Source organism: Vulpes lagopus, chromosome 15, assembly GCF_018345385.1.
Source record: "Vulpes lagopus strain Blue_001 chromosome 15, ASM1834538v1, whole genome shotgun sequence".
NCBI lineage: Eukaryota > Metazoa > Chordata > Mammalia > Carnivora > Canidae > Vulpes > Vulpes lagopus.
Window position 1 is genome coordinate 28,537,569 of NC_054838.1, and position 210,428 is coordinate 28,747,996.

Here is a 210,428-nt window from a genome sequence, read left to right on the forward strand (position 1 = left end):
CCTTCGTCTACAAAGGAGGAAACAGGCTTGAGCCTTGGGCAGGAATCAGAGACTGCGCTCGTCCAGATGGAGGTCGGAGGTCTCCGGACGGGTTCGCGGCTCTTCTCAACCCGCGCGGGGCCTCGGCCTGGTGGGGGGCGCATCTCAGCCTAACCGCGTTGCGCGCTGCCCCCGACCTAGTCTAGGGCCCGAGGCTGCCCCAGGGCGGGCCCAAAGAGGGAATGAAGTCCGCGTGAAGAGCTGGCCGTGCCCGGGGAGGACACGGGGCGCTGCGGGGAAAGGAGGTGGTCCATCAGATTGGAGCCCTTGCTTGCTCTGCTGGACACCGAAGAGCGTAAGAGCAACGAAATCTTTAGTCAGGAAATAATCGGTGAAGGTAACTGGGCGCTGTGAGCCAGATACTGTCCCAGGCCCTTTACCAGTATTCTTTCATTTTCTTTTTTTTTTTTAATTTTTATTATTTTTGATAGTCACACACACACACACACACAGAGAGGCAGAGACATAGGCAGAGGGAGAAGCAGGCTCCATGTACCCGGAGCCCGTGGGATTCGATCCCGGGTCTCCAGGATCATGCCCTGGGCCAAAGGCAAGCGCTAAACCGCTGCGCCACCCAGGGATCCCTTTCATTTTCTTTTTTAAAGATTTACTTATTCATGAGGGTCGCAGAGAGAGAGGCAGAGACACAGGCAGAGGGAGAAGCAGGCTCCCTGCGGGGAGCCCCATGCGGGACTCGATCCCGGGATCTCGACCTGAGCGGAAGGCAGACGCTCAACCGCTGAGCCACCGAGGTGCCCCCAGTGTTACTTCTTCGTTTCCTCTTTACGCCAGTTATATGAGGAAAGTTATTATCGATCCAGGTTTACAGATGCGAAGCCGGAGGCGTCACACTGAAGTGCGAGAGTTCAGCCTGGAGAGCGGAATTCCGGCCCCTCCGGCTCTAGGCCAGGTTTCCTTGCCTGTGAAGTCAGGATGATCATACCTATAGGCTGTAGCACCGTTGAGGCATGCGGAGTAGCTGTTTTCCTAGCTGCTGAATAGAGGAGTGTTCGATTTTTATTTTTATTTTTATTTTTTTTTATGCTGGGATTTGCTTGTGGGTAGCGACACTGGAGCAGGGAGAGTTATTAGGAAGTTGTTGCCATGGTATAGGTGAGAGAGTGGCAGTGAGAATGGAAGTGGGAGAGCCTAGATAAAATCCTCAGGATCTGGAGAGAGACTGAAGGAAAGAAGGTGGTTGAAAATGCCGATGAGGGTGGATGAAGGAGAGGATGACTCCCAGGCTCAGTGATCAAGGATGCCAGCTCATTTCTCCAAGATGGAGAATTCCAGAGGAAGCTTTGGGAGTTGGGCTAACAATCTAATACAGGAAATAAAGTTTCAGGGTTCCATGGGACAGCTATTTAGTAAAACAGCCAATACTTTGTTCAGCAATGGAATCCCCCAAATTATGGAGAGAGAAAATTGGCTAAACCTTTATAATAATTTCATGTGAACTTGACATAGTTTTCATAGTGTCTTTTAAAAAAGTGATTGTCTAATGGCAAAACATTTAAGTTTATGACTGAAGAAAAGGGGTCTTAGCTATGACAAGTTGCTCATCTGTTACAGTGACAAGCTCAGAGGAGGCATTTAAGCAAATATATGTCAATGCAAACCGGCATATCACCAGGAATTTAAAGAAGCACAGGATTTGTTCTTTTGCTTCCGATATAAATCCCTACAAGTAATAGAAGCAATAGGCCTAATGGGGTTCACGGATGCCTAGAATTTTACTTTTCAAAAGAATACTTTTCTGACCCATTATCTCCTTTGATCTTTATAATGGTTCTGTAAGGTAAGCAGGTGGCTGTTAATATGCCCATTGTACAGAGAGGAAAACTGAAGATCAGGAAAAGTAAGTGATTTGCTGAAAACTACGTTACTAGTACTCACTCAGCTAGAAATTAAATTCCTGACTTTTTATGTCAAGCTCAGTGTTTTCACTACAAACCACCACCTTTTACAACTAGTTAAGAGAGAGGTATAAAGATGTTCCTGCCTTTTGGTAATAGTTAGAATTAAGCCTCCTATACATCCGTTCTTACTAGGATCACACTCTTGACATGTCCTCTTAAAACTTTTGAAGATGAGTGATAGAATTGAAAGAGGAGGAACTGATGAAAAGTATGTACTGGACTGGATATACCCCGGAGATTCCCAGCCTTTCCTTGCTGACATCTACCACATTGTGGCTGACAGCTGGGTCCTCAGAGGGACCTGTCAGCTGGAATTCCTTTCCATAGCTTCTCCATGTGGCCTGAGCGCCCATACAGTATGGCAGCTGGGTTTTGAAGGTGAGCATCCCAAGGGAGAGACTGATAGAAGCTGCTCTTCCAGCCTAGCCTTGGAAGTTGCAGAGTGCGACCGCAAGTAGGATCTGCTGGGCTTTTCTTTTTCTTTTTTAATGAAACTTGTAGTATTATATGCCATGAAATGCCTGCAGCCCTGGCTGCCACCTCAACTACAGCTTTGGGAGAGGCTTTGAGGCAGAGGAACCCAGCTAACTGGCCCAGATTCATGGCCCACAGAAACTGTGAGATAATATTTGTTCTTTTAAGTCACTAAGTTTTGGGGTAAACCTAGCAATAACTAATAGATTAGCTAAAGAGAAGTGAGAGAGAACCTTGAATTGTGTTGTCACTGTGCTTCTCCTTGGCAAACTTATCTCCATGCCCATGGTTTGAACCACCCTGTGCAGGGGACCCCAGATCTGTATTTCTATCCCAAAACTCTGTAGTGAACTATTCTTTTACATCCTACAGCCTGCTAGACTTCTCTACTTGGCAATTACACAGACACTTCTCATTCAGCTTATCAAAAATTGAACTTGTAAACTGTGGACTTTGAGTGATAATAATGTGTCTCAATGTAGGTTCATCGGTTACAACAAATGTACCACTCTGCTAGGGAATGTTGAGAACAAAAGAGCCTGTGCATGACTGGGGCAGGGGTATATGCTCCTCAATATCTGTCTCATCCCCTCAATTTTGTTGTGAACCTAAAACTGCTCTAAAAAATAGTCTTAATAAAAATCTGAATTTGCCACCTTCTCACTCAATTCTGTTTCTTCAAGGTAATGGGGTGATGATTATGAATAAGCAGATAAGTAAAATTAAATGGATGAAAAAGCATGAACCAGGAGGAAAAAGACTATAGAAAAAAATAAAAATCACAAAGTGAGAAAATAAACTAGAATAGTGATTTTGTATTCTGTGCTAGCCCAGGTACTTACATTTGATGTGACACCTATAATGGGATTTTAACTTTAAAAGGAATTATTCTTAATTCATTGATTTTTTTGAGCATATGGATTTGAGAGGTTAACTTAATGGATGTTTCACAACTCCTATTGCTTATACACCAGTGTGCCAGGCAACATCGTTCCCCACTGTGCACAGGGCTTTCAGAAGGTTAACATTAAGGTTGTAAGGTTCATTTTGGGTTCTTCCTTCGTCCTGGAATCGCAGGGCAAGGATTATTAGGGAAGATGGTGAATCTTGAAAAAGGCCCAGGAGGTAAGTTCAGGCAGCAATGCCTTTGTTTTAAGAAACCACTGAGGTCCCTTTTTTCAATGTATAGCTGTAGAAATCATACAGGGCATAAGGTCACCACATCAGCAGACATTCATTCTTTCAGATACCAGAGTCTGAATGAGAAAGTGACTTAAATTGAAGAAAGAGCTTATGTTAAAACATATGGCAGCAGAGATCTTGTGACCAGAGAAATTTAGGAAACAAGAAGTTTCAAAGCCTAACCTATTAGGGTGTAGGGCCAGGAAAATACTGACTCCTGCTGCCTCAGCTGCCACTGCCTTTCTTCTCTATTGAAAACCCAGGTCCCTTCAGGGCTGCAGCTGACCCAGGAGCAGATTGTGCTCTTCACTTTCAAAGCTTCCTGCATGCCTGGGTCATTTGGCTTTTACAGATAATGGGGTGTGTTGTTTGGTTATATAAACTGTCAAATTTATTATGAAGGATCTTTATTCAGAAAGAACTAATTTCTTAATCTGCAAATGAATGCTGAAGGGAAATGCGTTAATATATTGAGTGGTTATTTCTGAGTGATGGGGGTGTGACTAACTTCTTATTCTTTGTTTACTATAATAAGCATATAACGAAAAACTTACGGCTAATAATGGGGCACCTGGGTGGCTCAGTTAAGTGTCTGCCTTTGGCTCAGGTCATGATCCCAGGGTCCTGGGGTAGAGCACTTCAGGTTCTCCACTCAGCGGGGAGTCTGCTTCTCCCTCTGTGCTATCTCTCATAAATAAAATATATATTTTTAAAAGGTTAATAATGGGAGAAACCATAGGACTTAGAGAATTGGCCTTCTCTGCTGTTAATGGTTTTCAGATAGAAGCCTGAAATGACTCATTGGAAAGGCCCAAGAAACAGTGATGATGGGACGCCTGGGTGGCTCAGTGGTTGAGGATCTGCCTTCACCTCAGGTCGTGATCTTCGAGTCCTGGGGTTGAGTCCCACATCAGTCTCACCATGGGGAGCCTGCTTCTCCCTCTCTGCCTGTGTCTCTGCCTCTCTCTCTGTTTCAATCATGAATAAATAAATACAATCTTAAAAAAAAAAAAGTGAGGCTGAGTGCTTAGCATGGAAGCTGAATCAGGTTATTATCTATGCCTCTGAGTTAAAAGAAGCTATAGTAGGAGCACCTGGGTGGCTCAGTTGGTTATACATCTGCCTTCCACTAAGGTCATGATCTCAGGGTCCTGGCATGGAGCCTCACATCGGGCTCTCCACTCAGCAAGGAGTCTGCTGCTCTCTCACTCTCTCAAATAAATAAAATCTTTAAAAAAATAAAAGAAGCGGGACGCCTGGGTGGCTCAGCAGTTGAGCATCTGCCTTTGGCTCCGGGTGTGATCCCTGGGATCAAGTCCCATATCGGGCTTCCTGCATGGAGCCTGCTTCTCCTCTGCCTGTGTCTCTGCCTCTCTCTCTCTCGTCTTTCATGAATGAATGAATAAAGTCTTTTAAAAAAATTAAAAGAAGCTATAGCAAAAAGGAGACTGACTTGGAATCTTAGAAAAAATATTTAACTTAGGAGCCTCAGTTTTCTCATCTATAAAATGAGAATGTTTATTTCCTGTGATTAGGTAACAAGATTTGCTATTATTTTTTTTATTTATTTATGATAGTCACAGAGAGAGAGAGAGAGGCAGAGACACAGGCGGAGGGAGAAGCAGGCTCCATGTACCGGGAGCCCGACGTGGGATTCGACCCCAGGTCTCCAGGATCGCGCCCTGGGCCAAAGGCAGGCGCCAAACCGCTGCGCCACCCAGGGATCCCGATTTGCTATTATTTTTAAATGACTTAAATGTAATGCTTTTTGCCAGACTTTGAGATTGAGAGCAGATAGCCCTTGCTTATCAAACAAGGGCTGGAAAAACAATTACAATGTAGTTCATTAAGCAGTATAATATAGAATATGCAGCATTATGCAGGAGCACCTAGTTCAACCTGAAGGATGAGGACAGACTTCTTGGAAGAGGTGGTACCTGAGTGGCATCTTAAATAATTATCATCCAGGGATGCCTAAATAAAATAAAAAAAAAATAGTAATTATCATTTAGAATTAGCCGTGTGAAAAGAAATAAGGTGTGTGTTGTGTATGATGAATTGTGAAATGCTGTAACATAAATTTGGATAAGGATTCAAGTTTTTTTTTTTTTTTAATTCATGAGAGACACACAGAGAGAGACAGAGACATAGGCAGAGGGAGAAGCAGGCTTCCTGTGGGGAGCACATGTGGGACTCCATCCCAGGACCCCAGGATCACGACCTGAGCCAAAGGCAGATGCTCAACCAGTGAGCCACCCAGGCATCCCAGGATTCAAGTTTCTTTTCTTTTAATTTTAATATTAAAAAATAATTTTAATATTATTTTTTAAAGATTTTATTTATTCATGAGAGACACACAGAGAGGCAAAGACACACAGGCAGAGGGAGAAGCAGGCTCCATGAAGGGAGCCTGACGTGGGACTTGATCCTGGGTCTCCAGGATCACGCCCTGGGCTGAAGGTGGCGCTAAACTGCTGAGCCACCCGGGTTGCCCAAGTTTCTAAAGAATTTTCTGATGAAGTGGGGCGCCTGGGTGGCTCAGTCAGTTAATCCAACTCCTGATTTCAGCTCAGGTCTTGATCTCACAGTCTTGAATTCAAGCCTGATGTTGAAAAAAAATTTTTTTCTGATGAAGTATATTTTACATCTTGAAATGCATGGTCCTTAAATGTAGTTTTGACAAATACACATACGATCCTATTGATATACAAAACATTTCCATTACCCTGGACAATTCCCTCTTTCTCTTTCTACTAGCGATTATCTCTCCCAGAAGCAACCATTAATCTGATTTTTATCACTGTAGATTATTTTAGTCCATACTAGAATTTTATATATAAATGGAATATACAGAATATATGCTTTTGTGGAAATCCCCTTTTACTCAGCATGTTTTTGAGACACATTCATGTTGTTAATCAGTGGTTTGATCCTTTTTATTGCTGAGTTGTATTCCATCGTGTGAATATACCACAGTTTCTTTATCTGTTCTGTTGATAGACATCTGAGCTCTTTCTGGTTTTTGACCATTATGAATAAAGCTTTGTTAATATTTTTTAAAAGATTTTATTTATTTATTCATGAGAGATGCAGAGACACAGGCAGAGGGAGAAGCAGACTCCTTGCAGGGAGCCTGATGTGGGGCTTGATCCCTGGATCTGGGATCATGCCCTAAACCGAAGGCAGATGCTCAGCCACTAAGCCACCCAGGAGCCCCTGAACATTCTTATACATGGGCTTGTGTGGATATAGGTTTTCATTTCTTTAAGGTAAGTACCTACAAGTAGAATTGCTACGTTATAGGTTAGTTTGTCTACTTTTTAAAGAAACTGCCAATAGTTTCCAAGTGGTTTTACCATTTTATATTCCCACCAGCAAAATGTATGGGAGATCCAGCTGCTCCATAGCCTTATCAACATTTAATGTCAGTCTTTTTCATTTTAACCACTCTAGTGGGTGTATAGTGTATCTTACTGTGATTTTAATTCACATTTCTCTGATAACTAATAGTGTTAAACACATCTTCATGTATTTATTAGCTTTTCATGTATATGTATATATATTTTTGGTAAGTATATTTTCAAATCTCTTGGGAATTAAAAAAAAAACAGACCTACAAATTAAATGCAATCCCTATCAAAATTCCAATTGTCTTTTTTTACAGAAATTGACAAACTGAACCTGAAATTGATATTAAAGCATACCCAGAACTGTGAAAATAATGTTATAAAGAGAGAAAAAGAGGTTGGAGGACTCACTTCCTGATTTTAAAACTTACCACAGAGCTACAGTAATTAAGATTGTGTAGTACTGGCATAAGGATAGATAAATAGATCAGTGGAATAAAATTAAGAGTCCAGAAGTAAACCCATACATTTCTGGTCCATTGAGTTTTGACAAGGATGCTAAGATAATTCAGTGAGGGAAAGAACAGTTTTTCAATAAATGGTGCTGGTATAAGTGAAAAGCCACACATAAAAAGAATGAATTTGGATCTCTCCCTGACACATATACAAAAATAACTCAGAATGAATCAATCACCTAAACTTTTTTTTTTTTTAGGTTTTTATGTACTTATTCATGAGAGACACAGAGGGAGGCAGAGACCTAGGCAGAGGGAGAAGCAGGCTCCCCGCAGGGAGCCTGACTCTGGACTCTATCCTGAGCCAAAGGCAGATGCTCAACCACTGACCCACCCAGGCGCCCCTCAATCACCTAAACTTAAGAACTAAACCCATAAAACTCTTAGATAAAACAAAACAAATTTTTGTGACATTGCATTAGCAAACAGTTTCATAGGTTATGATGTCTAAAGCATGAGCACACAAAGAAGAAAAACAAATTGGACTTCATCAAAATTTAAAACTTCTTTGTGTCAAAGAATACCATCAAGAAAGTAAAAAGACTGAAGAATCAGAGAAAATATTTGTGAGTCCTATATTTGGTAAGTAAGGATTGGTATCCATTATAAGACTCATAATAAAAATACAGATAATCAAATTTTTTAAAAATGGACAAAGGATCTGAACAGATGTTTCTGACAAGAAGTTAAACAATGGGCCAATAACACATGGGAAGGTGCTCAATATTGTTAATCTTCAGGGAAATGCAAATTGAAACCACAGTGGGAAACCACTTCATATCTACTAGGATGGCTCTAATAAAAAGAGATTGACAAGAGTAAGTGTTATTAATGTGAAGAAATTGGAACCCTCGTGCACTGCCAGTTGGAATGTAAAAAGATGCAGATGCTGTGTAAAACAGTTTAGCAATTCCTGGAAATGTGAAACAAGAGTTACCATATGATCTAGCAATTCCATTCTTAAGTATGTACATAAGAGAACTGAAAACATTTCCACACAAAACCTGTACTGGAATGTTTATTATTCATAATAGCCCCACAGTGGAAAGAATTCAAATATCCATCAACTGATGAATGGTTAAACAAGATGAATGAATAAACAACATAGTAGAATATTATTCATCCATAAAAAGGAATGCAGTACTGATTCATGCTAAAACATGGATGAAGTCATGAAAACATGCTAAAGAAAAAGACACAAAAAGCCACATATTGTATGATTCCATTTATATAAAACGTCCAGAACAGGCAAGTCCTTACAGACAGAAAGTAGGTTAGTAGTTGCCAGGGTCTCAGGGGAAGGGGAAAATGGTGACTGACTGCCCATAACACTGGGTTTCTTTTGGGGGTGATGACAACCTTGTGAATATACTAAGGACCTTTAAATTGTACATCTTTAAGTGGTGAATTTTATGGTATGTGAATTTCATCTCAATTTTAAAAACCAAGAAGAAAGGTTTTAAAATGAAATTTACAATTTGGTTTGGAAATCACTGCATAAGCACATCTAAATTTTTAGAAGTGGCTGTGTCTCAGAGAAGACAAGCACCACAAAGACTGCTTCCTAGCCCTATCTTCCCCTCTCATATGCCTTTTCTGGTTTTGGGTCCTTGCCTCTTCTGCACTGTCCTCATTCTGCTTATTCCAGTTAAAACTCTAGCCCTGCCTTCTAGATCAGTCTGAATCTGAAACCAATTTTCTGGTTTTCCAGAATTGAGCCAGCTTTCTTCTCTTGATTGTTGGTAAGCCCTAGTTACCTCAAAATTCATCCTTATTTTTAAAAAACAAACCAAAACATTAGACTTGGAAATACAGAAAATTTACTTTTATGGTTCAAGCTAGAGACAGCACAGGTTCTAATCAGGTTCTATCATCATTAATCAAGTCCTTCCAACTTTTTGGCTCCAAGTGATAGAGTAAGAGCTATTTGTTGCATGAGTTCACAGTGCAATTACTGGCATCCTGCTAGCAGGCATAATGCCAAAGTCAGAAGAAAACGGGCGTCTTCGCAGAAAGATAGGAAACAATTGCAGGGAACAGGGAGTAACATCTTTCCCCATTGTCAATTTCAGCTTTCTGTAATAGTTGTTCCTAAAGATGGAGTTCAAGTATGTGGCTGAGAATCCTGCTAGTTTCCCAGAGTTTCTCTTAGGAATTTCTGGCATTTCAGTGAGTCTTCCAATAAAATTTACCATTTCTATAGGCTGGCAGTCAAATAAGAAATAACTGAGAGGCAGATTGAATGGAAGACAGGGTAACACTTTTGTTTTCCAGGATAGAGGTTTGTATAAAAAGGACTTGAGTATAGAAGGGTGGAGAGTAGTGACATCACTGAAATGTGAAGTCCCACAGGAAGCAAGAGGGAAGGGGCCAGATCAGGGACACAGAAGTGATGTGATAAAAACAGGAGACACCTCCTTCTTGGAGAAGGCTGGAGACAAGGTTGAGAACTTGAGTGTGGATAAAGTAGCTCTGAAGTGGGCAAGAAAAACAGGAAGCTATAGGCCTGTACTGTCAACTAGTAGGTTCCTGGGTAACTTTCCATTTGGGATATGCTTTCATGTGCTAAACTAATGCTGCAAATATTAAATCACATCCTCTTAGAGGATCCTCTTTTTCTTTGATTTTCATTTGGACTTTGAGGACCTTAAAGAACTCATGCAAAGTCATTGAAGGGTCAAAATGATACAAGCATTCATTTCACCCAACATTTAACTTAGTTTCACTAGGAATCTTTTCATTATTTTTTATAATTATGCCTCTATTAAATGGCCCCAGTATAATACACCAATTCTCAGTTTTTAAAAGAAAAGAGGGATGCCTGGGTGGCTCAGCAGTTGAGGATCTGCCTTCAGCTCTGGGTATGATCCCGGAGTCCAGAGTTGGGTCCCACGTCGGCCTTTGTGTGGAGTCTGCTTTTCCCTCTGCCTGTGTCTCTGCCTCTCTGTGTCCCTCATGAGTAAATAAATGTTTTTTAAAAAACGTGTGAGTTCTCTAGAAGTTAAAGGGAAATCTTTCAAAAGATAACCTTCTAAAATCTATAACTCACCTAGCTGGCATACAGTCTTAAAAATTACTTTGGGGAAATTGATACACACGCAAATTTACATTCTAGATAGTAGAAAACAATTCATCTGTTCCTTAGATGACAAAATTTTCAGCCTTTGTCAACTATTACTGAAAATTCTTAGCCTTCTATGTGCCATGAAGTTGAAAATAAACTAAGTTTGCAAACACATCATGCTAAATACATCAAATTATTTAAATTTTTTATTATGACAATTGACATATATTAAGTGAAAGAAATGACAGAAGTATTATAATAAAACATTTTGAAAGGAAAAGTTACACAATTAGGCCAATAGCTATAAAATAGCTTTAGGCCTGGCTTATAACACCAAGAGTTCTGATCAGACTGTAGTGAGACATTGAACATTTCATTAACAAAAAATATTGGCACCAGCCACAACATATTTTGGTTGTCACTTACAAGGAATATTATATTTAAACAACTATGCACTGCAATTCTAACACACTAGGTGTTCATACACTGCAGTTAACCCCTGAAGCTTTAAGCTACCAGGAATTCCCATATTTTCTATGCACAAAATTTACCTTGTGCATTATTGGAATTACATTTCCAGTTTTCAAATCTCCCCCCCAACACACACACATGCAGTACATTATATGTGGCAGAGAGCATTCCAGCTTCCCCTGTTTGACTAACAGCACAGTCCTGATTACCTCAACAGTTTTATGCTAACCATGGAGCTTCTGCTTTAGCTCTCATCTCCTAGAAATAAAATAAAGCATTCTGAGAACCTATTCCAGGAATAATTTTTTATGCATAGGAAAATAAAGCATTTCATATAAGCATGTCTGAAAATCCAAGAGGCATTTGATCAAATGCCCCCTGAATCTCAGCCACTATTACTTTAAAATCAAAATGAAAATTTAACATATACCATTTACAAATTCTTATCTGGAATTTGTATTCACCTGGAAATTCATGATTCCCAGACTTCACCTCTGAATGGGTGAAGATAGCAAAGAAACTGACAATCCCACATTAGCTGACAATAGATTAAGGTAGTTTAGATAGAAATTTTGACACACTTAGATGAACTTAATTCTTTATAAGAATACACTTGTGCTATAAAGGTGAGAAACTAGAATGGTAAAATTATCAGATGGCAAACATACTGGTATCTTAAGTTATGGTAAAATGTGCCATGTAAAAGACTGCTAGAATCGGCAACTCTACAAGCTTTAAAGATACTTTTCATCAAATGTGGAGAGAATTTGAATTTGAATTTGATATCCCTTCCAGCAGAAAAATATTCCTGTGAAATTAAGTCTACTGAATAGTAAGAATCAAATCAAGCAATTCTAGATTTCCTTCTTTTACAGATTGAAAAGAAACGAAGCTCTGCCCCAACCCACCCCACCTATCCCAGCAAGGGACACTCTCTTTCAAGGTGTATGCAAAACCTCCTGGCAGGTTTGGGCAAGCTACAATTCATACTATTATCAAGAAGCTACTTTGCTAAGAAAACATCAGACCAACAATTAGAATACCCTAGTTCGGCATTACAAAAATCACACACTATAATATGCTGTTAACTGCCAAATTTAGGCTATTATAGCTGTTCCGAAATTGAAAATTCATTTACACTAATATAAACTAGATCTGTGTGTGTACATGTTATGTGTCTTTATGTATGTGTGTGTATGTGTATACGTGTTTGTGTATAATTTTCATGCAATGATCTTAAAGCTTTGGAAATAAGGGTTATAAGCCTAATTCCAAGGCTTGTCCACATAGCAGTATTGACATGCACCAACTCTGCTAAAGGGCAGGAAAATGAAAAAGACCATGGCACAGATTTTTAAACAATTTTAGTTTTAATTACATAATGCACCTGGAGATGTTCTAGCATAAACACAATTGTAAAAATCTACATCCTATTTTAGGGTATCTTTCCACCTCCCAACCCTTAAAAGCTGTACAATTATATAAAAAATGTGACTCTCAAGCAAAATAAATTTTTTTTTTTTTTTGCAACATACAAAATAAGTTAAATGATTCAGAAGGTCTTGAGCCATTAAGTATCCCAATGACTGTGTTCTGGTCATCCATAAGCATGACATGCAGCTCCTGGTCTATGACCAGAACTCAATAAATACAGGTCAAACAAAACCCCAAACACTTAAATTAGATTTCTTTAGAAAGTGATGAAAGTCAAGAAAATATATAATTAGGGTTAACAGTTCCATTCTTAACTTACATCATCCAGTGGCAAAATGAACAAGGCAGGTCACTCAGTCCTTAGTGCATTTACTAGCTTGTACCGGTTTGGCAAAAAACACAAATGTAGTTCCTTTAAATGTTTTTTTCTCATTCAAAATGTCTAAGGAGCTTAATAAATTTCTACTCATCTAATAATTTGTTATGCCCTCTTGTATAACTTATGCATAGGATAGATAAATCTTAAAAATTATTAAAATAAAATTAACATTTTCATTAACTGAAATCACAATGTGCCAGAATGGGTTTGCAGCATTTCCCAGAATGAAACTGTATAAATATAAAGTGAAAAAAAGATTGAGTTTACATGACCAAAATGAGGGAAAAAAATTCACTAATGGAATTCTATTCTACTCAAATTTCTGAGAGGGTTTATATGAATAAAGTATTGAGTGTACAATCTAAAGTGGTTATATACCAAGCACACTACAGTTTGGCTTATGAAGACCGCTTGCTTGCTGGGTAATGACTCTCTTCAGTATGTTACATAGTTACTTAGCAATTCTTGGCACTCAAAAAAAAATGTTAAATGATGATTTAAGTTGAAGTGAAATATCTTGAAAACAAATTATTAAGTGTACACATAACACGATAACTCAGTTTAAATACATTGATAGCAAAGGGCCTTGTCTTTTGGGACTGATATAAAAATAAGAAAATCAGCAGTTGAACTGCCACTTGCAAAGTAGGTTTACAGGTACATACTGGGAATGGTGGATAAAATAGGAATGGATTTTATTCTAAAAAGGTTTAATAACAATATTAAACAGAGGACTAGGTAGACAATAGCAGATATGCAGTCTTGGCATTCTTACTTCTTGGAGAACCAGGAATATTTTTTTAGAATGTCAAACTAAGAAGAGAAACCTCACTATTTTTCTCTAGACTTTCTGTAATTAAATGTTCATAATTTCACATCAGGTACAATTATTTGTCTTATGTCTTTTTAAGTCAGTTAATGATTTCAGAGGATTCATTTTTACTAACATCTAAAGTATGTATACACATATTAACTTATATATATATATATATACATACATATATGTATGTTCTATTTAAAAAAAAGATGTGGGTCTTTTGAATACTTGTTCTATAGCTGTGAGGCAATCATGGACCTGTTTCACTGTGTTGGTGAAGGGCAGAGTTCACAACTTTTTCTGATTATTAAAACTTACAGATTCATTGGGTTCCTTTCAGTCATATGGTAGAACTAGGGAATGGTTAACATCTCTCATCCCCAGAAACAAGCTAAAAAGGAATTCTTTGTGCTAAAGTAAATTCCATCAAGCCCATTTAAATATCGGTATCATTTTCCCAGTACTTTACCTCTAAACAAGGATATGTCTACATTTTTAATATACATACTTTGTTCAGATGCATATTATGGGATAGGGTATCAACCAAAAAGTGAAAACTGGAGTTTGTAATATCCTTTTAAATTTAATTTAAAATGTTTTTTCAACAATTTCTTTAGCATTCGAAGTCCTTGGTTCTTTGGCAGGTCATATTAAAAAAAACAAACTATCAGCAGACATGAATTTATTCTAAATAAAATTCCTCTTTATTCTCTGCATCGCAACCTTGACCAACTGGAAAAAGACATGTCAAGGAGGAAACCCAACTTCAATATAGCAAATATACTCTTGAAAATATCTCTGCCATCATTCTTTAATAATGTGCCAACAATGGACAATGTTTTACACTAAACCCTATTTCATCGACACAAGTCTATGAAACCAAGATGTGTATTCTCAGTCTGAGTTCTTGTCACATATTTTAATTCAAAGCTTCTGCATTGTGAAAATTTGGCCAGTTTTCAAACCTTTACAGAAATTGCAAACTAAATATGCTGCACACTAAACTACATCTCCCCTTTTTTACATGTGCTATAGACTGTGGAGTTTGACACTGGGAGTCCACCTGTATTTCAAAAAAAGTTTAAAGTATCAAAGGACTCTATTATATGGTTAGTACTCTAAGGATCCAACACGTTCTAAACTCTAGATGAGCTGCTGCTTTCCTACACTCTGTCCAGTTCCTAATGACTGAATTACACCTTTGGATAAAGAACATTTACTTTTTCCTACCATTTTAAAAAACTTCTTCAAAGCATGTTCAGTTAATATTTCCCTTTATAAGGGACCAAATCTAATCATCAAGCAGCAGAATTGGTTTTGAACTGCCCAACATCTAATTGGCCATAATTAACCTCTCTGCATAATAATTTGTAAGTATGAGCTGTTTAGATTGCACTCTTTGTAGATGAAACAGTTAATTGGCTTAATCAGAATGTAAGATTAGAAGGCAGGCATTCACTCTCAAGTTCATACTTGATTCAAGTTCAGTAAATTAATAGGCAGCAAAAGTGGTATCATAACCCATGTCAGTGGGACCTATGCTAACTGAATACTCCGTCTTTACCATGGTAACAATGACCTTTTTGCTCTCTGTAGGAAAAAGATAAAAAGAGCTCCTTATTTCACATTAGGCATCTGTAAAATAAATAATCTACCCATTGGATATTTGTGATCACTTGCTTAACTACAGAGTGGTGGAAGCAGAAGTTGGTGTGTCCAGAGGTAGAGACGGGGTACGTGGGAGTTTCTACGTGGTAGTGGCTTTACCCAGCTACAGGACTAAAATGGCAGAGGAGGAACGGGGGCAGTGGAGGCCACCTGCACATTCAAACCACTTACCTGGCACTAGTAGGAATCCTTCTATTGCCTGCCTATTAGATAGTTTAAAAAGGCTAACAACCATTCGTAACTGATTTTCAAACCAATGAACCAATTTGGCTAGAAAGGAGGCTTGGTAAGTGACTGTGGCTCCTTATGGCAATAACCTTGCTCCACTGTCTGTAAGTGTAAAGCCCTTCCCTCCCTTCCAGCAGAACATTGTCTCAAAATACAAATCACAACTTGCTTGGAACCACGTGCTATGGGTGCATCCTATTTTTAGGCTGCTTTCATTATTTTATTTTTTATACAGATACATATACATTGCTAGAATCAAAGCAAAAATATTAATGGGCAGGTACTACACAACTAAAGTGAAACAAAACACAACAAACAAAAGAACCAACAAATGAAAAACAACAGCTATAAACTTTCAAGGCCAAAAGATAAGATTTAAGGGCAACACCTGTTGAGGAAGGGAAAGGAGTATAAAGTTTCTAGAGAGGTATTTATAATGCAAGTCTAATGCCAGCTTTTTAATAATAAAAAAGAGAAGTGCTTTACTATACACTGACTAGCACATATAATGCTTAATTTGGAAAGAAAAATCAACAAAGTTCTTGGGCCAGCAGCAGATATGGTGTGTCCATTGCCGGCAACAGACACAACACTGGAACAGAAAAACCCAAATCCCAGGGCAAAAGTATTCACAGAAGTAATGGCTGAAGGTTTCGGAATTTGACAGGCAAGGTTTAATCACAAGTGCTATACTTTATACAACGTTATTTATGGCTCTGCCGGGAATTTTACAGCTGTAACAGTAACTAAATAAGACAAAGTTCATATTTTAGTGTCAATTACATGTTAGGTATTTAATTATAAACCCCTTTTTCTTGAAACAAAGGGGCATATCTCTCTTTAAAGTGTTGAGATGTTTAAAATGGATGTCATGCCCAGTAAGCAGACTGGCGGTTCTCAATCAACTCTAGGTTGGTTGTGTGACTATTAATGAATTTTAATAGAAGTCTAATGGCCAAAGGCCAAAACTACATTCAAACCCTGCTAATATATCCAGGCAGATAGGAAATTCCAATGCACACACATACACACACACATATACACACACATACATGCTAAAACTCAAACTAAAAACCTCCCAAAGGAACTGCTTTGTTTGTAGACTTCAATTTGAAGTAGATACTAAGGGCAAGAATAGACCAGTTAAAATTCACCTGAAAATCCTTTCCCCGTCTTCAAATGTGCTAAAATACCGCTGTCAGCTTAGCATCTCTTCATGTATGTTATGTATAGATGTATTTCTTTCAAAATGGGGTATTTCAGATATTTAGATATTAAGTGGCCAGAAGACAAGAGTTACAACTATCTGCAAAGTTTACAGTCCACTTGGGCCTAAAGAAAGACCATACTTATTTCACTAATAACTCTCTATTGATAGTATATTAGAGGCCACTTCATCACCACTGCATAAAGCTGCTTAAAAAAAATTGCTGCTAGCACAATCTGGTTGTCAAAGCTTCATTATACATTTTACTGTACAAATGTTTTTCAGATGATTTTTTTTTTTAAATAAGAAACTCCGCTATAACAGAAACTCAGGTTAGAGTTTTTAATGATGGTGCTTTCTCCGTCTCTTCTTTATTAAGTGTGGTTATCTCCAATAGTAAACAAGCTGACATCATGAATTCTGTTACTGAATGACTTATGTATGATGTTATCTACAGTTCTCAAACTGCAACAATACAGACTGGAGCTTTTAAACAGTCTGTTCATCATCATATATGCCATGAATGTTTAAATATAATATATATTTAATATGAAAAAGCTAAAGCACAAGTGCTTTCTCCCACCCCTAATTCTGTTTTGGGTCCTCACAGATTCGGAATGCATTCTTATCCACCCTTTTTCACAAAGTCAGGAGAGCTCAGGAAATATAAAGTCAAAAATATACAAATCTTTGTTGTTATTATAATAAGATTTTTTTCCATGAATGAAATTACCAAGGACCATGAACTTGGAAAAAGAAAATCAAAAGGAATTTACAGCAATTATTTATCTTCAAAGTTCAAAACTGGTCACTTCACAGAAAGACTTCAGGGTTTGTTGAAATTTTTCTTCTAAAAAGTCATTCTGTAGTGGAGTTTTCTAGGAAAAATAAAACAGCTTTTAATAACTGGCCCGCTGGTGTGAGAGCTACCGTGGAATAAATTAGCACAAAAATGGGAAAAAAGTCTTATAACTGTTCACTGTTACAGACATAATCAACAAGGTCAGTCACTCTTAAAAGCTCATCTTCCTCCTCTTCTGGTGCCCCTGCCTCCTGCCCACCATTTGTCCCATTGGGGGCCAGGCTTGCACTGGCTGTGCTGTTGTCCTTGGGGGTCTGAGGCTTCTCAGCTGGTTTGCCAATCAAGTTCTCAATGGCTTTGCCAGGACTCTGTCCATTGGTGGAAGGCAAGTCCACTAAGCTATAGTCCAAAGGGCTCCCCACCTTGCCTACATTTTCAAAGTCCTCTTCCTCATCGCTGTCTATCCGATAGGGCTTCTTGGTGCTCTCTTGCTGTGATGGCAGGACCCTGGGCTGGCTGTCATGAGCAGGCTGATCTGCATCTCCATGAGCATTGTCACAACTCTCCTCATCTGTCTCGATCCTGTGTAGCCGTTTTCGTGATGGTTTGCCTTCTTCTTCCTCGTCTGCTTCTGAATACTCATCTGTGCTTCGACCCCGCTTTCGAACTGACCGCTTTGATTCTTTAGCTAGCTCATCATCTTCAGAGTTCTTGGACATATAGCTCTCTAGAATAAATAGCACATTTAAGCCATCGACACAGTTAACCGTATCAGATTTAAGTAATTCTCCTTTTCCTCCCCATATTCACCCCATCTCCTGCTTTTAGACTTGCCCATGCATCCATATTTCCCTCCAATAACTGGCCTGATTTCTCTTTCCTCTCAGGACTGTAACAATCCACAATATGATCCACTAGTGTGCTTTTTAACTAAGATTTTAGGAAAGAGCAAAATCAGATTTCTTAGAAAACAAATATGATGATCCTTAAATTAAATGAAGATAGGGTGGTCACACACTGAGAAACTCTTATCCACTAGCCCCCAAATTATGGAATCATGTAAACATAATAAGGAAAGATTAAACTGAGCATCCAACTCTCTACACAGCTGAAATATTGCACTAACTCTTAACCCATGTTATTAAATGTCCTTCCTTGTTAGTCCTTGAATGTCTTCTTTTTCTTGTCTCTATTTACATCTAGGTGGTCTCATTTAATCTCATGGCTTTGCATCTATATGCTGATGACTCATGTTTGTTTGAGGCAACCCCTAAGTTCCACACTCATGTATCAACCTGCCTACTCAACATCTATGCTGGAATTTCTAAACAGGCATCTCAAACCTAACATGTCCAGAACTGAGGTCCTACGCTTTTGCCTCAAACTTGCACTGCTCTGGTCCCCACCACCTTAGTTACTGGCAACTCTACTGTTCTAATCACTTAGTTATGTTTGGATTGTTTTCTTTCTCCCTTCTAACCCAACAGTAAATTCTTTGAGTCTACCTTCAAGAAACAGAAGAAGAAAAAAAGAGAAACAATGGCGTGGTTGGCCCAATAAAACATGATTTACAAAATCTTTATTTACACAAACGAGTGGGCTGTAGTCGTTGACTACTGCTCATGACTCCTGCTGATCTCTGCAGCATCTCATTCAATTCACCCCTTCGCTCATTCTCCTTCAACCACCCTGGCCTCCTCTCTGTTCCTGAGCATGCCAGGCACAAACTTGTTGCTAGGCCTTCACATTAGTTGTTCCATCTGCCTGTATCACTCTTCCTTCAGATAAATGCATGACATATTTCCAACATTTGTCAGGTCTTGACTCAAAGGTGTCTCAGTAAGGTGTCCCTGTGGTGCCCTATCGGAGGTTCCAGCTACTTTCCCAACCCAACTCCTTGTTCTCCCTTATTCTTCACAGTATTTATCCCCACCTAATACAGCACAGGTTCTACTTATTTATCTTGTCTATTATTTCTCCTCCTAATTAAAATAAGAGGTACACATGGGTGTTACATGTTTTTGGCTGTTCTGTTCACTGTTCTAGTCCCAGCGCCTAGAATAGTGACTAGTGCAATAACATTTGTTTGTAATAGTTGGATTATAGAATTTGTCTGTCTTTAATGACACATGAAGAGAAATAACCACAATCAGATGTTCACCTCCTTTCTTTAGCCTCCCATGTTCAAACTTTTTTTTCCTCCTTTACCTAGCTTGGGCTCAAACTTAATTGATAAGGTCTTTGAAATCTTCAAAACAGATCATAAATGACAAAGAATTAATAAGTCAAAAGAAAGGGGCAAAAGTGAGGGTTAGAATCATATTTATAAGAACTGGAATAACCATAAGACTAAATGGATATCACAAATTCATATTGGAGAGCTTTTCCTACACTCCTGGTATAGAATACAATTAAAACTATTATTAAGAAATAATACAGTTACCAACTGAAGCTCACTGTCAAGGTAGAAAGAGAGAGCAGGCATCTGTATCTGAAATTGTTCAGTTATCCAATCACAGGTTATTTCAAAATGAGGGCCGTGAATAATAAGGAAGCAGAATTCTTGCTCCAATCTTAATTTTCTGAGATTTGTCTATTTCATGAAGAGTTTAATTATTACAATGGAGACAATAAAAATCAGTATCTTATCAAGTATCATTTATTTAATTTATAAAAAGGAACCAGGCAAAAAAATAATGGGTTCTGTCTCAAAGATATCACTGCTTATACTGAATCACAATCCTGAGTTTACTTTATAGCTTCTATTTCTGCCTTGTCCAAAGTTCTGTAAACTGGAGATCTACTCTTTACCTTCACTCTCTGAGCTGGAAAGCCTGCGCTTGTGAACTCGTCTGATTTCTTTTCCCCGTCGTAAACTCTTCTGGGAACCATCACTTTCGGAATCTTCTTTGTAGTTAATTTGTCTCTTCTGGTTCCTCCTTGACCGCCTTCGCCGAGTTTCTACAAAATCGTCACTAAAATCATCGCTAAAATCACTTTCTGTTCAAGGAAAAAGAAGTACAAAATTTAAGTCTACTCAAGAGAAATGTGATTAGCTCGTAGGTCATAAAAATGTAAAATTATTAAGTAGGGTTCAGTAATAACAATCTTTAAATTAATAATAATCATTGTTAAGTCTTTTTTTTTTTTTTTTCTAAAGTAGGCTCAATGGCCCAACCTGGGGCTTAAACTCATGACCCTGAGACCAAGAGTCACATGCTCTACTGACTGAGCTAGCCAGGCACCCCTATAAGTGTCTTATTTTCCTTTTAATGATATGAGTAAATGCAGAGGGGTCTTTAATACCAAACCTCACTAATGTTCCCTAGTAGCAGCCAATAATTTGAGAGTAAATGATGTTTTATACAATTCTTATCTCAACCTACAGCTACTCAGACAGCTACATGGCTGCTCTTCTTGGTGGATAGTTGCTATTCTGCCTCAAAATAATCTGCTGTTCCTATGTGTACAGGTGTATGGTACAGTTATAATTTCACAATGTATTTTATGGATTAAACTCTCTAATCCAAGAAAACTGACAAATTTGTTTCAAAGAAGCATAGAACTGCAGTTATATTTTTGACCTTTTTCCAATGTGGAAATAAAATCTGCTAATTATAGCATAGAAGGCTACTTAAATTCTCAAAGTATTGTTAAATAGCACTGTCCTTACCATCTCTGATTAATAAACAAGAGACTATGATATTGTATCAGAACGGTATTTCAGGAGTGCTAACAAATTCCACTGAATTATCACACCCACCTTTGTTCTCTAATGAATTTCAAAAACTTCAAAATGGCTTGCCAAAAGTGTTAAGGAGTCCCTACTGGCCAAACCTGGGACAAACTGAGTCTATACAGCAATGGTAACATATACCCACAGATTAAAATAAGAATCCACAAGCACATCCTGAAATAAAGAAATAAACATATAGAGGAGAAGGGAAAGTGCTTTCTTAAAGAACATCAAATAATAAATATGAAAGGAATGATGGAACTAGAAAATCATCAATGAATGCTAAAACTATGGGTGAAACATCTAAAAAGAAATGGTATAGGCACATCTGGGTGGCTCAGTGGTTGAGCATCTGCCTTCAGCTCAGGGTGTGATCATGGAGTCTCGGGATCAATTCCCAGATGGGGCTCCCTGCATGGAGCCTGCTTCTCCCTCTGCCTGTGTCTCCGCCTCTCTCTCTCTCTCTCTCATGAATAAATAAATAAAATCTTAAAATTAAAAAAAAAAAGGAAATGGTATATATACAGTCTCAAAATGCCCTCCTACACATTACTGTTAAATTATAAAGGGAAAAATAATGGAGACCCAGATAATACATATTACCTCTGTGATATTCCTTCTGAAAAATGTGTACCTGAGTTTAATTGCAGGAAACAAAAAAACCCAATTGAGGAGCATTTAACAAATTAACTAGAGTGTATTCTTCAAAAATGTCAGGATCAATAAAGACAAAGTTTGAGGAATATTCTAGATTAAAGACTAGAGATATTAATAAATGCAATGTGTATTCCTGGATTAGATCCTGGCCTAGGAAAAAAATTGATATGAAGGACAATTTTGGGACACCTGATATCTGAATGTATACTGTTAATTACAGAAAGTAGTTTATCAATATTTTAAAATGTCTGACTTTGATAATTATACTGTGATTATGTGACATATGAAACAAAAAACCCATAAGCCCAGCTAGGTCAAGGATGTAATACTCTTTCCTGGCTGTGACACTTCCTCAAGTGAGAGGACAGCTACCTATCTGCCAATTCTATAAAGTACTCATATCTGTTCTTTTAGATGCTGTGCCTGTCACTATTTATTCAGTTAATAGGGATAAGCATAAAATATAAGAATATCAACTACTGCTAACTTATATTGGAGAAAAATGTTCTCAGCTTATTGAGAATGATTCCAAAGAAACACTATGAAGATAAAGTCTAGACATGGAAACTTTGCACCAAAAGAATTAATCACAATCTTTTTTTTTTTTTAAAGATCTTTCTTCTTCTTCTTTTTTTTTTTAAGATTTTATTTATTTATTCATGAGAGACAGAGAGAAAGGCAGAGACACAGGCAGAGGGAGAAGCAGGCTCCACGCAGGGAGCCCAATGTGGGACTCGATCCCGAGTCTCCAGGATCACACCCTGGGCTGAAGGCAGGCGCTAAACCACTGAGCCACTCGTGCTGCCCAATTAATCACAATCTTCAATGAATTTGTTATGCAGTTAACACATCCATCTGTATTTATTTTCTGAGATATGCTTTAAGTGCTTTCTGTGAAAAACTTAAGTTACTAGTGAGTCATAAGAAGAGAATTCAAAGTTTTATTAGAAACCTTGTATTATAATTTAATGGAATTTTATCTTAAGAACTCTTAACTCCAGAGGTCATAAGAGTTGAGCAGATACAAATTATTTTTACCAGAGTCTCTACTATTTTCCTCAGACTCTTCCTCTTCATCATCATCAGAGTACTTTTTCTTTGGGGTCTTTCTCCGCAAACGTCTGCTTTGCCTCATTGGCCGGGAGGGATGTCGCCTCAGTCTCCGGCTACAGAAATCAGTGTCACTGTCATCATTAGATGGTGGGTCTTCTTCGCTTTCATCTGGGTTTTCATCTGATACAACAAACTCATCTTGAGATCTGTCCAAGAGAAGCCAGATGAATTATGATTCTGAGTTCAAATTCTAACAAGTCCAGTGAATCATTAAGTAATGGTTAATGTAAAATACCTGGATAATTTTTATCAATTTGTCGGTTAATAAAATAGAGAAAGGTTTTTGCCATCTATTCTTTTCTTGGATGAGTTAAGAAGATGAATTGATGCTGGTTTTTGTATATAAATTGCTTTGGCATTTTGGGATGTCCCCCACATGCCTTAAATTCAACACATCCCAAAGAGAACTCATTATTTAAAATCTATTCCTCTCTTCTTCTGTTGCCTAGCCTTACCTACCCAGTAACTAAAACCAGAAATCTGATATTTTTCCTAATTTCTCACATCTAATCAATTATTAACTCCTCCCTGTGTTGACCTCTTAAAAGATAATTATCTCAAATCCGATCCCTCCTTGTTCCGGCACTCATCTCCTACCTAAACCACTGTAGCAATTCCTCAGGGAGTTCCTCTAGTCTCTAGACTCATTTCCCCTCCATATATCCTCCAAATGAATGCTAGGATGAATTTTTCTAAAACATAAACCTCATTAGCCTGATGATTAAATCCCATCCGTGGGCTTTCATCATCTTTAGGGTAAAAGTGAAATTCCTATGCAAGAGAAACAAATCACTCCATCTGCTGGTTCCTCTTTATCTCTTAGCCACATCTCCCACAGGGTATTCTTTACTTCTCCTTCCTCAAATTCTTGCTACCCTGACATACCAGGAATTTCCTAGACCTTCCATGATGTTTTATGCCTAGCAAGGCATAATCGTACCTTGGACACGTGACTCCTCTTAGGATGCCCTCTTTCTCATCTCACTTTGAATCTAAAATGGACTGATTTGCCTAATTTTTCATTCTTCAAATTTCAGATCAAGCTTTATTTCAACTCAGGCTTTCTTTGAACTCCCTAAATTGATCAGATTCTTCGCTTATACCGTAACTTAGGCTTTACCTACATTTTGGTAGCAATCACACAGAATGATTTTTTTTTTGTGGTTTATGTTTCTCCCACTAACAATCTGAGAGTGATTGTATCACTCACTTAGTGATACTCTTTCAGCATTTGCTCTGAAGAAAATCTTTCCTGATCTTCCATACTGGATTGCTTACCCCAACTCAAACCTCTGTGGGTCACCAGAGAATAGTACCTAATTACCTGTACCTGCCTAATTATCATATTTGACTAGGAACCTCTCATGGACATGGCAGAAGGTGGCATGGAGATGCACAGCAAATGAATGCTTGATTATAGTTAATAAAATGTAAATATAATTTTGAATATTAAACAACCGTAAACCTACTTTGTTTTTTTTTTTTTTAATTTTTATTTATTTATGATAGTCACAGAGAGAGAGAGAGAGAGAGAGAGAGAGAGAGAGGCAGAGACACAGGCATGAAGCAGGCTCCATGCACCGGGAGCCTGATGTGGGATTCGATCCTGGGTCTCCAGGATCATGCCCTGGGCCAAAGGCAGGCACCAAACCATTGCGCCACCCAGGGATCCCCCTACTTTGTTTTGATCTAAAAAGAACCAACATCAGCACTCTTGAATCTGTTTTAGATAGCCTAAAAATAAAGAGACTGTCCATGTGCATGAAGAACAAAGCCCCATTGCAGCATGGCCGAGCTTCTCTGCGAGCCCCATTTAGGCCTGTAACTAGGGAATGGGATCTCCTGGCAAACCACACACCCGTCACTGATCTTGAATTCATCCTCACTCTCTTCTTCATCCAGGTTGCTATCACTGTCCAGATCATTCAGTCGCCGGCGTTTCTTCCGGCGTGCAGCAGCTGCCCTCTGGGGTCGTTTATTTTCTTTTCTTTCTTCATCCAAAATAGTAGAGATGTCTTTCCCACGATGACCTGTGATGGTGGAGATATCTTTTCCTCGACCAGCTCCTGAGTTCAGGGGTGGAGGGGAGGGCATTAAGGGGAATAGAGAGAGGGAGGAAGAGAGACAACTGTACGTTTATTAAAAGCTTCTCTTTAATATCTATCTAATATCCTTGTTCATGCTTAGCAGCTCATTCATTTTTTTCCTACAAACAAGCAGTTTTCTCAAAACTTCAGCTGACAGAGCTCTCAGTGAGAGAATTTTTGCATGTGTTTTAGTCTACACTAAGCAGATGTTTTCCATGTAAGCAACTTTTTAAAAAATTTGAAATAATTCACATACTATAACATACACCCTTTTAAAGTGTATAATTCAAAGATTTTCAGTGGTCACAAAGTTGTGACTACTAACCACTAACAAATTATATCACCACTAACGAATTCCAGAACGTTTTCATCAACCTCCAAGGAAATCTCATACCTATTAGCAATCACTAAAGAATCTCTTCTTCAAAGTGTTTTTTGGACATGGCTTTAGAAAGAGACCAATCTGTTTACTTTTAAACGTGTGTGCAGGACAGAAAAGGTGAGAACCCCACAGCAAAGCTGTACATAAGGTGTAGAGCCCTGAAAAAGCTGGTCGGACAGCCTACTTATTACTAATCCTCTTCAGAGTTTTCCTAAGAACTAACGGAAACTATAATGCTCCATACTAGAGCACTGGTAATTCTCTATATAGCTCTTTCATTAAATTACCTTCAAATCCTTTTATTTTTATGTCACCTGTTAAAGACTATGAAATTACTATTTGATTTTTAAAAGGCTGATTTAAAGTAATCACTTAGATTCAGATTATCCATAATATTTAAGATTTTGTAGCAATAGTGATCTAAATATAGACAGCAAGAAGTTTAACTGGGTTTTCTATTTGGAAGGAGAAGTAAATTTTTTTAATCTATAGAGGAATGTTTACATTTTGTATCAGGTCATAAAACTACTTGAAAAATAGTAAGATCTGAGTCTACACACTGACACTATGTCCACACACTATTTTGAATCTCAGACATTTAACCATAGTGATCGTGATACACATTGGGGAGAATAAAAAAATTATGCTTATTGCTCTAATCAGCATTATTTTGTGTTTTTTATTGAAAGTAGTCTGTATGCCTAATGTGGGGCTCGAAGTCATGACCCTGGAATCAAGAGTCGTATGTTCTACTGACTGAGCCAGCCAGGAGCCCCTAATCAAGTCATTTAAATTAACTTATTGGCCCAGTCATCTGAAGAAGAGGGAATGATAAACACATACCTCCTCCATCAGCTTCTTTGATATCATCTTCTATAGCTTCATCAATTGCTTCATCAAATTCATCAAATCTAAAATATATACACAATAATCACATCACAGCCTGGTTTATGGGTTAGGAGGAGTCGCTTCTGAAATGAAAAAGGCCTCAATATAAAAATGCTCTCTGCCACTTTGGGCTTGTGTGAGTTGGACTACATAACTTCACTCCTGCTAACCTCAATTTCTTTTGTAAATCAGCATCTAACTCATTTTCCAAGATCATCTATACCAGGCATCAGCAACTGTTTTTGCAAAGGGCCAGACAGTACATATTTTAGACTTTGTAGACTATATGGTCTCTGTTGCAACAACTCAATCAGCCACTTGTAGTGCAAAAGCAGCCATAGATAATGCAAGTGAACCAATGTGGCTGTGTTCCAGTATAACTATCTATGGACCCTGTGATTTGAATTTCATGTAATCATCTTACAACTTTCTTTTCTGGCTCTTTTTTTTTCAATCATTTATACATATAAAAACCATTCCTAGGTCATGGGCTATATCTACATAAACTGGCAGTAAGCAGAGATTTGTTCCACAGGCCATAGTTTGCCAACCTCTCACTATACAAATCACACAGCAAAGTAAGTTGAATTGGTATTCTAGTAATAATACTTAAGTGTGAAAAAAAAAAAAAAAAAAAACTTAAGTGTGAGGACTACACTATTATTGTCATCAAAGATCATATTTATTACCAAAATCCATATACAGATGGTCAGAATTTTAGAATTATCTATCTCTCACAAGGGCTGTTTCCCCTAACTTAAAGAATCTTTGACAAGTCTAGACGATCCCCTCCAAGATTTCTTCACATACAAAACTCCTTTCACTTTAGACCTGAGGTGACCAAAGGGATAAAGTGACTTGTCTAAAACTATGCAAAATATGGTAATTACTAGTTGCGTGTGGCTATCTATATTTAAATTAAAATGAAAAATTCTGTTCCTCACTAGCTAGATTTTAAATGCTCCATAGCTACATATGGCTACTGACTACCGTGCTAGAGAGTAAAGAAATAGCACATTTCCATAACCATAGTAAATTCTATCGGACAGTGTTGGATTAAAAGCACACAATGGATTAACAAGAGTTTAACAGCCAAATATTTGCTTTTTGAGTTAACTCATTGCAGCTATGGATTTCCTCTTTAGGAAAAAAATACATATCCACACAAACATAAAATTTTATATCTAATTTCAGAGGACTCCCAAGTTCCAGGTTAAAAATTCTTCTACAACATAGATTTTAATAGTATGTATCAAACCTTACAGATGTATCATAATTTAGTTAAAAGTTTACTTCCAGGTTTTTCACAATTACAAACAAGGTTATGAAAAACAACCCTGCAGGGAATCACTGGGTGGCTCAGCGGTTTAGCGCCTGCCTTCAGCCAAGGGTGTGATCCTGGAGTCCCGGGATTGAGTCCCATATTGGGCTCCCTGGATGGAGGCTGCTTCTCTCTTTGCCTGTGTCTTTGCCTCTCTCTCTCTCTCTCTCTCTCTCTCTCTCTGTGTCTCTCATGAATAAATAAAATCTTAAAAAAAAAAGAAAGAAAAACCACCCTGCAGCTGTAGCTTAGCCTTTCCTTAACATAAATTCTGAAAAAGTAAAACTCTGTGTATCCACTCATCCAGATAGAATGACAGATACAAATAAAGCCAGATGCAGTTAACAGCAAACAGTATTTCTCAAGGACATGTTGCAACATGTGTAAAGGGCAGAAGACTGTGAAAAATAGACATGGTCTTTACCTTCGTGCTAACAGTCTAGTGGGGGAGACAAATATTAATTTAATAATTAAAATCACAATCACCACGATAAGTGCTTTCAAAGAGAAGAATTGGTTGTTATGAGGGCATATAATAGATTTGATCAAGAGAAGGTTAACTAGGTAAAAACAGGAGGAAAATCCTAGGTTGAGTAAAAAATATGTGCAAAAGAGTTGAAAGAAGACTGGCTAATAATGACAGAGGGAAAATGTGGATGAGACGAAGCTGAAAAGCTGAGTACACAGCAGACTAGGCAGTGCCTGTAGGGGCCTTGTTAAAAGCATCGATCCTTATCCCAAGAGCTATAGAAATCTGACAAAGTAGATTTGAATGCAGAAAGCAGAAGAGAATGACATGAGCAAATTTAGGTTTAGAAAAGATCATGCTGGCTGCTCTAAAGCTGTATGATTCTAAAGATAGTAAGTAACGGATATAATCACTATTGATCATTACAAAGGGAAAAAGCATATACTTTTGGGTCATGTTGTATAATTAAAAAAAACATTTTATACTCTTTCGTTGTAACCATTTCTATATATTTCATACCTATAACTTATACATTTCCGTGTTCTAGTTGACCTCCTTTCAAGTAAGTTTGCTTTGGCTTTTTTCGAGTCTTTTTTCTTTTCTTCATGATCTTCAGAAAAATCTGGCTCCTGGTTTAAAAATATGATAATATATATATAGGTTATGAGTCCAGAAAAAATTTCTTGAAATAGTTTTCTAATATCTGTCTGGCAGTACATGGGAAAGATCTAAAAAAAGTGAGGTGATTCCCCCCCAAAAAACTGAATGAACACGGCAATACTAAGTAAAGAGATTTAAAAAGAGTACTGATGATCAAAAAAAAGAACTTCTGTATTAAATTCTTATATTTAAATTTATAATTACCTCTTTTAAAACAACTGTGATGAAGTTTCTCCACTGATGAATTTTTTTAACAAATAATTAAATTTAACACATAGAAGATATTTAGTGAAATATCTGAATCAATGAAATAATGGATTTAGAAAAAGAAGCATGATGATGAAGGAAAGTAACTAACCAAAACAGGTTACTTAAGCATGTGATTTAATTAAGTCTGAATGAAAATGGAAACCATCTTACATGTACTTTCACTCATGAGATATCCTTAATTAGAAATTAGACAAATAAATGTAAAACAATATTTCTTCAAAGAAACCAACTGTTAACAAATATTGAAGTTTCTAATAACCAACAGAAAACAGGAAAATCTGGGTGGTTTCTTTATGGTCCTAAACTTTCACTTTTAATAAAACAGGTATACTATATATTTAAAACCATTCACATTACATAAACTGGGTTAAATTTTAGAACAATTACGGCAGTCTCTTCTTCAAAAATACTACAAACCAGAAACTTACTTGTGGAGGAATGATGTTTTCAATACTGATACCCACATACACCAAACGTTCTTTCCTTTAAGTGAAAAACAAAAATGTACAAACCTGAGATTTGCTAAAAATAAAATTGTTATGAAAACAATATTAACGCAGACAATACTAAAATTATGATTTCATGTAACAGCAAAGGCTAGGTCACAGACATGTTAGCTACTGTCTACAAAGCTTATCATATTGGTATCTGTGGGAGGCACAAAACTTTCTCAAAGTAAAAATACTAAAAAGATGTAATTGAAAATTATAGCCTTGGGAATAATTATACTGATGAAATAAAACCTGTAAACTGAAATAGACAAGGAAACTTCATGAGGAGAGTCACACTGCAACTCACAGAAACTCAATGCTGGACAAACTAGATCTTTGTTATGCTAGAAGTTTTCATATATATACCACTATAATCTCATGGTAATAAACATAGAAAAAAAAGAATTCTATACAATAGAACCATATAAAGGTCCCAGTGAATGATACTAAGACCATTCATTTGCAGAGAAGAAAAAAGGCAATGCAGCCACATGGCTCTGTACCCTATTTGCTCCAAAGATTATTTTTAGAGTCAGTTAACATTTCTCCAGGAAATATGAATTTGGAACACTGAGATTTCCATAATTTCTTATCAAAGAAACAAACCTTTGTTGATTTTAATTCAACAAATTTTACATAACAAACTGTTATCTACAATAGGTATTTTTTTCTAGTTTTCTCAAAGTTAATCTAATTCACTAAGGACAGAGGAGCTGTCCTGTATACATGGAGCTCCTGTATACATGCCTGTGTATGTTGAACTGATGGAAATGACCACTCTTCCTTTACTTGTGATGTCCCTCATTGAAGGAACTGGATTGAGGGTGCATTCAATGTAGCCTTTACTGCCCTAGAAACCCATGGCTCTGCTAACAAGAATCTTAGTCTTTTTTGAGATGGGTTATAAAGCTACTCAGTGGAAAATTGGCATGTAAGAAAATGATAAAGTTATTTTAATCAAAACCTGATTAAAAACAGGACAGTAAATGAATTAAAAACTAGGAAAGCCAAGAACAAGTACTATCTGGAATTAACATGGAAGGCTTCATGGATATGTTACTAACATGTTCAACACCAAGTTTACTATTGTATCAGTTTCCTCTTTTATACCTCAAAATCTCTATTTTCACTTGATTATTATTATCTCCTCAACTCAACTGAAAAACATTTACTTCACATCGACCATACTTGGGTAATGATTTGTGTCAGGCTTGGGAATCCTAAGGGTAAATAATACACGGTTCTTGTCCTCACAATTATTTAACAACTGATTGTAGTCCATTATGAAGAGGTATAATGGAAACATGAAAAAGAGTAACTTTTTTGAAGAGCTGAGAAAGTTGAGGCTTTAACTAGGTGGTAACAGTTGAGTAGCATCTTGAAGGTAGGTTATGATTTTTCATCACAGCACTTTTTTGCTCAGTAATCTTATTTTTTTTTTCTTTTTTAAAATGCTCAGTAATCTTATAGAAAAAAATGTATCTTCTATTCTATCTCACCACCACCTGGCTCAATGATCATACTGGGCCCAGGAGTCGTCATTACAAATAACCACAACCCTCCTAAAAATTCCATTTCAGGGAACCTATTCTCTGACTTCTACTGGCTCACTTTCCGGCTCACTCCTTCTAGTCCACTGGTTCCAACAATTCCCTGACTCCAATGGGGCTTCTGTCTATCGACTCTGGCCTCTTTTCAAAACTATCCATTAACTCCCTTGTGTCCTTACTTTCCCCCTTACCTGGCTTAGACTCCATGGTCCATCATTATAAATACTCCTTTGCATACACTTTCAAATTCCTTGTCTCTTTCTCTCCTTCCCTCTGTTACATTACCTGGAAAATTCCAACCCTGATTAAATCCAACTCTCTGCTAGCAAACACTAGTAAAAGTACTCTGGAAGTACAGAGCTATTTGAATTCCCAAATAATGTCTAGCACCAAATTCTGGAAGGGATATTTACAAACCAGGTGAAGGGGCATCAAATTTCAGAGCATCACAACTCCAGCTCTGTTGACAGTTGCTGTCTAGTCACTAATTACTCATTGACAAATCCTTCTTCATCATCATACTGTAGAGTCCTTTAAGGTAGACACCACATAATATACTTCATTTTGATTACATTGCCTGGCATAAAATAGGTGCTCACTAAATGTTGGTTAAATGCTGAATAAATCTGGGGCGCATGGGTGGCTCAGTGGTTCAGTGTCTGCCTTTGGCTCAGGTCATGATCCTGGGGTCCTAGGATGGAGTCCCATATCAGGCTCTCCACGAGGAGCCTGCTTCTCCTCTGCCTATGTCTCTGCCTCTCTGTCTCTCATGAATAAATAAAATCTTAAAAAAAAAATGCTGAATAAATGTATGAACAAAGGGAAAGATGCTCTTATTCTATGATATAGAGAGTAACCAAGGCTCTAAGTTTCTAGGATGAGTGTTAGAAAAAATATTTTCACAGATTTTAAAAACGATGAATAAAATGCTCAATTTTAGAAACAGATGAAATCACCTGTAATTTACAGTTAATATATTATTTACTTTAGAAATATACATATTTTGCTGTTTAGAATCCCTAGGATTCATATATATCGGGAGCTATAAAGAAAACTTTGTTAACGAGATTATTGGGGAGAATTAAACAAATAACAGCAATAATTCAGTTAACTGGCTTTGTGCCAGACTGATCTCTCTGTAATAGTAGCTTTGCTCTGTTTTCTGTGAAGCAATCTCAAAAAGGATTTAGTGTGTAATCTAAAGCCACAATTATGGATGTCCTCTTAAAGGATGACATTTAAGTGAAGGAGACTATCCAAAGCAGAAGCAAAAGTAAATGAATTAGTAAATGGGAGACCAACAGTGTGAATAAGTATTGTGGCACATTTTAACATAAATCTCTAAAATTTTAAGTATTTCTTGATTGTAACAATATATCCCATAGTGAGGGAGTTGTTAAAAAATTTTAACCAGTCTTTCCACATATAAAAGGCATAAACATCACAAGTTTCCAAAACACAAGCAGATATAATTTGACTATCAGACAAATTGCTAAGTGGTTTATATTTGACTTTTAGAGAATATATTTTCTTCCATGCCCTTAAAGAGTAAGCCTAATAACTACCTACCCTGCTAAGTTAAATCAGTTTTAGGATATGAAAAAACTACTCATTTCTCAGAAGGGCAGGCAGATTTCAAAAAGAATTTTAAAAATGCCTAATTTTTTATTATGATTTAATTTGAGGCATCCCTAGTTAGATCTTTTCTAGTGTCAAAAACAGAAACAGGAACAACTATAAATATCAGAATAACCCTAATAATTACATACCAGACTATTATCCAGAGTTTCTAAATACAAAGGTATTTAAGACAACTGATTTTTAAAGATGAAGTATTTTTATCTCCTAGTCAACTTTAGAGATTAGTTTTGCCTTTAAATGAAGTAGCATCCATTATAAACCAGAGAGCTCAAGTTGACTAGTAAGGAATAAAACAGGAACTGGAGGCTGAACCTACAGAGTTCACGGTATGGGGGAGTAAAGGGAGAGGATTATCAAATGAGCTAGCTGACTGTTAAAGCAAGCTAAATTTTGGGGTGGAAGACTATGAGACAGCAGGTGAAAGTTACAGTAGCAGCAAATGAAGGTAGTAAGACCAACCAGGAGACATTGCTTAGATTTTCTCACAATATGTACGAATGGGCATCAAATCCTCTTGATTAAGCTTCTGAAAATTCTCTTTTAACACCTCTACTTTATTATGTAAGGAATGCCCTAGTTCAGGCCTAACCAGCTCTCCTAATCTCCACTGCAACAGTCTCAACCCTAATTCTCTCATTCTTATACTAGAGCATTTTTCTGAGATAAAGATCTGATTATACTTATCTCTCCTTTGATGGGTCTCCTAGTACCTGTAGAAATAATTCAAATTCCCTAGTCAGATATGCCAAACTGTGCACAATTCGGCCTCAATCTACTTTTCAACTTCATCTCCTACCACTGTCCCCTTCTCATGTCCACATTTTATTTTTGCTTGCATTTGGCTCTTTGCCTGAAATACACTTTCTCTGCTTGTCCAACCCTATGTTATCTTCCAAGGACTTGCTTGATAACCCAAACCCCTAACAGAACTAAAATGCCCCTCCACAGTGTTTTTGTACTGTTCTGAATAAACCATAATCTGTCTACTTTATTGAATCACTGGCTCCTCTGTATTCTGCCAGAGGTTAGTTCCAAATAAGGAGAGCTTTGTCTCATTCATCTTTTCTCTTTAGTCTAATACACAGTAGGCATGAATGACTGTTTGGCAATAGATTAATCAAAGAAAGTACAAATAAATATAAATAAACAAACTTACTGTCCTGATTTTGAGCCCCCTTTTAAAGATTGGGTTCAACTCCAGTCTTACCTCTTTTAAGAAGTCTTCTCCAACTGCTTTAGGACAACATTGTGGTGGTAAATTGAAAAGGGAGGTGTTTCTTAAGACTAGAAGTTATGACTCTTATGACACAGTTCAGGATTTAAATGCTCTCTATTTTACCAGTGTTAATTCTGCCCACACAAAGAGGTGACATGGATAACTAGACCAGTTCTTAGAATTTTCTTGCACTCATTACAGTACTTAGTAAGGTATATATCCTCCACAATAACTGGGCCAATATTTATTCAGAGTGGGTTTTGAATAATATTTTAGATCAGGAGTTCAGCAGGTCATAAGGTTTTTGTTGTAACTACTCAACTATGGTGCTATAGTGTTAAAGCAGCAACAGATAATATATAAACAAATGAGCATGGCTATGTCCCAATAAAAGTTTTTTTTTATGGACAATGAAATTGGAATATAGAATTTTCATCTGTCATGAAATAAGATTCTTGTTTTGATGTTTTTCAATCACTTAAAAATGAAAAACAAAATTTCCCAGTAATACAAAAACAAGAAGCATGTCAAATTTCACCTACAGGTCACAGTTTGCCAATTCTTACTTTAGATAGATATGTTAACCTATACTGCAAAATAATTTTACTATCAAATTCCCAAGTAAAACATTAACACACATATCACACAATACCTGCGTTCAGCACGCTCCTTCTTCTTTAAGGCAACATCCAAATCCTGCAATTGTTCTTCTAATTTCTCACACAGTAGTTTCTGAAAGAGCAAAACATGAGTGTTATCCCCGCCACTTTTTTTTTAATTTTAAAGAAATAACTACACCCAGAGAGGGCTTGAACTTTTATGATCAAGAGTCACATGCACTACTCACTGAGCCAGCCAGGTGCCTCATGAGTGTCATTTTTAACACTTTTCGCATGATCATTTATCCCTTGCATGCTGGCTCATGGATACTGGGCTATGCTGAGAGCTGATGAGGGGTCACACAGTGAATGAACACGAAGATGGTCGTTGTGTTTAATTACAAAAAGAGGTGCTTTAGCCTCCAGTGAACTGAATATGAGCACAGTATCTCTGCAGTAACACATCAGAGAAACTCCTAGCCTCATTAAGAAATACATTTTATGCCTACTTTACTGGTGATAATCAATGTTTAAGGTAGCATTTGGCTCAACATCTTTATAGTGATTAAAAAGTTTTAGGAATCGCACATTTTTAAGGGAGATGGTTCTATGTACAATATAATGGTGGCAATCACTATTTTTAAAAAAGAGAATGGGAAAAAATTACAAAACCATGCCACATGGTTACTGGGTCAAAACAGAAATGAAGAATGTAACTCAGAAAGCTATGCTAAGCCAAGGAAGTCTGTTTCACTGGGAGATGCAATAAAGCCTATCATTTTTAAAGCAAAATCAGACTGGACCTGTGAGAAAGGACCCCTGGGGTGCAGTGGCATAAAGATAGCCTGTTATTCAACTTTCAAAAGAAATTCACCTGAATCAAGATATAAGAGAAATATAACCCATGTTTCTATTCATAGTAGCATCGTAATGGCACAAAATTCATAATATCAACTATAAAACTGACAAGAAGGAGGTAGGCAGAAAGGAAAAAGAGGATGAAACAAAGGGATAAAAGAAAAGGAAGAAACTTATTTCTTCCCTTATATATCATTTTAATTTGGGGCTATTTGTGCCTATAACAAATGTGAAAAAAAAAGAACGCCTAAAAGATATTAATAAAAGAGAATTGTTTCAATAGTCTCAAATTTACAGAACTTTAAATGAAAGGTAAACAGTATTTACAAAATGCTCTGAAAATGAAAAATGTTTAGTGGCTGTCCAGAAGTTTTATTAATCGGAATATAAAACCAAAGACTAAAAAACAAAGATGTGCTGGGTCATACATGTTGGCAAGGAGGGCAGAACCATTCTCCATCTGGGATGATCATCAGAGGAGGACGAAGGCAGGCAGTGTGGTATCCACTGTCACAAGAGTCACACAGAAGAATCTGAAATAAACCAGGGGTTAATGTCAACCTGATTCTATGACTAAAATTCAATGACTCTGAAGTTAAAGACATTTCAATATTTCTTAGTACTATACTATGAAATATACAATTTCACAGTATCTTTATTTGCAAAAAACTAAAAAAGCTCTGCTAATTGGGATCTAACATGACATTTTTAATTTAATTTTATTTTTTTTTAAGATTTTATTTATTTATTCATGAGAGACACAGAGAAATAGAGAGGAAGAGACACAGGCAGAGGGAGAAGCAGGCTCCATGCACAGAGCCCGATATGGGACTTGATCCCAGGTCTCCAGGTCTCCAGGATCACACCCTGGGCCGAAGGTGGCGCTAAACCGCTGGGCCACCAGGGCTACCCTAACATGACATTTTTTAAAAGAGAAAACAAAATAATTTACAATATGTTAAATTACAAAATCCAGTGAAAAATTACAAGTTCTTTTTTTTAAAAAAAGATTTTATTTGACAGAGAGTAGGTGCAGGGGGAGGAGCACAGAAGGAGAGGAAAAGAATCTCTAGCAGATTCCATGCTTCCATGCGGAGCCTGATGTGGGGTTCAATCTCATGACCCCAGAGATCATGACCCTAGCCAAAACCAAGAGCCACTCAAGTGACTACATCACCGAGGTACCCTATAAGTTCTTCTTTTTTATTTACTTATTTTTTAATTATTATTTTTTAAGATTTTATTTATCCGAGAGAGAGAGAGAGAGAGAGAGAGAGAGGGAGGGGCAGGCAGAGGCAGAAGCAGGCTCCATGTAGGGAGCCTGATGTGGGACTCGAGCCTGGAATCCCGGATCACGCCCTGAGCTGAAGGCAGACACTTAACCCCTGAGCCACCCAGGCGTCCCAAGCTGTTGTTGTTGTTGTTGTTGTTCTTCTTCTTAAAGTATTTTATTTTACTTATTTTTTATATTAGGCTCCACGCCCAGTGTGGAGCTCAATGCAGGGCTTGAACTCACAACCTGATCAAGACCTGAGCTGAGATCAAGGGTCAGACACTTAACCGATTGAGCCACCCAGGAATCTCTTAAGATTTTATTTTTAAGGAGTCTCAACATCCAATGTGGGGCTCAAACTCACACCTCGAGATCAAGAGTCACATGCTCTACTTACTTATTGAGCTAGCCAGGTGCCCCAAATTATAAGTTCTTCGGAACTAGAGTTGCAATCCTTTTTATAATGTGCCTTGAGGACTGTAACAACATATCCTTTATAACAGAGTTTTACAGTTCAATCATCATAAACTTCCTTACTACACATAGGATTTAAAAAATACAGATAATTCCCACTTTTAAAGAAAAAACTTTTAGTTATTTGACAGAGAAAGAGATAGCACAAGCAGGGGGCATGGCAGGCAGAGGGAGGAGAAGCAGGCCCTCGGTGAATCAGAGAGGTTGACTTGAGGCTTGGCCCCAGGACCCCTGGATCATGATCTGAGCTTAAGTCAGATGCTTAACCGACTGACCCATCCAGGTGCCCCAATTCCCACTTTAAATATAGTATTTCGGGGCAGCCCGGGGGGCTCAGCGGTTTAGCGCCGCCTTCAGCCGAGGGCCTGATCCTGGAGACCTGGGATCGAGCCCCACGTTGGGCTCCCTGCATGGAGTCTGCTTCTCCCTTTGCCTGTGTCTCTGCCTCTCTCTCTCTCTCTCCCTCTCTCTCTCTCTCTGTGTCTCTCATGAATGAATAAAATCTTAAATAAATAAACAAAGAAATAAATAAGGTATTTCAATTACCTGTCTGTAAGAAACATTCATGATCCTTTTTATCATGTAAATTCAAATATGGAAAGAACAAAGGTATGAGGAATGGAGCTATACTTAGGACCATTATGTTCGCAAACAAAGGCTAACAGTAATTAGATTTAAGTCATCATTTTATATTATTGGAGTTTCAGATGACCAATTCTCTGAAATTTAAAATGTACCTCAGGAATATTTAACTTAAAAACACTTATTTTTAAATAATTTTATATTTCATTAGAGTTGCAAAGATAGTAGAATTCCCATAAATCTTTTACACTGCTTCCATTAATGTTAACATCTCACATAACCTTGGGACACTTATCAAAATTAAGAAATTAATATGAGTACATTACTATTAACTGATCAACAGACCTTATTCAGATTTCACCAGCTATTCCACTAATGTTCTTTTTCTGATTCCAGAATGCAATCCAGGATATTATATTGCATTTTATATGAGCACTAAAATTAGTGGGTGAAATTTTTTAATTACTGTGGTCGATTTTACGTTTTATCTTCAAATTCTTTGATACTCCACTCTCCAGAAAGTGGAGCTTAATTCTCCTCCTCCCCTTGAGTGTGGGTTGGACTTATTGCTTCTAATGAGAATAGGTATGCAACGTGAAAAGTACTAATTTTACAGTGATAAAAAAACCAACAGATATTACTGTGATCAAGGTTACTACTACTAGTAAAAGTCATGATGATATCATATATCATATGCACATTAAATGCAATATAATAGGAGATTTTCTTAATCTCCAATCTGTAACAGTTGCTTGGTCTTTGTCTTCCATGACTTTGACAGTTTAAGAGTACTAGTCAGATATTATGTAGACAGCTCCTCAGTTTGGGTTTGTTTGAGGTCTTCCCTTGATAAGACTCAAGTGCCCTGCTCATTGCATCAGATCTGGAGGTATATGATATCATCATGACTTTGCATACCTATTCTCATTAGAAGCAGTAAGTTCAACTCACACTCAAGGGGAGGAGAATTAAGCTCCACTTTCTGGAGAGTGGAGTATCAAAGAATTTGGAGATAAAACTTAAAATCGACCACAGTAATTAAAAAATTTCACCCACTAATTTTAGTGCTCATCAGTGCTACATTATTGCTTGCAACAATTGCTACCGTGGTGTTCTAATGATGATCATCTATTTTCTTCATGCCTTCTATTATTTCGAATTCTTCTGTAAAGAAAATATGACCTTCAGGACGCCTAGGTGGCTCAGCGGTTAAGCGCCTGCCTTTGGCTTGGGGCGTGATCCTGGAGTCATGGGATGGAGTCCTGTATCAGGCTCCCTGCATGGAGCCTGCTTCTCCCTCTGCCTATATCTCTGCCTTTCTCTCTCTGTGTCTCTCATGAATAAATAAATAAATATCTTAAAAAAAAAGAAAATATGACCGTCACCCCTATTTATTTGTTTATTCAGTCACTTCTTTGTATCAGGCTGACTAATGAAGATTTATTTTCTTTTGGTTAGAATTTTTAGAAGATTTTATTTATTCATGAGAGACACACAGAGAGAGCCAGAGACATAGGAGGAGGGAGAAGCAGACTCCCTGGGAGAGCCCGATAAGGAAGGCAATCTCAGGATCCCAGGAGATCACGATCTGAGCTGAAGACAGATGCTCAACCACTGAACCACCCAGGTGTCACTGGGTTAGAATTTAAAACCATTATTTAATTTATTATTCAAATTGCCCCAGCAACAGGCACTTTGCTAGTTCTTTCAAGTTCGTTCCTGTGTCCTTAGGACTCATCTGCATCCTTTTTTTTTAAAGCACTTTTTCACTTTCTGACACTATAGAACACTCCAGGCACATCTTGTTATTTTCCCTGCCCAAGCCTTTGAATTAGCCATTTCTCCTAGAAACCCTGTTTCCTTAAGTGGAGAATGGTATTTAGAAACCAACATCTGGGGAGTACCTGGGTGGCTCGGTTGGTTAAGAGTCCAACTCTTGATTTCAGCTCAGGTCGTGATCTCAGGGTCATGAGATCAGGCCCTGTGCTGGGCTCTGCACTCAGTGTGGAGTCTGTTTCTCCCTCTCCCTGATCTCTCTCTCTCTCAAATAAATACAATCTTAAAAAAAAGAAAAAAAGAAAAAAAAAAAGAAATCAACATCTAGGTACTGAATGCTATGATACTAGGTATCACTGCTTCTGGGCTCTCTCAGAGGACAGAACTATGGTATATATGTATGTAGAGCAACCCATGTATACACATAGATCTATATTATTTTTTTTTTAAAGATTTATTATTTTTTTTATTTATTTATGATAGTCACAGAGAGAGAGAGAGAGAGGCAGAGACATAGGCAGAGGGAGAAGCAGGCTCCATGCACCGGGAGCCTGATGTGGGATTCGATCCCGGTTCTCCAGGATCGCGCCCTGGGCCAAAGGCAAGCGCCGAACCACTGCGCCACCCAGGGATCCCCATAGATCTATATTAAAATAAGCATGAGTTCACACTAGTATCTCCAGCTCTGATCCAGCACAACAGGGCTCATTCGAGCCTTTGATATTGTTTATCTGCAACTTCCTTTTACTGACACTGAGAAAACTGCCTCCAATCCCCTCACTTCATTTATTTGTTCAACTGTAGTACAGATGTAAAGCAGTTTCTAAAATGCTAACACAAATCGCGAGTAGAGGAGGGCAGTGGGATACGTACCCATGTGCAGCGATTTAAAAGTGAAAAGCTGCCTTCTCCCTTCTCTGTACCATGCATCATCATTTGCTGCCAATACCCAGAACTCAATACTAAGTCATGTTAGTGTTTTACCTGAGTTATAGGACTGACTGATCACACAGGCATATGGGGACTAATCTGGGCACTGGATTTCATTTATTGCATGGTTTCCATGGTAAAACATAATCTAAATTTCAAAAAACAAAATTAAAAGTAAACTTCTGGGATGCAATTTCTTTAAAAAGTGATATTTGTCTCTATTCGAGATAAAGATAAAATTCCATTAAAATAAATCTAACTGTGTAGGATTTCCAAGCCTCAGGCAATGATCCACTTACTTTGACTAAAGCATCTGGAATATCCTATAGAGTTCTAGACTCATCAATGAATTTATTGTTTTTCTGCTGTAAGCTCATTGAGGACAAGGATCATACCTTTTTTTTTCATATTTTATTTATTTATTGGAGAGAGAAAACACAAGCAGAGGGAGAGGCAGAGGGAGAAGCAGACTCCTTATGGAGCAGGGAGCCTGAGGATGGGCTTGATCCCAGGATCCTGGGATCATGACCAGAGCCAACGTCAGATGCTTCACCAACTGAGCTACCCAGGCCCAAGGACCATGTCTTTCTAATTCAGCATCATTTCCATAGCACTTAACACATAATAATTGCTTGACATTTTGATCTGATGATTATTCTTAAACACTGGGCATAAGGAATCCACTGCTATTTGGGATCTTCAGTTTCTAATGTCACTCTTTTTTGGCACAGTAATCAGCAATGGGATTTTCAGAGTAGTTACTAAAATGACCAACTAAATGAAAGTCCTTTATGTGTATTCCAAGAAGGGTGCAACTTTCTCTAGCTCCTCAATATCATCTCTGCTCACTTCATATTACTTCTAATTTCTTCACACCCTTTTGTTGCTGACATCTATTGCTGTCTCAGTCAAAATGCACTCTCTTAGTTTAGTTTAAAAAGATATTAGAAAAGAACATAAGTGTTAATTTTTGATTTGGAGAGCAGAAAAGACCACTATCTCCAATCTTCTCCTGGCCTTTCTCCACACAAAATTCTTGACCTAACTTTCACCGCCTGATGATCATAAAAATTCTTGGAAGGGTCTTCTCAGCCTAATTTCAACACATATTCTTTTCAGAGCTGAAGTCATTCTCTGGTTCTAAGTTTTATCTTTTTTAAGATTTTATTTATTTATTCATGAGAGACAGAAAGAGAGAGAGGCAGGGACACAGGCAGAGGGTGAAGCAGGCTCCCTGCAGGGAGCCCGATGTGGGACTCGATCCCAGGACTCCAGGATCATGCCCTGGGTCAAAGGCAGGCACTAAACCGCTGAGCCACCTAGGGATCCCCTAAGTTTTATCTTTTATTTGAACCCTCTGAAACTACAGAATATGATAAACATTATTGATAGATTTAATTTCTAAATATGCATTAAACATTAGGGAAGAAAAAAGAACAAGTAAACCACAAATAACTTTAGCACCTAACAGATGTCAGGAACTATGCTAAGCCAACTTTACATAACTTACTAAAAACAACCCTCAGCAGGGGGCACCTGGGTGGCTCAGTCGGTTTGCCTGCCTTCCAGTCAGGTTATAATCCCATGGTCCTGGGATGGAGTTCCACATTGGGCTCCCTGCTCAGCAGGAGTCTGCTTCTTCCTCTGCTCCTTACCCAGCTTGAGGTCTCTTTCTTTCTCTCTCAAGTAAATAAATAAAATCTTAAAAAAAAAAACAAAACTTTCCAAAACCCTCAGCAGTCTCTCCTTTGCTGTCCTACCCACTTCCTTGTGGTGTATTCAATAAACTTCTATCTCCTTTATTATTATTTTTTTTTCTTTCTTAAAGCCTTTACTTTGAGACATGATGGAATAAGTGACAGGTACACATGGAGAAGACATGATCACAGTTAAAATTGAAGACAATCTAATCAGAAAGCTTTAATCCCTGTCAGCTAACGTTGAAAGCTAAAGGTCTGAGTGTGACATGCTGCAGGGCTGAAAGGAATGGTATTTAGTATTCCTCTCCTTCTTCTTCACCCTAAGCAAACAAAGAACACTAACAAGAAATATGTGATAGTATTTTCATTTTAAAACAAACAAAATAAGATGCCAAGAAGAGAGCACCAGATAAGTGGTGGAAGCAGGACCTGTATCCACATTGGTCTGGCTCCCTTGCTTTTCTATCACCCCACACTGCTTGCTTTCTTTCTTTCTTTCCTTCTTTCTTTCTTTCTTTCTTTCTTTCTTTCTTTCTTTCTTTCTTTTCTTTCTTTTCTTTCTTTTCTTTCTTTCTTTCTTTCTTTCTTTCTTTCTTTCTTTCTTTCTTTCTCTTTTTTTAAAAATATATTTTATTTATTTATTCATGAGAGACACAGAGAGAGAGAGAGGCAGAGGGGGAAGCAGGCTCCATGCAAGGAGCCTGACATGGGACTCGATCCCAGGTCTCCAGGATCACATCCTGAACTGAAGGCAGTGCTAAACCGCTGAGCCACTGGGGCTGCCCCCCACACTGCTTTCTAAGAAAGAGTCTTGGAGAATTATCTCACATGAATCTTCCAAACTTTATTGGATTTGGAAAAGTTTCTGCTACACAAATTCTAGCTACATGGAAGCATCTTTCTTTACTTTTCTTTCTACTTAGAAGTTGGAAATTGCCTCTAAAGTCACATCTACTCAAAACAGACCAGCTGCACAGAATTGGGCATTAACAAAAGTGTTTCTTAAATAGGCTCTTTAGAAAGCTCTTATGAATTGCAAAAATTATATAAACAGGTAAGGAACTGGATTTCCTGATTTAGGCTACCTTTGAAGAACTTACTTCCTAGGTAAGAAAGTACCATGTAAATCTGTCACTATTCTTCTCAAGATACCTGGTCTAGAACTTACCCTCTTTTTTTTTTTTTTTTTTTTTAGAATTCCCCATTTTCTAAAGTTTAAAGCCCTACTAGGTTATTACTTGACTTAAATGTTGTTACAGAAGGCAATAAGGTGTTTAGGCCTTACTTCTTTACAGTTGGCACTTCAGAAATATCATTATAAATTAAAGGGAAAGAAGAAACATTTAAAGGAAAAGAACAAAAAAAAAGAAAAAAAAATAAAGGAAAAGAACAAAATAGAAAAATTTGAATGAATTAATTGATCTATGAGAAGAAGTTAGGAGTATATCCTTAAGTAGAGGAAATGTCAGCATATAAACCCAGTAGAAAGCAGAATTGGGTTATTACTTGATAAACAGAAATAAAGATTATTTTATTTTGTACACAAAGCTGTGCCAGCATTAAAATATTTCAAATTATGCTCAAACCCAAAAGACTCAGATTGGTTTGGGTAACCACAGCATGCCAGTAAAATGAATGTGGTTCATTTAGATCAGGTACTTACTAGTTCAGGATGGTTTGGAAGGCCACATTTTTTGCATGGTTCATCATCATCTGCTAGGATGGCTTCTTCGCTTTCCTTTTCTTCCTCTTCCTCTGAAGCTGCAGATGATTTTTCACTGTCCGATGCTTCACTTTCATCATTGCTAGAATATTTCCATCTGCCACGTGTTCGAGAACCAGTCCATCGAACTTTGCCTTTGGGTTTTACCTTGTATAAAATTAAAAATTGGAATAATTTGGTATAATAAGAACATTAAATGAGAACAAACTTCTCATTATATGTCCATTTGCAGTCAAAATACAAGAAGAAAATGAAAATTACTGTATCTTTATCACAGATCTACCTACTATTAAATTTCAGTAATATTCCATTATTTATTCTACTTTCATTGGGGGGGGGTATAATTAACATCTTGTCTTATAAGCATTTTCCCTAGTCATAAAATATATTGTTAACATCACTATAAATGACCATATAAGATGCCATCACATAAAGATGCCATCACACAACTATATTTATCTTATCCCTTACTAAGTAGACATTTAGGCAGTTTCCCAGTTTTTCACTTTCATAAAAAATGGCTCCTTATAAATATAAACTTTTACAAACCTCTGTAGTTAGGATAAATTCCTTGAAGAGCATTCTGGGTCAAAGGCCATGCACATTTTAAAGGCTCTCTAATAGAGCACTGAATATATTCTCACATATTGCTATATAAAGTTTTAAATTCCCATATTAGAGATGAATTAAAAAATTTTCATGGGTCAGAACTGCATATAAAAATCCTGACAAATATAAAGAAGCATTATTCAGAGATTAGGTTTATAATGTTGTAAACTGCTTTTTATTGCCTTGTTTCAGTCTTTTAATTCATATTTCAGTTCATTCCTACAGTATAAGTCCCCATCAATGACCAAAATAATTCTAACAACAGAAGGGGAAAAATTTTTTTAAATAAAGAAATTAAAAATTCAGTATTTCAGGGAATAAAGGATCACTTACAATGAAGAACAATCTGATCATTTAAATAAATTAAAAATAAAAGTAGCACTTTTAATTTTAACAAACTCCTATAAGCTAGCTGTATACTTGTACAAGATTTTGCTTAAAATAAAAGTCATAGAAAAAAGAATTCTGGCTTCTAAGACTAATGATTAAAATAGGGGAAGAAGATGCTCTCATACACGGTAATGAGAGAATATACTAATGGGGCCTTTTGGGGAGGGCAATATGGCAATAGCTACCAAAAGTTAAAGTACACACATGCCCCTTGACCCAGCAATGCCAATTCTAGGAGTCTATTCTAAAGAAATACTCACTTATGTCCAAAAGGATCTTCAATGCAGCATTGCCTGTAATAGTGAAAAATTGGAAACAACCTAAATGTCAATCAATAAGGGAGTGGTTAAATAAGCTGAGGTACATCCACACTATGGAATACTATGTAGCCATCAATAACCAAAAGGTAGACTACATCTACTGACATAGAAAGAATTCAGACACACACTGATAAGTGAAAAATTCATAGAAAAATGAACACATTTATCTTTTAAGTGAACGGGTAAATATTTATGAACATAATATGAATTGGAAAAAGATGTGGAAAAAGAATTGGAAAGACATGCATCCAAAACTGTTAATAGTGTTTACGTGACATTTTGATTTTTCAATCCCACAGCTTGAGTATTATCTGCATAGTTTACAAAGAGAACATATTCCCTGTAATAGAGAAAAAGTTTAAAAGATGACAAGATTATATAGTCTGAAATTTAATGTCTGGGATACTAGTGAGAAAAGATATCTCAGCTATAAGAAGAAAGATATATATATATATATATAACTTCTCTTTAGCCAAAACCAAGAGCCACACTTAGGCCCAATTATTTCTAATAAAAATTAAAGCTCAGAACAGGAGAAATTTTACCTTGCTTACTTTAGAATTCGTATCCTTCTCCGTTTTTTTCATATTTTCTTTTTTGTCTGCTTTCTGCAAAGCTGCTGACTCTTCTTCTACCTCATCTTCTCCTTCCCCTCTTTTTTTATCAGCTTTCTGATCTCTGATCTCAGCCACTTTTGCTGTGGGTCTTGATATTCTTGGAGATCTCCTTAAAGTACGACCCACATTTGTTTTCTCTTCTTCCTTTTCTGTCTTCTCTTGCTTGGTTTCTTGTTCTAGAATTTGGGGAGGACAATCTGGCTTTTTCTTCCGACTGGATATCCTAATTGTTAATTTGATGCCCTCTTTCTGCCTTTCAGAGGTTATCTCTGTGTTTTCTGAGGCAGTGGTTTCTTCCTCAGGAACCAGCTTATATTTAAATTTGCTTTTTTGCACAGAACTCTTTGCTTCAGAAGGATCTTCTGTGCCAGAGGTCTGGGCATTGTCCAGATTATCCGTTTCTACCTTTGTGGATTCAGAATCCTTTTTTAGAATTTCTGGGTCTGTTTTTTCCAGGGGCTGACCTTCTGTGGAACTTGTGTTCTGACATTCTACCACCTCTTTTTCTGAGGCTAACTTCTCACAGTGGTCAGTCATGTTAGATGGTGCTGAACCTTCAGCTGCCTCTGGAGAGACTGGCTTTCCTGATTCTGGAGTATACTTTGGAGCCTCCTCTGGTATTGGACTCAATCTTTCCGTGTCCTTCTCAAGAAAAGTCTTTTTGGACTTCTCTAACTTTTCAAGACATTCTAGGACTGGTGGGCGCTTATCCTTTTTACTTTTGGAAGACTTCTCGTCAACTTTCAGGGTACAAGATTCAGTGGTAGATAAAGAGGTTTTCAAAGAGAGATCTTTTGCCATCTCAGAAGACTCAAGAGAGATTTCCATTTCCAGAGGACCAGTTTCCTCTAACTGCCTTTTTTGACTCTGGGGCTCTAAGACTGATATTGAACTATCTGCATCTTTCCCTACAGGGACCACTTCCTTCTCAAGATCGCCTATTTTCATATTCGTTATGACAGAATTTAAGGACTCTGCTCCATTTCCCTCTACGATGACACTTCTATCTTTAGATGGGCTACAGCTATCTTCCTTTGTATCACAAATCCTTGTCTCCATTTGTTCGGTCTTAAAATTTGAAGTTACCTTTTCATCACTAACTTCTCCATTTACCAGTTGTTTCCCTTCATGACCCAAAATAGTAATCGTAGAGATCCTTTTACAAGTCTCTTCCTCTTGTTTTATTTCATCTTTCAAAAACTCTTTTGTTGGAGTAACTGATTTACACAAAGGTCCTTTGATTGGACTGTCAAAATCATCACTCAGTTTAATTTCTCGTTTTTTTAGGGGTATCTTGGCCTGCTGGTCATTTTTAAGTTTTTCGGTTTCTTCAGTAGACTTCTCAGTGATTTCTTGAGAAGATCTAACATTGCCACCGAATTCCAGCCTCTCTGGCTCTAGCTTCTCCATGCTACCTTTGATATCTTTAGGATCTGCTCTAAATTCCTTTACTTCGACTTTAGTGGGTTTGACATTTTCCTTGAAGGAATCACTTTCTTCTTTGATAATCCTTTTTTCCTCACTTTCTGGTAAAGGTTTTTCTAGCTTGACTATGACTGGCAGTTTGACAAGTTCCTTTTCATCTTCTTTTTCTATTTTCACAGTAGCCTCTTCCAGAGCACTGGGTGTAGAATAGTTTTCTGAATCTACTGGCTGCTCTTCACTTTTCATCTTTTCATTTTCCTTCTGTTCCTCTACAAATCAGGAAAAAATTTACATAAATCTAAGCATTTAAGATTATAAAATACAAAAGGCTAAATATAATTGATATTCTCAATTGAAATTTCCCTCTTAAAAAAGGTGGCTTGTCAATGGACATTTGACCAAAAAAGAAACAAAAACCAAAAACCCAAACACTCCAAATCTGATGGTGAAGGAAATTACCAAACCTGAAGCACAACTTCTAAATATCAAAAATGGGTATTCAGAAAGATTCAGGTTTCTGCTTTATACTTTTAGCTTCAGTGTTCCTCAATGGAATGCAAATGTTTATACAGTTCAAATAATTTATTCAAGCTCAAGTGATGGCTCAAAAATGTGAACTAAAAATACTACATAAAACATTTCCAAAAGACCATATTTGTTTTAAAAACTGACAAATGTTCTTCCTTGCAAGTCACTGAGCACTTCATTTCATTGAGGTAGCACGAGCATGGGAAAGTGTTTGTTTTATGCTTTATACAGATTACTAAAAGTAACACAATTCTGCACAGAAAATGAAACATATGCCCACAAAAAGAATAAAAGGTCCATAATCTTAATACCCAGAGGCAGCCACTATTATTATTTTAGGTTACTTCTAGTCCTATATATTTTTAACAAAGTTGGGATCATGTTGCCCCATTTTTTTTCATTGAAACATTACCACTATCTTATGATATTTAATGCCTTTTAAGAAATCAGATTTAATTATATAGCAGTCCTCAATGTGGTTGTATTAAAATTTACTTTATCAAATTCATAGTAAAATTTCAGAAGTTAATGTTACCAACTATACACATTTATCATCAATTCTTCTTTTTACCTTAATTGGCTATGTATTTCCAACTTTTATAGAGTACTTAATAGTGCAAAAAGCAAATTTGGTCAATAGCATAATCTTTGTGATTTTTTTTGCATTAAAAAAATTATTTTAAGTAGGCTCCAGGCTCAGCATGGAGCCCAATGTGGGGCTGAAACTCACAACCCTGAGATCAAGACCTGAGCTGAGATCAAGAGTTGCATGTTTAACCAACTGAGCCACCCAGGTGCCCCAATAACATTACATTTGAATGGGATTACACAGATTGCACAAACAATATAAACCAGTGCTCAGAGAATCTAAGCAGAGTGTTTTCACAGAATTCATTAAGTACTAATTTTACCTATATTTCCCATCACTTCACTCTATCCCTACAATTGAAAAAAACAGCTCTAAATGGAATTTTACCAAAGTAGTAATTTTTACCAAAAAAATTGCACACATTAAACCAAATTGATAAACTAGAGTTATAATGTATTTCACAGGTATAAAATGGAATAAAAGAGAAGTGAGATGAATCAGGACATGTTTTTGAAAATAAGAACACAACATCTTTAAAAGAGTAAATATTTTAATTACAAACAACTAGTTCTTTTACTTAATTCATGTTGCAAACATACCATTCAAGAACCACTAAGAACCACTCAGAACCTGAAACAGGAGGTCAGTATTGCTCTTCACTCTTTACATTGTCAATAATTTCATATATGCATGCCTCTAAGGAAATTAAAGACATGACATTAATGATCTAATTTGTGTTTTCTCCTTCCCACTGAAAAAGTAGCCTTAGTAAATTCCTGATCATTGAGATCAATTAGCACATCAGGAAATCTAATTAAATGAATATCTTAACAATTAAAACACTGATTACCAAACAAACAAACAAAAACCACACTGATTACCATTTTAAAAAATAACTTCAACTTGTAAAAAGATCATTCAGTTATATATAAGCATTTTCCTGAAGTTTTCTTAAAAAGAAACTGTAAAAGAAATGCAAATGACTTGAAGAGATATAAAATCTGAAAAAACAAAACCTTTTTTTTTTTTTTTTAAGAAACAAAACTTAAGGTAAAACTTACTTCAAAACTCACATTGGAGCAGCAACACTGCTTGGCAAACGTGAGGTAATCCAAGAGAAGTATTATCTATCATAGGTTTTTATTTATTTTTAAAAGATTTTATGTATTTATTCATGAGACACACACACACACACACACACAGAGGCAGAGAAGCAGGCAGAGGGAGAAGCAGGCTCCATGCAGGGAGCCCGATGTGGGACTCGATCCCAGGTCTCCAGGATCAGGCCCTGGGCTGAAGGTGGCGCTAAACTGCTGAGCCAGCCGGGCTGCCCTACCATAGGTTTTTAAAGTGGATTCACTCACCTACTCAACAAATATTTACTGATTAACTATTATGTGCTTTCCCAATCATCCCAACCACAATCTCTATGGAATAAAACACTGACTATCCTATAAAAGTTAACTGTAAAGGACATTGCTAGGTATCTACCCAGTATAAACATACCTTTTATTGGGCTTCACTTTATTGTACTTTCCAGATACTGCATTCTGTTCAAATTGGAAGTTTGTGGCAATCTTGCATCAAGCAAGTCTATTGGCACCATTTTTCTAAAAGCATTTGCTCACTTCATGTCTCGGTCACATTTTGGTAATTCTCACAATATTTCAAACTTTTTCATTATACTACGTTTGTTACAGTGATTTGTTATCAGTGATCATTTGATGTTACTATTATAATTGCTTTGGGGCTCCACAAACCACACCCATTTAAGACGGTCAACTTAAAATTGTGTGTGTTCTGACTACTCCACCAACTGACCAACCCCCCCATCTCTCCTTCTCCTTGGGCCTTCCTATTCCCTGAGACACATCAATACTGAAATTAGGCCAGCTAATATTTTACAATGGCCATTAAGTATTTGAGGGAAAGGAAAAGTCACACATCCCTCAAGTTAAATCAAAAGTTAGAAATGATTAAGCTTAGTGAGTAAGGCATGTCAAAAGCCCAGACAGGTCAACAACAATGCATCTTATACCAAATAGCTGGCCAAATTGTGAATGCAAAGGAAAAGTCCTTGGAAGAAATTTTAAAAGTGCCACTCCAGGGATGCCTGGGTGGCTGAGCAGTTAACCGTCTGCCTTCTACCCAGGGCGTGATCCTGGAGTCCCAGGATTGAGTCCTGCATTGGGCTCCCTGCAGGGAGGCTGCTTCTCCCTCTGCCTATGTCTCTGCCTCTCTCTCTGTGTCTCTCATGAATAAATAAAATCTTTTTTTTTTAAAGTGCTACTCCAGTGATCACGATTAAAACAACAACAACAACAACAACAACAACAACAGAACCAAACAGCCTTTATTGCCAATATGCTGAAAGTTTTAATAGTCTAGACAGAAGATCAAACCAGCCACAATATTCCCTTAATGCAAAGGCTAATCCACAGCAAGGCCCTAACTTTTCTCAATTCCATAAAGGCTGAGAGAGGGTAAAGAAGGTACAGAAGAAAACCCTGGAGCTTGCAGAAGTTGATTTATCAGGTTTAAGAAGCCATGGAGACATAACATAAAAGTGCAAGCAAAACAGCAAGTGCTGAAGCAGAAGCTGTAGTTACCCAGAAGACATAGCCAAGAAAATTCATGAAGGTGGCTACACCAAACAACAGATTTTCCATGCAGATAAAATAAGGCTTCTAATGGAAGACAATGTAGGATTTTCATAGCTAGAAAGAAGTCAATGCAGGCTTCAAAGCTTCAAAGGACAGGCTAACTCTCCTGTTAGGGGCTAATACATGACTTGAAGTTGAAGCCAATGCTCATTTACCATTCTGAGAATCCTAGGGCCCTTAAGAATTATGCTAAATCTACTGTGTCGGTGCTCCATGAATGGAACAACAAAGTCTGGATGAGATCACATCTGTTTACAACATGGTTTCCTGAATATCTCAAGCCCACTATTGAGATAACTGCTCAGAAATAAAGATTCCTTTCAAAATATTACTGTTCACTGACAGTGAATTTGGTTACCCAGGAGCTCTGATGGAGAGGGACGAGATGGATGTTGTTTTCATGCCTGCTGATACAACATCCATTCTGTAGCTCATGTATCAAGGCATCATTTCCACTTTCAATTATTATTTAAGAAATACATTTAATAAGGTTATATATAGCTGCCAAAGATACTGATTCCTCTGGTAGATGTAAGCAAAGAAAAAAACTCTTCTCAAAAGGATTTACTATTTTAGACACCATGAAGGACATCGGTGACTCCTGGGAAAAAGTCAAAATATCAACATGAACAGGAGTGTGGAAGAAGTGGATTCCAGTTCTCAAGGATGAATTCATAGGGTTCAAGACCTCAGTAGAGGTAGTAACTGCAGATGTGATGGAAACAGCAAGATAACTAGCATGAGAAGTGGAGCCTGAAGATGTCATTGAACTGCCGCAATCTCATGATAAAACTTGAACAGATGAGGAGTGGCTTCTCATGGATAAGCAAAGTAAGTGGTTTCTTGAGATGGAATCTGCTTCTGGTGAAGATGCTGTGAAGATGGTTGAAATGACAAAAAGCATTCAAAATATTACATAAACTATATTGATAAAGCAGTGTCAGGGCTTGAGAGGATGGATTCCAATTTTGAAAGAAGTTCTACTGAGGGTATAATGCTATCAAATAACATAGCATGCTAGAGACAAATCACTGATGAAAGCCAAGAGTCAGTCAACTGATGTGGCAAACTTCACTGTTGTCTTATTTTAAGAAACTGCTACACCACCTCAGCCTTCAGCAACCACCATCTGGATCAATAAGCAGCCATTAACATCAAGGTAAGACCTTCCACCAGCACAAAGATAATGACTCACTGAGAGCTCAGATGATGGTTAGGATTTTTTTTTTTTTTAAGATTTTATTTAAATATTCATGAGAAACACAGGGGAGAGAGAGACAGAGGCAGAGGCAGAGGGAGAAGCAGGCTCCACACAGGGAGGCCGATGTGGGACTCGATCTTGTGGGATCAGGCCGTGAGCCAAAGGCAGATGCTCAACTGTTGAGCCACCCAGGCATCCCGATGGTTAGCATTTCTTAGCAATAAAGTATTTTTTAATTAAGAAATGTGCATTGTTTTTGTAGACATAACACTATTGCACACTTAACAGACTACAGGATAGTGTAAATATTACTTTTATGTGTACTTGGAAACCAAAAAATTCCTTTGATTCTTTTTACAGCAATAGTTGCTTTACCGAAGTGGTCTGAAACTAAACCTGCAATATATCCAAAGTATGCTTTTATCTGTTTTTTTCTTCTAACAGAACCCTGTTTTTGTTCAGTAAAGTACTTGCCTCTTTAGATACCTTATTTTTTTTTTAAAGATTTTATTTATTTATTCATGATAGTCACAGAGAGAGAGAGAGAGAGAGAGAGAGAGAGAGGCAGAGACAGGCAGAGGGAGAAGCAGGCTCCATGCACCGGGAGCCCGATGTGGGATTCGATCCCGGGTCTCCAGGATCGCGCCCCGGGCCAAAGGCAGGTGCCAAACCGCTGCGCCACCCAGGGATCCCCTCTTTAGATACCTTATAACTAGGAGTCATATGATTCAGTTCTGACCAAGGAGATGCAAGAGGAAGTGTCCTGGTTGAGACTTACAGGGTTCACTGACCTACGCCTTTTGCTTTTCCTACTTTCTATCCACAGTCTACACATAATACCTGGAGAGGGAGCAATCAAAGCCACATGGTAAGGATAGCAGACTAGGAAGGATAGTTGATGGCTTCATGGAGCTGCTTAACCAGATGTGGATTACTGACTATTTGACGTTTTATTCCAAGGGAAAAAACCCAATTCTGTTTGAACATGTAGCCAAATGCAATCATGTCTAAATCATTTTCCTTTCACTTTTGTGTTCTATATCTTTCCTTTTCCAATCTAACCAAAATTCATCCATATCCACTTAATACCTATTGGGCTTGTCATCCCTTGGATGATAAAGGGGTAACTAATCCCTGATGAGGCTTAATTTATTTATAATCTTCCTCTTCTAAGCCAAGACTTAATTTTAAAAAGTATAGTGGTTTCAGAGTCTGTTCAACTCTTACATACCTAAGGTAAATTAACACAAACACTTTAAAAAGCAAGTTGGAAATATCCACTCTAAAGCTTGAAGAAATATACTCTGTAATAGATTAATTCTGCTTATAGAAAATATATTAAACATGAGTATTTATTATAAGGACTGCTATAAAACTGCAAAGTTAGAAATAATCTAAATATCTTTAAAATAAAAAAAAAATAAAAAAAAAAAACAAAAAAGAAACAAACAAACAAAAATATCTTTAAAATAGGAGAATGAATAACCAGTATATAGCAAATAATAGAAAAGAAACAAATTTACATGGATCAATTATAGATGAATTTCATAAACAAAATGATGAATGAAAATAGCAAGCTGCAAAAGGGCAGGTAGTATGATAGCATCTGCAAAGCTATAAAATGCACAAAATGATGCTATGTATTGATATGGCTACATACACATGTAGCAAAATCATAAACATATGAGTAAGAATAATTCACAGGACTGTGGCCATGCCTGGAAGAGGAGGATAAAGGAATGGAATGAAAAATGAGGGAAAATAACTATTTCTACAACGTTTTTAATCAAAAGCAAATTTTAGCAATATCTAAGTGTTTTATACTATGTTGTTTATTTGAACTATTTCATTAAAAATTAAGAAATGAGGGGACACCTGGGTGGCTCTGTGGTTGAGCATCTGCCTTTGGCTCAGGTCATGATCCCACGGTCCTGGGATCAAGTCCCGCATTGGGATCCCCACAGGGAGCCTGCTTCTCCCTCTACCTATGTCTCTGCCCCTCTCTCTGTATCTCTCATGAAAAACTAAACCTTGAAAAAAAAATTAAGAAATGAGTTCGATAAATCTTAATGCTCTAGTGCCACTTCCACATTGGCTAGTTATGATATCTTAGGAAAATTATCTTTCTACATTTCTTTAGACTCTGAACTCTAAAAGTGAAATAAAAAAATATCTATAGTTGAAGAACCACTGTGAGGGGTGCCTGGGTGGCTCAGTCAGTTAAGTGTCCAACTCTTGGTTTCTGCTCAGGTCACAATTTCGGGGTCATGGGACTGAGCCCTAAGTAAACTCCAAACTTGGCAGAGAGGCTGCTTGAGGATTCTCTCCCTCTCTCTCTCCCCCTCCTGCATCGTGTGCTTTTCTACCACCCCCAGTAAATAAATAAATAAATCTTAAAACAAAACAAAACAAACTGCTGTGAAGGCTTGTTTCTTTTTAATGCAACCTGTGAAGCACTTTGTCAGTCAGGAGCAATACTAGTCAGGAGCTATTATTATGGTTATTCATTATTTGGCCCCTTCTTACTATAAATTTTAGCCACATTAAAAAATGTAGTGTTTCCCAAAGATGCCACCATTGCTTAGAAAGCCATTTCTACTTCTTACCCCTCCATTACTCTCTTTCCCAATTTGTAAAACAATTAAAATATCAATAACCACTAGGATTGTTAATGACTACAGAAGGATGGCATACGCTAATCATTCAAGGATAGTATTATCATTATTACTGTTACTTTATTGGCAAAATCTTACACCTGTCAAGCCCAGTCAAAATATCACTCCCATTTTATATAGCTTTATCTGAGTTTTCCCCCTACTTTCCCCTACTAAGAATTAACCACTCCCCCCTCCTGTGTACTGCTTTACATAGGGTTTTATAATAGCACTTATTACCCCTAATTACAATTATTTACTTACAAATCTCTTTTACTAGTCTAATGAACTATGCCACTGTGAAGAGTTGTGGCTTATTACCTGTGGTACAACACTGAAACATCCTCTGGTTATACTGAATAAATTGAAATGGTAATAAATTCTAGACTCATAGTGATAAATTACATCAATACATTTTAAGATGTAGTTTTTACTAATACAGCATCTTCCTATGTAGTATGTATATTATAAAACTTTGATTTAATATTCTTCTAAGTTTATCTGACTAACTTACAGAGATTTGGGCAAGGACATGACATATTTAATAGCTGTTAAGGTATATTGCACTGAAGGATTAATAAATACACTTATGTAAGAGACTATTTAAAATATAAGAAAAACATTAAAGGCCCTAAGCAAAAATGGGTTATTTTTTTTTTTTTTAAAACAAGTTTTATTTTTTTTTTTTATTTTATTTATTTATGATAGTCACAGAGAGAGAGAGAGGCAGAGACACAGGCAGAGGGAGAAGCAGGCTCCATGCACCGGGAGCCCGACGCGGGATTCGATCCCGGGTCTCCAGGATCGCGCCCTGGGCCAAAGGCAGGCGCCAAACCGCTGCGCCACCCAGGGATCCCGCAAAAATGGGTTATTACAGATGGGTTATTCAAAGAAGATAAAATGTACAACTTCTACTAGCAATCAAAGAAATTGAAACTCAAAAAAATACAATTTTTGATCAAACCAACCAGTAAAGTTTGTTTAGTGAGAACATTCAAAACATTTTTTAAAAAAAATATTTTATTTATTTATCCATAAGAAATACACACACACACAGAGGTAGAGACATGGGAAGAGAGAGAAGCAGGCTCCATGTAGGAAGCCTGATGTGGGACTTGATCCCAGGACTCAGGGTCACGCCCTGGGCCAAAGCCAGGTGCTCAACCACTGAGCCACCCAGGCATCCCAACATTCAAAACTTCTAAGGGTATGGTGAAAGGAACATGGTTCATACACTCATAGTATTGTAGTATAAGCTGATACAACCACTCAATAATCAGTATTTGTTAGGTGCTAACTTTATATGTGGAACTTTCTTCTTTAAGGAATTTTTAAAGACATAGGAAAATCCTAATAGAAGAAGTAAAAAGATACAGAATTCCATTTATCACATTATCTCAATTCTAATAAATAAATAAACAACCATGCCTAAAGTAAAGATTGGAAAGAAAGAAATCACAATATTAACAGTGGTTTTCCCTCTTGGCCACAATAGGTATTTTTTGCTTTTACCCAAGTTTTCTAGTGCAAACATCTATTATCTTTACAGTGACATAAATTATAAGTAAGCAATCCAATTATAAAAAACCCTGGTTTGCCCAGGACTGAGAGGTTTTCTAGGACATGGGTCTTGCCATGCTTAAACAGACAATCTAGACAAATGAGGACAGTTGATCACAGTATTCCCACTCATGCTGACTTGTCATTAAAATTAAATATGTACGCTGCTGTTTGTACAATGGTACTGCTAAATTTCTTTGAAACTATCTCTTATTCTGTTTATCAACCAAAGTAAAATGTGTTGACCATTTTGCAAGACAGCCAATTAGGCCTTAAGAAGCATTAAATGATAGCAGAGCAATGCAAATTTAATCTGAACCACAGAAGCATCCCTTCAGATTTAGCATTCAAGAATTTCGGTTACTTTACATTTACCTTTTTAATATATTTTCAAAATTAATTGGCAGTAAACAAGGCACAATCCACCTACCATGAGCAGAGATCTATATCAGCTACTGGGGATAAAGGAATAAGATTGGTATTACAATAAATTCATGGTCACCAGCTCTCCCTGAGACACTGACGCTACCCAGTAACCTTCCTCTTTTTCTCTAGCAGTAACTATTTTAATGTTCTTCACTATCCTCAAACCTGTAATCTCTCTGCTATGTCCACATCTTCAAATGATTCTGTCCTCCATTTCAAAATAAAAAAAGAAGCCATGAGGCAGAAGTTCCTTCTTATCACCAGACCTATAAACCTACTCCTGTTAAAACAGAGATGTAAAAGCTAAGGCCAATCTTTCTACCTATGTTTTGGATCTCATCTCCTCCAGTCTACTCAGGAAGGGTTTTATTTTATTTTTTTATTTTATTTTATTTTTTTTTTAGGAAGGGTTTTAAATAATGTCATCATCTCACTTGTTTTAATGGGACCTCAGTGGCTGTCTTATGCCAAGTAGATGAAAGAAGACCAAGGAGAAAAACAAGAATAGTTTGGGGATTATTTCAAGAGAATTCATGGTAAAAGATTTTCAAGGTCATCTCATTTTATTCAGACTAAAAACCATTCTCGATAAACCACAAGGCCCTAGATAACCTCTACACATCTCTCCCCCACCTCCCATAGCCTGACCTCCCTGACCTCATTTCCTCCTGTATTACAAGACCCCTCACTCATTCTGCTTCAGCTGTATTACTCACCTTGCTATAAAACAGGAGCCAGCAAATTTATTCTGTAAAGGGTCAGATAGTAAATATTTTAGTCTGTATAGCAACTACTCAACTCTACCTTTGTAGTATGATAGCAACTATGGACAATAAGATACTAAAAGAAACAATACATTCTAATTAACAAAAGCATAGCCGGTCTTGTGGCACCCGGGTGGCTCAGTTGGTTGAACATCTGTCTTCGGTTCAGGTTATAATCCTAGGGTCCTGAGATCAAGCCCCACGTCAGGCTCCATGTTCTCCCTCCTCCTCTGCCCCTCCTCCTCACTTGTGCTCTTTCTCATTCTTTCTCTCTCTCAAATGAATACATAAAATCTTATAAAAAGATACAAAACAAAGAACATTAGGCCATATTTAGCCTATAATCCCTATTCTGCCAATCTTTGCCCTAGTATATTAAGTAGGCATGCTCCCCACTCAAGGTCTTGCATTTGTTTTTGTCTACTTAAAAAAAAAAGCTTTTCCTTGGGTCTGAATGGCTTGCTCTCCCCCAACTCTTTAGTTTTTACTTGTCACATTTTCAGTAAGTCCTTTTCTAACCCCAATCTAAAGTTATACCCTCCCTCATCCCCCAAATTATTTTTCCTCCATAGCTCCTTATCATCTAATGTGTTATGTATTTATTAATCATGTTTATTGTCTAGCTCCCCGTACTATGTAAGTGTCATAAGGGCTAGAAGTCAATTGATTTTCTTTACAGGCTTATTCCCAATACTAAGCATAATGCATGTAATACAGCATGTACTCAATAAATATCTGTTGATTGAAATGAATGAATGAAAAATTACAGGTAATATCAACTGTGTCTAGGAGAGGAATATATTTTTGCAACTGAGTATTTTGCTTGGCAAAGAAACTTTTCACCATTTTAAAGATGCTGACAGATTTTATATTTTTCCAAAAGGGGCTCAAAATATTGCATTATCATTTGATATTATCACTATCATGTACCTAATGGACAAATAATAGGAGCTGCCTACACTAAAACATCAATACTAACAATTTACTACATGTTAAAGGGATATGAATTGGTGCCAATTCTTTTATTACTTATTATAAAATTACATGGTGGGGGCACCTGAGTGGCTCAGTGGTTGAGTCTGGTTTCAGCTCAGGTTATTATCCCGGGGTCCTGGGATCGAGTCTCACATCAGGGATCCCTGGGTGGCGCAGTGGTTTAGCGCCTGTCTTTGGCCCAGGGCGCGATCCTGGAGACCCGGGATCGAATCCCATGTCGGGCTCCCGGTGCATGGAGCCTGCTTCTCCCTCTGCCTGTGTCTCTGCCTCTCTCTCTCTCTGTAACTATCATAAATTAAAAAAAAAAAAAAAAAAAGAGTCTCACATCAGGCTCCCTGCATGGAGCCTGCTTCTCCCTCTGCCTATGTCTCTACCTCTCTCCCTGTGTCTCTCATGAATAAATAAATAAAATCTTTATAAAAAAATTACATGATAGATATCGGAATTTTTTATGATTTAAGTATAAAAACCAATTAAGTCACACAAAACAAATAACAGATCAATAAATTATTAGAAGGCAAGTAGGTGGTGCACCTCAGTGGCTCAGTTGGTTGGGTGTCTGCCTTTGGCTTAGGTCATAATCTCAGGGTCTTGAGATTGAGGCCCTTGTCAGGCTTCCTGCTCAGAGGGGAGTCTGGTTCTCCCTTTGCCCTTCCCCTCAACTGGTTTTCTCTCTCTCTCTCTCTCTCTCTCTCTCTTAAATAAATAAATAAATAAATAAATAAATAAATAAATAAATAAATAAAATCTTTATTTAAAAAAAGGCAAGTAGGAAACAGAACCTTGCCAGCTATTCTATAAACCCTACACATGCCTCTTCCCAAGAATACTCTCTCCATACCAAGAATTACCATTAACCTGACTTTTATGTTAATCACATTCTTATTTTAGTTTTACCTGTGTATCATTTTTTTCTATCCCTTTAATCTCCTGTTGTCCTCTCCATCCTTTACTTTTCTTGCAATCTACCTGTTCAAGTCACTGAATCATTTGTCCTTTAATTTCTGGATCTTGCTGACTGCACTCTCAGGCTCCTATGTCCTTTTTGTCCCTCAAATCATCACTTTAATCTATAGACTTCATCAGATTCAAGTTCAATTTTTGTGACAAAACTACTTCAGTGATGGTGCATTCTTTATCAAAAGGCATTAATGTCTGATTATTTCTCTCTTTTTGTGATGTTAACAGATATTAATGCTCACTATCTAAAGCCTTTATCAGGAACTGCAAAACGGTATTTCCATTCTATCATTCCTTCATCAGGGACTTGTTGGAATAAATTCTATAAACTTTACAAATTCACTATTTTGTTACACAGTGGTACAGTTCATACATAAAAAGAAGGATAAATATTTGATTCTTTTCATTTATTTAACAATTTTAAAATAATGATTTGGTCGCCACTGGAATTTTCTGAAGGTAATCCATTTTTCTTTTAGTATCATAAGGAGATCTTGGATCTAAGACATATTCAATTACGAACTCTTTAAGTTAGTTCTTGAGTCTTTTATTTTTTTAAAGAGTCAACACGAGGCTTGAACTCATGACCCTAAAATCAAGACCTGACCTGAGATCAAGAGTCAGATGCAAAAAAAAAAGAGTCAGATGCTTAACCAACTGAACCAACCCAGGTGCCCTGGGTCTTGAGTTTTTTTGACATGATTTGATAACATTCACACTATCTGGAATGACAAAATATTTCTTGGCTCTTTCCCATTATGCCTCTGAATTAGTGGGAAACTGGTTTTTACAAACACAATCTAAGAGTTAAGGCTGATCACTACTACGGGGTTGACCACTGTTTCTGTCTTTTCAGTGGACAGAACTAGAAAATACATGCATATATTTTTTAATAAAAATAACTCATAAATTCATAATGCTATTTCAGTATTTTCTTAATCTCTTCTATCTTACACCTTGTTTCTCCCCTCCCCCTGCCACTGAGAACTTTGGTTTTAAAGGACAATACAGATGATATAATTAAAATATTAGTTATTTTTTTTCCTCATGTTTATGCAAAACACTCTCAGAAAAACAGTATCAACATCATCAAAGTGACTTAATAAAAAATTAAGTGTTTGTGTGTACTTTTCCCATTCTTTCTCCATCTACTGTCTTTATTACATATAGTTCCATTTTCAAAACACATAGCCATTAAAGACTACACATTATTTCTCATATCTGACATTTAGATTTACTTACATGTAACTACAAATTTAATGCTCACCTAATAGTCTTTTTAAAATCTTATTTTGCAAGTTTTAGACATACAGACATGTTACAAAAATAGTTCAAGTATACCTTCACTGTTTTTCCTAACGTTAACAACTTATATACTCAAAAAATCAGGAAATTAACACTAGTAAAATACTATTAATATAACAGATTTTATTTAAATTTTGCCAGTTTTCCCCCGATGTCCTTTCCATTTAAGAATCCAGGTCTCATTTTGTTCTTGTGTTTGTCTTTGTCTCCTCCAATCCGTGACTGTTGTTCATTCTTCCCTTGTTTCTTCTGACTCTGACACAGTTACTTTGTAGAAATCTCTTAGTTTCAGCTTTTAAATGTTTTCTCAAGATTACAGACTGTATATTTCTTACAAAAATCCAACAAAAGAGATGCTTGTGGATTACATCAGAAAATCAGGATGTCAATGCCTTGATCATTTAGTTAAGGTGCTATTGGCTGGTTATTACACTGTGAAGTCATGATTTTTCTCTTTGTAACAGGTAACTATCTTTGGGAGCTACTTTGAAATTATGCTAATATTGTTTCTCCGTAAACTGTAACCCACTTTTAGTATCTGTCAGAGATCTTGTCTGCAACAATGATTTACTTTAGTGTTGCCTTAATGGTGATTCTGTATTTCCCTCATTCCTTTACATAATTAACCAATATTTGTCTGCAGGGAAAGCTGTCCCTTCACCTCTATTTACTTATTTATGTAAGTATATACTTATGTAAGTAGAATTCATGGACATTTATTTAAATCCATGGTTTAAAAATCTATCATTATATAAATTTGTAGCTAAAACAGTTTCTGCTTTTATTTTTATTTATTTATTTTTAGTTTCTGCTTTTTTTAAAAAAAGATTTTTTATTTATTCACTTGAGAGAGAGAGAGAGCACAAGTAGGGGAGACGCAGAGGGACAGGGAGAAGCAGATTCCCCACTGAGCAGGGAGCCCAATGTGGGGGCTTGATCTCAGAACCTGAGATCATGACCCGAGCCAAAAGCAGACGCTTAACCATCTGAGCCATCCAGGTGCCCCAGTTTCTGCTTCTTGCTGGCACCTGTGTACTACTGATATGCTCAAATTCTTTTTTGAGCACATCCTCAGTTTCCGGCATTCTATGATGCCCCAGGCTCATCTTGTATTCTCCCAGAACCAATCTAAGGAGCGCTAGTTCCTTTTATTGGAGAATGGTATTTTGAAATAATCTAGAGACTAAGTGTGCACATTGCTATTGGGGTATCATTGTTCTTAGATTCCTCTCATAAATGAGGTAGGAAACATATATATGAATATTAAGCCAAAAAAATGAACACATTTACATGTATTTTGATAGCACCCACCACTGATACTATGTTATTCATTTAGCTATCTGAAGTTCATTCACTTGAAGACTTCTAAAACAGACCTTAGATTTTGGTTAGTTTATCTGCAGTCTCTATTTGAAAGCCAGTTTGGCTGGACATAAAATCCCTGGGTCATATTTTTGTTGCCTTACATACATTAGGGAATTTTCTTCTATCATAAAAGCACTACTTTCAAATAGAGTGATCGCAGTCCAATTCTCTTTCTGCTGTAAGTCATGTGGTCTTTTTGTCTGGATAACTGAAGCTTTTCTTCTTTAAATCCCTTAAAATCCTTTAAATTTTACTGAAGTACGTCTTGAAGTTGGTTGTTCTGGGTTGATTTTCCAAGGTATATAATAATGTCTTTTCAGTATGCAGTCTGACAACTTTGTTGAAGGAGGTTTTATTAAGCATATATTTTAGTATTTTTGTCTATTCCTTTGCTTTTTTTTTTTTTTGTGGACCCTTGTTGGATTTTCTTTCCCATCTTCAAATCCTTATCTCCTTCTATCAAATCTTTATCTCTCTTTTCATTTATTTTTGATAAAAAAAAATACAGCTTTCCATTTGCTATTTTGTATAAGCACTAATTCTTGAGTTTGTTCACTCTGACATTTCTTCTCTATTTGTGAAAACTCTTGACTCTTCTCAGGTCCACCTATGAAGTTAGAATTTCCACAGTTTGTGGTAATGTCTTTAGGATAAGTTTTCATTCTCTACGGTGATATTTTTCTGCTTCTCACTTTCTTTTGTTCTTATAATCCTATGGGATCTATTTTGATGCTTTTTAGTTGCCTTTTTAATATCAAATAGATAGTTTTTCTAATTTCATAGCTCTAGAGCTCCCCATCTGTTATTTTTGTGAGATATTCAAATTTAAGTGATTTACTTAATGAGATGAATGAACTTTATTCCTCTTTCATACTTTTATTTGAAGCTTCTTTTTTGCATGCCTATATTGTCCCTGTCCTACTTAATTTGGATCCTATTCTTAGCAGTTTGGACAAAGCTCAGTGTGGAATTTATTCTGGAAGGGAGGTTTGGCTGCAGAAGTTTGAGAATTCCTAAGACTCACAGTACCCGAGAGCTCCTTTACAACCTTAGTTTCAGCTATTGTCTATAGTTTTTCGTTTCTACCATTAATATGTTCCTTTAATGAAGGAATTTATAGACTTAAAAACCATACTGCTACTTTCCAAAAATTGTGACTGATAACCTCAATTTTTTCGCTAATTCAAATCACAAAAACTTAATCAGAACGTTAATCTATCATGAGACTTCAACATTTAATCTAATCATGAGATTTCTTTTGCTTTTCTCCTTCCTTCCCTCTCCAATAAGCACAAATCGTTCACATAAGAAGTAACATGGTCCCCCCCCCCCCAAAAAAAAAAAGAAGTAACATGGTCTGTCCTATTGTTCCTGGCATAAAAATAAAAGAAATGCAAACTTCAGTGTAATTTGTCCTTTTTGCTGACTATTCAAGGCAGGCTTAACATAAAGAAAGAATGATGGTGACGATAAAAACAGTACATTTTCTTTTATTTTCATAAAGGAAACTATGTAAGATATCTTAACAAGGTGACAATAACATCTGTATTTTATCTGCTCTCTCTATACTTTTCTGTAGTGAAACAATATTTAATGTAGTAGGGCAGCCTGAGTGGTTTAGCGCCGCCTTCGGCCCAGGGCGTGATCCTGGAGACCTGGGATCAAGTCCCACATTGGGCTCCCTGCATGGGGCCTGCTTCTCCCTCTGCCTGTGTCTCTGCCTCTCTTTCTCTCTCTTTCTGTGTCTCTCATGAATAAATAAATAAAATCTTTAAAAATATATTTAATGTGGTAATATAAAAATGGATTATTTTCTGCCCTGTACAAGGACATTTTAAAATCCATCCATAAGTTTCTAAATTAAACATCCATATCATATCAAATCATTTCTTTGAAGCTGTTAACAATGAGTATACACCCCTTCTAAGAAGGGGTTACAAACTGGCCCACAGGAACCAGGCAAGAAAACATAAATGAATAGAAAGGGCTAACAGGTAAGAAAAACAAAAGTTTGAAATATAAGTAAATTCTGTTTTTACTGAACACAATATAAATATGTATAATGCTGGTGATTATGTTTTAAAATTTAAAAACCCACTAAAGTTTTATTATTTCATTTCTTAATTCATTTTCCTTTGATCTGGAATCAGAAACTGGATCATTTTTTCCAGGAGCAGGGGCTAGTCATTATGACAGTGTTGGATCTAGTACTTACTTAGCACTGTTACATGTAATACAGAATTTAGCTTTGAGTCATTTAATAGAGAGTTTACTAATATATATTTCATGCCAATAGCTGCTGATGAGCGCAAAGTATTAGCAAACACTGACAGAATTTTGTATACATGGAATCTACTCTCAGGATTTTCATATAATTTTTATTATAATTGAACACTATCATTATTTAGTTTTTAGTACTATAATATTGATATATATTATACTGATAGAGTAGAATAAAGAGCTACAGGATAAACCCAAATTTACTAGTATCTAATACTTTAGATACTTCCGTTTAGGCAAACTGAACAATATCAATTTTTCTCCTTAAATCTGAAGTCAGAGAACCTATTTCAGAATTCAAGCCATCATATCCATTTCTGGATACTAACTACAGTATTAAGAAAGTGGGCCAGATAATTTCATATCTACATTTCCTATTGAATCAAGTTCATGAAAAATGAGTGAATCAACTAATAAGATTACAATACTAATAAGTATTACAATCAACTAATGAGATTACAATACTCAGTGTTTCAATTGTATTGCTCACCTGAGCCTTTGAGAAAATATGTTAAGATATAGATTTTTAAAAAATCCAAATGGTATTAAAAAATCACAAGCCCCCTTCCCTCAAAAGGCTTCCTAGCAACAGATCATGGCTTAAGCCATCTATGGGCCACAGGCTAAGAACAGGTTTTCTCCTCTTCCTGAGAACCTGACTATTGGTTAAGCTCTGCTCTCTTGGTAAAAAGAACTGAAATGTCAGCCAGATCATCACTAGACAACAGTGCATATGTTATTGATAACCTCTAATTGATAAAATGCAGGTAGGCAGAAAAATATATAAATACATAATGGGGACTCCATACTTGGGCCTCTCCTAAGTACAGCAAGGACCACAGAATATATGCCTATACACCTAAGACATACTGGCTTCTATGAAACATCAGGCTTTTAAGACAAAATGGTTCCTACATCTACTCAACGTGAGTCCCATGTACTTAGCTCCTGAAGTTGTCACCTAGGAGAAGATAGTTCCTGGATGGCCATATAAACTGCTACACAGACTGCGGCAAAGCCTACATCTGTAGGCCAGCTCCTACTCCTGCTGACAAGCTCTGTCTTACAACCATTTTAGTAGACTGATGCCAAGTATGATCTGTAGTAGTCTTGTGAGTCTGAATGCTTAGCTGAACCGAAGACCACTCCTGGTGGGCACTGCAGATCATTAAGTCTCATAGCACAGAAAAATACTGTATTATGTAGTTCATTCATTAGGCAAAAAATTGATTCACCTATGAGTCAGGCTTTAAGAGTTTATCCAGTTCAAAAGGTTAATTACCATGACTGTGACAGATTTCACTTTTAACTTTTTTATACAAAGAAACACAAAGATAATGACTTCCGTTTTTTTTGTCTTTAAAAATGATATGTCTTTACAAAATGTCATAATCTCAAATTTAAGCTTTGAGTCAGGTATTATGATCATAAGAGCCAAAGGATGATCATATCTAAGTAACTTTTTCTAAATATGACCTGTCTACATTTTTTAAAGATTTTATTTTTAAGTAATTGCTACACCAAAATGGGGCTTGAAGCCACAGCCCCCAGATCAAATATCATATGCTCCAACAACTAAGCCAGCCCAGTGCCTCTACATTTTATTTAAGAATTTCCTTTCAATATACAAAAAAGCTATCTCTTAAAGTTGGGTTCATTAAATAGGAACCATATCCAAATTAGCTCTCATCATTTAAAAAGATTAATCGATACTACAAATTAGTCACTATAGGTAATATTATCTGTGCTTTCATGAGCTAGAATAGAAAATATAACAAATGACTTGACTTCTTGTCCCATTTGCTCCTAGTAATCTATTCACAATGAGCAAGAGTATTTGCAATTACACTTATGTATATAAATGCTCAGTCTAGTTGGACACATTTTTTAATGGATCCCAAATTCAACATTAAAAAAAAAAAGGTTTTGATGCACAAGTACTATTTTTTCTTAAAAATCTATAGCTGGGACAACTGGGTGGCTCAGCGGTTAATGCGTCTGCCTTTCAGCTCAGGGCATGATCCTGGAGTACTGGGATTGAGTCCCACATCAGGCTCCCTGCATGGAGCCTGCTTCTCCCTTAGCCTGTGTCAAGTACGTACGTACGCCTCTTTCTCTTTGTGTGTCTCTCATGAATGAATAAATAAAATCTTAAAAAAAAAATCTGTAACTGCTCATCAACCACTGAATAATATACGGAATTGCTGAATCACTATATTATACACCTGAAACTAATATAACATTGTATGTTTAAGTACACTGGAATTAAAAATATATATAAATGCTAATCTTAGCATTAAGAAACAAATCTCAAAATTTCAGTTCTCCCCTTGTCCCTCCTAATTTTTCTGCCAGGTATCTCTTCCATTACTCATATTACTATGGGACTGGTTCATAATATTACATGTATGGACTGAATTATGTCCCCCCTAATTTCCTGTCAAAGCCTCAATCCCCATTGTGACTGTATTTGGAGATAGGGTTCTTAGTAAAGTAATTATTGTTAAATGATATCAAAAAGGTGGGGCCCTAATCCAATAGGGCTAATGCCCTTTTAAGAAAAGGAAAAACAACAGAACACTCTCATCATACACACAAACAGAAGAGGCCATGTGGGACAAAGAGAAGGCAGCTAATTCTAAGCCAGGAAGGAAGGCTTCACCAGAAACTGAGCCTGTTGGCATTCCAACCTGGGACTTCTAGCCTCTAAAACTGCGAGAAAATAAATTTCCATTGTTTAAGCCACCAAGCCTGATATATTTTGTTATGGCAGACAGAGCAAACTAAGATCTACATTAAGTTATATTATTTTGCCATGGTGAATTTAAGTTTTATATCAGATATTGTGTTAGTAATGGCTACAAGAGAATCATCTGTAGTTTACCTATTTTAACTGTAGATATATTCTTCACTGCCTCTCTCATTTTTTCTCTTGTTTTTTCAATATTTGAAAGACCCATGAATATAATAATTTTTTTACTTTATATCGTAAGAAAAACAAAATTTAAGTACTAAGCTAAGCAACTGAGACTGAAAGCCCAATATCTGGGGACGTGAGAGAGGATTAACATAAACTGGAGAATGCAGATTCTAAGGATAGTCAAACCTTCCTCAGTTACAGCCCATTGTTGATAGTCAAAAATAATGCTTCATTGTTACCAGCTCTTCTAATTTCCAATTTTAAAGGTTAACAGTAAATTCAAAGTAAACAAAACCCACACATGTGTGAAAACATGTTTCCACAAAAATCTGTACATGAATGTTCACAGTGGCATTATTCGTAACAGCCAAAAAGTGGAAACAACTCATATATCCATCAACTAATGAATGAATTAACAAAATGTGTTATATCTATCCAAGGAAATATTATTCAGTCATAATAAGGAATGAAGTGCTGTATTAAGGAATGAAGTGCTGTATGAAACATGTTACAACAAGGGTAAACCTTGAAGGTAAAAGTGAAAAAAAGAAACCTTCCAAGTGAAAGAAGCCAGACACAAAAGGCCCTGTATTATATGATTCCATTTATACGAAATGTTTAAGACAGGCACACTCAGAGATAGAAAGTAGATCAGTGGATTCCATGGATTAGGTACAGGTAAAAGCAGCAAATGACTGCTTAATTGTTACAGGATTTCTTTATGGGGTGATGGAAATGTTCTATCAATAGATGGTAGTGATGGCTGCACAACATTATGAATATATTAAAAACCACTGAATTGTACACCTTAAAATGCTGACTTTCATCTATAATTAAAAACAAAACAAAACAAAAAAACGAAACAAAAAACAAAGCAGCACTGTACAAACCAAAATAAACATATTTTCAGGCCAAATCAGTTTAAAACTGCCAATCTATAATTTCTATTCCTTATTAAAAATTCTCAAGTGATATTCTTTACCCATTCTACATGTAGGCAGAAGTATATGATGCAAAAGCAACAAAAGGAAAGTCTTTTTCCAATTAGGAGAAAAAAAACTAAAAAAAACTAAAGGTTAGGATTTCCCCAACTTTATTTTTCCCCATACAAGGTCTTTTTTTTAGTTTCCTAGTCTTTTCTAAATTAGAATATACAATATCTAACATGGAGTGAAAATATTTATTAAACTTCTAGGTAGTATACCACCTGACAAGATGACAAGATATCCTGGGTCTTAAACAGAGAAGGGCTTAAGTTATACCTAACACTGGCTTTGAAATCTATCATCTATCACAGTCTGAGAATAAGAAGTCAACAAATATTTGAGAGCTTCAAGCTTGGTAGTATGACTGACCCTAATATAAGTGAGGAAAAAAGTAGTACTAATTAAGTGCTAGCGGAACTTAGAAAAAGAATTAAGATTATGAGATTCAAGATGGCCCTGAATAACTAGAATTTCCAGAGTGGACGAACAGTATCTCAAGGAGATAAAAGCATGATAAGTACATAGAAGGAATGGTCAAGACAGAAGAAGATAATAAAGGCATCTAGATTATCTGGAACCAGTGATCATGTAAAAAACTAGTAGAAGATAACCCTAGAAATATAGTTTGAGGCCACACTGCGAGATTCTGAATGACAGTTTAAGAAATTCAGACTTCAATTTCAATATATCTGAAATTTGAAAAAATCTAATTATTTAGTTGGTGAATATTTTAAGACCTATGATGCTATCTTTGAATCTCTTCTTTGCCTATGTTTATATGTAATACATTTCTTCTTGGCACTTATACAAAAAATAATTTTGCTAAGGTTGGATACAAAGCATGGCAACTCAACTAACAAAGAAAAAATTATTTTGGTTGCAAGAAGAGGTGTAGCTGTTTTATTCTTTCTCCAGTTCCTGTTTATTTTTTCCCTCCTGATGTCTGATTTCCAAATATCCCTGCTTTCCCTCCCCTCCCTGCCCAAGGGCAATGTTTGTTTACATCTGAAAGTAATAAAAATGACTTGGTCTTGTTTGGAATAGAACCAATAACTACACCTGAGAGGATGGAGTAAGAGATGGGGCTTTAGGGGCTGAATAACATGGTCTACTCCCACAGTATGTGTTACTGCAGCATCTAAAGCACAAGAACTCTGACCTGGGCAGACCAAAGACTGCCCAGGTGAATATCAGGTGTGCCAATAACAGGCTGTGTGACCCTGGGAAAGTCACTCAAACCTCTCCTTGTCTCGCTTCTCTCATCTGATAAAATGAAAACAAAAACGAAATACTAATGTCATAACTAACAGAGTGGTTGTGAAGATTTTAGGACTTAGCACATGTAAAACACTGAGAACAGTACTTGATGTATGGTCAATGGTATGTGTCAGCTATTTTATTCACAAAACAAGGATTTTAGTCTGCTTACTGAAGTCTCATGTCTAAAATGGTGTTTAGCAACAGAGTAGAGGTACAATAAATTTTTCCTGAATGAATAAGAAACATTTTGCTGTTAGAGTAAGAGAAACAGAAGAGACACTATTTCAAAGAGAAAGGAGAAAACTAAAGAGGGTTAAATGTCTTGCTCCTCCTCTTACACTACTTTGTAAAAAGTGGCCTCCCCCACAGACTCTCTTAACTGTGCTGAGTGTTAAAATATCAGCATTCATTGAGGAATATTTCCAGAAACAGCTGTCTGAAAGATTTTGCTGTATTTAAGCCAATACAAGGTTAGAAGGAAACTGCTTCTATAACCTTGCTATTCAAAGTGTGGTTCTCTGATCAGCCACATCAGCATCACCTAGGTCCTTGTTAATTAAAATGGCATATCAGCAGCCTCACACAAGACCAACTCAATCAGTGTCTGCATTGTAAAAAGATCACCAGGTAAATTGCATGCATATTAAAATTTGAGAAGTACGGCCCTAGACCACTCTAGCTGAAGACCATGGGTGATACAAGGACTAGGGGTCATTGCTAGACTCTGACACTTTATTATCTATAGGACTTAGGGCAAGTTTATAAACTTTCCTATTTCCCTCATATATAAAATGGAAATAATTAACAGTAGTAGTTCCCTCAAGGTACTAATATGATGATTAAGTGAACACGCACATTTGGTGGACTGCAAAGTAACACGACTAGAGGGAAGGTAAAATGGCACAGCAGCTGTAATAAATGGTATGTCAGATTCTCAAGCTACCACGGCAGGGCCCAGCAATACCACTTCGAGGTATATACCCAAAAGAAGTGAAAGCAGTGACCAGAAGATATTTGTACACCCATGTTCCTAGCAGCATTATTCACAAAAGCCAAAAGGTGGAAGAAAGCCAACTGTCCACTGACAGATGAATAAAACAAAATGTGATATACACAGACAATGGAATATTATTCAGCCTGTCATTATGCTCAGTGAAATTAGCCAGTCAAAAATGAATAAATATTCTATGAATTCTTAGATAGAAGATTCCTAGAGTTAGGCAAATTCACAGGGATAGAAAGTAGAATGGTGGATGCCAGGGGCTTGGGGGTTGAGGGGCAAATGGGGAGTATTTAATGGATAGAGTTTCAGATGGGGAAGACGACTCTGGAGATGGCAGTGGTGATAGATGGTCACAATGTGAATGTACTTAATGCCACAGAATTATATACTTAAAAATGGTTAAAAAAATAATTTTTATGTTACACATATTTTACTACAATAATAAGAGTGAATTTAGTGAAATTTCTTTGCATTCCTAAATTAGTAAAAAATATGCTATGATGATTTGAACATTTTTTATTTAAGTTTTTAAAATATTCAATATATTTTGAGAAGAAAGTACTCAATGGCTTTTTGGTTCTTATTTTTCATTAAAGAAAAGAAAAATCAACCTTCCTCTACAGGAAGACTTCCAATTTTTTCAAATTGAGAGAATTCTAATTAATATAGCTGGAAATAGGAGTGGAAGAGAAGAAATTACAAAGCAAAGCAAAACAAAACACACAAAAAAAACCTTGTTTAGGTGCTTCTTCCTCCTTTTTAGTCTCCTCATCCTCTAAGCTGGGACTTTCCCGGGAAGAGTTGTCCTGTTGGCTAGAGTTTTTCAGTAGCACAGGATCAATCTGTGCTTTCAGGAGGGCAAGAGTCTCAGCCAACTCGTTTCGATTTCTAAATAAGGGAAAAAACAAAACAGCATAAAAATCTTAATTCTGCTCTAAAGAGATTTCAAAATAATACCTATTAAGAGATTAAAATTAAAATAGAAAAACATAATTAAAAAACATCCAAAACACTGGTACATCTCAATTACCTTGAATTTAAGTATTAGGAGTGAAAGCATATTAAAAAAAAATTTTTTTTAAAGATTGTATTTATTTATTCATGAGAGACAGAGAGACAGAGAGAGAGAGAGAGAGGGAGGCAGAGACACAGGCAGAGGGAGAAGCAGGCTCCATGCAGGGAGCCTAACGTGGAACTTGATCCCTAATCTCCAGATCAGGCTCTGGGCTGAAGGCGGCACTAAACCGCTGAGCCACCCGGGCTGCTCAAAAGTTGGATAATTTTTAAAAGTTCTATGCTCTTTAAAGAGTATAAAATCAATGTAAAATTTCCTTGAAGCATTTTTTTAAACAAAATGATTCACATTCTTGATTCATTTGTAAATAAGAACTCTTCTACCTACAGAAAAAATATTTGATACTGTTATAAAATTATGATCCAGGTCTGAGTAATTATAGCACTCAGCTCTTATAACACAGTTCAAAAATTTAAGAATTTAGGAAACTGTATGTTGTTCCATCAATTACAGTTTACAACTACAGGAAGGGAATTCAATTTGAATAAAAAATACAAGAAAATCCCAAATAAGGAATATTTAACCTATCAATTCTCTATTTTTACTACCTAGACCAGAGCTGTGTTAGATGGTTGATTTGAATGCCACTTACAAACAAGAAAGCTCACTTGGATATTTCTCCTTCTCAGATAAGCAATGTGTAACAGTGAAGAGAAAAAAATGAAACCCTGGACTAAGAGTTGGAAGTCAGTTCTGGATCTGCCACTGAGTTTTTCAACACCATGATCTTCCCATCTGTGTTGTCAAAACACTGTGCATGCACCTCTAATCCTATGTAGTTCCTATTCAGATGAAATTACTTCTGTTCTTATCTGTTATCCCACACATGTCCTCTATCCTGTCCCCTTCCACTTCTCTCCCAGCTAACCATGGTGAGGGCAGGGACACTACCTTATGAATTATGAAGTAGACTTGAAGAAGTATTTAATGAATGAATAGAATCCTGTTCCAAACCTAGATGACTCTGTGCCCCTGGACAAGTCATATATCTTCACTAGGCTTCAGCTTATCTATAAAAGAGAGGATTCACTCAAATGTTATTAAAATGGCCTCCTGGGGAGTCCTGGTGGCTCAGCGGGGGCAGCCCCGGTGGCTTAGCGGTTTAGCGCCGCCTTCAGCCCAGGGTGGGATCCTGGAGACCCGGGATCGAGTCCCATGTCCATCCCGGGTCTGCATGGAGCCTGCTTCTCCCTCTGCCTCTCTTTCTATGTCTCTCATGCATAAATAAATAAAATCTAAAAAAAAAAAAAAAAGGCCTCCTAAGGAAAGTAATAAAATTCCCACTGATGGACACCTTTCAGAAATGACAACCATTTTGTCACTACGTATGGGAGTGAACACACAGGTTTATCATATTATTAATATTGAGTATGGGAATGAATTCATAGGTTACACATATTATAAATAAGATGAAGTTTTAGAATTTTAATTATCTAATAATAGGAGATCAGATTAAGATTAGATGCTCTTTCAGAATCCTCTCTGGTACTGCCTCCACTTTACAAAAAATAATATTAAAACCTAGAGACAGGGGTGCCGGGTGGCTCAGTTGGTTGGGCATCTGCCTTCTGCGAGGGTCATGATCTCAGGGTAGTGGGATCAAGCCTTGCATGGGGCTCCCTGCCCAGCGGGGAGTCTGCTTCTCCCTCTCTCTGCTCATGTTCTCTCCCTCTCTGTCTCTCTCAAATAAATAAATAAAATCTTAAAAACAAACCCGAGAGAGAGAAAAAAAATTATTTTTGGCAAAGTTCCTATTTTCTACATTACATCAACTTCATTACGCCTTCTAACCCAAGGCTCTATCCAATTAATGTTATTACTTCTCTTAGTATAATGAGAATTCCAAATGTAAAAACTGCCTCAACCTTCTTGGTTTTTTGGAAGTCATGCTGGGAACTGAATATATTTAAGTTGTTCACTGTATCTATTTTAAAAAGTTTCCAAACATTAAAAGAGAACCAATACTGTTACAAAATCCACATCAATTACTGGAGTAAGAAACAAAGGAATTTAGCAGAATTCCCTAAAAAGCTTTTAACCTAACTACTGGGTTAATATGTAAGCTTCATATAGTCATAATTATATGAAAACAGAAAACTGCTCATCTTTGGAGTTCTCCTATTTTGATAAAACAAGATTTAGTATGCAAAATAATTTTTTTTAAATCCTATATTTGAACTAGTCAGAGGGGATTTTTATAAACATATTCAAATTATGCCCCAAATTCTTACCACTATCTACAGGAACTCTTAGAAAAGACTTTGGACACTAACAACAATTCCGTGTTCTGCTCTCCTTCTCTCCATTGCTGGCTTTGTTTGCTCTAAAATATTTCTTCACTCAGGTTTATTAGATACATCCCTCCAAATTACCATGCTCTCAGAATGTCAGGTGTTTGCACTTCTGCTCTCTTAGTCTGGAATGTGTTCCTCATGGCTAGCCCAAACTACTCTTGGAAGACAAGTATAGAATGAATAAACAAATATGGTATATCCATACAGGCCAATACTATTTAGCCATAAAAAAGAACAAAATACAGATTCCAACTATATAAATAAAAACCTTGAAATGATTACACTCTCGAAAGAAGCCAGACACAATGGGCATATATTGTATAATTCTGTGTTTATGAAATGTCTGGAATAGGCAAATTATAGAAACAGAAATTAGACTGGCAGCTGCCATTGGCCAAGTAAAGGGAGAATGGTGATTAAAACTATTAACATGCAGGGTATGCAGTACAGGGTTTCTTCATGGGGTGGGGAGAATGTTCTAGTTTGATAGCAGTGATGGCTGCACTACTTCGTTAATATACTAGAACCACAGAACTGTATTAAAAATAAAAATGAGGGGCACTCAGGTGGCTGAGTCAGTTGAGTGCCCAACTCTTGGTTTCAGTTCAGGTCATGATTTCAGGGTCCTGATATGGAGCTCCTCCTTGGACTCCATGCTCAGCAGGGAGTATGAGGTTCTCCCTCCCTCCTCCCACCACTGACACGTGCATTCTCTCTCCTGAAATCAATCAATCAATCTTTAAACAAAACAAAAGAAAGACGATGGTGGCTTGGACAAGAACATAACTATGAAGGGGATGAGGAACCAATGAACACTGGATACATTTTGCAGAGAGAGCTGTTTGTATTTGCTGATACAGTGGATGTGAAGGTAAAAAGAAACGTCAAGAATGCGCCCCCAAGTTTTAGATCCAAGCAGATGAAAAGATGTGGTCGCTTTTAACTGAGATGGGACAAATATGTTGAGGTGAAAATGTTACAAGCTCAGATTAACAGGCAGATTACGGATTTTGATTTAAGAGATTCCTAACTCTTGTGTTTTACTATTTGTACTTGAAGTTAATTTAGATTTTGGCGAAATGGAGCATATCATCCTAATTATTATATTGTGGAATATGATTTTTCCTAGTCTAAGGGTTGCTCAGGGTTAAGAGTTAGTGGTAGAATTAAATCTTTATTTTTAAAAGATTTTATTTATTCATGAGACACAGAGAGAGAGGCAGAGACACAGGCAGAGGGAGAAGCAGGCTCCAAGCAGGGAGTCCAACGTGGGACTCAATCTCGGGTCTCCAGGATCACACCCTGGGCTGAAGGTGGCGCTAAACCGCTGAGCCACCTGGGCTGCCCTGGGATTAAACCCTTTAAGAAGCAATTGAGCTGACAGTACAATACCACAAAATCTAAAACAAAAGAAATCAAACAAAAACAAAGCCAAGCATAGGCATAATTTCTGCCCAGTATGAACCCATACTTGGTTATTTAAGTACTGGGCCCTAAATAGCACACTGGATCTCCATCAGAGTTCATATTTATGACCCTATATTATCATTGACAATTTCCCGGTATCTCTCTTCCACAGTTTGGAACTCCTTAAGAAACTGCATCACGTCTTTGCATTTCCAGGGTAGAGCACAGTGTGCTCAAAGAATAGCATTCTTTCTAAGTATCTATAGTATATGATTGCAGGGTTCACCAATAATTTTCCACCTTTTTTTCATCTGATTCTAAATTAATGAGGTGACAAAATAGGGAAGATAATGGAGTGTGATAATATTTCTTACAGGGGCCAGGAACCTGAAGGAAGACAGTAATGAGTGATGTGATTAATATGTTCTAGGCACTCCTCCAAGCACTTTATATGAACTAGTTCATATAATCTCAATATAACCTGATTAAAATACAGACTATTGTCACCCCCCATTTTATAGATGAGGAAAGTGAGGACATCGTAGAGAGGTATAGTAATTTGCCTAAGGTCACAGTACAGACTAAAGGCAGGATTGAATTATAACCTGACTTCCAAGACCGTCTGCTCAATCACCGTGCTATACTAGCAGCATATGGTTTAGAAAGGTTTTTGACAGTTTGTAATTTTGGGTACATGAAAACTCGGCACACTGTTTAGAATTCAGCTTTTTGAAAATGGTTGTCAAACCATTACAGTTTTTAAAATATTTTTATTGAGGTATAATTTACATACTTTTAAATGAAAAGATCTTAAGTGTTCAGTCAATCAGTTTTGACATTTTGGTTGCTTTAAAGTTTTGGCAAGTATGAACAAAGCTGCTATAAACATCTGTGCGCAGGTTTCTGTGTGGACATATCTCTTAACTCCTTTGAGCAAATACCAAGGAGTATGGTTGCTGGATCACATGGTGTTTAATTCTGTAAAAAAACCATTAAACTGTACTGAGAAGTGGCTATGCCATTTTGTATTTCCACCAGCAATGGCTGAGAGTTCTTGTTGCTCCACATCCTTGTCAGCATTTGGTGTTGTCAGTGTTCTGGATTTTGGTCATTCTAATAAGTGTATAGTAGTATCTCATTTTAATTTACATTTTGTTAATGACATATGATGTGGTCCACTTTTCATATGTATCTCTGTACAAATATATATATTTGCCATCTGTATATCTTTACTGGCAATATGTCTGTAAGGTCTTTGGTCCATTTTTAAATCAGGTTATTTACCTTTTCTTAAAAAAAGGTTTATTTATTTGTGTGAGAGAGAGCAGGAGGAGGGGCAGAGGCAGAGGGAAAACAGACTCCCTGTTGAACAGGGAGCCCACCGTGGACCCAACTCCAACTCAAACTCCATAATCCGGAGATCACAACCTGAGCAAAACCAAGAGTCAGATGCTCAACCAAGTCAGCCACCCAGGTGCATCTTAAATCCGATGGGTTTTTAATTATTGAGGTTTAAGAGTTCTTTGTATATTTTGGAAATAGGCCTTTATCAAATACATCTTTGGTTAAGTATTTTCGCCCAGGGCAGCCTGGATGGCTCAGTGGTTTAGTGCCACCTTCAGCTCAGGGTGTGATCCTGGAGACCTGGGATCGAGTCCCACATCGGGTTCCCTGCATGGAGCCTGCTTCTCCCTCTGCCTGTGTCTCTGTCTCTCTTTCTCTCTGTGTCTCTCATGAAAAAAAAAAAAAAAAAGTATTTTCTCCCAGTCTGTGGCTGAACTTTTCATTATATTGACAGGGCCTTTCCAGAGCAGAAATTTTAAATTATGATGAAGTTCAGCTTTTATCACTTCTTTCTTTCAGAGATTGTACCTTTGGTGTTGTACCAAAGAAGTTATTGCCAAACCCAGTATTATCTAGATTTGCTTCTGTGTTATCTTCTTGGAGTTTTATAGTTTTGCATTGTATATGGAGGTCTATAATTCATGTTGAGTTAATTTTTTGTTGAGGGTGTAAGGTCTGTGTCTAGATTCAATGTTATGCATATGGATGTCCATTTTTTCCAGCATCATTACCTTTTCTCCACTGTACTGTCTTTGTTCCTTTATACAGGTCTATTTCAAGGCTCCCTATTCTGCTACACTATATATTTGTCTAGGCTTCTGGTGTCCCTGCATCTGCCTCTTCTTTTCACCAATACCACACTGTCTTACCTCCTATAGCTTTATGGTAAGTTGTGAAGTTGGTTAGTGCCTTTCAGTGCCCCATTGCATCTAGGTTATCAATTTGTGAGATAGAGCTGTTCATGGTATTCCTTTATTATCCTTTGGATGTCCATGTACTTGTACTGATATCCCTTTTTTCATTTATGATATCAATAATTTGTGTTCAATCTCTTTTTTCATAGCCTGGCTAGTGGCTCATCAATTGTACATCTTCTCAAAGAACCAGCTTTTGCTTTATATGTGAAGTTTCTTCTAAGTATTGCTTTCACTGCAAATTTTCAACCACAAATTTTGAGTTGTATTTTCATCTAATCCAAAAAATTTAAAACTTTGTCTTGAAATTTCTTCTTTGACCCATGTATAATGTAGAAGTATATTACTTAATATCTAAGTATGTGGGGATTTTAAAACTCTCTTTCTATAACTGATTTCTAGATTAATTCTATTTTATGGTCTGAGACTAGACACTGTGTATTATCTACGTATTGCATTTTCAGAAGATCAAACAGAGAAAATTCTTTTTTTATGGATCCCAGTTTTTAGAAAAATATTCTTTTATTTTTAAGTTGCAAAGTTGTTACATTTTAAAATTTATCAATTATTTAAGAAGGATGACTTTCAGCTTAAAAAAAAAAACAAAGCAGAATTCTTAAGACAATTTTTGTCACATAATCTTTTTTGAGAGTTAAGCAAAAACATGTTTCCAACATCAGAAATCCCCAAGAAAATCAGCATTACTTTAAAGAAATAATTTTAAACAAGAGGAGATTTTTCATTTCACTAGTAAAAATAATATTCACCAATGAGGAAAAATAGCGAAGCAGAATCTGTTAAACAAAAAAATCAAAATTCTACTTAACTTGCTTAGAGTCTGGCATCTGAATCTAAATACTAGACTCCAGAAGGATGTCATCAGGGCCAGGTAGGATAATGGCCTACACATTACTTGGTAGTGTAAAATGCACATAATGCATTTTAATGACAATTAAGACAATAATTTTGGCAATAGGCAAGGATAATACAATGCTTTTCACATTCAACATTCACAAAAATAAGAGACATAATTATAGGGACAAGACAGTTCACCGCATCTGTCAAAAGTAGTACTACTGTGACAATTTAAAGAAACTTAAATGTCATGTCACAGAACAGGTCAAGTATATGAAGCACAGACCAAACTGAGAATCTGTAGAAAACTATGGCAATTCTCAAGAAAATACACATATTAAATAATACTAAGAGCTACTATTTACAATAAAAGGGATTTCCACAGGTTCCTGAAGCTCCTCTGCAAATCCCGGAGCTGTACTATATTCCTTAGGATAACCACAATTGCTCAGCTTAGTGCTTAATTATACATGTCGATAAGCAATATAAATTTACATATTCTTCACAATAACTTTACTATCATCCTCATTTTAAAGTGCAGGAAAGAAAAAAAATAAAAGTCCAGGGAAATTAAGTATTCTGCCATCACACAGTAGGCAGAGGAATCCAGATTTAAGCACAGTTAACTCTAAACCTAAGCACTTCTCTCACATCATCCCTTAGGGTATGATCTAATTAAAACACTGTACATTAGAAATGGTTTTAAGCATTATGACTGATCAGTAATAATCATAATTATTTTTCTCTGTCATATTTTCTTCATATACAAAGTAGGAGAGAGTAACTCTTAAACAACAATGCAAGGTTGATACAGAAATAATAGAAGTGATAAAACATCATGAACAGAACTTCATTCAATGCTTATAGGGAGAGATGGTAAGTGAACTTCATTTCAAGACTATTTTATTTCCATTTAGTAAATTAACTACATGGAGAACCATATTATAGTATGATTAAAGGATGTTTATAAAACATTCCCCTATAAATTCATTCATTTCCTTTATTCTTAAGCTTCCCTGACCCAAATGTTCCAAATTTCCACAGATTATCTCTTCAAAACATTAATAAATAATCACTAACAAAAATCTGCTAAAACTAAAAAATGAGCAAAAAAGTCAAGGAGTTTTTCATAAGCAGTGGTTATATATTCACTAAGTTCTCCCTACTTACAGATTTATCTATAGTTTGATAATTTCAAAATTAATATAAACTGTGGGTACTGGTATTAATGAAATAAATTCTAAATAATTATATTACAAAAATAGAAAATTAGAGATACAAAGATTCCTTTAAAAAAAAAAAGATTTATTTTTTTGAGAGAGACAGAGAGTGCAAGAGTGGGGGGGATGGACTGTGGGTAAGAGAGAGAGGTAGAGAATCTCTAGCAGACTCCCTGCTGAGTGAGGAGTCCCGTACAGGGCTCGATCCCATGACCCCAATCAAGATCATGACTTAAGCTGCTATCAAGAGTCGGATGCTTAACCAACAGAGCCAGCCAGGTGCTCCAGAGACACATGATTCTGAATAATGACCTCAGTGTCACTTACTAATTAAAAAATAAAATTTTATTTTAAGGTTTTACATGAGATGTTTCCACTCAAATATATCTTTTTAAAAAGGTTTTTATTTATTTATTCATGAGAGAGACAGAGAGGCAGAGACATAGGCAGAGGGAGAAGCAGGCTCCCTATGGGGAGCCTGATGCAGGACCCCAGGTCCATGACCTGACCCAAAGGCTCAGACACTGAGCCACTCAGGTGCTCCAAGAACAGGTGACTCTTGACGTCAGGGTTGTGGGCTTGAACTGTTCAGTGCAGAGATTACTTAAAAATAAAATCTTTAAAAAAAATACAAATAAGAAATCAAGATTTTTTTAAAAAGGACTATGCCAAAAAAGGGGTACAATATTCCTCAGATTTCTTCAGGACTGTAAAGGAATGTATGCATAGTAGAGATTAAAAATATACTAGGGGCAGCCCCGGTGGCACAGCAGTTTAGTGCCGCCTGCAGCCCAGGGCATGATCCTGGAGACCCTGGATCGAGTCCCACGTCGTCGGGGCTCTCTGCATGGAGCCTGCTTCTCCCTCTGCCTGTGTCTCTGCCTCTCTCTCTCTCTCTCTCTCTGTGTGTGTCTCTATGAATAAATAAATAAAATCTTAAAAATATATATATACTAGGGAGGTGGGCGGGGGGTGAGGGTGACTGGGTGACGGGCACTGAGGGGGGCACTTGATGGGATGAGCACTGGGTGTTATTCTAGATGTTGGCAAATTGAACACCAATAAGAAATAAATTTATAGGGATCCCTGGGTGGCGCAGCGGTTTAGCGCCTGCCTTTGGCCCAGGGCACGATCCTGGAGACCCGGAATCGAATCCCACGTCGGGCTCCTGGTGCATGGAGCCTGCTTCTCCCTCTGCCTATGTCTCTGCCTCTCTCTCTCTCTCTCTCTGTGTGACTATCATAAGTAAATAAAAATTAAAAAAAAAAGAAATAAATTTATTAAAAAAATAAAAATTAAAAAAATAAATAAAAAATAAAAATAAAAATATACTACACTGCCAAGATGAACTGGCCAAATTAAAACAATTAGAAATAAATAAAGGATGCCTAATAGAAAACTGTACCTAGATAAGAACGAAACAATGCTTTTCTTGTATTTTTAATGGGTTTTTCTGTGCACATTATTGGTGCATTATTATTTGTCAAATTCCAGCTTCCTGAAGTATAAGGTACATGTGTTGATATGGACCACCATGCTAAATATATCTATTTGTTTGAGAAATAATTAAGTACCCACTATGGGAATTGTGCTTGGCAAAAGGCTAGGTTCTGGCAATTCCCCAACCCTACAAATAAAAGGATCACCTTAGCCTTAGAGATTATATTCTTGTAGAGAAGAGATTAGAGTAAGAAATGCAAATAAATGTGAAAAGATTCCAATAAAAGATACCTGACAATGCATTTCCATGAAGAGCCATCTTGATCATCCTGTTCTTCTATGTACATTCTGACATTGTGATCTTGATCCAACTGGTACCAGTACATGAGGCCATCTTTGTCTCGGCCAATTGGTTGGAGACGCATGGTATCAGCATCCTCTTCATTGATAATGTTCTTGAATTTGAGATTGTCATCAAACTGACACTCGCAGAGGTACTGAAAAATAGTCATAACATGGCTTAATATACTTCGTAAATGTTTCTCCATCACAGTAAATTTGGTATGTTTAACCATAGAATTGATTCAGGGATGGGAACAGAAAAAAATACCATCCTCTCACCACTTTTGTACAACCTGTTTAGAATAAGCAACTTAAAAAGATATATTTCAAGTTAACACTTTAGTATTACTTAAATTTACAGATTTAATATAACCAATGACATAAAAATAATGTATTTCAAAAGTACTGTGTTTGTACTAGTCTCCCAAATTTTCTTATGCATAAAATTTTCAATGATTCTTTCTGCTAAAGCTTTTGGGTGACATTATTCTTGGAACAACTATTGGTGAATAAATTAAAATAATTATAACAGATAATAAATTTATTACCTTTAAGAGTGCTAGTTTGCATTCAACACTCATTTCAAGATAGCCCTTCTTCTCCATCTCCCATGCCCAGGTGCTATTAAACTCTTGGCATATCTGTCAGAGAAAGTCAATATCTTAATACATAAAAGCAATTTCTATTTACCTTGGTATTTTGTTGTACAGTTATGTTAATTTATTTATAATGGAGTAAGTTTATATCAAACACAATCCAAGGCAAATCCATTCTTAAATACACCAGAGATACTTACTTATGACTAATGACCAAATTTAAGTTAAGCAGTGATCTCTATAGTTCTCTCATCTAATCTCAAGAATTTTTTACATATTTTATGGCGCATTTTCCCAAATGCAAAAATTATCTAATTCCCCTTCAAAATGGCCTAAAAGTTCCTTGAGGGCAATAGTTTTTTTATCTCTATGCCCAGATCAGAGGTAGACATTCAAAAAACAGGTCAAATTGTAGGTACACTTTTAAAAAATATTTTATTTATTTGAGAGAGAGTGAGAGTGAGTAGAGGGGTGGGGAGGGTGGGAAACAGAGGAAGACGGACAAGGGGACTCCATGTTGAGCATAAAGCCCCATGGAGGGCTCAATTCCAGGACCCCAAGATCATGACCTTAGCCAAAATCAAGAGTAAAACACTATCCTGGAATACTGTATGTCTCTGGTTGACAGGATTATATATTGTAGAGAGGGGAAAAAATTCTATCAAAAGCTAAAAGGTCAGAATCTGAATGGACATTTTGCCAAAGAACATATAAAATGGCCAATAAGCACAGGAAAATAGGATCATCATTAGTCATTAGGGAAATGCAAATCAAAACCACAATGGAATACTACTTCATATCCATAAGGATAGCTGACATTCAAAAAAGAAAAATAAGGGGCGCCTGGGTGGCTCACTGATCTCAGGCTCTTGAGATCCAGCCCCACATTGGGTGTTCAGCTCAGTGGGGAGTTGGCTAGAGATTCTCTATCTCCCTCTGCCCCTCCCCATGCTCGCATGCTAACAAAAATAAATCTTAAAAAAGAAAAGAATAATAACACTAAATGTTGGTGAGGATATGGAGAGACTGAAATGCACTGGTTTTGATGGGAATATAAAATGGCGCAGCTGCTTCATAAAAAAGCTAAGCAGTTCCTCAAAATGTTAACATTAAGTTACCATGTGACTTAGCAATTCCATTTCTAGGTATTTATATAAGAAAAGTGAAAATACACGTACATGTAAAAATCTGCATAGTGTTCGGAGTAATATTTTTTTACAATAGCCAAAAGGTGCAAACAACTCAAATATCCATCAACTGAAAAACAGATAAATAATATGTGGAATATCCATGAAGTGGAATTTTATACAGCTATAAAAAAGAATGAAGTAGTGATACATTCTACAGCTTGGATGAACATTAAAAACATGCCCAGTGAATGAAATCAGATACAAAAGGTTATATATAGTATGGGTCTATGTATATGAAATGTACACAACAGTAAAATACATACAGACTAAAAGTTTATTAGTAGTTGTCAGGGGGCAGGTAAAGGGAGGAATAGGGAGTGATAAAAATGTTTTAGAATTAAGACAATGGTGATGACAGCACATCCTTATGAATACACTAAAAAATACTGTATTGTATAATTTAAAGGGTAAATTTCATGATATGTGACTAATATCTCAATTTAAAAAAACAGAGAGTTAAGAATGCAAACCCAGCTTATGACTTGGAAGTACCTACTGAGGACTCTGCTATATACCACACCTAAAAGAAGAGGATGTTGATTGACTATCTTAAAGGTTAAATCTGAGGGTGTAGAAGCTCATGTTCAGTATAAGATGGGCTGAGAATGATATAGCTCCAACGTCTGCTTGACAAGCCAAGTACAAAGGCATAGCCAATGACTCATGTAGTCAGATACCAAATACAAATGAACAACTCTTAATTATCTTTTATCATGTGAAAGGGGATAAAAGTGAAAAAGGGGTAAAGAGATAATTAAGACATAGGCCTCTTTGCCTCACACTACTTACTTTCAACTTATTGACCTTCCTTACTTATAATTTAGGGTGCAAAAACTTTTGTGTTAATATTCAGAGATGAGTAGGATACTCTTTTGTTTCTTTAAGAAGGCAAAGGTAGACATATTATTTTGCCATTTGAGAAAAAAAAAAAATCTCGTATCAGATTTGCCCAAACAACCATAACCCATTGCTATCACAAAGTAAAGACTGTCAAAAAAATAATCTGTAAGTGACAATTATGCAGGACTATATAGACAGATTTTTTTTAAAGATTTTTTATTTATTTATTCATGACAGAGAGAGAGAGAGAGAGAGAGAGAGAGAGAGAGAGAGAGAGACAGGCAGAGGGAGAAGCAGGCTAATGCAGGGAGCCCAACGCGGGACCTGATCCCGGGACTCCAGGATCATGCCCCGGGCCAAAGGCAGGCACTAAACCGCTGAGCCACCCAGAGATCCCCTATGCATGACTATATAAATCTACACCAGAGGTCAGCAAACCTTTTCTGTTAAGGGCCAAACAGGAAATAATTTAGGCTTTGTAGAACATACAGTGTCTTTTCAACTATTCAACTCTGCTGTTGTAGTGGAAAAGCAACCACAGAAAATATATAAATGAGTAAACCTGGCTGTGTTCCAACACCACTTTATTTATGGATAAGGAAATCTGAATTTCATATCATTTTCATATGTCAACCATTCTCCCAACCATTTTAATATGTAAAAACCCTCACTTAGTTTTCAGGCCATACATAAGTAGACAGCAGGCCAGATTTGGCCCATGGGCCAATGTTTGCCTAGAGTGCCAGAAACTAGCTGTGTCTCTGAGACTGTCTATGACAGTTATTCTCGGATCCTTGTGAGACAGAGAAACTAAAGGGACTCCATGAAAAAACTGCTTTCTTCCTTCTTCTATTTCCATTAGGACCTCCACCTCCACCTTATACATGTCTTATAGAACAGACAATGAATATCTTCCTTGTGAAGGTCAAGGAGTTAATGACTTCTTTGGAAGTCTTCCAGCATAATAGATGACATCTAAGGAGTAACCAGGCAGGGTCATCACAAATGTTTTCCAAGACACTGACTCATCAAGACCACTGACTGGCACCAATACATGAGTGACTTATGGAGAACATCTAAACACTCATCTTTGTTCCTGGATGCCAGAGAAGACATGTGCACCAGACAACAACCCTCAATAAAAAACCAGATCCCAAGTAATAAGACTCACTCTCCTCTCCTTTCCAAGTCTTCCAGATGCTCTGTATGTATCTGTACTCTCTACATCTTCAATAAACTCTGCTCTCACTTCCTCTTGGCTCACATTTGATTTTTTTTCTTTTTTAGATTTTATTTATTCATTCATGAGAGACACAGAGAGAGAGGCAGAGACACAGGCAGAGGGAGAAGCAGGCTCCATGCAGGGAGCCTGACACGGGACCCGATCCTGGGTCTCCAGGATCATGACCTGGGCTGAAGGCAGAGCTAAACCGCTGAGCCACCCAGACTGCCCTCACATTTGATTTTTATCCTGTGCAAAGCCAAGGACCCTCTTGACTGGTCCCTAGGAAACCCCGTCTGAGTCCGAGGACCCAGCAAGCCTACATCACTTGAAGCAAGAGGATCCTTATTAGATTATTAATTCATATTAACTCCCTATGCCCCAACTTGAATCTGATCTGCTTTGTAAACATAATTTGCTTTTGCAAGCAATTTCTCTTTAAAGCATGTTCAGTATCTAAAAATGAACATTTTTGTATAATGTTCCTATTTATCACTCTAAGTCATTATTCCATAATACTGGCTCTATGTTTGATTCTCTCTAATCTGGTTAATGAGAGGTCATATCCTGTAGTATCCCCCTGCATAGTGCCTAAGGAACAGCCTTTCTGATATACACGTACACATGAAATCAAAGTACTGTACCTGTAAGACTGAATGATATTCAGCCTGGGAGGCCTCTTGGCCACCTAGCTGCTACCATTCCAATACCCCTAGGCTGTCTTTTCCTCCTACACACAGAACAACAAGGATGAAGATGGGAAATAGGGACGGGGGGGGGGGGGGGGGTGTTTAAAAGTCCACATCATCTCAATATTTACAGGAAAGGTGGTTTCACATGCCTACACAGCAAATATATGGAATTTATGTCAGTGAGATCATTAAACACATTAATCTTGGAGGCGTATATGCAATCAAGTACCAATAATCCTTCTCTTTTTTGATAACACAGAACATAAAGCATTAAAAAGGGGCAGAGGGGATCCCTGGGTGGCTCAGCGGTTTAGCGCCTGCCTTTGGCCCAGGGTGCGATCCTGGAGCCCTGGGATCGAGTCCCACATCGGGCTCCCTGCATGGAGCCTGCTTCTCCCTCCTCCTGTGTTTCTGCCTCTCTCTCTCTATGTCTATCATAAATAAATAAATAAATCTTTTTAAAAAATAAAAATAAAAGGGGGCAGAATGAGGGTGGGCATTAAAAAGGGGAGGGATTGGGTAGAGCAGAAAACTGCAAAAAATCTCAAGCATGAACATCCAAAACCCTGCATTAAGAGACTAAATCAAACTCTAACATGGCTTCTAGCAGCCTCAGGACTTATCCCTTGGACCACCCTGTTCCTCTTGAGTTCCTGTCTAGAAAACTCAAGGTTTCCAAAAGAATTTACTATTTGTTCCAGCCAACACCTGATCTAAGTCCATGAATTTCCTTTTCCATTTATTTTAAAAACAAACAAAACCTTACAATTGTAAATCCTTCCTCTGTCCCTTTGAGATGTATATGTGTCTCCTGTAAGAGTGTCTTTCTCAAGGACTTGAAAGCCATCCCTTTGATTTAGAATCCTCAGGAAGGATAGGACCTCCCAGACTCTGTGCGAGGGTAGAAAGTTTATCTTTCAAAGTTGACAGACCAACTTTCAGACCAACCCTCATACTTACTTTTTGTTAACTTTTCCTTTCTCTAACTCCTTTTCCTCCCCCTCATTTCCATCTCCTGAAACCCTTAGTCTCCCTTTAAAATACCAGTCACCTCTGGGTAAACTCGAATTGAGCTCAGCCCCTTCTCCTACCATAATAGTTAAGTGAATGAAATCTGTCTTTACTGCTTTATCTTGGGGGACGGGTGGTCTTTGGATGCCTTTATTTTATAAGTTTATAAAGAGAGTCATTTATCTGGTGATTCCACTAATATTTACTGAGCACCTACTCTATGGCAGAAACTAGTCAAGGAGCTGGGATACCATGATTAAGAAGACAGGCAACCTGCTACCATGGAGCTTATATTCTTAAGGATATTATTATAACAGGTAAAAATAAGAAAATATTAAGTAGAGCCAAATGCTTTGTTGAAAATAAAACAGTAATGTGCTACAGATAGTTTGAGTATTACTCTGGTTGGGTGCTCAGAGAAGGCCTCATTAAAAAAGTTGACATCTTGAACACCAATAAAAAATTAATTTATTAAAAAAAATTAAAAAAAATAAAAAAGTTGACATCTGACACAAAAAGTTGAGACACAGAAATCAGCCACAAGAAGGTCTGAAGTAGGAATGCTTCAGGCAGAAAAAACAAGCTACTACAAAGGCTTTCAAGTTTGGTGTATTTAGAAAAACAGAAAAAAGATCAGTGTAAATGAAGTAAAATAAAGGGGAAGTGGCAGAAGATAAGGTTAAAAGGTAAAACAAGGGCAAAATTATGGAAGCCATAATAAGAAATTAAGATCTTATTTCAAATATAATGGGAGGCCACTGGAGGATTTTAAATGGGGGAATAACAAAATGTGAGCCATGTTTCAAATATAGCTGCTGTAAATGGATTGCAAAGCAGGGGTAGGGGTGTGGGGGGGGTGGAAACTAAGAAACCAATTTTAAGGCAAGAGATAATGATGTCATGGACTATGGAGGCCATAGTGGCAACAGAAGTTAACTGTATTTTGGAGGTAGAATCACCAGGACTTTTAGTAGAACGTATGTGGGCAGTGACTGGAAAGGAAAAACAAAGGTGACATCTACATTCCTTGGCTTGAACAAATAGGATGACAGTGCTTCTAACAAAGGTATTAAGACAACAGTACCAAAGAGAAGGAAGTTGACAAGAGATTTGTATCTTTCAAAGTTAGTGACTGAGCTGAGACTTGAAGCTTATGGCTTCTGGTTCAGAGCTCTTTCCACTGGATCATATGTCTTTACATAAACCTTTTAAAATCTGAGTCCAGAAGAATTTAACTGAGCTCTGAGAAGTCAACTCATCTTCATACCCCTAGCTTGTAGCAAAGTATGCAATACAGTATATACAAAACAAACATCTGATGAATAAACGAAAGAAACACCAAAATAATGCTTTACCTTAATTAAAAAACCTCTTTTAGGTTAACCACTATTAATTAGCAGCCAACACAACACGTCTTTAACATTAAAAATTCTTACTAGAATAATAACAGCCAACATTTATTGCATGTTTACTAGTTGTCAACTACTGCTATTATTTTAAAATATTAACACGATCAATTCTCACATGCTTTAGATGTATGTACTCTTATCCTCAGGAAGTTATGTGCTTTACCCAAGGAATGAGAGAAACAGTAATTAGTATCAAGAGTCATTTACAGTGAAATTAGTATATATTCAGGTCACCAATCAGGTCAGCTGTCACCAACAAGTTGTGAACAAAGGCTAGAATGAGAATTACAAACAATCTAGAAACTGAGTAACTAACACATCAACTACTACAAAGAGAGAGAGGAGAGAAACCTTAATTCAGTAAATGGATAAAAGGAGATCAGCAACAACTCAAGGGTAAAGTTTTATTTAAGTGGTGACTTTAGTGCTAGGACTTGAAGAATGAATAGGTTTTATAAGAGAGGAGGTGAAGAGAATTTCAGGAAGAAAAAAAAAAAAACAGAATATGCAAAGCCAGGAGGGTGTGAATGATACTGGTCTATCCTGTCAATGTAATGGTGAAGAGAGCAGTTCTTTCTGCTGAACTCTAGAGCCCTAGATCTTGAGTGCTTGGGTTTGAAAGTGGGTCCAGACAAGGCTGTGAAGGGAAGGCAGTACATATGGGGGCTCAACAAGCATTTGGAAGCACTATTAAAAAACAGTTCTGGGCAGCCCGGGTGGCTCAGCAGTTTAGTGCCGCCTTCAACCCAGGGTCTGATCCTGGAGACCTGGGATTGAGTCCCATGTTGGGCTCCCTGCATGGAGCCTGCTTCTCCCTCTGCCTGTGTCTCTGACTCTCTCTCTCTCTGTGTCTCTCATGAATAAATAAATAAATAAAATCTTAAAAAAAAACAAACAGTTCCACTGCACTGTGCAAAACTGACGGGATAATACAGTCTGAGGTCAAGGAGACCCACTAAAGCCTATTTTCCAACAATTCAAGGGAAAGAGTTGAGTTGAGCTAAGCTATTTGAGAGAAGCAGATTTAGGTTGCTAGTGCATCCACCTTACAAAAGCATTAAGTTTCATGTTTAATATACGGTTTTACTATTTGCAATATAACGTTCACATTTCACTTGAGGTGGGTGTTCTTTAAAACTACAAGATTTTTGAAGGCAAATACAAAGTCTGATTCTTCTATTTTCTATAGTATCTACCAAGTACAGGGCCTTGCTAATAGTGGATACTCAATCTCAATGTTCTCTGCTATAAATTGAGAGTATATATATATACTATTATTATGGTATAATATACTATTATTATGTTATATTTGGGAACACTGTCTATAAGAATGCATTAAAAGTTATACAGAATGGATGTTTAATTCCTTAAAAAAATATACAGGAACTATTTTGATGGCAAGATTTCTCAAGCAATATGGTTTTAAAAATCAAAAGAACACCAAAACCCTACTGACAGAGCATAAGTATATATTAATTAATTAGCTCACTTCACATTTTATCAGGAATGTACTATGTCCCAGACAATATGCTTGACACCAGGATACATAAGATACTATAACTCCTGCTAATCGAACTCAGGATTAGAGGGACAGGCAGCTGAAATCTCAGTTAATTTATAAACTGGGCAAAATTACACATGGCAAAACTTTGAAAGGCTGATCTCTAAAGTAGCCTATTCTGAAGTTTTGGTTAAGTAAAAGGTACCCTGAAAATATGTGAAATAAGTCTAGCAGGAAAAATAAAATCTCTATCATACCTATTTTATATTCATAGGTAAGATTAACCATGTATCTAAAATGTAATTAAAATGGAAAGCGCCTCTTTCCAAGTAATCTGCTTTATATCAGTAATCTAGGTAAAAAGGGAAATAAGGCTCTAGGGTCCTGTAGGTTGAGATTCAAATCCTCGCTTTCCCTATCAGCAGTGTGATCTTGTTAAATCACCACCACCTCTTTGAATTTCAGTATCTTCAACTGTAAAGTAGAGGTTTTACTAGTAAAACCTAGGTTTTGCTAGTGAAAGAGACAAGAAAAGAAAGATGGCTATCAGATACTCACTGTGCTATAGTTTCCTTATTATGTAAATGTAAACCTAAAAATGTTCTAGTAAATGACCACAAGAACCAACTGGAATACAAGTAAAACAGAAAGAATTAAGAGCTGGTAGGAAGTATATCAGTGTCCTTCAAATTGTACATAAACATTGTTTCATGACATTTTTGTTTCATATACATATATAAAACATGCCTAAGATTTAAATAAAATTATTGGTGATTGACTTGTTTTAATTTCCTACTTTTATTTTCTGGGTAATTGATCTCATTTAAAATGTGGTCAGGCCAGAAGGGGGAGCACTCATGCCCTACCACTAGTCAACTGTAGCCTGAAAAGGTACTACTTCTCTATCCCAGCCAGAAGGTTTTCTTCTTGCCAGTAAACAGACCAACGGGTAAGAGACTGTCCCAACTCAGCCCATGAAAAGCCACTCCACTACAAACTCTCAGTTTATGACTCTTGGTTTATAGTCCATCCCAATACCTCCTTCCTTCTATCAAAGAAATGACCTCTCTTTTGCTCTCTGGACTTGCCCAGCTTGCTTGTCCTAATTCTTGGCTATTCCCTAATAAATCCATTTTTTGCTGATAAAATAATTAACAGTTTTATTTTTGAGGTTAATAAACCCTATATTATACTGAATGGCTTCTCTTTTTATGTATGCTCTGTGACCAACATGACAGTGAATACGTTGAAGCTAAGATCACTGCTAGATCTACAGACAATTCCCTGATGGTTGCACTTTTTAAAATTTTATTGTGGGGAGATTATTTATACAAAATTTAAAAATGAAATTTGGCATTTTAATCATTAAATGTACAATTCAGTGGTATTAATGACATTCACAATGTTGTATAACCATTAGCACATTTTATTCCCCATACTTCATCACCCAAACAGAAACTCTTGAACCCAAAGTGATAACTCCCCACTCCCCTTCCGCCCTGCAGCATCTGGTAACCTATCTACTCTCTGCGCATCTGCCTGTTCTAGACAGGTTATACAAGTGGAGCCATCCAATATTTGTCCTTCTGTACCTGGCTTCTTTCAGGTTAACATATTTTTAGGGTTTATCCGCACTGTATCAAGTATAAGAACTTCATTCCTTTTTCGGAATGAAAGATATTCCACTGTATGAATATACCACATTTTGTTTATCCATTCATCTGTTGACTGACAACTGGGTAGTTTCAACCTTTTGGCTATTGTTGAGTTACTCTACAATAAACACTGGCATACAAGTAGCTGAGTCTCTGTTTTCAATTCTTTTAAGGATACAGCTAGGAGTGGAATTGCTGGGTCATATGGCTTTTCTATGTTTAGCTTTTTGAGGAACTGCCAAACTGTTTTCCACAGCAGCTGCACCATTTTGCATTTCCATCGGGAGTATATGAGGGTTTCAATATCTCCACAACCTTACCAACACTTACTATCTTTTTTTATAAAGTAGCCATCCTATTAGGTATAAAGTGATGATACCTCATTGTGGTTTTGATTTGCATTTCCCCACTGACTAAAGACATTGAATACTTTTTCATGTGCTAATTCATTAATCTTGGTATATCTTTGGGCAAATGTCTACTCAAAAATTTTGCTCATTTCTAAGTTGGGTTATTGTTTTGTTGAATTTTGGGTTTCTTATATGGCTGGATATTAAATTCTAACAACTTACATAATTTGCAAATATTTCCTCCTATTCTGTAGGTTGTCTTTGTATTTCGTCATTTTCTTTGATGTACAAGTTTTTAATTCTGATCAAGTTCACTTTATCTTTCTCTTGTCGTTCACATGATTTTGGGTGGTATCTAAGAATCTACGCCAAATATAAGGTCATGAAGATTTAACCCTGTGTTTTATTCTAAGAGGTCTATAGTTTCACTTTCTTCACTTAGGTTGTTGGCCCAACGTGAGTTAATTTTTGCATATGGTGTGAGGTAGGGTATCCTGAATTTGGCAAGTTGTTATATTTCAAAAAGAAGCATATTTCATATGATAGGCAACAGTCCAAAAAAAAAAAAAAAGGAGGTTTTCTTTTAAAGATTTATTTGAGAGAGAGAGAGAGGGAATGCAAGCAAGCATGAGTGGAGGGACAGAAGGGAGAGGGAGAGAGAACCCAAGCAGACTCCTTGCTGAGCAGGAGCCCAATGCAGGACTGGATCTCATGACCCTGAGATCACAACCTGAGCCAAAACCAAGAGTCAGATGCTAAACCAACTGTGTCACTCAGGTGTCCCCAAAGAAGCTTTCAAAATATGACATAAATCTTATATATAGTCCATCCTCTCATTTTCAGATCAGACAAGAATAGAGAGAACTATGTAATAGTAACAATTTTCAATGGTAGGAACATTGTATACTTAGAAAACTTCACAAGACTGTATTTTTTACTTCCTACATTTATCTGATGAGCTAAAGCAATGAGAAGTGACTTTAAATTACAATTTTCATATAACTTCTTTGAAAACACATTAATATTTGAGTTATAGAAATGTTTCCTATATAAAGGACTGACAGGTGTGCACACTTGAAAAAAAAAAAAAAACATCTAAAGAAGAGAAGCATGTTCCTGAAGTCTACTCAGAGGCACAATTGTCACAAGAGGTTTCCCAGCCATAATTAAGGTAATTCAGCTTGTTGCTCTATGGAAAGGCTTTCAGGTATATTATTATCACAAAACACTCATTAGACCACCTGAAGTCACTTAGTTCAGTAGAAAACTGAAGAAAATAAAACCCAGGGGCAGGCCGGGTGGCTCAGAAGTTTGGCGCCACCTTCAGTCCAGGGCCTGATCCTGGAGAACCAGGATTGAGTCCCGCGTTGGGCTCCCTGCATGGAGCCTGCTTCTCCCTCTGCCTGTGTCTCTGCCTCTCTCTCTCTCTGTTTGTGTCTCTCATGAATAAATAAATAAAATCTTAAAAAAAAAAAAGAAGAAAGAAAGAAAGAAAGAAAGAAAGAAAGAAAGAAAGAAAGAAAGAAAGAAAGAAAGAAAGAAAAGAAAAGAAAACACAGTATTTTCTATATCCACAAGTATAGTGAGTTTCTTTGGCCCAAGTTGCTGTTAGTTTCCAAAGGAACGCTATCTACAGAAAATAAAAAAGTTGCCTAAAATCACTATGTTGTTTCTCTAATTTATTATTATTATTTAAATAACATTTGCTAGTTTCCAACTATTTGACAAGGTACTATGCTGAGAAAATTCACGTTTTTTCATGAGAAAACAGAAGATTCAAAGAAGCAACTTAACTTATACACAGTAATTAGCAGAGTTCGGATTTTTCCCCATTACTTATCCAGCTCTTTCTACATCACCACATGTAATTCAGTTATGAGTGTATATTATGGCTGCTCACACCTTACCAGAGAGTAAAGGGTACTCTTTAGGGAACATTTTACAAAGTTAAAAGTATGTGAAAATATTTTCCAATATGCAAAATACTTTCCATTAAGTATTCATGCTGTGGCATGAGACAAACTTGTATTCAATCCTTGCTTCAGCATCCACTATCTATGTGACCCTGGAAGTAGTTTAATTCACCATCATCTGAGATGTGTTTTGAACTATATGATAATGTATGTAAAACAGCATAAGACCTATAGTAAGCTCTCAAATATTAGCCCTTAGCCTTACTACTAAAACATTAAGTTTTAGAGAAATTGAAACACTAATAAATTGCTAGTGGGAGGGTAAAATGGTATGGCAGCTATAAAAAAAAGGCTGGTAGTTCCTCAAAAAACTAAACATAAAATTACCATATGACCCATGAATTATAATCTTAGGTATACAGACAGGAGAAATGAAAATACATGGTCACACAAAAACTTGTACAGTACCTAATGTTTACAGCAGAATTATTCTTAATAGGCCAAAACGGAAAAAATTCCAAATGATCATTAACTGGCATGGATAAATAAAATATGGTCTTATCCATATGATGTGATACTATTTGGCAATAAAAAGAAATGAAATACTAATGCATGTTACAATATGGATAAACTTTGAAACAATTATGCTAAATAAAAGAAGTCAGACACAAAAGGCCACATACTTTTTATGATTCTCATTTACAAGAAATGTCCAGAATAGGAAATTCATAGAGACAGAAGTACATTATTGGTTGCCAGAGGACTGGGAGAGGGAGGATTGTGATTGGGACAGTTATTAATGCGTATACAGTTTATTTTAAGAGGTAATGAAAATGTTCTGGAACTAGATAGTGACTGTAGTTGCACAACATAGTGAATATATTCAAAACCAATGAATATACTTTAATATGGCAAATTTTATGCCCTAAGAATTGTACCTCAATAAAAAAGAAAACACCAATAAACATATTAACAAGGCAAATAAAAATTAAAGATAACCACCTTAGTTTAGTTTTGAAAAATAAATGTAGCAGTAGAGAAAAACGCTTGTCAAAATATAACAAAAAAATTGTTTTAAATATTTTTTTAATTTATTTATTCATGAGATACACAGAGAGAGAGGCAGAGACAGAGGCAGAGGGAGAAGCAGGCTCTATTTAGGAAGGCCCGATGCAGAACTCCATCCCAGGACCCCAAGATCATGTCCTGAGCCGAAGGCAGACACTCAACTGCTGAGCCACCTAGGCGTCCCAAAATATAACCAAATTAATAAATGATAAATGACTTGCTAAAAATAGAGAGCAATCATCCCTAAGGAGTAAAAAGAGTGGGTCTTTTCGAAATTACTATTTAGATTAAATCTATTATTGTCAAGTTTATTCACTTTCAAGAGATTTCTAAACCTGTTAGAGGAATCATCAGACAAGAGAGAGCCCTTGTCTTCCCTTTACTTTTGAGGGACAAATGAATGAGGTATCATTCTGATGAGGGGGAAACACCCCAAAAGAGATATATTAGGTTCTTTTCTATTCAATATCATTACCTCTCAAGTATTTTTTTTCCTCTCAAGTATTAAGCATCAAAAAAAATTCTGCTTACTCTAAGAAACATTTATTTTTTATATTTAACATTTCATAAAATCAAGAATTTTTTTAAGGTTAATGATTACATTTAACATAATAGCATTTCTTGGGCAGCCCCGCTGGCGCAGCGGTTTAGCGCTGCCTGCAGCCCAGGGCGTGATCCTGGAGACCCTGGATTGAGTCCCACGTCAGGCTCTCTGCATGGAGCCTGCTTCTCCCTCTGCCTGTGTCTCTGCCTCTCTCTCTGTGTCTCTATGAATAAATAAATAAAAATATTAAAAAAAAACATAATAGCATTTCTTTTTTCTTTCAACAACCATCTCTAAATCATGTGGCATGAAGAAATTACAGAACCAAAGAAAAACAGCAATAATAAATTACCATTGTCTCTTAGAAATTATTCTGAGGCTAAAGGAAATCAACTGTGATTTCATTTATAGGATAATTTCTTAAGACTTGGCTTTCCCATTACTTTTCAAGGCCATTATATGGCTGTCTTTGGGCAGAAGCCAGAGCAGTAGGGAAGCCAAGACACAGGTACTGAATTTGTTGAAGGGAGATACTTGTTTATTAACATATTGATATTCACTATCCATGGCTAAGGTGTATAAAATTGCTCCTGTGGTATCTTTAGTGATTAATAACCACAGGAAATAGAGTTTCGTGGAAGCATGAGAGTTCACTGCAGAGAAATTTCTTGGTGACTCACCAAATAAAAAAAGGAATATGAAGCTCAATAAGGCCAAGGCCTGGTCAACTAAGCAAGGAGTTAACAGATCCCAGCAGAACTGCTAGTTTCAATTTCCACTTACTGGGTTTCTTTATTTTTAGGAGGGTAATTCCACTTTTAAAGTAAAAAGCCACCAGCAGGATTTTCAAATTTCTTTACTCTAGATGATATTGGAGAATATATGTAGGCAAGTATAGGATATGGCAATACAATGAATGCTCTTGTATTCATTTTCTATCAGTTACCAAGATTTATTGATTCTGCCTTCCAAAAAGCTCTCACATTCACCATCTTCTTTCCATCCTTACTGCCAAAACCTTAATTCAGATCTCTTCATTGCTCAGTCGGATTATCATAATAGCTTCCTTTCACATGATACCTGGGCTTCCACTCATTACCATTCTTTCTAGGTACTTTATTTCAGTGAAGCTGAACTATTGGTAATTTCCTAATAAATTTCTGCTCATTCTACAGGTCTTAGTGTAACTGTTTTAGGGAGACACTAACAAGAGATGACAAACAGATGCTAATGCTGACTGATTTGTAGTAGCAGTGAAGTCGGCTAAGACAAAGGCTTAACAGAAAAAGCTTAGATTGGTAACATTAGCTATGAGCCAAGGAACAGGGCCTAACAGATGCCAGATATTTGCTCTGGACTTAAACAGAATTTTACATTAATTATATCCTACTGACTTCAAAAGGAAATAAAACAGGTCTCCATTACAGATTATGCACAATGATGCCACAAAGAGAAGGATAAAAGATCAAAAGTCTCATAACAGGGAAGGTAAAAATTCCATGAGAACACTATCTAATATAGATAAGAAGTACAACAAAGAAGCATATTTAGAGTTAAGCCTATCAGCAGTGAACTGAAAGAAAACTGAAATTGTCTAAGTGATTACTTAATTCACCTAAAATTGATACATAAAGGATGAAAAAAGTGCTCAAGATGTTTACAACCTATAAAAAACACAAACAGGAAGGACAATATTAGTGGCATTTTGAAGCACTAGATTCACAAAGACTTGGGTTTGGATGCTGGCTCTGCCATTTCTAGCGATGTGAGACCAAACAAGTTATCTTGTGTCTCAAAACCAATTTCCTTGTGCAAACTGATAAAAGAAAATATCTATTTCTAAGGTGAGCTATGTAAGGTAGATATTAAACACAGTGCCTGGTACATACCAAACACGCAATAAAAAAACCCCATATGATAGGGATGCCTGGGTGGCTCAGAAGGTGAAGTGTTCAACTCTTGGCTTTTGGCTCAGGTCAAAATCTCAGGATCCATGGGATCAAGCCTGGAGTTGGGCTCCACGCTCAGCACAAATTCTGCTTATCTCTTCCTTCTGCTCCTCTACTTACTTGTGTTCTCTCTCTCTCTCTAAAATAACTAAATAAAATCTTAAAAAAAACACAACCCCATATGACAGGTTCTATAATGGAGTATAAATCGATGAAAGAACGTCTTCCTGGGAGAACATCTTAGGGAGAAAGTAGTACTTGAGATGAGATAGGAAGGATAAATTAAGTTTGCCAGGAAAACAAGTTAGTAGGGAGGCATTCTAGGCAGGAGATATAATATATGCAAAAACACCAAGGAATGAAAAAGAAAGCAGATTCTGTGAAAGGCGTACAGTATGAGCCTAAATAGTAGGGTGCACAGGAGAGAATGTCATTAGATATGGCCAAAGAGAAGTGGCTAAACCATTAAAAGTGCTGAATACTCTGACAGAGTTTAGATTTTTGAGTGAATGGGAATGACTAAATAATTTTGAAAGTGATATAACATTGCTTTTAAACTTTTGTGTTTAAAAGGTCATTCTTGGGAGGCCTGGGTGGCTCAATGTTTGAGCATCTGCCTTTGGCTCAGGTCGTGAACCCACAGCCCCAGGATGGGGTCCCACATTGGGCTCCCTGCATGGTGTCTGCTTTTCCCTCTGCCTCTGTCTCTATGTCTCTCGTGAATAAATAAAATCTTAAAAATAAAATAAAATAAAAGGTCATTCTTGTAGCAGTAAGGAGAAGGTGGTAGAAAAGTACATGACTAAAAGCCCAGAGGCCAATCAGAAGGTGAAGTTTTAGGCAAGAAATGATAAAGGCCTGAATTAGCCCATGGCAATAAGGATGAAGAGAGACAAATCTGAGAAATAGGCAGGAAGAAATACTAAGAGAATTTGGCTATTGTTTGGGTGTGGACAAGGAGGATTTTGGGACGATGCCCAAATCATGGCTTGGGCTAAGAATGTTGGTAGTAACATGAACACATCATGGATTCAGTATGTACAAGACGTATGAGGAGGGAAGAGAATGAATATGATTTCTGATATGTTAAGTTTGATTCGCTTTGATACCAGTTTGATAGGCAGGCAGCTGGATATAAATTTTTTTTTTTAATTTTATTTATTTATGATAGGCACACAGTGAGAGAGAGAGAAGCAGAGACATAGGCAGAGGGAGAAGCAGGCTCCATGCACCGGGAGCCCGACGTGGGATTCGATCCTGGGTCTCCAGGATCGCGCCCCGGGCCAAAGGCAGGCGCCAAACCGCTGCGCCACCCAGGGATCCCAGGCAGCTGGATATAAATGGAGATGTTTGTAATTTGGTATAAAGCCTAAGATAGAGCTAGAGTTATGGGAGTCAGTTTATAAAACGTTTTCTTTCTTTCATTCATTCATTTATTTATTTCATTCATTCATTTACAGAGAGAGAGAGGCAGAGACACAGGAAGAGTGGAGAAGCAGGCTCCCTGCAAGGAGCCTGATGTGGGACTCCACCCTAGACCCCGGGATCATGCCCTGAGCCGAAGGCATATGCTCAACCTCTGAGCCACCCAGGTGTCCCTATAAAACGTTTTCTAATAATAAACTGTCAAGGAAACTTACTGATGAGACTTCACACAAATATCTTTGTTCAGTCACTCAAATGTGCTTGGGAGTTAGGTAAATGGTAGCCAAAAAGGTGGACAGAGTTCTTATCTACTTATAAACCAGCAGACAACTAATATAAGAAACTATAAAAAACACAAGGAGATATAATATATGCAAAAAACACTTCTTCAGTAGGTACAGATGTGTTCTTGTTCATTCATGTCCTTTTTATCTATCTAGCAACTAACCACCATGTGGTTTTCTGGTATTCTAATTTCATAAAGGATACACCTAAGAGAAATAGAGATATATAGATGGCTGATGTGCCTTCCAGATTAGATATTTAACTTTTCCTGCAGAGGGCTGATGGTAAATATTTTAGGCTTTGCAGACCAGACAGTCTCTATTAAACAAACTACTCAATTTGGCACTTTACCAAGAAAGCAGTCATAGATCATTGTAAACAAACAGATGTGGCTGTGTTCTAATACAACTTTATTTACAAAAACAGGCAGTGAACTGTAGTTTGCCAACTCCTCCTCTGGACTATCAACAATATTCTTAATGCAGACAGAAGAATGACTAGGAAAAAAAAATCCCTAATGCAGCTTTTGGCCATGGTAAAATGACTGCCAAATATTCTATTGTTAGAAAAGAGGTGGGACTCGATCCCGGGTCTCCAGGATCACACCCTGGGCGGAAGGCGGTGCTAAACCGCTGAGCCACTGGGGCTGCCCTATAATGTTCCTTTTTAAAATAATGTAAGGATTTCTTTCTCATTGCCATATACAGAGCTTTATTGTTTTTGGATACAAAGTCAGAAAGACCAGGTTGGGTAACTTGGCTTTGCGTCCTTTGCAAAGTTACTTGACCTCAATTCATTTATTCATTCAACAAATAACTATTAAACCCCTATGTGCCAAGCACTGTGCTAGGACATAGTCACCTATTTTCAAATATAATATACTGTGTCATATCTCATGCTATATACTATGCATAATATATAATAATTGAGTTCAATTTTTTGGTAATACAGGTGTATTAATGAGAAAAAAAGAATTATTTGGGGGGAAGTGGATAAGTGTGCTTAACTGGAATTCAAAGTACTCTCTTTCAATAAACTGATTATAAATGTTCTACTTTGTGAAAAAGCATTATTGGATCAGAGCCTTACACAACTGCCTGTGTGGCTAAGTTGGTTGAGCATCTGACTCTTGGTTTCGGCTCAGGTTATAGTCTTGGCTCATGAGAATGAGCCCCATGTTGGGCTCCATGCCCACCACTGAGTCTGCTTGAGATTCTCTCCTTCTGTCTCTCCCCCTCACTCACTCTCAAATAAACAAATAAATATAAAAATAGGCAGCAAGACATAATTTGAGGACTTCTGATGTATGTAACACTGTATAAGGCATATAGGGTCTAGTTCTCATGAATTCTGGTTTGGGACAGGTTTTTATGAGCAAATACAATTTCCTCATCTGCAAAATGGGGATATCAATATATGAATCTACCCTGCAAGGGTTGGGTGAAAATTCACATAGGTACAAAGGTGATTCTTCTTATTATTTATAAAGGACAGTACTTAGGAGAATAATAACATAAAGTAGACAATCAACAGAATACAGCTTTGATTTTCCCTACAGTCATTAGAGAAAAGATGTCTCCATGCTCAGCACATCTTCATTTGTCTTCCTGTTTCACATAAAGTCACCTATTTTTACCTTCAGAATTTAATTAATAACTTACCATCCCAAGAAATACTTTTACAGTTTTTGTGACATGGTAACTTCTATTAACTAAATTACCATAATAGTATCTTTTATAGAACTTAAAAATTAGGTGACAAATGTAAGCTTCAACAGTATCTTAGATATTATCTTCAATAGTACTTTTACTCTTGAAGCCAGTATGTCAGGCACTACAAGGAGTGCATTTCATACATTATTATTTCATTAAATTCTCACAATTCTGCAAGATAAATGGTGGTTTCTCAGTTCTGTAAGATCACATTTTCTCAGTTTTACAGATGAATCGACCTGGGTTCAGATAAGTGAGATAAAGTTTCCTGAGATCAACAGAACAAAGAATGGAGCCCAGATTTTCTAACACCAAAACTTTCTTTCCAATCAAACTTTGACTTAGTAACAAATTTAGTAAATTTGTTCAATGTTTATCATCAAGTTATTTTTTTTTTGTTTTCTTTTTAAAGATTTTATTTATTTATTCATGAGAGACACAGAGAGAGAGGCAGAGACACAGGCAGAGGAGAAGCAGGCTCCGTGCAGAGTCTGACTTGGGACTCAATCCTGGGTCTCCAGGATCACACCCTGGGCTGAAGACGGCGCTAAACCGCTGAGCCACCTGGGCTGCCCTCAAGTTATGTTTAAAGTAAATAATTAAATGTACTAATATGAGAATTTCATCATTCTATTTATAGTTTCTACAGAAAAGAGCACATTTTTTATAAAAATGAAAGAGGAAAAATACTTTTGGCAAGCAATTTTTGGAAACCCTACTGAGTTTTCTCATCAGATTATAAATCCCTTATTAATATAATAAATCTGTATTAGCTTTCTACTGCTTCATAATAAAACACTACCTTCTTCAAGAAGGGCAAATGTGCTGAATCCTCATGCTTCGAATATTTCTACCTTCTTCCTGCCTCTTTTGTTCTTAAAGGATAATGGAATTTACACTGGGCCCACTGAATAATCCAGGATAATCACCCTAATTTAAGGTCAACTAATTAATAAATTTAATTATATTCATAAAGCCCCTTTTGCCATTTAACATACTCATGAACATAACACCAAGGAGTGAAGACACAAGGGTAAAACTTCTGCTTACTGCATAACCCATATCAGCTGTTCCAACTGCCTTCCATCAAAATTACTGAGTGGATCATTTCTAGTTATGCTTTCATGTTGAGAATTTCCTACCTTATGACTTTGGGTTACTTGTATTTTTTACATTATTTTCCTAAGCATTACTGGCTAGAAGAAAGGAAAGAGAGAAATGCTTTTCTATTTTTTGTGAGTCATAATCTTTATCACAAATACTGAAAAGAGGAGAAATTCTTAAATATATTTGCATACTCCAAAACTATTTTATTCTGGATACCACACTGCACTTAAAGCATTTACACTCTGCCTGCCACTATATTTATGTTTACCTACTTTGCTTTTCTGCCTTTACTGAACTCCAGACTCAAGAATATATGTCTCATACATCCCCTGAAGTGCCCTACTGAGTCCTCTACAGAGCATGACATCAAAAAATCTTTACTGGACCGATGAAAATGGGCTGGCATTAGCAGCTATGAGTTCTTAGCTAACTACAGTTATGATTATATTCTGTGTTTAACTGAATTATTTTAAGGCAACTTCCAGCTTTTCTATTAGATTATTCTGCTCCATCTGTTACTCATGCAGTGTTTCAGGGGTCAGAGGAAAAGAGCCAGCAAAAGAAAGTAAGAAAGCACAACTAGAGATAGAAAGAAACCGGGCAAAGCTGAGAGAGATTTAAAAAACATTCAACTCTGTGAAAGAATGATAAAAATAGGTTTAGTAAACAGATTTGAGGAATGTTCACTGGATGTTACAATATGGCAAGGCTTCTTTAGACCTTTTTGGTGGCACAGTGGAGGCAGAAATGTGGTAAGATTCAGTAGGAAGTAAAAAAAAAGTGAACAAGGCAAATGTGGGCAATTATGGAGAAGCTTGATTATTATAAAATGAACTTATAGTTTTGGTTCAGTATTACTATTTTCAAACAAAATGTTATTAGTCAAAAGTTTTCAAATAGATATTCTCTAAGTATTAACAGAATTCAAAGAAGAGTATCGAAGTAGATGTTATCATCACAACAATCATGATGGTATGGAGTTTCAAATTACATTAAAATCTATGTTATCCTCTGAATTGGAATAGTAAGGGAAAAATTACAGCACAGTTTTTCCTTCTAATGTTTTAATTTTGTAGCTAACCAATTACCAAACACTAAGCAATAACATCAGTAAATAGGGTTGTTTTTCCTGCAGTTTAAACATACGTTCAGAAGAAAATAGATCTTTTATTTACTTTAAAAAATTAAAGCACATTACTGGTGAAGTGGACAATTTCCATTTACAAAAATTTTGCTTTTCAAAGTGCTTTCACAACTATCATTACTACCTGATAATCTCTACAATTGGGATTCTGGGCTGTCTCCTTTCTCAATATTAATGTTTTTGTTTTTAATTTAAGTAAATCTCTACACTCAATGTGGCACTCAAACTCACAACCCCAATATTCCTCAAATTTTAATTGGAAGTTTGTCACAAAAATATGAAATTAGAACTTTTTATTTTTTTAAGATTTTATCTATTTTAGGGACGCCTGGGTGGCTCAGTGGTTGAGCATCTCCCTTTGGCTCAGGGCATTATCTCAGAGCTCCGGGATCGAGTCCCACATTGGGCTCCCTGCATGGAGCCTGCTTCTCCCTCTGCCTATGTCTTTTCCTCTCTGTTGTCTCTCATGAATAAATAATATCTAACAACAACAAAAAAGATTTTATCTATTTTAAAGGGAGAGTGAGTATGCATGGGAGGAGCAGTGAGGGAGAAGAGAATCCTAAGCAGACTCCACACTAAGTATGAAGCCTAATGCCAGGTTCCATCTCAGGACCCAGAGATCACAACCTGAGCCAAAACCAAAAGTCAGATGCCCAACCAACAGCGCCACCTAGGTGCCTCTAGAACCCTTGATTCTTATTCCAACACTACTTAGCCTCAGGTCAGGAAGTTACTACAATTAGAGTCCACAATAATTTACAAAAACATACTATAATATAATCAAAGCTTTAATTATTCCACCAAATACTTATGGAAATGGTAATACCTAACATGCTTGAATCACTTAAGGTTCTACGAAACAATATAAATTAAGAGAGATCTGGAACCCCAGGAAAGATAGATTGTAAAGATAATTCTCATTTCATAAAACAAATGTGCTCCTAGAAAACTACACATAAATGCAATTTTATTTATTTTTAAAGATTTTATTCATTTATTCATGAGAGACACATACAGAGATAGATAGATAGATAGATAGATAGATAGATAGATAGATAGATAGGCAGAGACACAGGCAGAGAGAGAAGCAGGCTCCACATAGGGAGCCCGATGTGGGACTCGATCCTGGGTCTCCAGGATCATGCGCTAGGCCAAAGGCAGGCACTAAACCGCTGAGCCACCCAGGGATCCCATGAATGCAATTTTAATAAATTCTTATGTTGAAGGAACTATGTAATTTCGGGGAGCAGTTATTTTCAACTCACCTTCCATTTTTTTTTCACCTTCCATTTTTATTGATCAACCACTTCCAAGAAAATATTTCATAGGATGTTATAAAATGAACTGTGTCCTCTCAAAATTCTTATGTTGAAGCCCAAACCTCCAAAGTGTCTGTGTTTGGAGGTAAGGCCTTTAAAGAGTTAATTACGATTAATGAGGTTTTAAGAATGGGGCTTCATAAGATTGGCATCTTTGAAAGAAGAGACCCTAAGCCCCCTCCCTACAGGAAACAGAGAGGAAAGGCCAAGTAAGGGCACAGTGATGACAAGGACTAGCATAAAGTAGAATGAGAGCAATCAGCAAATATGTCAACACCTTAATCTTGGAATTCTAGCCTAAAGAACTGTGAGAAAATACATTTCTGTTGTTTAAGCCACACAGGCTGTGGTATTTTGTTATGGTAGTCCCAGCAGACTAATACGTGGGTTTGGAAACATTTCTGGGGAAACTTTAGGGCTTTATGAAAAACAATTTGAAAATTGCTGTGCTAAAGAAATTTCTTGTACTGCAAATAACCACAATGTAATTAATGTTTTATGTGCATTGAACACATAATTCTCAAAGCAAATGGAGATTAGAAGTGTCTATTTGTTCCATAATCATAAAAAAGGACTTCTTTATACACTGAAACGAAATTTTAAATGTCAAACCATGGAGTGCTTGGGTGGTTCAATCAGTTGAGAAGCCGACTCCTGGATTCAGCTCAGGTCAAGATCTTGGGGTCATGGGATCCAGCCCCCATTGGGTTCCACGCAGGGTCTGCTGAAGATTCTCTCCCTCTTCTTCCTCTCCCTCCTCCTCCATCCTTTCCCCAAATCATGCACATGTGCCTGCTCTCTCTTAAATAAATAAAATCCTTAAATGTCAAATCACTGCAACTATGATAAAAATCCAAGTCAACAAATGTATCAATGGTTAAAACAGATTAGTGTAATAGATGATCAATAAGACACTGATGTTCCTCACATGTTTATCAGATGGTCTATAAAAGCTAATCACTTAGGACTGAGAAGTAAAACTAAATGCTTTTACGTAATCTGTATAAAAGTGCTTTACAAATTAGCAGACTATATATATGTTCACTATTACAATTAAAATCCGGAATATTTGCCAGAAAATAATGATAATGATAAAATGAGGACATATTTTAAATTTCATGAAAAGTTCATGGAATGAATTTAGCAAATATATGAAAAGAACTAATGAACCAGAAAAGCATTAATTCTGAGTGGTAGGAATATGGACATTATAATATTCTTAGTTTTTATCTATGCACTTCCCTTTTTTTCTATATTAAAAATAAAAAAGAGGCTGTGGGAAACCTTTTTCCCAGCATCATTTCCTTAGAAATATCACAAGGGGGCACCTGCATGACTCAATCTTTAAAGTGTCTGCCTTAAGCTCAAGTCATGATCCTGGGGTCCTGGGATCAAGACTGGCAGCCCCCTCACCCCCGCCCCACATGTGGCTCTCTGCTCAGTAGGGAGTCTGCTTCTTGCTCTCCCTCTGCTCCTGTCCCCTTGCAGGTGCTAGCTCTCTCTCAAAATAAACAAACAAAATCTTTAAAAAAAGAAAGGAAGGAAGAAGAGAGAAAGACAGAGAGAGACAGAAAGACCAACTTCAAGGTTGGTCTTCAAATTGAGGAAATTCCAGAGCTATGTTTGATTCTCAAGTAACTACAACTCAATCCAAGGAGGTATGTGAAACATAATTTTAAGCAGTTTAGTATTGGTCAACCTTAGCCTTTCTACTAACCTAGATCTTCGGGCCCCCTAAATTAGGATCAGTGGGATTCTTTTTTTTTTTTTTTTTTTTTAATTTTTTTAATTTATTTATGATAGTCACAGAGAGAGAGAGAGGCAGAGACACAGGCAGAGGGAGAAGCAGGCTCCATGCACCGGGAGCCCGATGTGGGACTCGATCCCGGGTCTCCAGGATCGTGCCCTGGGCCAAAGGCAGGCGCCAAACCGCTGCGCCACCCAGGGATCCCCAGTGGGATTCTTTTGAATAAATAGTTTAAAATTCTCCTGGCATCAAAGAAAGCTTAATGTATCTATGAAATTACTCTTAGAAGAATCTAAAATAATAGGTACTAAAAATTGATATCAGATAAAACTGCATTTTTTAACAAGTCTGAGCACCTACGATTAGATAGCAAAACAATGAAAAACTCGCACATTCCTCTAACTTAACAGAATTTGCATCCTAGTGTAAGGCTGAATAAAATGGAAGCAAGGGGAGCACATATGAGAAGATAAATTGACACTTACAAAAACAGTGTATGTATATAACTTCACATACTCTAGCCACGTACTATATGGCCCACAAAGAAATAACTTAAGGAGAACTACAAAATACTAAGGAAACACAACATCAGGCACACTAAGTAAGAAAGACACTGAGACAGTCACATACATACACAGGGCTTTCTGCAAGGTAAGTGTTTACTCATTCATCCATTTACTGACTCAATAAAAACTTACTGAGCAACAACTAAGTGTGAGGCACTAGTTCAGCTATCAAAAATGCCATAGAAAAATGATAAAAATTCTTGCCCTCACAGAGCTTTAATTCTACTGGAGAAGATGGACTTAAAAAGTAAAACTGAAGATTTTAGAGAGTGTTATCTACTACAAGGAAAATAAAGCAAGGTCATATATGAAGATACTGGTAGAAGACTCAAGAGCAAGGCTTACTTTAAATAGTCATTCAAAGGAACAAAGAGCCAGAAAGAGGAGGACCATTCTGGAAGCCAAAAATCATTCTGAAAGGGAGAATATAGTATATACTGAGATCAATAGAGAGAAGAGCAAGTCAAGAACCCAGAGGAGAAAACAGGAGCCATCACATCAACAACTCTGTTGCCATGTTAAGAAATGTATTTTCTATTTAGAAGACAACAAGGACTCCCATATTAAGAACTTACAGCAAAGGAGAAAAATCACTCTGATTTTCACTTTATCACTGTAATTGTGCTAAGTGGTCTAAACACAGGGAAACCAGCCTGGAGTTTCTTATAATAATCCAAGTAAGAGACAATGGCATCAACTAGAGCAGAGACAGCAAGGGTTGTATAGAATGAACTGAGAGAAATTAAGCAGGCTAAATCAATCAGGACCTGGTAATATACTAAATGTGAAGGACACACACACACATGAACAGAATGATGATCAGGTTTTTTATTTTATTTTTAAAAGATTTTATTTATTTATTCATGAGAGACACAGAGAGAAGGCAGAGACATAGTCAGAGGGAGAAACAGGCTCCCTGCAGGAAACCCAATGTGGTACTTGATCCCAGGGCCCCAGGGATCACGACCAAAGGCAGATGGTCAACCACCGAGCCACCCAGGCATCCCGACGATCAGGTTTGTTTAAATGACTAAAAAGACAACAGTTTACCAACTCATTTACCAACCTATTTACCAACCCAAGGAACAATAAAACCCTAGATTACAAAAACCTTCAGTTGACCCTTGAACAATGCAGGCATTAGACAAGCTAATCCCCATGCACTGTTAAAAATGAACATATAAAAAAATGTGCATATAATTTTGACTCCCCCAAATCTTAAATACTAATAGGCTACTACCAACCAGAAGCTTTATCTATAACACAAAAAGTCGATTAACACACATTTATATTAGATGTATTATATATTACATTCTTAAATGAGGAAAAGAAAACTTTAAGAAAAATCATAAGGAAGTGAAGATACACTTACAAGTACTATACTGTATTTAAAAAAATTCTGCATGTAAGTGGACAGGTGTACGAACCCATGTTTTTCAAAGGTCAATTATACTACAAATTTAACATCAAATCTACCCAAGTTCTGATTCTCTATTCTCTATGGCTAAGAATAAGTATTTCTCTTTGGGTCTTTTTTTTTTTTTAAGATTTTATTTAAAAAAAATTTTTTTTAAAGATTTATTTATTTATTTATGATAGACATAGAGAGCAAGAGAGAGAGGCACAGAGACACAGGAGGAAGAAGAAGCAGGCTCCAGGCCGGGAGCCTGACATGGGACTCGATCCTGGGACTCCAGGATTGTGCCCTGGGCCAAAGGCAGGTGCCAAACCACTGAGCCACCCAGGGATCCCCCTCTCTTTGGGTCTTAATGTCTTCATCTGTTGCCATTTAACTTCCTGAACTTGGGCTACTGCTGGCCACTGTCTGCAGTCATGTCTATGCCGATGCCACTGCTGCTGAAGGGCCTGACAGGCCTAAACCAGCAGTTCCTGGTACTGTGTGTCCAGGTCCATTCCAAACTACCATGGGAGTAGCTTGGGACCCTGCGTGTCACCATTGGGCTCACCTGCCTTCCTATGTTTCCTCTTGTCATCATCAGGCTGGGTCCTGTCACATCTGGAGACCTACAAGAAGTGGGAGTGAAGAGGGCTGTATACTCCCTCAACCTGTGACCTGACCACTCTGGCCTGATCATGTCTGCTACATTCCTGACAGTCATGTCCTTCAACTACAGTGACCTCTTCTGCAATCATGACCTCTTGATTTCTCCATGGTGACATGCTGAGACCAAATATATTGGTTTTTAAGGCGCTGCTCAGTAGGGCCCCCTAATAACAATAAAGTCTATTTAAATCTTGAAAATAGTATCTTTATCTGCTAAATCAAGAGCTCTGAGAGAAAGAAGTCAGGATTTAGTGTGGGAAATGAGGAGTGAAGGATGATACTTATATTTCTGGTTTGGGTAAGGAGGTGGAGGTATTGGTGCTATTTAACCAAAGGTATCAGTCAGGATAGTCTAGGTTATGCTTCAGTAACAAATAACTCTAAATCTCAACCATTCACAACAGGAATTGGCAAACTATGGCCCATAGACTGAATGCTTGTTTTTGTAGATGAGGTTCTATTAGAACACAGCCATATCCATCCATTTAGGGATTGTCTGCAGCTGTGACAAAGACTATAAAGAACAAAAGTCTAAAATATCTAGTATCTGACCCTTTAAGAAATGGTGTGCTGATCACTGAGTTACAGCAACAAAAATTTATTTCTGGCCTATATGTTGATGACAGGTTAGCAGTGGCTCTGTAACCTATCATTTTCACCCCAAAATGGGTGAGTAAAAAATTCTGCATACAAGTCATCGTAGTGAAGGGATCAGAGAATATGTAGAATACTCACTGCTCTTAAAGCTTCTGCTGGGGGCTAGGGGAAGGAAGCTTCTGCTCAAAAGTTTAACATTGTAACTTTTTGTATTCCAATGACCAAAAACAAGTCACAAGACCATGCCTGAATTCACCACCAGGGGGATATATAACCTTCACAAAGGAAGGGAAACCAAGTATTTTAAGTTGCCCCAAACAAATCTGTTCCCCCTGCCCCATTTCCAGAGTTTATGCCAATGATATTCTCCAACCTACTTTACAAATAAGTATAATCATGTGACTGTGCTCTTCCTAATGGAACAAGAAAAGTGAAGAATGCAAATTCTGCCTCATTTCTTAAAAGAAAATTGTTTGCTCTATACTTTTCTTTCGCCTTCCTGCAGCTGAAGCACATTCTACAACATAAAAAAAGCAAAATACTCTGTGGTGGAGCAATAAAATGTAGAGAATCTGGATCTCTGAATAACCTCATTGAACACAGTTGTCCCAGGGGGTAGAAAAGTCAGATTGTTTAATAGAGACAAATAAATTTTTTGCCTATTTAACCAAGTATATTTTTGAATCTCTTTCTTATAGCAATTTAGTCTCTATCTAATGTTGATTCATCAGCATTTTTTAATGAAGGTGTTCAATATGTAGTTGAATACACAAGATTCAGAATGAAAATATAAGTCATTAACACATAGGGGTGTAAAGTCTTGGGAACAGACAAGAATATCCAAAGAGAATATAGAAAATGAGACTAGAGGAAGGTCTGGAACAAAAAATATAAAAGCTTTCAAGAGCTTAGACAAAAAAGATCTGGGAAAGGAGATTAATGGGGTAAAAGGAAAATCAGGAAATTACTGTAGGAAAGAAGCTAAAAGAAGAGTATTATAAGGAAAGGTCAGAGAAATTAAAAAGATGTGAAAGTATCACTTTTTATGGATTCACTTCTCATGGATGCCCTACACTCCTCCTCCTTCAGCTTTGGTTCTGAGCCAAATCCAGTAACTTTATGTTAACAAACAGAATACGGCAAAAGTGATAGTATGTTGTAGCTAAACCGTGGTTACAAAGAGATCGTGACTTTTGTCTCAGTCCCTCTCTCTCATCCAATGGCTCTGCTGCAATGTGTTAAGCAGCCCTATGGAGAAGCAACGCCCTACATAATTGCCAATGCTCTGAGGTGCTGTGTGGACAAACCATGACAAGAAACCAAATCCTGTCAATAGCCATGTTACTGAGATTGGGAGAGATTCTCCACCAGTTTAGCCTTCAGATGAGAATGCATGCCAGGCTGACAGCTTGACTGTAGCCTACTGAGAAACTCTGAGCCAGAGGTATCCAGCTAGGTGCCACTGAAATTCCTAACACACACACACACACACACAAAAAAAAAAAACTGCAAAAGAATAAATGCTTGGTGTTCATTTTTTTGTAATTAGAGTTAGATAACATACAGTGCTATATTAGTTTCAGGTGTACAATATAGGGACTCAGCAATTCCATACATCACCCCATGTTCATGATGAAAAAAAGTCACTCCTTAATACTCACCACCTATTTAACCCAAACTTCTCCTGGTTCCCCTCTGGTAACCATAAATTTGTTCTCTCTGATGGAGTCTTTTTTCTTGGTTTCTATATTTCCCTTTGCTTGTTTGCTTTCTGAATGACAAATATGAGTGAAATCATATGGTATTTGTCTTCTCTGATTATTTCACTTCGCATTATACTCTCTGGCTCCATTCATGTCATTGCAAATGGTAAGATTTCATTCGTTTTTATGGCTAAATAATATTCCATGGTGTGTTCATACACCACATTTTTATCCATTCATCTATCAATGGACACTGGGATGTTTATCTTGGCTATTGTAAATAATGCTCCTATATAGGAGCATATGCACAGGGGTGCATGTATCCGTTCTAATTAGTGTTTTTGTATTCTTTGGGTAAATATCCAGGAAAGCTGTTGCTAGATCATATAGTAGTGCTATTTTTAATTTTGTGAGGAAGCTACATACTATTTCCACAGTGGCTGCACCAGTTTGCATTCCCACCAACAACGCAAGAAGGTTCTTTGTTCTTCACATCCTCACCAATACCTGTTGTTTTTTGTGTTGTTGATTTTAGCCTTTCTGACAGGTATGAATATCTCACTTTAATTCTGATTTGCATTTCCCTGACAGTAAGTGATGATTAACATCTTTTCATTTGTCTGTCAGCCATCTGTATTTCTTCATTGGAGAAATGTCTGTTCATGTCTATTTGCCCTTTTTAAAAAATTGGATTGGTTTTTCAATGTTGAGTTTTTATAAGTTCCTTATATATTTTGGATACTAACCTTTTATCAGATATGTCACGTGCAAACACCCTCACCCACAGGATGGAATGGGTCCATTGGGTCCTTTGCTGTGTGGAGGCTTTTTATTTTGATACAGTTTTTTTAGTTTTGTTCACTGGGTCCTTCGCTGTGTGAAAGCTTTTTATTTTGATATAGTCCCAATAGTTTATTTTTGCTTTTGTTTCTCTTGCCTTAGAAAAGAAGTTGCTATGTACCATGTCAAAGAAGTTACTGTATTCTCTTCCACTTTTCTATAGTTTCAGGGCTTACATTTAGGTGTTTAATCCATTTTTTTTTTTTTTTTTGTATAAGAAAGTGGTCCAATATCATTCTTTTGCATGTTGTTGTCCAGATTTCCCCACACCATTTGTTGAAGATACTGTCTTTTTCCCACTGGATATTCTTTCCAACTTTGTCAAAGATTAATTGATCATATAATTTTGGTTTCATTTCTGGGTTTTTTGTTTCATTAATCTATGTGTCTATTTTAGTGCTAAGGACTATGCTGTTTTGTTTTGATTAGTACAGTTTGTAATACAACTTGAAACCAAGAATTGTGATGTCTCCAACTCTGTTTTTCTTTTTCAAGGTTGCTTTGGTTAGTCAGGACCTCTTGTGGTTTCATACAAATTTCAGACTTGTTTTCTTTAGTTCTGTGAAAACTGCTGTTGGTATTTTGATAGTGATTACATTAAAGGTGTAGATTACTTTGGGTAGGTTAGACATTTAAAAATATCTGTTCTTCCAATCCATGAGCATGGAATGGCCTTCTACTTCTTTTTTTCTTTCTTTCTTTCTACTTCTTTAACGTTATCTTCAATTTCTTTTATCAGTGTTTTATAATTTTCAGAGTACAGGTCTTTTACCTCTTTACTTATTTATTTATTTTATTTCTAGGTATATCATTATTTTGATGCAATTGTAGATGGGATTATTTTTTAACTTCTCTTTCTGCTGCATTATTATTCGTACATAGAAAAGCAAATTTCTGTATGTGGATTTTGTATATTCTGAAAATGAATAAAATTCATTTATCAGTTCTAGCAGTTTTTTGGTGTAGGTTTTCAGGTTTTCTAGATATAGTTATCATGTCATCTGTAAATAAAGTTTGAGGTCTTCCTTAACCAATCTGGATGCCTTTTATTTCTTTCTGTTATCTGATTCTTGTGGCTAGGACTTCCAGTAAGTACTATGTTGAATAAAAGTGTTGGGAGTGTAAATCCTTGTCTCATTCCTGACTATAGGGGAAAAGCTCTCAATTTTTTCCCATTGATGATGTTCGCTGTGGGTTTTTCATATATGGCCTTTATTATGTTGAAGTATGTTTCCTCTAAAACTTTGTTGAGACTTTTTATCATGAATGGATATTGTACTTCTCAAATGCTTTTTCTGTGTCTACTAAAATGATCATATGGTTTTTATACTTTCTCTTGATATAATGTGTCATATTGATTGATTTGCAAATACTGAACAACCCCTGCAATCCAGGAATAAATCCCACTAGAACATGACGAATGCTTTTTTTTTTTTTTTTAATGTATCACTGAATTCAGTTTGCTAATATTTTATTGAGGATTTTTGCATCTATGTTCATCAGGGATACTGGCCTGTAGTTCTCTTTTTATTGGTGTCTTTACCTGGTATCAGGATAATGCTGGCCTCACAGAATGAATTTGGAAGTTTTGCTTCCTTTTCTATCTTTTGAAATAGTTTGAGAAGAATAGGTATCACCTCTTCCTAAAATGTTTGGTAGAATTCGCCTGTGAAGCCATCTGGTCCTGGAATTTTGTTTGTTGGGAGGTTTTTGATCACTAAATCAATTTTGTTGCTGGTAATTGGTCTGTTCAAATTTCAAATTGGTTGTTCAATTTGTTGGCATATAGTTTTTCATAATATTCTTTTATAATTGTTTGTAATTCTGTGGTGTTGACTGTTATTTCTTCTCTCTCTTCTCTGTCCTTTGTGATTTTGAGTCCTTTCCCTTTTATTCTTGCTTAAGTCGGGCTAGAGGTTTATCAGTCATCGATTTTTATGAAAGAACTGTTCCTGGTTTTATTAATCTGTTCTCTTGGTTTTTGTCCTTTGTTTATTTAATTTCTATATAATTTATTTCTACCCTAATATTTATCATTACCTTCCTTCTGCTGGTTTTAGGTCTTGTTTGTTTTACTTTTTCTAGCTCCCTTAAGTGTAAGGTTAGGTTGTTTGGGTTTTTTGTTGCTTCTTAACATAGGCCTATATTACCATAAACTCCCCTCTTAGAACCGTTTTTGCTGCATCCTATAGGTTTTGGACCGTTTTCTTTTTCATGCATTTCGATATATTTTTTAATTTCTTTTTTTATTTCCTGGTTGACCCATTCATTGTTCAGTAGCATGTTATTCAGCCTCCCTGTATTTGTGATCTTTCTAGATTTTTTCTCCTGGTTGATTTCTAGTTTCACAGCATTATGGTCAGAGAAGAAGCATGGTATGACTTCAATCTTCTTCAATCTGTTGAGACTGCTTTTGTTAACTAATATGTGATCTATTCTGAACAATGTTCTGTGCACACTTGAAATAATGTATATTCTGCTGTTTTAGGAAAGAATGTTCTGAATGTATCTGTTAAATCCATATGCTCCAGTGTGTCATTCAAAGCCACTGTCTCTTTGTTGATGCTCTGTTTGGATGATCTGTCAATTGATGTAAATGGGGTGTTAAAGTCCCTTAGTATTATTGTATGACTATTGATTAGATGTAATGTCTGCTGTTAACTTTGTATGTATGTGGGTGCTGTTATGTAGAGTGCATAAATATTTATAATTGTTATAACTTCTTGATCGATTTCCCTGTATTTATATTGTGTCCTTTGTTATGCCTTTTTACAGTTTTTGTTTTAAAGTTTGTCTGAGGGATCCCTGGGTGGCGCAGCGGTTTGGCGCCTGCCTTTGGCCCAGGGCGCGATCCTGGAGACCCGGGATCGAATCCCACATCAGGCTCCCGGTGCATGGAGCCTGCTTCTCCCTCCGCCTGTGTCTCTGCCTCTCTCTTTCTCTCTGTATGACTATCATAAATAAATAAAAATTAAAAAAAAATAAATAAATAAAGTTTGTCTGATATAAATATTGCTACTCAAGCTTTCTTTTGACATCCATTTGCATGACAGACGTTTCTCCATTCCCTTTCAATCTGTAGATGTCTTTTAGTATAAAATGAGTATTTTACAGGCAGTATATAGATGAGTTTTGTTTCTTTAATCCACCCTATAACCTTATATCCTTTGACTGGACTATTTAATTCATTTGCATTTTCTAATGCATTTTCTAATTTGCATTAGTGATAGATATATATTTAAGGTCATTTTATTTGTTTTGTGGTTGTTTCTAAAGATTTTCTCTGATCCTTTCTGGTCTTTTACTGATTTTTTTGCTGATTTTCTTTAGTGATATATTTGGTTTTCTTTCTCTTCATTCTTTCTAGGTTTATTGGTGGTTTCGGATATATGGCTACCATTAGGTTTTTCTACAATCTTTTGTGCACATAGTAGTCTACATTAAGTTGATGGTCATTTAGGTTTGAACTCACACTTTTTCTTCTCTTCTCCCTAGATTTTAGGTATGTGTTTACTATTTTTTTTAAAGTAGGCTCCATGCCCACCATGGAGCCAAATATGGATCTTGATCTCATTACCATGAGATCAAGATCTGAGCTAAGATCAAAAGTCAGATGATTTAATGACTGAGCCACCCAAGTGTAGATATATGTTATTATATATACTTATATATATGTATATATAATAAATATTATATATATAATAACATAAAGATTTTATTTATTTATTCAAGAGAGACACAGAGAGAAGCAGAGACATAGGCAAAAGGAGAAAAAGGCTCCCCCCAGGGAGCCTGATGTGGTGCTTGACCCCAAGACCCCGGGATCACAACCTGAGCCAAAGGCAGATGCTCAACCACTGAGCCACTCAGGTGTCCCTATGTTATTATATTTTATAATTTTTATGGATATCTTAATTGACTTTTTAGAAATATTCATTTTTACTGCTTTTGTGTTTCCTATCTTTATAGTGTCACTTTTGGTCTCTCCTTTCCATTCAGAGTCTCCTTTAATATTTCTTGCAGGTGTGGTTTAGTGGTCATGAAACTCCTTTACTTTTTGTTTATCTGAGAAACTACCTCTCCTATTCTGAATGATAGCCTTGTTGAATAGAGTATTCTCAGATGCAGATTTTTCCCACTCAGCACTTTGAATGAATATATCACACCAATCACTTCCTTCTAACTTGCAAAAATTCTGCTGAAAAATCTCCTGCTAGCCTTATGGGTTTCCCCTTATAAGTTACTGACTTCTTTTGTCTTGCTGCTTTGAAGATTATTTCTTATCACTACACTACACATTTAATTATAGTATGTCTTGGTTTGGATCTGCTTTTGTTGATTTTGATGGAATTCTCTGTGCCTCCTGGATCTAGATGTCTGTTTCCTCCCCCAGATTAGAGAAGTTTTCAGCTATCATTTCTTCAAATAAATTTTCAGCCCTCTTTTTTCTTCTTCTGGAACTCCTACAGTACAAATGTTATGATTTTTGATGAGCAACTCAATTTCCTAAGTTTATTCTTGTTTCATGTAATTCTTTTTTCTCTCTTTTGTTCAGCTTGATTACTTTCCATTACTTTGTCTTCTAGGTCACTAACTTGTTCCTCTGCTTCCATCCTGCTATGCATTCCATCAAGTGTGTTTCTGATTTTTTTAAGCCCTTTATCTAGTCTATGTTATTCCTTATCTCTGCTTTAAAGGTCTCACTCATGTCTTCCACTCTTTTCTCAAGTCCAGTGAGCATCTCTGTGATTATTGTTTTAAATTCTCTATCAGGCATGTTACTTTTATCTGTTTCACTTATGTCTCTGGCTGTGCCTTGTCCTGTTCTTTCATTTGGGATAAATTTCTCTATCTCCTCATTTTGGCTGTCTCTCTGTATCTGTTTTTGAGTTTCAAGAAAGTCAGCTATGTCTTCTACTCTTTAAAGCAGTGACTTGGGATCCCTGGGTGGTGCAGCGGTTTGGCGCCTGCCTTTGGCCCAGGGCGCGATCCTGGAGACCTGGGATCGAATCCCACGTCGAGCTCCCGGTACATGGAGCCTGCTTCTCCCTCTGCCTCTCTCTCTCTCTCTCTCTGTGACTATCATAAATAAATAAAAATTAAAAAAAAAAATAAAGCAGTGACTTTACAAAGAGGAGGTCTTGGAGTACCCTGCAGTGCAACGTCCCCTATTCACCAGAAACTGGCACTTCAGGAGAATATCCTACGTATTGCTTTTTTACTGATATCATTTTGATAACTAATAATGCTGAACATATTGTTATATGTTAATCAGATATTATGGACTTCCATTTTGTTAAACTCTTTATCAAATTTTGATTTCTAACAAAAGCAAGATCTGAGATGAGTTCAAACAGTTTAGTTGGAAAGTGATCCAAGGAAAGCCTCAAAGAGCAGACACACAAATCCAAACAACTGCAGAACTTCTTTCATATTGGTGAGCAGCCACAGTATCAAGCTGGAGTACTCTGCTTCTTTCTTTCATGTCTCTTTGTCTTCTTTGTACCAGGGCCAGTTTCAGACTTCACACAGAAAACTTCAACCAACAGACATCAGGGAAAATATGGTTTGGGATGCACTGAGCATTAGGCACAGCTCAGAGAATGTTAGACTTGATATTCACTGTTTCACCAGCAAGGTTCTGAGGTCATTTCTCATGAAAGCAATAGATAACTAATACAAAGCAGAAAAGGGAGGATGGAGGAAAGCTAATGGAGAACAAAGAATTAAGGAAAAGTTTACTGTTCTCTAATAAAATAGTAGAGGAGCACCTGGGTGGCTCAACTGGTTAAGCGTCTGCTTTCAGCTCAGGTCATGATCCTGGAGTCCTGGGATTGAGCCACACACACACTAGGCTCCCTGCTCAGGAGGGTCTCCTTCTCCTTCTCCCTCTGTCCTTCCCCCATGCACTCTCTATCTCTCACTCACTCTCTCAGATGAATAAATAAAATCTTTAAAAAATAAAATAAAATAAAATTAGTAGAGACTTTATCATTCAAAAAGGATACGGTGGGATCCCTGGGTGGCGCAGCGGTTTGGCGCCTGCCTTTGGCCCAGGGCGCGATCCTGGAGACACGGGATCGAATCCCACATCGGGCTCCCAGTGCATGGAGCCTGCTTCTCCCTCTGCCTGTGTCTCTGCCTCTCTCTCTCTGTGTCTGTGACTATCATAAAAAAAAAATTAAAAAAAAAAAAGGATACGGAAAAAATATATATCTGTACCTAAGGTATGTGAATGTTGTGCATACACTTTATTAATAGGGGAGCAAAAGTCCTAATAATCAGGAAAAAAGGGAAAAAATCAGAAAAGAGAGTAAATATGAAATTAACAAACCTCACTAAATACCCAAGTAGAATAATTATATTTTAATATTGAAGGGCCTTTACACACATGCACACACACACACACACACACATTAAGTGACGCCATAAAACAAGTCTCAACAAAATTAACTGGATTAAAATCAAAGTATGTTCTACATAATGGAATGAAATTAGAAGCCAGTAAAATGAAAAGGTATTGCCAAAATTTATAAGTATGTGGAAATTAAACAATGTACAACTAAATAATCAATAAGTCAAAGAAGAAATCCCAAGAGAAACAGGAAAATAGTTTGAGATGAAAGAAAATTAAATATAACATACCAATTTATAGAATGAATCTAAAGAAAGGAATAAAGATATAAAGCTGAAAACATCTACATTAAAAAAAAAGGAAGATCTCATATCAATAACCTACACTTCTACCTTAATGCCAGAAAAGAAGAGCAAACTAAACCTAACACAAATGAAAGGAAAGGATAAAATAGAAAAAGTATAGGGAAACTCAACAAAACCATAAAGTCGCTTTTAAAAGACCAACAAAATTGGGGTGCCTGGGTGGCTCCGTCAATTAAGTGTCTGCCTTTGGCTCAGGTGAGTCTCGCATTGGGCTCCTTTCTCAGAGGGGTGTCTGCTTCTCCCTCTTATCCCGTTTGCACTTGCTCTCTCTCTCTCTCTCTCTCCCTCTCAAATAAATAAAATCTTTAAAAAAATAAAAGATCAGCAAAATTAATAACCCTATAGCTACGTTGACCAAGAAAAAAAAAAAGAACATACAAAATTAGTAAAATAAGAAAAGAGGGAATATTACTACTACCTATACATAAATAAGATTATAAATGAATACTATAAATAAATGAATGCCAATAAGCTAGATAAAACAATTTCGTAGAGAGACATAAACTACTGAAATTGACTCACAAGAAACACAAACTAAACTGACTTATACAAGAGACTGAGTAAACAAAAACAAAACTTCCAACAAAGAAAAGCCCAAGCCCAGATGGCTTCATGGCTAGATTCTAATAAATGTTTAAAGAATAAACATCAATACTTCATGAACACTTACCAAAAAATACAGGAAATAATTTGCAACTAATTTTATGAGGCCACAGACATCTCAAGAAAACAACACATTAGTATCCCTTGTGAATACAGAGACAAAAATCCTCAACAATAAATTAGCAAACCAAATCTAGCAATACATAAAAAGGTTTATGAACCGTGACAATGGGATTGACTGCAGTACTGCAACAGTTTCAACATATGAAAATTAATCAAAGTAATACACCATGTTAATAAAGGAAAAAAACCACAAAGTTGTCTCAATAGATGGAGAAAGAACATCTGACAAAATTCTAATACCTTTCATGTAGTTGGACCCCTATCTTATAAAATAAACAAACATTAACTTAAAAGAGATTATATATCATGATAAAAATACTAAACGTACTAGGAAGAGACCTTTCTTAACTTGAAAAAGAACACTGGTGAAAAACACATATCTAATATCATTAAATCTTAAAAGACTGAAAAACTTCCCCCTAGGGTCAGAAACATGACAAGCATGTCTGTTTTCACCATTTCTATACAACAGTGTACCAGAGGTTCTAATGAGAGCAATTATGCAAGAAAAAGAAATAAAGGGGCTCTAGACTAGAAAGGAGGAAGTAAAACTACCTAGATTTGTAGATGACATAATCTTAATCCACAATAAAACTATTTAAGCTAATAATCAAGTTTGGCAAAATTGCAAGATACAAGATTTCTTCATATTAGCAATGAATGATCTGAAAATGAATTTGAGAAAACACATTTATAATAGCATCAAAACCAAGAAAATACTAAGAAATTGAACAAACTGAGTGTAAAAACTGGACTCAGAAAACTACAAAATGTTTTTGAAAGGAATTAAAGACCTAACTATTTTGAAAGACATCCTATTTTCATGGATCAGAAGACTTATTTTTGATAAGAAGCTGATACTCCCCAGATTGTATCTAACCCTACACATTATATCTAACTCTATCTAAATCATAGCTAGCATTTTTGCAGAAACTAACAAGCTGATATTCAAACTCATTACAAAAATGCATGAGAAAACAGAAAGGCCAAAACAATCTTGAAACAGAGCAATTTCAAAATTTATCACAAAGTAATCAAGACAGTATGGTACTAGCGTAAATGATGACATATAATAAGACAATAAAATAAAGACTTCAGAAATAAACCCTTATATTTATGGTCAACTGACTTTCTACAAGGATGTCAAGGTAATCGAATATGGCAAAGAATAGTCTTTTCAATAAATGGTAATGCAACAACTGGATAACCACATGCAGAAGGATGTAGTTGGATCCCAATCTTATAAAATACACAAAAATTAACTTAAAAGAGATCTTAGATCTAAACATAAAAGCTAAACGTACAGAACTGTTAGTATAGACTATAGGATTATATCTTCATGATCTTGGGTTGGGCATGGTTTCTTAGTTATCACACCAAAACACTTAAAAAGAAAAAATATATTAGATTTCATCAAAATTAAAACTTTTGTGCATGAAGAAAGTTACATAGAAAGTAAAAAGATAAAAAAAAAATGGGAGAAAAACATATGGACACCATATAACTGGTAAGGGTCTAGTATGCAAAATATATAAAGAGCTCTTAAAACTCAAGAACAGGGGATCCCTGGGTGGCTCAGCGGTTTGGCGCCTGCCTTTGGCCCAGGGCGCGATACTGGAGTCCCGGGATCAAGTCCCACATCGGGCTCCCGGCATGGAGCCCGCTTCTCCCTCCTCCTGTGTCTCTGCCTCTCTCTCAATCTCTGTGTCTATCATAAATCAATCAATCAATCAATCAATCTTTAAAAAGAAAAAAAAAAACTCAAGAACAAAAAGACAACCAACTAAACAATGGAGAAGTATAAGAGCAGGCATTTTTCCACATTTCCCCAATATATACACAGCCAACAAGCATATGAAAAGAATGCTGAAACATCATTTAGTCATGAGTAAAATGCAAATCAAAACCACAATGGGAACTCACTTCATACCCACCAGGATGGTTAAAATCAATCAATCAATCATAAATGTTGATGGGGAAGAATGTGGAAAATATGGAATCCTCATAAATTCTTAGTGGTAATATAAAATGATGCAGCTTTGAAAAATAGTCTGGCAGTTCCTCAAACAGTTAATTACAGAATTATCATATGACTCAGTAATTCTATTCTAGATATAAGAAATAAATCACATGTCTACCCAAAAACCTGTAACTAAGTATTCATGGTAGCATTTTTTATTAAAGAGCCAAAAGGTAGAAACAAGCCAAATATCATAAACTGATAAGTGGATAAATAAACAGTATATCCATATGATTGAACATTATTCAGGCATAAAAAGGAACAAAGTACTGGGGTATCTGGGTAGCTTAGTCAGTTAAGCATCTGACTCTTGATCTCAACTCAGGTCTCAATCTCAGAGCTGTGAGTTCAACCCCTGTACTGAACTCCATGCTGGGCATGGAAGCTGCTTAAAAAAATAAAAGGAAGAAAGTATTGATTCATATTTTAACAGAGATGATACTTGAAAACATGCTAAGTGAAAAAGCCAAGACGGTCAAGGCCACAGAGTGTATAATTCTATTTATATGAAATGCTCAGAATAGGAAAATTCATAGAATCAGAAAATAAATCAGTAGCTGTTAAGGACTAGGGGAAAGGAGAGTAATTCTTAATGAGTATGCAGTTCCTTTTTGGATGAAAATGTCTGGTTTAGACAGTGATGATAGCTGTATCACCTTGTGAAAACACTAAAAAGAAATGAATTGTGTACTTTCAAAGGGCAAATTCTGTTATGTGAATATAACTCTACTTTTATTCTTTTATAACTTTTTTATTAAAAAAAGATTTCATTTATTTATTCATAAGAGACAGAGAGAAGCACACACATAGGCAGAGGGAGAAGCAGGCTCCTCACAGGGAGCCCAATACGGATCTCAATCCTAGAACCCCAGGATCACGCCCTGAGCCAAAGACAGGCGCTCAATCGCTAAGCCACCCAGGTGTCCCTATAACTCTATTTTTAATAAAATCATCTCATTTTATTTCTCACATTTTATGAAGAAATTGAGACACAAAGGAGCAAAATAGATTATCCATGGTTCTCAAGTTTGTTTAGAGATAGAATTAGTATACAAGATATTTCTACCTAAATTCTCAGAACATGTGAACAAACAAAACCACTTTAATGAACAGTTTTATTTATAAGAGGCTACACCCTCTAAGATGTTATGGTAAAAAAAAAAAAAAAAAAAAAAATCAATGTCCTGAAATTCCAGCATCTCTTTTTAAGCTCCAGAACCTTATTCTTAATCATTAATAAATATTCTGTTAAAGGCAAAACAGCAATTTCACTTGAATTTTTAAAGCACTTTGAATAGTTAAAAACTTGCTCAGTTATCATTTATACTTTAATATTTTTCAGAGATTTCATTCAACCTTAATTATTCAGGCTTTTAGAGAATCTCATTGCATCAAATTTTTGAAATGTTGAGCCAACTTTGAATTGCTCCAAACTTGTAGAAAGATACTGGAAAATATTGGGTTTTTCAAAAGTTAAAACACTACTATCACTGAGAGTTTGGGGTCTATATCTCTTCTCTTTAAATGTGAGAAAAACTGTAGCTTCTTCAACCAACAGAAAATGGTGAAAGAGATCTTTCTAAATTCCTTGCCCAGAGAAAGCTGATTAAAATGATTATTATTTCACGTCACTTAATTTGGAATGGTGTGTTTTACAGCAGATAAATGGAAAAGCACATGTGACTTGTATGATAAAAGCAAACAACTCTTGTTCCCTGATGGTTCCTTTTTTCATAATACTCTAAAGTCATATATACACCTCCCCACCAAAGAAAGCAGATATGAAAATACAAGGGTATATAAACACATATATATATTTTTTTAATGATAAGAAAATTACATAGTTTTTAAAATACCAAAAAATATCACCTAATACTCTGGCATGTTATAGAATTCAAAATGCTCCCAAATGATATCATGGAGGAAGGTACATACAATTTTAAAAGTCTGGATGCAATTTCAGACAATTTTTCCTCAATGGTCTTTCCTGCATAGGATTTATCGTAAGGCAACACTTTTCTGAATTCCCAGGGTGTTTTTACTGAGGATAGGTTTGGCCTTAATTTTGAAGTCTCCTACACTTGACTTAAAGGTGTTATGACATTTTACCTTTTAAGTAACAGACCAATCCTGGCTCTATCTATATATTCTCTGTGATTTCAAGGAAAAACAACTTTGCCTTATCTATGTCTTACTTGACTTGATCAGATTTTAAGGATTAAATGAGAGAAGACACGAAAACTCCTAGGCACAGTGTCAGGTGTAAAAGAGCCAGAATACCCCTGAAACCTAACCTTAGGACTAAAGACTATGGCTTAATAACTGCAGAAGAGAATCACATACTGATAGTAATTATATGGATTTCTAAGTCATAATTTGCAACTTTAAGTAGACCATTTTAAAAGTTAAGCATATTTTGAAATATCAATTTATGCTATATACGAGTAATATTTCAGTAACAGAGAAGGTTAATTTTTAACATTTACCTTGATCAAATATTTTTCCCATCTGTCTGCTGTAACAGATTTGCCAATCTTCCTCATCAACTTCAAATGGAGCTCCACCAATTCTTTTGGTACTTAAAAGAAAGAAAAAATACTGTCAGCCAGCAAAATAAAACATTTATAAACATTCAAGATGATAAAAAAAGAACTCTTCCCAATCCTGAGTGCTTTTTCAAAATAGATGATGTTGGTTTTAGCTATCCTTTAGACCCTGAATCAGAAAAGACTAAACGAGGACAAGAAATAACCTGAGACTACTCTTTCAAAAATCAGCAGGAACATTCATTCACATTTTCTTACAAAGTATTATCCAGTAAGAAGGAACTTGAGGGGTGTCTGGGTGGCCCAGTAGGTTAAGCGTCTGCCTTCGGCTCACGTCATGATCTGAGGTCCTGGGATTGAGTCCCACACTGGGCTCTCTGTTCAGCAGGGAGCCTGCTTCTCCCTCTGCCTCTGACCTTCCACCCTGCTCGAACATCTGCTCTCTCTCTCAAATGAATAAATAAAAAATCTTTCTAAAAAACGAACTTAAATGTAAACTAGATTTTTGATAATGATGCATCAATGTAGATTCATCAATTCTAACAAATGTACTTCTGTGGTACCAGGGTATGGACAATGGGGAGGTTCCATCTTTTGGGGAAAAGTGTATATGTGAACTTCTGTTATCTAAAACTGTTCTAAAAAAATAAAACCCATAAAAAAATTAGATCGAGTTAATCATACAACTAAAATTTCTACTAGTGCTTGTTTCTCTTAACACATACTTGGATAATTTACTTAGATAGCAGACCAAGACACAGATTCATAGAAAAGAATCAAGGAATACAAATTCCAAGTTGATGGATATTTCAGAAATAAGTCTAGTGGTTTTCAAACTATTTCACAAAACTACTCTTTCAACCTATACCTCCTTTATGTGCTACAGCTCTTTATAGCATCCCTATAAATCTTCACTTGACAAACTTCAGGGACAGAAAATTGACTTAACTTTCAAAGTTCTAGTTATTAGAAAGTTAGCCTTTTACATGGTCAAAATCTGCCTTCCTACACTTTCCTTCTCTGGTTCTTATTCTTGTTCTCTAATTTCAAAGACAATAATTTCAATTCCTCTTGTTAGAACCTTCAAATATTTGAAGGTTCCCTCAAATTTTCTCTTCTAAAAACCTTCTCTCAGATTTTCTCTTCTAACTGTAAACAACCAGAGTTCCATATATCTCTTGGGCATTATCTGATTATCTTGTTTAATTATATGAGTCAGACTTGAGGTAAATAAAGGACACACATACACACCTATCAAATTTAGCATATCCCAAATACCACCAGTAACCTAAGAGAAATTGGAGGTATACTCTCTAAAAATTTAGGTTCCATAATCAAATACATTAGAAAAATACTGGATCAAAAAAAAAAAAGTTGTTTTGTTGTTGTCGTTTTCTACTGTAGAACTTCTTGATGTCTTTACTGATCTTAGGTGCATTGTGAATATCCAAGAAAAGGATATAATCTGTAACATTACCTAATATATTTGATCATGGAATTTTGTGTGAAATACACATTATCCTTTTTTTGTTAAGATTTTATTATTTACTTATTTATTTATTTGAGGGAAAGAGAGTGAGTGAGCTCCCTGGCAGACAGGAGAAGCAGACTTCCTAATGACAGAGAACCAGATGTGGAACTCAATCCTGGGACTCTGGGATCATGAACTGAACTGAAAGCAGACACTTAACTGACTGAGCCATCCAGGCACCCAAACATACACTATCTTCTATAACTTAGGATACAAGTGCTCTAAAGAACAGGTTGGGAAATGATGGAGTAATTTTCAGTCATTCTTTCAGACTCTTCATACTCCACTAAAGCTAATTTTAACTTCAAGATGATTTTCTTGAAGTATAAAAACATTCACCCATCCAACAAATTACTGTGGGACCACTACCAATAAACAAGAAAAAGACTCTACCCTTAATAAGCCTACTTAAGTTGGTCTTCTTAGGGGTTTGGATAGTGGGTGGGTTGGAGGCTGGGATCAGGGAGAAGAATAGGAGGGGTGGTTATAGACAAGTAGACAAAGACTATTCATACTAAACCTAAACCTAAGTTTGGGATTGAGGGTACAGCACTGAAAATGGGGGAAAGGACATTACTTACAGAAGTAACAGCAGATGCAAAAGACTGAAAAACAAAGTGATCATGGAAGTGGAGGCATGGACACAGATAAAAGTATGATCATGAAGAACCTAGTATGTCTAGGCTAAGAAGTTTATATTTTATTTAAAAGTTTAGGCAAGGGACACCCAGATGGCTCAGTCAGTTCAGGTCATGATCCTGGAATCCTGGAATCAAGCCCCACATCAGGCTCCCTGCTTAGTGGGGAGTCCGCTTCTTCCTCTCCCCTGCTTGTGCTCTCTCTTGCTCTCACTTGCTGATTCTCTCTCTCTCTCTCTAATAAAATCTTTTTAAAAATCAAAAAAATAGGGCAGCCCGGGTGGCTCAGCAGTTTAGCGCCACCTTCAGCCCAGGGCCTGGTCCTGGAGACCCGGGATCAACTCCTGGAGACCTGGGATCAAGTCCCACGTCAGGCTCCCTGCATGGAGCCTGCTTCTCCCTCTGCCCGTGTCTCTGCCTCTCTCTGTGTCTCTCATGAATAAGTAAATAGAATCTTTAAAAAATAAAAATAAATTAAAAAAATAAAAGTTTAAGCAAGTGTTTTCTACACTCTTTTAGAAAGCAATTAAATTGTAGGAAAACAGACTGCTTTTATTTGCTTGCTTGTTTTAGGAGGTAGGAGGCAAGGTAGAGATTAAACATACATTATGGAAAGTATCAACCCAGAAAGATGGGAGTAACCTGAACTTAAGTAGAAGTGGTATAGACAGAAGTAGGCGATCTGAGAAATGTTTAGGAAACAAATAATACAACTGAGTGATTGATTGGCTATGCAAAGTTAGAGAGAAAGTTAAGAAAAAGGCACTGGCTTAGGCAACTGAGTAGATGCTAATGAGAATACACTAGGAAGAAAAAGACCAGGGTTCGGTTGTCAACTGCACCACTTAATACAAAGTAATTAGGATTCTTCTGGTGAAATTCTTTAAACCCTGAATTTCAAACTCATCCATAACGGGCTACATTAGCTATCTTACAGTTTTAAAGTATGAAAACATTACATAAAGCTAAAATATCTTTATTTCTGTTGTGATATTTGGGGAATCAAGGCCTGTGTCAATTCTTCCTTTTCTACTTTTCTCAAACACAATAGTCTTGATGATTCTGCCTTCATACATCTCAACCCTGTTCCTTCCTCCAATTTCTCTAGGATATCTAGATATCTAGAAAAATAGCTATGGTAATCTCTTATAACAAAACCAACCTTCCAAATATACTGTTTTCATTAACACTTCCTATTCATTGTCACCTTTTCTGGTTCCTAAATACCTATATTAAACTCATCCAGATTTCGTACTGTAGCCTCAGAATCTTATATTCATTCTTAACCTAACATTCCAATCCTTCTCTCTCACTTTCATACTGAAATCCTTGATTCAAATTATTCTGGCCTGTTCACATGCCCAGACCACTACCTATCTGGGCTTTATTTAAGCCCTTCAGCTTACGGTTTTTTCCCCACTTGAATCATATTTCTCTTTCAGTGTCTCATCAATAAAAGGCCCAAAGTCTCTGTGATAGCCTTCCAACGATTCTGGCAACATGTCTGTCCTTGGAATGCCCAAAGTACTCATACTGCCTGTATCATTCCCTTAGCAGCTGGCTAAGCCTTTACATCAGTGTTTTATGTATTTTTTGATATGTGTTCCATATCATACAGATATATAAAATCACAAAAAGTTTTGTTGATACAACTAGTACTATTCCTAAAAATCTAACATGGCAGAAATAACTATACACCAAAAAAATTGCTTTGGGTCCACTTGACAAGTTTAGTCATTGTTGATTTAGGCATGTAGAAATAAATTATATACTACTTGTTTATTAGGGCACTGGCTCTTGCACACAACTGTCCAACAGAAATATAAGATGAGCCACATTATTTCAAATTTTCTAGTAGTTCATTCATAAAAATAGGCCAAAATTAACTTTAATAATATATGTTATTTAATACTATATTATTTCAGTATATAGTCAGAATCTAAAATATGTTATTTTACATTTTTTACTTGATATTTTATTTTTTTGAAGTGTAGTATAGTTGACAAATAACATTATATTAGTCTCAATTGCACAACACAGTGATTCCATATTTGTATTCAGTATTTGTATACATTGTAAAATGATCACCACAGTAAGTCTAGTTAACATCTATCACCTAATATGCCTGCAAAATATTTCTGTGATAAGAATTTTTAAGACTTACTTTTTTAGCAACTTTCAAACAAGCAATACAGTATTACTAACTATAGTCACAATGCTGTATATTATATTCCCATGACTTATTAATTGTATAGCTGGAAGTTTGTACCTTTTGACACCATTCAATTTACATCTTATTTTTTACTTAGTATTCAAAACAAAGTGTGCATTTTATACTTACAGCATATCTCATTTCATACTAGCCATATTCAAGTTCTCAAGAGCCACTTATGGCTAATGGCTACTGTAGTGGATCATACAGAGCTAGCATACCTAAAACTAAAATTTATAACCCACAATTTGCTAATAATTTACTTATACTTTTGACATATAATTAACATACCATATTAATTTCAGGTACACAACATAATAATTTAGTATATGTATATGTTGCAAAATGATCACCACAATAAGTCCAGTTAACATATGATTTGCTTATATTTTTGTTACAAATAGAACTGATAAGCTGATGACCTTTAGGGACATTAGTGGCTCTTAATATTTTGTCAACTGTTAAGAAACAGGCAAAAACTTAACAGAAAAATTAACCAACATCATAGTTAAATTGAAAATATTAAAATTCCCATACTCTAAATTCTCTAAACATGCTATCTATTCAACAGATCATTCTATAATGATGGAAATAGTCTTTATCAGCACTTTCCAATATAATAGCCATCTACATGTAACTACCGCACACTTGATATGTGGCTAATAGAAATGAAGCACTACACTATTAATTTTTAAAATTAAATTTAAATATCTACATGTGGCAAATAGCTACGACTTTAGATAGTGCAGCTATAAGTTATCAATCATATTTTTAAAATACATGATAATTTTCTAAAACACAGAGTGACATCTATAAATTCACTTATCTAAATCCCTTGGAACACTTTCTAGTCTCATTTTCCAAATATTTGGTAATTATTAACTTCCTTCTACAGATATCTGTTAACAAACTGTGTCATTCCGAAAAATATAAGTTTTGTCACATTAAGATCTCTACCAACACATGACAGTTTGATATATAACCTTTAACTGACCCATTTCTTTCACAAGGGCTCAAGAGTTAAAAGATTCTGAAGCAGAAGGAAAGGTCAAGGCCATGTGAATTCATGAAGGCCCTGCCAAGAGGATGTAGGTATGAAGCAGCAGAAAGTGGTAGAATCTCAGACTGCATTACTGATCCAATCCCCCAAAGATGTTCTATATTTGGACATTTTTCTAAGCATCTTACTAGCACCAAGCCTTGAGAACGCTGCTACTTCTACAATTCTAGACTTATTACTTGTAATTCTGCTTTCTAAACGGTCAAATTTTACAGCAGCTCATAATAACATATGTTAGAATTCTTCTCATTTCCCAATAAAGTCTTACTTAAATGTCCTGTATGCTTGTAAGCATAGATACACTTAAGAGTCACAAAACCAGCTGATTTTATATGTCACTGATCAAAGAACACTGATTTCAGATATAATGATTAAAAGATAACCTTACAGGGGCACCTGGGTGGCTCAGTGGTTGAGCATCTGCCTTTGGCTCAGATCGTGATCTCAGGGTCCTGGGATCAAGTCCCGCATCAGGCTCCCTGTGAGGAGCCTGCTTCTCCCTCTGCCTGTGTATGTCTCTGCCTCTCTCTGTGTCTCTCTCACAAATAAATAAATAAATTCTTAAAAAAAAAAAAAAGATAACCTTACAATAAACTTTACTTTACAGTTTTCCCAAACTCTGTTGAGGGAGCACAGCTTTAGCAATAATGAGACTATTCCCACAGACCCCCTGTTCCTTGAAATAACTGTTACATATACCTTATCTTTAAATAATTCATTTAATCAATCATCCTAAAATTTCCTGAAAAGAAATGGACTGAGATAATGAACTATATCTTAAGCCACTCTGTGAAAAACAATAGTTCAGAGATGCCAAGTAAGTATAAGGTACTAAACTCAGCTTATTACCATAATGGGTAAAATAAATCCAAGAGCTGTTGCAGGCAGACAAACCAAGGGGTATCTGCTGCTCCACCTTAAGTTTATGAATTTCATTTAAAACCATACTGCTGTTCCCTTATAGGTGGAGAAAAAAAACATGGTTCAGATGATTTCAGAACCAAAACTGTGAAAATGTCTCTGCTTCAAAGAAAGTAATCAGCGTACTACAAATATCAGCATGGTTGGAGGTTGTGATAACCAACAATTCACCACTCCTTCCTGAAAGAGAAGTAGATGTTTCTTTATGGAGAGGAAAGGCCTTTCTCTGTGTAAGATGATGTGAGACATACTCACATGAGTCAATCTTTAAAGGGTTTCTTTTGGGATCCCTGGGTGGCTCAGCAGTTTAGCACCTGCCTTCAACCCAGGGCATGATCCTGGAGTCCCAGGATGGAGTCCCGCATCAGGCTCCCTGTATGGAGCCTGCCTCTCTCTCTTTCTCTGTGCCTCTCGTGAATAAATAAATAAAATTTTAAAAATAAAATAAAATAAATGTTTCTTTTTCCTTATATTCAAGGCAAAGCATCCTGGCAGAGGCAATGAGATAATTGAGGCAATGGCTTCCGTAGTATCACAGGCCTTCAACTCTAATCAGCTGTTATTTCTCTTCTCTCTTTTCTCTCTACTCCATTTAATAACCATGAAGGACTTGAGGAGTATAGAGGGGAGAAGAAAGAGAAAGACCCAAAACAAATTTAAAAAGAAATAGTGATGTGAATAGTATTTAAGGAAGAGGAGGACTTTTCCCACAACAAAAGTGAAAAGTTGAAAGACTAGTATATCCTTCACCAAGATGCACCAATTGCTAACATTTTAGGGAAACATCTTACATAGGGTAAAGCCATCAGGTAAGGCTAATAAAGATGAGACCTTAAAGAAGCAATCAACTAAGCCAAGGAAGAGAACATGCTAGCTACAAGGAAATGCCTGTAGAGAAGTCCTGAGGCAACCAAAAACTTCCAGCGTGGCTGGAGAAGTAAACAAGGGGCAAACTTCATAAAGCCTTAGGGGGCTAAGTAAAGAGTTTAGATTTTATTCTAAGTGAAATGAGAACTCAAGGAAGAATTTAGGAAAGTTTCACGATCCAAGTTTTTAAAAGATCATTCTATGTCTAGGACCTGCTTCAAAACAATCTAGGCAGCAGGGGCAGGAGTGGAGTGGGGTCTGTAGATGGAGTTACAGATGAAACAAAATCATAATACTGTACTGAAGGGGGGGTGATGGATATATGAAATTCATTATACAACTTTCTACTTTTACATGTTTCACATTTTTTATGATTTAAAAAGTTAAAGGAGATGTGGAGGTCACTTTGGTTGCTCTGTGAGGGATGAGGGAGACGGAAGCAAATAGGATTAATTAGGAGGCTATAGCCATACTTCAGGAAAGAGGTAATAATGGCCTGAACTAAGGCTGCAAGAACAGAGATGCAGAGAAGTGCCCTCAAGGCAAGTTGCAAAATGTAGAATGCTTCTTCTTAAAAGCACCTACACCAATCTTAATCTCAGGAAGTGACTACTGTTTATTTGTCTTCTAAGTGATCCCAATTAATTTGTTCATGTTTATTTTGTTTTTTTTTAAATTTTATTTATTTATTCATAGAGACACAGCTAGAGAGAAAGGCAGAGACACAGGCAGAAGGAGAAGCAGGGAGACCGATGTGGGACTCGATCCCGGGTCCCCAGGATCACGTCCCGGGCTGCAGGCGGCGCTTAAACCGCTGTGCCACTGGGGCTGCCCTAATTTGTTCATGTTTATTTTTTTTTTAAAGATTTTATTTATTTATTCATGAGAGACACAGAGACAGAGAGAGGCAGAGACACAGGCAGAGGAAGAAGCAGGCTCTATGCAGGGAGCCCGATGTGGGACTCGATCCCGGGTCTCCAGGATTACACCCTGGGCTAAAGTCTGCGCTATACCACTGAGCCACCCAGGCTGCCCTTGTTCATGTTTAAAAGCAGAAACCACAACTTTTTGTGAAACCATATTCCTACATTTAGAAAAGGAACATATACACACACTTAATGATAAAGTCAAATAAATTTATTTGTAGTATGTCTTCTTTCTTATACTCTTCATCATTTCAAATGTTCACATTTCACTTAAAAGCCTGAACTTAATATTTCAATTAATACTTAAAATCTATATTATATGTATATTATTAAAAAAGCACTAGACAAAGTCACGAGAAAGGTACAAATTTTAGAATAGTCACTCCACTTCCAAATTGCTTTCTGGAAAACTTAAAACTATAAAAATCCACAATAGTATATACTCTCAGGGCAAAACTGACATCATATAGTCTTAATGATCTAAATCTCACTTTGCAATTATCTATCCTCTATCTCCTCTTCCTCCTCTCTCCCATCCTTAGATTGAAGCTCTATAAAGAACAGATTAAACTGCCTTTTTCATCACTGTATTCTCAGTACCAACCACAGTTCCTGATTCACTCAATAATTTGATGAACTGAAATACAGACAAGAAAGCAAGGGAAGCAATAGAGAGGGTGCAAAGTAAAAGTTCTGCAGCTGCTAGAAAAAAAAAAAAGAGAGTTGCTACAGGTGTGCACCTGGGTGGCTCAGTTGGTTAAGTGTCCCACTCTTTATTTTGGCTCAGGTCATGATCTCATGGTCCTGAGATTGGGCCCTGGGTCAGACTCCAAGCTAAGCATGGAGTTTGCTTAAGATTCTCTCTTTTCCTCTCCCTTTGCTCCTCCCCCTCCTTTCTGTAAACTAACAGTATGCAGGAAGATTTTGAGGAAGAGGAGATGAAAATGATGGCAAAAGTGCCAGCTCTGGGCTCCAGTTCACTATGAGTCATTAGATGATATCACTACCTCAAGACAACTTATTTGCACTTGATTTTTTCCCTTCTCTCTCCCTTTGGAGGGGAGTAATGGAAGAGGTAAATGCACCCACTGAAATGTGTATATAGGAGCAAATAATGAAGTCTGTATGTTTAACTGAAGAAATACCTATATGAGGGCACTTGGCTGGCTTTAGTCAGTAGAGCATCTGAATCTTGATCCCTGGGGTCGTGAGTCTGAGACCACACTGGGTGTACTTAAAAAAAAAAAAAAAAAAGAGAGAGAGAGAGAGGACAGGTGCCTAGGTGGTGCGTTGGGTTAAGCATCAGACTCTTGGTTTCCGCTCAGGTCATGATCTCAGAGTGTTGAAATCCAGCCCTGTGTCAGAGTTTAAGTTTCACTTAAGTTTCACTCCCTACTCCCTCTGCCCCTCTCCTACCCTGTTCTCTCTCGCTCTCACTCTCTCTAAAATAAATAAATCTTTAGGGCAGCCCGGGTGGCTCAGTGGTTTACTGCCGCCTTCAGGCCAGGGCGTGATCCTGGAGACCTGGGATAGAGTCCCACGGCAGGCTCCCTGCATGGAGCCTGCTTCTCCCACTGCCTGTGTCTCTGCCTCTCTCCCTCTCTCTCTGCGTCTCTCATAAATAAAATCTTAAAAAAAAAAATCTTTAAAAAGAAAGGAAAAGATGTACCTACATATACAGTGATTTCCTAATACTAGATCTCTATAAAATGCCAGACTTCTATCTTCATCATGTACACCCCATACTATCTAAAAACTGGAACAGCATACTACAAGATGCCTTTATGATCCAATGCCACGATTTTAGGTGTTGTGAAATCAGTCTGATACTTCTTTTAAAGACAATTCTGAAGAACTATGAACTTAAAAGAATTCCATTTCAGGGGCTGGCTCAGTCAGTAGAGCATGTGACTCTTGATATCCCAGTTGTGAGTTCAAGACCCACAGAAGGTGGAGAACTTACTTAAAACAACAACAAAAACCCTCTATTTCTTTATGAAATGTATATTGTCTTCATTCCTTCCTAAGAAGTGACCAGTTCACACTTTTCCTTCAAACAACATTCATTTAACAAGCAGAGATACATAGGTGACACACTAGATCATCTTAGAGTTTCTTGAAGTCTTAGCAGAAATGAGTTCACTGTAATTTCTACAGTTATTACAATAAATAAGAAAATGTTTATCAAAACAGCATTCTAAATCATAAAGCAATACAAGCCAAAGTTACTGTTATTCACCACCAGATGGTGATCATGTCTTATTAAAAGCAAAATGCTGATACCTTATTTGGGGGCCAGCCAGCTGATCTAAAAATGATCAAAAAGTAAACCAAAGTTATCTGAATAAAATGTTGGTGATTTTTAGGTAAATTCAATCGAAGCATCAGCAAAACAACAGCAATAAAAAATAGGTTCTGCCTAAAGACTGTTAAAGCAACCAACAAGGAACATCTGATAACCACAATTTATTTTTTTAAAGATTTATTTATTTATGATAGACAGAGAGAGAGAGAGGTAGAGACACAGGAGGAGGAAGCAGGCTTCATGCTGGGAGCCCGACACGGGACTCGATCCCGGGACTCCAGTATCGCGCCCTGGGCCAAAGGCAGGTGCTAAAACGCTAAGCCACCCAGGGATCCCCTGATAACCACAATTTAAAGAAAAAAAAAAGTATATGTGTTTTTTGCAGTCTTATATTATTTAACCATTCATATGACCCTGAACTTCTTAACTTCAGACAGAGATATTTCTACTCAGCAAAATGATACTATTGAACATTTTACAAGAAAACAAAACCAAACCAAGATGCTCAACATCACTAATCATCAGGGAAATGCAAATCAAAACCATAATGAGATATCACCTCACACCTGTCAGAATGGCCAAAATCAAAAAGACAAAAAATAGTAAGTGTTGGTGAGGACAGGAGAAAAAGGAACCCTTGTACACTGAATGGTAATGCAAACTGGTACAGTCACTATGGAAAACAGGACAGAGGTGTCTCAAAAAAGTAAAAATAGCATTACTGTATGAGATCTAGTACTTCCACTATCAGATATCTACCCAAAGAAAACAAAAGCACTAACTAGAAAAGATTTATGTACCCTTATGTTTATTGCAGCATTATTTACAATAGCCAGAAATGGAACAACCCGTGTCCATTCACAGATGAATAGATAAAGATGTGTAACATATGCAATGCAATTATTACTCACCCACAAAAAAAGAATCATATCTTGCTATTTGCAACAACATAGATGGACCTAGAGGATATTATGCCAAGTAAAATAAGTCCATCAAAGACAAATACCATATGATTTCATTCATATGTGGAATTTAAAAAACAAAACAAACAAAAAGACCAACAAAAAAAAAAAAACACTCTTAAATACAGAGAACTGGTTGTGAGGGGAGGTGGGGGGATGGGTGAAATAGGTGAAGGAGATCAAGAGTATGTTTATTGTGATGAGCACCAAATAATGTACAAATTTTTTTTTAATTTTTTTAAATTTATCTATGATAGTCACACACAGAGAGAGAGAGAGAGAGGCAGAGACACAGGCAGAGGGAGAAGCAGGCTCCATGCACCGGGAACCTGATGTGGGATTCGATCCCAGGTCTCCAGGATCGCGCCCTGGGCCAAAGGCAGGCGCCAAACCGCTGCGCCACCCAGGGATCCCCTGTACATAAAATTTTAATCACTATATGGTACACCTGAAACTAATATAGTACCATAGGCTAATTATATTTGGATTTAATAAAAGGGAAAAATACAAAAAAACTGTATTATGAAATGTTAAAATAAATCCCCAAATAGAGACTACTACAACAAAATCCATGAACTCATCACCCCACTTCAGCAATGATCAAATGCCCAAAAGACATTTCCCACCCCAAAATGCTATTTTAAACCAAATTTCAGGTTATCATTTAATCAACAAATATTTCACTGTGTATCTCTAAGGGATAAAAACTCTATAAAAATAACCATAATACAATTATTACTACCTAGAAATTAGTAGTTCCTTAATCTCATAGAATTTCTGTCAAACAATTTTTAAATATTATAAATCAACCAAGAAATGAAATTATATTGTACTGTTACTGTTAACTCTGCAGCAGATAGACAATGGTGGCACCTCACCTTTATTCTCCCAGCACTTAGAGGATTCCAGTGCAGGCCAACCTGCAACCATGTCCAAGTTTTTTTCTGACTACAGGGCAGGGAAATTAACCCTTCCTGAGAGCAGCCCTGAACCAGTAGCAGACAGAAACTCCATTACCCCATGGCTAGGATAAATCTGAGATATGATCTACACTCTCTCAGAACTCAACAGGAGGATTCCGCTCCAATTGCCTATAACGTAAGTTACTTGATAACACACTCTGCATTAGTTTTTCCCCTTCCAGGTCTCACTTTCCCTTCCCTTATTGGTGTTTCCTGGCATTGCTCTCCAAATAAACTATGAGCACTCACATTTTTGTCTCAGGGTTTGCTTGCTGGGGAATACAAAATAAGACCTCTTAGTTTTTTGGTTTTTGGTTTTTTTCTTAAGATTTTATTTATATATTTGAGAGATAGAGAGAATGAGCAGGAGGGAGGGACAGAGGGAGAGGGGAAGCAGACGCCCTTTTGAGCAGAGAGCCCGGCGTGGGACTCAATCCCAGAATGCTGGGATCATGACCTGAGCCAAAGGCAGACACTTAGCCATTTGAGCCACCCGTGCCCCTGACCTCTTAGTTTTGAATGAAAGCTGTGAACATCCTAAGAAAAATGTAAACATAAAAATGTTTGCAAATATGTTCAACAAGTTTACAGATAACCCAAAAGGCATAGATATATCCCAGTTTATAGAACCCTTGCTCCTATAGGTTCAGGATAGCTGAGATCTTAATTATGTTTTTGCAAGTGTTCTATCGAGATTGTTCAGTTATGTTGAAAACCTAACATCTCCACCCCTTATTCTTCAACTGTCAACAAAGCAGCATCATTACCTCAATACTTAGTTCTATGTATAGAAAATCTAACTGAAAATAAGACAATTGCTGCCTTAAGGTTCTAAACACTTTAAAGAAAAAACAAAGTTCATAGAAGGAGTGGTTTACTAAAAACTGGGTCCCAGGAAGAGCCACAAAATGTTAAACTTACAAGTATTTTCACTTACATAGGACTTTTAATTGATTTTTTTTTTTAAGCTACTGCAGGCCTCAAACAACAGGTGAGAGTTATAAAATTTGTGGAGATTTCTTTTGAAAAAAGTCCCCTCCAGCTAACACACACTCCTATCATTCCGGAAAAAAAGTTCTATGAATTCAGTCTGCATATTCTTACCTGTTCCATTTGTTCCAAACTCAGTATAATCTGACTTCTATTAGTTAAATTAAATGGATGCTATAGCTTTTGTCTTAATTTAGCAACATGTAACACTGTAACCCCCTCTCTTCCTTCTTGAAACCTGGCCATTCTGTGACACCACTTTTCTGATTTGTCATTTCTTTGCCCCCTTTAATTTCTTTGCAGACCCTACACTTTGGCCCTCTCCTTGAAAATTGATTGTTTTATTTATTTTTTAATTGATTGTTTTAGAATTTCATTTCTTTTGTCCCCTGTGCTGGTTGTGGGTATGTTGGAGTAACAAAAAAACCTTACCATTGCAGCTTCAGGAGGCTACTTTTTCTCATGTAACAAAAAGACTAGAGTAATGCATTGCTAGTTTTGGTTTAATGACTCAACAACTCCACCTGAACTTCTTGGAATTCCCAAACATTCCATACTGTTTCTAGACTCCAGATCTTAACATACACAGTTCCCTTTATCTTCAACTCATCTCTCTATTCATCCCCAGAGCTGTTTGGTTGTTGCTTCCTTGGTTTGGTTGTTTGGTTGTTGCTTCCTTAATCAGGATTAAGTGCCCCTGATGTGTATGCCAAAATGATTCTACTTATGCATTACACTGTATCATGCATGCCTATCTGACCAACTCTATCCAACATAAAACAAGCCTTAATCTTCAGCACCTAGGACAGTACCTAGCACATACCACAAATTCAATAAAGACTTGTTAAACGAATGATTTGGACTTAAAAAACAAACAAACAAAAAAACCTTTTTCATAAATATGAACCTCTCCTAACCCTAGGACCTGACTGATAAGTAAATGAATAAAAAAAATACATATTTCTTGCTTATACTTAATGAACTATATATAAAACAGAATGAAGTCCTAAAACCGCAAAAGGAAACATGTAGAAGAGAATATATATTTTGGCAATATGCATTTATGCCACTCAATCAACTTTACTCATGTACCAGTTTACAAGTGGCCAACCACAAACTGGCTTTCATGAATGAGTAAGCTTCCTAACACAACGAGAACAGACTAAGATAAACAGAACACAGAAGAGAATGACTAAATAATCCCCTTGGGACCCCATTCCAGTCAGTCATCACACTCCTAGACACAGGTAACCAAGGGGTCTGCCTTCTGTCACTATAGCGTTGTCTCTTCTAGAGTTTTATATAAATAAATTATATTTTACGTACTTACTTTGTCTGGCTTTTTTTGTTCAGCATAATGTTTTTGAGATGCACCCATGTCTTCCATGCATTGGCAGTCTACTCCTTTTTAATATTAGTATCACACTGTATGAATATATTTGTTCATCTCATCACCTGATGAATTTTGTAGTTATTTCCAACTTTTAGCTATCATAAGCTGGCTATGAACATTTCTACAAGTCTTTGTGTGGTCATGCATTTTTATTTCTCTTGGGCAGATATCAATGGAAACTGATAGGGTGTATGGAAAATAAAGGCTTAATTTAATAAACTCTTAAACATTTTGCTAAAGTAGTTGTACTATTTAATCTTTCCACAATTACTGTATAAGAATTCCAGTTGATTCACATCCTCATCAACACCCGAGGCACCATCAGTCACTTTAACAGAATGTTTTCTACTTTGTTGGGTACAGTATTCTAGAAATGTCCAGAACATCCAGTTTGTGATAACACTGCTCATGTCTTCTCACTTTGTCTAGCTGCATTATCAATTACTGAGATAGGTGATGAAATTTCCATTATACCTTTAGAAAATATACATATTTTTCAGTTCTGTTACTGGGTAAAAACACTGTTGTTGGAATTTTTGTATTTTTCTGATAAATTAACCCCTTTAGCATTATAAAATATCCCTTTCTATATTGGCTTGTTTCTTGTTCTGACATCTCCATTTTCTGATATTAGTATTTGTATGTATGGTATTTCCAGTTTTCTAATGATTAGCTTTGCACAGCGTATAATTTTCTACCCTTTCGTTTTAAACTATTTCTTTATATTTGAAGTGGATTTTTGTATAGCATAGAGTTGGGCTTGATTTTTTTATCCACTGACAATTTCTTTTACTTAATTTTAATTAATTTTAAGTTAATTACCACAGGTAGCTAAACCTTCAGAGACAGAAGGTTTAAGCTAAAGGCCAGCAAATTAAGGCTCACAAGGCAAATGCACTCTGTCAACTGTGTTTGTACAGCTCACAAACTAAGAATGATTTTACTTTTTTAAAGGGTTAGGAGGGGAAAAAAAAGAAAAATAGTATTTTCTGGGGCATGTGACTCTTGATCTCAAGGTTGAGAGTTCAATCCCCTTGCTGGGTATAGATTACTTAAAAATAAAAATCTTAAAAAAGATAATATTTTGGCAGCACCTGGGAGACACAGTTGTTTGAAAGTCTTACTCTTGATTTTGGCTTTGGTTGTAATCTCGGGGTCATGCAATCAAGCCCCACATTGGGCTCTGGGGCAGCAGAGTCAGTTTAGCATTATCTCTTCCCTCTCCCTCTGTCCTCCCCCCCACATGCTTGCTTGCTTTCTCTCTCTCAAATCTTTAAAAAATATTTTGTAACACATAACAATTACATGAAATTCAATGTCTACTTTTTATTGGAATGCAGCCATACTTATTCATTTATACAATGTCTATGACTACTTTTATGTGATACTGGCAGAACTGAACACTTTCAACAGATACCATATTGACCACAAAGCCTAAAATATTCTTTAATCTGACTCTTTATAGAAAAATTTTGCCAAACCCTGATTAAAACCATTTATACTAACACAATTATTGATCAAATCAGATTTAAATCTATAATCTTGTCATTTGTTTACTATATATCTCAATATTTCTTTGTTCTTTCTTTTACTGTGTTTTGTGCAGAGTAACCATACTTTAAATAAACATACTTTAACGTTTTGTTTAATATCCACTACTGGCTAATTAAGCACACTTCTTTATTTTGATATTTAGTGTTTGCTCCAGGTTTTACAATACGCATCATTGACTCAACACAGTGTAACATAACATCAAATGATGCTCTCCCACTTCATGTAAAACGTGAGCACTTTTTACCCTTCCAACACTCTATTTCCATTTCCCTGCTCTCATACTTAATACTACAGTTCATACATACATTTTCCTTCTACACATGCTGTAAAACTTACATTATGATTTTTGTTTTAAGCAGTCAATTATCTTATCTGCTAATAAGCCCCTGGATGTTCAATGGTTGGCCTTATGGAGTTTCACTTTATGTATTTATGATCCCAGCATTCAGCAGCAGACTCAAAGTAGCCACTATATGGATTTCTAGAGTTCTTTTGTCTGCATAGCTCCTTTCTTTTCAGAACCTGGCTACGCAACTTCTAGTTGCCTAAGCCTCTCCAACATCCAAATTCTGGCTTCCAGGTTCTCATTAGACTCTCTCTTCCTGTTTCTGTGTCTCCAAAGTTGCTTCAGGACAGGAAGCTATAATAGTGGTAAACCTAACTAACCTCTTTTATTTCCTCTCTCTCAGGAATCACAGTCTTACTCTGCCTATCATATAATAACTAAAAACAAAACAAAACAAAAATCTAAAACAAGATAATTCATATATTTTGGCCCAGTTTACGAGTTGTTTATGACAAGGGAATAAAGACTTATTACTCCATCGTAGCCAGAGATGGAATTCGTAATTTTTATAAACAATATTAAAAACTTATGTATTTGCAAAAATGCAGATTTGAAGGGGTACATGCACCTTGATGTTTATAGAAGCATTATCAACAATAGCCAAACTATGGAAAGGGCCCAAATGTCCATCAACTGAAGATGTGTTGCATACACACACACACACACACACACACACACACACACAAACACAAAAGTATTAGCCATCAAAAAGAATGAAATTAAAAAAAAAAAAAAAGAATGAAATTTTGCATTTGGAACAACATAGATGAAGCTAGAGTGTATTATGCTAAGCGAAATCAGTCAGAGAAAGACAAATAGGAAAACAGATCAACGTATGGGAAGAAAAAAAGAGGGAAGCAAACCATAAAAGACTCTTTTTAAAAAGATTTTATTTATTTATTCATGAGAGACACACAGAGAGAGGCAGAGACACAGGTAAAGGGAGAAGTAAGTTTGTTGCTGGGAGCCCAGTGGGGGACTTGATCCCAGGATCACAACCTAGCCAATGGCAGACGCTCAACCACTGAGCCACCCAGGTGCCCCCATAAGAGACTCTTAATGATAGAGAACTAAGGTTGATGTAAGGAGGGGTGAGGGGTGGGCTAAACGGGAGATGGGCATTAAGGAGGGCACTTGTTATGATGAGCACTACATGTGATATATGGGATGAATACTAAATTCAACTCCTGAAATGGATATTATACTATAGGTTAACTAACTAGAATTTAAATAAAAATTGGAAAGAAAAAGGGTTATTTGAGCAGATTATGTGAATTTAAAGAATGAATTAGAAATAATTCTATTTTTTTATACATGACAGGTAAAAGGAACTAATATTAAATCCTTAAAACAACTTTAGAGGTATTATTGTCTCCATTTTGAAGAGGCTCATAAGTTAATAACTTGCCCAGGTCATACCAATATAAAGTGGCAAAACTGAGATTCTAACCCACTTATTATTGAAGGCCATGTTTTTTACTCTATACTACCTGGCTTCACATTATTTCACACCACAGATACTGCATTTTAAATGACTTGATTCACCAAAGTAAATTTATTAAAATCTCCTGTGCTTTACTTAGCCAGGTTATTATTAACTACTAATCAAAATACCTGACCAGCAAGGAGAAAAGAAATTACCATGGTGTGTTAAGAGTATTTCATATACAATGTCATTGTTAGCCTCTGTGACATTTTAATAACTATATTTAAATTTAAAATTGGCATCTTAAAACATTTTAAATGACTCATGAACTTTTGGTTATGATTCACACAAGCCAGTATATTCCTGAGGACCATATATATTTCCTATTTCATGTAAGCAGACATTATGTTCACCATCTAATGTTGGAGACCATTAAAATGTAAGTTCCACTGAAGTTTTATTCACAACACCTAAAAAAGAGTTTAGCATACAAAAGGTACTCTTGAGAAATAAAAGATGCCCATAATTTTAATTCTCTAGAAGTACAGTAATGGTTACCTTACATTAAGATGGTGGGCTGACCCGTCTGCCCAAATCCCTTTAAATGACAGTTCAAAAAAAAAGAAAAAGAAAGTAACGCGCTTGTGTTTGCAATAAACATGGAGTAACAGGAACTGTATTGATCTTACTGCCTGAAACAGCTAAGCAATGCAAAAGAATATATGAAACAGTGGAACTCAAGACATAATACAAGAAGCAACAAAAGAAAGTGAATATTAGAGATGAAAAACAAAGGCGAAAAAAAAAAAAGAAAAGAAAAACAAAGGCGATAAGCCCTATTATTGCCCCAGTGTACTACCTGGGTATAAGGCAAAAAGGGAGGACCCCAGTCAAAACCCAGTCATTTTCTTATGTTAAAGAGATGAAGCTGGAAGTCAAGAAGGCAAACTAGAGACATGAACTAGAATTCACGGAGTACAGGGACAGAGAAGAGAAAGTTGTAGAAGACACTCTGGAAATATAAAAATGGTTCTCTGAGTCTTCATATTAAAGCACTGATCAGTGTATGTATGTGAGTAAACTACCCAAGGTCACAGAAAAAAATCACTGAAAAGGAATAGAGGGAACAGTGCCCAATGCCCACAGAGGTCTATAAGCAAGTCCTGTCTGTAAGAGTCAGAACAGAAAAGCTCATTTATCAAATAGCATTGATCAGAGCAGGGGCCAACAAATTATATCCCAGAGGTCAATCTGGTCCACCTATTTCTGTATAGCACAAGAAACTCAGAATGGTTTCTACATTATGAGACAGCCGGGGGTGGGGGTGGGGGTGGGCGACCAAAAGATAATATTTCATGAAAACTTAGAAGTATGAAATTCAAATTAGAGTATCTAAGAATAAAGTTCACAAACATGCTTGTTCATTTAAATACTATCTATGGTTGCTTCCATTATACAACAGAAAGGATAGGTAGTTGAAATAGAGACTCTGCAGTCTACAAGGCCTGTATATTTACTATCTCTGACTCTTTACAGAAAAACGAATCTTGTGTCAGTAGGAAAAATATTAACCCTAGAATAAATATATATCCAGACTCACCTGACAAAGCTTAAAAGCAAGATACTAAATAATTAATTCCAGGGCCCCCAGGTAGTTCAGTTGGTTAAGTAACCAACTCTTGATTTCGGCTCAGGTCATGATCTCAGGGTTGTAAGATTGAGCCGTGCATGGGGCTCCTCACTGAGCATGAAGTCTGATTAAGATTTTTTCTGTCCTCCTCTCCCACTGCCCCTCCCCCCCTTAAAAAAGTTAACAAGTAAATAAAACATGTCCCAGAGCTCAAGAATATAAGTATATAAAAATATCTAGCATATACTGTGGCATTACTTACAATAGCCAAGATATGGAAGCAACTCAAGTGTCCATCCACTGATGTAGTACATACACAAAGTGATATTACTCAGTCATAGAATGAATGAAATTTTGCCATTTTTAACAACATGGCTAGACCTAGAGGTTATTACGGTAACTGAAGTAAGTCAGACACAGATGCCTGGGTGGCTCAGCGGTTTAGCACCTGCCTTTAGCCCAGGGCGTGATCCTGGAGTCCTGGGATCGGGTTCCGCATTGGGCACCCTGCGTGGAGCCTGCTTCTCCCTTTGCCTGTGTCTCTGCCTCTCTCTCTCTCTCTCTCTGGGTCTCTCGTGAATAAATAATAAAATCTTAAAAAAAAAAAAAAAAACGAAGTCAGACAAAGATAAAAACCGTATGATTTCACTTATTTGTGGTATCTAACAAAAAAAAATGAACAAAGAACAGAGAACAAACTGGTGATTACTAAAGGGGAAGTGGGTCAGGGATGAGAAAAACAGGTGAAGGGGATTAAGTAATACAAACTTCCAGTTATAAAATAAATAAGTCATGGAGATGAAAAGTACAGAATAGGGAATATACTCCATAATACTGCAATAATGTATGATGAGTATGATGAGTACACTTAACCTTGGTGAGCACTGAGTAACCTACAGAATTATTGAATCACGTTATATACCTGAAACTAATATAATATTGTATGGCAACTATACTCCATTTTTTCAAAAACAAAAACAAGGGGCGTCTAGATGGCTCAGTCAGTCAAGCATCAGTCTGACTCTTGGTTTTGGCTCAGGTCATCATCTCAGGTTCATGATATCAAGCCCCATGTTGGTTTCCCCCCGCAGCGGGGAGCCTACTTAAATTTTGCTCCCTTGCCTGTTGCCCCTCCCTCCACTTGCCTGCATTCTCTAAAATAAACAAATATTTTTTAAAAATAAAAAAAGCAAAAACAAAATGAAACAAACATCTAGCATCTAGTATAGTAAAATTTACAATGTCTACTATCTAATCAAAAATTACCAGACAAGCAAAGGAAGCAGAAAAATTTAACCCATAGGGAGAAGAAAAAAAACAATCCACTGACTCAAATAATAGAATTAATAAAGCGATACGAAGTTATAGAACCATAAGTGACCATAATTTATATGCTCAAGAAACTAGAGGAAAGACTGAACATGTGGAGTGAAGATATGGATGACATAAAAAAGACTTACTGCCATTTCCACTGATGGGATGGAACTAGAGGGTATTATGCTAAGTGAAATAAGTCAGTCAGAAAAAAACGAATACTATATGATTTCATTCATATGTGGAATTTAAGAAACAAAACAGATGAACATAGGGAAAAAGAGGGAAAAATAAAATAAGATGAAAATTGAGAGGGAGGCAAGCCATAAGAGATGGTGAACCCTAGGAAACCAACAGGGTTGCTGGAGTGGAGGCGGAGGGATAATTGGGTGATGGGCATGAAGGAGGGCACTTGATGTAATGAGCACTGGGTATTTATATGCAACTAATGAATCATAAATTCTACCTCTGAAACTTAAAAAAAAAAAAAAAAAAAAAAAGACCTAAATAAAAATTCTGGAGAGGAAAAGCAGTTTCTGATTAAAAAACCCTGAATAGGGACGCCTGGGTGGTTGAGGGTCTGCCTTTGGTTCAGGGCATGATCCTGGGGTTCAGGATCGAGTTCCACCTTGGGTTTCTTGTGGGGAGCCTGCTTTCCCCTCTGTGTCTCTGCCTCTCTGTGTCTCTCGTGAATAAATAAAATATTAAAAAAAAAACAAGCCTAAATAGGATATAAGCTAGATTAAGCTTGTCCTCCCCACTACAAAAAAATGTTAGTGAACTTAAAAACACAGCAATAAAAAAGAAAAAAATAAAGAAAAAAATACTAAAAATAAGTGCACAGATCAATAAACTGTGGGACAACTTTAAGTGATCAAATAGACATCTAATTTGGAGTTTCGAAATAAAAAAAAATTTTTTTAAAAAGGAGGGACACCTGGGTGGCTTAGCTGGTTTAGCGGCTGCCTTCGGCTCAAGTCATGATCTTGGGGTCCCGGGACTGAGACCTGCATCTGGCCCCTTGCTCAATGGAGAGTCTACTTCTCCTTCTCCCTCTACCCCACTCGTACTCTCTCTCAAATAAATAAATAAAATTGTTAAAAAAAGAAAAACAACTAAAAAAATTGGAGTTCATGTATCAGAAGACTCAATGTTTAAAGGTGTCATTTTGTGCAAATTCATCTGTAGATTCAACAAAATCCCAATAAAATTTTCAGTATTTTATAGAAATTGATAAACTTACTCTAAAATTTATATGGAAATGCAAAGGACCTAAAATAGGTAAAAACACCTTTTAAAAAGAAGAATAAAGTTAGAAGACTTAAATTATCTGACTTCAGAATTTACTACAAAGTTAGGGAGCTGAGTCTAAGCAGAGTGATACTGGCCTCAAGATAGAAAAATAGATAGCTGGGATCCCTGGGTGGCGCAGCGGTTTGGCGCCTGCCTTTGGCCCAGGGCGCGATCCTGGAGACCCGGGATCGAATCCCATGTCAGGCTCCCGGTGCATGGAGCCTGCTTCTCCCTCAGCCTATGTCTCTGCCTCTCTCTCTCTCTCTCTCTGTATGACTCTCATAAATAAATAATAAAAAAATTTTTTAAAAAATAGATAGCTGAAACAGAACGCAGGGTACAGAAATAGACCCATACATATGCAATCAATTAACTCTTGAAAAAAAATATTTTATTGAAATAAAATTTACAGGGGCACCTGGGTGGCTCAGTGGTTGAGAGTCTGCCTTTGGCTCAGGTCATGATCCTGGGGTCTTGGGATTGAGTCCCACATCAGACTCCCCATGGGGAGTCTGCTTCCCCCTCTACCTATATCTCTGCCTCTCTCTGTATGTCTCTCATGAATAAATAAAATCTTTTTAAAAAAAAAAGGAAAATTTAACTAACATAAAATCAATCCATCATTTTAGCCATTTTAAAGTGTAGAATTCCATGCTTTTTAGTATATTCATAATATTGTACCACCATCACCACTACCTAATTAACAATATTTCCATCAACCCTGAAAGGAACTTCAATTCTTTCAATTCCCCCCCACCTCAACTCCCACCAACTAATTTATATTCTGTCTCTATGGATTTGCCTAATTTATAAATTTAATATAAATGGAATCATACTCAAGGAACCAAAAGTTCCTTGTTTGAAAAGATGAACAAAATAGATAAACTTTCAGCATGACTGATGAAGAAAAATAGATTCAAATTACTCAAGTTAGAAATGAGGGGAGGGATATTACTAATGATCTTACAGAAATAAAAAGGTTGTTAAAAGAACACAATGAATAACTGAATGCCAATATATGAACCTAGATGAAATGGACAAATTCCCAGTAACAAATTACCAAACTTACCCAAGAATAGAAAATCTGAATACATAGGGTATTCAAGTAAAAAGATTAGATAACCAAAAAACTTCCCCCAAGAGAAACCCAGGATCAAATGGCTTCACTGGTGAATTCTACAAACATTTACCGAAGAATTAACACCAATCCTTCTCAAACTCCTCCAAAACACAGAAAAGTTCAGATGAACACTTTCCCACTCATTCTGTTAGGCCAGTATCACTCTGATACCAAAACCTGGCAAACAAACAAACAAACAAAAAAAAACGAGAAACCTATAAAAGAGTAACCTTTGTGAATATGTACATAAATCTTCAACAAAATGTAAGTAAACTGAATCCAGCAGCATACTGAAAAGATTAGGGATATTAGCCCCACCTCCACGGAAGGGAGAGGGACTGAGGATTAATTCAATCACAAAAACTGTTACACTCAAATTCAGAAGACCTTCCTGACTCATGCATGAATACACTGACACATGGGGAAGCTAATCTACACGGATTCCACCGAGAGAGTGCATGGAAACTGTATATTACCCTCCCAGACCTTGCCTTATGTGTCTCTTTATCTGGTTGGTTCTAAATTTTATCTTTTAAAATAAAACCATGATAAGTATAGCACTTTTCTGTGTTCTGTGAGTCCTTCCAACAAATTATCAAATCGGAAGCAGATTGTGGGAACTTGTGGCTGGCATCTGCAATGGAGGCAGTCTTGTTGGTGACCATGCCCTCAAATCTGTGGAATCTGTCGCTACATCCAGGTGATTGGAGTAAGATCTGAATTGTACTGCAGTACGTCAATATAAAATCAAACCAAGAATTTTTGTGAAATTTTACAGGTGATTCTGGAAAAGCCAGAGGAGACTATAAGGGGCTGAAAATAACCAAATGGCATTTCAAAAAGAACATGGTAGGAGACCATGCCTTAGCAAATCAAAGGTCTTATTTTAAAGCTATAATAAAACCATGTGCTGAAGAATGCACTAATGTAACAGAGAACCTAGAAATAGATCCACATATATGTCGAAATTAACATGTGAGACGTGGCATTTGGCATTAAAATTAGTGTGCAGGGGGGAAAAAAACCCTCACACATTACAGAAAAATAAACTCCAAGACATTTAAGATTACAATTTGAAAATCAAAACTTTTAGAAGGAAACACAGATGAGTATCTTATGACCTCAGAATTATAGACAAAGGTTTCTTAAACAGATATAAAAAGTGTAAACATTAAAAAAAGATTTACAGGCAGCCCGGGTGGCTCAGTGGTTTAGCGCTGCCTTCAGCCCAGGGCGAGATCCTGGAGACCAGGAATCGAGTCCCACGTCGGGCTCCCTGCATGGGGCCTGCTTCTCCCTCTGCCTCTCTCTCTCTCTTTCTCTCTCTCTCTCTCATTCTCTATCTCTCTCTCTGTGTGTCTCTCATGAATAAATAAAATTTTTAAAAAGTATTAAAAAAAAGATTTACAATTATACTACACTGAAATTTAGAAGTCTATTTTAACAAGAGATAGTATAAAAACAGCATAAAAGATAAGCAACATTGAGATGTTTACATTGCAAATAATAATGACAAAAGTCTAACATCTAAAATATATTAAGAATTGTTACAAATCAATAAAAACAATCACAAAGGAAACTGGGGAAAGACTATAAAAAGGCAATTCACAGAAGGGAAAACCAAATGGCAAAAAACATGAAAATGCTCAAGCTTATAACAACAATAAGAAACTAATTCACAATCACATTATTAAAAATGTAAAAGTTTGAGAATACCAAGTATTGAATATCTGGATAAATGAGAGCCCTCATACACTGACGGCAGTATATAAATTGATAAAGTCACTTTGGAAAACAATCAGGCTATACCAAAGCTAAAACAAAAATTTATATACCCTCAGCCATTCCAACTCTAGGCCGCTAGAATGTTCATTACAGCCTTACTTTTAATTGCACAAAACAAATATACACATCCACCAATTCAAAAAAATTACAGTACTTTTTATGTAATAGGAAATAAGGTAAATAAAAACAACATGCATCAACATGGATCTATTTCCAAAACAGTATTGAGGGAGACACCTGGGTGGCTCAGTTGGTTAAGTGTCTGCCTTCAGCTCAGCTCACGATCCCAGAGTCCTGGGATGGAGCCGCATTTCAGGCTCCCCGTTCATGCTCTCTCCATCTCTGTCTCTCTCTCTCCATCTGTTCATGCTCTCTCCACCTCTGTCTCTCTCTCTCTCTAATAAATAGATAAAATTTTAAAACAAAAAAGTGTTGAGGGAGAAATAAAGGAAATTGCAGAGGAATGCGTATAGTACTATACTATTCACAAGTAAAGTTTCAAAACATGTAAATTCATACCATGTATTGCTTATGGATACATAAATATATATTCTTAGTATAAAAGTTTTCATGGGAAAAAAATTAAAAAAATAAAAGTTTTCATGGGAATAATAAACTAAATTTCAGGACTGTGGTTGCCTGTGGGAATGGAAGACAGAGAATTAGACCAGGAATAATACACAGAATAAATCTGTGATTTCAATGTTTTTATTTTTTTTTTTTAAGTTTTTTTTAATTTTTATTTATTTATGATAGTCACACACACAGAGAGAGAGAGAGAGGCAGAGACATAGGCAGAAGCAGGCTCCATGCACCGGGAGCCCGACGTGGGATTCGATCCAGGGTCTCCAGGATCACGCCCTGGGCCAAAGGCAGGCGCCAAACCGCTGCACCACCCAGGGATCCCGATTTCAATGTTTTTAAAGGAAAAAGCAAAGCAAAGCAAAAGGCACATCCTAGAAAATGTCAGAACTCCAGGGATTTAAAATAAAATTATAAAATCTTTCAGGAGGAAAAGCAGCTCACTTACAAAGGAACAAGAATCAGACTGACAGATTTCTCATCAGCAAAAGGGGGTGCTAAACAAAGGAGAGTAGTATTGTCAAAGTTCTGGAGGGGGAAATTATTTGAACACTGGAATACTGTACTTTAAATGAGGAGTCAGATCAGAGTGCAAAATAAGTGTATTTTCAGACATGCAAGAACTCGAGGTTCACCACTCAGAAACCCTGTTTGAAAAAGAATGTACTACAGAAAAAGAATGAATCTAAAAAGAAAAAATGGGAACCAAAAAAAGTGGTGAGCACATCGACTACTAAAACATAGACTGATTTAAATGATTGCTGAGAAACATAAAAATAAATAATTGACACTATGGAACTAAAATCCCAGGTAATTAAAACATGACAGGTTAGGTGTGGGACTGAGAGAGAGAGTCAGAGAGGGAGCCCATTAAGATTCTTACGTTGCTTGGCAATACATAATTATTAAAGCAACTTACTGTGCTCTAATATCAACCTTACAGGAAATGGGAGAAAATCTCCCAGTATTAATTTGCTTATAGATAAATTATTTACATTACTGAGAATTCTAGCTTAAGAAGTATATGTAATTTCTTTAAGTGGGAACATTTTGTCTTTCAAGATGGTAGAGACATCCTCACTAATTAAATGGCATAAGACCAAAGTTTAATTATAACTCAAGAAACATTATAAGTTTGAGTTACCACACGGTGTCTAATAGCATGTGTAACAGTGGAAAAAGAGTCACTCTGAAAACAGAATACAGCTCAAACATTTCTGCTAGAGAATCTTTCAGGATTAATGAAGAATTACTCATCAACTATCAACCCACACAAACGACACACATTTACTTATGTATTTCTCATCTATAGAAAAGATTCAATCCACATTACCTATTTGACATTTCTTTTTCACTGTTTAGGGTGTGATTTCAATTTATATGAAGTACCATTTGTTTCTTTATACGTAAGAGGTAACAGAAAAGATGTCCAACAACTATCAAATCTTTATCCAGCAGGACACAGTAACCTCTATAATCTGTGGTCTTTCTGTAAATGAAAATGACAGTTACTCAGTTATAGAAAGCTTTACCTATAAGAGAATAAAACTGGACACCTGTGCCAAGATAGTTTAACAAACCAAATTTTACTTATCTTAATTAATTTGTTTTTTCAAAGATTTTATTTATTTATTCACGAGAAACAGAGAAAGAGAGAGGCAGAGACATAGGCAGAGGGAGAAGCAGGCTTCATGCAGGGAGCCTGATGTGGGACTCGATCCTGAGTCTCCAGGATCACACCCTGGGCTGAAGACGGCGCTAAACTGCTGAGCCACCTGGGCTGCCCAACAAATTTTAATTATCTTAAGCACATAAATAAGGCACTCTAAAAAAAACCATCCTTAACAAAATGTTAAATATATATGTAACATATGTAGAGAATATACATGTATATATAACAACTTAAATAATTCACAAAAATCAAAAGGCCTATAAAATAAGATAGACTGCCATAATCTATTCAGAGTAAACTTTTAGTAAGCTATAAATTAACATGGCTAGCTTTTCAAACAGTGCTCATATACATTATTAGAATTCTGAATTTTTAAAAATAGGGAATATCTTTTCCCCCATAAACCCTGGGCCTTTATGGCTATTTCTTTCTTCAGTAAATGAACTATTAATGAACCTACTCTCTATGCCAGAAAACTTCTCTAGCCCTACACGGCCACTGACCTAATTCATATCTCAACAATTCTACAATAATGACCTGGGGCTGAATTCCCCACCTTCAAGCTACCCACTGTCTTTCCAAGAATTCAAAAAATTTTACTTTCAGAAATGAAAATTTTCAGGGGTGCCTGGGTGGTTCAGTCGGCCATTCCTCAGGGGGAGATGGCTCTGCTCCTCCCCTGCTCATGCTGGAGCTCTCTCTCAAATAAATAAATAAAACATTAAAAAAAAAACATAAAATAAACAAAAAAACAAAACAACAACAAAACAAAGAAAGAAGGACTTCAGGTCAACCTTAGTGGAGAAGATATGGAACAATTCAGAAAAAAATGGGCTGGGAATTTTTTTTTAATTAAAAAAGGTAAATAGCAGAAAAGTAATAATGACTTTTCCCTAAGCTATCTTGAAAAGATAAAAACTGGATTTTAAAACTATAGTCTAAGATTCCTATAAAAAATAATAAGCTGGGCAGCCCTGGTGGCTCAGCGGTTTAGCGCCGCCTTCAGCCCAGGGTGTGATCCTGGAGACCCTGGATCAGTCCCACATCAGGCTCCCTGCATGGAGCCTGCTTCTCCCTAGGCCTGTATCTCTGCCTCTCTGCCTCCCTCCCTCTCTCTCTCTCTCTCGCTCATGAATCAATAAATAAAATATTTTTTAAAAAGTAATAAGCTTAGAAGACAGAGGTTAACACACTTTTGACGTGCAGTGAAGACATGGGATAACCATATGACCCAAGAAAGAAACTGAGAGATTACACAAAGATTTTCCACCTCAGGTACAATTACAAACCAAGATGACGGAGACCTGGAAAGAAACAAGAGTAAAGAAGAGAGGAAAGGAAGAAAAAAGAAAAGAAAGGAAGAAGAGGGGAGGGAGGGGGATTCAGTAGTATCTATCTTTATAAACAATACCCAAAAGGAAATGGGAGTTGTACCCTGACAAGTCTCTAGCAAGCAAAGGATAAAAAGAAAAACTAAAACTATATCAAAATACCTACTATTACTAATTTGAAATATGTGGCATTTATTCATGCAACTAACATTTGAGCATCTACTATATGCTAAGTTTTGACAGAAACAAAGTGAATAAGGCAAAATGAAAATTTTTTTAAGATTTTATTTGAGAGCGAGCGAGCTTGCACATGAGTGCGGAGAGGCAGAGAGAGAGGGAGAAACAGACTCTCAGCTGAGGAGAAAGCCTGACTTGGGGCTCAATTCCAGGACCCTGAGATCATGACCGGAGCCAAAGGCAGACACTTAACCCACTGAGCCACCCAGGCACCACAGACAAAATGAATTCTTTATAGAATTTAGAATCAGTCACTGACATGCTGCCTTTATTTAATGTGTTTTTTCCTTTAAATGAAAGAAAAATACTACTAAGACATTTATAATTCTTGTGTCCTAATCTGATTTTCTCACATCATCTGAAGTTTGTCAACCACAAAATTTTTAGAAACATAATGCTTGGGCAGCCCGGGTGGCTCAGCGGTTTAGCGCCGCCTTCAGCCCAGAGCCTGATCCTGGAGGATCGGGCATCCTGCATGGAGCCTGCTTCTCCCTCTGCCTGTGTCTCTGCCTCTCTCTCTGTGTCTCTCATGAATAAATAAACAAAATCTTTAAAAAAAAAAAAAAAAAGAAAAGAAAAGAAAACAGAAATGTAATGCTTGAAGTTAGGTTGCAACTTCCTAAACACACTGTATTATTTCACAATTCTATGGCTTTTCTCGTGTTCTTCTCTACCTGGAATGCTTATCCATCTCCTATACAACTGTTCAAATTTCCATAATGATTACAGTGATGCTACAAAATGACCTGGGCAAAGGTAGGTACTTGCTTTTTTATATTCTCAAAGTACTTCCTCTATTACAGCAGATATACTTCTATATAATTGTTTGCATAGATTAATACAAACATATGCTGTCTACAAGACACATACTTTAAAATAAAAAAACAGGGATCCCTGGGTGGCTCAGCGGTTTGGTGCCTGCCTTTGGCCCAGGGCGCGATCCTGGAGTCCCGGGATCGAGTCCCGCATCGGGCTCCCGGCATGGAGCCTGCTTCTCCCTCTGCCTGTGTCTCTGCCTCTCTTTCTCTCTCTGTGTGTCTAAAATAAATAAGTAAATAAATAAATAAGGTCTTTAAAAAAATAAATAAAATTAAATCAAAAAGACAAGGAGGTTAAAAGGATGAAAAAGATGTATCATGCAAAGCAGTAACCAAAAGACAGCTGGAATAGCTACACTAATATCAGGCGAAAGACTTTTTTTTAAAGATTTTATTTATTAAAAAAAAAAAGATTTTATTTATTTATTCAGGAGACACCCAGAGACATAGGCAGAGGGAGAAGCAGGCTCCCCATGGGTAGCCCGATGCAGGACTCCATCCCAGGACCCCAGGATCATGCTAAAGGGAGATGCTCAACCCCTGAACCACCCAGACGTGATCCAGGCAAAGGACTTAAATACAGAATGTGAAGAAAAGTACCAGGACAAATTAAAACAGACATTAATTACTGGCTACACTCTGAAATCACTGACTCCAGGACCCCAACCCCCAAGGACTCTAAATTTATTGGTGAGTGTGGTTAAGTCCCAGGCATCAGTATTTTTCAAATGGATTCCTCAGGTGATTCTAACATGCAGCTAGAAAGAGTTAATTAAATCACCTGACTATAATAAAGGTTGAAAACCACTAAAACTGGACACCTGGGTGGCTCAGCGGTTGATCATCTGCCATTGAATCAGGGAGTGATCCCCGGGTCCCAGGATCCAGTTCCACTTCGGGCTTCCTGCGTGGAGCCTGCTTTTCCCTCTGCCTAAGTTTGCCTCCCTCTCTCTCTCTCTCTCATGAATAAACAAAATCAGGAAAGGAAAAAGGAAAAAGGAAAGGAAAGAAAAAGGGAAGGGAAGGGAAGGGAAGGGAAGGGAAGGAAAAAGGAAAGGAAACCACTAAAGGAAAAAAATAAGACCACTTCTTCAATTAGGGTATATGAAAGTCTAACAGTAGGGAACAAACCCTGGAGGCTTTTCCTGACACACTACACAAAACTTTGCAGCTACAGGAAAAGAAATCTTAATTCAAAATGATTCAAGAAGAGAATTATTTCCAAGTCTGAGAAAGGCTAGGGTTGTCCTAAGCAATGACAATCAGGTAAAGGACTGTGTTCAAGAGATTCATCAACTGCACCTATGAAGTTTTATTTCTTTACTTTTAATATATTTCAGTATCCCACTAAAATAGTATACCTTTTATAATAATGCTTACACTAATAAAATTGGTACTTTTAAAAGTAAAAAAGCATAAATGAGTAGTAAAGTATGCTATAAACTGACTCAGAAGCCTAACTGTTCAAATTGTTGCTCAGTGTTCAGACCAAGACCATGATACGAAGGATCACATTACAATCCTAAAATCATACCTGAGGGGACAGACAGCACAGCGAGTGGTTAAGAGCTAGGGCACTGAAGCCAAATTTACCAAGTTTTAAATCCCTAAACATCATTAACTATCTCTATATGAAATGTTCCTCCAACACTTTAATACTGTTAGGTAAGTTACTTTACTTTTCTAAGACTTAGTTGCTTTATCTGTAAAGAGAAAATACTAACTGTAACAGAGTAGTTGTAAGGATTAAGAAGATTTCTTAAGATTTATAGAAGATTTCACTGTAGAGCCTGGCTCAACAATGACTGTAAAATTATTACTCATGGAATCTTAAAAATAAATAAATAAATAAAGGGACACCTGGGTGGCTCAGTGGTTGAGTGCCTGCCTTCCGCTCGGGGTGTGATCCTGGAGTTCCAGGATGGAGTCCCACATCAGGCTCCCTGCAAGGAGCCTGCTTCTCCCTCTGCCCATGTCTCTGACTCTCTGTTTCTCATGAATAAATAAAATCTTAAAAAATATATATTACTAATGGCACTTATGTAACCTAGAAAATTATGTTAGAGGGATGCCTGGGTGGCTCAGTGATTGAGCAGCTGCCTTCAGCCCAGGGTGTGATCCTGAAGTCCTGGGATGGAGTCCCACATTGGGCTCCCTGCATGGAGCCTGCCTCTCTCTGCCTGTGTCTCTGCCTCTCTCTGTGTGTGTCTCTCATGAATAAATAAACAAATAAATAAAATCTTTAAAAAAAGAGAGAAAATTATGTTAGAGACCATATACTCCAAAGATCCTCATTTTTGTATTTACATAATTAATTTTTGTTTCTAAAAAAGACAGAAATGGAGAAGATAATGAAGGTTGAAAAGGGAGGTCCGAAATATGGGAAAATGGGCAGGAAATTGGATAGTTATCACCATAAATCAAACCAGATAAGCACAGAAGATAAAATATTATAAAATGATAAGGCCATGAAGATGGAAAGAAAGACAAACCAGAAGATCACTCAAAATTTATAAGACCAAAAAAAAAAAAAAATCTCTAAAATGAAGAATGTTATGGAATGTCTGGGTTCAGATGCAGACCCAAGTTAGTGCTACTAGAGATGGCTTCTTTCACGGTTTTAATAAACTACAGCTTGGCAGGCCTTTAATGGGAATATAAATTAAACTCCATTGTATTTCTTATTAGACAAATTCTCGGGCAGCCCGGGTGGCTCAGCGATTTAGCGCCGCCTTCAGCCCAGGGTCTGATTCTGAGACCCAGGATGGAGTCCCACATCAGGCTCCCTGTGCGGGGCCTGCTTCTCCCTCTGCCTGTGTCTCTCATTAATAATAAATAAATAAAATCTTTAAAAACAAAACAAATTCTCCAATGTGTTACAATCTTGCTATATCCCCAAAACCCAAACACCAAAAGCAAGTTACAATTTGAAATAATTCATTCTGGGGGATCCCTGGATGGCTCAGCGGTTTAGCACCTGCCTTTGGCCCAGGACATGATCCTGGAGTCTTGAGATTGAGTCCTGCGTCGGGCTCCCTGCATGGGGCCTGCTTCTCCCTCTGCCTGTGTCTCTGCCCCTCTCTCTCTCTGTGTCCCTCATGAATAAATAAATAAAATCTTAAAAAAAAAAAAAAGAAAGAACTCATTCTAATTTTTTCCCTAAAATTTTTTTAAATATTTAAACATTGAGGAAATGGCAATTACATTTATTTGCAGAGTCAACTGTGAGGATGCTCAGGACAAAAGGAATAAAAATATCAAAATAAACTCTCTGACAAGTGCCTGGCTGACTGTCAATAGGCAGAGCATGAGACTGTTGATCTCAGAGTCCTGAGTTAAAGTTCCCATGTTGGCTTACTTAATTTACATAAATAAATAAAATTCCCTAACATATCCAGCATTCTAAGTGCCAAAGCTTTATAAACTAACTCTATGCACTTTGCCTGTGAAACTGACTAATGCTCAAAACACACAATTTCACCCTAGTAAGCAAGGTATTCTCTAGAATGTTCTCCCCCAACCCTCTGTTCCGAGTAACCTATTTTAAGTACTACATTCAATAAATATATTCTTTCCCATCTAAGTAGATGGCATCTCCATTTACCCAACCTTATCCTGACCAACAACTGAGGGCTCTACCTCCAAATGAGATCTTAAAACCAGCCCACCTGGGTGAGACTCTGAGGCCAGTATAACAGCATTATTACATTTTTCTTATCATTACTGTCAATTACTATGTCACTTGGTCCCCATCCCAGCCTTGCAGTATGACAATTAGGCAGAGGAAGCCATAGATATCCTTGAAAGAAATTACTTCAATGTAATGTCCTCACCCTGTTAACAGAAAAGCTTTTAGATTCACCTAAGAGTAACAGTTAAAGAATTGTGTGTCGAATTAGATAAATATTGAGGAAACTACTACTGTATTATTTTCATGCACAGGACACTCTAGGCACCAAATCTGTATTATTCTAGTTCTAAAACAGTTCTCAAACCTGGAGACAATCATTCAATCCCTTCACTAGAACAGGGATCAGCACTCTTCCTGTGAAGGGGCAAACAAAACTGTAGCTCATGAAGGCCATATGTTCTCTGTCAAAATCACTTGCTTCTGACACTTTAGTGTGAAAGCAGCCCTAGACAATATGTAAACAAATTAGCATGGCTGTGCACCAATAAAACTTTATTTACAAAAACAATCAATGTGCCAGATTTGGCCTACAGCTACAGTTTGCTCACCCCTGCATTAGACTATCACAGACTAGGTCATAACTTCCAATTACATGCATTCTTTATTTTTTTAAAGATTTATTTATTTTAGAGAAAGTGCATGTGTGCAGGAGTGTGTGAGTGGGGGAGGGACATAGGAGGAGGGAGAGAAGTAGACACCTAACTGAGCACACAGTCCTACACAGGGCTCGATCTCATGACCCTGAAACCTGGACCTGAGCCAAAATTAAGAGTCTGTTGCTTAACCGACTGAGCTACCCAGGCACCCCTACATGCAATCATCTTACATACAGTATTACATCTAATGGGACGTGAAATCTGATTACTTCAAGTGTTAGCACTAACCAGTATGCCAATTACTTCCAACTAGCAATGGAAAGAATCTCATTCTCATATGTTGGGCAAATGTTTAAGAGTTCATGTAAGATTCAATTGTAAAAAAACATTTTAGAATAGAACACAATCCTATAATGACCTGGGAAACAACTATTCATTTCATAAACATTTATTCTTGCCTTCAAGGAGTTTATTCTCTTGGGGTGCTTAGGTGGCTCAGTCAGTTAAGCCTCTGATTCTTGATCTGGCTTAGATCATGATCTTAGGGGGTTGTTGAGATCAAGCCCTGAGTGGGCTCCACTCTGGGCATGGAGCCTGCTGAAAATCCACTTTCCCCCTTTCTGTGCCCCATCCCCCCTTCTCTAAAAAAAAAAACCCAAAATAAAAAAATGAAGTTTACAGTCTTGTAGGCTAGGCTGTGAGTGCAAAAGGTGTTTACAAGTACTGTTCTATAAAATCTACAAAGAGCTCATTGGGGTGAGGTGGCAAAGTGGTTATTTAACTTGAAGAAGCAGGAAATATTTCACAGAGCACCTGATGCTTAAAGAGCAGATTAATGGTGGGTAGTACATTGAGCAGGCATGGGAAGATTGGGAGTCAATATTCAACTCAAGTAGGAGGATAAGGAAAAGGTATAAAGATATGCAATAATCTTTTGTATCTATAGAAATCTACAAGCAGTTCAGTATGACTAAAACAATAGCAACAATGATAGAAAACTGAAGCTGAATATAAAAGAGGATAAAGAAATAGACTCAAGATTTGGAACAAAGTAGAAAGTATGCCAGAGGTTAAAGAGTAAGATGGTTCCTCAGTTTCAGACAGGGTGTCTTGAGTGGATGATGGTAATATTCACTGTGAGAGGTAATTTATAATTAAAAGCAAATAAAGGAAGCAAAACAATTTTCCTTTTATAAAAAGCCTTAGAAGACTTCTTTTGAACTTTAAAAAAAATAACTGATATATAACATCATATTAGTTTCAGGTGAACAAATGATTCAGTATTTGTATATAATGCAAAATGATCACTCAACAAACCTAGTTAACATTCATCACCACACAGTTACAAATTTTTTTCTTCTGATGAGAGCTTTTCTCTTAGCAATTTTCCATTATACAAAACATCATTAAATATAGTCATCAAACTGTACATTATATCCCCATGACTTATTTTATAATTGGAAGTTTGTACCTTTTGACCACCTTCATCCATTTTCACTTTTTGATAGAAGACTACTTTTAAATATATATATTTTTGATTATTATTACCAAAGTAGTACATAATTAGTACAAGAAATGTGAAAAAGAAAAAAGAAAAACCTATAATCCTATCATTCAGAATATGATTAAGATAAACATATACAAATATAGGGGAGAAGGCATAGATAGAATATACACAAAGCAAAACTTTTACATTAAAAGGTCATGAAAATGTACATCATTACAAAGTGCACATATTACTTGTCCATATAATTTTTTTTAAACCCAACTTATTGCTTCATTGTCTATCTTTGCCAGTAAACTATGACCTCCATAAAGGCAAGATCTTCTATTTTTCATTAATGTATCCACAGGGTAAAAGTGTGCCTGGCACATAGTAGATAATCAATTACCGTTTGTTGAAAGAACAATTTTTTTTTAATTTTTTTTAAATTTATTTAAGATAGTTACACAGAGAAAGAGAGAGAGAGAGCCAGAGGGAGAAGCAGGCTCCATGCACCGGGAGCCCGACGTGGGATTCGATCCCAGGTCTCCAGGATCGCGCCCTGGGCCAAAGGCAGGCGCCAAACCGCTGCGCCACCCAGGGATCCCTTTTTTTTTTTTTAATTTTTTTTTTAATTTATTTAAGATAGTCACACAGAGAAAGAGAGAGAGAGAGAAAGAACAATTTTTAGATGAAGCCCCAGATTACTCTCTCAAGCAGTATTTAATACTATAAAAATTCTCACACAAAAAGAAAATAGAACACACACCGACACCTTTAATAATGGGATCTACCATACAGAAAAGCAAAACAAAACAAAAAATACCAAGGCATAACATAGTAAGATTATATACACTGGGGCACCTGGATGGCTCGGTCCATTAAGCATCTGCCTTTGGCTCAAGTCATGATCCCGGAGTCCTGGGATCAAGTTCCAAGTTATGCTCCCTGCTCAAAAGGGTTCTCAAGTAAATAAATATGATATTTTTTAAAATATCTTATTTACTTATTCATGAGACATAGAGAGAGAGGCAGAGACAACAGGCAGAGGGAGAAGCAGGCTCCATGCAGGGAGCCCGATATGGGACTCAATCCTGGGACTCCAGGATCACACCCTGGGCAGAAGGCAGGCGCTCAACCGCTGAGCCACCCAGGCATCCAATAAATACAATCTTTTTAAAAAGAGAAAGATTATATTCATCAGGAAGAGAGCCAAAGAAATTTTCTTAAATACAGGAACACACACAAACATCTTCCTTGAATAGGAGTCAGGTTAAAATGTACTTTGGGTCTGAACTGTTCTTACTTTTCCACACTGCATGTGGTTGGTACATCTCACCATAAAATTGTCACAGAGATATTTTTAGGCTATTAATTTATAGGCTAGAATTCATAGACTATTACTACACTTGATAAAATCTCAGAGAAAAAAATTAGCCTCTGAATGGTGACTTTAAGCTCAACTTAGCTACTTCTTACTAGATTAGAAAATCCTTTAAAAAAAGCTCAGGTTTTAATGTGTTTTTAAAAAATAATCCCCACAGCATTTACTGCACTTAGCATACAGCAGATATTCAATACACATATTAAGTAAATGAAGTAACTAATAAATGCTTAACTTTTAAACAGAGATTTTAAAACAGATAAATTTCAAGGGAAACGTCTTAGCAATTAAAAAATAAGTGAGTCAATTTGCACTAACAAGCCCAATTTTGCGAGAAAAATCCTCTGTCTTGGACAATACCAGCAAACTCCCTCCAGACCTCCACAACTTTTGGATACCTCAACTCTGTTAATATACCAAAAATTATGTAAAAGAAATACATTTCTCTCTTTCCTTCTAATAAATATCTAAAGACCATTTCTTTATTCAAAAAACAGAAGAGCCCAAACTGGACATTTTCAATTAAAACAGGTTCTGGTTCCTGCAATCTACCACTGTGGATCGACATAACTCTTGGCATGTGCACCAGTAAGATCTTTTGCTTAAAGCAACAGATGGTAGCTTCAGTTATGGTAAAGTCATCTTTCTACTTTGTAGAATTCACCTAAAAACAACTGTCACACAATTCAGTTAGCACCAGTAGGAGTTCCAGTCATAACTCCAGTTATATATGAAAGGTATACTCTTTTGTACTTGACATTTGACTGTAAGAGCTGTACGTTGAATCATTTAAAAATGAGAAAAAAAAAACACGAAACTAAAAGTGCACTAGTAAAATAAAATCTTAAATATAATTCAAACTAAAAATTAATGAGTCAACTCATTTAATACCATATAAATAACTCAGTCAATCATAGTACCAACTAGGGGAATTGTAAGACATTATCCACACATACCTTATTAGACTGTTATTAGAGATAATTAACTTTTTAACCAATACCTATACAAAGACTACCTTTAAAGAATGAAAAAGTTCATTTTCCTCTTGAAAAAGAATGTCCTCTGAAGTAAAGGAAAGACACATGGGAGCCTTGGCTGTTGGTAATCTCACAAAGTCAATGTCCATTTTCACTTGTATCCGTACCTTCCATTCATCCAATTGTAGTCAAGAAGAAGATGGGGAGGTCCATGCATAGCATAGAACTAGGGGGGCAAAAGTAGATTGTGAGGGAGTGGGGATCAACCAACACCTTCAGGGGTACCTGGCTGGCTCAGACAGTGGAGCAACTAACTCTTGGTTCAGGCCCCACCTTGGGTGTAGAGATTCCTTTGAAAAAAAAAATTTTTTTTAAACACTTTAGCCGGCACACCCTTTTCCTATTCTAACTTAAATCAACAAGAAATCTAATTTTTTTTCTTGATGGTTTCAGCACACAGGTGGACTCTGAAAAGAATGGCCTGAATAGCACCAATGGGTTGCTACATACACTTGAAATCAATCTCTCTGCACCTGGGTTTTCTTCTCTACAAAATAAAGTCAAAATGGACATAGTACTCCTTTCTTTCTGGTCACAAAACTCAGTGATAGTCTCTAAAGCACAAGTTTCCAAACTAACACCCTCAGTATTTCAGTAACTTTTTTAACAACAGCAGGAGGCAAAGAAACACTAAGAGCTTCACTTATCAAGTTGTTAGTAGCAACTTGAAAAACTGATCTACCTTAGCTGAAAAAAAAGTTTTTACTTCATTCTTAAATAATCGCAATTACTTACTTACCTACAGAATGCATATTATGGTTAGGCAATATGAACAACTTCTCAAACCTTGGAATCAAACTGGACACTGCTATTCTTATTTCCTATTTCTCACTGATTTTCATGCAGCATTTACATTTCGTCACAGTAACCCTACCAAAACCCAACTTCACAAAGGTATATCACCCAAAGGAACTTAGCACAATCTAAGGTTCAAATCAGGAACTGTGTAAAGCTAGTAGTTTTCCTGGCAACCAAGAGATGTCAAGTCCTGCTATCTGTTCCTTGAACATTTAAACAACCACATAGCACCTCTGTAAGTTGGTGGCAATACCTTGAAGTATCTTAGTGTAGTGTAGAAAACATGGCCCTGTGGCTAGGTATAATTTTGTGGCTTTGGACTCAGATCTAGGTTAGAAATCAGATTTTAGGGGTGCTGGGTGGCTCAGTTGGTTAAGCATCTGACTCTTGATTTCAGCTTAGGTCTTGATCTCAGGGTCTCAGGATGAGGCCCAAGTTAAGCTCCATGCTCAGCAGGGATTCTCTCCCTCTGCCCCTACCCTCCCCCCCACACCCAAGCAAGCACTCTTGAGCTCTCTCCCTTCCCCTAAAATAAATAAATCTTTTAAAAAATCAGATTTTACCAATAACTATATATCATCTTGGGCACTGGGCAACTAAATCAATCTCTTAAACCTTAGTTTCTTGCCTGCCAAAAAGAATTAATAGTACCAACCTCAAAAAAAAAAAAAAAATAGTACCAACCTCAAAGAACAAAGAATGAAATGATGTTTGTACATAGTAAATGCTCAATATATCATTCAAACTTAAATTTAATAATTTCCTCTCTAGGGGATGAAAGAAGAATTCTAAGCTAAAGCCACAATGCCAAATAAAAACTTACCAACAAATTTTTAGGGAAATGATCATAAAGTGCTCAAACAAGGAATATAGAGAACTACAGTTTCCTCCAAAGGATGCCATAATATTGCTATACCTATGACAAAAAGTGAGTAGGTAAAAGGTTTTAAACAGTTTAACTCACAAGAATATACTTTCAAAAGCACCTCTGGGACACCTGGGTGGCTCAGTGGTTGAGTGTCTACCTTTGGCTCAAGTTGTGATCCCCAATCTTGGGACAGAGTCTCTTGGGACAGAGTCCCGCATCAGGCTCCCCATAGGGAGCCTGCTTCTCCGTGTCTCTCATGAATAAATAAATAAAATTAAAAAAAAAAAAAAGCACATTTTAACGGATAATCACACTAGGAAAAACCAAAAGTTTTATAAATTAGGATTTTTTAAGCAGCACTAAGAACTGCCTTTTAAAAATGCTCATTTAGGGATCCCTGGGTGGCGCAGCGGTTTGGCGCCTGCCTTTGGACCAGGGCGCGATCCTCGAGACCCGGGATCGAATCCCACATCGGGCTCCCGGTGCATGGAGCCCGCTTCTCCCTCTGCCTGTGTCTCTGCCTCTCTCTCTCTGTGACTATCATAAATAAATAAAAATTAAAAAAAAAAAATAAAAATAAAAATAAAAATAAAAATAAAAATGCTCATTTATATAGAGCAAAACTCAATTGACTATAACAAAGATTTTTCCCAAAGAGCATAATAGCTAAATATATACCTCTGCTCATACCCCTATTCTCACATGTTAAAAATTTAACATCTTTAATAAAATTTGTAATACAAGAATACTGCAAGAGCTTGGTTTATGAAAGGATTTTTGAAATATTTCATTTGATCCTCAGATATTATCTCTATTTACTCAAGAGACAAGGTCTATAGAAATTAAATAATTTGCTCTACAACTTATATAATACTGTTCTGTGCTAAAACTCATGTCTCATGTCTCTTAACTTTTTTTTTTAATCTTAACTCTTTCTAGTACACAACTCCTTTCCAAAAAGATTCAGTTCAAATTTTGTTAGTTGGACTAGAATTGCTTCATCCAACTGTTATAAGTTAACCATCATCAAAGGCCTGAAAATCTTTTCCCAGCACAGTAATGGCATTTCACCTGCACCGACTTTTCATTTGACAAGTATGTTGAACTGTATAACATTACTTAATAATTATTCTTAGATCACATTATGTGAAGATCCATTATTATAGATGCAAATGCCAATTATGGATGCTTTACCAATGGTAATGCACTGGCTGAGCCCACTGGTATAATCTCTCTGCCCAGAATATTTCTCAGTTTTCACTTAGCTGGTGGCCATTGCTCAACTCTAGATAGAGAGGTAACAAGAACTATTAAACTGACCTTGATATTTTTTCTTCTATAACAAGCCAAATGCAACAGCAGAAATACTTAACAGGAATGGAAGACAAGAAAACTTGTATACCACCCAGAATACAATGCCATCACAGGTCTATACCTGCCTTTCAACTTGGTCCCAGCAAATTCCAATTCGCCAGCAATCCTTTTCCCCAAATTTCTCTCAGATACATATATTAGTATAGTGACTTCATAGTGACTACTACTATAAAACTTGAATGTAAATGCAATTTGGTAATAAAATAACTATACTGGGAAGCTTAACTTTTAAAGAAATGCTGCAGGAAGTCTTTATTTAATGTAATTTATCACTCCTATTTTACACGACATTAAAAAACTACTCTTTTAGGGACGCCTGGGTGGCTTAGTGGTTGGGTGCCTCCCCTCCACCTAGGGCGTGATCCTGGAGTCCCGGGATCAAAACTGCTTCCGGCTCCCTGCATAGAGCCTGCTTCTCTCTATGCCTGTGTCTCTCCCTCTATCTCTCTACGTCTCTCATGAATAAATAAATAAAATCTTTTAAAAAGAAAAAAACTACTCTTTTGGAGGGGCCTCGGTGGCTCAGTTGGTTAAATGTCTGCCTTAGGCTCAGGTCATGCTCCCCAGGGGAATGAGATAGGGATAGAGCCCCATCCTCCTCAACAGGGAGCCTGCTCTCCCTTTCTCTCTCTCTCTCTCTCTCTCTCTCTTTCTCTCTCTCGGCCCCTCCGTCTGCTTGTGCACGTACTCTTTCTCTCAAATTAATAATAAAAACTACCATTTCATATGCCACAGTTTGTTAAGGGCAGAAAGAGATCTGGGCTATAGATAAAAAATACAGGCTTGTACAGTAAGTGCTGTATTAATCTGAGTCTTTGGTAGCCACAACATCATCTTCACTATAGCTAATATTTTGAAAACTTCACACCTGGAGCCCTTCTATGGGCAATGTAAATACATTCTGTTAAACTTCTTCACTTCCACGGAGAATTGAAAAAGCAACCTTGTTTTCTTAGAAAGGAAACAGCTATCTGTCTTATACAAAAACTACGTTAGCAACCTAATACGAACCAAAAAAAAAAAAAAAATCTATTTAGGAAACGTCTCTTCTCCAGCTAAGGGCTGTTCCCAGATAAAGGCAATGCTCAGACACAGGGGGTAAAAACACACACACACAAAAACCCCAGAAAAACAAAAGGCCTTCTCTAAGAGAAGAAATATGCCAGGAAAGGAGAGGCATGGATGAGGAATAAATAAGGGGTGAAATGTACGCGATCAGTGTAAGGGGAGGCAGCAGGCACAGCGCTGAGATGCTCCGGCGAAAGAACCAGCAGCAGCAGCAGCAGCAGCAGCAGGAGCAGCAGCAGCAGCAGCAGCAGGAAGTTTCAATGGGGCCGGGCAGAGCATGCGCCCTGCACCCGCGCGGTGGCCTTATGTGGAAGGAGCACCACTTGCGAACACCAATAATAGACCAGCAGCACCAGAGAGAGAAACATGAGCAACAAGCACCTTCTTCAACTGTTTCCCCCTCCGTCTGAGCCCCTCCTCCAGCCTACATACTAACCACCCCACCCCACCCTGCAAATGGGAGGACGACTTCTTCCCCTAAGCCTCGCTGCCACGATGAAGGGGGAAGGGATTAGAAAAGTGGGGAGATGCTTTTCTATTATTTGGGGGGAGGTGGGGAGAAGGAGGAGGAAAACTATGGGGGAGGAAAAATTAACCCTGTAGCCTCCAAAGTGGAGAAGCTGAACCGACTTCGACCCCCAAAGCAAGAATGGAGGAGGACCCCCCCACCCGCTCCCATGAGGGAGGAGCAAACCTCCCTACTCCGAGGAAGGAGTTTTGGGGGTTAAACCGGCCCTCGAGGGGAAGGGAAGAGAGACGCGAGCGACTCTCTCGGGGGAGTTCCCACTAGAGGGAGGGAGGGCTGAAGTGTCCGCTGGCCCCCGCCCACCCAGGTGGAGGGAGAGAAAGGGGCGCCCCGAGAAGACGAGCCCAGCCTCCCCCGAGATGGTGGGGAGGATGGTGGGAGGAGGGGAAGAAGCAAGGGAGGGGAGGAGGAGAAAAGCGCAAAGCTGGCCGGAACCTGCGCTCCCCTTCCCCCGCCACCCAGGGGGAGAAGGGGTGGAGGACCGGCCCCTGCGGCCGGGAAACAGTCCCAGGGGCGGCCGGCCAGCACAATGACCGCTCCACGCCCCCAGCCCACACCTAAGCCGCGACGCCCCCACCTCCGCTCGGCGCCGGGCCCAGCGGCCCTAGGGGGTCTCTGCCCCGCCTCCCCGCTGCCCAAGACCCTGGGGGCTGGGCGGAGAAGCCGGGCCGGCCGGAGCTGCGCCCCGGGGGGAGGACAGAGCCGCGGAGGCCCGGGATGTCCGTGAAGAGCAGGGGGAAGGAGCGTGCCAGGGCCGCTTCCCGCCGGGCGTTCGGGCCCCTCGCTTACCTTCTCCACTGCCGACGTCCGGCGGCGGCGCCTGCAGCACCCGCTCCAGCTCGGGAAACGGCAACTCGGGCAGGTCGAGCAGCGGCCCGTAGCGCTCCAAGAAGGAGCAGACTACGGCGAAGTTGGGGCACGAACCCGGGCAGCCCGGAGGAGCCATCGCGGCCGCCGCTGCTGCCGCCGCCGCCATTTTGAACTGGAGGATGGAGGAGGAGGCGATGGGGGCGGTGGAGGGAGTTGGGTTCCGAGGAATGGCAGAGCAGCCTTGCGGACAACAGGAGGCGCTAGTGAGTGAGCTCCCCCGTGGATCCGAGCGCCTCCGGCACGGCGCCGCGATCCCACAATACAACGGCTGCTCGGAGCAGTCGAGAACCGAGTCAGACTGGGGAAAGAGAGGCCCTCTGTGCCTTTCACTTTCCGCCCTCTTTCCGCCCCCCTTTCCCTCCCTCCACTTCGCCCCTCCCACCTTGGGTTTGCCACTGCCTCGTGTGACAGGGGGAATGAAAACAAGGGAAGCGGGGCCGGGAGGAGGACTGGAAGCTGAGGAGGCGGGACTTCTTAGGAACAGTAGCCAATAGGCGTGGAGGGGGCGTGGCTTCGGGCGACGACTAGCTGAAAGGCGCTTTCGGGGCGGGGCGAGTGGGGGGAGCGCTCCGCGGAGAGGGCCCGAACCGCCAGAGGTGAGAGGTAAAGCGCGGAGCCGTTTGGGATCGCAACTCTCCTGAAGAGAGGACTTTGGGTGAGTTTGGGGGGGGTTGAGGGGGGGAACCTCCGGGATCTGAAACAGGGCCACAAGCTCGTGGGGGAAGTTGAGGAGCGTGAATAAGAAGCAGAACAAGGAGAGAAAAGAAAAAAAAAGGAACAAACCCTACCACGATTCTGAGAGAAGTTTGGAAACGGGAAAGGTAGAGAGGTGCCTTTAATTGGGGGTTGGGAGAGGACCTTTGTGAGGAGAAGTGCCTGCGGAGCATTTGCTGAGGGCTACTGCTGTCTCCTGGGGTACAAGAATCACAATTGTGCTGGAAAAGAGGGTCTGAGGGCTCGCGGGACAGGAGGCCGAGGAGACGGCTCTGCGAGTATCACCTGTCTGAGGAGTTGGGGCCCTGGTAGGAGGTCACGGTCTGAAGGGGCCAGCTCCTTAGGCAGACCTAGTTATGAGGGGGCAGGGCCCTGCTGTGGTTGCCAGGGGGTGAGGGGAAGAGACTCAGGGGAACGAGGATCTGAGGGGACGAGACGGTATAGGGGACCAGGGTCAGAGGGTGGGGCTAGGACTCCCCTAAGAGGATACGCGACTTGGTGCAAGAGCAAAAAAATTGTTGGAAGACAGGGTCGGCTTCGTTGGGGGCAGCAGTGAGCGTTCTCCCACCAAGAGTCTCAGAAAACCATCAATCATGCAAAGTAGAATGTGCAACTTGGGATGCAAGGTGCATTATGGTTAGGAGCCTGAGCGTTAGAAGTCGGCCAGACTGGGGTCCCTAACAACTGCTTCAGGTCATTGCAGAAGATTCTTCACTTCTTTGAACCTCTGGGAAGCGTGAGTGATAACGGTACTTATAGGGTTGTAACTAGCTATTCACAATAAATTGATCAGCACAATGCCCAGGCACATTTTTGTAACTATTTTTAAAATGTTAGTTACTACTACTGCACAAAGGAATTTCTAAAATTTAGATTGAATTCAGCTATAATTTATACAGTCTTCTACCTTGAGCCAGAATTTTCAACGTGCATTTAAAACTTACATATTACCAGGGAGCCTGGGTGGGTCAGTTAGGCATCTGCCTTCAGCTCAGGTCATGAAGGGGGCCGGGCCGGGGGGGGGGGGGGGGGGGGGGGTGGTGGAATGGAGCCTCCTCACCCTCACCCTGCTCAGCCGGAGGGGGGTGCCGCGGAGTTCCCTGCACCGCGGGGAGTCTACTTCTCCCTCTCCTCCTGCCTTTTCCCTTCCCCCTACTTGTATTCTCTCTCTCCCTGTCAAGTAAATCTCTTTTTAAAAATGTTAACACTTACATAGCACCTATTTAAGAATTTGAAACAAGATGTAAAAGAAAGAAAGAAAGAAAGAAAGAGAAAGAAAAGAAAAGAAACAAGGTGTACTGTCAACCAGGTAAAATCGGAAAATTTATTATTAAAGGAAGATAAAGAAATACAGAGTATAGGCAAATAATTGGGAACAGGGAAAATGCTTACAAATACTGAATTTTGTTCTATATTTGTAGGAAAAAAATAATGATCTATATCATTCTCATTATCGAAAGAAAAAATATTTTTATCAAGAGAAAAAAAATCTAGGGGTGTTTGGGTGGCTCAGTCCATTAAGCCTCCAACTCTTGATTTCAGGATTGTTGAAACTGAGCCTCACTTCAGGCTCTGTGCTAAGCCTGGAGTAGGCTTAAGATTCTCTGGCTCCTTCTCCTTCTGCCCCTCCCCCCTCATGCTTGTTCTTGCTCTCTCTCTCTCTCTCTCTCTCTCTCTCACACACACACACACACACACACACAAATAAAAATTTTTAAAAAAGAGAAAAACATATATTCTAAGTGGAATTTATAATCTAGAATATTGACTCCTTATCCTGAGTAACACACAAACTCTTTTTTTCTGTTTTTTAAATTTTTATTTAAATTCAATTAATTAACATATAATATATTATTGGTTTCAAAGGTAGAGGTCAGTGATTCATCAATCTTATATAATACTCAGTGCTCATTACATCAGGTGCCCCTCTTAATGTCCATCACTCAGTTATCCCATCCTCCCATCCCATCCCTCTTCCCTCCAGCGACCCTCAATTTGTTTCCTATGATTAGGAGTCTCTTATGGTTTGTCTCCCTCTCTGATTTCGTCTTGTTTTATTTTTTCCTATCTTCCTTATGATCCTCTGTTTTGTTTCTTAAATTCCACGTGTGAGTGAGATAAACAACTACTGGGCACAGACTCTTTTTAAAGGGAAAAAAATTTTTTTTAACTTCTCAAATACTCTGGAAAATTCCATTTTGAGAAATACTGCCATGAGGAGACACCTGGGTGGCTCAGCAGTTAAGCATCTGCCTTCCGCTCAGGGTGTGATACAGGGGTTTGGGATGAGTCCCGCATTGGACTCCTTGTGGGGAGTCTGCTTCTCCCTTTTTTTTTTTTTTGTGCTTCTCCCTCTAAGTCTCTGTCTTTCTCTCTGTGTCTCTCATGAATAAATAAATGAAATATTAAAAAAAAAAAGATATAGTACCATGAGAAAGTAAAGTCAACATAACAATGTGAATGCACTTCATGACACTGAACTATACACTGAAAAATGGTTAAAAGGGTAAACTTTAGGGATCCCTGGGTGGCGCAACGGTTTAGCGCCTGCCTTTGGCCCAGGGCGCAATCCTGGAGACCTGGGATCGAATCCCACATCGGGCTCCTGGTGCTTGGAGCCTGCTTCTCCCTCTGCCTGTGTCTCTGCCTCTCTCTCTCTCTCTGTGTGACTATCAAAAATAAAATTTAAAAAAAATTTAAAAAAAAAATAAAAGGGTAAACTTTATGTATATTTTACCACAATAAAAATGTAAAAAATAAAACAAAAAAGGAACTAAAATCTTACTTTAGGAAAATATCTATGGCTGTGAGTTATCATAGCAAAAGAAGTTTTCATTTAATGTGCAGTAAAATACTGTTTTTAAGCAACACTGCTTAAATACATGTCTAAGTTAAAACATTGGTGGAATTCTCAGAGTGCCAAGTATATATCCTTAGATCTGGGGACCTGAAGACCCCAGTTTAAGAAAAATCTAACCTAGAATACATCCTTAACAACAGTTTTACAGAAAGATGCAAAAAAAAAAAAAATCTTGATAAGATTGTTATATAATTCAATCCTTTTAAATAAAAGGCAGATACACAATATTAAACAAAATTACATCTCTGTGAAGCAGAGAAAGAAACTTGTGAATGAACTTTGATAGAACTTTCAACCAAATGAAGTTTTAATTATGTAATTTTGTAACCCTTACCTCCCCTTCCTTTCTGGGTCTTCACTTTCAGCTATTACAGTATCTCACCTCCTGTTCTTCCATGGGTTGTAAAATAGCATAGTAAAAGAAAGCCTTATACTATAGTTTTCTTTTCTCAATCCTCACACTGTGATTCAAAGAGGAACTGATAAATAAGGTTAGAGTTTCTGCCTTTTCTAATCCAGATTGGCATGGGAACAAAGTCCTTGGGCGTCAGAAAATTATATCTGCCCAAAAGATAAATGTTTTACTACAAGATATAGATCATACCTTCACAAGTCTGTTCTTGAAAAGAAAATAAACAACAAACACTCACATTACCACCATCTCTTTTTGCCTTTCAAGGCCAACAAAAGTTGTAGGTTACAAGAGTAGTCCCAATTTATGTAGTTAAATAATTGAGTTATATACATCAGGCTAGAATATAAAGATAGAGGAGCTTTAAAGAAAAATCCATAATTAATTTATTGCTACTGCCATCAAGAAGCCTTCAAACAAGCATTAAATTATCTACACACAGTCTAACTTTGTTTAAAGTTCACTTTTTTCTTTCTTTTTTTTTTTTAGATTTGTTATTTGAGAGAGAAAGACCGCATGTGTGCACATGGGATGAGGCAAAGGGAGAGAGGAAGAGAAGCACACTCCCCACTGAGCACAGAGCCCAAGCACATGGGGCCCACCTCATGACCCTGAGATCATGACCTGAGGCCAAAATGAGAGTTAAGTCACTCAACCAACTGAGCCACCCAGGCACCACTGAAGTTCACTTTTTTTTTTTTTTTTTAAGATTTTATTTATTTATTCATGAGAGACACAGAGAGAGAGGAGCAGAGACACAGCCTGAGGGAGAAGCAGGCTCCCTGCAGAGAGCCCAATGCGGGACTCCAGGATCATGCCCTGAGCCAAAGGCAGACACCCAACCGATGAGCCATCCAGACGTCCCTGAAGTTCACTTTTTAAAGAGTTTGGAGATCCCTGGGTGGCGCAGCGGTTTGGCGCCTGCCTTTGGCCCAGGGCGTGATCCTGGAGACCCGGGATCGAATCCCACATCAGGCTCCTGGTGCATGGAGCCTGCTTCTCCCTCTGCCTGTGTCTCTGCCTCTCTCTCTCTCTCTCTGTGACTATCATTAAAAAATAAAAAATAAAAATAAAGAGTTAATACATCTAGATATATTACATTTAAAGAAAAAGCTATTAAGTGTCAACAGAAATAGGAATCAGTGTTCTTCAAGATAGTTTAATAAGAAAATAAAAAGAAAGATAAGTGTAATATAACAAGATTTGAACCAGCCATTTTTTGTTCTTTTCCTAATAATTGAATTCTTTGTTGCAGCAGAATTCTACTCCTTTAAGAAAGCACTTTTAGACGTGTCTTACTATCTTTTTTCCTTAAGAGTTATACATTAGTCCTCTTTTCTTTTAAAAGAATAGCTGAGACTTAATTTCTCTGGTGGAATAAAGATTTTTGGGATCCCTGGGTGGCGCAGCGGTTTGGCGCCTGCCTTTGGCCCAGGGCGCGATCCTGGAGACCCGGGATCGAATCCCACGTCGGGCTCCCGGTGCATGGAGCCTGCTTCTCCCTCTGCCTGTGTCTCTGCCTCTCTCTCTCTTTCTCTGTGACTATCATAAATAAATTTAAAAAAATTAAAAAAAAAAAGATTTTTACTAAAAAAAAGTGTATGTGGGCAGCCCCGGTGGCTCAGTGGTTTAGTGCTGCCTTCAGCCCAGGGCATGATCCTAGAGATCCGGGATCGAGTCCCATGTTGGGCTCCCTGCATAGAGCCTACTTCTCCCTCTGCCTGTGTCTCTGCCTCTTTCTCTCTCTGTGTATGTGTGTGTGTCTCTCATGAATAAATAAATAAAATCTTTTTAAAAAATTTTAAAAAGTGTATGCAGGAAACAACTGATATTAAAATGTATTATACCTCATATCGTTGCTATGTGTCTATATGTTTTAACTTTATTAGATAATTGAGGTCAGGGATCACATTATACAGTTTGGTATCTTGTACAGAAAACACTGATATTCACTAGTGTGCACTAGAAAGTTAAGATATTAAGATATCTTAATATCTGTTAAGATACTAAGATACTATACATACATGCTAATTGCAGAAGAACCCCTGTCCTGAGTGAGCCTCCCACGTAATCCCTGGGACATTGGCTTCCCTAGTTTCATTCTAACAACTCCCAGCAACTGAACATTCAATACGGACACATCAGACCCTCTTCTAGCTCTCCACTCCCATTTTGATGTAGCCAGTGCACATGCTGCCCTCATTATTTATTTTGAATGTAGCCCTTGCCTATAGTAATGTTTTTTAAATGAAGGATCATAACCCATTAGTTAGTTTTAAAATTAATTTGGTGGATCAAGACCAAAATTACATTAAAAATGAAAAAAAAATAGAACAGTACTAAAAAGGGAGGATGCTAAAAAGTGAATAGAAAATAGTGTATTATAAAAAAAATAGTGTATCACATATAATAAGGGTATGATAAATATATATATTGCAAAAGTAGATATGAAATATATATGTTTGTAGAGGTATGTGTGTTATGATATAAAATGTATTTGTTGTGATTTAGACAAAGTTTGAAACACATTCCCTTAGCTTTACATGTGGAGGAAAATGAATGAACATCTGGATAAATGAACAAATTTGATCTTTATCATTTGGTAATGACAAAGGAAACATTGTTGGGTAAAATTTCTGTCTTACCTCCAGACTCCTAGATGACATCTAAGCAGGACTACAGTAGTTATTGTATACTTTTAATTCAGTAAAACTTTATGGTATGTCAGACACATCAGTTTTCCAAGTACCAAGCAGAACTGGGTTGCAGAAGTATTTCTTCAATACTATTAAGATGACATTTGGATATCTGGTGAATCCTTAAGATTAATTGTGTCAAAATAGTTTAAGTTGCAAGTAAAAGACAAACAGGCTTAAACAATAAAGGAAATATATTATCTTACATCATTGAAAAGATGAGTGGTAGCTCATGCTTGAGATATGATCTAATCAGATCATAACTCTCCTAGGATGTCTGTGTTGCCTTCCGCATGGGCTGAATTTTCAAACTGATTTCCCTCCTGGTACTAATAGTTTCAAGGTACCCTTCTATAATCTATCCATCCCAGATATTTCCCTTTGGGGGAAATATCTCAGAATTTCCCCCAAAAAAGTCCCTAAACTGACACTGATTGGTATGTCTCAACTCACGTATTCAGCCACTCAGCCAGTGTGACCAGTATAGAAAATGAAAGTAGAATGTACTCAATGCATTAGCTTAAGTCAGTGCTTCACTCCTATAGCTAGAGATTCAAAGGTCAATACTTCATTCCTAAAGCTAGGAATGAAACCACAAGGAGTCAATACATCAAAAGCCCTAATAGACATGAAGCAAAAACTGACAGAATTGAAATGAGAAATAGAAAATTCAACAATACTTCTTGGAGACTTCAATACTCTGCTTTCAATAATGGTCATCTAGGACAACTGCAAAGAATGTCAACCAAAAAAAAAAAAAAATAGGCTTGAACAACACTATAAAATAACTAGACCTAACAGACACCTATGGACACTGCACAACAATAGTGAATACATGTTTTATTCAAGTGCACATGGAGAATTCTCCAAGATAAACCATGTGCTAGGGCATAAAAAGGAAGTCTCAACAAATTTAGAAGTGTTGAAATTATGTCAAATATGTTCTTCAAACATGGAATTAGACCAGAATCAAAAACAGAAGAAAGTTTGGAAAATTCATTTATAGGTGGATATTAAGTGACACATACCCAAATAAATAATCAATAGTTCAAAAAAAAAAAATAATCAATAGTTCAAAGAAGAAATCTCAAGGAAAACTAGAAAATACTTTTTTTTTTTTTAAGATTTTATTACCTATTCATGAGAGACACAGAGAGAGAGAGAGAGAGAGAAACAGAGACATAGGCAGAAGGAGAAGCAGGCTCCATGCAGGGAGCCTTGCCTGATGGAGGACTTGATTCCAAGACTCCAGGATCATGCTCTGGGCCAAAGGCAGGTGCTAAACTGCTGAGCCACCCAGGGATCCCCTAGAAAATGCTTTTAGATAAATAAAAATGAAAATTTTAGGGGATGCACAAAGCACTACTTAAAGACAAATGTGCAGCTATATACAAATGCCAGTATTAAAAAAGATAATTTTAGGGCTTCTGGCTGGCTCAGTTCATTGAATGTCTGCCTTTGGCTCAGGTCAAGATCCCAGGATCCTGTTCAGCAGGGAGCCTGCTACTCCCTCTCCTCCCTGTATGTGCTTTCTCACTATCTCTGTCGCTGTTTTTGTCTCTCTCAAAGTCTTTTAAAAAATTTTAAAACAATTAAAAAGATTATTTCAAATCAATAGGCTAACTTTCCATCTTTAAAAAACTGGAGAAAAGCAAACTAAACATAAAGCAAATGGAAGGAAATAAGGAAGATTAGCATGGATATTAATGAAATAGAGAAGAGAAAAATAGAGAAAAACAATAAATCCAAAAATTGATTCTTTGAAAATAACCACAAAACTGACACATCTTTAGCTAGACTGGACAAGATGAAAATAAAAAAGTAACTAAAATCTGAAATGAACAAGGTGACATCATGATCTACAGTAATTAAAAAAATATAAAGGAATATTATAAATAACTATATGCCTACAAATTAGATAATCTAAAGGAAATGAACAAATTCCTAGAAAACACAAACTATTGAAACTCAAGAAAATCTGAATGGAATTATAACTAGTAAAAAGATTGAATTAGGAATTTGGACCCCATCCTTTTTCCTCTCTGGCCCCTGAAAAAAAAAAAGACCAAAAAAGACTAAGACACAGAGAAAAGGCCACATGGGAGAAAAAAAAAAAGGAAAAGCAAGGAGGAATCCATCTGCAAGTCAGGAAGAGAAGTCCCACTAGACACTAATCCTGCTGGCACCTTATAATGGACTTCCAGCCTCAAGACTGTGAGAAAATAAATTTGTTTTTTAAGCCACTCAGTCTGCCATATTTTGTTATGGAAGCTTTAAAAGACTAACACAGAAGTCTTCTCAACACTCATAACAACTCAATATACATCCCTTACACCACTTTTCAAAAGTGACTTCATGTTAAAAAAATTACCTTAAAAAACTGTAGTTATTTGTATATGTCTTCTCTCCTCAAGGGTAATATTAGTTCCTAAAAACAGGAATCATGTCTTATAAATTTGTACTTTCCTCCTATAGCACCTGAAACTGTGTTTATATACTTTGCTATGTATTTTCAAAATGCATATTCAGTATTTGAAGCTGCAAAATGGATTAGTAGTTATTAATGTTAGGCAGAAGTATCCACTTTATTAATGTGTTTATTTGGAGAATAACATGGTTTAAGGACATATATATAGGTGCCAGATTGACAAGGGGTGTACTGTGGTGGTTAGTTTTATATGTCAACTTGGTTAGACTATAGTACCCAGTTATTCAATCAAATGCTAATCTAAGTGTTGCTGTGATGCTGTTTTGTAGATGTTAACATCTACAATCAATTGACTTTTATTTATTTTTTTTTTCAATTGACTTTTAAATAAAGAAGATTATCCTCAATATTCTTGGTAGGTCTCATCCAATCAGTTGAAAGGCCTTAAAAGCAAAACTGAGGTTTCCTTGAAGAAGAAGAAATAATACATTGTTACTGCAATGACAGACTTCTGCCCAAGAGTTAGCAGCCTGCCAACCTACCTACACATTTTGAACTGGCCACTCCACAAATGCATGAGACACTTTCTTGAAGTAAATCTCATAATATGCATAATCTACTGGGTCTGTTTCTCTGTAGAATCTTGACTATTAGAATTAACCTTTTAGTTATTTTACTTATAAATACTAGAATTTCTATGGTTCTTTTTTGAAATGTCTCTTTATTGCAATTTTGTATTAAGTTATTGTCATCATTTTAATTCTTTATATATGCTTTCTTTAGTTCTTTGAATATATTTATAATAAATTTTTTGAAATCTTTGCTAAATCAAACATACAGAAACACTCAGATACAGTTTCACTTGATAAGTATGGGTCATATTTTTTTGTTTCTTTGTGTGTCTTTTTTTTTTTTTTTTTTTTAAGATTTTACTTATTCGAGAGAGAAAGAGAGCATGAGCAGGGGGAGGAGCAAAGGGAGGAGAAATAGACTCCCTGCTGAACTCATGACCTGAGCTGAAGGCAGACACTTAACAGACTGTTTCTTTGCATGTCTTATAGTTTTTTGTTCAAAAATGATTAGATTATATATTGGAAAAATTCTGGATTCTGATTTTTCCCCTACAGCGTGTTCTTAGTTTGTTTGTACTTAGTCACGTACTTGCCTAGACTAAATCTGTGAATTCTGTCTCCCATGTGATGTATGGCCCCTGGGATCTGTTTTTAATTTTTATTCATTTTTTTAAAGCTTTTTTTTTTAAAGTAATCTCTACACCTAATATGGGACTTGAACTCATGACCCTGAGATCAAGAGTAACATGCTCTTCTAATTAAGCCAGCCAGGCGCCCATTTAATTTTTATTCTTGTTTTTATTTTTAAGCTTGTCTTCCTAGGGGTCTGCTCCATGTTTAAGTATTCAGTCAAAGGAAGATTGTGTTCAAACACCTCAAGCCAATAAAACCTTTACTTTCTAGTGGTGGGTCAGTGTGTGCACTGGGGAGTACATTCAATACTCAGACTGTTTTCATGTCTTGCCTTTTACATTGTTCTAAGTCCTTCTGAGCCATCTTGCTCCTTGATTTTGCATGTGCTGTTGGCTCCACGGGCCCAGAATGTTTGCATGATTTAAGCCCAATTGTTTGTTGTCTTTGATACACACATTCACAGCATTTGGTCCATTCTGGGTATGTGGAGATCTCACCAAGCCCACAATGGCTATGTCAACTCTGAGAAATTTCTGTTAAATCCCTGCCTACTCTGCAAATCCATTGCTTGCCCCAAACCGGCCCACAGTAGCAAGGAAGCAGAACCACCTGCCATCCATATTTGCTTGCCATTGAAATCACCAATTTAATTTATAATGCTTCTAAATCAATCAAGCCTCCTCTGGCCAAAGCAACAAGACTTGTTGATTTTCATATCCTGCCTCGGCCAAGTTGAACCTCTGGATCAACTGAACTGATAATGGGGGCCTGATGGTAATCCCAGGCAGGAACAATTAGCCATGTTACTGTTCTCTGAAATTGAATGGTTTTCATAAATAAGCGCTTCTCAGCTTATAGTATGCCTCTTTCATTATTATTTCTAGAGTGCCAAGTTATTATTTTGAAAGGTTTGTTCAGCTTTCTACTTGCTTTTTGGAGAAAGGATGTGTCAACCTCCTCACTCCATCACGCTGAAATAAATCTTTTAATTATATTTCTCAAAAAATATCAAGAATTTCATCCAGAGCCTGAGAAGTAATGTAGTATCTAGTCCATGGTTAAATGATTCAGGATCCCAAGAGTTAACATTTTACATAAATGCAAAGATGCTTCTTAACTCATAGGGTATCAGGGTTTACTGCACTTTGTATATAGTATTCTATTTTAAAATACATTTTTATATCTAGTGTAGCTCCTATATCTTGGAGTTGTTTCAACTTTACTTCATAACTTATTTAACATCTTTTTCTTTTAATTTCAGAGTTCAGTTAAGTTCCTTATGTCCTCCCCTGAAATTGCTTCCCTATCATGGGGGCAAATGAAAGTACAAGGCTCTACTAAAACTTATAAGGACTGCAAAGTGTGGCCAGGGGGAAGTCGGGCTTGGGATTGGAGAGAAACAGGAACTGAGGTAAGCTATTAGTGTTTGGTTGACATTGCATAAGGATGACCAAGTGATTTCCAACCTCCTAAGCCATGAGCAAGTGAAAAGTAACTATTCCTCCTCCCCTTTTGGAGTTTAATGCACATACCATTAACTCACCATTTTAAACTATGCAATTCAAGGGTGGCTCAATTGGTTAGGTGTCTGCCTTCAGCTCAGATTATGATTCCATGGGGCTCCCTGCTCGGCAGGGAGTCTGCTTCTCCCTCCCCCTGTTCTTGTGTTCTCACTCTCTATCTCTCTTTCCCTCTCAATTAAATAAAATATTTAAATTAAATAAATAATTAAATAAAGTATGCAATTCAGTGGACTTTTTATTGGCATAAACTTGTGCAATAACTAACTACTAGTGCTAATTCCAGAATATACTTACCAACCCAAAAGGAACCTCATAACCAGTAGCAGTCACTCCCCTTTCTTCCCTCCCCCTAACTCCTGCAACTACTAATCTACTTTTCTTTTTTTAAGATTTTCTTTTTTTAAGTAATCTCTACACCCAACATGGGGCTTGAACTCACAACTGTGAAATCAAGAGTTGTACGTTCTTCTGATAGAGCAAGCCAGGCTCTCCTAATCTACTTTCTGTTGCTATAGATGTGCTTATTCTAGACTTTTCATATGAATAGAATAATTCAGTTCTCTTAAGTGTATACCTAGGATTGGAAATGCTAGTCATAGGACAACTTTATATTTAATCTTTTGAGGAACTACCAAATTGTTTTCCAAAGCAAATATACTGTTTTACATTTTAGATTTTAGGAATTATGAAAGTTATAATTTTTCTAAATCTCTCCTCACAGTATTGATTTGTTTTGTTTTTATTATATCATCTTGGTGGGTGTGAATTGTTATCTCATTGTGGTTTGAACTGCATTTCCCTTACATTATACTTTTTCCAGGATTCTCATTGTGCCATGCCCAAGGTAGAGGTTAGGTGAAAGAAGAGAACCCATACCACTGGACTACATTCACTTAGGACTTAGTCTCAGCAGCAGACAGCTGGGGGCAGGATGAGAAACACTTAAATCCTGTTTCTCCCAGGAACAAAGCTTTCCAGCTGGCAGCAGAAAAGGGAAATAATTCTGTGTTCTTGGCTGCACCAGTCTGGAGTGGAGTCTCCACCTCACTAAGCTGGGAGCAGGAATAGGGGGTGGCAGGTAGCAGTCTTCCTGAAAAATCTGATACCTTTCCTACCAAATATTTATAGATTTTCCTAAAGAGATGTTTTTTCATTTGCTGTTTGTTCTTAGGATGATTTCCAAAGGCTTTGAGTGGTTTTCTCTTTTCCATTTTTTTTATTGGGGAGGGTTTTTTTTATTTTCACTTTGGGGCATCTGGGTGGCTCAGCATCTGCCTTTGGCTCAAGTCATGATCCCGGGTTCCTGTAATCCAGTCCCACATTGGGCTCCCTGCTCAGTGGGGAGTCTGCTTCTCCCTCTGTCCCTCCTCTCCTACCGTCATGCTCTCTCTCTTTCTCAAATAAATAAATAAAATCTTCAAAAAATAATAGTAATAATTTTCATTTTGGAGAAGGTAATGGAGCTCTTCGTGCTATAATGATGGAAGTTGATCCTTCAGTTTTGAAAGATAATTTTGCTTAGTACATAATTCTTGATTAAAAGTCTTTTTCTGGGCATTTGGTGGAATGAACACTGGGTGTTATACTATATGTTGGCAGATTGAATTTAAATAAAATTTTTAAAAAGATCTGCTAAAATAAAAAAAAAATTTAAATAAGTCTTTTTCTTGGGGTGCCTGGGTGGCTCAGTTGGTTAATCGTCTACCTTCAACTCGGGTCATGATCCCTAGATCCTGTAATTGAGCCCTAACTCAGGCTCTCTGCTCAGCAGGGAGCCTGCTTCTCCCACTTCCTCTGCCTGCCGCGTCACCTGCTTGCTTTCTCGCTGTCTCTCTCTCTCTCTCTCATTCTCTGTCAAATAAGTAAAATATTTTTTTAAAAATAAAAAAAAAATAAAAGTCTTTTTCTCTAAGCACTTTGAATATGTCATCTCACTTTTTTGGCTTCATTGGTTACTAATGAGAAGCCAACTGTTAAAGGTTCCTTAGACTTGACAAGTCATTTCTCTCCTACTGCTTTCAAAATTCTTTGTCTTTTGCTTTTGACAGTTTCACTGTGATGTGTCTACATATGAATCACTTTGAATTTATCCTACCTGGAATATATTGAACTTTGTGGGTGTGTACATTGTTTTTCATCAAATTTGGGGAATTTTCAACTATTCTTCAAATATCCTTTCTGCTTCTTCTGTCTCTCCTCTCCTGTAATACTCATTATGAGTATATTGTTATTTTAAATATAACAGGTATCTGAGGCTTCGTTCATTTTCTTCATTCTTTTTCCCTTTTTCTCAAATTGGATAATCTCAATTCATGTATTTTTCAGTTTTGCTGATTCTAACCCACTATTGAGCCTTTTTAGTGAAATTTTCACTTTGGTTATTATACTTTTCAACTCCAGCATTTCTATTTTGTGTTTAAAAATAATTTCTATCCCTTTATTGATATTCTCTATTTTTTAAGGTATTGTCCTCATACTTTCCTCTAGTTCTATGAATACAGTTTCCTGAAATATGACTAGACAGATTTTTCTTTATATCCCTGGAACCAGTAGGTTTTCCAGTGTTTTCCAAGGGGCTTTGAATGTCATTTGGGGTATGTAGTCAACAGTCAGCCAGGCAGTTTAAAATTCTGCCTATTTCTTGCTTATGCAGGGTCTCCAGGTTAGCCAGAGTGGTGAGCTTAGGGCCTTCTCGTGTCATTCCTGAACATGTGCACAGCCTTGGACATGTGTATTGTCATTTCAATACCAACATTCATATCAGAGCTTTTCAAAGCCTGGACATCTCATTTCATAGTTTTCCCTTTTAAGTCTTTTGGTTGACCTCGTTTGTACTATTGTCTAACACACCAGGCATTGTTAAACATTTGTCTCTGACAGTTCTGGAGAAACTTCTTTGAGGGGAAAAAGAGGTTTACGCTGGCAAACTCTTAAGTCAGATCAAATAAAGACAGCCTATGAGTGGCGTTGTCCAGAGAACCATCAGACAGGTCAAATATTGACAATTCTCTGGGATTGGAGATTTGAGGGAATTTTAATCCATTCTTCCATCTTGTGTGATTTCTAGGCTGGTAGTTTTCACTGTGATTATGGGTCCTTGCTTTTCAAGACTACAGTGGAACTGGGGATGGAGTAGATTGGAATAGGGCAAGTTAAAATTGCACAAAGCTCATTTTTCAGCAGTCCTTTTTAAAAAAAATTTTTAAATACACCCTGAATTGCTGAAAATCTTTGTTAACTTCCAGAGAACAGAGAAAGTTTATTTTTTACACTTCTGCCGTTATTCTTATTGCCTTTATGAAGAAGAGGATTTTCAGAGGTTCTTCACAACATTTTCTCTGATATCACTTAGAAATAACTTTTGGATTCATACTTATGCAATGGTATACTGGACATTGCTTTCACTGGCTTGTGAGAATTGATTTTTATTTATTTTTTTAATTTTTAAAACATTTTAAAAAAATTTTTTTTGAGAATTGATTTTTAATTCTTGAGGAATTTTGTAAGCCAGTTTTTAGACACAGCCATTATTAAAAACTAAACTATATAAACTTACTTAAATAAATCATTTAAGATATAGGTAATATATATTTAAAATTCATTATTCCTAATTATTTCACTACATTCTATGCTCTTGAAATATTTATATCCACTGTTATCTGTATGGTGAAAATACTAGATATGTGCTACTGTACATCTCTTATTAATTCTGCATTCAGTGATGTTACATTTGGTATCTTAAACATGGTGAGATTGTTTACATCACAAAAATTGTAGAACACTACATATTGGGGTTACTTTTTTTTGTCTTTGTAACTTTATGGCTTTAAAAAATTATGGCTTTAAAAATTTTATTATTAAACATAATAAGTTTAATTCATTGCAAATTATAAAGAATAATAGATCTGTATTCCAACTTTAAAAATAAAATCTTTGAAGTTTGATCTCTTTTTCTCCACCCTTAGCAGTATCCTGAATTTCCTTATATTTTTCAAATATCTATCTGTATCTACAACCCATATTTTGTATTGTTTTCATGCTCAAATTTTTATATTAATGGTATCATCTGTTGTCCACTTTTTTATGTTATATTGAGATTTTATTCCACTTTTGTCTCTTTTTTGGGAAGCTGTACATTTTATTTCTATTTGCTTAGTGGTTATCTTTAAAGTTGTACTACATTAGGTTGAACCATACGAGACTGACAATATTTTATAAGTAAAGAGTTAAATTTAGGAATTTCATGTACTAAAAAAAAAAAGGAATTTCATGTACTTAATCCTAATAAAATATTAAAGTCTAAAATTAATTATCTTTACCTCAATACACTTTCCTCTCATCAGTTCCCTTCTATCTTACACGTTATTGTTATCCAATAAATTAGTTCCTTTAAAAGTAGATTATTTTCTGGGCAGCCCGGGTGGCTCAGAGGTTCAGCACCACCTTCAGCCCAAGGTGTGATCTTGGAGACCGCGGATCGAGTCCCACATCAGGCTCCCTGCATGGAGCCTGCTTCTCCCTCTCCCTCTGCCTCTCTCTCTCTCTATCATAAATTAAAAAAAAAAAAAAAAGAGGGCAGCCCCAGTAGCTCAGTGGTTTAGCGCCGCCTTCAGGCCAACTAATACTGAAGTAACACTGGAGGGATCCCTGGGTGGCTCAGCGGCTCAGCGGTTTAGCGCCTGTCTTTGGCTCAGGGCCTGATCCAGGAGACCGGGGATCGAGTCCCACATCAGGCTCATCAGGCTCCCTGCATGGAGCCTGCTTCTCTCTCTGTCTCTCATGAATAAATAAAATCTTTAAAAAATAAATAAAATAAAAGACTAGAAGAATGAGGGGCCACATCTGCCTTCAGCTCAGATCATGATCCTGGAGTCAAACATTGGGCTCCCTGTTCAGTGGGGAGTCTGCTTCTTCTTCTGCCCCTCACCTTGCTCGTCTTCCCTGTCTCTCACTCTCTCAAATAAATTAACAAAATATTTTAAGAAAATTAAAAAAAAAGACTAAAAATAGTAAATCCCCCAGTGTTACTTCATTTTTTAAAGATTTATTTATTTATTTATTTATTTATTCATTCATTCATTCATTCATTCATTCATGATAGACAGAGAGAGAGAGAGAGAGACAGAAACACAGGAGGAGGGAGAAGCAGGCTCCATGCCGGAAGCCCGATATGGGACTCGATCCCAGGACTCCAGGATCGCGCCCTGGGCCAAAGACAGGCGCTAAACGGCTGAGCCACCCAGGGATCCCCCCCAGTGTTACTTCAGTATTAGTTGGCCATTTTGATTTTCAATGATCTCTTCATGTTTGGCCTCTGAGAATTTCCCTTAACCTTTGAAAGCTCAGCTAAGCATTTCAGGGGATGTTTATTTTTATCCAGCAGTTGTAGACATTTTGTCTAAAGAAACTTCTCAAGTTTTATAGTTTATCACATTATAAACAATCACACCTACATAATCTGCATAGTACAGTCATACCTGCATAATTGGACTCCACAGAAAAAGAGAACTCCAGCTCATGCTCTCTATTCATGCCTCAGTTTTGAACCACATATACTCATTGTTTTGGTCCAGACATCTAGTATGGTTGAGAAAATGTCTGCAGAAATGAGTTTACATTTTATCCAATGGACAAGGCATAGTCACTGGATTATCTATGCAGGAAACTGATGTGCCTGACAAAGATTATCCAGATTATGGGTATAAGATATATTGGAGTACTAATTTATGGTGTGCCACACTGGAGAGATTTTCCCCACCTCAAAAATTGATTTAACAACAACAACAAAAAATTGATTTAACACTATATATTGGGAATGCCTGGGTTGCTCAGTGGTTGAGTGTCTGTCTGCCTTTGGCTCAGTTCATGATCCCGGGAGTCCTACATCGGGCTCCCTGCATGGAGCCTGCTTCTCCCTCTGCCTGTGTCTCTGCCTCTTTCTGTGTGTCTCTCATGAATAAATAAATAAAATCTTAAAAAAAAAAACCACTATATATTGTGGATTTATATATTGTACTTTTCCCTCATAGGACTGTATGAATTAATATTACAATTAACCTCATCTTTTATTAAAGGAAAATTAAATACAGAGAAGTTGTATAACTTGCATAGACGTAGGGCTAAAAAAAAAAAAAAGGGAAATCAAATAATAGTAAACCCAGGTCACATTCTAACTTTATTTCCCATTCCTTCCTACTAAATCTTGTAAACTTTAAAAACTTACAAAACTGAAAATAAAAACCCCTATAGAACTGGGATGCCTGGGTGGCTCAGTGGTTGAGTGTCTGCCTTTGGCTCAGGGCCTGATCCCAGAGTTTCAGGATCAAGTCCAGCATTGGACTCCACACAAGGAGCCTGCTTCTCCCTCTGCCTTGTCTCTGCTTCTCTCTGTGTGTCTCTCATGAATAAATAAATAAAATCTTAAAAAAAAAAACAACTATAAAACTGAGGAGGTACCATTGATGATAATTGGAAAATAGTAAAGAATTGCCATAAGTTTAGTTTTTATCTTTTAAGTTTAATTTGCCAGTAGGATAAGCAAAAGGAGGTATACTAGAACTAGTTGAAGGGATAAGAGCTGGGAAAGATAAGAGGAAAAGCTGAGGTATTGATCTAGAGCTCATCTGTATAGAGGCAAAAGGACATGGAATCCCCTTGGAGTCCCCATTGATATAATGGAGACAGTAACATTTCCTACCTCACAGAGTTGGTCTAAGGATTAATGTAGTGTGCTAGATGTGGTGTAGGCACTCAATAGATGAATTTGTTACAGTTAAATCAGTAGTAGTGTGTGTGGAAATGAGACTCCTGAAAACTATTAAGAAGTTGAAATTGACAGGATAGGGTGATTTATTAGATTTAGCAGGTGAGGGAGATTTCTATCATGGATACATGGGTACATGGTGATGCTGTTCATTGAGATTGGGTATATTGGAGCAGGACTGTGTTTGTGTTTGGGGCAAAGACTGAGTAGGGATAATGGAGTATGTTGAACCTGAATTTATAATAGGGCCTCTAGATAAAGATATGTAGTAGACATTTAGATTCATAGGTCCTGGCACTGTCACATTTTGGCTAGGTAACCTTAAACAAGTTATTTAGCCTCTCAGTGCCTTAATTCAATCATCTATAAAAGGAGAATAATAATGCCTGTTTGTCATAAGTTGATGTAAGAGTATGGCATGGGTTGGGAAGAATAGATTTTTTAAATGTATGCAACTTGCCTTCATGCAAATTCATTCTTTTCTTTCAGCCAGTATTTCTCAGTGTCATTCATGAATCTCTTGCATCACAATCACCTAGAGTGCTTGTTTAAAATGCATGTTCTTTATCTCCCTCATTCTCTCCACCTACTGAATAAGAATCTCTTGGGGGTGGGACCTGGAAAATAATATACTTCATGGGGTTGCTTTGAATACTAAATATGTTCATCTTTGTAAAGCCTCTACCGTTGTGCCTTTTACATAGTACATACTTGATTTTTTTTAATGATTCAGTTCCAAAATTTCCTTTCAATTATACCTCCTATATTTTGTAAAATACACCTGAAGACCTAGTTACTCCATACCAAATACTTATTCCCTTACAAACTTACAGAGGAATGAAAGATCATTTGCTTGGAATGACCTGTTTCCCTTTGTACCTGATGAAATCTTATATATCCTTCAATTCTTCACATTTGTATTATCTACTCTACCAACCACTTCTTAATAATCCTTGTGAGAATGAGCTGCTCTCTTCTCAGTACTTCTGTAACACTTTGTGCCTCTATTATAGCACTTTTTGCAGTCCACCTATGTTATAATCAGTGTGTATTTATCTGTTTCCTTCATTAAATGGTGAACTCCCTAATGGCAAGAACTATGCATTTTAGCACTGTACCTGTAAGTGGGATCTCAATAAATGTTTGCTGCATTTAATTTGCCATTATAGATATCATTAAACATTTCTTTTTTATTCTTTGTGACATTCTCTCTGAGGAATCATGTTGTGATTCCATTTATTTATTTATTTATTTGAGAGACAGCATGAGGAGAAAAAGGGCCAGGGGCAGGGAGAGGGAGAGTGGGAGGGAGAAGAACAAGCAGACTCTGTGCTGAGTGAGGAGCTCCATTTGGGGCTCAATCCCATGACCATGAGATCACCACCTGAGCCAAAACCAAGAGTCAGATGCTTAACTGAGTGAGCCACCCAGGCATCCCACTTTGTGATTCCTTTTTAATTAGTTTAAAATAAGATTTTTGGGGTGCCTGGGTGGTGCAGTCAGTTGAGTGTTGGATTCATGGCTTTGGCTTGGGTTGTGATCTCAGGATTGTATAATCAAGCACTGCTTTGGGCTCCAGACTCGGTGCAGAATCTGTTTGGGATTTTCTTTCCTTCTTCATCCCCCGCCCCTTTGTGCTCTCTCTCTCTTTTTAAAATAAATAAGTACATATTAAAAAATAAATCCATAAATAAATAAAAGGAGTAGATTTTATCGTGATTACATAATGGAGATATCAAGAAAATCTATCGTCTTCAATAGTGTCCTTAAAATAACAATACTAGCTTCCCGCCCCCTCCATGGGTTTGCCGCCAGAACACAGGTGTTGTGAAAACCACAGCTAAACCTAAACCAAAATAGGAAAGGAAACGACAAAACTCACATCAATATGATCATCATTGGACACTAGATTCAGGCAAGTCTACCACTAATGGTCATCTGATCTACAAGTGTGGTGGGATTGACAAAAGAACTATCGAAAAATTTAAGAAGGAGGCTGCTGAGATGGGAAAGGGCTCCTTCAAGTATGCCTGAGTCTTAGATAAACTGAAAGCTGAACATGAACATGGTATCACTATTGATATCTCCCTGTGGAAATTCGAGACCAAGTATTACGTGACCATGATTGATGCTGCAGGACACAGAAACCTTATCAAAAACATGATTACAGGCACATCTCAGGCTGATTGTGCTGTCCTGATTGTTGCTGCTGGTGTTGGTGAATTTTTTTTTTAAGATTTTATTTATTTATTCATGAGAGACACAAAGAGAGACACACACACACACAGGCAGAGGGAGAAGCAGACTCCATGCAGGGAGCCTGATGTGGAACTCCATCCCGGGACTCCAGAATCACGCCCTGGGCCGAAGGCGGGTGCTAAACCGCTGAGCCACCCAGGGATCCCCGGTGTTGGTAAATTTGAAGCAGGTATCTCCAAGAATGGGCAGACCCATGAGCATGCTCTTTTGGCTTACACACTGGGTGTAAAACAAGTAATTGTTGGTGTTAAAATGGATTCCACTAAGCCACACTATAGCCAGAAGAGATATAAGGAAATTGTTAAGGAAGTCAGCACCTACATTACGAAAATTGGCTACAACCCTGACACAGTAGCATTCATGCCAATCTCAGGTTGGAATGGTGACAATATGCTTGAGCCAAGTGCTAACATGCCTTGGTTCAAGGGATGGAAAGTCACCTGTAAAGATGGGAATGCCAATGGAACCACACTGCTTGAAGTTCTACTTTGCATTCTGCCACCGTGTCCAACTGATAAGCCCTTGCATCTGCCTCCAGGATGTTTACAAAATTAGTGGTATTGGTATTGTCCCTGTGGGCCGAGTAGAGACTGGTATTCTTAAACCTGGCATGGTAGTCACCTTTGCTCTGGTCAGTGTTATAACTGAAGTAAAGTCTGTTGAAATGCACCATGAAGCTTTGAGTGAGGCTCTTCCTGGGGACGATGTGGGCTTAAGTGTCAAGAATGTATCTGTCACAAAAAAAAAATGTATCTGTCAAAGATGTTCATCATGGCAATGTGGCTGGTGACAGCAAAAATGACCCACCAATGGAAGCAGCTGGCTTCATGCTTCAGGTTATTATCCTGAACCATCCAGGCCAAATCAGTGCTGGATATGCACCTGTGCTGGATTGTCACACAGCTCACATTGTTTGCAAGTTTCGTGGACTGAAGGAGAAGATAAATCATCATCCTGGAAAAAAGCTGGAAGATGGTCCCAGGTTCTTGAAATCTGGTGATGTTACCGTTGTTGATATGGTTCCTGGCAAATCAATGTGTTGAGAGCTTCTCAGACTATCCTTCTCTGGGCCATTTTGCTGTTCGTGACATGAGACAGATGGTTGCTGTGGGTGTCATCAAACTAGTGGACAAGAAGGCAGCTAGAGGTGGCAAGGTCACCAAGTCTGCCCAGAAAGCTCAGAAGGCTAAATAAGTATTATCCCCAATACCTGCCACCACCGTCTTAATCATTGGTGGAAGAACAGTCTCAGAACTGCTTGTGTCAATTGGCCATTTAAGTTTAATAGTAAAAAAAAAAAGTTTAATAGTAAAAGACTGGTTAATGATAACAATGCATCATAAAACCTTCAGAAGGAAAGGAGAATGTTTTGTGGACCATTTGGCTTTTTGTGTGTTTGTGTTTGTGTGTGTATGTGGCAGTTTTTAGTTATTAGTTTTTAAAATCAGTACTTTCTAAAGGAAACAACTTGATCAAAAATCTGTCACAGAATTTTGAGAACCATTAAAACAAAAGTTTAATGAGAATAAAAAAATACTAAATACTATTATTAAATAATACCAAATACTACTACCTCCTCCCAAATCTCTACCAATCATTAAACAACTATTATGTCCGTAGTCAAATATAGGTTTTCTGGGATCACACAGCTAATAATTTGAAACTGAGGCCTACTTTGAAGCCCATACTTTACTACTGTTTCATACTGTCCTTGCTCATTTCTATCCTAATGCAGTAATTGTCTTATTGGAGAAGACTTTTCTATGTCGAAACATACATAGGTCATTCATTTATATATCCTTCTGATAGGGTGAAAGGAGACAAGAAGGAAGATAAAATGCAAATTTAAAATTAAAAGAAAACCAACTGGGCAGCCCCCATGGCACAGCGGTTTAGCGCCGCCTGCAGCCCAGGGCATGATCCTGGAGACCCTGGATCGAGTCCCACGTCAGGCTCTCTGCATGGAGCCTGCTTCTCCCTCTGCCTGTGTCTCTGCGTGTCTCTCTCTCTCTCTCTCTCTCTGTCTCTATGAATAAATAAATAAATAATCTTTAAAAAAATTTAAAAAATAAAACAAATTAAAGAAAGCCAACCTGGGGTGCCTGAGTGGCTTAATCTATTAAGCTTCCAACTCTTGGTTTCAGCTCAGGTCATGATCTCAGGCATGAGATTGAGCCTCATATCAGGCTCTGCACTCCATGTGGAGTCTACTTGTCCTTCTCCCTCCCCCTCTGTTGCTTCCCCCTTTAAGAAAGGAAGGAAGGAAGGAAGGAAGGAAGGAAGGAAGGAAGGAAGGAAGGAAGGAAGGAAGGAAGGAAGGAATCATATATATATATATATGTATATTTAAAAATGAAAAGGAAAGTCAAACCAATTACCCAAAGAGAACTAAAGGAAATGTGCAAACTTTAACTTTTAATTTTGAAAAATATTTTTTTTTTAATTTTGAAAAATATTTAACCTACACAACACCTATACGAATAGCAGAATAAATTCCCATGTACCCTTAATCTAAATCCTCAAGTTATTAACAATTACCTTATTTTTTCTTCAAACACACACGCGCGTGCACGAAAACACACTTCCCCCACCCCCAAATCATTTGACAGTAAATGTCAGAAATCATATTTCAGCATTTCTTTCCTAAGAACACAAACATTCTCCTACATAGCTGCAATATAATTATCATAAATAAGATTATCTTTGGTAAAGTATTAGCTAATATAAAGTCTATCTTCAAGTTTACCTAAAGCCCCAAAAATGTCTTCTGTAACTTTTGTTGATTTTGTGTTTTTATTTTTACATATCATACAGGCAATAGTTATAAAGTAGAACATAGTTCTTAGAAAGTTGGAGAATTGACGAGACCAGAGGGTCTAGTGCTCAGGATAACGCTACCTAAGGAAAGATAGATGAGCTGAGCCATTCCTAACCCTTTCAGCCCTTGGGTTTGTTTACTTTTGCTTTCGTTTTCCTGTTCACCTTGTAAATCTGGTTGACAACAGAAAGCCTATGTTGAACCTCTTTTTTTTCTTTTAATTTTGAAAAATTTCAAACCTACGTAACAAACTGGGAAAAAAAAAAGAACAAGCACTTGTATATCAATCTACACTCATCAGTTGTTAACATTCTGCCATTTACTTTATTTGTCTTTCTCTGGCATACACACTACCCTGTCCCTCTCCCTTTTTTGATAATTATTTTTGCTGAATCATTTGAAAGTGAGGTATTGACATTGTGACACTTGATACTTCATATGAACTCTAAATATTGCAGCATGTGTCTACTGCAGCATGTATAAAACAAAGCCATTCTGCCAGACATATTCACAAAATTATACTCAAGAAACTCAGCATTGATACAATAGTAAATAACATCAACTCCATAGCCAAATTACAGTAATTGTTCCAGTAAAATAATATATGTTTTATTTGACTTTCCTTGTCAATCCAAGATCCAGTCAAGCATCATGCACTGCATTTTGTTGTCAGGTTATTTTGTTATTGTTGTTGTCATGTTTCTTGAACACCGGTTGCTCTCCATTTTTTCTCTTTGATGACATAGGTATTTTTGAAGTGTCCAGGCCAGTTGTTTTTGTAAAATAGTCTACAGTTTAGATTTATCCGATTTTTTTCTATCATGATTAGATGCAAGTTCATCATTTGGGGCATGAATACTTCACAGGTGGTTATGTCTTCAGTGCATCATATCTGGAGGCACGTAAAGTCAGTTTGCCCAGTTACTGATGAGGTTATGTTTGATCATGTGGTTAAGACAGTGGTAAAGGTGGGCAGCCCAGTGGCTCAGGGGTTTAGCGTTGCCTTCAGCCCAGGGCCTGATTCTGGAGACCCAGGATGGAGTCCCACATCATGGAGCCTCCCTGCATGGAGCTTGCTTCTCCCTCTGCCTGTGTCTCTGCCTCTCTCTCTCTCTCTCTCTCTCTCTCTCTCTCTCTCTGTGTGTGTCTCTTGTGAATAAATAAGTAAAATCTTAAAAAAAAAAAAAAAAGGACAGTGGTAAAGGCACATTTTCCCATTTGTAATCAATAAGTAAGCTGTAGAGGGCAGCCCCAGTGGTGCAGTGGTTTCGTGCCACCTGCAGCCTGGGGTGTGATCCTGGAAACCTGGGATCAAGTCCCATGTCGGGCTCCCGGCATGGAGACTGCTTCTCCCTCTGCCTGTGTCTCTGCCTCTCTCTCTGTATCTCTATGAATAAATAAGTAAAATCTTTTAAAAAAATCTTTAAAAAAAATAAGTACTCTGTAGAGTAATAATTAGAAACTTAATAATGTTCCCCAGCAACCTTTCCATCCCGTGGTTTTAGCAGTGACCACAGATCCTTGCCCAACTTCACTAAATTAGTGGTTGCAAAATGGTGATATTTCTATCATTCCTTCTACATTCATTAGCTGGATTCTTCTGTAAAGAAGAGCTTTCCTTTAGCCACTCCCACTATTTTTAGTATCACTATGGGTTTATGCCATCTTTTTTGATTTAATGTTTGCAATGTTCTGAATGTTGAAATCCTAACACCTAAAGATGGTGGTATCAGGAAGGGGGGGTCTTTGGGTACTTACGTCATGAGAGTGTAGCCCTCATGAATTTGATTAGGGCCTTAGAAAAGAGGCTGCAGAAAGATCCCTTCAACAACATGAGAATAGAGAAGGCACTAGCTATGAACCAGGAAGGACTTCACTAAAACTCAACCATGCTGGTGCCTTGATCTTAGATTTTTAGCCTCCAGAACTGTGAGAAATAAATTCCTATTGTTTATAAGCTACCCAGTTTGTGGCTTTTTGTTACAGCAGCTTAAACAGAATAAGGTAATGTTTTAACCCACTGCCATTTGTAATATTTTGAGGTTTAAATTATTCTAAATTTGGCCAGTGTTTTTTTGACATGTTCTCATCAGTTTTTGTTTGTTTGTTTGTTTCCCATCAGTTTTTTACCACTGCCTTGTTTTCTGGACATGTGAGGCCCCTCCAAACCTTAGATCCTATCACTTTAAGACTAATATGGTGGACTTGAATCTTATTCAGGGATTAAATTTTAAAGTTAGCATTTAAGGAATGCCTGAGTGGCTCAGTGGTTGAGCGTCTGCCTTTAGCTCAGGGCGTGATCCCAGATTCCTGGGATTGAGTCTTGCATTGGGCTTCCCCCCGGACGCCTGCTTCTCTCTTGCCTGTGTCTGTCTGTGTGTGTCTCATGAATAAATAAATAAAATCTTAAAAAAAATAAAATTAGTACTTAAGATGAAAATTGCTTATAGTCAAATCCTTCCAGAAGATTCCCTTAAGGTTAGAACACACATGTCATCTTCTATACAGGACCAGATAAAGTAGTTCCTTGCATTTAGGGTCCATGTTGTATGAAAAATGTATATTGCAGGTTTGAACACTAGCAACACACTTGGTGAGGCCAAAGATTCACACTGGAAGCAGCAACTATGGAATTGAGATAAAAGGAATAATAGATGCATGGCTGCTATCTCATGTTTAGTCCATGGCATATACTCTTTGAGTAGAATTAGGCTGAATTACCCTCACTATTTAAATAGTCCTTGCTCTTTTTTTCCCCCTAAAAACATATAGTTAAATTCCCATAAGGTGAATGTCCCTATGGCTCCCTTATGTATATTCTGCATATTAGGCATAGTCCCTTGGGGTCCAGTGTATAAGTATATGTGTTCTACCCCAAATGATTCATCTAACCAGTCATGGTTTAGTTTAGTTTAATCCATGGGTCTGTGGATTAGTTAGGTTAAAGGATAAGCTGTTATTTGTAATAGAAATCATAAAATTTAGTGGCTTTACGAAGATAGAAATATATTTCTCTATTAGCGTAGCCTGCCTAAGGCAGGGACGGGGAGGACAGCTCCGGGGGTACTGCCAGGAGCCCATGTTTTGTTTGGTTTTTCTCTTTGTTGCTCTGCCAGATTCTAGAGCACTTGAATGGTGGGTACAGGTTGTAGCCATGCCGGATTCTAACTTGAAAGGAAGATGAAAGAGAAGAAAAGATCACATTCAGTGTTTTGTTTTGTTTTTTAAGATTTTAATTATTCATGAGAGAGAGAGAGAGAGAGAGAGAGAGAGGCAGAGGGAGAAGCAGGCTCCATGCAGGGAGCCCGACATAGGACTGGATCCCAGGTCCCCAGGATCAGGCCCTGGACTGAAGGCGGCGCTAAACTGCTGAGCCACCCAGGCTACCCTCACATTCAGTGTTTTAAGGCCCAAACCTAGATGTTGTATCATTTCTTCTACTTGTACTCCACTGAATTTTATATTGTTGATAGCATAGTCACATTGCCATAGCTAGCTTCAAGGGAGAACAGAAAATGGAGTCTCTAGTTGGGGAGCCATATGACCCAGAAAAGGGGCAGAATAGATTTTGAAAGAACAGCTAGCAGTCTGCCACTTGGCACTATGAGATGTGAGGGCAAGTTTGCCAATGAGCTTTTGGAAAATATTTCCACTCTTCTAAGCTAATAAGCATATTACTAGATCACATACCTGTTTTTAATATTTTGGTCATTTTAGTTGCATAAAATCTGTTGTCTTTGCAGTTCTATATATTTTATATTTTGCGTTTTAAAATTATATTTTGAGAAGGAGGCTGTAGGTTTTCTCAGATTGGCAGTATGGCCTGTGTCACCAAAAACAAAACAAAAACAAAAGCAAAACACAAATGTGCCTCTGCCCTGGTAGAGACAGGAAGATCATTTAGGAGCTTCTTAATTCAGGCAAACGGTGATGAGAATGTGACTCAGGCAGTGTCCACAGGGGACAGATTTCAGAGATCCTTTAACCTTCACTCACAGCATCTGCTTTTATCAGCAACACAGCCAGATAACAGCATTGCCACTAACCATTTATTTCAGCAGAAGGATACGCTTCCTTGAAAGTGTAATTTAGCAATGTTTTCTTTTCAAATTTAACATCAAATAGGAGGCGATGTCCCAGACATCAAGATGCCACTCTTGTTCAGCTAGTATAATGGACATTATTATTAGCTGGACATTTTTACACAATTAATAGCTTTCTTCCAAGGAAAAACAGTAAGCTTTTACAACCTCACATGGTGTGACAGAAAGCCTCTTAAAGAAGAGGAACAGAATCAGACACTCATGCAGGGAAGAGAGCCTTAGTGGTTTGCCTCAAGGGATTGGAAGAAGCAGAGGAGGAGCTGGTGACAGGTTGAGGACACCTCAATAACAGGCTGATGCTCCAATCACAGGCCTGTGCACAAGGCTGTGAGTAATCACCCACCAATGCCTGGATCCACAGGCTTTTGCAGAGTTATCTTTCATTGCTCTGTACGTGACACCCTGGGCCTGCAGTATAGCACGCAGCAGCCAAATTTGTCACTCGAGTTCCATTGATCCAGCAACTCTGATTGGCTGTGGCTGTCTTCAGTCTCTGAATCTCCTGAGGATTATGGTTTTGCACTCTTACTGACCTTTCGTTTGATTTTGAGCAGTGGTCTTGTTTCTTTATATTAGAATGTGAGCTTTTAGAGTCTGGGAATCATGATGCTTCTCAAAGTAGATGCAGTTCTTTGTTAGATGAAGCAGTCTTTCAGTATTTCAGTTGAGTGCATTTACTTAAGGAAGGTGAAGTTCTCCAATCCTGATTTGTAGTTCTATTAAATATTTACCTTGGTCATAGCCCCAGAAAAGTATTTTGAATTCTGTATAGCATGACGGCAGCTCAGGGTGGTTCTAGAATTGATCACAGACCCGTTGAACTAAAAAGGCGTCATTGAACAAATAAATGTATGTTTAACTGAGAAAATACTTCTATTTCCAGAGTTAGCTCTACACTTTACACTTGCATTAGCTACATAGGATAGATCCAATCATATCCTCACCAGCATTTGATATATCATAATGGTTTTAATATGCATTTCCATGGTGATTTACCATATTGAGTGCCTTTTCATGTTCTTCATAGCTATCCATATATCTTCTTTGGTAAAGTGTATGTTCAAATATTTCACCTATTTTTAAAAGTTGGATTGTTTTTGTATTATGGTGTTTTGAGAGTTCTTCATATATTCTGATAAAATCCTTTGTTGGATATGTGATGTACAAATATCCTCTCCCAATCTTTAGATTTTTGTTTTATCTTAACCATGGTGAGAGAAAACATGCTATGAAGAACTGATAGAAGGCCGTGTATAATATAGAACACGAAGAAAGGGGTGCCTGGGTGGCTCAATCAGTTAAGTGTCTGCCTTCGGCTCAATCATAATCCCAGGGTCCTAGGATCAAGCCCCACATCAGGCTCCCTGCTCAGTGAGGAGTCTGTTTTTCCCTGTGCCCCCACACCCGTCCATGCACTCTCTCTCTCCCCGCCCCCCTTAAATAAATAAATAAAATCTTATTTTAAAAAAAAGAGCATGAAGAAAGCGGTGAGACTGGAAAGAAAGGAAGCTGGGAACTTACATACCATGTTAAGGAGTTTGGCATTTATTGTAAGGGCACTAAGAAGCCACTGAATACTTTTAAGTGGAGGGGTGATATGAATGAATTTATGTTTTAAAAAGATTCCTCTGGCTACAGTTTGAAGAATGGATAATTGGAAAGCTACATTGGTTTTATGGGGACCAATTATAAAGTTACTATAATAGTCCAAACAAGAAGTAATGGCAGCATAAACCAGGGAACCAGGGTAGTGGCAGTGGAGATGGAGAGGATGGACAGATCCAACAGAAAATAAGAAAATAAATGTCTAACTAATGCCTGTTATATGCAGTCTTTTTTTTTTTTTTAAGATTTTATTTATCCATGAGAGACACAGAGAGAGAGGCAGAGACACAGGCAGAGGGAGAAGCAGGCTCCATGCAAGGGGTCCAATATGGGACTTGAACCCCAGAACCCGGGATCATGCTCTGAGCCAAAAGCAAGATGCTCAACCGCTGAACCACCCAGGCATCCCTATATCCAGTCTTTGGGGGAAATTATATTTGATGTTTAGTTGTAGGTTTTTCTTAGATGTCTTTTACCTAAAAAAGATTCCCTTCTAGTTTAGTTTGCTGAAATTTTTAAAATCATAAATACATTAGCTTGGTTAAATGCTTTTTTATGCATCAGTTGAGATGGATGTATATGATTTTTTCTTCTTTATGATGAACATTGATTTTTGAATGTTGAACCAACCTTGGATTTGTTAATGTTTTCTTGAGGATTTTCATTAAATGTTTAAAAGAGAATGCACCAAAGAAGTCCTTTGTGACTAGAATTTTTTCTGTGGAAAAGTTTTTTTTTTCTTTTTAAAGATTTTTAAAATTTATTCATGAGAGACACACAGAGAGAGGGAGGGAGGCGGAGACATAGGCAGAAGGAGAAGCAGACCTCCCTGTGGGGAGCCTGATGTAAGACTTGATGACAGTTGCAGCCTGGGTGGCTCAGCGGTTTAGCGCCACCTTCAGCCCAGGGCATGATCCTGGAAACCTGGGATCGAGTCCCATGTCGGGCTCCCTGCATGGAGCCTGCTTCTCCCTCTGCCTGTGTCTCTGCCTCTCTCTGTGTGTCTCTCATGAATAAATAAATAAATAAAAACTTAAAAAAAAAAAAAAGGCTTGATGACAGGATCAAGGATCACTACCTGGATCACTACCCCCAGGATCACTACCTGACCAAAGGTAGTTGCTCAACCACTGAGCCACCTAGGCACCCTGGAAAGGTTTAAAATTATAAATTGAGGGGTGCCTGGGTGGCTCAATTGGTTAAGTGGCTGACTCTTGATTTCTGCTTAGATCATGTTCCCAGCCTCCTGGGATCAAGCCCCACATCCAGCTCCCTGCTCAGCAGTGAGTCAGTCTCTCTCTCCCTCCTCTTCTTTTTTTTTTTTTTTTTTAATTTTTTTTTTTTATTTATTTATGATAGTCACACAGAGAGAGAGAGAGAGAGGCAGAGACACAGGCAGAGGGAGAAGCAGGCTCCATGCACCGGGAGCCCGACGTGGGATTCGATCCCGGGTCTCCAGGATCGCGCCCTGGGCCAAAGGCAGGCGCCAAACCGCTGCGCCACCCAGGGATCCCTCTCCCTCCTCTTCTCTCCCCCTACTCACACACTCTCTCTTTCTCTCTCTCTCTCAAATAAATAAATCTTTTTAAGAAATAAATTACAGGGATCCCTGGGTGGCTTGGTGACTAAAGCCCCTGCCTTCAGCTCAGGGCATGATCCTGGAGTCCTGGGATCGAGTCCCACATCGGGCTCCCTGCATTGGAGCCTGCTTCTCCCTCTGCCTGTGTCTCTGCCTCTCTCTGTGTGTCTCTCATGAATAAATAAAATCTTTTTTTTAAAAAAAAGAAATTACAAATTCAATCTCTAACAGCTATAAGACTATTCAGATTTTCTATTTCTTACATATTTTTTTATAAAATTGTATTGCTCAAGGAATTTGTCTATTTCATCTATCATGTTTATTAGTGTAAAGCTGTTCCCAGTATTTTTTCTTTCTAATATCTGTAGGATCTGTAGTGATATACCCTTCATTCTTAATATTTTATGATTTGTGTCTTCTCTTTTTTTCTTGATCAGTCTTTCAAAGGTTTTTCAATTTTATTCATCTTTTTCAAAGAATCATTCCTTTGTCCTTTAGTTAAAAATACTTTCTATTCAATTTCCAATTACTTTGTGGCTTTTCTAAATATAACATTGTAAACATTTAATTGTAAACAATTATATCTATTTTGTCAGGTGAAATTCTGTATTTCATTTCTTTGAAATTTACAATATATAAATGATGGGCTAGCCTTTAGTCTGTCTTAGTGAATGTTCCATGTACACTTGAAAATATATGTATTCTGTAGTTGTTGAGTGTAGTAACCCTAATGTCTATTAGGACAAATTGATAGTGTTGCTCAAATCTTCCATTTCCTTAATGACTTTTTGTCTATTTGTTCTATCAACTACTGAGGAAGAGAGTTGTTAACAATATTTCCAGCTTATGGGGATACCTGGGTGGGTCAGCGGTTGAGGTCCTGCCTTCGGCTCAGGGCAGGACCCGGAGTCCTAGGATTGAGTTCCACATCGGGCTCCCTGCAAGGAGCCTGCTTCTCTCTCTGCCTGTGTCTCTGCTTCTTTCTGTGACTCTCATGAATAAATAAATAAAATCTTAAAAAAAAAATTCTAGCTATGGTGGTGTTGTATACTTCTCCTCTTTATATTTTGCAGTTCTTTTACTAACACTATAAAGATTTGGAGTTGTTATATTTTTGTTGATGAATTGGCCCTTTAACCATTATGATATGATACTCTTTATCTATAGTAATACTTCTGGTCCTAAGGTCTACTTAATCTGATATTAATATAATCATACCTCGGGTTCCTGGGTGGCCCAGTTGGTTGGGCGTCCAACTCTTGATTTCAGCTCAGGTCATGATCTTGGGCCCATGAGCTCGAGTCCCACATTGGGCTCTGCACTGGGTGTGGAGACTGCTAAAGATTCTCCCTCTCCCTCTCCCCCTTTTCTCTTAAAACACACACACACTAACATACCATCTTTCTTAGTGTATTCTTGTGTTTTATGTCTTTTTTCATCCTTTTACTTTCAACCTGTGTCTTTATATTTAAAGACCGTGTGAGTAGTGTTTAGTTGGGTCTTGTTTTTTAATATGGAGAGTCTTTTCCTTAAACTATTTAGTCCAATGTTATTATGGATATAGCTATGTTTAAGAGTTTCTCTTGCTATTTGTTTTCTGTTTGGCCTCATCTTTTTCATTCCTTCCTTTTTTGGGGGTTAATCAACTATTTTTTTAATACTCCATTCTGTATCTTCTATGGTTTGTTTTATTTTGTTTTGTTTTTTTAGCTTATGTGTGTGTGTGAGAGAGAGAAAGACAGAAAGAGAGAGATTGTTCTAGGGAAGATTTAGGTTCACACTTAAACTAAAAATTATTCTACCTGCAATGAGCCAGGCACTGTCCCAAGCACAATTCTATGTGGTCATTAGGCTTATTTCTTTCAAGTTTCAAGAAAATTGCTCCATGGGTTATAGTATTCTAATGAAGGGCATTAAACTGGAAAGTTAAACATGTTTCCGTTCAAATCCCACCTCCAATGTGTATATATTTTGTGAGTTTAGTTTTCTTATCTATAAAATGAGAATGGATGTTTTATTTTTTTAAAAGACTATTTATTCATGAGAGAGAAAGAGGCAGAGACACAAGCAGAGGGAGAAGCAGGCTCCATGCAGGGAGCCTGATGTGGGACTCGATTCCGGGGCTCCAGGATCAGGCCCTGGGCTGAAGGTGGCGCTAAACTGCTGAGCTACCCGGGCTGCCGAGAATGGATGTTTTAGTGCTACTTTATAGGATCACTGTAGAGATCACATGGAATAATTTCTATAGATGTATTATGAAATCTGTTAACTCTAAACATGTTAAGATATTATTTCATGATTTAATGAAAAGACTAATTTAATCTCCTTATGCCTATATAAATTTCAATCCTATTTCCTCTATCATCTTTCTAAACTGAAAAACTCTTCTTTCTTTGATACATTTGTCTGTGATATTCTCAGCAGTTCTTTCCTTATGCCATCTCTATGATTAGAATGTACCCCTTCCACAACCACCACATCAAGGCATACTTCTTTGTGCTCATACTTCAAGACCTAATTAAAACAGCATGTCATTCTTGACAACTTCCCACTCATATTTATTCACTCACTCTTCTGAGATCCTCAACTCTGTTTTATCTAATCCTATTGTAACTATTTTCGCCCATTCATTGATCTTATTTGATTAAAGCTCCAGGTACTATTTGGTTCATCTCAGTATTTCCGGTGTTGAGTATAGAGCCTGGTGCAGAGTAAGTGCTCAGTAAACACCTCTTGACTGAATGAAAGGATAGAGCTTGACAAATCAGGGAGGGAGGGCTTTTTGTCTCTGAGCCTCAGTGCTGAGTGTCATCCCCGTGCAGATAGGTAATAGGTGGAGCCCAGTAGTCGGGCTGGTATTTACCAAACTCCCACTTTCCCATTTGCTAAAGTGGAAATAACTCAAAAGCCACTATTCTTTAGTGCTGGATTAATGTCCTTAAACACTTTACCTTTAATATCCCTGGGAGAATCTGGGAAGACTTTATGGAATGATACGTTTTAAAGCATCAACACAAGTTTTTTTGGGTAAAGTGGGAAAGGAGCTCAGAAAAAGGTGGATTCTTCTTTTTTTTTTTTTTTAACATTTATTTATTTATTTATTCAAGACACACACACACACACAGAGACAGAGAGAGGCAGAGACATAGGCAGAGGGAGAAGCAGGCTCCATGCAGGGAGCCAGATGTGGGACTCGATCCTGAGTCTCCAGGATCACACCCTGGGCTGAAGGTGGTGCTAAACCGCCGAGCCACCTGGGCTGCCCCAAAAGGTGGATTCTTATGAAATCTCTCCATAGTCCAAGTTTTGGCTTGGTGTACAAGTGTTTTCTTCTCCCACCCTATCTCTTTCCACTCTCTCACCTGTTACACTCCAGTCATACTGAACTACCTTTAGTTCTCCAGGTGTTTCTTTCCTTCGAGCCTTTGTACATGCTATTTCCCCTGTATTTGGAATGCTTTGTTCCACCAATTTCCTTTAACCTGGCTAATTCCTGTTTGTCCTTCAGGTCTCAGTTTACATCTCAGCTTACCTCCTCTGGGATGCCTTCCCTGACCACTTGCCCCAACCCTCTAGGTCTGAATTAGGTGCTCTTTCTATGTGTTCTCACAACACCAGGAACTAGCACTTGTAAAACTATTGACATTTCTTTTTAGTCTCCTGTATTTTTCACTAGATTTGGCATTCCTTTTTTTTTTTTTTTTTTTTTTTTAAGATTTTATTCATTCATGAGAGACACAGAGGGAGAGGCAGAGTCACAGGCAGAGGGAGAAGCAGGCTCCATGCAGGGAACTTGATGTGGGACTCAATCCCTGGACTCCAGGATCACACTCTGAGCTGAAGGCAGACACTCAACCGCTGAGCCACCCAGGCGTCCCAGACTTGGCATTCCTTAAGGCATTGGATCTTCTATTATTCCCAGGGCCCTGAAGGATGCTTGGCACAGAGTAAACCTCAGTAAACACTTTCTTAATGAATTAATAGGTGAATGAATGAATCCTCCAAGAGTGCCAATTACAAAGGTTCAAAGAACAGGTAGCTGGTATACTCTCTCTTTCCACATCCAGCATTCTCCTGGTGTGCAGCCTGCAGATGTGGAAGAAGTTGTCAAGAAGGGTGTGCAGACCCTTGTGATTGGCCGAGGGATGAGTGAGGCCTTGAAGGTAGGTATCGGTGAGCACAGCCTTCCTGAGGACAGTTGGTGACCTCTTGGACCTTTACCTTAGAAATATGTCCTTCTTGGGAGCTCATCTCAATATATCATGCATCCTTGTTTTGTTGAGCCAGTGGATGGCCCAGGATAAAATAAAGGATGTTAGTACTCTTCATCTGGGTTGGATGCTCCAGTCTCTACCTAACCCTGGGCCTGTGCTGTTTTGCCTGGAATTCTCAACCTCTACAGCTGTCAGTATTTGGTTCTTTAGATTTTCACAGTACTTCACATTTTTATAGTACTTTTTATTTTTTCTTTAAACACAAGTTATGCATTTTCCCTTTTCAGAAAAAATATTTTTATTGTACTTACAAATACATGCTTGTTTAGCAAAACAGTTGATGCAGAAATGTTGAAGTAGAAAAGTGAAAGATCCCCACCCCATTTCCACATTTGATATATATTGCTCCAGTTCTCTATGCAGCTGCAAATATACACTCTTATGCATACAGATATACATGTATACACCCACAATCGTTTTTACATAAATAGGACCACATTGTACATATTGTTCTGTAACTTCTTACTCATGTTATTACATTGTGGACACTCTTGCACACAAGAGAGATTACAGAGATTTACCTCATGATTTCCTTTATATAGATGTCATAAAATCTAGTTCCCTACTGATAAAGGTGCCCTTTAGTTATTTACGTATTTTTTGTTTAACCTATTTTTTCCCATTAAAATAATTCCTTTCTATAAAGCTATTGTTTTTATAAAATTGCTCAAACATATAAAAAATATAGGGCATTTAAAAAATATTTCCTTCTGAGGCAGAATCTAATTAAAATCGGTTTAAAATAATATTCAGCACAAGCCAGACTTAAAAAATATATCCAATAATAGCTGCCATTATTGAGAATCTTATATAAAATTAATTTACAACTGTTTATTAGTGCCTTTTATGGGGTCAGATACTATTCTAGGCACTGGAGACAAGATAAGGTTCATGGCCTTGGAAAATAAAACAGTAGACAATTTCAGATTGTAACAAATGCTGTGAAGACAATGGTGACTTATGAGTGGCTGCTCTAAATGGAGTAGTCAGGAAAGGCCTTTCTGAGGAGACATTTGAACTGCAATAGTTAACTTCATCTTCACACCACCCCGTGTATATATATATATATATATATTTTTTTTTTTAGATTTATTTATTTATTCATTAGAGACACAGAGAGAGAGGCAGAGACACAGGCAGAGGGAGAAGCAGACTCCATGCAAGGAGCCTGATGTGGGACTTGATCCGGGGACTCCAGGATCACGCCCTGAGCCAAAGGCAGATGTTCAACCGCTGAGCCACCCAGGCGTCCCCCGTGTATATATTATTATCCCCATTTATAGAGGAGGCAGCTGGGTTGAGAAACCTTGGTTGCTGGCCTATATGGCAAAGTTAGACGTTAGATTCAGGTTGGACTGACTCAAACATTCAACATTTACATGCTAGGCATTTTATATATCTTAGCTGAATTCGTTTTCATACCAGCCCTGTGAGCTAGGTATTATTATCCCTATTTATAGACATGGAACCAAAAGGTCAGAGAATTGAATTCACTTACCCAAGGTCACACTGTTAGTCAGACTTAAATCCAAGACTATCTGACTCCAAAATCCATCCTTTTCCCATTTCCATTTCACATGAGCTTTGTGCACGCATGGTACTTGGCTAACTTCTTAGAAGCTTTGTTGACTCCTTGGGGCTGTCAAATTTTGGACTGGTGACATGCTGGGTAATTGAGGACTGACAGTTGTTACTGTCTAATTTTGTAGAGAACCCTTGCCTCATGGCAGGAAAGGAAACCCAGGAGGGCCTTTCCCTTGACTTACTCATCTTTTTCCCTCTTCCCAGGTCCCTCCATCAACTGTGGAGTATCTTGAGAAACAAGGCATTGATGTGCGGATCCTCCAGACGGAGCAGGCAGTGAAGGAGTATAATACCTTGGCTGCCCGAGGCATCAGGGTGGGAGGGGTCTTCCATTCCACCTGCTGATGGAGCCTTAAGGAGAATAAATCACTAAGCAACAATGCCTGTGACTGTCACTCTTAGCACTCTCCACACCGGCCTCCTCAAGTATTTTTCAACAGCTATTCATACCAGGACCTGTGCTAGGCTTTGGGATGCATGGATGACTAAGGCCCAATCCCTATCTGGCAGGGAATTGAAAATTAGGGGAGAAGACAGATGTTTACCAAAGTTTAATACACTAAATGATTGGCCAGAAATAAAAAATAAAGGCAAAAAATAAAGCTTTCTGCTTTAAAGGCTAAGAAGTTTCAGTGCATTAAAATTACATTGCAATTGATGCTTTGGAATGTTTAAGCATTAATTCAACCAATTTTTATTGAGTACCTTATATGCCAGGCATTGCTATAGGCTCCAAACAAGCAGCAATGAAAGTCTTATCCTCACACAGCTTATATTCTAGTGGGGAAAATAAACAATCCATAAGGTAGGTAGAACCTGTTGTGAAGAAAAATAAAGCAGAGTGAGAAGACAATGAGTAAAGAAGACTATTTCAGATATGTGGTCAGGAAAAGTCTCTATGCAGATGACATGTGAGCAGAACCTTGAAGGAAGTGACCAGAGCACTTCAGTAACAAGAACAGTAGAGCAGCTATGCCCTGATTCTAGGGTTCTAGGCAAGCTGTTCTACTAGCTAGACCTGAGCCTAGCTGGACAGTTCTCCCGGCCAAAGATTCCCTTGCTATGAAATGATGGGGCTGGACTAGATGTTCTGTAATGGTTCATAACCACTGTGGAGAGTCTTGTTCTGCTAATTGCCAGGTGTTCTTTGTGAAGCCTTAGACTAGACTGATAGAACTATAAATTATCAGCATCATCTTAGTTTTCATTCCTCCTCCTCTTTAAATAGTTATGAGTACGGGTGTCAAATAGCCCTGAGTTTGAACTGTGGCTTTCTGCCACTCGCTGGTTGGGCATTTATTTAATGTCTTAGAGTTCCACTGTTCTCATCTGCCAGATAGGGATAATAATTAGTACCTGGAGTTGTGTAGGTATTAAATGATGGTCATTCATACACTGTCTTAGGACACTACTTGGCATGTAGTGAGGACTCCATGAATTGAAACCATTGTTATTTTGATTATATATTTTGATTAATGGGTCTGCTGTCAACTAATTTCATTTTATTGTTCATAACATACCTGCATATTTCATGAATTCATAGAATGCTGAAGCCCAAAGGAACTATTCTCTCATTTATTCTCTTTCATGCCCATTTTTACTGAGTCTCTTACAAATTTTTTCTGGCCAGTTATTGCTGGGCCCTGGGAGTACAGGAATGAATAAGTTATCATTCCTGCCCTCAGGAGTTAATTGGGAAAGAAAAATCAACAATGATACAGTGTGTTAACAATACAATAGTTTCAAGGTTCAATGATGGCCTAATCCTACCAGGATGGAAGGGAAGTAGGGAAGACATCATTAAGACCATGACACAAGCGGAGTCTTAAAAGAATAACATGTTCATTTATTCACCGAACAAACATCTGGCAACTTTTAGCTAACTAGTCAAGTATGTATCATAGTCATAATTAATACACTGGCCCTTACTGAAGCCACAGTCCGAGAAAGCTGGTGTTTGCTCCACGTGATCCTGTCACCTGCCTGGCCCAGTTGGACATCTGACTAGGCAGCCAATCCACAGACTGAACAGCAACTTAAGATGTGACTTGGCAAGAAAAGGTGAGCTAAGACAGTTGGAATGGAAAATGAAGGGATCTTTCCAAGTTCACCCTGCAAGAAATGGCAGGACCAGGTCTGGAACCTGATGGTGTGTCTAGATCTCTACTATACACCTCCTTAAAAGACTTTAGAGTGAGGCACCTGGTGGCTCAGTTGGTAGAGTATAGTGACTCTTGATCTGAAGGTTGTGAGTTCAAGCTCCACATTGGGCGTAGAATTTAAGAAGAAAAAAAAAAAGCCCATGGGAGTAAGATCCTCACATACCGGACACCCAGCTTGGAGTCTGGGAAAGTCCTGTTCAGTGACCTTTCTGCAACCAGCCATTTGACAGATACAGGATCAATCTCAGATCAAGAAGCCAAGCACCTGTGTAGTTTAGGAGGGTGTTTAATAAAATTCAGATTGTTTCTTTATTGATGCAATTGAATTTTTTTTTTGAGTGAAACGTAACGTGAGATGATCTCCAGTGGGTGCTGAACTAGGTGTGGGTATAATCAGTGTTCCTACATAAGTTGTCTCCACATTAGAGAGGGCTTAGTACAAACTCAGAAGTATTTGGCAGTGAGTTCATTAAACTTTGCATTTAACTGGCTAATCACTCCTATTTCTGAATCTGTTCTACATGGTCATTGCTAGAAATGTGCCTGAAGAGAAGCTACTTTTCCACGTGACCCTACACTTAGTCCCAGGTCTTAATCACTAAGCCCTTTGATTTGATTTGTAGGTAGCACGGCCTTCATTCTGCCCACACTTCATCTCTTTTAGCTCGAGTGGCTCCTAAGACAAGAATTCTGCAAGTGCTTCCTGTGTGCCCTGTAATTCTGTTTGTAGAAGTCAGTCATGTCAAAGCCAAATATAAAGTCCTTTCGGAAACTTGAATCCCAGGGCTGGCTTCTGCAGGCATGCCATGGTACTGCTAAGTTTGCTCTGGGTTCTGGGACTCCTTCACTCTCTTCCTGACTGGTATATGCCCGTAACTGTGCTGAGGATATGACACAGACGTTCTTACCGCGCAGGTACTCCAGAGTAGTTGAAAGAAATGGACATGAGAACATACAGTGATGGTAATGACTTGGCAAACTGGCACCAATCTACCTAGAGACCTGTTTTGTCTCAGAGTAATTTTAACATTTATCATTTATTTTTTAATTGGGGTTTTTTTTTTTTACATGAAAATGCAGATTTCTGGCTCTTCTGGAAGAACTGGATCTCTTACCACCAGGCCCATACTTAGAAACCACTGAGCAGAGCTGAATAGCAACTACATTCTGACAGAGGATATGTTCTCTGATTGAAAAGAATGAAAGTCTCTATTACTTTTCCTCCAGGCTGCTTGACTCCCTTTTTCCCGCCTACCTTTTTAGAGGCTTCCATTTGTGAACCTGCAAAAAATACCTAAATAAATATGCTTTAAGAACATACAGGAGGCTATTGGAACACAGAAGCAATGCACCAAGCCCACAGGAGACACAAGATAAATTCCAGAATGAGGCTCAGTCCTGGAGAATGAGGAGGAGCCATAGGAGACAATCTGAGGAACATATTCCAGGCTCAGTAGGTCCAAAGGTCTGAGACAAGACAGCATGGTGAGCGTTGGGTACAACTACAGGAATTCTGTTACCAGAGAATTACACAGCATGTGTGGCACAGGAGGATGAGGCTGGAGATGACCCAGGCAGGAAGAGCCTTCAAGAATAGGCCTTTAAACTTTCCTGGGATCAGCAGTAGGCTACTTCAAAGGGATGTAAGCAGGGGAATGGCATTATTAGCAGGTCTGGGTTTTACAAAGATCACTCTGCTGGCTGTGTGAAGAATGGACTGAAGGTAGCAAGGTTTGAGGCAATATCTTTAGGAAGCTAATGTCACATTTCAGGAGAGATGATGATAGCCTGCACTAGGATAGAAACTGAGTATAAGAGGACTGGAATCAAGAAACATCTAAGGAAGCAGAATCTAAAGGACCTGACAGCTATGTTTATGTGACAGGTGCAAAAGGAGTCCAGTGTGACACACAGGTTTCTGGCTTTGACTCTGGGTGCACGGGAGACCGCTTACAAAGAACAACAGATCTGTTATGGAAACCATGTTGGACTAAGAATCAGGAGGCCTGGGTTCCAGCCTTGGCTTTACCATGAATTCAGTCTCATATTTCATAGAATCTGACAATTCAGGGTCAAAGGAATTTAGAAGGTTGAGCCCAATCTCTCATACAATACTTGAATTTCTTTGCAAGAAATGTGTCAAGAGCTTGTTCAACCTCTGCTTGAACACATCCAATGTGGAAAATTTATCTCCTAATGCAGCCCACTCAATTCTTACATAGCTTTTTTTTTTTTTAAGATTTTATTTATTTATTCATGAGAGAGGTAGAGACACAGGCAGAGGGAGTAGTAGTCTCCCTGCAAGGAGCCCGATGTGGGTCTCGATCCCAGGACCCCAGGATCACGCCCTGAGCTAAAGGCAGACGCTCAACCATTGAGCCACCCAGGCATCCCTCTTACATAGCTTTTAAAAACTTGATATTAAAGCCAAAATCTGCCCCTTAGTGTATCCCCACCTGTGGTGGAAAAAAATACTATATTTTTGACGTTGAAACCTAGAATAAAGTCCTGACTTTTCCCCTTAGGAGAAAAACATTACCTCAAAACCTGTTTCCCCACCAGTAAAATGGGGAATAACTGAGAAGAATTTTGATAGCAGGGTACTGGATCTGAAAAGGATACACCATAGCCTTCACCTAGAAGGCTTTCTATGGCTAGAACATGAGGGGCTCAGTGGACAGCCATGGGTCTCAATGTTTTCAGCCTAGATCCCAGATTCATTTTATCACCAGGGCACACACTTTTGTCAGGGTTATCTTTTGACATATGAGAGTCCACTGATGTCACATTCCTGAGATACACAAAACAAGCAAGCACACTAGAAAAGCAAGCTAGCTCCCTGAAGATCTTTCTTCCTTTATCCCATTCTAGCAGGGATGGCCTTCTGGAGCCAGACTGCCTGGGTTCAAATCCCAGCTCTGTCATTTACTAGTTATATAAGTAAGGCCAAATTGCTTCATTCTCTCAACTCTAACTACCCTGCTTATGAAACAATGACAATAGTACCTACTTCATAGGGTAGCTGTGAGGATTAAATGAGTTACTTCATGGAAGAGGCTTATATCACTGCTGGGCACAAGTCAAGTACATTAAACCAAAAGCCAAACATGCTTGACTTCAAATTCCAGTGCCACCTGAGTAATTCTGTACTCTTGCTATTATTTTTATAAGCTTCCCAAGTACCACACATGATCGAGACTGGCTAGATTCAGATTCTACCAAGCATTATTAGATTAAACCCATTCAGGAACACTTAAGGTATCTCTCTTTTATAGTTGAGGATGTCCAGGCATAGAGAACTGAAGTGCTGAAGGCTTTTTCCAGATACTTTTCCTAGAGGTAGTAGAGCGCAGGCCTCAGGAACCATCTTGGATTTGAATGAAAACAGGCTGTACTACTTAATGTACAGGATTCCTCCCAGACTCCTCATTCTGAAGTCTCTGGAAGACTCAGTTGGCTGTAGCAAGGATTAAATGGCAGGTAAAGTAGCATGATTCCTCAGAGAGTTAACGTCTCTTGAGCATTTACCATTTTTACACCCCAACTATACCTTTAACTCACATGCAGTTCCAACATTGAAGTCATCGAAGATGTAGTGGGAAATGCTTTTATTTCTTACACTGGATCTCTCTTTTCCATAATCCTTGTTTCTCCTAAAATATGGCCTTTGTGTATTATTTTGGTTCTAAAGGTAATGACAGACAAGATCAAGAATCTCCCTCAGGGATGAAAATGATTCATTCTCCAGCTATTC

At 37.4% G+C, this 210,428-nt stretch overlaps 2 protein-coding genes and 1 pseudogene across 6 annotated transcripts; 2 read left to right on the forward strand and 1 right to left on the reverse strand.

The window, feature by feature from the left end:
* Window positions 1-12,362: 12,362 nt before the first annotated feature.
* On the reverse strand, window positions 12,363-168,008 carry RSF1 (remodeling and spacing factor 1). 3 transcript variants are annotated; one of them, XM_041729815.1, is made up of 16 exons: window positions 167,609-168,008; window positions 124,060-124,151; window positions 82,203-82,295; window positions 81,604-81,809; window positions 71,497-71,651; window positions 45,816-47,572; window positions 43,883-44,089; window positions 35,913-36,017; window positions 34,680-34,759; window positions 29,558-29,612; window positions 28,719-28,828; window positions 26,365-26,432; window positions 24,911-25,118; window positions 22,978-23,198; window positions 20,358-20,546; window positions 12,363-18,273 (listed from the first exon to the last, which is right to left on the reverse strand). In XM_041729815.1, the coding sequence occupies exons 1-16, from the start codon at window positions 167,793-167,795 to the stop codon at window positions 17,711-17,713; spliced, it is 4,296 nt and encodes a 1,431-aa protein (XP_041585749.1). In that variant the 5' UTR covers window positions 167,796-168,008; the 3' UTR covers window positions 12,363-17,710. The 3 variants fall into 3 exon arrangements, with proteins under 3 accessions (XP_041585749.1, XP_041585748.1, XP_041585750.1); XM_041729814.1 differs by having other exon boundaries at window positions 45,807-47,572; XM_041729816.1 differs by lacking the exons at window positions 81,604-81,809; window positions 82,203-82,295; window positions 124,060-124,151; window positions 167,609-168,008 and having other exon boundaries at window positions 45,807-47,572; window positions 71,488-71,604.
* A 195-nt stretch (window positions 168,009-168,203) lies between these two features.
* Window positions 168,204-204,892, forward strand: AAMDC (adipogenesis associated Mth938 domain containing). Of its 3 annotated transcripts, none has more exons than XM_041730567.1 (4): window positions 168,204-168,344; window positions 179,266-179,415; window positions 202,722-202,817; window positions 204,717-204,892. In XM_041730567.1, the coding sequence occupies exons 2-4, from the start codon at window positions 179,284-179,286 to the stop codon at window positions 204,855-204,857; spliced, it is 369 nt and encodes a 122-aa protein (XP_041586501.1). In that variant the 5' UTR covers window positions 168,204-168,344; window positions 179,266-179,283; the 3' UTR covers window positions 204,858-204,892. The 3 variants fall into 3 exon arrangements, with proteins under 3 accessions (XP_041586501.1, XP_041586502.1, XP_041586503.1); XM_041730568.1 differs by lacking the exon at window positions 168,204-168,344 and adding an exon at window positions 168,362-168,510; XM_041730569.1 differs by lacking the exons at window positions 168,204-168,344; window positions 202,722-202,817 and adding an exon at window positions 172,267-172,316.
* On the forward strand, window positions 186,427-190,075 carry LOC121476526 (annotated as a pseudogene).
* Window positions 204,893-210,428: the final 5,536 nt, after the last annotated feature.

Bases quoted from the DNA above. Each gene is read 5' to 3' on its own strand.
- AAMDC (XM_041730567.1), top strand. From the start codon at position 179,284: ATGTCCTCCCCTGAAATTGCTTCCCTATCATGGGGGCAAATGAAAGTA. The intron at 179,416-202,721 runs GTAAGCTATTAG...TTCCACATCCAG, and splicing joins GGAGAGAAACAGGAACTGAG to CATTCTCCTGGTGTGCAGCC. The intron at 202,818-204,716 runs GTAGGTATCGGT...CCCTCTTCCCAG, and splicing joins GGATGAGTGAGGCCTTGAAG to GTCCCTCCATCAACTGTGGA.
- RSF1 (XM_041729814.1), bottom strand. From the start codon at position 167,795: ATGGCGGCGGCGGCAGCAGCGGCGGCCGCGATGGCTCCTCCGGGCTGC. The intron at 36,018-43,882 runs GTAAGTACCTGA...GGTTTATTTCAG, and splicing joins TTCCAAACCATCCTGAACTA to ATTCTTCTGTGTGACTCTTG. The intron at 29,613-34,679 runs GTATTGTGTGAT...TTTCACTTAAAG, and splicing joins AAGGAGCGTGCTGAACGCAG to GAAAGAACGTTTGGTGTATG.